This window comes from Gossypium raimondii, chromosome 3 (assembly GCF_025698545.1).
Source record: "Gossypium raimondii isolate GPD5lz chromosome 3, ASM2569854v1, whole genome shotgun sequence".
Lineage (NCBI taxonomy): Eukaryota > Viridiplantae > Streptophyta > Magnoliopsida > Malvales > Malvaceae > Gossypium > Gossypium raimondii.
In genome coordinates, this window is record NC_068567.1 from 57,210,758 (window position 1) to 57,499,115 (window position 288,358).

The 288,358-nt window shown below is 33.1% G+C and overlaps 24 protein-coding genes and 2 long non-coding RNA genes across 31 annotated transcripts; 11 read left to right on the forward strand and 15 right to left on the reverse strand.

The window, feature by feature from the left end:
* The first annotated feature begins 9,893 nt into the window (after positions 1–9,893).
* On the forward strand, positions 9,894–11,185 carry LOC105794897 (putative cell wall protein). The gene is made up of 2 exons (XM_012624277.2): positions 9,894–10,032; positions 10,155–11,185. Exon 2 carries the CDS (start codon positions 10,502–10,504, stop codon positions 10,844–10,846), a length of 345 nt encoding a protein of 114 aa, XP_012479731.1. The 5' UTR covers positions 9,894–10,032; positions 10,155–10,501; the 3' UTR covers positions 10,847–11,185.
* Positions 11,186–12,440: 1,255 nt separating this feature from the next.
* On the forward strand, positions 12,441–15,124 carry LOC105794894 (pentatricopeptide repeat-containing protein At1g03560, mitochondrial). Its single transcript, XM_012624275.2, has one exon. It carries the CDS (start codon positions 12,482–12,484, stop codon positions 14,447–14,449), a length of 1,968 nt encoding a protein of 655 aa, XP_012479729.1. The 5' UTR covers positions 12,441–12,481; the 3' UTR covers positions 14,450–15,124.
* On the forward strand, positions 14,540–17,401 carry LOC105794895 (uncharacterized). Its single transcript, XM_012624276.2, has 2 exons — positions 14,540–14,682; positions 16,201–17,401. Exons 1-2 carry the CDS (start codon positions 14,672–14,674, stop codon positions 17,135–17,137), a joined length of 948 nt encoding a protein of 315 aa, XP_012479730.2. The 5' UTR covers positions 14,540–14,671; the 3' UTR covers positions 17,138–17,401.
* Positions 17,402–35,075: 17,674 nt separating this feature from the next.
* LOC105794898 (protein STRUBBELIG-RECEPTOR FAMILY 3) lies at positions 35,076–43,297 on the forward strand. 3 transcript variants are annotated; one of them, XR_001134152.2, is made up of 18 exons: positions 35,076–35,312; positions 35,568–35,758; positions 36,171–36,300; positions 36,394–36,465; positions 36,993–37,058; positions 37,134–37,205; positions 37,301–37,372; positions 37,456–37,527; positions 37,599–37,664; positions 37,824–37,889; positions 38,393–38,805; positions 38,915–39,360; positions 39,741–40,012; positions 40,661–40,799; positions 41,700–41,836; positions 41,919–42,075; positions 42,242–42,537; positions 42,952–43,297. XR_001134152.2 is itself a non-coding variant. In XM_012624278.2 (17 exons), the coding sequence occupies exons 2-17, from the start codon at positions 35,650–35,652 to the stop codon at positions 42,338–42,340; spliced, it is 2,388 nt and encodes a 795-aa protein (XP_012479732.1). In that variant the 5' UTR covers positions 35,076–35,312; positions 35,568–35,649; the 3' UTR covers positions 42,341–42,677. The 3 variants fall into 3 exon arrangements, 2 of the variants coding, with proteins under 2 accessions (XP_012479732.1, XP_052484540.1); XM_012624278.2 differs by lacking the exon at positions 42,952–43,297 and having other exon boundaries at positions 42,242–42,677; XM_052628580.1 differs by lacking the exons at positions 35,076–35,312; positions 42,952–43,297 and having other exon boundaries at positions 35,608–35,758; positions 36,171–36,275; positions 42,242–42,677.
* LOC105794899 (pentatricopeptide repeat-containing protein At1g03540) lies at positions 42,829–45,282 on the reverse strand. Its single transcript, XM_012624283.2, has one exon. The coding sequence runs from the start codon at positions 45,127–45,129 to the stop codon at positions 43,246–43,248; it is 1,884 nt and encodes a 627-aa protein (XP_012479737.1). The 5' UTR covers positions 45,130–45,282; the 3' UTR covers positions 42,829–43,245.
* Positions 45,283–46,555: 1,273 nt separating this feature from the next.
* Positions 46,556–47,199, forward strand: LOC105794900 (uncharacterized). Its single transcript, XM_012624284.2, has one exon. The coding sequence runs from the start codon at positions 46,684–46,686 to the stop codon at positions 46,888–46,890; it is 207 nt and encodes a 68-aa protein (XP_012479738.1). The 5' UTR covers positions 46,556–46,683; the 3' UTR covers positions 46,891–47,199.
* A 25,065-nt stretch (positions 47,200–72,264) lies between these two features.
* LOC105794901 (protein ULTRAPETALA 1) lies at positions 72,265–77,091 on the reverse strand. Its single transcript, XM_012624285.2, has 3 exons — positions 76,313–77,091; positions 74,535–74,859; positions 72,265–72,661 (listed from the first exon to the last, which is right to left on the reverse strand). Exons 1-3 carry the CDS (start codon positions 76,521–76,523, stop codon positions 72,487–72,489), a joined length of 711 nt encoding a protein of 236 aa, XP_012479739.1. The 5' UTR covers positions 76,524–77,091; the 3' UTR covers positions 72,265–72,486.
* A 47,899-nt stretch (positions 77,092–124,990) lies between these two features.
* On the reverse strand, positions 124,991–127,140 carry LOC105794902 (uncharacterized). The gene is made up of 3 exons (XM_012624286.2): positions 126,991–127,140; positions 126,285–126,713; positions 124,991–125,675 (listed from the first exon to the last, which is right to left on the reverse strand). Exons 2-3 carry the CDS (start codon positions 126,673–126,675, stop codon positions 125,167–125,169), a joined length of 900 nt encoding a protein of 299 aa, XP_012479740.1. The 5' UTR covers positions 126,676–126,713; positions 126,991–127,140; the 3' UTR covers positions 124,991–125,166.
* Positions 127,011–127,424, reverse strand: LOC105794903 (uncharacterized). Its single transcript, XM_012624289.2, has one exon. The coding sequence runs from the start codon at positions 127,422–127,424 to the stop codon at positions 127,011–127,013; it is 414 nt and encodes a 137-aa protein (XP_012479743.1).
* Positions 127,425–127,553: 129 nt separating this feature from the next.
* Positions 127,554–131,073, forward strand: LOC105794904 (uncharacterized). The gene is made up of 4 exons (XM_012624290.2): positions 127,554–127,560; positions 128,177–128,368; positions 128,485–128,690; positions 129,514–131,073. The coding sequence occupies exons 1-4, from the start codon at positions 127,554–127,556 to the stop codon at positions 130,960–130,962; spliced, it is 1,854 nt and encodes a 617-aa protein (XP_012479744.2). The 3' UTR covers positions 130,963–131,073.
* A 126-nt stretch (positions 131,074–131,199) lies between these two features.
* LOC105794905 (uncharacterized) lies at positions 131,200–132,935 on the reverse strand. The gene is made up of 4 exons (XM_012624292.2): positions 132,748–132,935; positions 132,484–132,554; positions 132,093–132,179; positions 131,200–131,509 (listed from the first exon to the last, which is right to left on the reverse strand). The coding sequence occupies exons 1-4, from the start codon at positions 132,857–132,859 to the stop codon at positions 131,483–131,485; spliced, it is 297 nt and encodes a 98-aa protein (XP_012479746.1). The 5' UTR covers positions 132,860–132,935; the 3' UTR covers positions 131,200–131,482.
* A 554-nt stretch (positions 132,936–133,489) lies between these two features.
* On the forward strand, positions 133,490–135,719 carry LOC105794907 (putative pentatricopeptide repeat-containing protein At1g03510). Its single transcript, XM_012624294.2, has one exon. The coding sequence runs from the start codon at positions 134,005–134,007 to the stop codon at positions 135,277–135,279; it is 1,275 nt and encodes a 424-aa protein (XP_012479748.1). The 5' UTR covers positions 133,490–134,004; the 3' UTR covers positions 135,280–135,719.
* Positions 135,720–136,247: 528 nt separating this feature from the next.
* LOC105794906 (uncharacterized) lies at positions 136,248–137,921 on the reverse strand. Its single transcript, XM_012624293.2, has one exon. It carries the CDS (start codon positions 137,810–137,812, stop codon positions 136,436–136,438), a length of 1,377 nt encoding a protein of 458 aa, XP_012479747.1. The 5' UTR covers positions 137,813–137,921; the 3' UTR covers positions 136,248–136,435.
* Positions 137,922–142,627: 4,706 nt separating this feature from the next.
* Positions 142,628–143,245, reverse strand: LOC105795989 (RNA-binding protein 1). The gene is made up of 2 exons (XM_012625639.2): positions 143,090–143,245; positions 142,628–143,011 (listed from the first exon to the last, which is right to left on the reverse strand). Exons 1-2 carry the CDS (start codon positions 143,243–143,245, stop codon positions 142,628–142,630), a joined length of 540 nt encoding a protein of 179 aa, XP_012481093.1.
* Positions 143,246–152,992: 9,747 nt separating this feature from the next.
* LOC105794914 (uncharacterized) lies at positions 152,993–155,920 on the reverse strand. Its single transcript, XR_008194582.1, has 3 exons — positions 155,802–155,920; positions 153,390–153,594; positions 152,993–153,278 (listed from the first exon to the last, which is right to left on the reverse strand). It is a non-coding gene; the product is annotated as an uncharacterized LOC105794914 (long non-coding RNA).
* Positions 155,921–156,660: 740 nt separating this feature from the next.
* LOC105794913 (uncharacterized) lies at positions 156,661–157,309 on the forward strand. The gene has a single exon (XM_012624300.2). It carries the CDS (start codon positions 156,800–156,802, stop codon positions 157,055–157,057), a length of 258 nt encoding a protein of 85 aa, XP_012479754.1. The 5' UTR covers positions 156,661–156,799; the 3' UTR covers positions 157,058–157,309.
* Positions 157,310–158,350: 1,041 nt separating this feature from the next.
* On the reverse strand, positions 158,351–159,055 carry LOC105794909 (uncharacterized). Its single transcript, XM_012624296.2, has one exon. The coding sequence runs from the start codon at positions 158,816–158,818 to the stop codon at positions 158,558–158,560; it is 261 nt and encodes an 86-aa protein (XP_012479750.1). The 5' UTR covers positions 158,819–159,055; the 3' UTR covers positions 158,351–158,557.
* An 816-nt stretch (positions 159,056–159,871) lies between these two features.
* Positions 159,872–160,733, reverse strand: LOC105794910 (uncharacterized). Its single transcript, XM_012624297.2, has one exon. It carries the CDS (start codon positions 160,500–160,502, stop codon positions 160,242–160,244), a length of 261 nt encoding a protein of 86 aa, XP_012479751.1. The 5' UTR covers positions 160,503–160,733; the 3' UTR covers positions 159,872–160,241.
* Positions 160,734–164,469: 3,736 nt separating this feature from the next.
* Positions 164,470–165,052, reverse strand: LOC105794912 (uncharacterized). The gene has a single exon (XM_012624299.2). The coding sequence runs from the start codon at positions 164,957–164,959 to the stop codon at positions 164,699–164,701; it is 261 nt and encodes an 86-aa protein (XP_012479753.1). The 5' UTR covers positions 164,960–165,052; the 3' UTR covers positions 164,470–164,698.
* Positions 165,053–166,007: 955 nt separating this feature from the next.
* LOC105794911 (uncharacterized) lies at positions 166,008–166,978 on the reverse strand. Its single transcript, XM_012624298.2, has one exon. The coding sequence runs from the start codon at positions 166,760–166,762 to the stop codon at positions 166,502–166,504; it is 261 nt and encodes an 86-aa protein (XP_012479752.1). The 5' UTR covers positions 166,763–166,978; the 3' UTR covers positions 166,008–166,501.
* An 11,570-nt stretch (positions 166,979–178,548) lies between these two features.
* Positions 178,549–180,211, forward strand: LOC105794915 (transcription factor MYB41). The gene is made up of 3 exons (XM_012624301.2): positions 178,549–178,978; positions 179,064–179,193; positions 179,283–180,211. Exons 1-3 carry the CDS (start codon positions 178,663–178,665, stop codon positions 180,046–180,048), a joined length of 1,212 nt encoding a protein of 403 aa, XP_012479755.1. The 5' UTR covers positions 178,549–178,662; the 3' UTR covers positions 180,049–180,211.
* An 11,087-nt stretch (positions 180,212–191,298) lies between these two features.
* Positions 191,299–193,571, forward strand: LOC105794916 (uncharacterized GPI-anchored protein At4g28100). The gene is made up of 2 exons (XM_012624303.2): positions 191,299–192,329; positions 192,968–193,571. Exons 1-2 carry the CDS (start codon positions 191,694–191,696, stop codon positions 193,307–193,309), a joined length of 978 nt encoding a protein of 325 aa, XP_012479757.1. The 5' UTR covers positions 191,299–191,693; the 3' UTR covers positions 193,310–193,571.
* A 4,804-nt stretch (positions 193,572–198,375) lies between these two features.
* On the reverse strand, positions 198,376–199,337 carry LOC128039648 (uncharacterized). The gene is made up of 2 exons (XR_008194097.1): positions 199,161–199,337; positions 198,376–198,552 (listed from the first exon to the last, which is right to left on the reverse strand). It is a non-coding gene; the product is annotated as an uncharacterized LOC128039648 (long non-coding RNA).
* Positions 199,338–201,184: 1,847 nt separating this feature from the next.
* Positions 201,185–211,386, reverse strand: LOC105794918 (cytochrome b6-f complex iron-sulfur subunit, chloroplastic). Of its 3 annotated transcripts, none has more exons than XM_052628582.1 (5): positions 211,224–211,336; positions 202,761–203,002; positions 202,259–202,376; positions 201,764–201,946; positions 201,185–201,435 (listed from the first exon to the last, which is right to left on the reverse strand). In XM_052628582.1, the coding sequence occupies exons 1-5, from the start codon at positions 211,260–211,262 to the stop codon at positions 201,334–201,336; spliced, it is 684 nt and encodes a 227-aa protein (XP_052484542.1). In that variant the 5' UTR covers positions 211,263–211,336; the 3' UTR covers positions 201,185–201,333. The 3 variants fall into 3 exon arrangements, with proteins under 3 accessions (XP_052484542.1, XP_012479758.1, XP_012479759.1); XM_012624304.2 differs by lacking the exon at positions 211,224–211,336 and adding an exon at positions 203,110–203,276; XM_012624305.2 differs by lacking the exons at positions 201,185–201,435; positions 201,764–201,946; positions 202,259–202,376; positions 202,761–203,002 and adding exons at positions 209,107–209,548; positions 209,875–210,057; positions 210,373–210,490; positions 210,875–211,116 and having other exon boundaries at positions 211,224–211,386.
* A 6,129-nt stretch (positions 211,387–217,515) lies between these two features.
* On the forward strand, positions 217,516–219,554 carry LOC105794919 (putative cyclin-D6-1). 2 transcript variants are annotated; one of them, XM_012624306.2, is made up of 6 exons: positions 217,516–217,912; positions 218,015–218,104; positions 218,182–218,277; positions 218,359–218,560; positions 218,650–218,783; positions 218,947–219,554. In XM_012624306.2, the coding sequence occupies exons 1-6, from the start codon at positions 217,733–217,735 to the stop codon at positions 219,169–219,171; spliced, it is 927 nt and encodes a 308-aa protein (XP_012479760.2). In that variant the 5' UTR covers positions 217,516–217,732; the 3' UTR covers positions 219,172–219,554. The 2 variants fall into 2 exon arrangements, with proteins under 2 accessions (XP_012479760.2, XP_012479761.2); XM_012624307.2 differs by having other exon boundaries at positions 217,519–217,912; positions 218,015–218,095.
* A 59,262-nt stretch (positions 219,555–278,816) lies between these two features.
* LOC105794922 (transcription factor MYB4) lies at positions 278,817–280,167 on the reverse strand. Its single transcript, XM_012624310.2, has 3 exons — positions 279,943–280,167; positions 279,717–279,846; positions 278,817–279,585 (listed from the first exon to the last, which is right to left on the reverse strand). Exons 1-3 carry the CDS (start codon positions 280,073–280,075, stop codon positions 279,012–279,014), a joined length of 837 nt encoding a protein of 278 aa, XP_012479764.1. The 5' UTR covers positions 280,076–280,167; the 3' UTR covers positions 278,817–279,011.
* Positions 280,168–288,358: the final 8,191 nt, after the last annotated feature.

The window sequence follows — 288,358 nt, forward strand, 5'->3', positions numbered from 1 at the left end:
ATCAAAGCCTATTGAATGCACATGTGGTGTCCCCCTTCTATTTGAAACCAATGTTGCCCCCGTTTCCTAAATGATATAATGCAAATGCTCAGTGTGAATACCATGCAGGAATTGCGGGGCATTCGATAGAAAATTGCACCACATTCAAAAAGATAGTTGAAAGACTCATTAATATATGTGTTGTCAAATTTGATGATTCATCCAGTGCAGAAAATCTGCTACCCAATCATGATTGATAATGGAGTGAATGCAATGTATGAAGAAGTGTTGGGAAATGTTCACATCAATGCCATATATAAAGACACAATTTAAAAAGGGTCCTTGTAGATATTCGCCCTTATCAACTTAGAGATGTTCTAAATAATTGGACTGCGGAGGAAATTCCTATAGTATTTAGAGCTTATTTAGAGTAATGTTCAGACACATTTGTTGCTTTTAGCCTAGAAGCAATAAGAACTTCTTTGTGAAATAGGCTCATGTCTGAACATCATTATTTTAATAAAATGCATCATTGCGATCATCTTTGAGCTAATGTTCTTTCATTATTTACGATTCTTTCATTCTTTTAGATTTTCTTCCAAATCATTCTTTCATTCATTCATAATTATACGGTACAAATAATTATTCATAAATTCATAAATTCTTTGTATATTCTTTTATACTTACAATAGGTCCCTGGATATCAACAACATGAGTGGCGCTGCTACAAACTCAGGATCTCCTGTTGAGCGAGACATGTGTTTAGAGGGATCTCTTGACTTTGAAGATGACATAGACTGTAGCCCATCTCCAGACTTGTTGAGGATGGTAGAGCAGAAAGGAAATTCTACCTTATGATGGGACAATAAAGATTGTGATCTTAAGAGAATGTGCATAACGGGAGAAACAAAGTAGGACCTTGTTGAGTTACTTCAAGAGATCAAATATGTCTTCGCATGGTCATACTAGAATATGCTCGGGTTAAGCACTGATATTGTAATCTGAGTAATAGCACGACGTCAAAAATTTGCAGTATGTTCAAGATTAACATCATGAACGATGCAGTTAGAATTCTTTACCGGGGCAATACTTTCTTCTTTGGCTCATCATAGTTTTGCCCGTTGAATTCAAGTTGTCATTTCTCCGTATTTTTGATGGATTTCATCCTAATTGAAGAGGAAGATCCAAAGTTTTTTTGTTATAGTTAAATTTCGCCCCAAAAGGCTCTATGAGAGAAACCTGATACCAAAGAAAATCTTTGGCATACAAAATGAAAGTGGAAGATTTTATGTGGAAGACCTTATCTGGAATAACATTGATTCCGATCGAAAGAGATGATCAGGACTTGCCTAATCCTATGAGTGCAGATTTAATCCAAAAAAAAAGAAAAAACAAGAAAAAAATAAAAAGAAACAAAAACCTCTACCAAGGCAATGCCTTTCTCTTTAGCTTATCACGGTTTTTCCATTAAAGTTGAAATTCTTTCTCTCCGGGTATTGGCTGAGCTGAAGTAGGATGAAAATCCAATCTCGATACGATTAGTTGAACCTAATTGAAGGGAAAAGGCTAAAGACTATTCGTCACGATCAGATGTACCAAAAACAGATGATGTGAACTTACAACAAAAATGTTCGTCTCAGAGAATTCCACTAGGGAGACCTGGTATTGAAAAAGATCTTTCTTCTACAAAAGGACTTTAGAGAAAAATGAGTGCCAAATTGGGAAGGTCCTTATGTTGTAAAGAAGACCTTTTCCGGAGGAGCACTGATCTTGAGTGCGATGGATAGTAAAAAACCTGTCTAATCCTGTAAACTCAGATTCAGTCAAGAAATACTTCGCTTAAAGAAGGAGAGGACCAAGGTAAAAACCCGAAAAGGGCACTTTGAGTCATAAAAAATGAAAATAAAAAATGGAAAAAGTAAAAATGTAGAGGCTAAGGTGAAAACCCGCAAAGAGCGCCTTAGACCAAAGGGGATTTGAGTTGAAAACCCGAAAAGGGCAGCTCAAATTTTGATCAGAATAGGGCATGAAGTGATCAGAGTAGCTCAGATTTTGATCAAAATAGGGCATGTGGTGGTCTTGATATACCTAAATCAGCAGGAAATGGTATGTAACATCTTGGGGTATCGACAGAGTACTGTAGATCTCCTACACACATGTCAAACTCAGAATGGTCTTCAGCAAGTTTGTACAGAGAAGTTCAAGCTGCGATATCTGGGGCACCTGCTTTTCATACTATTTATATTGAATTGCTTGTTCTTGGAATACTTCATTCTTTTTCAAGATATGTGTTCTTAATCCATTCTTCTTTTATTTTTACTATCCTTGATATTCTATTCATTTCGAGCCATGCTCCTAAATCAATTCTATTTTTATCATTGTTATGATCTTTTGCAAGCATGCTGCATTGGAATAATGATTAATGGACCAATGAAACTTTCACAAAGGAAGTTTTGCATATTACTATAGAAGTTTCTAAATAGTACAGTAACCTAAAACAGGACTATTGTTTAGAACACACCAAGTTTAAAGGTTGGAAATCTGAGAAGGAAGAGTCTAAATTAGGACTTTCTTTTTTGGATTTTGTTGTCAAAAACATTGATTGAACAAAATGACAAGATGATAAGTTGGTGGCAATGCTTAGATGAACAAGCAAGCAATAATCACCAAGCAATAAAAAGGGGTTTCCTTGGAGAAGAGAATCATTTATTCATGCATAGGCATTTGGTATGACACCCTGAGATTGGTATAAAAGACCAAAGAGCTTCATATTCTGTATCCTTGAATTGCGATAAGAGAAGATTAAGAAAAGTCATGTTTTCCTACCCTTGGGTTACAGTGAAAGGATGATACAAATTTTATGTCCCAGTGGATTAAACTTTGAAGTTTACAGTGGGGGCAGTTTGATTAAGTGTTTTATTGAAGGTGTCAGCGAAGCAATAAGGCGTTGTAGCACGTCAGTGATAAAATCTTAATAAACTTTGAGTAATGACAACCTAAGCTGGATCATTCTCGAAAAATAATATTCTATATTCATTCAAATGTCATTCATACACGCCTAGTTAGAAGCATTTGATTCATTCTGATAATGGCATCCTAATCACTAGGCATAATTAGGTTCATAAATTGAATTATACAGGTCATGTTCCCCAGAGAACCAACCGGTGAAACTTCAGCCTTATCTCCTTGAGCAGAGTGGAGTAGGTTGAAAATGGTAGATCTTGCCTTCTTGTACTGGCAACGAAGCAGATCGAAGACACCAGTCTTATCGCCTTGACGTTGCGATGGAATAGATGGAAGTCACAACGGTGAATCTTACTTCCCTGGCGTTGCAGTGGAACGGATTGAAGCCACAATGGCGAACCTTATCTCCTCGGTGTTAAGACTTGGATTAGCTGAAGTGGAGCGAATTAAAGCTGTGGGCAGCGAATCCTATCTCTTTAGCATTACAGTGGAATGGGTTAAAGCCGCAGCGGCGAATCTTACTTCCCTAGCGGTGTAGGGGACCAGATTGAAGCCACGACGACGAATCTCATTTCCCCTCATTGGAGCCAAACGAAAAATCTTACTTCTCCGGCGTTGCAGCGGAGCAGATTGAAGCCACGTCGGAGAATCTTATCTCCCTGGCGTTAAGACTTGAATTAGCTGAAGTGGAGTGGATTAAGGCTGTGGGCAGCAAATCCTATCTCTTTGGCATTACAGTGGAACGGATTGAAGCCGCGACGACGAATCTTACTTCAATGGCGGTGTAGGGGACCAGATTGAAGCCAAAACAGCGAATCTCGTTCCCCGATATAGCAGTTAAGTAGATTAAAGCCACAATGGCGAATCTTACTTCCCCAGCGTTGCAGCGGAGTAGATTGAAGCCACGACGGTTAATCTTATCTCCCTGGCATTAAGACTTAGATTAGCTGAAGTGGAGCGGATTAAGGCCGTGGGTAGCGAATCCTATCTCTTTGGCATTACAGTGGAATAGATTGAAGCCACAACGGTAAATCTTACTTCCCTGGCAGTGTAGTAGAACAGATTGAAGCTACGACAGTAAATTGTATTTCCCCGACATTGCAATTAAATAGATTGAAGCCACAACAGTGAATCTTACTTCCCTGGCAGTGTAGTGGAACAGATTGAAGCTACGACGGCGAATATTGTTTCCCCGACATAGCAATTAAATAGATCGAAGCCACAACAGCGAATCTTACTTCCCTGGCGATGCAGTGGAACAGATTGAAGCTACAACGGTGAATCTTATTTCCCCGACATTGCAATTAAAAAGATTGAAGCCACAACGGTGAATCTTACTTCCCTGGCGGTGCAGTGGAACAGATTGAAGGTACAACGGCGAATCTTGCTTCCCCGACATTACAATTAAAAAGACTGAAGCCACAACGACAAATCTTACTTCCCTGGCGGTGCAGTGGAACAGATTGAAGCTACAACAGCGAATCTTGCTTCCCCGACATTGCAGTTAATTAGACTGAAGATAGCGAATCTTATTTCCCTGAAGTTGCAATGGAACAAATTAAAGCTATAAATTACCGATCTTATCTCTCTGAAGTTGCAGTAGAGTAGATCATATCAGGTCTTATCCTCTTGAAGTAGCATGGGGCAGACTGAAGATAGCGAGTCTTATCTCCCTGAGTTATAGTGGAGCAGACAGAAGCTACTAATCCTATCTCTCTGAAGTTGCAATGGAGCGAATTAAAACGATGAATCATATACCTCTGAAGTTGCAGTAGGTTGAATTAGATTTTATCATATCAAACCTTATCTCCCTGAAGTCGCAGTGGAGCAGGTAGAAGATACAAGTCTTATCTCCCTGAAGTTGCAGTGGAGCAGACTAAAACCACCAATCTCGTCCCCCTGAAGTTGCAGCAGAGTGGATTGAAGCTACAAGTCGTATCTCTCTGAAGTGCAGTGGAGTAGATCGAAGCAATAAGTCACAGTGGACTGGAACGAGACTACTTAAAGAAGAGAAGCACTAAAGAAGTCGAGGCTCGGTAAGACCGGGCACAATTGGGCTTTTTAGTCTTTACTCTGTTCCCGTTACACGACCACGAGCAAAGAGGGGCAGCTGTAATACCCAATTTTTAGCCCGGGCCCAAAACCATAAATGAAGCCCAAATTACAAACTCAAATCCAATTACATTAGACCCACTAATCCCAAATATTACAAACCCAATACCTAAGCCCATTACCTTAACCCACGCCTAAAGCACCAAAAAAACAAAGAAGAACCCTAAGCGGTTAGCGGCGATGCCCACGCCAAAAGAACTGCTCCATTGCCCACGTCGTTGTTCTCGACGTTCAGCACCTCAAGACAACGCCCTTTCCACGTTCTCCTTCACCTGCAACAAACCAAGAACAATGGAAGGGACCGAATATACAGCAACAAATTGTAAAAAGATTTTTTTGGGCTTTCTCTGTAAAGCTTTGGCTATAAAAAAAGCCAATGGTTTTTTGTAAAGGGTGGTTTTTTGGACAGATTAAGAAAAAATAAGAAATAGAGAGAAAAAAAGAAAATCTTATGAAAAAGGTGATTTTATTTTTGTTTTTTTCCTCTTTTATTTTTTTCCTTCGATTTACTATTTTGTGCACAAAACGGAATAAAAAAGGATTAACTTACCTGAATCCAAGCGCCGTTCGCGGTGTGGTTCCATGGCAGTTACGACGGCGGCGCCATGAAGGCTAGGGTTGAAACCCTAGTAGAGGAAACTTTTCCCCTCTGTTTTAAAAAAAAAAAAAGAAAATGAAATGGAAATGTTTTTTTTGAAGGAAAAATTTTGGTTTTAGTATATAAACAAAACGACGTCGTTTGATGGGGGAGGATCCGCGCGTTGACCCGACTCGCAAGCAGGGTCCGCGCGTTCTAGCCCTAAATGGCGAATTTGCGCAATTAGGCCTCCCTTTTTGCAACGTGTTTTAATTAGATATGTTGTTCTTCTTTTAATTTGGCCCAAATATTTTATCCTTATGGCATTTTAATCCACATCGCTGCGCAGCGTTTTGGAGGGCGAGATTAATTTCCCTTTTGGTCCTCCATTGTTATTCGCGTGTTCTATTTGATCCATTTGCGTTTTATTTATTTTAGATTTGCCCCTGAATTTTTGTTTATTTTAATTTTAATCCTTAATCTATCATTTTAGGTTTTTTATTTTAATATTATTAATATTGTTATATTGCATCATTATTATTTTATTTTTATTTTATTACTATTATTAATATAATAATTATTATTATTATAACCATGTATTTATGTAAACCTTTTTAAAGTATACGTATATTATTTTTATAATTTATATATATACATACATACTTTTTATATATATATATTACAATTTATATACGTATCTATATATATCTAAATATTCTTTTATTTTTTCTTCACAAATATGTATGTACGTATACATTTTATAATATTTATACATTTTCCATATTTTATAATCCATACATATATATATATATTTTATAATATATATGTATATATATTCATGCACTATTTAAAATTATTATAAATATATTTTCAGTATTTTTTATATACATATATATACATATTTTCATAATTTACTAACATATTATACTTATACATTTTTATTTTTGTAAATACATATACATATATAATTTATATTAAAGTATTTGTTTCATGTTGTATATTAACATTTTATCATACTTTTAAAGAAAATATATTTGGTTTCATCAAAGCATTAAAATCATTTTTGTTCAAAGGCTTTTAAAATACGGCAACATTCGGTATTTGGGATCTTCGAGAGGATTGAGCCCTAACGTATTGGGTTCCAATTTTCCTTGTTGAACTTAAATAATCGAGAATATGCTTTATTCAAAACGCGTAAATATAAAAATCATTTTCGAGAATTCAACATGTTGTGTCCTAACTTATTGGGCGTGACATATTGTTTTCTGGAGATGAAAATTTTCCTATAAAACAAAAGCAATATTCAAAGTTTGGGGATTCTGAGAAATTGTACTCTAACGTATTGGGTCTCGATTTCTTCGTCTGACTTAAACAACTGAATATCCTTTTAAATTTCATCGTTTTTTTTAATCTTTTTAAACCTTTGACACCAAGACATTAAACAATCAATTTGGTACCGATTTTGGGTGTTACGAGGGTGCTAACCCTTCCTCGTGCGTAACTGACTCCCGAACCTGTTTTCTCAAATTTCGCAGACCAAAATCGTTTTTAGGGTGAGCCGATTACACCTCAATAAAGGATCGGTGGCGACTCCAATTTTTGTTTTTAAAGTCGACAACTAGATTTTTTGTTTTCAAAAAAATGGTTTCGACAATAATAAATTTAACCCTAATATTTTCTTTTACATATTATATCAATTTAGTCATAATTTAAAAATTAAGCCTCAAAGTTTACAAATGATCTCAGTTTGATCCTAATTCTAAAAATTAAAAAAAATATAATAATAAATATTTTAAAAATATAATAATAAATTTAAATTTTATATTAATATTAATATTAAATAAATATAAATATATTAATATTAAATAAAATAAAAATCTCCCAACTCAGTTATCTCTTGAACTTACCCCACCACCGTCCCGTGGGTAGGGGGAGATTTTTATTTTATTTGATATTAATATAAAATTTAAATTTATTATTATATTTTTTAATATATTTATTTTAATTTTTAGATCAAGATCAAATTGAGATCATTTGTAATCTTTGAGGTTGATTTTAAAATTATGATTAAATTGGTAGAACATGTAAAAATTTAGGGCTAAATTTGTTATTATACCGATTTTTTGATTGCTACATCACTTGCCATTTGTGATTTTGACAAGAAAGAACAAAATAATCAAACTATTTAACGTGAACGTTTAATTACAATCTTTTTATTTTAAGTATTTAAAATAAAAATAATAATAATTAAATGAATATCTATATAGTTTATGATACGAAAATTACATTCGACACACTTAGCTTGTGAGAAAAGTAGTATACTAATGCTTAGTTTAGTATGATTAGATTAGGCAATGATGTTATGGCCGCGAGTTGATGTTTTATCATGTATAATATGATGCGTGGATTCAGTTTCAGATTTTATTTATATTATGTGAGGTTGTAATTAGATTTATTTTAATTCAAGTTTAAATATATTTTAGTTTTAGTTAATTATGTTCTTTTTAGTTGATTTATTTTGATCTAAGTCTAAATATATTCGATTTTTGTTTTATTATATTTTGTATTGGGTTGATTTTAATTATTGATCGGATATGTATTATTTATAATTTGTACTGATATCTATACTTGTAATTGTGTATTATTTAAATTTGTTTTAAAACAATATGTGGGAAAATATTTACTATATATAATAAAGAAAAATGTTAAAATATGATCATCTTTTATATATAAATAATGTTATAATTAATCAAAATTTACAGAATAATAGTAAAATTTATTTATCAAACAGTAAATGAAAAAGTTAATTAGCAAAACTATAAATTCGTTAGATAAACTAATATTAATGTGAAGAAAAAAATATTTAAAAGTATGATAATAGTGTAAATAGAGTAACCGATTGAGTTTTAGCTCGATTGACATGGGTATTATTGTCAATATATAAGGACGTGGGTTCGAGTGCACTAAGCGCATTATTCTCCTATTTATGAGTTTGGGAGGGGTTATCAATAGTTCTAAAAAGCAAATATATTGAGTGAACTACTGAAAACTACTCAGTCACCCAAGCGTTAAATCATGGTCAACTGTCATACATTAATGGGTGTCAAATCCACTAAATATAAACTCTTACACCTAAATAGAATATAAAACAGTAATATAATGAGTAGAATCAACCTCACAGGGATTAAGATATCTAAAATTAATGTTCAATTTAACCGAGACATGTGGTAGGTAGCTTTCATATGCTTGTCGACCTATGCGAAATTGATGTTCATTGTAAACATTGTTTTATGAATATTTTCAATTGATTTGTTTAAAGTTTTCAAGTTATATTCGATTCAGGTATGGTAAGCTATTTTCATTGTTAATGCGAATTTGTTTATTTGCTTTAGGTAAAGAGGCAACGTTTCAACCAAATTTCCGAGAAGTTGCAGAGAGAATATTTAAAAGATTACTCAAAGTATATGACCACATTCACAGAAGATTGTGATTGTGAGTTGGAAAGTAGAGGCTCATATAAATACTTGCTTTAAGCATTCTGTTCCGTTGACTTTTGTTTCCCAAAGTCACATGTTCTAGCTGGCATAAAAACACCGTCATGCTATGTAGGAATTCCGGTTAATTGACAAAGGAGAACTCTTTGATGTTGTGGATATTTTACTTTGCAGTTGTTTGAATAATTTGGCTACACATACAGACTGCGATCCTTTGTCTTCCAGCGTTGTTATTTCATTAATAAAAAACGAAGATAAGTGAAGTTGATATTATTTGCGATTATCCTAGTTTTAGTTAATATTTGAGAATTTGACTCGAATTTGTGTAGACTTTAAGATTTCTTGCTATGTTCCGGTTCTTAGAATGTTGAGAAGATTTTACCTGAATACTACCTATTTTGACCTGAATAATAATAACTTTAGATCGTAAAACAGATAAAAACACTTGTAGATATAAGAAAAAAACTTAATTATAATAGAAAATAGCTTAATTAAAAATATAAGAAAAATGCAGTGAAATTTAATTTAAAATAAGAAGTAGCAATTTAGAAAAGTTTATTTTATCAGAATAAAAGAAAGCGAATATTTTATTGATTCCATAAAATTATAGAAGTTAAATCAATAGAGAATATTCATCTCACCAGCATTTAGTAGGCATTGAATATATTCAGAAGAGCATTATGGATTAAAAATTATTTGATTCTGATCACTAAATCCTTTTATTTGCCTCCTTTTTAGTTAGTTGGTGGCTTTTAACAAACAAGTCACCAGCAGCTTTAATTCTAACATTATATTGTGGCTAGTCATAATTACTGGACAAGAATCTATAAGCCACCATACATACAAGTTACAGCCACGACATAACAGCTTCAAGTTGTCGAGAATGGTGGTGGAGGAAGAGGCTAGGTAGGTATTATTATCCGCTAAACTGCATGTTCGTCTCCGAACGTGTAGTAAAAATGCAACCTCAAATTTTTATCTATTCTGGTCATGACAAAATCTCTTAAATATCTAATCTACCATTGTAGGGGATGATGCTTTGGTTCAAAGGAAATGGGATGATGGAGTGCACTAAGAAATGATAATAGCCGGAAAATCTCATAACTCACCGCAAAATCTCAGCCAACCCGACAACCCTAGCCAACCTAACCTTGCAATTATCTGCTAGCTTCTGCTTTTGCAACGCCTTTCAATGGCTTTTTCACAATGGAACCCTCTTTTTCTTTCTTTTTTTTTAACTCGCCGCCAAATGATCGACCAACTCGCTTAAACCTCACCTATAAGAAGCGTTATTTTCTTCTCTTTCAACCATCCAAGGACGTCCAACCCTATCTCTTCACTATTAACTCTCAAAAACCTTAATACTCGTCTGATAATGGCTTCAAAAATTACGTCCTTTCTTCTTGCTCAAGTTTTCGTCGTCAGCATTCTTCTTGCTATTGGTAGGCAGGCAGTTGCAACACGTAACATCCCACGAAACCCAGAGAATGCTAATCAAGCGAAGCATCCCGAGTGGCTGATTGGACATGATAGCAGCGTACTCATTCCGGGCCTTGAACCCAAAAATCCATATTGCGGCCGCATTGGTGGCTCAACAGATGGTGGATCTGGCTATATTCCAGGTGGAGACGACACGTTTGTTCCAAACCCTGGGTTTGAGGTGCCAATACCTGGCAATGGTGCTGGCAGTGCATCTGCAGGAAAGCGTCAACATCCTTGAACATTGCTCTGCTATATGTGAAACTTAATAATGATATTAGATAATAAAGGCAATCAGTTTCCATACTCCCATTGTATTCAGTCTAGTCTATCATATTCTTATATTTAACGTGATACTAGTTTTAGATTGTCGTGTTTTAGGATAAAACAAGCGTGCAAGATGCAAATGTTTTTAGTTCATCATTGCCATCGAGTCCAGTGTCTAATTTGCATTTTCCGCTTGGAAAACTACTTCTTCCCAAGTAATTATCATGTATTTCAGTGTGGAAACGAATCATGGTCTTTGCCTATGTACTCTGTTTTCCCATTTCATCATATTAGATCCTACAGTTTGCTCTTAGCTTGCAGGCTTAAATATAAATTGATTTGGTCATTTGAAATGTCAAGGATGATTAGAGTATAAACTTGGCCATGAGACCAGTATCATCGTACTCGACTGTGTCAATGAGTGCGATAGGCATGCTACTCATAGTTCATAAAATGCAATGAGATTAGGATAAATGCTGGTATTAAAAAAAAGAATAAGCTTTTTTCCGTGTCAATAATTGAAAGTTTATATGGGCATGCTTTTTTTTTTTTTTGTCAAAAAGGTAACAGGATAGCATTAACAGAACTCAGTGAACTGTTCGATACAAATACAAAATAATTCATTAGGAGATAGCACATCCGATTGAGAGGAAGGCCGAACATTACTCCCCCTAAAAGGCAAGTGTATTCGCACATCTATTCCTTCTCGAAAAACATGTCTGAGGCTCTTAGAAGTCATAGTAACAAGGAGCATCCTGTATTCATCGATTAATGGACATAACAAAGGGTTAAAAGTATTCATACTAGACATAAAATGGATAATAATAATAGCATCAACTTCAATATCAATATGTGTAACATTAAGATCTAATGCTAAACTAAATCCATCTTTAAGAGCTCAAAGTTGAACCTCAACACAAGTTGCCTTAGGAAAATGTCTATAGGAGCCAATCATCCAAATTCCCTCATGGTCCCGGATCAAAGAACCTATGCTTTCACATTTAAGGATGGGGACCAATGTCAGCAAGGGAGGAGGAAGAAAAGACATTTCAAAAGGGACAGCTGAAGAGAATGCAAAGTCACAATTGTTGTCTTTGTTAAAGCAGATTAAAAGAAGTGGTTACCTTCAATATCAACAAAACTAACAAGTAACAACTACTGGTACATTTAGAAATCCTCTACAAGAACTAAAATTTAAGAGTTTTATTTTTCGACCTGAAATAAATTTGCATTCTATTTTTTTTTAAAAAGTGTTAATTTGAAATATTTGCCATAATGGAATGAACATCAGGAGGTTTTGAAACAATTAAATCAAACTTAACCCCCAGGACTATTGACAGTAAAATTGCATTCATCATTCCCCTGATACAGAAATTAATGTCAGCATGTTTCCCCTGAGACAAAAGATTAAGCAACAAAAATAAATGGTATGACGAAAAAAAGTTCATCTACACATTTTTGAAAAAAATAATATAGTAAAAGTGACTAACTTGACAAGAATATCATAGTATAGGGACCTAATATACAAATTTCCCTTTCATTTTGACTTTCTTTAAATCGGAAAACCTTAGCTACTAGTTCCCTTGCAAATCAGCACCGAAAAACCCTGATGAGAAGAACCCTAGTGAAATCCCCGATTCTGTTCTCTATCTCTCGTCTCCAATCTCCACCTCTGTCTAGTCCCTATAGAAATGTTGACCCACTGCCAAATTCTCCCAAACTGTCATCCAACTCACTCTCTATTTCTTTCTCCAGGTTCATGTTTACTCCCAGTTATATTCCTCCTCCCGAGTGGATAGAGCCCTTCATTAATCTCTCTGGTTTATCCTCAACTAATCCTCAAGACTTGCAACCATCTCCTTGGGTAAGCCAAATTCTCAATCTTTTAGATGGTTCTTCTAACATGGAATCAACTTTAGACTCTTTCTGCCACAAGTTCTTGATCAGGTTGTCTCCGAATTTTGTTTCTTTTGCTTTGTCATCTGTCGAGATTCAAAACAAACCCGATGTTGCTTTGAGGTTCTTTACATGGGCTGCTAAGCAAAAGAAATATACCCATAAGCTGGAATGTTATGTCTCTTTAATAAATGTTTTAGCATTAGCAAATGATTTGGTGAAAGTTAGATTTTTGTTTGGTCAACTTAAGGAACTGGGGTTTGTATTGACAATGTCATCTGCAAATTCTTTGATTAAGAACTTTGGGGAACTTGGGATGGTTGAGGAGTTATTGTGGGTGTGGCGAAGAATGAAAGAGAATGGAATTGAACCTAGTTTATATACATTTAATTTTTTACTTAACGGATTGGTGAATTCAATGTTTATTGAATCTGCTGAGCGGGTTTTTGAGGTAATGGAGGATGGTAAAATTAGACTTGATCTTGTGAGTTACAATACCATGATTAAGGGATATTGTAAGGCAGGAAAAACTCAGAAAGCAATGGAATTATTACGAGTTATGGAGTCGATAAATTTGGAGCCAGATAAGATTACTTATATGACATTGATTCAGGCATGTTATTCAGAGGGGAACTTTGACTCTTGTTTGGCTCTGTATCATGAAATGGGGGAGAAAGGATGTGAAGTTCCACCTCATGCATATAGTTTAGTTGTTGGAGGACTCTGTAAAGAAGGGAAATGCCTTGAAGGATATGTTGTTTTTGAGAATATGATTCGGAATGGGCTTAAAGCAAATGTGGCAGTTTATACAACTTTGATAGATGCATTTGCAAAATGTGGAAAGATGGAAGAGGCACTAGAGCTATTTGAGAGGATGAAAACTGATGGGCTTGAACCAGATGAGGTTTCATATGGGGTCATTGTTAATGGTTTGTGTAAGAGTGGAAGATTAGATGAGGCTATGGAGTATCTCAGGTTTTGTCGTGCTAATGAAGTGGCAGTCAATGCCATGTTTTATTCGAGTCTCATTGATGGGTTGGGTAAGGCTGGTAGAGTAGATGAAGCTCAGAAGCTTTTTGAAGAGATGGTTGAGAAAGACTGCCCACGGGATTCATATTGTTACAATGCCCTTATCGATGCCCTTGCAAAGTGTGGGAGGGTCAATGAAGCATTAACGCTGTTTAACAGGATGGAGGATGAAGGATGTGATCAGACGGTTTATACATACACAATACTCATAAGTGGACTGTTCAGGGAGCGTAAGAATGAAGAGGCAATGAAGCTCTGGGATATGATGATTGATAAAGGTATCACACCAACTGCAGCTTCTTTTAGGGCTCTCTCAATTGGGCTTTGTCTATCAGGCAAGGTAACAAGGGCCTGCAAGATTTTGGATGATCTAGCACCTATGGGTGTTATTCCTGAGACAGCTCTTGAAGATATGATCTATGTGCTGTGCAAAGCAGGCCGTGTCAAGGAGGCCTGCAAGCTGGCTGACGGTATCGTTGATAGGGGTAGAGAAATACCTGGAAGAATCCGAACTGTTCTTATCAATGCCTTGAGAAAAGCAGGCAATGCAAATTTGGCCATGAAGTTAATGCATAGTAAGATTGGTATAGGTTATGATCGAGTGGGTAGCATTAAAAGGCGAGTGAAATTCCGGATTCTTCTTGAAAGTTGAAAGTTGAAAGTTCTGTGCCTTTATTCCTTACCATATAATACCATCTTAACTCACAGACATGATCATGAGATATGCTTCATCCATGCCCTTCTTGTAGAAAAGCGTCTCTATAACCACCTGAAATTTATGCAAGAACTATCAGTTGCCGGTTCACTCATCCAGATAGCAGAAAATAACTTATTCTGCTGGCTACTAGGAGCACCCATCATGTAATCTCCGGGCATGCAGGCGAGGTATGTACTTGGTCACTCCCTTAGAACTAGTATATAAAAAATCTTCAGAAATTTGCCCATGTTCACAACACTACCCCTTTCCGAAATTGCCATATATGTATACAAAGAGTTTGGAGATTTGTAATTATACATGACAAGTCTCTGTTTCAAAAGACATATTATCTCAGAATAAAGAAAAAAATAGGAATGTCATCAAGGACCACATATAACACAAATGAAGATATCACCTTACCCAATTTGTAGTTGGTTCTCTTGTCTTTCTTTTAGAATCTTCATGAAAGGTTCATTTTAAATTTCATTTGTATTGAAATTAATGAGCTTAAAGGATTTCATTGACATCCATTAGGATATTTCAATAGTATATGGGGCATGTATTATACGTGATTTTTACAGAACAAATTAATGAGCTAAAGCCTGAAAGGATATATTTCAATTTTTAGTCTATCATGTTTTGTATTAAGTTGATTCTGATTCTAGTGTATGGGGCATGTATTATACGTGATTTTTACAAAAAATTAAATATATGATAATTTGTTTTTTTAAAGTGTTTTGGATAGGGTTGGAAACTCAGGTCGATTGTTGGCAGTGTATTCGACTCTTGGTTGACAACTATTAAGTGGTAGTTAAAAAAAACTTAGTATGGAAACCAAAAGTAAGTAAATAGACATACTTCCTTGAAGATAATCTGTCGGCCAAAAGGGAATGGCACTCGGCAATAATCTATGAAAATGAAAATGAATCTGTTTCATGAAACCAAAAGGAGGCTAAGTTTATATATATACATTTATAAAATGCAGTACTCATCGAACAATGCTTTGTAAATTATACATGTTTAATCTTCAAGTAGTAATGATTGAAAATTGATAAAAGATATATCAGTATATAGTAGCTATAGTGGGTGGAATATCTGTACTCATTTTGTAAATTATACCGTAAGGGAGGGATGGTAGGAATGATGATACATAATTTCTGGGTGGTTTCCGCTTCAAGGCAAAAAAGATAATTTGCATGGAATAATAATAATTCCATGGATAACATAGACAACACGAGCTAAAATATCTGATGAATCAAGATAGGAAAAAGGTATGATTCTTTTGGCATTCCTCTTTTCCGTAAAAGTTAGGCCATGGATAATATCAGATACATTCAAACCCTATGACGACAATACAAGAAAAAGCTTAGATATTCTCCCCCCCATCATATCCCAATCCTCCTTGTCTACTACGTTCTCCTTGACTTTGACGCCTATCCTTCTCTTGGTTTCATCCCCCATTCTCCCTATATACTCCCATTTATGCCACACCTTCCAATTCCCCCCCTTCACTTCACATTTACCACCTCCCAACCTAATTATCGCTAGTTCATGGATTCTGTTTCCCCTCTACCCTCTCCTTCCTCCGTCACCAATTATCGCATCTACACTTCATTTTGTTCCAATGATTTATTGCCCACTCCAAACATGTCCAATTGGATAGAGTGCTACGACCCTAACACCAACTCTTGGCATCGCGTGTGCAGAATTCCCGAGCTGCTTCAGAACCATGTGCGAAAAGATTTTGCCATGGTCTCCATCGGTGACTCCATCTACATTATTGGCGGAAGGCTTTGCCACAAGGCTCCAAGCCATCATGACCCTTACGAAATTGTCCAGGATGATCTTGAGGTCTTATCCTCCGTCATACGCTACGATGTGTGCAGTGGCGTGTGGTCCAAGTGTGCGCCACTCGCCATCCCACGTTTTGATTTTGCATGTACCGTGTGCGACAACAAAATCTATGTGGCAGGTGGACAGTGCACATTAGACGTCGCACGTGGCACCTCCTCAGCTGAGGTGTACAACCCGACGCTGGACGAGTGGAAGCCATTGCCTGACATGAGCGTGATGAGGTACAAATGTGTGGGAGTGACATGGCAAGGGAAAATCCACGTGATAGGAGGATTTGCTGAGAAGGCAGATTTGGATAAGCTGCCGTGGAACACCATCGGAAGATGTTCAGCTGAGGTGTACAACTCGGACAATGCCAAGTGGGATCTGGTAATGGGAATGTGGAAATTGGACGTGCCACCAAATCAAATCGTGGCAGTTGATGAAAAGCTTTTCAGCTCAGGGGATTGTCTAAATGCATGGAAAGGTCACATCGAGGAGTACGATGGGAAATTTTGGAATGAAGTAGAGGGGTCACACCTGGAAACATTATCATCGCCAAATTCGGTGTGGGACGCAAACTGGCCTCCAGCCAAACGAATTTACATAACAATGGCAGCAATTGGGAGTAAGCTGTTTTTCTTGGCGGGATATAGGAAGCCAGGGGAGACGTCGAGGTTGATGTCCGTAGTACACGTGTTCGACACATGGGCGAAAAGGGATGGAGGGAGGAGTTTAGAGCCTACGGAAGAGGAAGGAGAAAAGGAGCTTTGCTCTCATGCCTGCGTTGTTTTTCTTCCCAACAATTAATACTATACTATTCAACCATTCATATTCCATTATTGTTTGTTGTTGTTAGCCTTTCAGAAATTTCTACTTTGTATTTCGGGTTTTTTCTTCTTTTTTTCCTTTTTGGTTGGCTTGTGATTAAATTTCCAGTCTTTTTAGCATTTGTTATAAGAGATGATTTGTGATGTTTCTGTGTGGGCGATATAATGATTTATAATATAGTTGTAGATGATTTTTTTTAATCAATGGACGGTAGATGAGTTTTTTACCCAAAATCCTTTTTTATTTCCATGGTTTGGCTTGGATGATATAAATGACTGAAATATGATCTAATGTGTCCATTGGGCTGCCAGTTGTTGTAGTGGACTGGGTTAGCTTTCTGGCTTCTTAAAGAGTGGTTTAGTTGGACTGCCATGAGGCACAGTCAATGCATGGTGAGATATGAGATGATGTAGGTTAGCATGTGCGATGGTCATTAACCAACGCAACCCCTGTTTCCTTTTTTTCGTGTCTTTGACAGCTTCGCTTATTCTTCAACTCACCCATCCAACTTTTACTTCTTTCTTACATTTTCTAGGATTCGCTTCAAAAGGTCATTGGATCCATGTATCCTACATGTCTTGTAATGAACTGGAAAAAGGTTGTCCCAATTATCAATGTATTCCCCTCTTTTATTTGTCTTTTTACACTAATACACGTACATTTTTTAAGAAATAATAATAATTTTTAAATTACTATGAGAATTTTTCCTTTTGGACATCTTTTTAATCCTTTTGGAACCGCAAATATTTCTAAATTGCTCAAAATAATTAAGTTTTTTTTTTTTTTTATACTTTTGGTTTTTATCACTATTATTAGCTTCGTCTTTTTGTTACATATAATTTGGCAGATATATTGTCACTGTGGACCACTTCCCCTATCTCTTCAATCCCCAAAGATAGAGATTTAGAAATGGGGATTTTTAAGCTAAGAGAAAGCATAAATACTGCGATTGAAGTAGTGTATACATTTTATCAAATAAAGCATAGGATGGACGACATTGAAATTGACCTGCATATGAAGCTGGAAAAACAAGTGAGGCAGAAATGATGTAGGGTTAGGTATGGGTGGTGAGGCATTAATTATATATGACGTACGTACTCAGGATTCGGCCCTGCCCTACCATTTCCACTACTAGTGTAAATAATGTAAGTTCTGTATTTATTATCTGTATTTTAATTTAATTATTTTTAATTTTTGTATTTTTAGAATTTAAAAATTTTAGTCTTAATCAAATTATAGTTATTAAAATTATTAAGTTAACTTTCGTTATTTTTAAATTTTGATATGTCAAATATATTATTATATGTATAATGTTATGTCGGTTTGTTATTTTCACATATTACTCACAAAAAATCAGTTAATAGATTTAACGATTGTCGTTTGCATTAACACTAAAATTTTGAAATTCAAAAAATATAGCCACTAAGAATAATCCAAATAGTGAACGTGGATTAAATTACAGGACTAATGGCATAATTTAACCAATCTTGTTTAACTGTTATCATTGGGTCGATTAAAATTTTAAATTCTAAAAAGTATAGGGACTAAATTGATCAAATTAAAGTACATGTATTAAATTCATAATTTCTATAAAGTACAGGGTCTAATAGCAAAAATTGTCCGATTTATTTTGTAATTTATGAAAAATAATCTCATGATTTGTCTCTCTCGCAGTATCATTTCGAGTTCGTTTTTTTTATGAGTTCAATGTGTCTTACAAATGCACCTAATATTTATTAGTGACTATTATGTTTGTATATGTTTTATAATGATTATTTCATGTTTTTATTATTTTCTTGAGTTAATTTAAATTTAAATGATGTATATATTTAAGGAAATTAGTTTATTTATTGAGATAAAGTCAGGGCAGGTGAAACGTAAAAAAATATAGGTCTGGAATTGATAATGTAGCAATATCTTCTACTTCTTGGATAAATAGAATGCCTGCCCTTGCCCTCTTGATTAAGTGGGTTAATCAAGATTACAATAATTTATTTGACTTAAATCATTTTAGTGTTGTCTACTAACTTTGGTACTCGTATAAATTACATTAAAGGAAAGCAATCTAAATGCTATAAGAAATGTGCTACAAGAGGGTACGGAATTATTTGAGGTAATTCGTAAGGATATTATTGTGTCGCACTTTGCTCCTTGCATGAATGGGAAAAACATTTCATCACCTTTCTCAATAATTTCTCATGTTATGGTTATATATTTTAAGGAAACTTTAAAATTATGAGTTTTGATGGGGTGGTGAATATTATAGAGAATATGATGAAAATGGTTGTAGTTTTAGGAACTTTGGTTCGATTCCTTCAAGATAACATGCTTAGGATGCTTCATGGAATGGTGTTGTTGAAAGTAATAGGGCGTATGATTGGAGACTCGATCTACACGAACATTTGGTGGCTGAAGTTACTCTAATTAAGTAGTACCCATTGCTCTTTTTGAAATTTGGGTCCAAAAAGTCGATTTAAATCATGTATATGTTTGAGGTTTTTCATTGACTATCCAAAATGATCTAAAATATATAAATTTTACTATCCATATCATTAGTACAACAAAAATTCTTGAAAGGAATTAATAGTGAGAAGTTTGATAATAATAAAAACATGATTTTTTAGAAAACCAATCTATTGAAAGCTTATGAACTTATGATTCTACAATTAATTATAAGAAAAGTACACATAATAGAAATGAAACCTACTAAAAGAACTACAGAAAGCTATAGTAAAGTAGCCCAAAATTAAATCAATATTCGCCTTCCAACAGAATCATGGTTTAGCATTCCCATAAAAATGTCGAGTGACCTAATAAACAGAAAATTAGGTGCAAATGAAGGCACAACTTCGCCAAATAATCAGCAAGAGGATTCTCCTCTCAAAAGACATGTTAAAACTTAACAATTCAATGACGGCTACCCAACTCTCAAATGCTTCTAATTAAGCTCAATTCCATTCTCTCAATTTGCAGGCCATTAAGAATCATCATAGTCTTTTTATACCCTAACAACCAACCATCTTAACTTGTCAAATACACCCCACAATCCAGCTTCCAAGATTGAACATGAACCAATGAACGATGAATCAACTAGATTTGTAGATGAAATGACAATTATGGAAAGGAACCATCTATGAAAATTAGTGGAATTCCTAGTCCTAATTGGTTGTTAAAGGATTTACTCGAAAAGAAAGATTTAATAACAGCCAAACATTTTCACATGTCTTAAAGAAAAACCCTACATTTTTAACGAGAATCTAGAAAATGAGAGATTTATATAAAACAGCCTAAAGATTTTGAAGAGGAAGGAAAGAAATGGGTAACATGCGTATAAAAAATTTCATATATGAATTTAAATAAGCTTACAAACAATAGTATATAAAATTTCATGATATTATTAGGACCTTTAGAAATGAGATCGGTGAATCATTCAAAGAACCTCGAAATAAGAGATTAGGAGATACCTCTTATGTATTAGACACTAAAATTATCATGATATTCTTAATTTATCTCAAAACCTATATAATCGAAGTTGTTGAAAGATTTAATGTGAAAGTCTAACTCCAATTGCTAAAAGAGAAAAGTTAAGTAAAATTATTACCACTGAAATTAAGTTAAAGCAAATGACAAATATTCCGTATGCTTAAACATGTACTCAACAAGTCACTTTTACAAGTCAAATGCTTGTCCAATATTAAAGTAATCCAATAATACCTTCAATGAATATATAAAAGATTACATACTCACTTATAAATGTAATATTGATTCATTAAGAGGTTGTTGGATATTGTGATTCCAATTTATTGATCAGTAGAGTTGCAGTAAAAAAAAAACTACTATTGAGGTTAAGTTTATTACATGCCAAGAGCAATTAAATTGAGAAGTTTTTATGAACTCGATCATGTCACAATTCAACTATTGTTTTCTTCTCTAAAAAAGGCAAGTTAAAACACATTAAAGAAGGGTGTTTGAAAATTTTCTTACCTACTTATGCATATCTAATTGGTAGGAATACTTTGGTGTTTTGACATCAAAATAGGATGCTTATGGAATATGATTATAACTCACCTTCTTTTTATTATTGTGATGCACGTAAGGAATTGTATTTGTAATGATATAAGATTGTCATGACCCTTATTAGTTACCTAGTTAAGTATACTATGTTCATTACAGTAATTAAAGTGGTCACGCCTAAAAGATTTTATGTGATCATTTGATCATGTGGGAGAATACTGAAACATGTGGCTTTCATGACCGCATAAAAGATTAATTGATTTATTGCTTATCTTTAATATCCAAAGAATAAAATTTTTTAAATACATTAATCAAATTAAAGTTAATCTCGCAGTGTTAATTTCGTCACATTAACACTATCAAGAGTTGTGTTACTATATAAAAATCCATTGGTCCCTCTCCACTCAATCAAGGTTAGAGTTTTTCATCACTTAAAATTAAACATCAAATTGAGCAAGGTGAGAGAATATCAAGTGTGCCTAAGTGATAATATGTTCGAATTTGAATTTCTAAAAAACCTAAAATCCAAGAATCAATATATCTCAAGGTATCTTTTATTTAAATGATAAAATATATGCCATATAAGTTTTATTTATGAATATTATTATGTTTATGATTCACAAAATTAAGGAAAGATGATTACTTTTTTAATAAGTAGAACACAAACTTAAAAACTGTATTCGACTGCTAAAATATTATTTCTTCAAAACTAAGAGTGTTTGGTTAAGTGAGAATATAAAAGAATAGAAAGAGAGAAATGAAAAGTGAAAAAAATTATTTTTTAGTGTGTTTAGAAAGAAAATAAAAAAAATTCAAATTGGAATAATAAGAGAAATGAAAATGAGAAAGAGATATAAATTAGTTTAAAATTATGCAATTTTTTAAATTTTCATTTTCTTCTTTTTTCTTTCAATTTGTAATGTAATTTTTGGTCCCTCAAATTGACAACTAGATTCATTTTGATACTAAAATCGTTTTTGGTACACATTAGTTCTAAAACTTAACAGCATTTTTTTCATTTTGGTCCCTGAACTAGAATTTCTTAAAGTATGATGACGACATCCTAAGATTGTGATGACATGGCACAATCTTAGAAAATCATTATCATCACATTTTAATAAAACACAAGTTTAAGGATTAAATTCAAAAAATTGATAAAATTCAAAACTAATGTGAATTAATAAAACTTTAAATATCAAAATAAAACTAACTGCGAAATGTAAGAGGGATCATTTATATTAACCTTGTTTCAATTTTTCCATCCTTATTATTTGTCTACTCTGCTAAACTTGAATATACCGACTTCGAATAGGTTCATTCCATTCCTTAAAACACATTAAACCTTTAAAATTATTTTTATATTTAATATTTTTATAACAAAATTTTATTCATCATTAATAATTAAAATCAGATAATCTAGCAAGGAGCAACATGGTTCTTCGGTAATCCATAACATCAAGGAGTTTATCCAGCGTAACTGGATAATTCACTTAATATATGTTAACAATGGTGTAAAGTTAAAATAGAGTGGGCGTGGGGAAAGGAAAGCAAAAGGGATAGTTGCGTGGAAGGCTTGTTTTGGGTGTATCATCGTCATATTCATATCCCTTTCTACGGCAAATATTAATGCATGTTTAAACATTTTACAAAATAAAGCAGGCATCAAAAACATTCCCATCCCATGAACTCTGTTATAAATTTATTATAATAATTAGTAGTCTTTCAGTGACAATATAATAAATTAAATATTAACTGGTGAATTTATATTTAATTGAAAATAGGAGAATGCATAGATAGGGCCGTGTCGTCGGCGGAAACTGTCGTCTTGCTTCACAATCACAGCCAACAATAACAGAAAGAGAATAAACTTTGGTGGGACAATGACCCCCCACCACTTGCCTTCCTTTACAGCAACAAGCCATTCTATCTTACCCTTCAATTTTGGATCTATATATTTTAAAGTTCAAATTCTGTAATTGGTTCGTCTTCAACTCACATTTTTAGTTTAGTATTATACTTGTACTTTAATGATTTTTTTTGTTTTATTTTAATATTTTAACTACATCTGTTGAGTTTAGTTCAAAAAATTTGTCAATAAAAGCATAACACGAGGCACATTTTTATTGGACACTAATAATTATGGAATAAAATAAAACGAAAATATTAATTTAGATTTTTTTTGTGAAAAAGAAAGAGTAAGTCAAAAGTAAGAAATTAAACTAATCCCTCCTATGGGGGATCTTCAATCAATTGTAATCATGTTTTCGTGCCACGAACCATCTTGATGAGACCATCTGTGATTTTATTTTCTTCTCGAGGAATATGTTATAGTCTCCAATGTCCTACGATTGCCAAGAGCTGATGGATTCTCCTGACCAAAGTGGAATTAGAATTCTCGAATGATCCATCCTGAATGGCATTAACAGCTTCAAGATTGTCAGTTTGAATTAAAACCATCTCAAAACCCAAATCTAATATAAGTTTAAACCCATCCAAGATGCCCTAAAGTTCAGCGTCTAACACAGTACAACTTCCCAAATATCTACTGAAACCAAGAATCTAACTTCCATTTCGATCGCACACTAGCCCCCCAACTACAACAAATCCATCATCAATCCTAACTAAATTGTCTGTATTTAAACGCACTCAATTACTTGACAAGGGTGGACTAGCTGTAAGTCTTTGTGTTTTAAATGATAACAACTTGGATACAAAAGCATATTGCTTTGCCCAACTATAAGACACTTTGATGATTGCATTAGTATTCCAAGAGATGCCCTGAAAAGTGAAAAGATTACGATTCTTCCAGATGCGCCAAGAAATAATCCCGAAAAGGCATTTCCAATCAACTCCACCCAAACGAAAGGTTTGCTAATTATATAGGTTTTTTGTCATCCACTTGTGCAAGGATCTAGAGTAAAATCTAGAGAGCCTTCTTGTTGGAATTAGCTGATTCCAAATGTCCCTAGCTGTAGGGCAATCTTTAAAGACATGTAACACATTCTCGAAATCATGCCCATAGATTTCACTACCATTATCGTTTTCTACTCCTCGCCTTACCCTTTCCACATTCGTGAGCAAACATTATTTAAAAGTAAGTCAAATGAATAATCCAACCCTTTGAGAACCTTGAAACTTCCAAGGGAGCTACCAAATAGACTCTTTGAATTCCCTATCCCCTTTCAAAGCTTTTCATAAGAACTTTTTAGGGAAAAGAAACCAGTCGAAGTACCCCCCAAATGATTCTATCATGTCCAGAAGTTGGATGAGGTGACGAAATCCCCACAATCTTACTAATGATCCCTTCAGAAACTCACAGTCGAAAGAAGTCCAAATTCCAATAACCATCATCTATAACCATATCACTAAGTGGACAATCCATATCAAGATTAGAAATAGAAGGAATCTATCTAAACAAATGTCTGACATTTGGAATCCAAGGATCCCGCCAACAATTAGTGTTTCTCCCATTTCCAACAGACCGAAATAAATTCTCATAAATAAGAGGTCATACATTAGTGAGGGACCTCCATAAGAAAGAGCATCACCCTCTCAATAATGTCTCAGGTAAACCACTTAGAACCTCATACTTCGACCGGAAAACACAAACCCAAAAGGCGTTGGAGTCTGACACAATGTTAAAGCCTATCTTCATCATAAAAGAAGTATTATGATCCTTTAATTACTTCAACCCAAGACCTCCATAGGATCTAAATTGGAAAACCGAGTGCCAACTCAACAAGGCCATCTTTTTTTTTGCATTGTTGTAGGATCTTCAGATGAACTGTTTAACCATTTGCTCAATCTCATCACACAATCATTTGGGACCATCATTGAATGTATGAAATAACTCGAAATCGAAAGCAAAACTGACTATGTCAAAGTGGCTCTACCAGCTAAAAAGAACTGTTTGGCATCCTAACTAAAAATTTTACTGTACAACTTATCAACAACAAACAACAAAGTGTTGTTAGTGACCTTATCATGAAAGAGGGAAACTCCTAGATAGGGACCAAGATTCTACACTTCTTGAAAATCGAAGATGTTGCTTATACACCTTCCTAAGTCACATTCCACTACTTTCTAAAAAAATATTTGTTTCGTATGTTAATTTGGTGACCTGAAAACTCACAGAACTTATCCAGAATTCCTTAATAACCCTAGTTCAATGCTCCTCCACTTGACCAAAGAGAATCAGATCATCTACAGAGAAGATATGGGATAGAAGTGGACCTGTTCGAGACAGAAAAATAGGAGACCATCTACCAAAACCAATGGTAAAATGGATACTATGACCTACCCATTCCATGCACAGGATACACAAGTAAGGAAACAATGAACATCCCTGACGAACGCTACTTGTCGCTCGAAATTTCTGAGTTGGAACCGTGTTCCAAAGAATTTGGATAATGGAACTTGAAATAGCTAACATAATGATATTACATAGTAGTTTAGAAATATCTGCAACCTGAAGAAATGTGTCAATGAACTCCCAGCGCACTCAATGATATGCTTTCTCTAGATCAATTTTGATAGTCATTCATCTCCTATTCTTCTACTTACTCATCATGGAGTGGATAGCCCCCTATGAGGTAATAATGTTATCAGTGATATTACTACCTGCAATAAAGTCAGCCTTCTAAGGAGAAATAATCTTCAAAAAGACAACTTTGAACCGATTTGCAACGACCTTCATAACCAGCTTGTAAATGACTGAGCATAGACTTATTGGACGAAAGTGTGAGAAACTTTTAGGATTCTTGACTTTTGGAATAACTACGATAAGCATATTATTTAATTTCAGATTAATGTTGCCTCCTGAGAAGACCCTTGTTAACCCAATCACATATAAAGGCACCAACATGCTCCCACTGACTCTATTAAAACAAAGCATGATACCCATCACTACCTAGAGCCTTCAAAGGTGTAGTATAAAAAAGAGTTGCCATAATTTCCTCATTTGATACTGATTTGCTCAGGAATTGAACCTCCCCATCATCAAGATACAGGAAAACGCCAATAGGTAAATCCCTCATTAGTCCTGGATGCTTGCCATACAACTTCTCATAAAAAAATAACCTCTTCAAGTTTCAGTTCCTCCTTATCTAAAATCCAATCTCCTAGATCATTCTTTAAAACGACAATCTGATTTTTTTCCTCCTCTCTAATGTACGCGTATGGAAAAAATTAGCGTTACAATCCCCTCAAAACAACCAATCACATCTTGCCTTTTATCACCATAAAAGTTTCTCATGATACAAAACACTTTTCAACTCCTCTCTTACCTCTATTTCAACCTGATTTAAATAAACAGAATTCACACAATCCAGCACTTTCTGAATATTATTAAGCTTCTGAATCATTTATTTCTTATGAGTACTAATGTAACTATACACCTCTGTATTCCATTTTCTAACCTGATCTGTAAATTCAGAGTGCACCATTGACATGCTCCTAGAGACTTTCCATGTTTCCTTGACAAAGATAGAAAAGGTTGGATGCTTAACCCAACCTGCTAAGAATCTAAAACCACACCCCCTTGAAGGGCGAAATTCTAGCATATGAGATAAACATGCAGGTCTGTGATCTGACTTAAGTCTTGGAAAATGAGTCACCATTGAGTGAGGAAAGGAAAAATTATATATATCATTACAAATAACTCTATCTAATTTCTCAAACACCCCTAATCTATTCCAAGTAAAATGTGGCCCTGTAAAGCCCAAATCATGTAACTCAATCAAACCCATAAAATAATCGAAAATGGAACACCTTCTCTCGATGGCCCGCCTCCCTCTCTTTTTGCTAGAAGAGAGGATAGCATTAAAAATCTCCAATCGCCAACCACAGAGTCCCATCCATAGGAACAACACTTTTCAAAGATCCCTAGAGTTGTCTCCGTTTTCGACTATCAAGACTACTATAAACAAAGGTAACAAGAAAAGGCTACCTATAAGTGTTTCCCGAAACCTTGATTAAAATGAACTAAAGATGGCTTTTGAGAACCTCAACATAAGCCAAATCTCTTCACCCAACCCAAATACCACCCGAAAAACCTATTACCTTTATATGGTGAGAAAATAGAAATCCAAGTTTAGCAATAATTGAATCTAATTTACCACCACTGACCCTCGTTTCCAAAAGACCAATCAAATCAGGCCTATGTTCCCTGTTATACTTATGGAAAATACGTGGGAACTTAGAGTTAGCATAACTTTGACAATTCCAAAAGAAAATAGTAAAACTCATAAAAGACATAAGGTAACGAAAAAGAAACGACTGCTAATGAGCAGAAGGGAATCCAACACCACCATCTTGCCCATTAACATTTCATTCAGCCTTATCAGCTTCTAGCTCAACTTGGGAACCAATGAGGCTTGCCATAGAATTCATATTTTTCGGTAAAGGAACTCGAGAATTTTTAGTTATTTTTAAGCAACCCCCACAATCGCAAATAGTTCTATTAATGGGCTTTCCAATTCGACTACTCCCTTATTTACCCCCAAACCACGCCTTTTAGAAGCTAATTGGAATTTACCATGGCCAATCGAACCTTTCTTAAGAATGGCTTTAGTGAAATTAGGGTCATCATTTTCTTTAAAGAAAACCATTGAATTCTGTTTGGGATCAAAAATTCCAGAATTCAATTCTACCACAGATTTAATAGGACCTTCGACCATGGGGTTAAAATACAAAGAGGTGTTCCCAAATCCTTCCCTTCAATCGCTTTATTTATCACCAACAAAAAAAAGGTCAGAACACCACTAATTTTGGGAGTAACCTGATCTATAACCACTGGTTCCCCCAAAGCCCAGCCAAAAGAAGTGAAGGAAGGATTTACTGGGGGGTGAATAACAACTTTTAAACTTGACCCGAAGTCCTAACCCAATTGCCCATCTAACATCACCAAAGCTGGCCCAATATTTTCCAAACCAGACCCATTCTTTACCAAGGCCATATTCACATTAGGCTCTCCAGGCCCATTCTTACCCACTTGGCCCACTACCTTAGTAACTTCAGTCTTTTCACACAACGGCTCAACTCACGGCCCTACCTCCTTACCTCGTAATTTCTTTAAAAATTGATATTGTTGAAACCTAATCCCTGATATATCCACTTGCATCTCACTTGCCCCAACATTTCCATTGTCTATCAAAGACAAAACATCAAACCTAGATCTTGTCAATCCCTTAGCCATGATATTTACTTTTTGAATTCGAGTACCTTTTTTGTTACACCTAGATTTATGCTCAATGATCATCCATGGACCGAATGGCCCCTCTGTCTCCATCGAAGTTGATCCCTCAGTCATTGAAACATGATCCATCTCCTTTCCACCAGAGAGATTCAAGTCTGCTACTGCAGAGGGACACAAACCTTTAACGTGCCTATAGCGACCACATGAGAAGCAAACCACCAATAAGGACTCGAACTCCACCCACTGAACTCTACCATTGACCAAAACTTATAAGGTGAGCTGGTTCTTTAGATCTACATACATTGCCATTCTAGCAAACCGACCCCTCGTTCCGTTTACCAACCAAGCTTCCAATCTCCTTCAAGACCCGTCGCTTGGATAGGAAACCCAATAGCCTAGGAAAGTAGATCCATACCATAACCATGCTTGGAAAGGGCTGCAATAGATTAAAATCCACCGTCCACAGCTGGATAGTGAGATAATGCCTGAACACCATCCATGGCCCCTGGGTCAGCACCATATCATAATCTTCCTTATTTTGAAATGTGACCAAAAAATATCCATTCTCCACAACCATAAGATGGAATGATTGAGAAGGCTTTTAGAGATTACAAATTCGATTGTGTAGCACAACATCACCTATATTCCACCCTAATAATTTCACCATTATCTCCATATCTTTTACTAGCAACTGTTAAATTCGTTCAGAGAAATCAATAACCAGAATCCCATTAATGGTGGACTGCAAAATGTCTCCCTTCGTAAAAACAAAATCTTCCTTATCAATAATATCATAATCCATGGAAAAGCCATAGATCCAACAGTTCCCCCTTCCAACAATTTATCCTTCCAAGAAATTCTTGGCGCCGGAACCAAATCCACTACCATATTCACATCAGAGTCTACCTTCGCCTCTTTAAAGTAGACTTTCTTTGTGTTACGATCCTCATTAAAATAGTCACCACCACCCCTTCCATTATCAGACGAAATCAAGTTCATCGTTTTAGGAATCTTATTTTTTTTATTTAGCACCTTATCTTTTTTATTAATTGAGGTATTAAAATAGGACAAATAAAATTAAAGTACCAAAATAAAAAATAATATAATTTAATGGCTAAATCATAATTTTGTACCTAACTCAATTTGATGATGTAGTCCTATACTTTTAATATTGGGCTAGAATTTACAAGCGGGTAAAATATAAAGAATAATTTTATTAAAATTAAAATAGAAGAGCAAATCAACAAGTAAAATTTTGATATATTCATTATTACATGATTAAAAATAAGTAAAAGATAAAATAATAAAATGAAATTATCAAATGATTAGTGTTGAGAAAATAGAAGAAAACTACTTAATAAATAAATCACAAGGAGAGTGACATAACTAACCCTATCAATATCTAAACTGAGTTATAAGGTTGCTGTCCATATCCTCTCTTTTATTTATTTAATTCGCACATGCTAAAACAAGTCTATTACTACGACCAACCAATTTCCTTCTTTACCTTCAATTTCAAGGGTCTATTTTTTCTTATTTAATTATTAATTGTTTGTTGGTGTGTGGATGAGATCGTGAACAAACCATACTTATGAGATTGACAAATGACATCTCAATTTCATCCCCTCCTAAATTTATTATTATATTAATTAAATTTATATAAAATATACAAAAAAAATATCAGCGTTGTAATAATTTGTTCACTTTTAAATTTGATAGGGATTTAATTACTTCTATTTTTTTTAAGAGAGACCAATTTACTCAATATAAAATTTGAAAGAGACCGGAAAAGCCCTTTTACCTATTCTCTTATATGCGAGCATTTTACACTTAGTTCAATTGAAATTTTTGCTTCATCAATCATTACAAACAATATTCACAAAAATAGAGCGACGGCATAATAGTAGTGTTAGAACTGTGTGATCCAAATTCCTATTAAATAAATAATACAGTGGTGGGCTTAAGGACGAGGGCCGAAACTCCTTATAGAACTACACTTCTTTTATTTGACATTGATTAGAATAAGGTTCTTCAACCTTTAAATTGATGTAGTCGGAACTCCTCTTGTATCATTTGAATTCGACATTAGTGAATTTTCTTCTCATCTGTCCGTGGTTTTTTCCCTAAAGGATTTTCACGTAAAAATATGTGTTTTTGTTTTCCTTTCTTATTGTTTTGCCATCCTTCTATTTTCATTATCAACGTTAGTTTTAACAAGTAGAAAAGAAAAAGAAATCGATTCATCATCTTTGTAGTTAGGTTAAGAAAAAACCTTTGGATATAATACAAGAATACAATAAAGGCTGCCTTACAAACATTGATTAGTAGAATTATTTTTTATTCCTTGCTCTTTTTTCTATATCTAATATTATCTCATGTCACGTTGAGGTACTGCAGAAGAAAAATTACAAAATCCGATCCAGTTTATCGTAATTGATTAGTTAATATGATAGTTAACGATATTCTAAAACACGAAAAAAAATCATTGGCTTATCAAATTATATATTGAGCAGCATTCTCTCATCTATTTTTCTTTTAAATTTTCATAACATTTTATGCTTCGATTGGTAGGACCTAGAAGTATTATTTGTTTCCATGTATTTTATGATTTTAATACATGAATTAACAATAAATTAATTTTTAGCAATTTTAATCGTTTTCAATAAAAAGGAAGAAAACTTTTACTATTTTCTCGATCACTTTTACCTCTTTTATTTTCATTCTAAGCACATTGACCATTCACATTAAAAAACTTCCCACATGTTTGCCCCTTTTAACTTGTAGTGAAAATTTCAATTTGGCCCTTGTATGATAGTGAAATTCCCACTTTGATCCCTATATAATAATGAAAATTTCACTTTAGCTCTTAATATATTTGCATTTGATTGACTAAAATGGCCACGCAATATCTTTTTTTAACGAAAATGGTCGAAGAACTAAAATGATGGACAAAAATGAAAGTAAAGTAGACAAAGTGATGGAAAAAATAATAAAAAGTTTAAAGTGAAAATTTTATTATTATAGAGGAGCCAAAATGATTTATAAAAATAAAATAAATAGAAAAAGTGAATTTCATAATTGATTATAATAGATGAAAAATGGGGTTAATTTACCTAAATAATATAAAAAATTAAATATTGAAATAGGTTGTCAACTGGATTATATACGAAAATGGTATGTTTTTTTGAGTCGCGCCTATTAGACAGGTGCAACCATTTTTTATATTAAAATATTTTTTACTTTAAATAAAATATTATTATTTTATTTTTATTAAAATATTTAAATATATATACATGTCAAAATATAGTCAACGAGTCAAAATACGGGTTAAAAATACCCAATACCAGTTGCGCCTAATAGGTAGGCGCCACTGCCTCCCCCTTTGCCCCTCTGCCCTGCACAAAAACATCTTTTTGTTATTAATTATTAATTATAAATTGTTTATGTTTAGTGTTTATGGTTTTGGGTTAATATTTTGTATGAATGTAATTTTTTTATTTTTTATAATTATTTTAAAATTAATTTGTTAGTAATTTAAGATTATGTTATAAATTGTTGTGTTTGTAATTATTTTAAAATTAATTTATTAGTAATTTAGGATTATGTTATAAATTGTTGTGTTTAGTTTAGTATTTGGTGAGTTTTAGTAATGTAAAATTATTTTGTTAAATATTTTGTTAGTAATTTATTAAAAATTGTTGTGTTTTGTGAGTTTTAGTAATGTAAATTTAAAAAAAAAATAATTTTATAATTATTTTGTTCAACCAATCGTGCTTGTCAGATAGGCTCCACCAGTCGCACCTGTCAGATAGGCTCCACCTACCCCATACCATTTTCGTATCCCTACACGGGTCATATACTAATCCGAGAAAAAAAATACAAGTAGTGGCGCCTATGAGAAAGGTGCCGCCAATAAAATAATATCAAAAAAATATTTTAATATAAAAAGTGGTTGCGCCTGTCAGATAGGTGCGACCTAAAAAATATACCATTTTCGTGACAACCTATTTCAGTATTAAAATTTTTTAAAGTTATTTAAGTAAATTAACCGAAATGGGGAAATAGAGAAGGGAGATTTGAGTAAAATTGGGTGGGTGAGCATCGATAGATTCTTTTTGACGTATGACAGGGTTTTGTAAGAAAATAATAAAAAGAGAGAGAAAGACAATTGACACTAACCTTTTGGTCCATAAGTCTTATTGAATTTTTTTAAGACTTTCTTTTTGTCCGTTAAAAGGAATTAATTAGCTTTTTCTAAAGTTCCAACTATTAATTGTACCTTTTTATGAAGTATATTCACACACGTATTTTTTCTCTTTTCTTACCTCTAATCTAATCATTTTCATCTTTCCATTCTTTTTTTATTTATGTTTTCTTCTATTTTATAAAAATAAATAGAGGAAAAATGGCGTAATAATTTTTTAGTCTTCCAGTTTTACAAAAAAGTCATGTTAGCCCTCCATTCAATTTCTTCCTCTCTTTTAATTATTAAATTTATATTGTTTGTCAAATTATTCTAAAATGAATAGAAAAATTAATATTTATTAACTTTGTCGGCGCGACACACACGTGGATGCCACATCAATAATTAATTAACTTTTAAAAGTTTTAAAAATTCAAAAAAAAATTTAAAATAAGAATTATTAAAAAGTTATAAAAATATATAATTTTTTAAACATTTTTAAATTTTTAAAAAGTCAATTAATTCCTAACGTGGCAATTCACGTGTATATCACGTCAGCAAAGTTAATAGACGTTGACTTTTCAATTTATTTAGTGGTGATTTGATGAATAATAAAATTTCAAAAGCTAAAGAAAAAGAACAAAAAGAAGAGGAAGAAAATGTTTTTCTTTCTTTATACGTTGTACGAAATATGAAAAGACAAGAAGAGAAAATAATGATAAAAGGCTTCATATAACATTAGGTACTTAAACTTGACATCATTAATTTTTTTTTGTAAATCGTTAGTGTAATATTTTGAAATATATAAAAAGATCGTTGTAATATTAAACCTAAATTTAATAAAATAATAATAAATATAGAAGTTATTTGTGCACAAGGTACTTTGTTTAATGCCATTTAGTTGCTTGTTTAACGTAAGTATGGGTGAAATTAAGTAAAATAATATGAAAAATAGAAGCTTTGGATAACTATAATCACGTTTCTCCATTGATTCGTTCATGATTGTATCTGGAAAGAAGAAAATTGAGAACAAAAGTGTGAAAACCATTACACTCAATTATTGTCTCTGTTTGACAAATTATGGAAAGGTAAGATTTTATAATCAGTAATTGGGTAACAATATTCCTTATCATAATTTCAAACTTGTAGTAGTATTAGGGCATTGTCAACCAAGGTTACAAACTTTATCATTTTGAAATTTATTTTTTATTTTTATATTTCAATTTTAAAATTTAATTTTAATTATTAGTATTGTTAAATTTGTTGATATGATATTTCATGGGTAAGGGTTTTACTCTAAAATAAAAATAAAATTCTTTTTGACTCTTTATAATTTATAAAATTTTAAAATGGTAATAATAAAATTGCACTTTATCCCTCAAAGGATAAAAAAGTTGATTCATTCCTTTAAAAATATAAAAATAGAGGCTATTAAAATAGTAAAATTATTTTTTCGATCATAAAAATATACAATTTAATTTCGATTATCCTAAAAGTTTCATGTTCAAATTTCCCTTATGTATAAATTTTATTTGTTCATCATGCTTTACTATTTATTTGATATAGAAAACATATACATAGGATAAAAGAAAGGTAATAACATGCGTGCACGCATGCAACGAAAAGCTTTCACTCAAATGCAAATATTACCTCACAACACCAAGTTTCAATAACAATCATGTGCTTCGATTAATGAAGATTTATGCTTCTAATTTCGTTTTAAATATACTACTAAAACAGCTAATGAAACTAAATAAAAAGGGGAAAAAATATTTTGGTTTGGGGAAAAGAAAAGAAGACAAAAATCAAAGTGGAAATTGAAGGTAGGGCCGAAACAGAGAGAAAAAATCCGACAAACCACTTGAACTTCATAGGAAAACTGACGGCTATTCCATATATGTACAAATGGCTAATACGTGTAACCAGTTCATATTTTTGAATGAATAAATATTCGTTCGTACCTAGGAATCTGGGTTTATCCTCTACCACTTATGCTGATATTTCTCACACTACATCCCAAAATTACGTTTACAAAACAAATTTAATTTTAAAAATTGATTATCCGCGTCATTCAAATCTAAATCCATTTTTTTTTAAAATTATTACATTTGCCCATAAGCTTTGAGTTGAGTTCACTTCCCATAGGCGCAGGGAATCAGTCAGAAAAAAAAAAAAGGGGAAATCGTAGAACCTGAAAAACATGACGCCCATCCGGCTGCCTAAAAATCTATTTTATTTTATATTTTTGTACTAACAAAAAGATGTCTCTTCCCACTACGCGCGTCGTAAAGCGCGTGTCCCATATCCGCTTTAGTCAGTGAAGAGTGTGGACAAGAAGAAGATGGATAAACATGACCAGCACGCACATTGTCACACTTTTTTTTCTTCTTCTGATTTAATATAATTATTAATTAAAAACAATTTTTTTTTAAAAAGTAAGAAAGAAAAAGATTCATATCAGCTGGAGAGAACTTCTGCCGCCCCTTTTTCCACATTTTGGGCAGTAACTTTTCTGCATTTATTTTACAATTTATCTTCTTATTTCTGCTTTTTCATTTCACAAATTCATGGAAATTGGAACCTTAGCATCTAAGTTTTTACTCCATATTTATTTATTTATTTATGGTTAAAAAAGAAAAGAAAATATATACAACTTTTGTGACTGGAAGTTCTTCCCCACTTTTCTCTTCCTTATTGGCCAAATTTACTTCAAATTCGCCTTCTCACATTTCTCTAAAACTTTCTGCCTCTTCTTCTTCCAAGTGAGTTCTTCGTTGCTTCTTTTCCTCATTTTTTCTTTTTCTTTTTTGAAAAGATTTCAAGTATACTGATATGAGTGCATATATGTTTAGATATAGTCTTGTGTTCGGTTTTAGCTCTTTTATGCAGTGGATAAGAATTGAATTTACTTTTAAAAAAAAAAATTTTTTTAAGTAGTTTTGTTTTTTAAGATCATTCTGAGTTTTTAGATCACTGACTTCTTCTCTCTATTTTTTTTTTGCTGTTTTGTTTTTCAGATTGGAAGTTTCTTGTTTTGTGATTAATGGTGTGAAGATTTGGAATATAGACGGATATTTTTGGAGTTTTGTTTAGAGATCAATGAGTAGTAAGAGATCTGGTATGGAATGGAAGAATTTAAACATCTTTTTGGGATTTTTGCTGATCTATGCAGCTAGGATTTCGTTTGGACTCACCAATCCTAGTGATGGTAATGCTAATCTTGCAGCATTTTTATTTCTTTTTAGTTTAATTTGTTTGGTTACTGAGAAAATGTGGGAAAGTGGAGGAAAATGGAAGATGGGGAGCTTGAGATATATCACTGTCTAAAGCTGGAGAAACAGGCGTAGTTCGTTTGACTAAGTCAAATAGCTTAATGCTGAACAAATTTTGATTTCATAAGATTTTGTTCTCTTTAGTTTTTCCTTTTATTCTCTTCTGGCATGAAACTGTTAGCTGGGATTTTCCTCTTCAAATTTTCGAGGAGATTATCCATGGGTTCGCTTTAGCATTTTTTGATGCTTTAATGTTTGTGGTTTTGGTTCATTCCAATTCTTATGATGCTTTCTACTTATCATGTGGAGCTATGTATCTAATTGCCTGCATTGCTTTGCTCCTATTAGTTGCTGCGATTAATAGCTTATATGCTGCATTGGGCTCTCCCCTTCTCCCTGGATGGATTGCTTCCGGCGGAGACCCCTGTGCTGAAGCATGGCAAGGCGTACAATGTAATGGTTCGGACATAATGAGCATGTGGGATGCCCCTTCTGTGACTCTTTAGTTTAATAATAGTTCTCCAGCATTGCCAATATTCACTTCTCTAATGTGATGGTCCGGTTTTTACAGAGTTCTAAATGGTGCTAATTTGGGTGGACAACTGGGTGACAACCTTGGAATGTTTGCTTCTATTAAGGCAATGTAAGTGGTTTTCTTTTCTCTCTCCTCTTACAAACCAATTTCTGTGCCCACATCTGTCACTGAACAACATTTTGTTATCATATTATTGTCTCGACTAGAGTGACGGGCACCTCAGAAAGTGATCGTTGTTATTTGTAGCCTTTTACAGTTGGGACTTCTGCTGCATTTTGGTTTGTATCGATGTCAAATGATGGGGGATTTGTAGGAAGTTTGAATGTATGAGTTTTAAACTTGTTAAATACTAAGTTGATGTCCTTGAACATAAGATCTCATATTGAGGACTTTACCTAAGCATTTTAAACAATCTTACCGTGCTTGATACATACAACTATTAATGCATTGAGCAATCAGTTAATCAGCTGCTAAGTGAGTGAAAATTGTGCTCTAGCTATGCATGGCAAATAAGGGGGAGGTGGGAAGTATCACTTCTTCGTGTTACTACAATATGATATAACATTAGATGATACTATTTCTTTCTGATATGTTGAGACAGTATAATTGATTTTTTTTAATTTTTCATGTTTCAGAGATTTGAGCAACAACCAGATCGGGGGAAATATTCCATCCAATTTGCCTGTTACCATGCAAAACTTGTATGAATTATTCTCACACTGACTTCATATCTTTTCATCTTGTAGCAACTTCATAATACTCTTTAAATTTGGCAGTTTTCTTTCAGCCAATCAGTTCAGTGGAAGCATCCCGGATTCACTATCTTCTTTGACCATGTTGACAGACATGTAAGTAGTTGCTTTTATATTGTTTGAGATAATGCCTCCCTGGTCTTACTTCGAAACAGAACTTATTCGGCCTTTTGTACTTTTTGTGCTGTCAGGTCATTGAATAACAATAATTTGAGTGGAGAGATACCAGATGCCTTTCAATCGCTTTCTGGATTGATCAATCTGTAGGTCCCAGATTTCAATTTAATTGTTAACTTCCAGGTTCTTTTCGTAGTTGATTCATAGTTGGAGTATTGTTTCATCATAGGGATTTGTCCAACAACAAATTGAGTGGATCTCTGCCACCATCAATGGAAAATTTGTCTAGTCTAACTACCCTGTGAGTTCTCTTCCTTTCTGAATGGCAATTTTAACTGTATGAACAAAAAAGCTGATTGTCTCAGTTGGCAGACGTTTGCAGGCCAATCAGCTGTCTGGGACGCTAGATGTTCTACAAGATCTTCCCCTAAGAGATTTGTACTCTTCTCTACCATGCCATTTGCATCTTTTAGAATGAAAAAAAAAAAAATCAACCATAATTCTTTTACATTTCAGGAACTTGTTCTGAATGGTTTTAGAAGATTCCGGGAGGAATCTTGGCTAACGTCTCAACTTTTTTCATTCTGTTCTGGACAGGAACATAGAAAATAATCTTTTCAATGGACCCATTCCTGAGAAGATGCTGAGCATCCCAAGCTTCAAGTGAGTCCTGTACTGTCATTACCTTTGAAGAGCTTGATCTTTAGTTTCAATTTTAAGCAAGCACACATCATTAAGGTTTCATGGTGTTTGATGCTCATCCGATGCCATAGATGCTGTTATTAGATATGCTTGAAGCTTCTCTTAATATTGAGAAATACCAATAAGATCAATCATTTTGTCAAATTGGTTAAAATCTGGATATGGATTTAGGCACCTCGGGCAATTTTCCTTTTGACTTTTGAATTTTTTTAAAATGTTTTAGGTACGAGGTATAATCAAATATTAAAGAACTAGGCATATTTATTTCAAATATGGCACTCATTCATATCCAAATAATATAAATGCCTCCAAAATTTTTTTATAGCATTCGAACTAAATATGATCTTCATTTTTGATGAATCTTCATCCACTTTGTTTTTAAAATCTTTTTCGAGTATACTGTTTGTATGCTTAATTTCTTTCTGTTGCGATTATGTTTGTTTACATTGAAATTCTCTTCACAGAAACGATGGAAATCCATTTAATTCCACTGTTGCTCCTTTGCCTGGTCCTACATCACCATTAGCACCACCGCATGCGCCACCACATTCTGTAGTTCCAGCTTCTGGTCAAACACCAACATCTGATCAAACACCAGGGAAACATGCTGATGGGCCTTCTGCATCGGAGGGATCTAATTCTAGTCAGAAAAAGAATTTCTTAACTACTAAAAGGGTGGTGTGGATATCAATTGCAAGTGTTTTGTTGTTTATAATATTAGCTTTAGCACTTCTGCTTTTTATGCCCAAGTGTAGCAGGGGAAGGGAAGAGGCTGGTGGGATTTTCAAACGGCATCAAGTAGGTGCATATAGAGGAAACAGAGAGAACATTGTTGGGGATGCGCCCTTAACCACCACAGCCAGTCAAACAGAGAAAGGTGAGTGACTTTGCTTTTACTCCAATTTCAGTTTAGATAATAGATTGTTTGTTGTTGTTATGAGGTTTCAATCACTTAAGCAATAATGTTTTTAAAACTTCATGAACAGGCCCAAAAGATGCAGCTATGAGACCAGTTGGGGGTAATGAAACAGAGAGGGGAAGAATGGGGGATATTGCAAAGCTACCGAACAAGGAAGAGAGATATGTTGAAAGGATAGGCACGACGCCAAAGAGATTTGACCATGAGATAGACATGAGTGGCTACGATGTGATGTTGATGGAGCCCCCTCGTCCACCTCCTCCTCCGCCTCCGCCTCCCCCACCTCCGCCCCCTCCACCTCCTCCGGCACTTGCTGAGAAGGTCATTTTGAAACCCATTGTGCCTAATGAAGTAACTGCAGGGCCTTCTGCCAAAACACCAAAGCCATCTACATTTGCGAGGTCGTTCACCATTGCAGCCCTTCAACAATATACAAATAGCTTTTCTCAAGAAAATCTTTTGGGGGGTGGCATGCTTGGAAGTGTCTATAGGGCAGAACTTCCGGATGGAAAGGTATAATTGTTAGTTCTAGATAGATTTGATTTCATTAGAATCAGGGTCCCTTTGCTTTAATTGTTTTTCTCTGAGTGCCTGTGTCATTGCATCATAGGCTTGCTAAGAAAAAAAAGAGAAAGAAATGCTAAGCCAAATAGACCTTTTGAATTAGCTGAGCTGGTAACTACATATCTTAGCAATCATAACCTACTGCTTGTCAGTTCTAGAATTTATAATTCCAACTTTCCTCCCTCCCTCCTTCCTTTGCTTCGCCCCTTATATGCATCTGTATACATTCACTTGGGCATGGTGCCATGGCATAAAGTAGACGTTGTAGATGTTATATATGTATTGTGTAGCGTCAGACTGATGCATGATCTTGTTGGATGCATTTGTAGTTACTTGCAGTCAAGAAACTGGAGAAGAGAGTTGCAAGCCAGCAGAAGGATGATGAATTTATTGAACTGGTGGAAAATATTGATCGTATCCAGCATGTAAATGTTGTCAGGCTAATGGGTTATTGTGCAGAGCATGGTCAAAAGCTTTTGATCTATGAGTATTGCAGCAATGGATCGCTGCAGGATGCGCTGCACTCTGATGATGAGTTTAAAAAGCTGCTTTCATGGAATACCCGTATCCGGATGGCTCTTGGAGCTGCTAGAGCCTTAGAGTAAGTCATCTGGCATTGTTTCTTCTCTATTCTAGTAGTTTCAGCTTGAGACTTTCAATTGGTTGCTTCTTGGTTGGAATCTTTGTTTAAGTAGATCAGGTGTAATCAGTTACATTATACAAATGCTTGAGCATGATGAGGAGTTATGTTATGAAATTGAATCTGGTTAGAGCTCACTGCTTTTGTTTATAAAGACTAAAGTGTAAAACAGTAAATCTAAATTAATGGGTGTAAACTAAAGATAACTATGAACAGGTCAAAAGGAAGCAGTGAAAAACTGCAGATGGTAGGTTTTGTGATGAATCTCCTCTTCTTTACTGCAAAAGGCCTTTCTGCTCCAAGTTGCTTTTTGCTGGACTGGAAAAATTGTATTTCTAGCTACTTGCAGTCTAGAAACTGGAGAAGAATAAAAGATGCACGTGCATTTCTTAGATCTACAGATTGACATAACTAAACAGATATAGATTCATGGTTTCTTCCCCCTCAAGATACCGAGACACAAACACACTTCTTTTTTATTACTATTATGTTTTTTTTTAGGGGGGGGGGGAGAGGAGGTGGTGTTAATTTTCTTTAATCATTTCCCTAACTTTTTTGCGTTGAAATGCACACCATTTCAGTCCTGATTTTCTTGTTTTATCTGAAAAGGTACATGCATGAGGCTTGCCAGCCACCTGTAATTCACAGAAATTTCCAGTCTGCCAATGTTCTCCTTGATGATGATCTCGATGTGCGTGTCTCTGATTGTGGTTTGGCTCCATTAATAGCATCAGGTTCTGTAAGTCAGGTAGGTTTAAAGCTTGTCATCATCTTTTTATTCCTTTTTAAAGCTTCTCTACGGTTTTCATATTTTTATTAAGACTGTTTGCACAAGTTAGTGTCTTACAATTAATCAGTTTAACGAAAAGAAAAAGAAAAGTTGGTAAAGATGAAAATTTTCTAGGAAGCATAAGTTTTGGGTAAACTAATTTATGTGACTCGTAGTATCACTAAACAGAATAGTGAATGTGTAACATCAATTCCTCTTCTTTATTTCTTCATAAACAAATCATATACCCTTGTTACCTTTTGGTGTAGAGAGAAAATTTGGAGGTTGCAATTGTCTGGTGCCGCTATGATACCAGCACCAAGAAGAGGTATTCTGGCCTTTTCTGGTATGATAAATTATTCAGAGGAAGTCCTAGATATTTCTATATCTGGGAGAGGAAACTGACCTGTTCACTCACCTACTAGTATAAGCATAAAAAAAGAGTGGCTGACCTTTCCACTCTTATTTGTTTGCCTAAAGCTTGTTTAAGCAGCGGCAACAGTGATCTACCCCAAGCTAATTTTTTTTGGGAAATTTGTACAAATGCCATTGGTATCCTATAAGCTTTGTTGTTGATGTAGCATAAACTGATAGTGTTAGCATTATCACTGATGCAGTAATAAGTAGGTCACTTAAGGGCATAATTATATTTCTTTCTTCTTTTTTTCCTTTGTGGGCTAGGAAAAGTAATGCGATCAACCATGTAGGGAAGATATTCTATACATTTCTGTTTTTTTGGCTTGATCTTTGGAAAATATTGAAATTAAATCCTTATTGCTGATTTTCGTACTCTTCCATTGTAAGATCATTTTGTTGGGGGCAGCTACATAACTCTTTTATGGTAATTTTGCTGGCAATTCTAAATTGTTCCACTTTCAGTTGTCAGGACAACTACAATCAATTTATGGTTATGGAGCGCCAGAATTTGAGTCTGGAATTTATACTTCTCAGAGTGATGTTTACAGTTTTGGGGTGTTTATGTTGGAACTCTTAACTGGCAGGAAATCTCATGACAGGTAAATGGTGAACCTTATTACAGTTAGATAGTTATGTGTCCACTTCAATGATCTGATTAACTTTGTCGAAAATGTTATTCAGGACAAGGAGTAGAGGAGAACAATTTCTAGTGAGATGGGCAATCCCACAGCTCCATGATATTGAAGCATTATCTAGGATGGTTGACCCTTCTCTCAATGGAGAATATCCTGCTAAAGCGTTGTCACGGTTTGCTGATATCATTTCTCGGTGTGTCCAGGTGAGAATTGCCTTGTTAATATGCTATTATACTTGTGTGCATATACGAATACTTATGACTATATGCTATATAAGCATATGTATTTAGGAATGTGTCTCCCTTCCCCCATACTATGAGTAGAATTTCTAATTTCTCGTCTAACCGCAAATTCAATTTCAATTTGCAGTCTGAACCAGAATTCAGGCCACCAATGTCTGAAGTGGTTCAAGACCTATTGGACATCATACGCAGGGAGCGTCCGAGTAATGAATCAATTGGAGACTGACTTGTGTTAGGCAATACACCTGATGAATTAGTTTAGGATCCGAAGTCACAGGGATTTGATCCATCAGATGTTGTGAAAACACATCCATTGTAAAGAGGCAGCAGCGCGAAATTTTACATCTGAAGCTCTTGCACAAGGTTTGGCGGTCATTCAGTAAGAACCTCACCGCTGTGACTAGGAACAGTCTGAATTTTCAGGTCTGTTAATTTGTGATCATTCTGTTGTTCATTAAATCATGTAACAAAGTCTTGGCTATGGCATAAATATGCTAACCATTTGTTTCATGATAACTATTATTTTGTTACTAATGATTCATTATGATTATGTTCCCATTTCATTTGTTTTTCTTCCTTTGAATGGATCATTGATGTGTACAACATATGAACATATATTCCTGAATAGATTGTGTGTTTTTTTATTTGAAACATAGATATTCAGAACCTTTGCTTTTATAAGATGGAAGGGAGGGGAAAACTGAAACTAAATGATTTGATAAATTACAAATTTTATTAAACAAAATTATAATCTTAAGCTATTTTATAACAACTAATAAAATAATAAATAACAAAAATGAGGATAAATATTAAACTAATAAAAATTTATCTCCGCAGGTAAAAGACCAAGAGATCCTAATCAATTTATCAGTGCTATCTACGAATCTCTCTTGCGGCAAATAAAGCTTGATTTGGTTGGGCTCTGTTTGCCTGCATGGTCATTCAACTCTGTCAATGGAGCTTTCTGTGATTCTAAATCTTCAAGGGCACTTTCTGATCAACAGCAGAGATAAAAAAATGTATAATGGAAGTTGTTTGATCAAATACATTCGCAACTTCACGAACTTTGAACTAGTTTAGAAAATTGACTCAACGCTGTTTTGTTCTCACCATTTTATACACACAAAACTGTTACCTGCAAGATATATCCGTATCAACCACATCGATATAAGAACTCATGTTACCGGTAGTCTCAACCCAGCTGGTGCCCCTAATCTTCTTCACTCCTCTGTCTTCCATTAGCTGCCTAACCTTTAGAGCATCATTCCACCGTCCAATTGCTCTGTATACATTAGCTAGGAGAACATAGTTCATATGATGGTTAGGTTCCAGTTCAATCATTTTCTTAGCAATACGCTCAGCATTACTGGAACTTGTACTGGTTGTGCAAGCCCCAAGAAGTACGGCCCAAAGGGATGAATCATCTCTAAACTCTGCACTCTCTATCAAGTTTTCAGCTTCTTCCAGTAACCCAGCACGGCCTAAGAGGTTAACCATACAGTTGTAATGTTCAATTCCAGGTTTAATCCCATATTCCCTGGTCATTAAGTTAAAATATTTTCGGCCTTGATGCACCAAGCCAGAATGACTGCAAGCAAAAAGAACTCCAATAAAACTAATATAATCAGGCTTAATGCCTTCCTTGATCATCTCATAAAATATACTTAGAGATTCCCCACCTCTTCCATTCTGAGCAAACCCATAAATCATCGAGTTCCATGTTATCAGATTTCTATTGGACATCTGCACGAAGATGCGATGTGCAAAATCGATACAGCCACATTTTGCATAAAGATCAACTAAGGCTGACTCTACGATAACATCTCTCCAACCACCCCGTCTCACATACTGGCAGTGAACTTCTTTCCCTAGTCTTACAGCGGCTAAACCTGCACATGCACGGAGTATAGTTCCGAAACAATAGAGATCGGATACATCCATTTCCCTGAATATTCTAATAACAGATTCGTAGTCTTTATTCTGACAGTAAACACCAAGCAATGCAGACCAAGAAACCGAATTCCTTTTCGACATCCTATCAAAAATACGCTGAGACTCATCAATCAACCCACACTTTCCATACATGTCAAGAAGACTGCTCTCGACCACCACATTTCCACAAAGTCCACAGGTAATGACCTTAGCATGCACTTGCTTCCCTTGCCTCAACCTCCCTAAATTCCCACAAGCTGTCAATACTGTTCCAAATGTAAATCCATCAGGGATCAACCCATGATTCCTTTGCATCAAATAAAAGAAATGCAATGCTTCCTTATACAAATCATTCCTCGTGAGAGAAGAAATAATAGAAGTCCAACAAATAGCATCCGGCTCAGGCAATTCATCGAACAACTGACACGCTTCTTTCAACTGCCAAATCCTCCCATAAAAATCAATCAACCCGCACAGAATTACACTATTCGAATCAAAACCACGTTTCGTAATCACCCCGTGCAAGCACCATCCCAGCCTCAACTTCCCAAGAACGGAACACACCTTGATTATAGCAGATAAGGTGAAGGCATTTGGCTCAACTCCCAAACCCAGCATTTCCGAAAACATTTCAAGGGAACACTCAGGTTTACCCGCTTTAATATACCCCGAAACCATTGAAGTCCACGATATGACATCTTTCACAAACAACCCATCAAAAACTCTCCGAGTTTCTCTAAAATCAGGACCCAACTTAAAATACAGAGCAAGTAAACTATTACCTACAAAACGATCCGTGTCGAGGCCAGATTTAATGACGTGTGCATGGAATTGAACCCCAAGAGGAAAAGCTTGAACATTTGTGCAAGTTTGCAAGAGGGAAGCGTACAGAAATCGTTTATTGGAAGAGGAGGTTAGGGTAGGAACATGTAGGGTGTTAAGGAGGTGGATGGCAGGGACAAGTTGAGCTGACCTGCAGAAATGGAGGATTTGGAAATATTTGTCTGATGGGTGTTTGACGGAGTTGTTGGGGTTAAAAGAAGCCAAAGAGCAGCAATGGCGTTTAACGAAGAAGAGCTTCATCAAACTGATTTATGAATGAAATGTGGTTCCCTTATGCTGCTAGCTTCAAATGTACTCTGAATTGATTTTTCTGTTTCAATCAAGGCATCCTCTGCAATAAAGATATTAAAAATGTATCGATACTTTCTGAAATAACTTACAAATTTATTTGAAGGGTTAATGACAAATTTTGCACATATTTTATCAAAATAATCCTAACTGTATTTTGAGCTTTATTTTATCATCAAATTTTGTTATTTTTCTCAAATTGTTTTTGTAAGAGATTTGATGAACGTATCGGATGATGGATGATGTGAAATATTTCTGATGAGATATAATTTATTATTAAGGTAGCTCAATAAAATAATTATACGTGGAGAATAATAAATGTAATTATTAAGATGCATGAAAATAACTCTTAATTTAAAGAAAACAAACGTGATTATTTAAAAAAGTTTCAAAATGAATGCATACATTTGTTTACTAAGGGTTTCAAAAGATAATTAATAAATTAAACTGAAAATACTGAATATGTGCATTTATTTTGACATATTTATTTAGATAATTACGTTTATTTTCTTTATATTAAGAGTTATTTTTAACTTCATGAATTATTTATTTTATTATTTTCACATGTAATTATTTTATTAGGTTATCTAAGTAATAAATTACATCTCATTAAAAATATTTCACATATGAAATTTCAATACTTTCACCATATTGGTTAAAAAAATTCAGAAAAAATATTAATAGCAAAAAAAACTCAAAAATACAATTAGGACTATTTTGATAAAACATGTAAATATTTTTATTTTAACAATTTTAACGTTTTCATTCTTAACAAGCATTATGAACAAACACGTATTGTAATTAATCATTTATTTTCAATAAAATATTTAGTTAAAATTAATGTATAAGTAAACCAAAATTTAATTAAAATAAATAAAATACATAAATTTTAATTTAAAAACCATCATAAACAAATATCAAATTGTATCCATAGGTATGAATTGATACATAATTTAAATTGCTTCGCCTTCATCATTTTATATTTTCAAAATTAAATTCAAGAGTAAAATAAAAAGAATGTAATTAATAAATTTAAAGTGTATGTAATAGAAATATATTAACATATATTTTATTTTATTTTATTAAAAAATTAGATGGACGAATGAGGTGAAGGAAAATGATATGGCCTCAACCTAATCGCTCCACTTCCTTCCTCACACCTATTTATTGCGACCCACCTCTCCCCATATTTTCCTTCTCTATACGTGTACGGTCAACATTCAGATGCCGCACACGTGTCTTAAATCTAAAGGGGTACTTAAACATCGAGCAACTATTTCCCTCGATGTAATGGTCAGAATCAGACACCCAAAGTTGCTCGGCTTTTAACACCCCCGCCTATATATATATCTGCCCCCTCAGACTCGCCAATACAAATAATTGTCCTCTCTCTCCTTCCTTTTTTAAAAGCTAAGTGCTGTATATAACTGTTTAAGGGTACTGAGTGGTTCAACTCGGAGGTTCACAGCCTTGGGCTAGTCAAGTTGAAAAAGAAGAAGAAAAATCATGGTATGTTTCTGTTTTCTGGTTGATCAGACAAAGAAAGTGAGCAAAAGTAAGCCGGCGGCAGGGTTTTGCTCGAGGTGTGGCGGAGGGGCAAGTGTAGCTGATATGAAAACGTGTACAAGGTTTTGCTACGTGCCGTTTTACTGGAAATCGTGGAAGGCAATTATATGCACTTTTTGTGGAGCCATTCTTCGATCTTACCGTTGAATTCATGGAATACTTGTGTTTTCTGCAACTTTTGTTTTTACTATTTTTGCAAGGTCTAAGTTGGAGATGAACTTCATTCTTTCATAATTAGATCAAAGGAGAGCGGTGTCCTCCTCCTTTATCATCCGCAGTTAACAAAGCTTTTATCTATATAAACATAGCACTAGCAATATATTAAAACAGATTGATCTGAGATCTGATGGATGAGCTTATGAGTCATCGTTTCCAATGATTGGCTGAAAAGGACTTTATTGTTACAGATTTGTACTTTGAACTGTAAATGTAAGTAAAAGGTTTTCTTTTGCCCTATTAGCTACTGTTCTAAAATCGCGTTTCATAAATGTTTCGTTTACGTCAAAAAGGTGGGCAGTTAGTGGGTATAAGCTGTGTGCATTTTATGTAGAAACGTATGAATTATGAAACATAAACTAGTAATCTATTTTCTACAAATTTGCAAAGATAATTAATGATTTAATTTGTTGGGAAAAAAAACATATAGAACGTTTATTAAGTGAGAGGTGAAGAATTTGTGACATCGCTGCGGACCATGTACGTATGATATGGACTGTTGTGGTTAGGTATTGTCCCTAAACCTGTATGACTATGTTCTTGCCTTTTGTACATAGGAAGGATATTTGGCTATAAACAAATATGCAATACAACTAGCTAGGGTCGCTAAAACGTAAGGTTTCGATCACAGGAAAAGGCAAGTTGATTAAGTGGATGGACAACCGACCATGATGCCCTTCCATGTTGGGAACTGAACTGATGAAAGGCATAATGGTTAAGTCTCATTGGCTAAGCATTTGGTAGAATATAATTTCACAGGTCAAAAAACCATTAAATAGAAAGGCAAAGGTGCATGAATGTATAGCTGTTGGTTAGGAAGTTAAGTCACACACCACAGAAGCTAGCTCACACTTTTCTATCTATGTAAACAAAAATTGTACTTGGGGTTAAAGAGTTGAAGACATTAATATCACAGGGGTGTTGCACAGAATTAAATAAGGTGCATATGGAAAGAAACACAATGGTATAAAGGGCGTTTTCGATCGCTTTCCTTTTTCTTGCTGGGAATGACCTTTTTGCTGTTTGGCTTTGTTAATATACACGACAAACTAGCAGTCCATACTAAATTTTGTTAATAATTTACAGCTTTCAACATTTTATGGTCCCCCGGCTTAATAAGGTTACTTCTCCTCTGATTTTACCATCCCTCACAAATGCTATTTAAAGGTTGTTCAGATGCGATTTTTAATAAAATAAGTAATATTTGATGCATAATGATTAGTTAATAATAAGATAGTATTGTTAAAAAAAACTGAAAATAAATATTATTAATTTTATTTAACCTAATTAAATATTAAATATTATTATTTTATTTTTCTTTTGGATTTAAGATTTTGATTTTCAAATGTTTTTGAATTTATTTTTTAATAATTGTAATTTATATTTATTTTTAAAATAACATTATTTATATTTATTTTTAAATCCTTATTTTACGGTAATGATAAACACTAAATGATTTGTTTGGATTCTTGGATGAAGATAGTATAATGAATAAAGAAGGAAGCAATGATTCTAATAGAACATCCGAAGATTGCACTCTCAAGATGTTGGTGATGAGTTTCCTAATTGCTTCATTCTATTAGAATCATTGCAATGAATAAAGAAGGAAGCAATGATGCAAAATGACCATATTTGAATTTGGAATCAAGCCCAATCAGTGAATGCATTTTTCAACAATTGATTCATTGTTCCACTTTTATCAGAATCATGCCAAATTGAAAAGGTTTAGCATAGTGAAGAGTTTGGTGTATAAAAAGGGTGGTGAAGTCCCCAAATATGCCCTCTTATCTTGTGATAAATATGATAAATCTCGTCGTAATAGGAGTAGCAGAGAAATAGTTGTTTTGCAAAAGTCAATATTGTATTAGATGATGATGGGTAACTAGAGTACTCACAAACCATTGTCATGAACTTTTTCTTCACATGTTTAGGCTTATGTTTGCACATAGGCATGTGTTGAGTCAATTAAAGAAAAACTTTGAGGCAGATGATATGGAAAACATTCAAATTGTTAGGAACATTAATGGTCAAAGTTCAATAAAGCTGTTCAAATGAAATGCAATGTTTAGCTGAGGATTGTAGAAGTTAATTTTATTCATGCTAGCCTATCCTCCTTAGGTGTGCTTTGGTTTAACACAAAAATGTTGGGACATTTGGGTAGTTGTTCGTAATGTGGGTATCTACCATGGGAGACATTCATCATTATTGCATTTTGACAAACTCATGTAGATGTAGAATCCACCAAAAATAAAACTCCTACGCCTAAAACAAAATTTAAATTTGGCAGTTAGGAAAGTAGAGTCGATCCTACATGATTGGTCTAACTAGTTTTGAGATTCCTTACAACTAGAGCATCTTATGGGTAATTCCATGCCTGTGACTTCTGCAATATTGCGTAAAACAAGAAAGAGGAAGTTTAAAGTATACGAAAATAAATAAATAAAATTGAAACACCACTAAAACAAAAGGTAAAGAGCAAATTTGAAAATAAAGTAGAATAAACCAATTTAATAAAAACTCCAGGCTCGGGTACGGTGTCAGTTTCAATTTCGAAATTGATTATAGATTATGAATGTCTTTTTTAATATATGATAAATCGATTAAAGTGATCGAGGAACAACTTCAAACCACTAATCATTTCCTACTTGTAAATTAATTGCAGAAGTAGCCTAACAATTAACCCTTGTCAAATAAACAACCTTAAGAGCAGCTCCTATAATTTAATTCTTTGATAGCCTTGCGAATGAGAGGAACATGACTTTAATTAACGATCTCAACTATATGGACTATTTAAATTAGATCGCTTGATCCCATGACGTCACCCAATTGCACACCTAATCGAAGTACACCAATTTTTTCTACAGTACAATAAATTAACAATTATGAATTGAATTATTTCTTTTACCAACTATTTATTGTTCCAAACATCAAATAAGAGACCCTTCTCGAAATGATGCCTAGAACGACGCTATGAGATGATCCTATCTATCTCAAACTTGAAGAAAAAGCGATTACCAAGACAAGAAAGAGTTGAAGTGTGGTTTTGGATCTTACAATTCAAACACCGAGTTTTTCTCAACCTTTGGCTAGATAGAACGTAGCTACTCAAGTACTCATAGGAATATTATTGAAGGGGAATTGTTTATTCAAAAGAAAATAAAAACTTAAAACAACCATAGTTATGGTAGTTGTGCTTCCCTCCCCTTCAATGTAATAATATATATAATAGTTATGGTAGTTTTGCTTCCTCCCCTTCAATGTAATAATATATATAATAAAACCTAAAGCTAACCAAATAGGAGTTTGTTGCCTCCTATATTTCAAGTCTTCCCAAAACTAAAATATAATTTATCCTTAAAATAAATAGGCAAGTAAAACTTCTTATAGGCAAGTTTAAAAATATAAGAAGTTTTACTTGCTCTCTAAGATAAATATAATCCTAATAGATCTCTTCAAGATATATATTTTCAAATAAATAATAAAAATAACTATTAAAATAAAATAATCCTAAATTCAAAGTTTTGTACACCAATTTTTTTCTTCCACGGTGAATTCATGTTTTAGCTTGTATTCTAACATTTTGGACATGCGTCGCACCTACATAGAAATAATCAATAAAGTGCCAAAATTAGTAGCATTCATGTCCAAAAGTAATTAGAATAAATCATAAAATATGTCAATTACGCACATTATCAGAAAGCATAAAGGTTGCAATCAATTTGGTGATGCCTAACATGATTCATAGATTTTGCGTACGGTACATCTACACTAATTTGTCTTTAAAGATGAGGGGTGTTGTTGATTATAATACAAAAAATAAAGAATTCAAGGCCACAGTCCAAGAAAGCTTAACTATAGTTGAATTCCAATATATGCCTAATCATGGCTTGAATGGAAATGAATGACTTATGAAGTTGTATGATGAAATGGAAAGTTGGGTTCTCATTTATCTTAGACACCTTTTCTAGGCTAGGATGAAATAAACCAAAGAAGTGATGGCATGCATGCTTATTTCAATAATTTTTTTGAACGATAAAAGCACTTTGAAGAACTTTGTGTAGCAATATGAGATGGCTTTAAGAGAAAAATAGGAGTTTAAGTTGAAAGCTGAGCTAAAGTTGAAGTAAAGTAAAACCAAATGTTAGTCCAATTTCTTATGGGAAGTGCAACTACAAAGGTCCCCGATATGGAATATATTTAAGTTGGTTCATAAAGAATTATTAAAATTGTATTATTATGATTTGAATGTTCCCATGGATGGCGTAGTAGAACCAATACCTGAACATTTATATATGAAGACATTGAAAATAACATATAACTCTATAAGGAATGACTACTATGGAAACACATTTGTATTCATGGTGGATTATAGACTGATAGGTTAATATTTTTACTATAGTTGAAAGTTTTTTGAATCTAAAAGAATTATATGTTGCCATATTATGAAAGTGTTGGCACAAAAAAAGACTTAAGAATCAAACGTCAAGTACATAAAAACAAGACGGAGAAAGGGCATACATCAGCCTCACTTAAACAAGTTTTTTAAAAGAGGGTACCCTAAAATGTTTGTGGAATACAATAAATACAGAAAGCTTTTTGGTTATCTTAACAATATTATTGATATTAACGTGAACAACGATGCTAAGATGGATTATATCAAAATAAAGTTGATTGAACCAAAGAGTGACTTGTTGCATTAGAATGACAATAATGAAAAAAGCCCTATAATACAGAATCCTATAATAGTTGGTAATGAATGTGCCCCTAGAATCTAGAATCTTGAGGTTGATCGACCTTGAGAGAGGCCTTGTGTCAATAATTTTTTATTTGCAATGGAATCAAATATCATTAGCATGTTGGTCTGTAGGGATAAAAATGAACTTATGAGAAATTAAAGAAGGCTTCAAGGCATGTATCAAAGTCACTTTCTTTAAGGATCTATTCACCCCCAACTATATTATGGTGTACAAAAGAGTTATTGGCAAATGAACCTCGAGGATACAATGAGGCCTAATGATTGTCTACGTTTTGCATTCACGAAAATAGTCCACTGAGCATTGAACAATGAGTGGAGCATAGCAAGGATATCAATTTCTATAAAGAATTTTTGCAGTAATTCTTTAAAGAACAATATAGGAATATGAAAAGTGGTAGGAGAAATAAAATGAACTTTGTTTCTATGTTTTTTTTAGTGTGCAATGCAAATGAAATTTCTTTCCTATTTATAAGAGGTCTTATATCTCTTCATATGGACATAACTACCCAAATGGATAGTCATATATTTAAAAATAAACATAATTATTCAATAGATGTATACTTGATTCATTATGACTATTTGTTAATAATCAAGTGACATAATTTTTTTGTTATTTATAACTTTTCATGAAATCAATTGCATAAATGAACGTGTCTTACAATTGAACCTTCACTTAGTGCAAACATGTTAAAGTTAATCGAAATTGCATGGTAGACTATGTTTTGAATGAGATATTCCTTTTGATTAACCAAACACATCTCACACAATGAATGATTTCAACACAAAAAAATGCACAATATCCAAGGACGCTATTAAGGCCATGTTTCTATAACCTCTTTTCATGAGTGCTATTAAAACCAAGCCCTCAAGCTCCTAAAAGCGACCATACTTTCACTCACATAGGTAAATTCCATCAAGAGTGTTCTCATAATTATAACACTCTAACATATTTATGTTATAGGTCTATTAAGAGTACAATACTCTTATCCTTTCTTCGTCATTACGGGTACCTAACACTTTTTAAATTGGGATGATATATTATATATTATCTTATAGTGCTAGCAAATACATATTGATGATTTCCTTTGTCTCATTGAACTAAGACTTGACGTTATACCAAGCGTTGAGTTGAGTTTCCATCATGGGTGACTGATCTACCACAATTTGAGGTGGCAAATTAGGTTCTTCTTAACACTTATGAGCTTGTTTACAAGTAATTTAGTATCGTTTTAGTTAAATTTCCGTTCTAGTATGTTTTTAGTTAAAGTTAATAAAATGAGCATTTTTAGAGTGTTTTATGACCTTAAAAGCCAAGATAGGCCCAAGGGAAGACTAACATGTTAATTAAGTCTGTGGGACATCAATTTAGGCCAAGGAGTCAATGGACTGCCTCCGATTTTGCAACACTCAGCTTGGATATCACAACACCAACTCTAGACCACCTAAAGAGCATTCTGCCTTCAATGTCAGAACATTAACTATGCAATGTCGCGACACCTAACTTGGACGTGGAAAGGAGTATTCTGCTTGCGATGTCACGACACCATTGCGACGAAGCTAAATATTAGCTGAAGGTGTTTTTGTCTGCACAACCTAAATTAACACATTTAGTTGTCTTTACTTGACCGAATTAGGTCATAATACATGTAATTTGTAAATAATAGCTCAAAACAACACATTAGAGGTGTAACACCCCTATCCCACATCCGTCATAGGAATAGGGTTTCAGAGCATTACCGAAGCTTATCGATCAAACAGACATAAATTACAAACATTTCTTATCATATTATATTCAGGTAAAAAACCAATTAAACTCATACATACTATCCCTTATTCGAGCCCTTGAGGCCCAAAAAACGCATTAGAAACAAATCAGGAATAATTCGAAAACTCAGAAAATTTTTCGAAAAATATTAAAAATTTTCAAAGCTGCAGGGTTCACACGACCGTGTGGTCAGGCCGTGTGACTCACACGGTTAGGAGACACGCTTGTGTCTTAAACCGTGTAGGCATTCGAAATAGGGACACACGACCGAGTCCTAGCCCATGTCTATACCAATGTAACTCTTTGACTCGAGTCACACAGTCGAACCACACGCCCGTGTACAAGACCGTGTGCCCTTTCAAAATGGCCTCGTATGCTCATGTGCTAACCGTGTGTCTCACAAGGCCCAGTCACACGCCCATGTATCTGGCTGTGTGGACTCAAAATGTACCTTAAACAACAAGTTTACCATTCCCTGCAAGCTTAGATAATAAGCAACTCAAAAATCATTCGTTTAACCAATTTAAAACACAATCAAACACATCCAAATCATATCAAACAAACATCCTAGGTGCCTAACCAATGTACCCTCATAGGTACCACAATTATATCATCATTTCATATCATTAAAATATCATTTTAAATCATTCCTAATTCAATTTATTTTGGCTAATTCATGAACACTTAAATATTAACTTAATTTCACATGTTTATATATATACCAAACTAACATTATATTTATAACCTCATTTACAAACAATTCACAAAATAACTATTATTTAGACACCCTAAGTACATGTCGACACATTTCAAAAGGATAAACATCACCATGTTTGAGTTCAGGATCGTTGTTGGATGCTAAATCGGCGATCAAAATTAAGTACCTAACCTGCACACAGAAAATAAAACCGTACGCTGAGTAAAACTCAGTGGTATTTCTATAATCTGAATATTTAAAAACAAAAGATAATATAATATGTACAATTGAATTTTAAACACATATTACTGGCTAGTGTCATAACTATCATACACTATCATATTTCACTTGTTACATAATGTCTCAATACACATATCAAACCATATTTATTTGTACAGTGACATTAGTCATTCAATACTCAATTTATGAATACATCATTTCATACCATACTCAATTCTCATCACTTGCTATATAATAGCTTTTCACAATTCAATTCATATATCATTTAATCAATAATATTATTCATTCCATATCAATCATAGTACCATTTTATTTAATTACCCCTATTAACACAACTCAGACTCGAACGAATACACAGATCCAACCAAACACACCAGTTTGGCACCCAGTGCCTTATCGGATAATTCAAAGTAGTAAATTGACACCCAGTGTCTCATCGGTTTAACCGAAGTAAATTGGCACCCAGTGCCTCATCAAATAAATCTAAAGTAATAAATTGACACCCAGTGTCTCATCGACTCAAAGCCGAAGAAATCCCTGAACTCTTCCAATCCTATGACATGCCCTCTATATTCGACTTAGCCCGATACAATTAATAGGGTTCCAATTCACTTTCCAAATACAACCAATATCCAATACTAATTTTTCATATAATCACATATAATCATTTCAATTCAATAATCAATACATTCAATATGTACTTATCAATTCAATCCATTTCAATCAATTATCAAAATATTAATTACTCACCTCAACACTTACCATATACATTAAATTGAATTATAACAGTTAACAACTAAGTTTGGATTATAGAAGTACAAACTGGAAATTCCGAGCTATTCCTCGTCGACTTTATCTTTCCCCTTTTTAGTTGAGGATTCTGGTACAACGTTAGCTACGGAATTAAAACAGTTAAAATTCATCAATACAACACAATTCAATTTCATATTGAATATTTCAATTTTTACTCAATATTTTCCTAAATTCCAATTTAGTCCCTAAACCGAGACTAACTTTTATTATTCACATTTAATTCTTTATTTTCATGCAAATTCCACTTTAGACTAATTTTAACTCCCCATTTTCACTTAAATCCCTAAATTTTGAATTTTTTTCACAATTTAGCCCTTATTTCTCAAAATTTAGAATTTATTTTACAATTTAATCCTTTTTCATTTCTAGCTTAAAATCTATCAATTTAATCCCTAATACTAAAATTATTCAACATTAAAAACACTTAAAAACTCAATAATTTCTAAAATTTTGGCATGGGCCGGGTAGTATTTAACATTGAGATACCAAAAACATAAAATTACAAGAAAAAGAGACTAAATTGACTAACCAATTGAATTTTGAATTTTTGAAGCCCCCAAGGACTTCGTCTCCTTCTTTCTCCCTTTTTTCTTTCTTTCTTTCTTTCTTTTCTGTTTCGTTTTTGCTTTGTCTCTTTTTCTATTTCTTTTTTTTCTTTTATTGATTTATTTATTTTATTATAATATAATATATATACTTAAATATTAAGTAAATATATTATAATATATTTTTTAACTTTAAATTTTATATTAATTTTCACCTTATGCCACCTCATTTTAAGACAATGGCATAATTACTTCCTTAGTCCCTTTAATTTTTCTTTAATCTATAATTCAACTTCCACCCTTTTTACAATTTAGTCCTTATACCTAATTATTCTTAATTCATGCAAATTCACTTAACCAAAACCTAATTAACTATACAACTGACTTAATATTTATGAGTCCAATTTATGAAAACGGAGTCTCGAAAATACATTTTCCGACACCTGCAACTATCGAGTTGTTACAATTCTCCCCCATAAATAAATTTTGTCCCCGAAATTTACCTGAAAAGAGGTGGGGGTACTGAGATCTCATAGTTTCTTCCGATTCCCAAGTCGTTTCCTCAACACTATGACTACGCCACAACACTTTCACTAACGAAACTCGCTTATTACGCAATTTTTTCACTCCTCATGCCAAAATTTCAACTGGTTCTTCTTCGTACCACAAATCAGGTTGAATCTCAATATATTCTGTCGAAATAATATGAGAAGGATCCAATCGATATCTTCTAAGTATTGAAACGTGAAAAACGTCATGAATTTTCTGTAGTTCCGCAGGCAAAGCTAAATGATATGCAACTGGTCCCACTCTTTCCGTGATCTCATACGGTCCAATAAATTGAGGAATCAGTTTTCCTTTTCGACCAAATCTCAAAATTTTCTTCCAAGGTGAAACTTTAAGAAATACTTTATCACCAACAGAATATTCAATATCTCGACGTTTCAAATATGCATATGATTTCTGTCTGTCAAAAGTTGCCTTCAATCTATCTCGAATTTTTTAACAATGTCTTTCGTTTCTTGAATTAATTCTGGCCCAATTATTCTTCCTTCACTCAGTTCCATCCAACAAACAGGTGATCGACACTTTTGACCGTATAAGGCTTCATACGGAGCCATTTGAATACTTGATTAGAAACTATTGTTGTATACAAATTTGGCCAAAGGTAAGTAATGCTCCCATCCTGATTCAAAACCAATAACACAAGTACGAAACATGTCTTCCAACAACTGAATAACACACTCAGATTCGTGCAACTATTTCCAAAATCTGTGCTAAAATTAAATCGCGTACCAAGAGATTCGTGCAACTGTTTCAAAAATCTCGAAGTGAACCGTGGATCTCGATCAGAGATTATCAACATAGGGGCACCGTGCAATCTCACTATTTCTTGAATATAAACTTCAACAAGCTTTTCAAGTGACCAATCAGTCTTGACCGTTATAAAATGAGTCGATTTCGTAAGTCAATCAACAATCACCCAAATAGCATTTTTCTTACTTGCCGATAAAGGTAACCCCGTTACAAAATCTATCATGATACAATCCCATTTCCATTCAGGAATAGAAATAAACTGAAGTAATCTGGTAGGAACTTGATGTTCTGTTTTAACTCGCTGACAAATTAAATATTTAGCCACATATTCAACCACATCTCTTTTCATTCCTAGCCACCAATAAGATTCTCGCAGATCACGAAGTCAGTTGTTTAGCTAATTAGGTTTTGGTTAAGTGAATTCGCATGAATTAAGAATAATTAGGTATAAGGACTAAATTGTATAAATGGTAGAAGTTGAATTATAGATTAAAGAAAAATTAAAGGGACTAAAGAAGCAATTATGCCATTGTCTTAAAATGAGGCGGCATAAGGTGAAAATTAATATAAAATTGAAAATTAATATATATATTATAATAGATTTACTTAATATTTAAGAGTCCAATTTATGGAAAATGCATCGATTAATCCATGAGCATTCTTTATCTTTTCTTTTATTCTATTATTCTATTAGAATAAGTTTATGCTTTATACATATCTCGCATGTTTCAACTATTTTAACCTAATTAATTAATTGAATGATATGATTTAATCTGGATTGGTTGGATTAGATTAAGAGTATATAAACCTTAGGATTGACGACCCTAGAAAGTAACATAGGTAAGATGAGGTCAGGAGATAATTCTACCAAGAATCCTTTAATTTATCCCAGTATAATCTGTGAGGTCGGGAGATAAGTAGATTATGTCGACGAGTTGATTTAGTTAGAGGTTGGGAGATAATAACTAGGTTAATTACTAGCTAATTAGTTAAAACCCTAAACTAAAAGTTAATTAATCATCAAGTAACGTAATTGGATCTAAGCTAAAGTAGTTCGCGTAGTCAAAACTAGGAATAGGAGAAACCGTAACATTAACTTAGGGTTAGCTTTAGTTTTAATTTTATTTAATTAGTTTATTATTATCTTGCTTTGGAATTTACATCACTAATTTGTGATTCTAGTAGATTAGTAATTATTTTAGGTAATTAATTTAATAGCAGTTTTCTATATGATACTTGACTTATATATAACTATATGATTCTGTTTTAAATGATGATAATATTTATGATTCGAGAACATAACTAACGTATTCAGTTTGTGGTGATGTTGCATGTAGAGATATGTACTAAAGTGCCAAAAAAAGTTAATTTGGTAGCCAATAGAAAATTATTTTTACATAAATGATCAAGGTAAGAATTAGTTTTCATATGAGCTTACTAAGCATTTTATATGCTTACCCGATTGTTTTACCTTTTCTTTGTAGACCGTTACCTTGCGGAACATGTCAAGCCAGAACATTTTGAAGCTCACACTATCCTATCACTGAATTAGTAGATGTTTGATCATTTTGAACCTAGGGTTGTGACATGTATATAAGGTGTCTTGTGGTACATCTTAGTATGTAAATGTGTTTACTTTTGGCAAGTTTGTTTTAACTTTCACCTATCATGTTAATTTGGTGACTTGAATTATACATGTTAATGGACATATATGCATGCTTATGTTAATAGATGTGATGATTTATAATTAAAGGTATGACATATGAAATAGCATGAATGAAGTAGAAACGGTAACTTGGTTAATAGATGAATGAAATGAAAATGTGTTTGAACATTGGTAACTTGATGCATGCTTGTAAAATGTGGCCTAATCTTAATAGTTAATGGTTATGTTTAAGGCTTATAAGCCATAAATGAGTATAAGGTGTACAAGTTTGGGTAAATGAAATGAATTGGCATATTTTAATATGAATTTGCATAGGTAAGATTTGGTATTTGAATTATTAGTTGGTTGGTTTGGATGGCATACGATTAAATGTATTGAATTGGAATAATTTGTATTAGGTTGAACTGATATTGAATTAGTTTATTGGAAATGGTTAAATGATTTGTTTTGGTATATTTTTAGTATGATTTGATTCAAGTAAAAATGATGATTGTTGAGTATATTGAATGGTATTTGGTTCAAAATTGAAATAAGTACCAAAATGGTTCATTTTTACCAAAACAAGTGTCATGTCATGACCTCGGATATTGGACATTGAAATGTTGCCATTACATTGAGTGATATCGTGACGAGCTAAGGTTTATCGTCATGACGTGACATATTGAGATGGTCACATCATGATGAGAACCAGAGGAAGTTGCGACGTCGATCCATACATTTTAAAAACTTTACAATCTGGTCATATTTCAAGTTTGAATTGATAAAAGAGCTATTGTAAGCTTAAATAAGACTCGTAAATGATTTATTATTGTAATTTGATGATGTTTGATGTTTGATGTTTTATTTCACATGTGAATAATTATTTTATTGTAAGTTTTGACTATACTTGCTTCGATAATGAATATGACATCTTGTAACTCGGATTCGGTGATTAGGTCAAATGAGGGGTGTTACAGAATGACTTCATCACTAAATAATGTTACAATTAATAGGCCAAAAGTTGAAACATAATTATAGGTTATTTGAACTCTCATTATATATGTATAATCGATCTCTCCGCGAGCTCGAGATAACCATAAATGAATTACACATAGAACCAATGAATAGAAATGAATGGAAATGATGAAGAGAAATAGATCTCATGTATCATTATCCGCAATGAATGTTTTTTCTCGCTAAGAACAAGAAATGACTAATGAATTAATTTAAGGTTGTAAAAATTATTATTTAATTAATTATAATTAAATAATTGAAGCTTAAAGATGGAATTAAGTTAATTAGTCATTATGAATTTAATTGAATAAGAAAGTTAAATATATTTCCTCATAGATTCTATTACAATAAAGTTGTTATGATTTTAACAAAATTAGAACTGGGTTCGGAAAATTATTTAATTGGAAAATTAATTTAGTTAATATGATTAATTAAATTAATTGATTAGATAATATTTATTTTGGGAAATAGAATATATATATATATATATATATATATATATATATAAGGTTGGAATAAATTAAAAAGTGTTGGGTTAAAAGTCCAAGAAGTGCACATAATTAGACCCGATACATAGTGACCCAGTTAGCTCTCATATGTACATGAAGGGTGGCAGCACTAATAGAAAATACAAAAGTGTGCCTAGAGATGATCATGGGTCAGGCTAGGTCGGGTTTGGGTTGGGATTTAATAGAATTTTAGGACCGTTTTCTAGACTCAGGATCGGCTGGGATCGAAAAATGGGCCTAAAATTTTTCCCAAGCCAGGCCTAGATAAAAATGCTAAAACCAGAGCTTGGCCAAATTCAGATTAATTTTTTATATTATTTTTTATATAAAAAATTTAAAAATATAATACATCAAATACACTAAAAACATTAAAATAAATATTTCCCAACAAATTAAAAATTATTTATACTTAAATAACACTAAGATAGATGCAACTTAGCAAGCAAATATCTTTAAAATAGTAGCAAAATTAACAATAAAACAAGAGTTATACAATATCCAAACAATAACAACAAAATAATAGTAATATAATAGTGAAATGACACCAAAACAGTGACAAAACAACAACAAAAAGCAATAGTTTTTTTTTTTGCAAATTCGAGTTGGGCAAAAAAAAAAGCTTACTCAAGGCCTAACCTGTTTAGAAGACAAGACTCGTTTTTTTGCCCAAGCCTATTTTTCGAGCCTATATGTTTTTCTCAAACCCTCCCACTTTTTAGGCGAGCTTTCACCCGGTTCGACCCATGATCAAGTCTAGGTGTGCCGCCCCCTATTTTATTTAGAGTAGGAATGTATTTTCTATTTAAATGATATTATTTAGTCAGTATTTATTCAATCGAAACTCTTGTACTTCTCCCTATAAATAGAGAGCACCGATTGAGCTATTTGCACAACATCCATACATCGTTATTTTGCCACAAAGTACTGGTAATTTATTTACATATAATAAAATCAATTTTCTGGAAATTACGAGTTTTGTCGATTTATAGAGAGAACTTACTTTCCTACTGAAAGTAAGCAAATTGTTTATTTTTTGTGATTTGGTTCGTGTTGCTCGAGCCCACACTTGTCGCAATTCAAGGTTTGAGAATAATGCAGAAGGTCGTTCGGTTGAAAATCGAGATCGACTTAAGTCCGCCTCATACAAGGCACAAGCACAATTCTGGTTTAAGTTTATTATTATAAATATCACGACTCAATTTTAAGGAAAAAAATTTAAATTTAAGTTGTAACTAAATAACTGTTTTCTTAATAAGATTTTTCCAACATAATCTCTTTGTTATATACCATTAAGAAATCTAATGGTTTTAGGCTTTAGTCCAATGATACTGTCATATGTGTGTCACCCTCATAGGATATTCATGATCCCTTTAAATTTGTCCACCTAATTCGATCCATTTTATCTCATGGTCACCATTGTATCTTTCATAATGAAAATGATCATTCATGAAATTAGTAATGGTAAAATCATTTATCCTAGACAAATGACTATTGACCATGTTCCATTTTCAAAATCCTTACAATGACAATGTGCGAATATCATTTACTCTTTTATCGAGATATGATTCCACTACTGTGAGTGAAACCTTATTATGCATAAGTCATGTACCCAACATACCAACTTTTGACCCACTATTATGAGAGCGCATGTTTTCAATTTATCAAAACGCATGAGTTATGCACACACATAGTTATTCACTTTGTTAAGATTTAGGTAAGTCAAACCATAAATGTCACAAGTGAAAAAATCTATAAATGGATCTAGGATAAAATCAACTTGGGTCTTGTCCAATGTTTTGTTAGTCCAGACAATCATATCTATGTTTCTATTCTAGGAGTCAATCCGACTTTAATAACCAAGACAAGTTATCTTCCATATTGGACTTATAGGCGGCATAGTAGTTCACTTTTATTTGACTCATTTTCTCAATTTGATTATGAGAACTATGAACAATTTAGATTACCTATTAATATAAGTTGTCTCATTATAGGTCTTGATAATATCTGCCCTTTTTGACACAATACTTAGGACTGCCCATAGCCTCTCCTCAACCCATAAATAGGAGGATAATGCGCTTCAACACACTCAAACTCACGTCCTCCTGCATTGGCAACAATACTGATGCCAATCGAGCTAAGACTCAATTGTCTATAATGTAACTTAATATTAGTTAAACTTTAGGTAACTAATCATTTTACTTTGTGTGTAAAAACCATTGAAGACAGTCTAACATAATAATAATAATAATAATTAATTTCCATAAATAATCAATTTAATTATTTCAATAACCATTACATTAATGACACAAAAATCCTAACATAAAGGTAGTAAGAAAATTAGCAGTAGGACACAACTCAACACCATAATTGTTAAGAAATAAGAAGACAGAAAACTCATGTTTATTCAACAATTAATCAAGCCTTTATATAGGCTGAAGTACAACTAAAAATAACAAAAAAAAAATAGCAACTAAGCTGATACTAAATCCCTAGAAAATAGGAACTAATCAGATACTTCTAAACAACATTTGACTAAACTTAATTTATTCAAAATAGCATCTAACATGCTCTCCCTTAAACTGATATTGCTACTAATCAGTTTAAACAAGACATAAGGTGAAAACACTCTAAGCTGAGGCATCCATTGAACAAACACCAAGGAGCTTCCTTAACTTCTAAAATGTTGCAATTTTGAGGGGCTTCATAAATAAGTCAGCAACTTGATCTTCACTTCTACAGAAAACAAGATCAATCACACCATCTTTAGAAAGATCCCTAAAAAAATGATACTTCACATCTATATGCTTGCTCTTCCCATGTAGAACCAGATTTTTTGATAATTTAATGGCTGAATTATTGTCACAAAAGATTGTTGTTGCCTCTTGCTGTACGAACTGAATTTGTGCAAGAATCTTCCTCAACCAGACAGCTTGACAAGCACTTGATGTAGCTGTTACAAATTTGGCTTCTGTTGTTGAAAGAGTGACTATGGGTTTCTTCTTTGAAGACCATGAAATAGCTGTTGATCCAAGCATAAATACATAGCCTGAAGTACTTTTTCGATCCTCAATATCCCCTGCATAATCACTATCTGTGAAACCAAACAAATCTGAATTTTCTCCTTTCTTGTAAAGTAGTCCGAAAGATGCAGTCCCTTTTAAATAGGGCAGAATACGCTTAGCAGCCTGAATATGTTTTTCAGTGGGACTATTCATGTATCTACTAATGAGACTAACACCATACATGATGTCTGGCCTTGTTGTCGTTAAGTACATCAGACTCCCCACAATTTGCTTGTACATGGTGCAGTCTATTTTCTTTCCATCAGGCTCTTTGGTGAGCTTTAATCCAACTTCAGTTGGTGTGGTAACTAGATTACAATCCTTCAACTGAAACTTTTCTAAAACCTCTTGTACATATTTCTTTTGACAAATAAAAGTACCGGCAGTAAATTGATGCACTTCAATGCCTAAGAAATAGTTCAGCAAGCCGAGATCTGTCATCTCAAATTCATTCATCATGGATTGCTTAAATCTCTCCATCAAGGCACCATCATTCCCTGTGTAAATGAGATCGTCTACATACAAGCATATTAAAAGTAATTTTCCATCATAACCAGCCTTAATAAACAAAGTATGTTCATAAGGTCACCTGGTAAAACCTTCCTTCAAAAAATAAGCTTCAATTCTACTGTACCAAGCACGAGGAGCTTGTCGTAATCCATATAAAGCCTTCTTTAGCTTGTATACCTTATGCTCACAACCAGACTTCACATATCCAGGGGGTTGGTAAATGAATACCTGTTCGTGAAGCTCACCATGTAAAAAGGTAGATTTCACATCTAATTGATGAATCGGCCAAGATTTTTGAGTTGCAAATGAAATCACCAACCAAATCATGTCAAGTCTTGCAACTGGCGCGAACACCTCTTTGTAGTCCACTCCAAATTCTTACTTGTAGCCTTTTGCCACTAGGCGTGCTTTGTATTTGTCAACGCCGCCACCCTTGTTCAGCTTAGTCTTGTAGACCCATTTGACACCAATAGTATTTTGGCCTTTGGGAAGATTTGTTAATTCCCAAGTGTTATTTTTCTCAATTGCTTCAATTTCACTATTCATTGCTTCTCTCCACCTTTTATGCTTCACTGCCTCATCAAAAGTAATTGGATCACTATCCACGAACAAGGCAAAATGGATTAGTGGATCTTCACTTCGATCGATTCCGGACATCTGATAATCTTGCATCCAAGCTGGCCTTTGTCGATGGCGATGGGGGCGTCCAGCAGGTGTTGTAGCTGTTTCAGAATCAGGCTGATGCATCACCACTTCGACAGGATCAGTTTTGTTATTGATTAAATTCTGATCTTGGTGTGTCTCCTCAATTTCTTCAAAATCAACCGCTATTGGTGCTGCACCTCGAACTTGATCATTCCAGGGCCAAAAAAATTTTTCATCGAATACTACATCACGACTAATTATAATTTTCTTGGTTACAGGATCATAGATTTTGTAAGCTTTTGTTTGATCACTTACTCCAAAAAAAACACACTTTTCACCCTTGTCTTCTAGTTTTTTTCTCTTTTGATCTAGAACATGGGCATATGCTATACATCCAAAAATTTTGAAGTAATCAATCGTTGGCCTCTGTCCACTCCAAGCTTCTTCAGGAGTCATATTCAAAACAGCTAGTGTGGGGCTTCTATTCAAGAGATGGATACTACAATTTACTGCCTCTGGCCAAAAATTCTTTGGAATGGCACTTCTTCGCAGTAGACTACGAACCATATTGAGAATAGTTCGATTTTTCCTCTCGCATACACCATTTTGTTGTGGTGTATAGGCTGCTGTAAGTTACCTACGGATTCCATGTTTCATTCAAAAATCATTAAATTCAAGAGACATGTACTCACCTCCACGATCAGTACGAAGAACTTTGATAGGATTGCCACTCTCCTTTTTGACAAGACTCTTGAAATTCTTAAATGTTTCGAAAGCTTCAGCCTTTTCTTTTAAGAAGTATACCCACACCTTTCGACTAAAATCATCAATGAATGTGATCAGATATCGTTTACCTCAATTTGAAACTGGTGTGATTGGACCGCAAAGATCTGAATGGACTAGCTCAAGTTGCTTCTTCGTTCTCTATGCTTTGCCTTGTGGAAATTGAGCTCAGTGTTGTTTGCTAACAACAAAATCTTCACAAACTCCTGATGGGATTGTAATTGGAGGAAGCCCCTCTACCATCTTCTTTTGGTGTAGTGTCCGCAAGCCACCGAAATTAAGATGCCCATATCTGAAATGCCAAATCCACGCTTCTTCCTTTAATTTTACTGTGTAGCAAGTATGAACAGAATCATGAAGAAAGAGAGGAAACATTCTATTCGATGTCATATCAACTTGAACAAGAAAATTCTACTGCTGATCATAAATCTTGCAAGCTCCACTTTTAAATATAATTTCATACCCCTTCTCAAGTAATTGGCCGGCACTCAAGAGGTTTGATTTCAATTCAGGAACATAAAAAACATCGTTAATGGTCTGCGTTTTACCCTCTGAAGAAACTTGGATAGTTCCTTTTCCGATGACTGTAAGGGTAGAGGCATCTCCAAGCTTCACTTGGGTATAGTGGGATTCATCGATTGAAGAAAATGCCTCATTGTTTCCACACATATGGTTGCTACAACCAGTGCCAAGGTACCATAAAGTTGGCGAAGATGCCTCTTTTTCTTGACATGCCATTAGGAGTATCTCTCCTTCTTCCTTTTCTACAGCAAAATTCGTTGTCTCTACATGTCGCCCGAGATTGGTTCTACACTCAGATTTGTAGTGCCCATACTTGTGACATCCAAAGCATTCAACTTTAGACTTTTCGATTGGCCTGAAACCTGTTGAACGTCGTCCTCGGCCTCTACTTCTCGCATAATCAGAGGAAGATCCTTCTATTTTCTGATCGTTGAAGTTGCTGCGTTGGTGGAATCCTCGTCCTCTCCCTCTACCACGTTCGTGGTTTTTTGAATTAGTTGCTACCCTCAATGCTTGTTCCTCTTGGTCTTGGTGTTAGAGTTTCTTCTCATGAACCAATAACGAACCTTGCAGCTCATCAATTGAGAGTTCTTCAATGTCATTGGCTTCTTCTATGGCGCAAACAACATAATTGAATTTCGGCGTCAAGGATCGAAGAATTTTTTCAACAATGGCGGTGTCCCCCGTCTTGTCACCATGGATCCGCATCTTATTGACGATTGCCATCATTCTTGAAAAATAATTTGTGACTGACTCCCTTGAATTCATTCGTAGCGTTTCAAATTCTGTACGAAGAGCTTGTAGCTGCTGCCTCCTTGCTCTTGTAGACCCTTGATACTTCCTCTCCATAGAATCCCAAATTTGTTTGGAAGTGTCCTTGCAAAAGATTGTCTCCATGATGGACCTGTCTATTGCTTGAAACAGGTAGTTCTTTGCTTTAAGATCCTTCAGCTTTGCCGCTTCATGAGCTGATCGTTGCGCTGGTGTCAAAGTTGCTCCTTCCGGTTCAACAATGCCGGAAGAAACAACATCCCAATATTCTTTCGACCTTAGGAAGTTCTCCATCAACATGCTCCAATGATCGTAATGACCATCAAAGCGTGGGATTGCTGGTTGAACAAAATTATCTGTGGCCATTGCTGCTGCTGCAAACTTTGCTGTTTTAAACTCTCAACTTTTTACTTTCACTCACACTCACGGTTTTGCTAACCTGGCTCTGATACCAATGTTAAGAAATAAGAAGACAGAAAACTCATGTTTATTCAACAATTAATCAAGCCTTTATATAGGCTGAAGTACAACTAAAAATAACAAAAAAATAGCAACTAAGCTGATACTAAATCCCTAGAAAATAGGAACTAATCAGATACTTCTAAACAACATTTGACTAAACTTAATTTATTCAAAATAGCATCTAACAATAATCACATAAAAAGAAGTTTGCGCTCCCTCTATTCCCGAAGTTCATCCCTCATAGAACCAAATTTGATGTGAATAAATTATTCATCCAAAGAAGAGAAGTCAACAGGGGAGGACAACTTCCATAAAGTTCTCAAGATCGAAATAATTACCTTCAAATTTGGAACACAATCCCTCTGTAATAAACAAAGCATCCAACAACAGGAATCCGGAAATTCACTATTATCATCACTAAGATTGGATGTTTTCTAAATTAATGAGATAATCGTCCAAAAAATATCAATGAGATAGAGCCCTTGACAGTCATGGGCTAACTCTTCCGTCATAACTGACTGAAAACGTCGTGAGAACAAAAAAACTGCTAGAAACCAACTAGAACAGAGCATTAAAACTTGAAAGTACAGCAAAAAAATTGAAGGCAATAACTCACAACTACCGCGTAAGAAGAGAGAGAGAGAGAACGGGTGGACTCTACTTAGATAATAAGATATTTTAATGCAAATGCCTTATTATAGTAACTAAAAATTTATACAAACAAAATTTTAGTCAAATTTAGTTAGACTTCGTTAAAAAGGATAAATAGATAGATAGATAAATATATATATTTACATACATAGATGCATAGACACATAAATAGATAAAAAAATATTTTTTTAATTTTAAAAAATATTTGTTATAATAGATGCTGATAATGGTAATAGAATGGTCGCAATAATAATAACACACATATTTTTATGTGGAAATCCTTTCGGGAAAAAATCACTGGTAGAGAAGAATAAATTCATTAATGTTAAAAAATGAATGATACAAGAGGAGTTTCGACTACATCTATTTAAAAAGTTGAAAAACCCTTTCAGCCCTCAGCCTTCCATTATTTTACCACTGTATTTTATTTATTTAACAAAGATTTGAGTCTCGCAACTTTAATAATATTATTTATTGAAATTTTTTAGTACGGTTCATGCTCGGGGTTCGAGGTTGTCTCTCCAACAAAATAGTGTTCAAGGTTTGAACCTCGTTCTTCCCTTGGAAGTGCAACATGCCTTACAATTGCATCCAACATTTGTTAATTAATTATTAAATTTTTCAAAATTAATTAAGTTTTTTTTACAACTATAAATATTCCTAAAAAATATAACCACTCAGCTAATCATTTAATTAAGTTTGTTGTTATAAATTAAAACTATATATGCCTAACTCGTAAGTTAAAAAAGCAATGGTTGTAGGTTGAGTGTCCTTTCCGTTGGATTAATTAGCCTGTAGGTGGCTCGTGGGTGATAGCTGGTCGAAAGTCGAAAGCACCAATTAATGCGTCTCTTTAAACTCAGGCTCCCTAATTACAACCTCCGTAGTAGGTTTTTTATTTTCAAACTGAAATCTGCAAAAGGGTTTAAGCTTAAATACATTTTTAAGTTATGGTTTTGTTTGAAAGGGCAGTTGGGAAGTGTCCATGATAATAAAATTACTTCATTAGTTCAACTTCAATTTTTTCTGTGAAAAGCACTTCTTTCTCGGCTTCCATTTCATCAGTAAATCTTAAACCTGATTAATTAAGAAATTATTTAACAACAATACCATAAACTTGATTTAAAAATCTACACCATTATAATATATTTGATTAAATCAATATCTCTACTTAGTTATAAAATTTCATCTTCATCAACTTTGCATCAACAAAATAATATCTTTGAACTATAAAAATTGGTTATCCCTATCTTTAATTTTATCTTTATCTGATGTTATCTGTAACTGGAGTTGAGCGGCGAGATGACAGAAGCGAAAAGTCAGCCCCTGTGAATATATTAATATTGTTGGGAAGTGGAAATAGGGGAGAAGTCAACTCCTTGAAATGCAAATAAAGAAGCAGAGTAACCAAACCAAAGGCAAATGCAGGTGAAGAGTGTCGCCCCCCATGCTTTGATGTCTATGAACTTGGGGGGTTGAATTTGAAGCATGCAATCATGAATGAATTAATGAGATGAGTAAGTTACCAAGGAAATAAATGAACACTTGACAAACCCTTTTTGACTTTTGGAACGAAATAGCCACCTCTCCGCGTCTGTCTCGCGTTTTCCCAATGAACGATTGAATCAAGGCTTGGATTGGGCGCCATGCATGCCGCCGCTCTTTTTTAGTTACTCCACACGTTCAAGTTTCAATCTGGTTAAGAGTCGACACTGCCCAACAGGCATATGAAACTCGAAATAAAGGGTGAAATCAGGTAGCTACAACCCTATTCTATTGGCGGTGTTAAATAAGGTCGGCTGTAGCGGTTACAAACCTTGAAGGCATACAACAGCAGAAGTAGCACTGCAATATTAATTACTGGTTTATAATTTAAAATTTATATTCATGACAGATAATATACAAGCGTAATCTTATATATAATAATTTTACACTCCGTAATTACTGTAAATAACCAAATATTTCATATGTAACGTCCTAAACTTTAATTGCATCACACCTTTCATTGATTATTAGAGTATATTTTTATTAACTAAAAATTTTACAATTTAATTATTAATTTTTTAAAATTATAATAGCAATTTTCATTCTCAATTTTTATAAATTTTGTATACAAAGGATAAAATTGAAATTCTTTTTAAAAATTTAAAATTTTAAAATTAAAGTAAATAAAATTTTCAAAAATAGATAAAGAAAGAGAAAATTAGGATTTTTTAAACCCTCCAAAGTATTACCTGGATAGAAATATTCAATACCTATTTTTTTAATAAAATAGAAAAAGAAATAAAACACTAAACAAAATGATTGATTCTCTATTTTTACCTCTTTTGTTTCTTAACATGGGTTTTGGTTATAAGAAGAAAAAATTTCAAATATGATTTGTTTTTGCAATTCAAGTTTTAAAAATAATTTAAATGAATTGAAAATTTGAATTAAAGATGAAAAAATTGTGATATATTTTATATTTTTGTTAAAAAATGGCATCAAAATCGATTTGACAAACTTCTATAATATCAACATGAAAGTTGACTTGATTTGAAACAAGATTAAGAGTTATTATTTTTTTCTATTTTAAATTTGTTAATGGTAGACATCCTCACTCTTTGCCCTTGAATTCTCAATCCACAACAATAATTAATGAGAAGTTCTTGCAGCAACCAGTACAACTATTGTTCACAATAGTTAAAATGAATTTAAAATAAGTAATTCAAATAAACAAAAGATCATTTATTATTTGAATAAGAAATTTAAGTACCAACAACCTTTTGGCTTCATGTTCAGAGATTTGAGTGGTGATGGCCAAGAGAAGGCTAGGGGAAGCTTTCATCTTTGACTGGAGGCTGATGAAGCCGATCGGAAAGGGAAAGTTGCGGGCTTTGGTTACATTTTCAAGGGCTTTCTGATTTTCTTTGGGGAGCTCCAGGCTAGTAGGGCTGAAGGAGGGGACGAAGGCTACCGTTGGCTTCCAACATCCCCCTCGAACAATGCCGGAATCCGATGGGAGAATGGTGGTAGTGGCGGCGTCAAAATTGAAAAGAGAACACATTCCTATTTTGAAAAGTGAGATTATGGGGACAAGTCAAACACACACTCAATGTATTACTTGTAGTAATCACAAAATAATGAAGAAAAATTTTAAATCAACAAAAAGAAATTTATGTTTTTGGATTGATTTTATTCCTTATAGGGTAGACATGCACTTAAATTTATAAATTCAACAACGAATGAGTAAAACATGATAGGAAAAGAGATCCTTTTTAACTTCTTTTATTGTCTATCCATTAAAGGAAAAAAAAGTTGAGGCTACCGAAAAGTTGAAAACTTATAGAACAAACTGAGTTTGAAAAATCAAGTCCGTGAGATTAGATAGAGGAGGAGATTAAGTAATCTTAAATATGATATTATTGATGTGAAATGACGCGTTTCAGCATCACACTAATCCTGGCTTGTGAAGTCTTCTCTTGCATGCTATGTAGTTCTAAACAATACGACTAAAATAGCTGACGATGGAACTGTTTTGTGGGGTATGATGCTGGAATTATTGTCGTATAATAACAGTTCTGAATAAGTTTGTGCATGTTCTCCCTTCCCTTCCACCACTAGTTGTTGTCTGTTGCAGTTGATTTGTTGGCAAGCACGAATCGGAATCTCTATCGCAAATTATTCTAGTCTTGCTATATTTTTGTTAAAACACTCGTCTTCAATTCTTCATGATTTTTTCTTCTTTTTTTTGGCTCTTTGTTGACTTTAAGTTGTAAACAAAACTAGCTAGGTAAAGTCTAATGATGTTCCTTAGCAGATGATGGGTACCAAAGTTGTCGTTGAATAGAGCAATGTAGCTCTCTCTGAATGAAGGTTCTACTCTTTGGATAACCATGCATATACTGGTAAATGGTTGGATCTGGTAAAAGAGAGGCATGAATGATCAGATCAGACTCAGAAACCGGAAAAGCAATAAGAAGAAAGTAGAAATGATGGCATTGTGTCAGAATCAACACAATTTCAGAGTTTGGATCGTCATATGATTGTTCATCTTCTGTTGTAGGACAATACTTGGGTTTACCATTTTCAGGCATCCCAGCAGACGCAATATGCTATTTTTCCACGCGGATTTATTGCCAAATCAGCACCGGCAGCAGTTTAATCCAATGTTAAGCAAGTACACTTCCTAATATAATATTCACAAATGAACCAATGGCAGATGGGAACTGTCGTTGGGAACCTTGAAACGTCCCAAAATTTTAACATGGGTCATTATCAAGTCGTGAAAAAACCAAGCGTATCATAGAGGTCATCAGCAATCCTAATTAGCAGCTTATCTTGTGCATAATTACCATCAAAAACCAAAATTCATGTCTCGAAAGCACCATCTCTTTTTCTCAACTTCGTAATGATTATAAAAAAAGGGACATGCAAGTGCTGGTTTTTTGTAATCTTTCAAGGAAAAAAAACCATGAAAAGTGAGCTTATAGCCTGGCGTTGAGATTGAGAAAAATGGAATCTGTCAATTTTATCAATGAATAAACAGATTTTAATAGTTATAGACTTTGAATAGTATGATAAAAGAACCAAATAGCAGAGAAAAAGAAGGCGGAATATGGACCAAACAAACATTAATGTGGAGATCAAATTTAATTAATTTAAAGTTTTGAAACCAGTCAATAAGCAGCATGAAGGCTGAAGGCAGGGACTGGCAAATTTTAAAGAGTCTAATAACATGAAACAAGATTTTATGTCTTTAGGAATGGAGGCTTTTGCTTCTTCAGTGGGTATGGGCTCAAACAAAAGTAGCAAATAAAGAACCCATCCTCTACAAGGACTCAAACTTTGGCGTTCCTAGTGAAGTCGATGCAAGTTTGGCAACTGCAATCAGTGAACCTACAGATTTCACACCCAAAGCACACACAGGAAGTACAACCCTTGCATGTTGGAGAACGGGTGCAGCCCCTGTATACCCTGCGACTTGCTCGTTCTTCTTCATCATCACAAGTTATTCTGAAATCAAATCAAATCAAAGTTGAAAACATGTTAAATCATAAAGTTTATGATTTGCAAACCAAATTCTGCATGGAATCACTTAAAGGGCTTAAATTTCTGTCCAAACCTTTAACATGTTCATATCAAATCCTACTATTATGAATAAAGCTTCTAAGCATTTGCTTCCATACCATCACTAACAACAGCAACTTTTCAACTCTGAGCAATTTTTTCGGAACTCTCCCCCCCCCTCCCCCCCGGTTCAATTCAAGAGCAAAAAAGATGCAGGTATTCAAGAACACATCTAAAAACAGAGCTACAACATTTAGGCTTTGTTAGCAAATGAACAGCAAATAATGCATGTTCTGGCAGATTATAATTTAAATGTACTTGCCAACTAAAAAAGGATTTTCTAAACAAAAACCTAATGGTAAATGTTAATGCACAAGTTGAGAAAAACACCAGCATTCAGACATGAAACGTAGCTGGTTCTTAAAGGCAATTAAAACCATACTTCGGTGCCAAAATTTTAGTCAAGATACTCAAGTTCAAGTACCTGCCAACTTTTTACTAACATATCAGAGAAGAATAGGAAATATTGAATATGCCAAATAGTACATCTAGAAGCTTTCCTTGAGAAAGACATATCTAATGACCGAAGTGTTCTGAGAACTTTGATAAATAGCCTGTACCATTTCATATAATGGAACAATGCTCATATAGGTTTTTTGACTGCACATTTGCTCTCGTCATGGCACAAGTTATAGACAAAGTCAGCTGATTAAATGAATCGTTGTTATCAAACAGCCTAAAATGTGAATATCCAGGAATTGCAGTTGAACCAAAACTATACTTCACATGCAATACTCGTTTTTCACCCAAAATTAGGGGTGAGAGTTCAATTGAATCGAAATAAAAAAAATTTGAGTTAATCGAGTTGACGAATCCTATTTTATCAACCTAACTCTATTTGAGATGACTTCGTATCGGATCGAATATATTTGTTCAAGTTAAACTAAAAAAATGACTTTGGTGTTTTTTATTTTTATGTAATCCTTTTTGAAAATATTTTTCTTTATAGTTTTTAAACATGATCATACAATGAAAAATTGAAGTAAATAAGTGAACAAATAAAAGCAACTAATGAAGAATGGGAGGATTTTGATTTTTGGGAGTAAAGAAACTCAGACCTGACTCGAACTCAAAATTCGAAAAAAAAAAAAAAACTAGAGTTGACTCAATTAACTCAATTCGAATAATTCGAAATTCAACTTTTTTTTTTCAAATTTTTCAAGTCGAAATAAATTTTCCTCACCCCTACCCGAAATTACTTATTATGTTTCACAACAATAAATCAACAGATTTGAAAAAGTACAAAAAATGTGGAATAATTGGTGCTTATTACATTAGCAAAGAACATTGAAAACTATCGGAAGAGCAAACAAATGAGCATTTATGAGCTGTAAAAAGATGCTATCCATTTCAAATCAAATAAGTCCAAGTTCAGCAAAGAAAGTTCAGGAGTTAAAAAGCAAAGAATGAATGAATCATTAGTTTCCTGTAGCCATATATATAATACATCACATGAAATGGTTTCATGGTAGAGAAGTCATAGAAGAACAGGTATTGAAAAATATTTTAGATTTTGAAAATTTAAAATTCAATATATATCAAATTGGAGATCAAGAAGAGTTCTCTTACTTACCACAAGCATTATCTACAAATTACATTTTAATTTTTAAAAGCTAGATCTTTTAGGGGTAAAAAAAGGAAGCTAGACCAGAATCATGTTCTAGAATGACTAATACCTTAATATGTTGTAAGCAGCACAACGGGAGATGACAAACCCAATTTATCAAATAAAAACTCAATCAATAACGGGGAAACAAACCTGTCATATGGAAGATCTGAACATTTCCAATTCACATCTGCTAAAGCATCATGGTGAATTCGACATTCCTCTTTTGTCCGCAATCGAAATCTTCTCTCCTTGTTACACCTGCTACAGCGAACAAACTCATCACGGTGACAAACTCTTCCATTATGGGATCTGTTAGTACCATTGGCATTTTTAGACGCTTGGTTGTAGTATTTCAGCAATGCAGTCTTTGATAAAGAAACCTTCTCCCCATTAACTATCACCCAAACATTATTCTTCCACTTTCTGGCCGTCTCTCTTCCAGAATGCTTCTCAAATGCAGCAGGAGTCAACTTGTCTGGCCATTGAAATTAACATTCACACAATGAGAACAGGAAAAAGGAACAAAAAAATAAAGCTTCTACATTGGTTAGGAAAATGAAAAGGAACTAGGACCAAGTGGACAAGGGGAAAAGATGATATCATATGCACCTGACAATGGAAAGTTCTAATAAACAGTAAAGGCAGAGACAACAGTACAGACAGCTCAAGCCATTTTTAGTTACATTTAGTTGTAAGGACCCTGACCGTATAGTTCTGCCACCAAACTCACCTTGTTCTTTTTACAAGCCCCAACCTGACCAAACGTAAAAAAGAAACTATTTACCTGACGTTAAGCTCAAAGTTGGGGAATTCCACGAGATGAAGGTCTACCTTCAAGGTTTGAAGTGTAACACTATTCTTTCATTTCATTTAACATGGGTATTCTTTCTTCTTGTATGAACAAACCAGTATCCTAACAGACTTAAGGTTCCTTCACATGCAGACAACAATAGGTATGCAATCTACTCCTAACTAAAAAAACTTCTGAATTAGAAACATTTGTAACACAAATCATCGATCAAACTACAAAAGTTGACAAATGTTTTAAGCTTTTATTTTGCCAAACATGACCTTCTCAATGATACTGTTTCAATGATATATAAATTTGACGCAATAATATTATGGAGTTATATGTTGAAGTGTTAAAATAATAGAATACTAGTTAGTAGAAGTACTGTTTGAACCTACTTTCACATGGTAGCATTATGTAAAGAAAAACACATGCACAAAAAAGAATAAAAAAGAAGACGTTCATCCTAGAAGCATAGCTATCCTTGTAGCATGAGTCATGAATATGCTAAAAAGCATCCTTCTCAGCTACACTTCACAACGGCAAGCCATTAGAACAGGAAGAAAGAAACATACGCAGAATCCATATGGTCACATATGTTTTCTCTATGAGTTTTACTCTGTCTAGTGATAAGAAACAGAACTGAAGCTTTGAGAAACCAGATACTGAAAAGACCAGATCGAAGACCTTAGAATCACAACAATAAAGAATACAATGCGGGTGTTATTCTGAGGATGCAAACGCAGAGATCTTTAACCAACAAATACACTCATGTGAGTGTCCCAAAATATGAATAAACATCACCTTGTTGGCTTACAACCAAGGAGAGTCAAGTCACTGAGACAAAACAACATACACATAAACTGTGTCAATAAGAAACCAAAAACCGAAACTCAACCTTCCCATCATCCACTTCTCACGCTATCTAAATCTTGATTAAATAAGAAAGCGACACTCTTTCAACGTCAAATGCACCATAACTTGAAGAAAGAACGCATTAAACATGAACAAAAATCAAAACCCATTTTTCTAACAACATCAAAGGAAAATAAAAACAAGGATGGAGATAGAAGAAAGTAAGGACGAAAAGAAAAAGGGCTAAACCGAGAGATAGAGATAGAGATAGAGACAGAGAGACCTTCATTGCAACCAGGGGTGCATTCACAGGTGATTTCAAGGTCACCATTAGAGAAAACCCTAAGCTTGCCAACAGCGTCACCATATCTATGACTGGTACACCCACATGTGACTTCTATAAAATCTCTTCCTTTCTTCAATCCACTCACCTCTATCAACTCCTCATCGCTAAAGATCATCGACCCACTCTCTCTTTCTATTTCATTCTCCATTTTCTCTCTCCAAACAAGATCCCAGCAGACGCTGTATCTCTACCAAAAACACACGCACACACGCACACTGTTTTCCTTATTAGGTTTCCTGAAAGGAAGAGAAGCCAGAAACCCCAAAGAAGAGAGAAAAAAAAATCGAATCAACAAAAAGAAAAGAGCATATGGGTAATATCGAAGTTGTTGGCTGAGGGATTTTATAACAGGTCTAAAGCCTATATACCAAAGGAAGGGCTGGAAAAACACGCATCTTTATGGGATTACTCCCGGAGATCTGGTGGAGAATACGTTGAGATAGAGAGCGAAAGAGAGAGGGGGTGGTTTGGTGTTGGAGTAGTGTGTTTTTGGGATGTGAATGAGCTGGCCAAGTGACACAATTAAACAAATGTCGTGGGGTGAAGGGAGTGAGTGTGTGTGAGAGAGAGAGAGAGAGAGAGAGAGAGAGAGAGAGCGCTGAGAGGGGTTAAAAACTTAAAAGCTTAGGTGCTACTTGCATGACATGACATGACATGAGAGACGGAGTGAGTGCGTGTGTGAGAGAGAGAGAGAGAGAGAGAGAGAGACTTTGGCTTTGGATTTCGGGGTCAGGGCCTTTTGGTTCATGGGAAAATCCCTCTCATGGGAAGGAGACATGTTCATTGAAATTAGTGTTGGGGAACCCCTTATTTATATAGTAATGTATTTTACCTTTTCTTTTCTCTTTCCAAGGCATTGCATCCCTCTTTCACCCTTATTTTCATTTCCATTTTCATTTTTTCTCCAATTTCAGATATTGGCGACCCGGTTAACAATGTTATACAATTTCATGGTGCTCTGCCCGCGTATTTTATACTTATTATCCACTCCACTATTGGTTACAACTTGTGGAAAGGAAGCTCAACCTACGTTTTTCTTTTATTTATTTTTTCTGGATTCATGAATGAATCTACTGTAATCCATGGATCCCATAAATAAGCAACAATAACATGTACAAGTCATAACAGCAGTGGCGATTCAACTGCACATAGTACGATTTCTATATTGCGATGGTATGGTGATGAAGCATGTGAAGCCAGTTATTGTGCCGATTTCAACCCTTACCGATAACGTGTAAGGGTATATCAAGGTTGTTGAACTCTGCATTACATTTTCTTTTTGGTACAACATATTTATATAATATGACATTGAACTTTACAACAATTATGAACGATGGCTTATATTTTTAAAAAGAAAAAGAGGAAAAAAGAAGCTTTCATTATAGGAAGCCATAAAAGTTAGCATAAAACATTAGAAAACAGTGCACAAAAGGAATCAGGCATAACAGCAAAAAAAAAAAACCTCAAAAACATAAGCTCAAAGTCACAGGGAGCCTGGCTGCAGGCTCATTGTCCATCCGTAGCTGCGACAGTAATGGACCCACGACTGAAAAAAGTAGGTGGTTGCAACTCAACGTCGAAAAGGAGGCCACCACCTGACCAGGGGAAAAGAAAAAGCTACGGTGGGCTCGCCTAGCCTCACCAACGGAGGAAAAAGGAGTCACGAAACGCTCAGATAGTTCCTCTTGGAAGCTCGACACTGTCACCGCCTGAGTCACCCCTGAATCCGTCGGAGCCTTATTTTTGTAGAGAGAAGAAAGATTGTCTTTTTGATCAACAAGATAAATGAGCTTAGACAACACTCCATACCAGCTTTTGATGGTGAAATCCATCAAATAAAGTCATTTTATATATGCATGTATATGGATATAAACTAAAATTGAATTTTTGATCAATTGGTATTAAATTATCATAAAGTTGGGGGTTGTTACTATGTATCCTATATAGAACAATGTATAATACAAGTAAAACACCCTCGCCTATTAAAGCTATAATTAAGAACAAATAAATTTGTTTGTTAGTTAACGAAAATACTATTGAGAATCATTGAGGCTACACTTAAAAGCTATTGCTTTATGTTAAAGTAGGGCAACTAATATTCTTGATTTCTTGTTTGGTTTGACAACAGACAATAATCAAATGATGATTAACATTGGTTTAAAGGAGTGATGTTGATAAAATATTGTGTTGGGGTGGTGAAATTCCAAAATTACAACCGTAAATGAAGCAATGAAGTAGTACTATTTCTTATGATAATTAAGATTTAAAAAGAAAAAGAGCCCAACATTCAGTCATGGATATCATTCCATGTCTCCAATGCAAGGAAACAAAAGGATCTTTACCTATAATGTTACTCTTTTCCTTTTGTGTGTATGTAGCTTTTAAAATCAAAGCATTCATTATTTGGAAGAATTGTGGGTAGCTGGCAGTGACAAGGGAGATGGTGAAATGAGTTGCAAATAAATAAAACATAAGATAAGAAACGATTGTAATAGGGTTATCCCCCTTAAATTAATTTACTCAATTCAATCTATGTTTTATTTAAAAGGGTTTTCATCACATCAAAGTGTTAAATTTACTCTGCTTATGTTTTAAAATAATATATAACTTTTTTCCAAGATATATTTATTGTGCTTCTTTTCCCATTAATAATATATTTAACAAATTTAAGATTACATCTCTCTTTCACTTTGTGTTAGGTTAGTATTGATATTGATATTATTGTAGGAAGACTTGGGTTCGAGTACATTAAAACATGTTTATATTCTTATTTAAGGATTAGGAAAAAGGTTAATATACTATTTGCCCCCAAAGTTGCATCTAATTATCTCTTTAGCACCTAAAGAAATTTTTGTTTCATTTTGTTATCAATTTTCAATCCATTGTTAGTTTGCCCCCACCGTTAATGCCATTAAAAAAAAGGGTGACATGGTACACTCAGGTCATTAAATTTTCTTGAAATAAATTTTTAAAAAACTAAAAAAATTCAAAATTCAAAATAAATTTAAAATATATAAAAACACAAAGAGATTGTCAAATAAATTCAGAAAAATCTCAAAATATTTAACAAATCATTAAAAATAACATATGAAAAGTTATATAAATTTTCTAGAAGTTAAAAATATTTTTACTATTTAAAAATACATAAATTTAAAAAAGAGCAAAATTACTAAGATTGTCAAAATATCTAAAAAATTGAAAAATCTGAAAATATGGAAAGATTTAAAATATGAAGATTGCTGGTGAATGAAAATATAAACTTAAAAAAGTGCGATTTTGGTTTTTTTCTTTATTTAAACAATTTCTTCCCATATAAAATAAAGAAAAAGAACAACCAAAATTGCGACTTTTCTCTCTCTCTCAAGTTCTCCATGTTTTTTTTATTTAAAAAATTGCGATTTTTTCTTACATTTTTGTATTTTCACTCTTTTTTCTAATTTTATTGTTCTTTAAAAGAATATATATTTTTAATTCATGGAAAATTTATATAATTTTCCATATATTTTTGATTTGTTAAAAGTTCTCTAATTTTTTTGAATTTGTTTGATAATTTTTTCGTTATTTTTGTGTTTTATGTATTTTAAAAAATAAAATTAAATTTTATTTTCTAAAATTTTTTGTTTTTTTAATAGAAAAAATTTCTATATTTTTTGCTTTTTTTTTCATGAAAATAGGATTTGGGTGACGTGGTGCGCTAAGAGTGGGCCACGCCATCCTTTTTGTGATGCCAATAACGGTCAAGGTAAATTGATAAAGGTTTGGAAATTTTTGGTACCAAACTGATAAAAAATTTCTTTAGGTACCAAAATGATAACAAATGTAACTTTGGGGGGGGGGGGCAAATAGTACATTAACCCAAAAAAATTATTGGAGTACATTTGCCAATGAGGCTTTGGCTCAGATGGCAAAAGCGAAGGCCATGGTCTTGAGTATTCAGGTTCAAGACTTATTGTAACACCCCTATACCGACCTAATTCTTGAGTCAAGATATTAGAATGCTACATTTGATGCCAAAGCAACAAAAATTTCATTTCAATTCATTTTATCATTCCATTCAAGTTATTAGGATCATTATACATTTCTAACACAATTCAAACTGATTTTATACAAGCTTTTGACAACTCTTTTAATAGTCTAAGATCGATCAGGGACTAAGTTGTAAAATTTCTAAAGTTTCAAGCTAACGTTGCAACGTCGGGGGTTCCACGTTGCGACGTCACTTACTATCTTATGTCACAACGTGTATTCTGTTTTCATGAATTTTTTATTGTTTTAATTTTCATTACTTAAAACCCTGTTCAAACATCATATTAGAGTCAATTCAATTAACATGTCATCCATAGAAGTTCAATTCCAAACTCAAGATTCACATAATTCATCATAAACTCATTCAATTAAGGCTAAGTTTATAAAATAAGCAAAGAGTTTCAAGTTCTACCAATAGGTTCATCAAAAGACTTTTATTCACAACTAGGCTTTACCTATGTATATGTCATAACTAGTACCAAAATATTCAAACCATACTTTCTTCCAAGCTTGGGATGTGATGAGATAAGTTGATGTCGATTCTCTACTCTAGCACTTCAAGTCTAACCTTTACCTACACGTTAGAAAATAACGCATTAAGCTTGTGATAGCTTAGTAAGTCCTATAAGAATTAAACTTTCTATTTAAAGTATAATTAATGTTAGAATATGTATAATTTCATAAAGTCGATACTAATAAATAAGGATCAATTCACAAGGCTTAAATCACTTATCGGATTCATTGAAAATTCTCTTACCGTGTTTCATTGGTATAATCCATTGTAGACTAAATAGAACATATAGGATATAAAGAACAGTTATAGTATTGCATTGAAGTGTCACTTTCATTTGCACAGAAGTGCCACATTTCAATTGTATCGAAGTGCTACTTTCATTTGTGCACATAGGATTTTCTAATGGTGTGTCATTCATATCCTACTAGTTCTTATCTCGTCTACATGAGTTTTTAATACATTTATTCCATCTCATACATTCATTCAAATGAAAATAATTTAACTTTTTTACTTTTTACAATTTAGTCCTTATTATCATAAAATTCACTATACTTTGTAATTCAACCCCTTTCACTACTCATACATTCATTAATTCTTTACACTTCATTCACATCTAATTTATCGAAATTTGGTTTTCATAACCATTTTGCAAACTTCATAATTTAATCATTTTACCATTATTTCAATATATTAAATCAATTCATCACATAATAGTAAGTATATCTAACCTAATTTGGTATTGTTCCTAACTTAGCGGTAAGTAAGGGATATCACATTTCTCCCCTACTTAAAATAAAATTTCATCCTTGAAATTTACCTAACTCAAACAACTATTAATATTGTTGTTTCATTATTTTTTCACTTTCCATGTTGCTTTTTCCACATTATGATGGTTACACTTTCTCCTATACAGTGCTTCATATGGTGCCATTTTATTACTAAACTGATAACTATTATTATAAGTAAATTCAACCAATAGTAAATATCTTTCTCAACTACCTTCGAATTCAATAATGCAACTTCTCAGCATATCTTTCAAAATCTATATTACCCGTTCTGATTGTCTGTTTGTCTAAGGATGAAATGCAATACTAAAATTTAATGGAGTGCCCAGAGCTTCATGTAATTTTTCCCAAAATTTTGAAATAAATCTTGGATCTTGGTCAGAAATTATAGACGTTAGCACTCTATATAGTCTCACTATCTTATCTATATACAATTTTGCTTATTTTTCCATGGTATAATCCGTCCAAACTAGTAGGAAATGAACAGACTTTGTTAACCTATCAACTATCACTAGATGACATCTTTCTTCTTCGATAGAAGTGGTAACCCAACTACAAAATCCATTGTAATTCTCTCCTACTTCCACTCAAGTGTAGTTATAGGTTGCAATAATCCCGATGGAACTTGGTGCTCTACTTTCACTTGTTGGCAAATCAAACACTAGGAGACATATTCTACTATATCTTTTTCCATTCATTTCTACCAACAAAAAAGCTTCAAATCATGATACATTTTATTACTTCCCAGATGCATAACAAATGAGCTACAATGAGCCTCTCACAATATGCTTTGCTTCAACTCTTCTCTGTCAAGTATACACAATATACTATGAAACCACATATATGTTGGGAAATGAGTCTATATTAAAGAAAAAAATAATTGTTTTTATGTATTTGAATGATGAATAAATAAAGTTAATTTCACATTTCACCATTATGTCTTTTATGTTTCTTTCATGTTTTGCATGCATAGTAAAATTGTGACAAGCAAATGTTAGCTCATTGATTGTCTAAGTTCAAACTAATGATAAGTGAAACAGTAAGAACGTTTGCATTGCAAGAAAGACAACTTACTTCATTAGATAATTTAAACAAGTTTGTAATATCATAAAAGAATCAAAGTGAGCATTTGATTCAAATACTTAGAAGGATTATTATGTCGTCTACAATTCCAATTCAGGAGATGACTAGTTTGGCTATCTAAGTAGTTGACTCCACAAGTAGAGACGTAGATGTATTCATTGGAAGAATGATACATTAGATTAATCCCAAGATAAATTAATTCTGAATCCGTTTGTGAATTAATTCACTTGTGACGTTCATGGTATGATTTAGCTAAATCCTAAGTTAGTCACTGACCATGCATATGTAACTCATGTGCTTTAATATAAGTGGATGTTTATACTCTAAATTTGATTAAGCTCATAGTTGGTATGTTGGGTACATGGCTTGTGTATGACATGCCTTTACTAGTAACAATGAAATTTATAGCTCAATTAAAGAGTTAATGATATCCTCTCATTGACATTGTGTGGATTGATAAATATGGAATGTGGCTACGGGTTGCTTGGTCTCGAATAAACAATTCATCACAATCATTTATTGGCAATGATCAAATCATTAAGAAGACACAATGGTAACAATGAGATAAAATATGATTGTATTGAGTGAACAGATTTAGCTCAAAGGAATCAAGGATATCATATGAGGGTAACACACACATAACGAGGTCATTGGATAAAGTAGTTGGATGAATTACTTTTGTAAAGAGTATAAAATAAGGAGTTTTCAATCATGATACTTTTTGTAGACTAACTTCATGATTAAATAATTGCGGATTATCAGAATGATCCTTCTGACATAATTGCAATCACTAGAGCCTAATTGTATATGTCCAATTAATCCCTCCGTTATCTCAACAAAAGCTCGATCAGACTGTTGCCTTATAAATACCATACAGAAGTTTGAGGGCATAATCATAGGGAAACTTGTGGGCATTCTCGCTATAATCAACATACTTTTTTTCTCCATTTCCACACAATTGGTATCTTTAACCTTCTTTCTTATCCAAAGGCTAGCACCGCCGTGGATGTAGGAGGGCTCCCAAACGGACAGCGACTGTTGCAATGTAGTAAAGGTGATGCTCTTTTCGAGATGACAACGATTTTTGTTATTAAACAATCCATTAATAACAATAATCGATGTCGCACTAACTCGAGTTTGACCTCTACTGTGCTGGAACATTCGCTCTCCGCTTGAGAGCTCTATTATGTCCACCTCGGTGTCAGTCTTCGGATAAGAATGAAATGTTAAATGAAACATCCCATTTTTTAGTGGTTTAGATACCACAATTCCAACAAGTGAGTAAGTATTTTATTATTTATAGGAGTATTACGATGTCATATTAAAATTTGGTTAGGTAAATCTAAGATTTAAATAGTTAATTAAGTAAAAATGACTGAATTATAATAGTTGAAAAAGTCAATCGTTATTAGCTTAAAGGAGTAAATTCATTAAAGAAACATGATTGAAGAGATTAAAAAGGTAATTAGACCATAATATGTTAGTGTGGACAGTTATGAGTTAATATTTGTTAAGTTTTATACGTTAGTTAAGGGTAAATAAATAATTAAGTAATTAAAAACTTTAACAAAATATAACACATAAGCTATCATCATCTTCCTTTGGTCTTTGCCGAAAATTGAGAAGAAAAATAGTCATAGGAAGAGTTTGACCATTCGATCATTTAGGGTGCTTGCATATCAAGAATCTCAATGATCGGAGAGCATACGAAGAAAAGGAAAATTTACCGAATAGCCCTTAATAGTTGAGCCGTTATCACTTTGACAGGTAAGTTCATACTATCTTCCGTGGTTATAATATGTTATTAAATGTTGTTAATTATTTGTATATAAAATGTTGAAATGGAAATCAGACTATGTTGTAATACATCGAATTCTAAGATAATTCCTTTGAACCGAGTAAAAATCTCATGCATGAGGTTTATGAATGATTCCCATTCTAGACCGAACTCTAGCATTTATTGTTAACTCAGATATACATATGACATAGATTTAGCCTGGACTGGTAATCTGTTGTTGTTTTAAATATTTAGCCTGAACTGGTAACCTTACATGTATATATAGCCCTGACCAAGCTATTTTTTTGTGTTGTTAATGGTTTATCCCAGACGGGCAACCTGACACATGTATCTCTATACTCGACTAGCTAGAACGAGCATTAAATGTTTTCTGCACTCGCGTACTGAGTTCTTTTACAAAGTTCTATTGGAAAAATCAAAGGATATACAATGTGTTATTAATGTGAAGAAATTATGAATTTTGACTATCTGTATGATCGTTATTTGTTGATTCAAAATTATTGAACTTTGTCTTTGAATAGTGGTTTACAATTAGCTATTAAATGAATAAGGTAAACTATTGAATTGAATTGTATGAGCTTACTAAGTATTTTACATACTTACTTCTGTTATTATGTTTTGTAGATTTTGGATTCTCTAAACATGTCAATCGGATTAGCGGGAGCTCACACCTACCATCTTTTGACCCGGTAGGTTTTGAAGTTTAAAATTATGGTTACTTGCGGCATGTATATAGGATGTTTACTTTGTGAATGTTGAATATGTTTTGCTACTTTAGTTGTAAGTGCACTTATATGCAAACTTGATGCATGTAATGAATGATGTTTTGGTAATGTGTGGCTATAAGTCAAGTTTGAATGGTATTTTAGATGTTTAGGTGATAGTAAGTTTTGGTATGAACATTGCAAATTTTTTATGTTAGAATGACTAAGTTGAATGATTTGGATGGTTGTTGTTTTATGTTTGTAATGTGGTGCCATTGAAGGCATATTGGTTAGATTGGATCATTTTTGGTATGTTTTGGGCATGTTTTAATGTGTTTTGAATAGGTAAAATGATTAGAAATGGTTTGGCTTGGAACTTAAGAAATGGTATATGGAAAACTTGGTATTAAAGTTATTTCATGTGCACACAACCTATGACACGGGTTGTCACACGACTGTGTGCCACACACAGTCACTCATATGGCCGTGTGGTTGTTTGATTTTAGATGCAGGATTTTTCACACGATCACAGGTTGTTACACGGCCCGGCGACACGGTCGTGTGACCCTATTTTCAAATTGTACACGATCTAAGAATACGGGCGTGTGGAGTAGTGACATGACCATGTTTAGGGCCATACGGGCTAGCCTTTGTCACACAGCCGTGTGACCCTTGTTTACACTTTTTATTCAAAATTTCATAGAAGCTTCAATTTAATTCAGAATTGATTCTGATTTGTTTTAAATGTTTCGTAAGGTCGATTAAGGTCCATATATGATTGAATAACATGGAAATGATTATGATTTATTATGAAGTGATATATTTTGTCTATATTTGTTTGATTTTTAAAAGGTGACAGTGTTTTATAGTTGTATCATCTTATAACTCAGGTTGATGATCGAACTGGGTATAGGGTTTTACATTAAAGATACTGGCTGCTTGGAAATAGAGAAAAAATTACATTGATTACACCGGAGAGCCCTCTATTTTCCCCTATGATTATGACCTCAATCTTATGTATGACATATATAAGACATCATTTGTAAGTATCTAAAACGCATGTACTCGTGACCGCATAACAACCGTCAATTGACCCCCGGTTATACTTGAACCCGTGGCCACATCACAGCCACCGACTGAGACCTCCACTCAGACTTCGACCCGTGATCGTATCAAGCACTGTCACCTTGAAACCTGACTTTCATAGGATGAGTTTCTAAGGTAATGGTCCTATCCCGGCATGACATATGAAATGTATGTGTTCTAAGACGCGTTATTGCATCCTCAACCCCTCAATTCTACCTATAAACTTTCATGGTTTCACCCTTAAAACTCTGGCCCTAATTCCTAAAAAACCTTAACCCTAACAAAATAAAAAAAACCCTAACCCTATCAAAATTTTTCTTAAAAAAAATCAAGGAGAGAAGGTGTGAAAGCGCGCCCACACTCTCTCCAAAATTAACCTATTTTACTAATTTAAAAAAAGCCTAAAAGCTTGTAACACCCCTAACCCGTATCGGTCACAAAACAGGGTTACAAAGCATTACCGAAATTTACAGATCAAACACATTCAAAACATGCCAAAACAATCATCCTAGGTGTCTACCCAATGTACCCTCATTGGTACCACATTTATATCATCAATTCATATCATTAAAGCATTATTAAAATCCAAATTATAAACAAACCAAATTCAATCCATTTTGCCTAGTTCATAAGTAGTTAAACACCAATTTAAATTCACATGCACATTTTTAGATTTGGTTCAATTTACCATGCCATAATATGGCTTCAAAAACAAACACATGTTTATATATATACCAAACCAATATTAAACTTATAACCTGATTTACAATCAATCCACGAAATAACTATTATTTAGACACCTTAGGTACATGCTAGAGGTGCTCATGGGCCGGGCCGGGCCCATAAAAAATTTCAGCCCGGGTCCTAGGCCTGAGCCCGGCCCAGCCCGAAATATGGGCCTTAAATTTTGCCCAAGCCCGGCCCGGGAAAAAAATCATAAGCCCAGGCCCGGCCCGGCCCTTTTTTTAATAAATCCCAAAAATTTATTTTAAAAATTAAAAAAAGTATTTTAAAAATATTTTAAAATTAAAAAAAGTATTTTAAAAGTATTTTAAAAATATTTTAAAATTAAAAAAATATATTTATTATATCGGGCCGGGCTGGGCCCGGGCAAAAAAAGTTGTGCCCGAGGCCCGGCCCGTTTTCTAAACGGGTCTAATTTTTTTCCCCAAGCCCATATTTTGGGCCTATATTTTTACCCAAACCCTCCCATATTTCGGACGGGCCGTCGGGCCGGGCCGGGCCGCCCGACCCATGAGCACCTCTAGTACATGCCGACACAAAAAATAAACATCACCACATTTGAGTTCGGGATCGTTGTTGGATATTGAATTGACGTTCAAAAGCTAAATACCTAACCTGCGCACGAAAAACAATACCTTATGCTGAGTAGAACTCAGTGGTATTTCTATAATCCGAAACTTTAAAGACAAGATAATATAATATGCACAATTGAATTTTAAGCACATATTAATGTCTAATATCATGACTATCATATGCTATCATATTTCATTTGTTGAACAATGTCCTAATTCAGACAATTGTTATATCAATAATTATTTGCATATCAAACCATCTTTATTTGTACAATAACATTAGCCATCCAATACTTAATTCATGAATACATCATTTCGTACCATACTCAATTCTCATCGCTTGCTATACAATAGCTTTTCACAATTTGATCCATATATCATTTACACAATAGCATTAGCCATTCCATATTCAATTCATGAGTATATAACTCATATATTCCATATATTTACAACATATTTCACATTCTATTTTCAATTCAGTATATCACTTCCATTTCTCATACCATGCCATTTCAATATCAATTATAGAACTTTATTATTTATTTACCCCTATTAATACGACTTGGACTCGGACGGATACACAAATCCAACTAACACACCAGCTTGGCACCCAGTGCCTCATCGGATAAATCCGAAGTAGTAACTGCGCCCAGCGCTTATAAATTTGACATCTAATGTCTAATCGGTTAAACCGAAGTAAATTGGCACCTAGTGCCTCATCGACTCGAAGTCAAAGAATTCCCTGAACTCTTCATATCCTATGGCATGCCATCTATATCCGACTCAGCTCGATACAGTTAATAGGGTTTAATTTCACATTTCAGATATAACAAATATCCAATACTAATTTTTCATATAATTACATATATACACATAAATTAAATTCAATCTATAATAATAAATATCCAAATTTCACATTAAAACATATATTCATTTCAATTTAATAATCAACACATTCAATATGTATCTACCAATTCAATCCATTTCAATCAATTATCAAATGTCAATTACTCACCTCAATACTTACCATATGCTAATTGAATTATAACAATTAACAACTAGGTCCGGATTATAGAAATACAAACCAGGAATTTCGAACTATTCTACGTCGACTTTATCTTTCCTCTTTTTAGTCGAGGATTCTGGTACGACGTTAGCTACTGAATTAAAACAATTAAAATTCATCAATGCAACACAATTCAATTTCATATAGAATATTTCAATTTTTATTCAATATTTTCCTAAATTCCAATTTAGTCCCTAAACCGAGACTAATTTTTATTCTTCACGATTAATTCTATATTTTCATACAATTTCCACTTTAAAATAAACTTAACTCCTTATTTTCACTTAAATCCCTAAATTTTAATTTTCACAATTTAATCCCTATTACTCAAAATTTACAATTCATTTTACAATTTAATCCTTTTTCATTTCTAGCTTAAAAATCTATCAATTTAATCTCTAATACTAAAATTATTCAACATTAACAACACTTAAGAACTTAATAATTGCTAAAATTTTGACATGGATCGGGTAATACTTAACACCGGATTCCAAAATATACAAATTACAAGAAAAAGGACTAAATTAACTAACCAATTGAACTTGGAAATTTTGTGCTTCCTTCCTTTTTCTCTTTTCTTTCTTTCTTTTCTTTCTTATTTTGATTTTGCTTTTGTCTTTCTTTCTTTATTTTACTTATTTACCTATTGGTTTTATTATTATAATATAATATATATACTTAATACTTAAGAAAACTTTAATTATTATAATATATATAATAAATTTACAAATATCTTACCTAATGCCGCCCCACTAAAGAAATAATGGTAAAATTTTTCTTTAATCCCTTTAATTATTCTTTAATCTATAATTTAACTTTCACTCTATATGCAATTTAGTCCTTATACCTAATTACTTTTAATTTATGCAAATTCACTTAACCGAAATCTAATTAACTACACAACTATCTTCGTAAATATTAAATATTTACCAGTCCGATTTACAGGAACGGAGTCCCGAGAATGCATTTTTTTTCAATTTAGTCCTTTTCTTTTAATTAACTATTGAAACGCTAAAATTTCTTAACGAAACTTTAATACCACCTTAATGACACACTGTAAATATTTATAGAAATATTTACGGCTAGTTTATAAAAACAAGGTCCCGATACCTCATTTTCTAAAACCACTTGAACTTAATAAATCACTTATATAACATAAATTATCAAATCAAAAACCTTTTTAAAAATCACATTTGACTTGTAAATATTAACTAATAATATTTACAAACTTACTCGTCGAATTTAGTGGCTTCGAAACCAGTATTTCCGACACCACTTAATTTATTTTACATATACCTTTAAATTAGCCTCATGTCATAAACCATAACATTTGTAATTAAACAGGCATTTGAATTATAATGATAATTGGTTTCTCCTCCTCCCTACTTGTCGACATGATTGCATGTTAGGGGGTTAACATTTTTAAGATGATGCATTTTGAAAAATCTTTATTTTTAATTTTAACATTTCTCAGCAATATAAGAATGCAATATTTTAATGAAAACAATTAAAATAAATATGACATTTAATATTAAACCATTATTAAAGAAGTTTGATTCACATTAAATCAATGACAAAAAGAAATTTGACATTAAAATATTTTATTTTCCATAAATATTAATTGTATTCATTATGACGTTATATTACTCAATGTTTGCTACACTCCTTATTTTACTAATATTTTTAATTTAATATTATATAGCATATTATAATTTATTTATTTATTTATTTATTAACATAACTTTTGTATGTCTATGAGATACATATATATACAGTATATGTGATTTTGGTATAAAAATAAATTTAATTCTTAATTTAATTATTCCATTTTACTAAGCTAATTCCTCTACTTTAATTTGTCATTTTGCTCCTCATACTTTATAAAAAATGACAAGTTACTCCAATTGATAAGATATTTAACCTAACTATTAAATTGTTGATCTAAAAATCAAAACTTCAACAATTTATATTAAAAGTGTTCGTGGGCTGAGTCAAGTCGAGAATGAGCCACTCTTATGTATGATATTAATACACTCCCAAGCATGGTATGACAAAAAATAAGAGGCCTAAAATTTTGCCAAACCCATCCATATTTCTAAATGGCTAATCCAAGCCCCTTTTAGACCCGTTCACATTATTTATTTTTAAAATATATTATTTTTAATTTTTAATTTAATGTTTTAGATATTTTATCACCTAACTTTAAAATTTTACATAATAGTTACTAACATCATCAAATTGTTATATTTTGTCACTCGGTTGTTAACTTCCATTAAAAAGTAATGTTGCATCTTAATTCAAAGGGTTAATAGCTAATTTGGTCCTTGAGCTATAGTTAAAAAATCATGTTGATATTTTTAAATTTTTAAACAATAATTGCAAAAAAAATCTTAGGCTAAAATTATTAGAAAATCTATAAAAATAATTAAAAATAATAAAATTTAAAAACTATATAAATATTCAAATAAGTGTAAATCTAAAAAATTCTTAAAATTAGTAAAACATTTTTAAACTAACATTTCTTGAAAATTTTTTATTATATAAAAAATTATTAAAATTTTCAAACTAAATTTCATTTGTTTCCCACCATTGATAAACATCTTCAATCACATCAACAACTTCATGCTGTTTTGCCCAGAAATTGCTTTACAAATTTTATTTTATTTTAATGTTTTCTCAAAGCCCTAAAAACCCTAGCAAAATAAATCTCAATGCAATATTTGAATTCCACTATTAGACTGATTATTGCTACTCAAGTTTTCAAGAAGCAAAATATAGGCTTGCAACACTACTTCTGTAACGACCCGATCTTCAATAGTGTCAAAAAATACGATTTTGAGACATTGTTTCCGTAAACGAGTTCGTAAACATTAAATAGGGATATTTATGGAGTTATTATATAAATGAATTGAAATTTAGATGATTAAATTAGCCAAAATTGTGGTTAATTAAGGCCCAATGACTAAATTGTAAAAGTTAAATTGCTATAAATTTTTAATTAGAATAAGATTTGGGGACTTCAATAGAAATTATCCCAAGAACAAAAATGACTAATAAACCACTTTTGAATAGTGGATAGTGGAATGTGATGATGGATGACATTATTTTATCTCAAGTGTAATTAAATTTAATTAAACTTGATTAATTAAACTAATTAGGATAAATTAGTAATTTAAACATGTTATAAAAGCCAAAAGTTTTCACCTAGTTTGAACATTTGACCATCATTTTAAGTAAGTCCCTAGCCATTTTTTATTTTTATTTTTGTGGGAATTGAATCATGGAGCTTCATTTAGTTAGCTTATGTATTAATTTTTGAAATTGTTAAAGTTTTTGAAAGTTGTCATTGTTGATAAATGAATGAAATTGGTGTGTATTTGATATAAAAATAAGCTTAGATTATGAAAATGACTAAATTGTAAAGCTTAATTGTTAGTTTATTACATTAGATACCAAATTGAATAAAATGAAAAAATGCTGTGAAATTTCAATAGGAATAGAAAATTGAAGGTCCCTAATGAATATATGTGAAACCAGCTTTTAATCCGAAGCTTTAGATTGAAAGTTATGCTTGTCCCGAGTTTAGGGATTAAATTGAATAAATTGAAAAATATGTTTGTCTTTGTAATTGAATGTGAATTCGATGGGAAATTGATAATATATATGTTTTATGACTGTACGTAGCTAATGCCGATGCAGATCCTACGAGAGGGAAGGAGAAATGAAAGTTATCTACGAGTGACTTGGAAACTTAGTTTGTTTTCTATGATTCATGATCAATTTAATTAATGCATATTCATAACATTTTGCATTATATGGTGTTGAGGTGAGTTGTCAATGATTATTTGAATTAAATTGTTATGGTTGAGATTGAATATTGAGGCTGATACTAAATTAAATAGAATAGAAAATAGTATGATTTAATTGATATATGATATTTGGTATGAAATCGAGTTGAAGCATGCTAAATTATATGATGAGTTGATGGTGAACTGTATATGATAAAGTATGGATTGAATCATAAAATGAAATCAAAAAATTGGTTACCTTATTGGCTACTCATATAAGGTCGGATATAGTTAGCATGCCATAGGGTCAAGATATTGATTGAAAAACATCGTTGCCAGGCAACCGAGGTGGTAGATTGTACATATAGAGTCATCATTCCCAGCCTTGGGGATCGTCTGGAGGTGCGGCCACCCAGGGCTCAAGGCTGAAAGGGGTCCAAAATATTGTTTTCCAGTTTTTAAAGGTCCTAAAATTTTTATTTTTTTTAACTTTTAAAAGTTAAAATTTTTTTTACCAACTTTTAAGGGACTTAAAAAAAATTTCTCCAACTTTTAAGGAACTTAAAACCCCATTTTATTGTTTTGTCTAGGGCCCCAAAAATGTTAAGAACGGGCCTGCCGGGCAACCTGGGATGACAAGAAAACCAGATTGTGAAAACCATCGTTGTCGGGCAACCCAAGGTGGTAATATGTGCATGTTCAATGTCATTGTTGCCAGGCAACCCGGGGTGATGGATCTGCATATCTGTTCTAAGTCCGTGTCTGTTAATAGGTTTATAAAAATATAAATTGACTATATGGTATATGAAATGAGTTGAAAGCAAGCTTAGGGGCCGGCTGAGTAATAACAAGCCAATAGACTCGGAAAGAGTTGAAATGTTGATATGAAATGGAACATATGTGTTTATATGTTGATGATAGTAAATGAATAAATATACATGCATAACATGAATTGGTTAGGTTGTTGTGAAATGAATAAGAAATGGTAAGTTTAAAGATATATTGGTGAATTAGTGTGTAAAAATAATTTAGAATTCAAACATATTTAGATGTTTAAGTGATAGTGTGATACTCTTTAAAAGAATTCAATTAATATCAACAAAAACTAAGTTAGAAATTTGTTTCTAAATTTAAGAATATCACATGGATGTCATACCACGGTTTTATATTTATATCATATTTATCATGTTTTAATCATTAAAAAACATTTTATAGCTACCAAAAAATATTTTATATTTATATAAATTTTAGAGTCTTAATAAGTTATTTTATATAAAATTAAAATATTCCTATTTATCATATTATATATTATAATTATTTTTAGGCTAAAAATGAGATAAAAAGATAGTGAAACATATACATTTTAAAATAAAAAAATGAGCAATTTCTTAATCATGATTGCATTATTTCCGAGTGAATTTATAGACATGAAACCCTGAAAATATACGATGTTGCCTTTGGCCTTCAGCTCAGTACCGGTTGCCGAAGTCATTGCCACGGGATTTTTTTTTTTTTTTGCATTTTAAGAAATATTTATATATTAGATGAACATTTTAGATTTCATTTTTACTATCGTTTTGAATTTTTAACATTTACAAAGATATTTTTAAAATTTTATATAAATTTTAAATGACTTATTAATATTATTTATAAGAAAAAAGAGTACCAAGTTAGTAAAATTATTCGCATAGACGTCTACATGTACAAAATTTATTGAGTCGTAATTTGTTAAAGATCACATAGTTAACATAGATTAAAGTGTTTATTTGATTAAACTTTTTAGTTTGAAGACTCATCTAGGTCCAACATATTTTTCTGAAAATGCTTTGGGATGAGAATGAAATTACATAATACTTTCATTACTAATTAATTGTTGAATAAATAAATCAATCCACCTTGAGCCATAATGTAAGCGAAAAATTCTCAATTCGGTAATGGAAAATCAAAAGGGTTGATCTTGTTGGGGAGGATTTTGGGTGAGGTAGGTGTGGCTTGGGTAAATTGTACATTTATTTATACCCGTTGACACTCCATCCTTTCGCTGGGTTCTACCCATCTTGGTTCAAATTGGCCAATAATCATATCACACCTTTCATTACCATGGCTCGAATTCAGGTTTTGCTTAGAAAAACTGACATATATGATCGTGAAAAGATGATTGTTGTTAAGTAACTGGATTTTTCGAAAAAGAAATACAAAGATGAGAAGACATCAACCATTAATGACCTTGAAAACTTTTAAGGATGTTGGGGGGGGGGGAGGTTGTTGAAGATGGTGTGTTTTAATTGGTGGTGCCCAATATCTGAAATTGTTTGTCCTTACAAGAATATTCATGTCCGCTGCCTAGAAAATGACACCATTTTGGCAGTAAAATAGTGCCAACTGTTAGATTAAAGATTTTAACTGCTAGATTTTGCCCAAAAAATAATTTGTTACAACTCACTTCCACTTACTTTCAACATTTAATGTTATGAAAAGACGCGAAACGACGTTGAATTTGAATCCTTGTAAATATTAAACAATCTAATTACACATAATAAATCTTTCCTTCCTTAATTGCGTTTGTGTCCACTTCCATGTCCCTCCAATGATTTCACTACACCACCAGGCATTTTCGTTTATTAAATATTTTTTATATGCAAATTTTTAATTATTTATTTCGATATTTAAAAATTTTAAACTACATATATAAATAATTTTTCATACGTAGATGACAAAAAAATGATAGTTAAATGAAGTTTATCCTAAAACAATCATTCTCCCAATCAATATTTTGGCAAAGTAAAAAAAACCCTAAAATGTAAAAGGTGTACTCCAGAAACTATGGACGTATTTCATAAAAAAAAACTATGGAAGTATAAAATGGAAAATTCATTTAACAAGAACTTAAATAATAATAAGAAGTTGTGTGTGATTCAGATTATAAAAAATAATTAAAGCTCTTGTTAATTATATCATAATACAATGTCTAGCATAGGGCATGAGTTTAAAAAATACAGAGCTTCAGAGTAGGAGCTGTGCAGTCTGTGTTAAGAGTGGGAATAATACGAACCCCACTCCTTTTTATATTCTTGTATTCTCCCAAAGTTCAAAGTACGCATGTCCGCATTGTTTACTATTAAATACGGACCGAATGATGATTACGATGTTTAGAGGCAGCGCATGAAGTCGTCCTCATGCTATATAGCTTCATGTTATAGATACCTGTTGCGGTGCTCAAGATTTTGCTTACTAAAACAAAACATTCTAGTTTCAGCATTCCATTAACCCATTGTTATATAATCCTCATTACTGAAGCTGAAGGAGCTATAAAAAGCAGCGGTGGGATTATATCTGCTTTTGTTTTTCTTCAACTGTTTGTTCGCTATCACCTTAAATTCTGGTGTAGCTCCCCTTTGTCCATTAATACCTTTCAAAATATGCCTTGGATTGATTCAGTTAAAAACCAGGAAAAATCCCACTTTAGTGTCTGGATTTGCTTCAGCTTTAGTACTGACTTGGATTCCATATTTTCTGCATTGAAATCCAATAAGATTTTGTGTTGGTAGAAGTTATTGTCCTCCAATGCTTAATTCACGGCATTTGAAATCTCCACATATCTTGTGCCACTGCTGGGGCAGATATTCTATATCATACTAACTTCCTGTCTTTATTCTAGGACTTCATTTCATGACAAAAAAAAAAAAAAACTTGGGGTTAATTACAAATAACTCAACACAAAATAATGGATTAAGCTTCAAATGGTCTGCGTCCATTGAACCAACCAACTGTGCACAATGCAGTGCCCCTGATAAGATTGACATGCCATCATATTCTCAAAGGAAAGTATGAGGCATGACTAAATTGTCTCCCCTTCTATATAGCATGCGGCTCGCAATAAACCACTTGCCAATTCTATAACTATAAAAAGTGGTATCTAACAAAAATAAAATTTCAGTCAACCAATTATTATATTGAAGAAGTGTAACATACAATTATCGATGTGTCTAAGGTAACGCATATGAAGCATTTAAAGTAGGTTCATATCACTTTTACATATTCAATATATATCATGTCCTTGATTGCAATGATTGCTACCTTTTTTCCCACTTTAGGACAATCAAGCCTTACGAAATCGGCGCCAATGGAAAAAGGAAAAAAAAGAAAAGATGAAAGCTTTAGTAAAATTAGTGAAAGACTTTTGGCACATGGACAGATGCCGTGGGTGCCGGGTGGTCGACCCAACTATATACAGGAATTGCTTGGAGAGGTTTTAAGGAGCTGAGCTAGCTTTGGCTTTGAATTTGAGTTTGACAGGACCACTTCAATTTTTATCTTTGATAGGTGGCCTATCATTTTGAAATATCCACACTACTCTAGCTTTCTAGTTTAATGCCATATTCTTTGACGTTTCTTTGGTACTTTGGCGAATGATTAGTGGCCACCAACCATTGGCAGAGCAAGGATTGGCAGGGTCTAGGTTGTTCTAAAATGAAATTTTTTTTTATTTACACTCTTTTATAATTTATAAAATTTTAAATTAATAATGGTAAAATTACATTTTGTCCCTCCAAAAATGATAAAAAATTAATTTAATCCTTTAAAAATATAAAGATATAGACTATTAAAATGGTGAAATTGTATTTTTACTATCATAAAAATATACAATTTAAAAAGGTTAGTGGTCACCAACGTACACTTCATTTTTCATTGAGCTATCCTTTTTCACGTAATCCAATAGGAAGCTTGAATATTGAACAATTGAAGGCGCTTGAAAGCAACTCTGCCCACATCACTAGGCTTCCAATGATCTATGCCTATGTACAGTTGCTAAAGAGTAAAGACCCTCAAGCTGTATCGCAACCACAAGTGTTGAGTATGACTCTTGTTTCAGTCAAATTTTAGAAATAATCTTTCAATTAAACTATGTTTATTTGTTTCAATCAAACTCTGATTAGTCTAAACTATTTTATTATTATTTGACCTATGAATTTAGCCTATAAATAGACTATTTTACAACCTTAGAAAATGCATCTATTAGAGATTAGAACTCATAATACATTTAGAGAATTTTGTGTTTACATTATACACTCATTAGAGATTAGAACTCATAACACATTTAGAGAATTTTGTGTTTACGTTTTGAGTGTTCTTTGTTTTCGGGGGTTTAGTTTTATCTCCATCTTTTGTACTCTTCGTTCTTTTGCCATTATAGTAAAATTATCTTTGCCTGTGGTTTTTTATCCTTTTTGGGGGGTTTTTCCATGTTAAATTTGTGTATTCAATTTCTCAATTTATTCTGCTATTTTTTTACTTGCTGCTTAATCGGGTCGATCCCCTACAAGTGATATCAGAGCTAGTTCAATTTTCATAGATCAGCCCATTCAAAAATGGTAGCAACAAGGTTTGAAATTGAGAAGTTCGATGGTGAGAAAAATTTCAATCTGTGGCAAGTTCAGATGATGACAATTCTAGTTCAAACTGGCTTGAAAAAGGTTGTTATCGGGAAAAAGCCTGAGAATCTAAATAAAACAGAATAGGAAGAGCTTGATGAAAAGACCTTGTCTGCAATCCAGTTGTGCCTCGCAAATACGATATTGTAGAAAGTATTGATGGAGAAGACCTCATCCGTATTGTGGAAAAGGTTAGAAACTCTTTATGCGACTAAGTTTTTGGCTAACCGTTTAGTGTTGAAACAATGTCTATTTACGTTTCACATGAACGAAGGTGAGCTTCTTAGATATCACATTAGTCAATTCATTACTCTTTTAAATGATTTAAAGAATGTTGAGGTTCTTATTGACGATGACGATCAGACTATGCTATTATTGTGCTCTTTACCCTCTTCATACAAGTCTTTTAGGGAAACCCTAATTTATGGCAGAGACAAACTCTCGTTCGAAGATGTGAAGGGTCATTTGTTGAGTAGAGACAAACTCGAAAATGAGTTTGGTTTGGATAACAAGGCAAATAGGCAAGCTTCCGTTTTGGTAGCATCAAAGAAACGAGACAAAATGTGTCGCTATTGTAAAAAGTAAGGTCACGTCAAAGCAGATTGTTATAAAATGCGAAATAAAAGAGCTGCTGAGAGTAACAAGGAAGATGTAGCTGGTGCTAATTTGGTTGATGAAAGCAGTAATGATTTCTTGTTAGTGTCAACGAGCGATAACTCCAAGCTCACGTCCGAGTAGATCCTAGATTCGGGATATTCTTTCCACATGTGTCTCAATAGAGAATGGTTCTCTATATACAGTTCGGTTGGAGGTGGAGTTGTGTGCATGGGAAACGATTCATCTAGTAAGGTAATTGGTATTGGTACTGTTAAAATTAGGATACACGATGGGACGATTAGGACACTCTCAGATGTCAGGTATGTACCTGATTTATGAAAAAATCTTATCTCCTTGAGTGTTTTAGATTTGAAAGGATGCAGAATCAACATCGAGTCGAGCGACATTAAAGTATCTCGTAGAGCTCTCATTTTGTTAAAAGGTAAAAGAACCGACAGCCTTTATATTTTGGAAGGTTCTACAGTGACCAGTGAAATTGAACATCCCTCGTCAGTTACGGAGTCGAAGTCAACTCGTTTGGAGCGGAGACAACTTGGTCATAGGAGGGAAAAAGGTATGACCGTTTCGTTGAAGAGAGGTTCTTTTTTGGATGCATGTTTTGAAAGGTTAGGGCACTGTGTTCGTGAAAATCAAACTCGAGTTAGTTTTAATTTGGCAGTGTACAAGTCGAAGGCTAGAAGTCTTCCAGTTTTTTAGCACATATTCGACTCAATTAATTTCCTGCATAGTTCAAGATAGGCCCGTGGCGGGCTTTGGCAAAGGTGGCATTGTAACAATATGAGTCAATGTGGAGATTTGTTGAGTATGACTCCTATTTAGTCAAATTTGAGAAATAATCTTTCAATTAAACTCTTTTTATTTGTTTCAATCAAACTCTGATTAGTCTAGATTATTTTATTATTTGACCTATGAATTTAGCCTATAAATAGACTTTTTTACAATATTAGAAAATACACCCATTAGAGATTAGAACTCATAACACATTTAGAGAATATTTTGTTTACGTTATACACCCATTAGAGATTAGAACTCATAACACATTTAGAGAATTTTGTGTTTACATTTTGAGAGTTCTTTGTTTTCGGGTTTTCAAGGTTTAGTTTTATCTCCATCTTTTGTACTCTTCGTTCTTTTACCATTATAGTAAAATTATCTTTGCCCGTGATTTTTTATCCTCTTTGGAGGGGTTTTTCCACGTTAAATTTTTGTATTCAATTTCTTAATTTATTTTGCTATTTTTTTTACTTGTTGCTTAATCGGGTCGATCCCCAACAACAAGTATACAATAAAATGCCCTCGAATAATTCAACTCAGACAAAGAGGCTTAATAGTCCAAAACCCAAAATTTTGCGTATCTTTTAGTTCACTAATCTATTAATTTGGTCACTTTGAATATTCAAATAATTGGTACATTTGATTATCATATGACCTCAAGGCAGACCAAAAAGAAGAAAAATATATTGTAACATCTCGGTACCTGATCCGGTCGTCGGGTTTGAGTAACAAAGTGTCATTCATTGTCCGAGCAACTACCATCGAAAACACTATAATTAAAACCATTTAAACACTCAAACAATTCATAATACAATCATTATACATTAAACACTCAAACCTATACAATCATTATACATTAAACATTATAATTAAAATCATTTAAACACTCAAACTTTTTGATACTTAATCAAGCCTAAGAAAACTCAATTACTAATCTAAACATGAAATAAGACCAATTTGTAAAAATTTTCAAAGTTTCAGAGCAGGTATCGATACCCTTGTACATATACCATTTCTAGTTTCGAAGTTCAGAAAAATTAACTTAAATCAGAAGGTATTGATATTAAGTTTAAAGTACTGATACTTACCTTTAAGTACTGATACTGATACCTTGGTATCGATACCATTTTAAGGATTGATGTTTGCCAAAAATTGACAAAAACCAATCGCATCAATACCCTTGTAAAGTATCGATACTCTAATACAAAGTATCGATACTTTGATTTGGTATTGATATCATTTTGAGATTATGTTTCTTGAATAATTGCTTTAAAAATAATAAATATGGATACCTTTACCAGGGTATCGGTACCTCAGTGCCAAAATTGTAAAAATCTTTCATTTTGGTACCCATTTCCTGTTCAAACCAAAACCTATGCAAATTGGTACCTAAATGCACACTTAAAACCTGCACAAACCAATTCAAAATGTATCTCACAATCAGTCCAACTATTTCTCAATCAACCAAAACATTTATTCATCAAATAAACACCTAATCACACCATTTTTAACTGGTAAAAATTCTCTAACCATTCACATATATACAAGCATTCGATTCTATTATTTTAAACATAGTAACTCATTCATCCAAGCATTTCAGCATAGCCAATGCATATTTATATCAACAAGGCACTAAATTATTGTCACACCCTCATTTGGTGAGCTAATTGTGTTTAGGAGACTATGATAGCAAATACTGCCTAAGTCGCGAGATATAGACAGGTTAGGGTTGGTAATTTTGTGGCGAAATACTTCGTTGAACTTCACTGATACTGCGGAGTTCCACTACGCGGAGTAGTGAGTTTTTTTTGTTGTGGCGAGAACCTTATTAGATAGACTTTCCTTCTAATAAATCTGTCACCTATGTTTTTTTGTCGCTACTGATGTAAGTATAGTAGTTTAGTGGGACATGTTTTAGTCATCTAACATCCTAGTGAGGTAATGTATCAGTAAATAGGACACTTAGAGAGTCTCGTAGGATGTGATTAATTACTGGAAGGGTGTGAATATGATTTCTGCTTTGATTTAATCCTGAGTGGGATTTAGATGTGAGTTATCTATAAATAGGAAAGCTTGGTAGTGGAGAGAAGACTTTTGTTTCATCTTCTCTATTAGTATTTGTTATAATTGAAGAAAACTAGAAGAGCTTTTCATCGTTAACAAAGGTGTTGTCTGTTAAGCTTAAAAGGGATTCTGTTTTAAGGCTTCTACTGGTAAACTCTTAAACCTTTCTTTAAGCTTTACCAAATAGAAAAAAGCTGTTGTAAGAGGGTTCAATAGAATTTTTATTTAGATACTGGATAGGAAGAAAACTTCTATCTAGAAACTATTTTCATGTCTACAGTTTCATGTTTTATAAAGTTTTGGTTGTTTTGGATGTTTGAAGAAGTAGTTTTATTGTTTTAGCCAAAGAAACATGAGAAGGTCCCAATGCCAAAGGGAAGGAACCCATAGAGTAGATAGAGCTCTGAGTAAAAAAAATTAGTAAGTTTCTTCGTAATTTGAGTCTAATATTTGCGATATTTTGCTTAACCTTTGTCACTGTACAACCAGGTATGTGGCTTTTTCCTTTGGTTCTGATGCTCGTATCTAAGGAAATGTGTTTAAGGAGTCAGTGCATGCAAGGGTATAAACGGTTAAACAAATCCAGAAATTTAATATAGACATGATATAAATACTCATTCCTTGGTGCACAAGCTCTGTATCTAGACTGGTGTAAGGAGGTAACTAAGTGATGTTACGTATGATGATGTAAAGAAAACACGAGATAATATGTTTTTCCTATGATATGGCACTCTGGTACAAACTGTGACTGGTGAAAACTCAGCCTTGCAAGGGAACAAGTGAGTGTTTGAAACAATGAAGAATGATGTAACACCCCTTACCTAGTCTGGTCGTCGAACTCGAGCTACAAAATGTTATATAATCACCAAAATGGATCACATTCAATTTAGGCTAAAAAATCTAATTAAACAATAAAATATTTCATAGACCATGCAAAATATGATTTACAGACTCAACTGAGTCTCAAACGAGTTTACGAAAGCTCTTAAGTCGATCCGAGAACAAATAAGAATCAAATTGGAATTTTTTCAAAAAGAAAGAAAATTTTACAAATAGGGGTCACTGGATTTTATGCTTATTTTGTGCTATTTTGATACCCAAATTGGCCAAGGGTGCCATTTGGAACTGAATGAGTGATTGAGTGTTGTAGGAGCATGTTGGTGGCCCAAAATTGAGTGGAAACCATGCCACAAGAAGAAGTATTGTGACATCAGAGCTTGGGTATTGCAACACCTCAACCAAACCTGAAATAAAGAATAAAACGAGCCATCGATAATGGTATCGCGATACCCAAGGTTGGGTATCGCAATATCCTATCTTGGATATTACGATACCCTTGTCATATGGGGAAAAATAACATTAGGGGTAGACTTTGTCCACCCGAATCACCAATCAAAGAAGACCCGTTTAAAGGTATGTTGGGCAACAAAAAGATGGTCAAAATAGTTGCTTAAAGAGCCAAAAAGTTTGCTAAAGAATGAGAGGTTGTAGTTTAGGTTAGAAAGCTCCTTAGTTTTAGGGTTTCTTTCATTTTTTTTAGTTTAGGTTTAGGGTAGTTTTCTTCATACAATGTAGTTAGTTAATTTAGTTTCTACTGTAGCTAAATGTTGTTTACATTTAAATATTCAAACTTCACATTGTATTTTCATCTCTCATTGCAAGCTTTTAATATAGTTTAGTTTTACTTTCAACCTCTTAGATAAGAATTCGTTCTTTAGTGTTCTTTTACATCTCCATTGTTGCCATTTTTTTTCTTCAAGCTTTTCCTGTAAAGCTTGGAGCTTTTCTTATTTTTCATTGTGTTTACCATTGATGTTTATTTTGCTTGATTGTTTGTTGCTTGTTTGCTTAAGTAGGAATATGGGTAATTAGATTTAAAGTGTTTGGTTGATGAAAATGTTGTCTAGTTAATTTTTGGTATAAGGATTAAATCACAAAATTTAGACTAAATCGAATAAACTTTAAAACTTAGGATTAACACCCCGAAGGGAAAATCAAGATAAGTGAGACCAAGAGGAGATCTTATTGGACATCAATTCGTTAGTCCTAGGTTAGTCGGGGGAGGTCAAGAGATAAAACGGACTAATTCGTCATGAGACCGAGAGGTAAAATGGAGCCAAATTAAGAGTGTAAGTGATTTAGATCCCTAATCCAAAAATTAATGAGCAACATGGAAATCAACCAATTGATGTTCGTTTTTAATTTGTTAATTTAGCTTAATTTTATCTATTTTACAATTTAGTCCTCCTTAGTGTTAGATAGTTAATTAGTTTAATTAAATCCAAATTATGATTTTCCGTACTATAAGAATTAGTGAGTAGCTAGATAGACTCCTTTCTTGCATGCATTTTTTTATAGAAATTGCTAAATCGTTGACTCCTTTGGGTTTGATCCTTAGAATACTCCAGTGTTCTATTGTAGCACTACAAATATTACAACTGACCTATCACACTTGGAGTAAGCCACAATATTTATTTTAGTTCCCAGTGTTGATTTCCTCCCGCCGTTCATAAGGGCACTGAGAGAGGGCAGTCACTAGGAAGGCCAATGTGGTCATTTTGCATTGTATTTTATTATCTTATTTAAATGTAGCAATGTGGTCTTTTCACATTGGCTCATGATGTTGCCTTAAAAACTTTGTATAAAGTTTTTTTTAATATTTAGAAGAAAGGAGATCATCTTCGATAAGAATAAATTTTTTTAGTTCGTTTTCATAGTTCTTAGGAAAGATTATTCAACTTTAGATTCACTTATGGATTTTAGTAACTCGATTTAGATTTATTTAATATTAAGTTAACTTATTTTTATTTATTTCTCTTTCATTATGCATTATTTTCATATCTTTTACGTTACTCGCAAATCTACAATGTGCTAAATTGTTTACGTGGTTGGAATATTGGTAAGTTAATGACTTATTGATCAAAATTGGATTAAGCACTTTTCACCAAAAAATGGATTAAGCACCAATTTAGAAAAGATGTCGGCAATTTAATTTTCTTGATTTGTACTCATATATTTAATTCTAAGTGACAAAATTTCTAAGGGAAAGTGAGTTGAGATCCAGCTATCCATTTTACACTAACGATCTAATGGAGAGGTTACCTAAGATTGATTCTATGTAAAAACCTCTAGTTGAAGACCTCAATAGCCAAGGGCAAATCTGGTTACTGTAGTTTTAACTTGGAGATATTGAGGAAAGTGCAGTTGTGACACTTGTGCTTATGATCATATCTTTCGAGATTGGTTCTAGGGAAAACGATCAATTGAGTACTACATTGCACTTCATATGAGGTTAAGTAAGCTGTAGTATACCACTATGAGGTGTTGTTGAAGGAGTGCCAGAGACAATTATGCTTTTTAAGCACTTGACTTAAATTTAGAGATTCATCCGTATAATTGATTCTACATTCAAGTTAATTCAACATAAATTATTAATTTACATTAACTGAAAGTGAGACTTAATGAGTCTATATCAACAAACAATCAATATAGACATTTCCTTCTTATGTCTTTAAGGATGTGTTTGTTAGATATTTCATTTAATAACGTGGCTTTTAAAATTTACTTATTGTTTTTTTAGTTATGATTTTCCTAGTCTTTAGGTAGTGGTTTAAGTTGTCAATAAACTAGGACGTTGTTTTTAGTGGTGTTAATCACGTCCCTTTTATTTAGTTTTTATGTATTTGTAATTGCCTATATAAGGCATTGCTTTGCTGCAATAAAGAATGAAGTTTCTAGCTCGTTAATTCTATCAGTGGTATAAGAGCCAAGTTATTTTTGAGTAAAACACGTGAGGGAGAGTAAGAGTTTGTAGCAGCAATAGAAGCCAACACATGGCTACAGATAACTTGTGCAGCCGACAATTCCACAGTTCGATGGTCACTATGATCATTGGAGCATGCTGATGGAAAATTTTCTAAGATCAAAAGAGTATTGGCAGGTTGTTGATAGCGGGATTATCGAACCTGCAACGAGAACTTCTTTAACAGATGCGGAAAGAATAGAGCTGAATGCATTAAAGTTGAGCGATTTGAAGGAAAAAAATTATTTATTCCAAGCTATTGATCGCTCACTCTTGGAAACAATCCTTCAAAAGGACACCTCAAAGAAAATTTGGGACTCTATGAAGAAGTATCAAGGAAATACGAAGGCGAAGCGAGCACAACTTCAAGCTTTCCGTGGTGAATTCGAGACTTTACGCATGAAGTCTGGTGAGACATTTTTAGATTACTTCTCAAGAACGATGGCGATCACAAACAAGATGCGGATTCATGGGGACAAGCTTGAGGACGTTACAATTGTCGAGAAGATTCTTCGATCCATGTTACCGAAATTCAATTTTATTATTTGCTCCATTGAAGAATCGAAGGATCTTGATACTCTCTCCATTGATGAGTTATAGAATTCTTTAGTGGTTCATGAGCAAAAATTGATACAGCAAGACAACAAGGAGCAGGCTTTAAAAGCAACTTCCAACACGCAAAAACTTCGAGTTGACAAAGGCAAGTGGAAGGGTAAAAATTTCAATAAAAAGTCGATGATGGAAACCCGAGGATAAATAATCATCGAGGTTATCGGTCAAATGATAGAAAACCAAAGTCAGCAGACAGAGACAAGACAAATGTGGAATGTTTTCGATGTCACAGGTATGGGTATTACCGTTCTGAATGTAACACGAATTTAAATAAAATGCGTGAAGAAAAGTCTAATTTTGTAGAAACAATTGAACAGGAGGAGGAGATATATTTGTTAATGGTTTGTCATGAGAAAGAAGAAACCAACAAAGATTTGTGGTATTTAGACACTAGTTGCAGCAATCATATGAGCGGAGACAAGTCAGCCTTCTCTACTCTTGATGAATCCTATCGTGATACGGTGAAATTTGGTGATTGCTCTAAGGTCTTAGTTATAGGAAAGGGGCATGTCGTTATTCAAGCTAAAGGGAATTCTACTTAAACAATTTACGATGTCCTGTTTGTTCCAGATTTAAGAACCAATTTGCTGAGCATTGGCCAATTGCAAGAGAAGGGTTATGAAGTTCTCATTAAAAATTGAGAATGCAAAATTCAAGACGACAAAGTTGGCTTGATTGCTAGAGTCAATATGAAAAAGAATAGAATGTTTCCCTTGTATCTCCAAAAGGTTAGTCGTTGTTGTTTTACTGCAAAATTGACTAATCCAGCTTGGTTGTGGCATTACCGGTATGGACATCTGAATTTAGGAGGGCTAAAAACTTTGCAACAAAAGAAGATGGTGGATGGTCTTCCTAAATTTGATCCTCTAGCTGAGATTTGTGAAGATTATATTGTTGGAAAACAAGCACATGATAGCTTTCCCACAGGAAAATCTTGAAAAGGCAAACGACGATTGGAGTTGGTCCATTCCGATCTATGTGGTCCCATCAATCCGAAATCCAATGGAGGTAAACGTTATTTTATAACATTTATTGATGATTTTAGTCAGAAAACATTGGTTTACTTCTTGCAAGAAAAATCAGAAGCTTTTGCAGCCTTCAAAAGTTTCAAGGCCCTTGTTGAAAATAATGCTCAAAGCTTGATAAAAATTCTTCATAGCGACCGGGGAGGCGAGTACAATTCACGAGAATTTATAAATTTTTGTGAACTATAATTGATCAAAAAGAACTCACGGCAGCCTACTCTCATCAGCAAAATGGTGTAAGCAAAAGGAAAAATCGTACCATTTTGAATATGGTGCGAAGTATTTTACGAAGGAGCAATATTCCAAAGGAGTTCTGGCCTGAAGCGGTACAATGGAGCATTCATGTTTTGAATAGAAGTCTAACATTTGTTGTTTAAAACATGACACTAGAGGAGGCTTGGAGCCGACATCAACCAAATGTTGATCATTTAAGAATTTTTGGTTGCATCTGTTATGCTCATATTTCAGATCAGAAAAAAACAAAACTAGAAGACAAAGCTGAAACATGTGTCTTTCTTGGTGTTAGTGAACAATCGAAGGCCTACAAGCTTTATAATCCTAACACAAAGAAAGTTATTATCAGCCGTGACGTGGTGTTCGATGAAGAGAAATTCTGGCCATGGGGAGAGAATTCGGTTGAAACAATCTTTACAGACTTTGACAAGGAGGATGATTCCCATCTTGAAGCTACCATTGAAAGCTACCCAAATAGTCCACAAGCTATACATTCAGATCAGCAAATTGTTGATGAAAATTCAGATCAGCAATTGGTTGGTGAACATCTATCTCAGCGAAGCAAAAGGAGACCAACATGGATGGATGACTATGAAGTAACAGGGATTAATCAATCTGAAGATCCTTTAACTCACTTTGCCTTGTTTTCAGATTGTGATCCCATCTCATTCCAAGAAGCTGTGAAGGAGTCACAGTGGCGGAAAGCTATGGATGATGAAATCGTTGCCATTGAACGCAATAATACTTGGGAGCTGGTAGACTTACCAAGTGGTCAGCAGACAATTAGGGTCAAATGGATCTACAAGACAAAATTGAAAGAAAATGGAGAAATTGACAAATATAAGGCACGTTTAATGGCTAAAGGATACAAGCAAAAGTATGGAGCGGACTACAAAAAAATCTTTGCTCCAGTAGTTAGACTTGATACAGTCAGATTAGTGGTGGCTTTAGTGACACAAAGTTCTTGGCCAATTTTTTAGATGGATGTAAAATCAGCTTTCTTGCATGAAGATTTGAAAGAACAGGTATTCATCGATCAAGCTCTCGGCTATGTGAAACATGAATGTGAACATCAAGTGTACAAATTGAAAAATGCTTTATACGGGCTGAAACAAGCACCAAGAGCTTGGTACAGTCGTATAGATGCTTATTTCAGAAAGGCTAGTTTTAAGAAATGACCCCATGAGCATACTCTTTATGTAAAAGCTGAAGGTAGAAAGATTATCATTGTATGTCTGTACGTCGATGATTTAATCTTTACTGGAAATCATGAAGGGTTACTTTTTAAATTTAAGGAGTCCATGATAAAGGAATTTGACATGTCTGATCTTGGTTTAATGCATTATTTTCTGGGCATAGAAGTTAAACAAGTGCTGTAGGGACTTTTATTTCTCAAAAGAAATATGCCCAAGAGATTTTAGACAGATTTGGGATGAAGAATTGCAACGCTTCCAACACTCCTTCAGAGGTGGGAATGAAACTTGAGAAAGATCCGGGAGGAAAGAAGATTGATGGCACTTATTACAAACAAATTGTGGGGAGCTTGATGTACCTAACAGCCACTAGGGTAGATATTATATACGTCGTCAGCCTTATAAGTAGATACATGGAGCAACAGATAGAAGTGCATTTGTTGGCTGCCAAAAGAATTCTCAGATACTTGCAAGGCACCATTGATTTTGGCATTCTTTACAAGCAAGGAGAGCAAAAAAAATTGGTTGGTTTTTCAGACAGCTGTTTTGCAGGTGATCTAGACGATAGGAAAAATATAACTAGTTTTGTGTTCTTATTGGGTTCTGGAGCTATTTCGTGGTCATCTAAAAAGCAGCAGCTTGTCACTCTCTCAACTACAGAAGCTGAGTTTGTAGCAGCAACCTCTTGTGCTTGCCAAGCAATTTGGTTGAGAAACATTCTTGGTGAGCTTCATTCTCCACAAACATGTCCCACTCCTCTCTATTGTGACAACAACTTAGCTATCAAGCTCTCAAAGAATCCTGTTTTACATGGGAGTAAACACATTGATGTCAAGTTTCACTTCTTAAGAGATCTCACAAAGGAAGAAGTTATGGATGTCATTTACTGCAAGAGTGAAGATCAAGTTGCTGATATCTTCACCAAGTCCATCAAAGTTGCAGCATTCACAAAGCTTAGAAGTGCCCTTGGCGTTTGCACTTTGGAAAACATAGTTTGATTAAACTAAAATTAGTGTTTTCAGTTTAAGGGAGGGTGTTAGATATTTTATTTAATTACGTGGCTGTTAAAATTTACTTATTATCTTTTCTGTTATGATTTTTCCTAGTCTTTAGGTAGTGGTTTAAATTGTCAATAAACTAGGAAGTTGTTTTAGTGGTGTTAATCACGTCCCTTTTATTTAGTTTTTCTGTTTATATAATTGCCTATAAAAAGCATTGCTTTGCTGAAATAAAGAACGAAGTTTCTAGCTCATTATTTCTATCAATGTTATGTTATTTTATCTAATCATTTTTATATTTATTATGGATATTTGTGGACTTCAAAGAAAAAAAATCAACTCTTTATTTTGTTTTAATATTAGGATAAACTACCTAGTTGGTCACCCAACTTTTTAGGGCTCTTTCATTTTAGTCACCTAAGCGTTAAATCTCTAATAACAGTTAATTGTGCATGCCATATCAAGTTTACAGTTTCATTTTGATCAACCAACTTGTAGGTCGTTTTTATTTTGGTCAAAATGTTTGAGATTTGCTTGATCCAATCTTTCAAGTTGTATACAGGATGGTTATTATTATTAAAGGTCATAATGTATTTATGTCAATTGTGTTATCTTGAGATTAATTTTGGTTGATGTTATCAAGCTTTAATAATATCAGCCAAATATAATATAAAATGAAAATCATTCGGAATATTTCATTTCTTTATTAGTTTATATTAATATAAGCAAGAGAGTATTTCGAAACAGAAATTTCAATTTCTCAAATTCACTTTCGTTATTCAATAACTCAATAACATCTTAACTAAATTTATTTTCCTCCAACAACCTCTCTCGATAGGGTATATCAGTTTACATTCATAATTTTAGTTCTAGGTAACAATTTGTTGAATGAATGAAATATAGATAATGGGTTGCCAAAGGACATGGTTCTAATTTAAACATCAATAATAAATCATTGATGATAACTATGGTTTTGGATACATCCTTTGGTTAATGAAACAATTGAGTTATTGGTAAGCAATTATTGAATTATCATAAATTTGAAAGCTATTATTTATTCAAGTAGGGGGTATTTAATTATTTTTGCAGTATAGGCATTATGTGGGGTGGACTCTTGTCTATTATAATGAAAACTAAATAAAAACTTGCTTTTCTTGTTGGAAATAACAAAATAGAGAATCTGTAAGCTCCCCTGGGCCTAATCTATTTGTGTAAAAAGAGTGGTGTGATGAGAACTCAGGTGAAAATGGGGTTGAATAAAAAGTGCAGTAGGTTAAAGAGTTGTGCAACTAATAATCAAAGTCACGTACATCCTCACAAGATTTATTGGAAGGGTCAAATATAAATACTGCACCATCAATATTTTATCATTCAGCTCTGTTAGCAGAAGTTAAGTTTAGATATTTATCAACTATCATTTCAGGTGAAGAATCAGTGAAATAGCCTGTCTCCACATCCAACCCTTCTTGGGCAGCAAGCATCTCAACCCGGGACTACACCCTGTCTCCTCCAACCTGGTTTGGTTCCTGAAGCATGCAAGCTATCTCAATTGAGTTTTCACCATGGACCAGACCTAGTGATTGGACCGTCGGGAGACCACCGCCTCTAGCGTTCACCATCCTCGCGATTCAGCAAGCTACGGAGACATCTGTTGACATGATGGGTACATTGTATAGTCCAACCCATGAGAGTGCCCCGATCATGGTGATCCCTCTAGCTCGAGATACACAGGTTGGCCCTTCGTCGGGCTTTATAGAGAGGATTTCAGTCATTGTCCAGCCCGCCCATTGATTGCCCATGAAATTGGGCCTGTAATAGCCAAGCTTTCGCCTGTACACAGCCTGGAACCATGTCCTACACATGGTGGGTAGAGATACTTTTTACCGTCTGTGGTGTTGGGAAACAAACCTCAAACCAGAAACGTCAAGAAATTTCCCTTTCCACTTAGCCTTTTCAGTTAGAAAATGGTACCTCCCAAAGGGGTTAGAACCGTGGTTACTGAAAAGAATCGGCGCCCCATCCTTTTGGGCCCTTCCCAGAGAAAAAAAGAAGCACTCACAGATTCACAAAGATGTGGATAGAATTAGGTGAGCTTTTAAAGTAAACCCACGTGACTCGCCAATTAGTGTACTAGCATTGCAAATTCCACCTCACAAATCGAAGATATTTTGCGTATTGATCTTGTGAGTTGAATACGAAAAAATATTACGCGTTTTCTTGGAAGGTAATCTGATTATTTGAGTTAGGTGGCATAGACATTTTAATTATAATTATGAACCAAAGAAAGAAAGAACTGAGAGTAGGCACGTGTTCAAGTTGTTCATATTATTGGTAGCCCTATTCTCCCACATGAAAATAAAATATTCCAACCATATTTGTCCTTTTTTTTAAAAATTTCATTACATTTTTTATTATTATTTCCACCATACTCGAGAAAATTAATATTAAATGGATAAGAAATCAGTATTGTGGCTGCGAGACCACGCAACTAATTAATTAACAACATTTTAATAAAATGATCTAAATTCTAACATTTGTTTTAAATAAACAGAACTCATTGATTTTTCAACCAAAATGGATTATTATCAAACGGCAATAGCAAGAGGACAAGAACAGTTAGAATTATTTTATTACAGACATTAAAAAATTAAAATTTAAAGAGATGCTAATTGGCTTTTTTACTCTAATCATACAAAAAAAATTAAATTCATAACTAGAATGGTATTCCAATCAAATTAATTACCAGAATGGTATGTTTTGAATAGTAACTATGGATGGTGCCTGACAAGGCGGCAGCACCACCAATTTTTTCCCCACCATCATCAGACCATTATTAGGCCATAATAGGATTTCAAAAGAAGATATTTTTTATTGGTGGTGCCACCTTATACGGCCACACCGATATGAAGTAGAATCGAATTTAGTAAATGGATGTGGCGGCGATGTGGCAGATGCAATAAATGGATCCCTATGGAACACTGGAACGCCTAATTGCGACATTTTCGATCTATCGGATATTATGCAAATATTGTTTTCTCTGACAACATACGTCCGCGAGTTCATCAGGAAGAATTTCCACAATTCCATGTTCTTCAACTCCACAATGGCAAATGCTATCGGTAGTAAGTTTCGGTTCCCATCTTGTGCAACTACAATAAGGAGGATCTGTGTATATTTTCCATATAACCAGTGTCATCAACCTACACAAGTGACTTGCAGTAGAGAAAGGCCCGCACTCATGGATCGAATGTCTAGAAAATCCGGTAGAAAACTTTCTTCTCGGTTGTAGTTGGTCGTCTGAGCTGTAATAAGGTCATGTCTACGACTCAACGACAGTTCTTGACACGTACTCCCGCATAGAGGCTATCCATCCATGGAGTTCATTGTACGACATATTCCAATCTCCGTACAACTACTCCATGACTATCTGTTTAGCTATTGTAACAGCCCATCTTTAGTGAAATCGGAACAGTAGTTTCGGGACCATAAATCTTAGGTCAAAAGAAAATTTATTTTAATATTATTTTATAGTCTATGGTATGATAGGAATGTTGTACAAAAATTTTGTTACGAAATTTTACCGATTACACGTCTAATTTGTTAAAAAGGACTAGATTGAAAAAGGTGTAAAACTTGCTAATAATAGTGTTTAACTGATTAAATAGCTTAACCAATAAATAAGGAGGGACTTAAGGCATAAATATGTCAAAAGCAAATAACTAAGGCGGCATAAGCATTAAGAAGATGATAAAATGGTGTGAACTAAGGGTAAAATTGGAAATTTTGCCAAATTTAATGAAACAAATGAAAAATTAAAGAATTCTAGACATTTCATCATCATTTTCAGTTCTAAAAATAGACATTGAAGAGGGTTTAAGCTGGTTTTTTAATTTTTGCTTCATGTAAGTCAAATCTTTTCCTGTTTCTTGAAATTTTTATATTTTTTTGTTATTGTTACAATTAGGTCCAATATCAATCATAAAAGGATTTGAAACTGATGTCGCAAAAGGATTTGAATCTGAGGCAAATCAGGTGGCTTGAATTGTTGAAAAATTATGATTTGGTTATTGATTATCATCCAAAAAAAGCCAATGTAGTTGCAGATGCTCTAAGCAGAAAGTCTCTGTTTGCTTTGCGAGCAATGAATACCCGATTGTCTTTGTCTGATGATGGCTCAATCCTAACTAAGTTAAAATTCAAACTGACTTTTCTGCATTAGATCTGCGAGGCTCAGAAAGATGATAATGAGATGCAAGCTAAACGGGTATAGTGTGAAATGATTTTTGATTCAGAATTTCAAATTGGACCTGATGATTGTCTGTTGTTCAAAGGAAGAATATGTGTATCGAAGAATTCGGAGCTTGTACAGAAAATTTTGCACGAAACTCATAATGGTACTATGTCTGTTCATCCGGGGAGTAATAAAATGTACAATGATTTGAAAAAGATATACTGGTGGCTGGGAATGAAACGCAATATTTCTGAATTTTTATCTAGATGTTTAGTATGTCAGCAAGTTATAGCTGAACATCAGGTACCTTCAGGGTTATTACAGCCAGTGATGATACCGAAATGGAAATGGGAAAGAATTACCATGGACTTTGTGTCAGGTTTACCCTTCATCTCTGAAAAAGAAATGTCATTTGGGTGATCGTCGACCGTTTGATGAAGTCTGCACACTTTATTCCAGTACATATGGATTTCTCTCTGGACAGATTGGTTGAATTATATGTCTCTGAGATTGTCAGGCTACATGAAGTGCCAGTCTCTATTATTTCAGACAGAGATCCACGGTTCACATCTCGATTTTAGAACAAGTTGCAAGAAGCTATGGGTACACAGTTACATTTTAGTACCGCATTTCATCCTCAGACTAATGGACAATCCGAATGTGTGATACAGATTCTAGAAGACATGCTTCGGTGTTGTGTTTTGGAATTCGAAGGCAATTGGGAAAAATATCTGCTTTTAGTTGAATTCGCATGTAATAATAGCTATCAGTTAAGTATTGAAATGGCACTGTATAAGGCTCTATATGGTCGCAAATGTAGAACTCCGTTGTATTGGACTGAACTTAGTGATAAAAAGATATATGGAGTTGATTTAATCCGTGGGACTGAAAAAAAGGTGAAAGCGATTCAGGATAGCTTGAAAGCAGCCTCTGATCATAAAAAAATCTTATGCAGATCTTAAATGAAAAGAGATAGAATTCCAAGCTGGTGATAAAGTATTCTTGAAAGTATCGCCTTGGAAAAAAATTCTTCAGTTTGGCCGTAAAGGAAAACAGAGTGCACGATTTATCGGGCCATATAAAATTACTGAGAGATAGGACCTGTTGCGTCCTGATTAGCATTAGTATTACCATTAGAGCTTGACAGAATTCATAATGTTTTCCACGTATCTATGTTGCGATGGTATCGGTTCAAATCCTTCACATGTTATCTCCCCGACAGAGGTTGAGATTTAGCCTGACATGACCTATAAAGAAGAACCAATCAAAATTTTAGCACGTGAGACGAAAGAATTAAGAAATAAAAAGGAAGCTTTAGTAAAAGTTCTTTGGCAACGACATGGAGTCGAAGAGGCTACCTAGGAACCGGAGGAAACAATGAGGAAACAATATTCAAACCTCTTTACTGGTAAGATTTTCGAGGACGAAAATTCTTTAAGGGGGAGAGTTGTAACAACCCGTTTTCAATGAAATCGGTACAGTGGTTTCAGGACCACAAATCCTATGTCGAAAGAAAATTTATTTTAATATTATTTTATAGTCTATGGTATGATAGAAATGTCGTATGAAAATTTCGTTAAGAAATTTTACCGATTGCACGTCTAATTTCTTAAAAAGGACTAGATTAAAAAAGGTGCAAAACTTGCTAATAATAAGTAAGGAGTGACTTAAGGCATAAATATGCCAAAAGCAAATGGCTGAGGCGGCATAAGCATTAAAAAGATGATAAAATGGTGTGAACTAAGGGAAAAATTGGAAATTTTGTCAAATTTAATGAAACAAATGAAAATTTAAAGAATTCTAGACATTTTATCATCATTTTTAGTTCTAAAAATAGACATTTAAGAGGGTTTAAGCTGGTTTTTCAATTTTTTCTTCATGTAAGTCAAATCCATACCTATTTCTTGAAATTTTTATGTTTTTTGTAATTGTTACAATTAGGTCCAATTAACGTTTACCTTGGTTTTTATTTTATTGAAAATATTAGAAGTTACCATTGATGAGTTCATATGATTTTAGTTATTAGATGATTAATTTGAGGTGTTGATGGGTATTTAAAAGTGTTCTATTAAAGAATTTTGATGAAATCATGATTTAGGGATTAAACTAAAAAGATGTTGAATTCATGGAAAATTATGAATTTTATGGAATTAATGGGTTGCTATTATTATGTATGAAAATTATTAGGCTTGGAATGAAGATTAAATTTCATGAATTTCATTTTTCGAGCCTAGAGACGAAATTAGAATTAATTAAAAGTATAGAGACAAAATGATACTTTTGCCTAAGATGTGAATTGGATTGAATTGAATATGAAATGTATTAAATTGATGTTAAATTCATTTATATAGATCCTAAAAGATAAAATAAGGAGTTAGATCGAGGAAAAGAAAAAGTGTCGGATTAGTAGATTTTTTGTATACAAACAAGTGTCGAGGTAAGTTCGTGTAACTAAATTGTGTATATTTATATGTTTAAATTGAATGTTGTATATGTGAATTATAAAAATGCCATACATATGAAATTAATCACATATCTGATAATGTCCGGTAAGTATTAAGTACTGTTTGAATAAATGAAATTCGATGGATATAGGGTTCCTGAATCAGTTGTGGTCTTACATATGTTGTGGACACATCACAACTCGAGATAGCGTCTCGTTACTAGCTCTCATGAGCATCCTGATATTTGGCCCTCTCGAGCTTCCCTTTATATGGTTCTTGCGAGCTTCCCGTTAATAGCTCTTCGGAGCATCCCGATCGGTTGTGATCCTGCATGTGTTGTGGACACACCATAGCTCTTATGAGCGTCTCGATATATGGCCCTTCGTGAGCTTCTTAATTAAAGGCTCTTTCATGAGCTTCTTGATTAATGGCTCTCCAGAACTTCCCGATATATGGCTATTTGAAGCTTCCCGTTAATGGCTCTTTGGAGCTACCCGTTATTACCTCGTATGAGCTTCCTAATTATGGCTCTTATGAGCTTCCCGTTATACAGCCCGGATAAGCTTCCCGTTATACAGCCCGAATAAGCTTCTTGTTACATGGCTCACATAAGCTTCCTGTTATATGGCTCGAGAGATGGCTCGAGAGAGGGCATCCCGTTTATGTGCTCGTATGAGCATTCCCGAATATGAATTGACGAAGTATAGATTTGTACACTTTATTGTACTACCTAGGTATCCATCAATATTTTAAATGATTCAACGGGAAAAACCCTTATACGAGAAAATAAATGAATTCAAAGTGAATTGTTACTTGTATATACATGAAATACATGGAAATTTGACATTGATGAGCTTATACACGATTCTTGAAATTTATGTGAAGTAAATGACTAACATATTTGATGAAGTTGTGTGTTTTAGGCTATTAGCCAAATTTCTTGGTTGCATTTTATATGTTTATTTTAATGAAAATGAATGGTAAGTTAATTTCTCGTTATATGAACTTACTAAGCATTAAATTCTTACCTTATTTTATTTCCTCTATTTTATAGTATTCGAAAGCTCGTAAAGGTTAGAAGCGGGTCGAAACAACATCACACTATCCTTCAGCTCGTTTTGGTATAAATAGCAAAATTTCTTTTGGGTATAATGGCATGTATAGATTAAATTGGCCAAATGTTGGCATATAAATATTTGGTTGAAACTAGCCATTGGTATGGCTTGTGTTTGGTATATTTTGATATGTAAATATATGGCCTAAACATGTTTGATTTGTGTGTTTGAAATGGTTAAATGGTGGAAAGTATATAGGCCTATTGATGATTGGTTTGAGATAGTATAATTGGTAAAATATGCCTATATGCACATATGTGTATTTGGTAAGTTTGAACACTTTAACATATGTGATAATATGTCATGCATAAGACTTAGTATTGGCTCAGTTTTAATGTATTGAATTGGTTGGTGAACGTATTAAAGTGTTGATGTAGGTGGAAGACAAATTGGGCGAGAAATGTGGCCTTGGAAATGGTCTATTTTCGTCCACACGGGCAAAGACACGGGCGTGTGTCTCGACACACGACCTAGCACATGGGCATGTGATCTGGCCGTGTGTCCCCTGCATCCTTAAAATTGAGAAACAGAATGCCCAGATATTTTCACACGGCCTACCACACGGGTGTGTGGCTTGGCCGTGTGACCCCTGCACCTAATTAATGCAAAATAAATTGTTCATATGGCCTAGCACACGGGCGTGTGGCTTGGCCATGTGACCCAAATCAAAAAGCACCCTAAATTGGACACAGGCTGAGACACGACCGTGTGCCACACTTTGAATGCCAGCACGGCCGTAGACACGGGCGTGTCTCTTGGCCATGTGAGCCACACGGCCAGGCCATACGAGCGTGTGTCCCCTGCACCTAGGAAAAATTTTGAAATTTTACGAAAAATTCTGAGTTCCCGTATTAGTCCCGACTTGTTTCTAATGCATATTTTGGGCCTCGAGGGCCCATATAATGGATATTATTATTGACTTTTGATATGACTTGTAAATTATATGAATTAACTTTATTTGATCTATAAACTCCGGTAATGCTCTGTAACCCTGTTTTAGCGACGAATATGGGTTAAGGGTGTTACACTATCCATGCTTTCTGATATGACACTCGGTACTAGAATCATTTTTACATTTCGATAATCAATACCAATACAAGAATGGTCGGCATGTCCTTCACCATTAGCATAATGCAGTTGCAGATAGTTTTCACATCAAGTTTGCGATGATCTTACATCATACGTGCAAAAGTGCATCTATCAGGCCTAACAAATTTTTGAATATCCTTGTAACACCCCTAACCTGTCTTCGTCGCCTGATTAGGGTTACGGAGCATTACCAAACAATCAAAAAATATTTATCAAAATAACATCAAATAAATTAATCACACTCAAAACATATCAAATATATGCATTTGGTCCCTAAATCGAGCCCTCGAGGCCCTAGAAATAGCTTTGAAACTATTCAGGACTAATTTGAAACAAAACAGAAGTTTTAAGAAAAAGTTGCAAAATTTGGAAAACATGGGTCAATTAGCCATGTAACATCACCCCAAGCCGTGTAACATTCGAACAAGGGACACACGGTCATGTCCTAGCTAGTGTCCTCACCCGTGTAACTCACTGAGTTGCCCCACACGCTTGTGTTCCAGGCCGTGTGCTAGGCCGTGTAACTCTCTGAGTTGCCACACATTCCTGTATGCTAGGTCGTGTAACTCATTGACTTGAAATGCTAAGAAACTATCAAATGACACACGGCCGTGTCGCCAAGCCATGTGAACCCAAATTTTACCTAAAAATCAAGCCATTTGAAGTCCAATTTATATCTAAACATTCAAACCATTTGGGAACACATTCAAGGGGTTCCAACACCATCCAAACACACATAAATGTACCATTTCAAACATCCTAAATCACCTAACAAATATGTCATTCAAAGACACCACAATTGTATCAAAACATCAATTACCTAAACATGCCAATATTGCTATATTGCAAGTATAAAAGTTTAATTCCTTAGCTACCACATAACATCACATTTGACTATTTACATAACACTACAAACACACCTACAAGGACTTTAAATGCAAGCACTTGAAAATGAGCAAAATGACATAATTTGGTAAGGCATCAAGTGCACCAAACCAACACAACTTCAAAAGTTTAAACATACCAAAACATACATTACAAAGATCCTATACATGTTATTATTAACCTTGGCCAAAATACACAAAATCTACCGAAATAGTTGATGGATAGTGTGATAGTTCTCCCATGAGCTTCCAACTGATCGAGCATTCGATAATCTATAAAACAGAGAAAAGAAACTACATAAGCAACGAGTGCTAAGTAAGCTCGTATAAACTTAAACTTAATTTACCATTTCATTTATACATTTCATAGATTAGGCATAAATCATTACAAATACCATAAGCTTAGCACACTTATTCATGATACAATTGAATTCTACTATAAGATAAGTAGTATACCATATAAAAACACATCATTAATGTTGCCATAAGATCATGATTCATTCTATTTGCATACTTACCATTTCATTTCCTTTTTTTACCCATTGAACCATCTAGAATTATGTCGAATACTCGAGAAAGCTCACACATAGTGTGCCTTTACATATAACCGTAACATTTCTTTTACATTAATGCTCACACGAGCTGTGGGTCAGATTGTAAGCTACACGATGCTGCTGACACGAGCTGTGGAGAACCCACAACAAATGTAGGACCTCAGTCATCGATAAGACATTCAAGACCAGCATCCGAAACATGAAATCCCTAATGACATGTCATTTGTATCCTAAGGATTCTTAATGTTCAACCGGGACTCGATATCTATCAATTCATCATAGCAATGATGCATTTATATTCAAATTAAATTATATTAAAACAACATAGTAAATATTTAATTTAGCTAACATTAAAACGATCGTAGTCCATACGAACTTACCTCAATACTCAAGTTGTGGTAGTAAAGTCGAGTTAATCCGAAGCTTTAGCTTCTCCTTGATTTAAGCCCGATGGTGGTTTATCTTGATCTAAATAAATAATTCCATTCAATTAAGTATTTCTAGAATTCAATTTAATCCACATTTCCTATTTATGAAAATTATAAAATTGCCCCTAATACTTTGACTTTTCACAATTTAGTCTTAAGCTCATAACTTAAAATCTAACCATTTTAACCTAAATCCAACTTAACCAAAGTTACAAGGGACCTTGAAACAACCCATTATTACCAAAATTTCACCATAAAACCCATGAATTTATACTTTTAACAATTTAACCCCCAAATGTAATTTCACCAAAAATCATTTAACAAAACATGTTTATTTTACAATAAGGATTCATAATCTATCATCTAACATAAAAAATCATTCAAAAACATTCATGGTAATTCCCTCAACCTTTAACAATTTTATAAATTAACCCTCGGGCTAGCTAGATTAAGCTAAAACAACCATAAAAATATAAAAATCATTAAAAACTGGTTGAAAAACACAAACCATGCATCAAAGAAAGCTTGGTCGAATGGTCTCAACCTAATAATGGTGATTTTCAGCAATAGCAAGTGAAAATGGAAGAAGATGATAACTTTTACTTAGTTTAGTTTAGGTTTATTTACTAAATTTTCATTTTACTCTTACTAATAATAAAAAATTTCATTAATACCTTGTACATGCACATCCACTAACTCATTAAATGGTCTATTTACCATTCAAGTCCTTTATTTTAAAATTTCATAGCCATTGGACCCCTTTAACTAATAGAATTCAACTTTTACACTTTTTATGATTTAATCCTTTTCACCTAATTAACCATTTAAACATAAAAATTTCTTAACAAAATTTTAATACGACCTTAATGTAATCCCATAAACATTAAATAAATATTAAAATAATAATCTACTCATCAAAATTGTGGTACCGAAACTATTGTTTCCGACATCACTGAAAACGGGCTGTTACAATCCTACATTTGCGACCTCTGTATAAATGCAACTCATACCCACCAATTGCACCTTTTTTTCGACCTCCAACACTCCATAATATATAATTTCGGTTTAGACACAGCGACTTTGCAGTCAACTGACACATTCATGATATACCGCTTAATGGCAAATACACAGTCTTTATTGGTTCCAAATTTTTAGCCCACAAACAACTCCTCTTGTTCGGGATCTGCGTCCAATTAATGAGCATATAGTATATCGGGGTATTTATGGAACTCAGATGCATGCGCCACATTAGGATCTACGTTTGACATGTGGGCCCCAAGATAATTACGTATGATAATGCCTCAACTCGGGTTCCCGACTGAAGATGCGTAAACATTTCCATCACCATTCGTGCCTTCATCATGATTGGGATCACTATAATCTTCAACCTTATGATCAGAACAACCATTATTATACCTATCTTCACCATTCGCATCACTCTTAATCAACATCGAATGTATTTGTAAACGGGGACCCGAGTTAAGGTTTTTAGACACAGGTGAAATATTAAGATCGATGTCAAACCCACGTACAGACGATCGCCTATCGGCAGACACTCTTAGAACCTCTGTACACGGACCTTGAACTCCATATTGTTCACTTAATGAAGTGAAATATTCAATTAGCTCCACATCGGCTAACTCAGTAAACAACTGAATCGGTTCATTGCTGACACTCCCAATCTGACAATAAAGTGTGACCATTATCTCCACATCTTCATCATCTACAAGTTTCGTCTCGATAAATTTGATAGGAATTGACGAAACTGGGAATTTGTAGAATAGTTTCAACATCCCCCTCCCACAACGTCTAACAATTTTTGCACTAATCCTTTTTTTCATATTATCAACAAACACATTTCTATTAAATCTCATTGCTATTTGTTGGTGAGATTAAAAAATACAACCAACTGTTGTTCTTTAAATTACTCCATCGAAATAAACACATACAAAGAATTGATGATCCATCTTCAATACTAAATTTGTAAAAATAATTAAATTTCTCAATAAATATTTGAAAATGTAAAAATATAATAAAATAAAATTAATATTGTACTAACCTTACGAATTCTTATTTGTTTTCTCCTCTTCTACAAAACAAATTTTTTTTCCTTTCTTCTTATCAATTAACTGCTAAACCGTTCTAGAAAACATAAGATTTCGACGTTTAAATAGGGGTCCGATGCCGCCTGACAACATTCCTCCAAATGGTGTCGCCTGACAATGTCCCTCCACTTGGGTGCCGCCTGACAAATCTCTTCCATCCCCCTCCAACCTGATTCATACCCCTATCTGAGCAAGTATGAGTGTTAATATCGATGCCACCGTATAGGGTGACACCAAAAAAAAAAATTAAACCCCATTATGGCTTAATGATGGCCTGATGATGGTGGGAAAAAATTGGTGGTGCCACTATGTTATAAGACACCACCCATGGTTACTATTCAAAACAGACCATTTTGATAATTAATTTGATTGGGATACTATTTCAATTATTAATTTAAGATTTTGTATTATTAGGGTAAAAAATCCCTATTAGTTTATCGATATTCTAGTGTCACGGACTTAGAATTTTTCCACGCGATCTGTGCGGCCTTAGGCAGTTTCTTTACTTAAAAACGCCTAAGTCAGCCTAACTCACAATGATAACGGATTCAACAGCAAAAAGACCTAAGTTATCTTAATCTCGAAATGATAAAGGATTCAACAGAATTCCCTCAAGGCACCTACGAAGAACAGCAGAAGAACGAAGTAAGAAAGAACTTTAAAAGATGAACAAAAGCAAGAATGCTTGGGAGAAAAGTTTGAGTAAATGCTCTCTACATCTCTTATTCACAAAGAATAATGAAACAATGAATGGAGTGAGTACAAGTGAGGGGGAGGCTCTCTATTTATAGTTGAGCTCCCCCAAAACCGACGGTCAAGATACATTTACATCGACGGATGAGATTTAACCATATCCCTTAATTTTAGGGATTTACAAGCTAAGCCTTATCAAATCTAATCTAATCTTTACAAGATATGATTCCCTTTATCTTCTAAGATTAGTTACCATATTAGCCCATTTCTTGCTTATCGGGCCAGCCAGGCTTCAGTCTGACAGGCTTCTCCAATAGCTCTTTGAATCGGGCCAGTTCTCGTAGGCCAAATGATCCCCATCTGAGCAATAGACCTCCATTGAATGTATTTGGTGCGATGGTCACGGGCTTTAAACTGCGGCCCGTGACACTAGGTCATGATAATCATTAGAGGGCTTAGCTTGTGGTTTAATTCTTATTTTCTAACGTCTCCTTGTCAACCAACCAAATATATTTAATAAGCATTCATGTAGATGTGGCAAAATTTTTTCCATTTTGAATCTATTTGTTTTAAGTGGGGAAATTTTTTTCGTTAAACAATGAAGGTAGAATAGGGTGAGGCGTTTCTTTTCTTTTTTTTTTCAAGTGGCTAAAGAGTTATTTTACTATTTACTTACCCCGCCTCAATGTTTTAAATTTATTTTATTGCAAGTATGTAAAAAATTATTTTTTTAGGAGTGAAAATTGAATAACAATTTTTTGAGATGTCAAATATAAATTTTACCATGTATTAATATATGATTTCGTCATTTTTGAAGACACCAAATAAAATATCTTTCATTTCAAAGGGCAACATAATTTCTCATCATATTAATTTATGATTTGATCATTCATAAAGGGCTAGAATTATAATTTTCCAATTTTTGGGGGCCCAAAGCCCCTGCTTGCCCCATTTGTATCCACTGTTGCCCCATGGTGCGTTCTTTACAAAAAAAATGACTTAAGGAAAATATTTTTTATATTTTTTTTTTGTTTTGTTTCATAAATAACAGTTTAGCTGAAATCTTTTTACAAGTCAATTGAAAATAATTTTTTTTTGTAAATTAACTTACCTTTTTGAAAAACGTAAATCATTTTCCATAAAAGAGAGCTCCATCATTTTATTTTTATATAAAAATTAATCAATCAAACCTAATATTATTTTTTAATAATAGTTTTATTTTAACTTTTAAAAATATTAAAATATTTATATCAAATATCATAACGTTCAATATTATTAGACATACATATTTAATTATTTATCTAATAACATAATAAAATTTTAATATAATTAATATAATTATTTTAAATAAATTATGTAATATTAAAAAATTTTAACCATAAATTTTGAAAATAATAATATTAATATTTTAAAACTAAATATATATTCCAATTTCTAAATATTTAATAATATAAAATATGATTATTTTAATTATTTCAATATAAGTATTTATTTAAACCATTCTGCATTTATCTCTTCAAACATTAATATGTCACTATCACTCATATATGTAATTTAAATTAAATTTTAATTAGATAATTTCTATTATTAAGTTTATATATTTATCACTATAAAATATTAACATATTATAAAATAAAATATTAATATAATATTTTAAAATAAATATACATTGTGTTTGTTTCACTAAGAACAACTTTTAAAAACTGATTCAAGAATAATCCAAATACCAAAAAAAAAAAAAGACTTCTTCTGTAAATTGTTTTCAGTTAAACAAAATTGAGGGTTAATATTTTCAAATAAATCATTCATTTTATAATTATAACAATATTAAACATTTCAAATAATTATTTAACCAGTTTTGATCTTCATCTAATTTCTTCGATTATCATTTGAACCAATTAAATCACCGAGGCACCTCTTCTATCCTACAATCATTTCCATACCATATTGCAAAATCCAACAATCCTCACTTCACATGGGAACAATTGAAGTTCCTCTCCTCAGCATATCTTTAACTTTTTATAGCACTATCAAATTTTTACACAGATTTTGAATTAACTTAGAATGTCGGTCACTAGTCATCTAAAATAGCTTTAGCATTCTACTGTTTTCTCTTTTAATAGATAGCAATTTCATACAGGTCAAGAAAAACACTGTCAAACCAAGCTTTATGCTGAAACAAGTTCAAACAACAAGCAGTCGTCCGATATCAATGATGAATGTTATTTTTCATAAGCTCGAAATGTATTTGTGAGGCAATAGGTTTGCAGTAAAAACTGAGATACATGAATAGAACAAAAATACCTCCATGACCACATTTCATCCATCATTTAATGAGAACTCAACTTCATGTATCTTTCAATAATCTCGTCCGGTATAAGATCGGTGAAATATCCCTTCCCAACACGCAAACCCTCTTCCTTTGCAAGCCTCTCAACTTCAACCTGAATTCTGTCTCCTCCCACTTCATTTGGTTTCAACAAATTACAAGCCACCTCAGTGATGCCATCACCATGTGCAAGCCCCATCGCTTGCACTGAAGGAAGTCCACCTCCTCTCTCACTTACATGTTTTGCAATCCTACGAACAGCCGCAATATCAGTCGAGAATACAGGGACATTGTAGTTAGCAACCCAATGGGTGGTTCCAATTAAAATAACACCTTTTGTTGGAGACACTTGAGTTGGACCTGCATCAGGCTTCAGGGGTAAGGACTCTGATTTAGACCCTCCGGACCATAGAATACTGCCTGAATTAGGCTTGAAATAACCAAGTTCTCTTCTGACAGAATCAAGCAACCTTCCCCTCTCTTCAGCAGCCCCATATAGAAACGTAGGTACTGCAGTTACCATTCAAGGTCATCAGCAATAGAAAAGGTAACTCTTTTAGGAGCAAAAAAGTGACTAATACTCAAAGACAAACAAGTGCCAAAAAAACCCATGTAATTTGAAAAGATAATGCACACATAGGAAGTCTCGGTAAAATGAAATTCTTCTTAAACACAACTTTGATTCTTACATACAACCTTTCAACTACCAATCAAGATGGGTGACAAAGATGCTACATTGATACTAATCAGTGAACAAAGTCTAGAACAATTTTATACAAATGAGTCATATAGCATATTTATAGCCCCAAGCTTCTGGCATATTCCAGAGAGGAGATTATGAGTAGGTGTTCATTGCAGCCACTTAGAAAACCCAAATAACTACAATGAAAGAGCACGAAAATACCAACTTTATATGTCTATAGTGCCTGACTATAACAGATTAGTTGATTAAGAAAAAAAAAGAAGCAAAATCTTCCAGGCTACAGGGTATTAAAAGAATTCACTACTCGATAAACATAGCTGACCAACTAGTTTTTTGGTTGAACTTCCAGAGTTGCACTCACTAATCTAACTAAAACTGGCAATATCTACATAACATTTGGTTCAAGAGGAAGAGACCTTTAAGTTTGGAGCCTATATCTGCTGCCAAAGACTTTGCAACCACAGCTGTTTGGTCCAAGGAAGCATGTGCCAAGGGGTGAAAACATATATGATCGACAACTCCAAGTCGAGGATGAGTTCCAGAATGCAACTCAAAGTCTATGGTCTCCAAAGCAACCTTAACAATGGCAAAGACTGCATCTTTCAAAGGACATGAATCTTGAGATGGTTTTGGAGTCAATCTGGAGACAACTGTATATCCAACTCTATTGTAAGTATCATCTATAAACTTATTCACAATAGCAGCCTCAGGGAATAGCTTGGCAGCTCTTTCTATCGATTCCAAAGCTGCTCTATTTCGGCTTTCAGAAATGTACACCTTGCCACAAGCCAGCATCTTGCTCAACATCTTTTCTTCTCCTCCTCCTCTTTCTACTTGCTTAAGATCTGCCCAAAAATTAAGGGAGTAAATAGAGATAATGAAATGAGATAAAAGGCAATTGTTCAGCCACGGTTTAAGTGAGGAGTGGGGACCAGCCGTCGAGCAATCAACTACTATAAAATTGCCTAAAATTTACAAACAAATTCAAAAAAAAATGCAAACTCAATTGGGAAACAGATCAAGCTTGAAACTTTAATACTACACCAAAATATAACACTACCAAATTTTTAAAAAAATACAAAGAGCATCGCATCTGATACCCAGCGTAAGCAGTAAAAATACCTAAAATAAAGTAGCTGAAATCAAAATTCGATGTCTTTAGGTTTTGGGTATCCAAGATATTCCAATTTAACACCCAAAGCTGCACGGATAACCCTAAACTTAAGCCTCAAAGCTTCCATAATTTCTTGGACGCTTTCGTCTTCGGGATCCATAACAGGGTACTTCTGGATTAGTTCCTGCATTTGCTTAATCCCCTTTTGAACCCGAGTGGAGAACCGGGTTGGATCGATTTGAATGGCAGAGTTCCACACATCGACACAGCCCTTGTAGAAACCGAGCTCTTCTCCTGTTTCGAAGCCAGTTTTAAGACCCACTTCCTTTCCCTCTTCCTTGCCGGTCGTTACGCCGTGGTTGTAGCCTTCTTTGTAACCTTCTTGGTAATGGGTTTCTTCTAGATTTAGCGATGAATCGAAAATATCTTCAGCAGAGTCCATTGAAGAAGAATCGAAAATTTCTTCTTTGTAACCTTCCGTTTAGGGCTTTTATTTTAGTTTAGTTTTGCTTATTCATAAGGGGGTGGTTCAAAGGAAGTACAAAGGGCTGGAAGCGGTTGCTTTAGCCCAATGGGCGGCAAATACTTATTTGGACTGAGCCGTTGAGGTGTATTAACAAATTTGAGTTCTATTTTTATCCATAATTTCTTAATTTTTAAATTAAAGGAAAAACAAGCTTAAAACATGATTAAACTCACCTGCTGTAATAACATTTGTAGCTAAGATCTATAGTATTTTTTACAATTTTTAGAAGATTGATTTTATCAATCAAAATGAAATGTTGGTGCTGATAAAACCGTAGTCTAATGGGGAAAAAACAAATTTGTGTGGATTTAAGTTAATTTACATTAAATTTAGGGTTAACTTATCTTTCTTTCACATTTAGTTTTGATGGTTATAATATAATTGCTTATACTAAAAATATGATCTAGACAAAGTGCTTGCCTAGAGTTTTGGCATTTAAATTTTCACTTGATTTGTTTTAGTACAATCAAAGTTTAGACATATTAACATTAAGACTCAAATTTTAGATTTTAAAGTGTCAAAACACAACTTAAATCAGTGAATATTTTAATTTCAAAATAATATATTGATAAATAATTCCATTAGAGAAGGGGTATACTGGCAATGCACAAGTTTCTACTATTTTTGCGATTTGTTTAAAACTACATTATGTGGCATGATGTGGTAAGAAAGTGACCCATACCCTAGCCAAAACCTGGCACATTGGAAGCAGTTTCAAGTTTCAACAGCAATTGGTAAAATAGAAATATATAATTATAGTGGCACATTGAAACTTGAAAAGAATGCTTTCCTCTCCAGAATCAGCGCCTTGAAACGGGTCTCTTTCTTCTACACCCACCACCGCTCCAGTGAATACACTAGTACTCCTACTTGCATTTCTTTTTCTTTTTTCTTCTTTTACTCAACCCATCAGCTCTTGTTTCACAAAGAGAGATCCATTCTTTCATTTACTGTTTCTTTTTCCTTGGCCGAATAGCAATGGGAGGTGGACTACTATCTCACAAAGGAAATGGCAGTGGGAGTGGGCACAAGGGAAGGCCCTATGTGTTGATGTTACTTTTGGCATTTGGGGCTGCACTGCTTGGTGTTATGGTGCTGCACAAGTTCAGGGAGAGACGCATCTTCAACCTTCTTATCGAAGATAAGAACCGTCAGCTCCTTTCCCTTCAGCTACTGTTGCAGGTTCCTTCTCTTTTCTCTCTCCTTCATGCATGCGCTGTTGCTTTTTACGTGTCACTCTCTCTCACTGACAAATCACAAACACCATGCATCCCATTCCATTCCATCCTGTTTTCCGTTCTTTTTGTTTACTTTTTTTAACTTTTTTGTTTATAATTATTTTGACGATCCAAGCGGAAAAAAATGGTATACTCTGGGTAGTTCATGGAGGAAATCTCTTGATTTACAATGCTTTAGTGATCAAACACAATATCTTGTGCATTGTGAAATCATAAGGCCAAGTTGTGGAAAATGAGTAGGTACATGCCTTGCTGAATTTCAATAATTATAATTCTTGGGAGTTGAGGCGCTTGAGACTGGGAATGAGGAATCGCATGGCCGATGTTGCGTGTTTGTAGAGCAAAACTCCTCTTTCTAGATGATGGTTTGACATTTTTCTCACATTTCAGTGAGATGCAAGTCTAGCCATGTGATTACTATTAGTGACATTTTTGCTCAGCTTGCGTTGTTTTGGTGTCATCTCTTAATTTAGTGTTTCTAATCGAAGAAACAAACTTACAGCAAAGTTTGCTACAGTGCTACAGTCTGGAGTCTAGGAAAGAGAACAAATGCAGATCATGTAATCTTTCGGAGTGAAAAGATCATAGATCTTACTTTCATGTATAATTTTCTCACCTTCATTTGGTTGACAAATGTAAAACTTAGAGGTGCTATATAAAATTATGTTCACCTTCATGTATCCGCTTCCAAATCTGGGTTACATAGGACTTAAACATTGCAAAGGTTCAAACGTTGACATTGTTGTTTTCTTTAATTTCAATCACAGAAGGAAAGAGAATACACCAAAGACATGAGAAGGAAAGCTGAAGAGACAAAAGCAAAGATATACTACCTTAGAAACCAAAAAATGGAGCTTGATCGTAGGCTGTTGGACATGCTATCTACACTTGATTCCCTTAAAGATGAGCAGAAGGCCATGGAGTCTGCTCTGGAAGAGAAAAAGAGAGAAATCAAACTGCTACGCGATAAAGACTTGAATACAGGAAATGAGAACCCTCAGATGATAGCTCTAACAGCAACTTTGAAGCAAAAGGAAGCTGAAATTGAGGAATTGAAGCACCGTCTTACAGGCCAAGTAAGGGTTTGGTCAGTAAGTACTGATGACCCATCGAATCCTAAAGTAAATATGACAAAGGGGAAGACAGAGTTCAGCCGTCAGGAGAGTAGTCGAGTACATGAATCTTCATACAAGGGCGGGCACGGTTCATCGAAAGGTCAGGATGGAACTGAGACTAAATTCAGTTTTTCGCAAGAGGAAGACAAAGGAGAAGGGTTTGAAGATGGAAATGAGAAAAGAGGTGGACAGCAGCAGAAACTTGAAAGTACGGGAGAAAATGCCAAAAATCAGGGAGCCATAAGAGAAATGAAAATTGGGGATGCTGATGATACAGGCAATTATGGAGTAGATGGGAAGAAGAATCATGCGAATGCCATTGATACGATTAATGATGTGGATAATGAACAAGAGAAGAGAAGTAGCTTCGGTGGGCAGCTTGGAAAACGTAGAGATCCTCACCTGGAAAGTGAACGAATTCGTGAAGGTGGCAAGAAGCTGGACATAGATGAGAATTCTAGGATTTCAAGTTTACCAGGGAGGGTCGGCCACTTAAGCAGATCAAAAGGGAAAAGATGGAGAAGTCTTGCTAGGAATAGGCTCCTAAAGAGGAATGTAAATTCCGGAATTGATGCACTGGAAAACATGACAGGTAGAAGGTTGTCCAAAGAAAACAAAGCCCTTGTAAGAAGCAAGGAAGATGGAGCAGGTTCTGAGGAGCCACAAAAAGATGAAAGAGACAAAACAGAAAAAACTGGCCTGAGGAAGGAAATGGGTGCTAGAAATAATTTGTTCGAGCATCGCAACTCTGAAGATACTGAAGATATGAACGACAGAAAAGTAAGTGCCAAGACAAGCCATCAAGTGGAGGGAGAAAATGCAATGCAAAGAAACCAAGACGACTCTTTGGCAATGGCAATGCAAGACACAGGTGTGATTGGAGAAGCCAGAAATTATACACAAGGCACCAACCATGTCAAAGTTGAAGAAGCTGCCAAGATCAAACAGATTGAAGGACATGAAACGGAAGAAGATACAGAGGTTGCCTATGAACAAGAGCCAAAAAGAGAAGCAGAAAAGGGTGACCTTTCCAGCAACTTTATGTCTGAATCTGATGGTAAAGAAGGGAATAAGGATGACACAAGCGATCCCAATTTTTAATTTTCGTATGCTTTTGGAGTGTTTTGTTAAAGTTGTAATTGTCATAACTCTTAAACAGTACAAATATGTTTAGAATTAATGGAAATATCACTACAGAGTTAATGCCTGTGATTTCCTCGAGTGACCTGGAGAAAGTTGTTATCGACAGTGCAAAGAATATAGAAGTTAAAACTTAGCAGACAGTAACACTAGAGGATTTAAGGAACTTACTTCAAATCTCATTAAATCAGGACAACATGCAAAAAAGCATTGTTCATTTCTTTTCAAATTCATCAACAGATTTTGAGTCTTCAAAACTGTTACTTCCCATTATCAACAGGGCTAGCCAACAAATCAGGCAGTGTGTTCACTGAAACTAACCTCCAATTTTGCTCATTCACCATTCTCTTAGTAAAAAAGAAATGATGAACAGGAAAACAGATTTCCTCGCCAATAAAAGAAAAAAACAATATCCTAAGGGCATAGAAGTTCTAGCCACAAATTATTACTGGGAATATTGTAAAAATTAAAAGCTCCAACCTCATTTCTTTGCCGTTTCCACTGTGTTCTGCAACAAAAATAAAATATATTTAATGAGGGGAGATGCCATAATAGGTATACTATAATAATGTGAGATCTGAGGAATTGTTAGGCACCCCTATTATCAATTAATGGTTAGATGCTCAATGAAATAAGATCACCAAGTAGAGCCCACCAGCAAGTTGGTCGGCGGAAATGTAAACATGAGCTCGTACGGTATAAAAACTGCTAATGCTTTCCAACCATAATCTGGCTTTTATAGCAGGTAAATATATTCATACCATGGTGATTGAATGAACTAAGAATTAGTGTGATTGAACGACCTTAAATGCTTTATGGTGATAAAATTTAGCACTGACCAACAGAAAAATCTCCAGCAAAATGGGATATATGCCTAACTCAACAGAAAAGCCACAATAAAACTGCCCAATTATACATATACTCAGGTATGAGTTTGGAAGTATGATTCTCTAATGAACAAGCTTAGAAAAATTGAGTATACGCATCTTGGACTCGTACAGCCTCGAGTCCAGGTAAGATAGTTCTAGACTGTCATTCCTATCAAAACAGACTTCATTCTAATGACAAGCAAAGTCCAAATATAAAAGTACCTCTTCTTTCTTGCCTTTGCCTTTAGTTAAGAACTTGTATCCGCCATAGAAAACCAGACCCCAACCAGTTAAAGAGACGATAACAAACTGTGCAATCATTCAAATAGGTTAATACACTGATGGAGAAACAAAGTCTACGAACTTAATACATAATAAAATAGGATATAAAAATCGTTAGACTGTATGCTATAAAATCTAACAGCAGCCAAAACTCAACAAGATTTTAACTTCAAATAACTGAAAGACAGCATTAAAAGTGGAGAGGGCGTAGATTAGAAATATTAAATGAAAAAAAAATCGCAATTTCCTAATCTGAAAATCTACAAACTGGACATAGTTAAAGAAATTAGGGGAAATTTGAAATATAAAACATGAAAAGAAACAAACTGACATGCTCTTCCTTCCAATTAGCTGGGTTCATTGGTTCTTGCCAACAATTAACTTTTGGGGGCCCATGGTGATCTGCAAAAAAAAAAAAAAGTTCAAGAAATATACCGTAAAAACATGTTCTTTAACTTCTAAGATCCCCTACCTCCAACTATGATCAAAGTCAAATGAGATTAAATTGAGGTTAATCGGGAGACAAATTTTACATATTGAATACAAGGTAAATTTAAAGCGTAAAAATAAATAAATATGGGTATACAAAGAATACCTGCAGCGCCGGCGAGACCCCGGCGAGGAATGAGAGAAGCGGCTTTACAGGGAGGTGGTGTTCGAGCTACAGTCGCTATTCTACGAGCTGCAACCGCCGCCAAAGTAGCCATCAAGGTGGTTCTTTTTTTTTTTTCTGTGTGTAGGGGCTAATCACAAGAGAATCGGGGATGGTTACCGTGTAACCTATACTGCGTCTGCTATAAATATTTATCTGGTGTCACTTAATTTAGTATTTAGGAAAATATGTAAAAATTAAATTAAATTTATTTTTATGCTTAAACAGTAAAATGGTTCCTAAATTATACTTATTTTCTAAATTGCAAAACTTTTTTTATCAGAATTTGTACTTAAACTATTGAACCGTTATCTATTTTACAACTGAAAAAATTAATTAATCACATCTGCCATGTAGATGTCTATTTATTTTTTAAAATATTATTAAAATAGTTAAAAATTAAAACATCTTAAATAAGTAACAACCTTTTACTCCTTGAAAATATCCCTAATCATATTTTACTAATAATCCTATTTTATTCAAAAAAAAATTCAAGAACCCTTTGAATCTTCTTAGAACGATCCCTTATAAAATGGATAGGAGGGTAAGTTTAAAGAACCAAATTGTTTAACTGAAGATTTTTTTTTTGGTGTAAAGTAAAAACTTAAGGTTCTTTCTTTTTTACTTTGTTGGATGTAGTAGATGTTGACTACAAGCTCAAAAACTCATGGTAAGTTGAGGGTTGCGGATTAAGAGCATCGACTTGTAATTTAAATACCACTTGGAGCAAAGGGAAAGAATTCTATGGTTGTTCAAAGTATAAAGAGGTGTTTTGTTTCACACCATATTTGGCGTAAATAAATGTTGAATAGGTGTATATAGGTTGAAGGTTTAATTTGACAAAGAGTTTGGTCAATATTATAGGGTTGATGTTTGATATGATATGGAGTTTAGTTGAAATGAGGGAGTTGAGTTTTGAATAAATTTGATTTGTATATTGGAATAGGTTAATCATCCTTTTCAACTTCCACACATATTTTCCCAACAGCATTTTCAGTGAACAACCTCTTCTATGTATTGCTGTTAAATTCGACTCTGGGTCATCTCCCCGCTTCCCTTTTTCTCGAATACAATCCATTTGGGGTTTGTAAAGTCCTTCCCATTTGAATAGTTAATCTGCATCAGTTGATTTTCCTTTTGAGTTTTATAAAAAGAAAAACGAATCAATCTCAGACATTCTAAACATTGAAGTATTGAAATATGAGTTCCAACTCTACAAACTACATGCGACTACTGTCTTTAACGAAACAGTTAACCTCTTACGTCAACCAAGGTCGTCACTTGGACGCCCTCTCTCTCTTCCACACCATGCAAACCTCTCCATCTCTCACTCTCGACCCTTTCGTCTTCCCTCTCGTTCTCAAATCCTGCGCTGCCATCCACCGCCGCCGACTGGCCTCCTCCATTCACGCTCACGCCACCAAGTCATCTCTCCTCTCCAACCAATTTGTCGCTTGCGCTCTCATCGACATGTATGGCAAATGCTTCTCCATCTCTTTGGCCCGCAAGTTGTTCGACGAAATCCCTCAACGAAACGCCGTTTCTTGGAGTTCCATGATTTCTCTCTACACGCGCTACGGCCGTATGGATGCGGCGTTGGGGCTGTTCCAATCTATGGATGTTGAGCCAAACGAGTCCACGTTTAATGCCATCATAGCAGGTTTGACTGAAGTGGGAGATGGCCCTTCTAAGGCTATTGGATTTTATAGAAGAATGCAGGAACTGGGTTTGAGGCCGAATTTGATTACTCTTCTTGCTTTATTACCCGCTTGCGTCGTCTTAGCTGCATTGAGTTCGATTAAAGAAATTCATGGCTACGCTTTTCGAAGCAACATAGAACCTCACCCGCAGTTGAGAAGTGGTTTAGTGGAAGCTTACGGGCGATGTGCAAGTCTTGTTAACGCTCGAAATGTATTCCGATATATGAAAGAAAGAGATGTAGTTGCTTGGAGTAGTTTAATATCTGCTTACGCTTTACATGGTGAGGCAAGGGCTGCACTGGAAGTTTTTAAACAGATGGAGTTGGCGAAAGTGCGGCCTGATGACATTACTTTTCTCGGAGTATTAAAAGCGTGTAGCCATGCTGGATTAGCTGATGAAGCATTGGGTTATTTTGATAGAATGAGAATAGATTACAAAGTTGAAGCAAGTGCTGACCATTATTCATGTTTAGTTGATGCATTGAGCAGAGCAGGCAGGTTGTACGAGGCTTATAAAGTTATAAAAGAAATGACTATGAAGCCAACTGCGAAGACTTGGGGAGCATTACTTGGTGCTTGTAGAACTTATGGAGAAGTAGAGTTGGCTGAGATTGCTGGGAGAGCTTTGTTTGAGATAGAGCCATCTAATGCAGCCAATTATGTGCTGTTGGCTAAGATTTATGCTAGTGTAGGAAGATATGAGGAAGCTGAGAGAATGAGAATGGAAATGAAGGAAAGGGGAGTGAAGGTAGCTCCTGGTAGCAGTTGGATTTGAATCAAGACCTAGGAACTTTGGTGGATTTTTCTGTTGCAGCTTTAAAGATTATCTTGCCTTTTTAGGATCTTGGTGATGACTTCTTGTTTAGCTCTACCTATGTTAATTCACCATTCAAAGAAGCTTTTTTGAGGTGAACGAACAATGGAAGGCATAGCTAGCCGGCGTTGGCTCCCAATGCCATATTAGGTGCAATTTTGGACGTTGGAATCCATATTGCTGCTAAGCTGACCGGTTACTGGCATTTGATATGGACGATAATATGAAGGCAGATAAACGTTTGGCTGTTTCCAAATGACCAATGTGCACGCTTTTACTTTGTTATTGTTCCAATAAACCTTTAATATTATGGTTTCGGTATCAAGTTACCTACCCTCCCTCGATTATCCAATGTACAAAAAGGGATATATATACAAACTCTACTATTTCTGAATCGTTTATATAGTAGCAGTATACGATATCTCTTCTTTTTTCTAGACTGAATGAAACAGAGAGAATATTAGAAGCCATCACTTGCACAGCCTCCCATTAACAAAATTTCTTTGGAGGTTCATATCTCATGGCGTGCAGTAAATCTCTGAAGCATCCATGTTCTAGCACATGATGAGTGGCTCGACAGAGTAAAGGTCATTTCATGTTGGCAATGGCGCCCCAACATCATGTTCCTTAATTTCATATCAAAGATTCTTGTAATATTTTCAGACTGGAGAATAGCAGCAAATTGCATCCTTTTTATTTCGGTCTCTCCATCATATGTTCTTTGCAGCAGCTTTCCGGACCCTTTTCAAACATTGGACCTTCACAAATATATGAACAGTGTTTCTATTGAAACTATAGATTAATTGTGGGAAACTGATTGTGATTTTATGTAGCTAATTGATTGATTAAGATCAGAAACTTTCAGGAACTATAATCAATTTTCAAAATGAATGTTTCTAACTATCTATAGAGGAAAGTCAAAAAGAATGTTTCACCCAAAAAGCAAGAGAAAAGCTTATCTTATTATTGCATTTGTAGAGAAACAAGAAGCTTAATCAGCAACATATGTATGGATTAAAAGCCAATATAACCATTCTTAGCCCATAACAATAGTTATGGTATACATCCTGAAACCCCAAACTCTACAGCTTACCAAAAAATAAAAAGAAAAAGTGAATCACTGTTCCTCACCATCCTCTTCTGCAAAACTCAGAGCTTGACAAACAGAGTCCTCCTCTGCTTCTTCCTCCATAGAAAAGTATGATTTCCGTCCCGTCAATTCGGCAACTCTTTTGGCTGGACCTGAATCCCGAGGACTTTCAGCCCAAACCCTGACAGTTCTAATCTTTGGTAGCACATCGTTGATCTTATCAATTGACTGCGGAGATTCATCCTGTGTTGCACCCTTTAGAATGACCACTTCACTAGGAATTTCCCACTTCTTTTTCACTCTGCTCTCACTCTTTTGATTCTTGCAGGATTCCACTACCCGTTCATTCGAAACACGCTTCTTATCGTGCCTGTTGCTCTCCTGCTTATCGTTTTGTGTTAAAGATCGCTTTCGAGCATCCTTCACCGTGAAATTCCCATTGCTTTGATTGCCAATCTGATTGTACCGGCTGCTCACAACTCTCCCAGGTTTCAATGGCTTCTTTGCTGTCAACGGTTTTTCTCCATCTTTGAACAGCCTTTTTGGCTGAATTGTAGAAAGAACCCCCTCGTCTTTCTTCACAGACCTTTTAGATCCTACCGTTGTCGCTGCCGCCTTAGGAGCAAGAACCTTGGAAACAGTTTTACGTGACTTGGGGCTAAGACTCAAGCTCTTACCTCTATCTCTTGTGCACTTGCCTTCATCAATATCTTGAAGCTTAAAGAAACAGGACTTGCGGCGACTCTGTATTGATTGTATGGGAGTTGTGGTTTCCTGTTTCAAGAATTGCCTTGATTTCGTTGCAGAAAATATCTCCGTTGGACCTAAACTAACCCCCCTTCGATTCATTTTTGCTTTAACACTTGAAAACAGAGGGTCTTCCATCTTTTTCGTCGTCTCCAGATTCTTGATGCTCTGTTTTTGCTCCATGAATTTCGCAGGCACTATTCTTCCTTTCATCGAAATGCTTCTGGCATTATATTCAGCTTTTTCCAGTCGAAGAGACTCGAGTTTCGCTGACAAACGAGCGACCTCCTTCTCTATCTCTTCAATCTCCATATCAATCTTTTTCTCATCACGCTTTTTCTCTTCTTCCTTGCAAACCCCACTCTTCATTTTCGCTGAAATTGGCTCTCTGGTGTTACCAGTAACATTCTTGGAACTAAGAGGCTTAACAACAGACGCAGTAGATTTGAAGGAAATTGGGGATTTTATCCAAAGGGGGCTCTGATTTTCTTTACTTCCATCAGATTCCAGTGACTGATTCACCGATCCTGAATTGAAATTACACCAAGAATCCTTGATGGCGTTTGTATCGTCAGATTCTCCATTGTCAAACGCCGCATTGTTCCAAACCTGAAGCTCTGGCACATTAAACGAATCTGGGTATTGAAGGATACTCATTTCTGTACACTTTAAATCGAGAGAAGAAAAAAAAAATCAACAACCAAATTTGAGCTTTTAAATGAATACGCAGAATTGAATGTCTTTGAAGGATATTGGTAAAAGGGAATGAAATATAAAAAGCAATGGAAGGGAATTTATTTTCTTGGAAGATATATGACCGTTGGACAAAAGTAGACGTTAGAGAGTGTGTTGGTTAAATCTAAGCCGTTAGATCATATACGCTCCCATAGACGCTCCCATTTGATTTAAAGGTTAAAAAATAAATAAGAATTTAAGATTTCACTGTATAACCGTAATCAATTTCTCTTTTTTTACATCTTTATGTGCATTTACTGTTTTCTTTAAAATTAGTCACATTAATTTATTTAAATTTTTTTAATAATATTTAATATAACACTATACATAATTTAAAAGATATAAAAATTCAAGAAAAAAATAGTACTCAAGATTACCACAAGAGGTGATCATGAGTTGGACTACTTGGCCCGGCCCGATGGCCCGTCCGAAAAATGGGAGGGTTTGGGTAAGAATATAGGCTCGAAATATGAGTTTGGACAAAAAATGAGGCCCGTTTAAAAAACGGGCTGGGCCTCGGGTAAAACTTTTTTGGCCAGGCCCGGCCTGACCCGAATTATATAGTAAATATATATTTTTTTATTTTTAATCAAATATATTATATATATTAAATATATATTTAAAATGGTCCGGCCCTGGCTCAGGCTTAATAATTTTCTCTCAGGCCGGGTTTGGACAAATTTTTAGGCCCATATTTCGGGCTGGGCCCAGGCCTAAAATTTTGTCTAGGCCCGGCCCGGCCTATGATCACCTCTAATTACCACCGGGGTTGTCACATTTAAAAATTTAATGCCTCAATCAATATTTCTGTTAAAAATATATTGATAATTTTCTAAGTCCGTTTGAGGAATTAAAAAAAGACACTATCAATTTACCAAATACAAATCTATGTATAAAAGGAGTTTGAGGGCTTTCCTCCAATGATAGGTATCCTATTCTATCTCTACTTTTTCATTATAAAATAATTAAAAAATATAGTTTTGATTCATTTACTATGCTCACCTTTATATTTTAATTTGACATAATTTGATTCTTTATCTTTATAATGACATTAGTTAATTCAAATAATTAACATTCTTAGCTATTAGTCTAACAAAATACTGACCATAACATTATAAATGGATAATATTAGTAATCACTCAGTAACTTTTCATAGTTAAATAACCAAAACAAAAACTTAGTAACAATGAGTGATTAACGATGTATTTGAAAAATAACGGTTTAACAATTCATGTTAATATCCGTTAACAAGTTAATGAATAGATGACTTAAATAATGAAATTTCGAATAATTGATTATTTAAATTGTAACTTTTTTTTACCTAATCATTCATTAATGATAGATTCTTTTACATGTAACTAACAAAAGTTATAAATCTTTAACTGTTACCTAATCTTCTATTTTGGTAATAGAAGTAATTAATTTGGTGAGTTTTTTTTTTTTTTTTGTCTTGGAGATGGTTTCTTTCCCAGGAAAACATAGTCGTTTTCATGGCTGGAGAAAGAGAAGGAAAGCAATGGAATTAATGAAGGGAAAGGAATTAATTTGGTAATTCACGTGGGAACTGAATCAAAACAAAGTCCAGATGGGATTTACAGGATAAAGCATGTAAATGGATAGCAACTAAAATGAGTGTGACCACATCTCTGTATTTTGTGGAACACTGTCATGCATGTGTTTAATATCTACCATGATTATAGTTTTAAAAGGCTCTTCCATGAACTGCAAACAATTTTTGACTTAATTCATTTTTAAAATTATTTTTCGAATACAACTCTGAGGTTATTATAATATGTATAACTTCAAAACTGACTTACTCCATTGGATTGTTTGAGATGTAATGGTGAGAGGCAAACTGGTGTTGTCATGTTCACACATATGATTCTTTTTCTACACCTACTTTGTTCAGTAGTAGCATCTTTTTCTTTTGGATTGATAGTAATTTGGGATTCTCTTAAAATATTTTCTTTTCTGGTTTCATTTTATAGTTTCTGATAAATAATCAATCAAGATGTGTTAAAAGCATGGGACTAGTCTATTGGCCTGGCAAGGAGAGAAGACCCTACAAGATATTGGTATCATGAATACGGAAAACCCTGTGCATATATACAAAGAAAGCAAAGCAACCGGTTTTTTACCTAAATAGGATAAGAAAAAAAAAACTAGGGTGTCAGAAAAAGTATTTACCAAAGTGGGTTACTTTTTTTCATTGGAGTCTATTAGATAGGCGTTAATGAATAAAAAATATTAATTTTTTTCTTTTTTTGAATAAAATATTTTTTAAAAATTTAAATAAAAATACGGGTCAAAATACGGTCAACGGGTCAAAGAGGAAAACGGGTCGGGTGGCGCCTCATAGGGAGGGGCCAATGGGTAATTTTGTATGTATATTGTAACTTTTTGTATGAATATTGTAATTATTTTATAATTAATATTGTAATTTTGTATGAATATTGTAATTTTGTAATTTTATATGAATATTATAATTTTGTATGAATATTGTAATTATTTTATAATTAATTTTATATTTATAGTTTTTTATTAGTATTTTGTATGAATATTGTAATTTTGTAATTTTGTATGAATATTGTAATTATTTTATAATTAATTTTGTATTTATAGTTTTTGATTAGTATTTTGTATGAATATTTTAATTATTTTATAATTAATTTTGTATTTATATTTTTGATTAGTATTTTGTATGAATATTGTAATTTTGTAATTTTGTATGAATAGTGTAATTATTTTATAATTAATTTTGTACTTATAGTTTTTATTAGTATTTTGTATGAATATTGTAATTTTGTATGAATATTGTAATTATTTTATAATTAATTTTGTATTTATAGTTTTTGATTAGTATTTTGTATGAATATTGTAATTATTTTATAATTAATTTTGTATTTATAGTTTTGGATTAATATTTTGTATGAATATTGTAATTTTGTAATTTTGTATGAATATTGTAATTTTATAATTTTGTATGAATATTATAATTTTGTAATTTTATATGAATTTTGTAATTTTGTAATTTTGTATGAATATTGTAATATTGTTTGTATGAATATTGTAATTTTGTAATTTTATATGAATATTGTAATTTTGTAATTTTGTATGAATATTGTAATATTGTTTGTATGAATATTGTAATTTTGTAATTTTATATGAATATTGTAATTTTGTATGAATATTGTAATATTGTTTGTATGAATATTGTAATTTTGTATGAATATTGTAATTATTCTATAATTAATTTGTTAGTAATTTAGGATTATATTATAAATTTTGTGTTTGTAATTATTTAAAATTTAATTTATTAAGATTAAGCTATAAATTGTTGTGTTTAGTTTAGTATTTGGTGAGTTTAACATAAAAGTTTATAAAAAATTAAAAATTATTTTATTAAAAGTTTAATTATAACTGACTTTTTTAATCATATAGTTGTTGTTAACTCATTTAATTTTTTATATAATGTAACTTTTATATTATGTAATTTTATTTGATTTTGTATTTATTTAACAGTATTTATTGATTTTTTGAAACAAATTTTTATATAAAATAATACCATTGGCGCCTCTCAACATGGCACCACTAATGGCACCTCTCAGATAGGCACCACCATTGGCGCCTCTGAGATAGGCACCAATACTATGTATTATACGGGTCATATACTAACCTGGAAAATATTTAATTATATTTTATAAAAAAAATTTAATATAAAATATTCATTGGCGCCTATCTAATAGGCGCCATTAAAAAAAATTAATATTTTTTTATTCATTGGCACCTATCTAATAGGCTCTAATGAAAAAAGTAACCTATTTTGATAAATACTTTTTCTGACACCCTATTTCAGTAGTTTTTTTTTTTTTCTTATCCTATTTAGGTAAAAAACCGCGAAGCAACTATTGTGTTGTTAAAAAGACTTTTGGTAAAGCACCCATCACCAAAATACCCACATTCCTAGGAACCCCCTATATGTCTGAAAGAGAGTGCAAACAGAGAGTTGATGTAGAGAAGAGATGCACAAATGTCTAGTAAGCCTGGTTGGTGGGTTGTTTTCAATCACCCCATCTATAACTCTCCTAACCCAACTTTGCCTACGATGCCATGGTGTCTCTTGGAAATATGGATTATTTTGTAGTATTATTCCCACTTTTGCTTTGTGCTTACAGTAAAGCATAAGGGGAATATGTGACTCATTGACTTGGAACATTAGAATGAATTGAAAACGACAATTATCCCACTGATTTAACTCCACTATTTGGTTTAATCACCTTGAAATTATCTATGATTTTAATCCAAAACCTAGAAGACAACCCATGTATATGATACAACTGAGAGGAGGATAATTATTGGAGAATGCAGATAAATTTAAAACCACCATAAAACATTAAAAGAGTAAAACAACATAATTAAAAAGATTAAAAACAACAATGTTCCTGGTAATCAGGATTCAGGTCCCTCCCCTGTTTAAATTTAAACAGAAAAAAAGAACAACAAACACATGTGTGCAACACTTATGACAAAAGGTTCACAAATCTCTTCATGTCTGCCTTCCTCTGCTGCTCCGGTTTGTAAACTATCTCCGCTGTAACAATTTGAATTGCAGGCCTTCAAAAAAACAAGAATGAAAACATAAAATAAGAGCCCAAACTGTGATTGATATAGTCCACACAAAATTAAGGGCCCAAGGCAGTGGATGCAGGAATCATACCAAAAATTTCAAAGTGAGGTTCAGTATAATCCAGGAATGGGCACCCAAACGACGTAAAAATATGTTTGATAATATGGATCGTAATAGTAAGGAGGAAATCCAAATCCGGTTGGCACCATCTCTTGCCTAGGAGTAACCTTCTTCACTTCAACTCTCTTGTTGTTTAATAGATGGAAATTAGTTCGCAAAACAAGGTTGGCCGACTCCTCTGCTTCATATGTCACAAACCCAAACCCCCTGCTTCTCTTAGTTTCTTTGTCATGTATTACCACTGCATCAACTATGCTTCCAAATTTCTGGAAATATCCTTTGAATTCTTCATCTGTTATGGATCGAGGCAATCCTCCCACAAATATCTTCCTCTTCCCTATTTCTACTTTTGGTTTTGCTGGTCTCACCTCCACCTGATTTTTCAGTTATTCAATAAATTCATATATCAAACATTAAGATGTAGAAAAGAGAAACAAGAAGATGTTACTTACTTTTCGACCAAGAATAACATGTTGTTGTTGAAGGGAAATTTGAGCTTTGGAAGGATCAACAAAAGTAACGAAAGCTATGGCTTTCTTAACGTCGACAACAACATGTTTAACTTCACCATACGCACTGAAATGTCGTCTCAATATCCTTTCATCCATCTCAGTAGAAATTCCATTTATGACCAACTTAGGATTCGTAAACTTCATCTCCCTAAACGATTATTTCAGACTAATTACACAAAAATTTAAGAAGGTTGAAAACTACACATAATACTTATAAGATAAAAAATGTGTTTACAGTGATCAACTCCAATTATACTTCCTTCTTTACATGGTTTACTTGTACTTGGTCATTCATTAATTAAATTTAAATATATTGTTTCCTTTTGTTGTCTAATTTAACCTTTTTTTTTAATTTTAAGTATTTATTTATTAATTTCAAAACAACAAGTTATTAATATTTTGAACAAGTTAATTAGGCAATGTTACATTAATTTTAAATACATTAGAATTAATTTTTTAGATATCTAAACCATTAATATTTTTAGTTAACTTGATGATATAAATAGATTTCTTTATTTCATAAATTATATTAGATATACACCCAAATATTATGTGTTGTAGTGCAAATTTTGGTCATACAAATTTTAGAAATCAAGATATGTAAATTTTAAGATTTTGAAATTCATTGTTTGGATAATTTATTGTTTTAAATTATTTTTAGAAATTAAAATATTTAAAACTTAAGATTTTGAATTAATCCAAATTCATTGTTTGGATAATTCCAATTTAGATTTGGATTCTTAAAATATTTTCTAAAATTTAATTATTTAGGAAGATTTAGAACATTGTTGTTTGAATTAGACTAGACCAACCTATCAAGTTGGGAACCAGCTAGGGTATTGGTCCGAAGAAAGGCATTCAACTGGTTGACTCGAGAATCAATATGGATTGGTTGAATTGAAAAAAAGATCAGTTGATCGGGTGGTTGAACCAGTTAAACCAATTTATTTATTTTTATGAATTTTTAATTATTTATTTAATAAAATAGGACAGAACGGTCAAACCAATCGCACCGATCAAATCGGTTGGACCGAAAAACCGATGGCTAGATCGGTTCAACCACTAATTCTGTTCTAAAAACCTTGCTTTTGAGTGAAAAAAATATTTTCTCCACTTTTTTATGAACAATTTAAGATAAATTGATTGCTTTTGTATATTATTTTAAAGACTTTCTTTTGAATTATTCTTGAACCAAAAAAAGTAATTTTTTACTTTTATATATTTTAAAATTTTTTGGGTTAAAATATTTTTTTAAAAATCTCAACTTCAACGTATTATTAATACAAGTCATTTATACTTTTTTACACCTAAATAAAATCATATAATTTAGTTTATAATTGAATAAGTGGATTTATCGTAGGTATAAATTAAAAGACAGATTATAAATTAAAATTGAGAGAATTATGGTATAAATGAAATTTTTGAATATTTATATTGTATCATGTTAAATGCATGAAGCTTTGTCACTGTTTTCAAAACTGGATTAGACTAGTCGGTTATACTTGTTGAATTGGGAATTGGTCAAGGTACCAATTTAAAAAAAGGATCAAACAAGTTGACTTGTGAACTGACTGAACTGGTCAAACCTATCAATCAAACCGAATGAACCAATTTTTTTTCTATTTTTTTGATAATTTATTCAATTGAACCGAGAACCAATGGTCTAATTAGTTTGCACACTGGTCCAGTTCTGAAAACATTATAAGTAAAATTATTTATTTATTGGGTTTTGAAGGTAACGTAAAAACAAAAAGAACAAAAAAAAAATCATGTCTTCTAATAAATCTTGGATTTTGAAATTTTCAATTTTTAGAAAGGATTTTAAAATCCAAACCTTAACTCTTATAAAATTAGACTTGGATTTGTCTAAATTCAAATCCAATTTTTTTATTTACTATCTAAATAAAGAATTTGGAGGTTGAAATCCAAATCCATTTTTTTCCCAAATAATGGTCCAAAGAATAATATGTTGTTGTTGTTGAAAGGAAATTTGCGCCTTGAAAGGATCAACAAAAGTAACAAAAGCTATGGCTTTGCTAAAGTAGATAACAACATGTTTAACTTCACCATATGCACTGAAGTGTTGTCTCAATATCCTTTTATCTATCTCAATAGAAATTCCATTTATAACCAATTTAGGATTTGTAAACTCCATCTCCTTAAACGATTACACAGAGAATTTAGAAAGGTTGGAAACTACACATAATACTTATAAGATAAAAAATGTGTGTATAAAGATAAACTCCTTTGCATGGCTTACTTGTTGTATTCATTAAATAAATATAAATATATTGTTTCTTTTTACTGTCTAATTTAACAATTTTAAAATTTAAGTATTTATTTAATATTTTGAACAAGTTAATTAGGCGCATGTAGCGGTAAATAATTTATATTACTTAATGGGTTTTACATTAATTTTAAATACATTAGAATTAAAATTTTATAAATTTACTAATAAAGTTTATGACAATATCAATTATGTTTCTACATCAATATTTTAGGCAACAGAAAGTGTATATTAAAGTCTTCTCCTGCAAATTTTGGTCATACAAATTTTATATTTTAATTTTGTAATTTATTTTTTCAAATTTCTTTTAGAAATTAAAATATTTAAATTTTAAGATTTTGAAAATTTTGGATAATTTATTATTTTTAAATTCTTTTGGAAATTAAAATATTTAAAATTTAAGATTTTGAATTAATCTATATTTATTGTTTGGATAATTCCAATTTAGATTTGGATTTCAACTAATTTTAAGTCTTAAAAATATTTTCTAAAATTTAATTATTTGGGAAGATTTTGAACATCGTTGTTTGAATTGGACCAGACCAGCCTATCGAATTGGGAACCAACTACGGTATTGCTTCGAAGAAAGACATTTAACCTGTTGGCTCAAGAATCAGTATGGACCAGTTGAATTGAAAAAAGATCAGTTGATGTAGTTGAACTAGACCTGTCCATGGGCCGGACGGCCCGGCCTGAAGGCCCGCCCGAAATATTGGAGGGTTCGGGTAAAAATATAGGCCCGAAATATGGGCTTGGGCAAAAAAATGAGGCCCGTTTAAAAAACGGGCCGGGCCTCGGGCACCACTTTTTTTGCCCGGGCCTGGCCCGGCCCGAATATAATAAATATATATTATTATTATTATTATTATTTTAATTTTAAAATACTTTTAAAATAATTTTTTTATTTTTTAAAATAATTTTTTAATGTTTATTTTAAAAATGGGTCGGGCCAGGCCGGGCTCGGGCTTATGATATTTTTCTCGGGCCGGGCTTGGGCAAAATTTTAAGCCCATATTTCGAGTCTGGCCGAGCCTGGGCCTAGGTGGCGGGCCAAAAATTTTTCTGAACCCGGCCCGGCCCATGGACAGGTCTAAGTTGAACCAGTTAAACCAATTTATTTATTTTTATGAATTTTTTAATTAATTATTTAATGGAACAGGATAAATCGGTCAAATCAGTCATACCGATAAAATCGGTTGAACCGAAAAATCGATGGCTAAATCGATTCAACCACTAATTCTATTCTAAAAATCTTGCTTTTGAATGAAATTTTTTTTTCCACTTTTTTATCAACAATTTATTGCTTCTATATATTATTTTAAAGACTTTTTCTTTTGAATTATTCTTGAACAAACAAAAAAAAAACTTTTCATATTTATATTTTTATAAATTTTTGGGTTAAAATATTTTTAAAAACTTTCAACTTCAACGTATTATTAATACAAGTCATTTATATTTTATTTTCACCTAAATAAAATCAAATAATTTGGCTTGTAATTGAATAAGTGAATTTACGTAGGTATAAATTAAAAGACAGGATTTATAAATTAAAATTAAGAGAATTATGGTATAAATGAAAAATTTGAATATTTATATTGTATTACGTTAAATGCATGAAGCTTTATCATTGTTTTCAAAACTGGACTGGACTACATGGTTATACCGATTAAATTGGAAATTGGTCGATGTACCAATTCAAAAAAAGGATCAAACCAGTTGAGTTGTGAACCGGTTGAATTGACTGAACTAGTCAAACCTATCAATCAAACCGAATGAACCGATTTTTTCAATTTTTTAATAATTTATTCAATTGAATCGAGAACCAATGGATTTTAAAATTATTATAAGTAAAATTATTTATTGGGTTTTGAACGTAAAACAAAAAACAAAAAAAAAATTCATGTCTTCTAATCAATCTTAGATTTTGGAATTTTCAATTTTAGAATGGATTTTAAAATCCAAACCTTAACACTTATAAAGTTATACTTGGATTTGTCTAAATTCAAATCTAATTTTTATTTATTATCTAAACAAAGAATTTGGATGTTCAAACCCAAATCCTTTTTTTTTTGCCCAAATCATGGTCCAAACAAGCCACTAGATAACTTTTAAATATATCTCATAAAAAGACACTTTGTTTTTCTAACAACCTCCTAACATAGTGGTAAGAATATCATTTTGTAGGAACAAGAACTTGGGATCAATCCCAAATAACAATTTAAATACTTGTAGTATACACAACAAGAATATATATTGTAGAGAGAAAAATATTTATACAATACTAGAAATATTGTCATACGTGTATGCGTATGTAAATCACATATTTAGAAAATAAATGTGTGTTTAAAAATAACATACAATATAAATAATAAAAAAGTATGGTTTGGATCTAATTAATAGTAACACATGAAATATGTATGATATTATGTAACAACTCGATTTTCAGTGGTGACGGAACAGTGGTTCGGGACCACAAATTATGGTCGTGTCGACTCGTAATTTTTATTTTTATAACATTTATGGAGTCATTAGAGTCGTATTAAAGTTTGGTTCCGAAATATTAATGTTTAGATAGCTAATTAAAGAAAAAGGACTAATTTGTAAAAGGTGCAAAACTTAGTAATTATTATATTTAGTTGATTAAATAGCTTAAAATTTAAATGAGGAAGGACCTAAGTGATAAATTATCCCCAATTAATTTGGTTGGACGGTTAAAAATAGAAAATAATAAAATAATGCAATTTAAATGGCAAAATTGTAAATTAGTTGAAATTAAACAAACAAATTGAAAAATTAAAGTTTTCCTATTCATTTTTCTTCAACCTTTGTCGAAATCACCATAGGAGAAAGATTAAAGTTTTGGTTTCTTCGTCCTTGTGCATGTGAGTTCAATTCTCATCTATTTGTTGTAATTTTTATATTTTTGAGATCATTACAACTAGGTCTAACTAGTTCATACCTTCGTTTTTGAATCAGTTAAAATTTTAGAAGTTGCCATTGATGAAACTTGAATGCTTTTTATGATAATTGTGTATTTGAAGCTTTAGTTGTGTTATTTGATGATTTTGTAATGTGAATTTTGTTAGATTATTAATACTAGAAGTCCTATCACACACATATGCATGTAGAATACACGTATTTAGAAAACATGTGTGATTAAAAATAATATACCATAAATAATGAATTATATGGTTTGAAACTAATTAATTATAACACATGAAATGTGTACGATATTGAAATAAAAATTTGATTAAATTGTAAATGAAACGAAATTACAATTGATAGAAGTAATAAAATGTGCATATTAAAATAAAAATGTATAAAAGAATTAAAATGAGGTTAAGTGGTAAATTTAAAATATACTAATCTAGTTAACACGGGTTCAAATATCATTTTATGCATTTTTAATAAAAGATTAAAATACTCTCAAATAATATAACTTATTTTAATTACAAAAGACATTTCTATAATTTCTCTAACTAAATTGGTGTTCGGTTAACTTATGACACCAACTTAGTCAGGTGCTTTAATAATAGTATGATTAATATTATAAAAATATTAAAATAAAATTATGCTTTCTTCCCAAAATTTATTATTTTATTTTTTAATTCGTAATTTGGTATACTAAATTTTAGTCCCATTAGGCATTGCTATTTCAGGTGAAAAAGTGATTTTCAGGGTGAGTTTGGATAGGCAGTGCGTGCATTTACTTACGGTTAGTGTAAAAACAGCGGTGACGGTGAGATTAGATACTGTAGCGATATTGTAGCGTGAAATAAAAAATAAGCTAAACGCATCGCACCCAATCGCGTATCTAAACTCACCCTCAATCTCAAAAGTAACGCCAAACATTGACTTTGGGTTGAAAAAGCTGCTTTTTTACCCAAATCCAAAAAATGGGATTTTGATCCTTATGACTTTTGGGTTTTGAAAGACAATTTGTATTAAAAAATATGGATTAATTTATACCTTTTGTATCATTATATTAAATTATTTAAATATTATTTATTATTATATTTGAAATTTTAAAATATTTCATGTATCATTAAATTTATAAATAATTTATTAATTATTAAAATGTATTTAAAATGCATATTTTTGTATGACAATATTAAATTATTTAAATATTAGCTAAAATAATTTATTTTTAATTTTTAACGTCTTGTATAAAATAGACATTTTAACTTTCCGTTACAAATTCTGACAGTAATGTCAAACACTTAAAATTAACAAGCCACACTTTTCCACGGCACTTTCCTATAGTACTTTCCAGAAAAAACTTATTCAAAAACATTTATCAATAATAACAATGCCAACATTAGCCTTTAGTAGAGGTGATCATGGGTCGGGTCGGGCCCAAGTAAAAATTTAGGCCCATTTGCTAGGTATGAGCCTAGCCTGGCCCGAATAAAAATGCTAAAATTCGGACTCGAACTGGCTTGCGCATATTAAATTTTTTATATTATATTATTTTTACATAATTTTTAAATATATATAATACATCAAAAATACTAAAAACATTAAAATAAATATTTCCGAACAAATTGAAAATAAATTTTAAAAAATATGTATACTTAAATAATACTAAGATAGATGCAACTTAACAAGAAAATGTCACTAAAATAATAACAAAATTAACAATAAAACAAGTGTTATAAAATATTCAAACAATAACAACAAAATAGTAGCAACATAATAGTGGAATAGTAGCAAAATAGGGAGAAAACAACAAGAAAATATCATTAAAATAATAAAAAAGAGCAGATTTTGTTTTGCCATTTAGTGAATTCGGGCTGGGCTCGGGCCAAAAATGTATTACCTGAGGCCCGGTCCGTTTTTAAAACATGTCTTATTTTTTCCCAAGCCCATTTTTCGAGCTTATATTTTTACCCAAATCCTTCTACTTTTCGAGCGGGCCTTCGGGTCGGGCCGAGTGGCCCAACCCATTAGCAGGTCTAGCCCTTAGTAACCCATATCATTTATTGTTATTCATTTTTTATTATATGTTCAAAGGAGAAAGGAAATAAATTTTTTAAAATCATTAAAGTCTAGTATTGTCACAATCGAATCTTGTCGGTCAGTTGAATCAATTGAATCAAGAAATGGTGGTCTAATTAGTTTGATAGGTAATATATAACTGAAAACAAAACAAATCACTGTGAAATGGTAAAAAACTGAAAATCAAGAAAAAAAAAAAAGACGGTTCAATCGATTATAATTTTTAAATTTTTATTTGATTATTGTTAAATTGACGACTTGATGGACTGAGCCACAAACATGATTCTTAAAGGTATCTTATATAAACTCAACATCTTACAATTTTTAATGTATTTTTTTAATTTTTCTTTTGTATTATGAAATAATACATTTGCAAGGTATTTTATTTTTGTCATAGTTGGATTAAAATTATAATTCAAATTAAAATTTTACATTTGCAAAGTATTTAAAAATTAATTTATATAGCTTTTGCAATATAATATTATATCTAATATTTTCATATTAAGTTGTTTATTGTTGGATAATCCAAATTTAAATAGCAAAAAGAAATCAAAATTTAATATAACTTGTAAGGTCCTTGAAATATTGTTCTTAATATTAAAAAAAGAATATTTTTATATTAAAATATATTTTCTAAAATTAAATAAAATAAACTTTATAAGTTTTTTCGCAACAATTTATTTACTTAAAATTTTTATATATACCTCTTATTTATACTTTTGATTTCGTCCATGTGTATGTATGAATAGGAAATGATCTATATGCACTATTATTTTTAAAATTAGTTTTATACACTTTTTAACCTTTTGTATAATTAATATTTTAACAATAAATAAGTTGAATTTATCTATATAATTTTAATATCAAGTCTATACATTTTCAAATCAATCTAATATATTTATTATATCAATCTATAATAAATAGACAAAAACTAGCAACGATGATAATGATTGGATTAAGGATTTTAAATTAAAAGAGTAAAATGATTAAATTTTAAACTTATAAAATACAGAGACCAAATCTCAAATTCTATAATAGATGTATTTTAACTTCATCATTATGCTGGAACTTTGCAACATATTTCAAACACTTGATCTAAAGGTGCATGATCGCCACTTCCTTCATCTTTATGAGCATATAACAGTTGTTTTTACCTTTGAACACAAACATCCCTCCCTCATAGTACCAAAGAGGAAAACTTATATTACCTGTTGCACTACACTACTTGTTTCGTCAGGGGTGGCCTCAATTGTATAGTGTTTTACAGCTTTTTGCAGGGACTCAAATCTTGAAAACACTTTAGCCTGCACGAAATAGACAGTGTATGATTGACAAGCATGTGTGTGTGTTATTTTTACACTCCATCAATGAAATAATGCCCAGAATGGAAAAGAGATGTACGCTTGCTGGGTTGAAAAATGTACGACCAAAGCCATAATAGAGGCCCAAAATATCATACGCCTGAAAAGAAATTAGAATGATGTAAATTTGAGGTAAAATGGATTATGTATGGATGTTTTTTAGTACTGTTCTCCATTTGCTACACTCCTCGTCTAAGTTTGAAAGTTCATTCAAATTTTGAGAAAATTTGAGTAAAATTATCAGGCCCAAAAAATATATTATGGGAAAAGATTAGGCCCGTTTAAAATATAGACTAAGTTTGAGCTTGAATATTCAAGACGAGCCCAGATCAAATTTTTAAGTTTGTAATACTTTATATTATATTATTTTTATATATTATATAAATTATAACACATAAAAAGAACCTATACTAAATATATAATATTTAAACATTAAAATAATATTAAGATGACTATATAAAAATTTAATAAATAAAAATATATAAAATTATTAAATATTAAATTAAAATAATATAAATATTTAAAAATAAAAAAATAATATGAGCAGACTTGAACAAAACTTTAGTTTCATATTTTGAATTGGACAAGTATAAAATATATTAATATTATGCTTAGATCCATTCAAACTCAAGTGAATACTTTTTATCCTTGAAAATGATTCACTTTCATATATCATCATGTTTCATTTCATTTGATATTTTTCATTATTTTAATAAATTGAATATGCATTGCACATGGAATTTAGGTAAAATAATAAATTTAAAATATCATAATGGAGTATGCCTCCATTGTTTATGAAAACAACTCCTACTTGAAATCTCGTTTTAAAGTCTATCCAACAATTCAAACTTTTCCATTTCTAATTTAGATATGGAAGAAGACTCTTCTTTTTATGTCTCTATTCAGTACATTATACATACTTTATAAATAAAAGTCTGTTTCATCCATTAAAATTGCTTCCAAAAATACTATGATTTTCTAGAAAATATTATATTTTATAATATTTGAATGATTTTCATAAAATATTTTTATTATTCAACGTATTTTTGAATACATTTTGTAAGTTGTTTTAGTGAAATAAACATAAAATAAATATTTTGTAATTAAAAAGTAATTCTTTTCATTAATTAATTTTAAAAAATATGGTAAAATGAAAATATATATTTTTAATCAAACTTAAATAATCCGTTGACTTAATTATTCCTTTTATACAAATTTGAATATATAGTCAATTCAAGTCCTTTTTCCAAAACAACATTTTATTTTGCTATAGTATGGAATGAAAACAAATTAACCTATGGCCATTCTAGGAATTGCAAAACGAATGGTATCCTCTTGTAAAATTTGCAGTAAAGCCTCTGGAGGAGAGTAAAAGTAGTAAAGCCCCAATCTCATGGAACCAGCTTCTTTTACCATTGCATCTGCAGCTCGATTCCCTTCACGATAAGTGCAAGTAATTTGGAGATCCCAATTTAGCTACATCCTATGATGAATTGAACGCAGCAGGCCATTAGATGAAGGTTCATTTAGAGTGGATGAAGGTTCATTAGATAAGTGTAAGTAATCTGGATAAACTATCAAGTTTGAGAAGCACCTTCCTTACTCCTAAGGTTCTAGCCAAATTAAGACCATCATAAGCACCCCACAGCTTGACATTATCTACTTCAAAACAGCATTTTTGGTTCCTTTGCTAAGCTTTTAACATGGGCACAATACTTCCAAAATTCCCAAAACCAAGTTATTTATGTAACAAAAGTCAGATGCTTCAAACTTCTTGGCATGATGTAAACCACCAGCTCCTGATGCACACATATCATGGTAATACGTTGAGCACTTACAACAAATAACACAAATCTATAAGCATATGTAACATAAATAACAATATTGGACCGATGATTTGAGAAATACGCTCCAAATTTCCTTTTTCAAGTGTGGAAACTCCAAGAATAGAAGTAGTAGGATTTATTTTCATAATAAAGTGAAATATGTCAATTTTTTTCCAAAATTATCTAGTACAAAATAAATCTTCGACTGGAGGTTGATCGGTTAATTCAATAAAAAATGAGGGGTTAGCACTCAATTTCGTTGGTCCCATCCAATTCAAGTGCATGCAATTGGCTTGTTTCCTTATTCAATGAAGGAATTTTTAAGTTCAACCAACCTATTTTCAAAATAGGAAGCGGACAAATAATAATTTTGAGAGAGTCTTTCATTTGTCCATCATTATAGGCAACACCATCCATATTATCTATGAAATTCGAACCCGAACTCTATTTATGATTCTTTATTTCTATCTTATTAGCCCTGTTTCAATTTCATTTCGTATTTTATTTTAGCATATCGAATTTTTTTTACTTTACGTCCAACCTCTCCCCCCTTTTTCCATCTATATTCCCTTTTTATTTCATTTCAGGGCCGAATTACGCCTGTTTTCACATCTAGGATTTACATATACAATATATATTACTGTTCCCAGAACTAGTCGGATGGAGTAGATAATTTCCTTGTTTAAATTAAATAAATTCTAATTTACTAATTTAAAAGTTAGAATAAAAAATCCCTCCCCAAACCGTGCTTGCATTTTTCATTGCACACGGCTTTCTCTATGTATCCATCTAAAACCCTGTTTATTCCCTAAACAGGACTCTAAAAAAAAGCGGAATACTCGGTCAATCCCCTCTTATTCTTACTGCCTGAACATTTAATACTAGAATTGAATTTACATAATTTCATAACCAATCATGAATGATTGACCAAAGCATTGATACAAATAATATCCAAATACCAAATTCGTCCCCTATAGAACTTTCGCAAAGCAAAAAAACCTCTTGGGAAGATCAAAGAAAAAACATGTTCTTCTTCCGTTTCCGTAAAGAATTCTTCCAAAAATTCCAAACCTAATTTTTTCAAAAAAGCACGGACAGTACTTTTGTGTTTACGAGCCAAAGTCTTAACACAAGAAAACCGAAGTATATATTTTATTCGATACAAACTTTTTTTTTTTTGAAGATCCACTGTGATAATGAGAAAGAAGGGTGAATTTCTTATTTCATTTTATTGTGCAAGAACCATGAATCTATCATAACACAATTATGCAAATAACACAAATTTGCTAGTGAGGTAACATACCAACAGTCATCACACCTAAACACCGAAAGTAAATGAAAAGATAACGCCCAAGGATAACTCCAAAATCTACACCTAATTCCCAAACTCAAAAATTAAGCACAGAAATCTAATATGCACTATAAATCAAAACACCAAAGAGCACGTTAGCAAAGCAGTAAACCATCCGGGTAAAAGCCACAAAAGAACATCAGGCACCTAATCCCTATGTTCAATAAGTATGAAAGCCGAAACTCATTCTTGACAATGTAGCAATGAACACCTAATTTGCGTTCTTAGACTCCCAAAAAATAGAATCTAACAGCAATAAAACAAAGATAGTGACAATAAAAACAACGAAACAACGTGACATTGAGAAACATAACAGAGATAATGACAACAAACTCTCATGGTAAATTAGACAAACACCTAAAGTGCAAACTGTTACTAAAAAAAAATCAAGCCAAAGTAACTGAAGTCAGAAATTAAAGCAAGATATTGTAATTAAAAGGCAAAAAACAATGAATAATTTTTTTTTATAATGACAGTAAAAAGAAAAAACCAACATAAAAAATACAGATTACAGTTTCTAACAATTTATACAAAATCAGCTTGACATAGCATGGGATTTGGCTCACGATCAAGCAGTAAACGAAGCATGACGATACCACTGAATTGACAAATCAACAGTTTGTAAATACAACCCTTTCAGAAACTGCTGAGCAGTTCGATACCACTGAAATTATAAAAGAATGGGTTTTTTTTATATAAACAAAATGCTTTTCAAAGAATCTTCTTTTCAGCAAAACTTTTGGGTACTTTGATTTAGATTTATGTAAACTCATTTTTACAGGAACAAAAGAGATCTTCATATCTTGGAGAAGCAAAAAAAAAAACTCACCTGTAGTGGAGTTGATGACAGCGCTGGTGAGAGCCAAAGAGCGCCGATGGTAGGATATGGATCTTTGAATTTAGATGCGTAAAAAAACAACTTACCGAGTCAAGAAGCGGGAAATTAGGAAAATAGAACTCATGAATCAAACAGACCCTAATTTAGCGGGAATAGTCAGCCGAATTTGGGCCATAATGTTAAGCCCGTAATGACCTTGAAGTCGGGTTTTGTTAGAGCGGACGTTTTCTTTGTAACAGATTATTGTTGTTTCCACTAATAAAGCCCAGGACAGCCCACAGCAGTTTTTGTTTATATATTTCTTAGAAAAAATTATTTTTATTTTATTTGCATGAATCATCAGTCTGTCCCCCGATAGCTTTGCAACGTGGATTTGACAGTAGGGAACACGTACTACTATTATCTTAAATTACAAGTTACAAGAACAACAACTATGAGCACTTCGGAGCTCAGCACGTAGCACAGAATTTACCCATCTCGCCTCGAACGGCGAAATGTTACCCATTTCCGACTGCTATGAAACACGTGGTTTGCACCCCCATATGGTACTAGCCTTGTGAAAATTAAAAAAAAAAAAAAGAAACCGCGTCCCCAGTGCCACTTTTACGTCAACTCACTATTGAATATGATCCTTAATCACATTTTTGCCCCTATCTATGTTCTATTATCATGGGATTTCATATGGACATTTAAGTCATAAAAATCCAAGTGCGTCCAACCTAGCCGCCCAGAAACACAAAACCATTGGCTATTTCCACCTCTCAAAACTACGAGCCACAGCAATAGCCTGTAGTTTACTTCCTAAACTTTTGTCCTCATTTTCTGGTCCACCTAACAAATAATCATCCCTGCTCCCTGTCCTGTATATATATATATAAGAAGCCCCTTCACTTGCCCATCAACGAATTCACAGCATCACAGTGTATCTCTCTTTACATAACCTTCTTCAATTTCAACCTTCAAGAATCACGATTCAAGTATTTGCAAAGATGAGTTCTAGCAGAGCGTGGATTGCTGCAGCTAGTATTGGAGCTGTGGAGGCACTGAAAGACCAAGGTATCTGCAGATGGAACTACACAGCAAGGTCAGTTGTGCAGCATGCCAAGAACCATGTGAGGTCAGCTTCACAGGTCAAGAACCTCTCTTCTCAATCCTCAGCTGCAATTTCTAAGGGACTGTTGCAGTCTAAACAATCAGAAGAGTCTTTGAGGACTGTCATGTACTTGAGCTGTTGGGGTCCCAACTGAGTCTTAACTCGGTCCAATAGATTACAAGTTAGACGAAACCAACATCCTTTGGGTGAATCATCGACTCATCTTGAGTGCAAGCTTTGGCCATCCAAAACAAGGTTCTGAGCGAACAAGATGGAACATGCCTGAGCTTTCCATGGGTGGGTTCTGGTCTTTGTGATGTATATAGGAAATTTCAAAAAATATGTGTGAGAGGAATATTAATCTATCATCATATTAACTAACGAAATGAATTTCGAGAATTGCTTACTTCTCATTCTTTGTGCTACTTTCTCCTTAATTACGTCTCTGCTTCAATTTTATCTCCATTGTGACCATTTTCTATGGTTCTAGACTTTTAGTCCAGAGAGGTATAGGAAACAGACCAAACTTTACAGATCACAACCTACTAAAATCTGAGAGTAAATGCAAATGAGGCACAGCCAAAAGGAAGCTTTTATTCGGTTTGTGGATGATTTGTTGGTATACTGGAAATCTCGACCTTTTCCAGCAAAGAAGGAAGTAAATTTTGGTGTGCTTTTATGTTAAATTGTTGATACTTGAATGTTGCAGTTAAAACGCCAAGCTTCATACGCTAACTGCAATAGGCATCCAGCATTATGTTCCAAAGAAAGTGTTGTGTTTTTCCCCCTTTATGGAAACAAAAATTTCATCGAAATTAAGATGAGCTTAAAATCTGTATTACAAGTAGTAACTCGAAGGGAGTCCAGCGATAGCCGCGCCCCTAATTCTTTTGAAGCACACTATCCTGCCTATCTAAACGACGAGTATAGGAGCATGACCATTACTCCCTTTGCAAAAAAACACAGATTCAAGAATAAAAATGTTGGATTTGATGGTTGATTGGTTGCTTTTTGAGACTGTAAATTGAGTTGGATTTGCATTTACATTTCATTTAGAGGATAAAATCAAATATTTTTTCTTGGGGTTTCACAGTATCTGAATCTGGACATAAAGTTGGAGGTCTCCCAAGATTTCTTATTCCACTACATCAATATTTTATTGGCGTAGATAAATAATTTTAGGAAAAGCAGAAGATACGATACAGCACTGTCAAATAACCAGAATTCATCCCTTGAAAGCATAACTATACCCAACTAAACCAATATGATTTTGCGAAATAAACTTCGATTCTTGGATAAATTTGGATGTGTTGTCATTTGTAAAGTTGGTTCATTTCTGATATGTCCCTGGACTAAAATTGTAAAAGAAAAGGGAGATGCAAAATGAAAGAAAAAAAAGACAGAATTGAAACATGGACATCGATCCAGGACAAAGTAACACAAAGAATGAAAAGCAAGAACTCTCAAAATTCATTTCATTAGTTTTATGATGATAGAGAATTTTTCTCCTACATCCTTGTGTAAATTATATACATTATACAAGCAAGAACCCACACATGCCCCAGTGTGTTTCGTTTGTACACTCAGTACTCAAACCTTGTTCTAAATTACCAAAATTAAGGATGCTTCTTCTAAATTGTAATCGATATAAGGCTCAGTTGGGACCCCAACAGCTCAAGTACATGACAGTCCTCAAAGCCTCTTCTGATTGTTTAGACTGCCTCAGTCCTTTGGAAATTGCGGCTGAGGATTGAGATGAGAGGTTCTTGGCCTGTGAAGCTGATCTCATATGGTTCTTGGCATGCTGGACAGCTGACCTTACAGTGTAGTTCCATCTGCAGATACCTTGGTCTTTCAGAGCCTCCACAGCTCCAATACTAGCTGCAACAATCCATGCTCTGCTTGTTGAACTCATCTTTGCAAATACTTCTCTTAGATTATTGAATGTTGAAATTGAAGAAAGCTTATATAAAGACGGATAGACTGTGATTTTGTTGATTGATGCTTAAGCGAAGGGGGCTGCTTATATTTATAGGATAGGGACAGGGATAGGGATAGGGATCAAAAAGCCATAAACTGGGGGAAAGGAACGACAGGCTATCTGCTCTAGCTCATGGTTTTTGGAGACGATGGTTTTGTTTGTTTTGGGCAGGTGGGTTGGACCTACTTGGAGTTATCCTTATGACCCCAAATAGCTGAGGGCAATGAATGGGATTTAGGATAATAATTCAATCTTGGGATGATTAAAGATGGTCCACGGGCACACCATTTATTCTAAATAATTAAATAGCCAGTGAGGAGTATGGGAGTACAAAAGTCCAAACCATCTGTTTTCTACCTCGGTATTTGGAGGAAAACAGGAGGCAAATTTTGGCACATGACCAAACTCAGTGCCACCTACTGAGTTCGTCATTGAATATTTACAATCTCTTAGGTTATGTGCTACCCAATTCTCTAATCCACGTTGCAGCGGGATTGGCTGACACACTAGTAATTCATGCAAATAACTTAAGAGTATCGAATTTTGAACCATAAATTTTCCTGGAAAAAAAGAAAAAACTGAAGAGCTGGTATTAACTAAATAATTATTTCGGAAAAAGCATTAACAAAAGAATTGAAGAAACCCAGCCACTTACTTCATGGTTGAGACTCAAAACATATCCTGTCTACGGTTTAATTCGAATTTTAAAGATCCTGCAGGGAAGATTTTTTTTTTCTTCAAAGAAAAAGAAATTGTCATTAATTTGATGTATTTTTTCCCATACTTTTTTAATCTATTTTAATTATTATAATTTTCTACAATTTTTTAATATATTTTTAATGCATTCATGTATAAATAAATTTTATTTATATTATTAGAGATAAATATCATCATGTCTTTATTTATTTAGTTTTCCATTACAATTTCATTTAGAAAATATGTATTTAAGTTATATTTTATTCAAAAAGAAGGAAAAAAAAATTATCCTTTTGTCAGAGAAAATAGGAAGGCTTTCATAGCCATTCAATATAGATTCCAAATGATATATCTACAATTTTCATATTCCCTCGCCATTCTGAACGACTACAATCTAACATACTACAACTTCATACATTTACATATATGTTTGGAACAATTGCAGGAGGAAATATGTTGGCCTGAGAATATGATCTGAGATTGTTGTTGACATGTTGGACCTTATTACAGGATTCTGCCTGCAAAAGCCTCAATGTGTTTGATTGCTCAGTCGTCGTCAAACCTTCTTCTGAATGACCAAAGCTTGCACTCACGAGTCAATGATTCACCCAAATAAAGGATGTTTCTTCTAAATTGTAAGCGATATTTACAGATTCAAGGCTCAGTTGGGACCCCAACAACTCAAGTACATGACTGTCCTCAAAGACTCTTCTGATTGTTTAGACTTGTTCAGTCCCTTTGAAATTGCAGCTGAGGATTGAGAAGAGAGGTTCTTGGCCTGTGAAGCTGACCTCACATGGTTCTTGGCATGCTGCACAACTGACCTTACTGTGTAGTTCCATCTGCAGATACCTTGGTCTTTCAGTGCCTCCACAGCTCCAATACTAGCTGCAACAATCCATGCTCTGCTACTTGAACTCATCCTTGCAGATACTGTAATCTTGATTCTTGAAATAGAAATAGAAGTTTGTTTAAGAGAAATACTGTGTGATTTTGTTGGTAGGTAAGTGAAGGGGGCTGCTTATATTGATAAGATGGGGGAATAATGATGGATTAGAAAGCCAAAAATTAGAAGGAAACTACGGGCAATTTGCCGGTGGTTTTCGACAGTGGTTTTTAGTTTTCTTTCCATGGCAAGGTAGGTCCGACGCATTTGGTATAGTATGACTTAAATACCCATCTAAAATCACTTGATGACAGGAAATAAAGGAGGGCAATAAATGAAATTTAGGACAGCATTCAATCGTGACATTATTAAAAATGGGCTTGTTTATTAATAAGTTTCAACTTGGAGACCTGAAATATGTGACTACAAAAAGTCTAAACCACCTGTTTTCTCCCCTGGGATTGGGAATTGGAAAACAGACTGCAGTTTTTTTTTTTTTTCATTTTATGAATAAAAAATCATCCTCCTAGGGAAGAAGGTCCAAGTGATGATCCTATTATCTATGGAAGTTTTTGGAAGAGCATTTAGAGTATTGAATTGATCCAGTGGTATGTACTGATGCGAATTAGAGATTGAGACATTTGAATATTTTATGTTTGCCCACGCAGAAGGTGTTTGGAAAGTTGTAACGTTAAGTTACTGTCCAAGAAAAGAGGGTTTAGAGGATTCCCGCATTGGTGGTTGGAGATTTTGAATTGGCTCGGGAAAAATGGGTTGTGGTCTGAAGTTGGTTTGATTGCTAATACTTGTTGGTCCCTTTGGAAGGCACGGAATGAGTTGATGTTTGACAACCGTGCTTGCGATTCGATTGCGACTTGGAACAGAGCTTTGCTCGACAACCCTTGCGTTTCTGAAGGAAGCGATCAAATGAAACCGGTTCATAACGTGAGTGAAAATCAAAGATGGTGAAAACCAACATTTGGAACTGTTAAAATTAACTGTGATGCGTTGATGGATTCGGGTTCTCCAATGACTGGTGTAAAGCCCAAAATTTGCTCGGGCCCAACACACTCAAAACAGTCCAATTACAAAAAAACAAGCTCAGATTCCACTACCCAAATTACAATGCCCAAATAAACCAAAACCTTAAAGCCTAAATGGCCCAAAATCTAAAACAATTTCAGCCAATCAAAAAGAAAGGCAGAAACCCTAGGTGCGCCGCACCTAGGTCCACACGCGCGATGCCTTCACACGCCTCCACGTCCATTGCTCCGTACATGCAAGAAGGACAAACAACCTGCAACGAACACACGGCAGCAAAAAGAAATGACAGAAAAGGGGCAACAGAGGGGATTTGGGAGATTTTCTTTTTATTTTATTTTCTTTTTATTTTTTTCTGTAATTCTGGCCATAAAAGGCCATTCGAATATTGTAAACAAAAGGGAGGAGGCATATTGTATACAAAAAAAATATTCAGAGGAATCGGAAAAAAAAAAAGGATTTGAAAAGGTGATTTGTAGTTGCTTTTGTTCTGGGTTTTTCTTTTGCCTTTCTCGGTTTCCTTTCATTTCTGTCTTTTTCTATATATGCAAAACAACAAAAAAAGGAGATAAAAAAGGGGCTTAGGGATCTTACCGGGGGTCGGTACGTCGCCAAATCCCTCCATCGTTTAGGTCGAGGTTGAATGAGAGGGGAGGGACCTTCGATTTTGAAGCGGCGCAGAGAGGAGAGCGTTCGGATTCCTTTTATTTTATTTTTGTTTTTTATTTCCGTTTTGAAAAATGAAATGGTGGCTGCCAATTTAGGGTTTGGCTTTTGACCTTTGCCTGTTGTATGAAACGACGCCGTTTGGAGTCTGACAGTGGCTCCAAAACAGCGTCGCATCGATCCAGATCCATTCGCGACCCGACCCGCTCCATGGGGGATCCGCGTGTTTTGATTAATGGGTTATTTACAACCCTGGTCCCTTCGCTTTTCAAGCGCGCTTCAATCTAGTTCTTTTATTTCTTTTTAAATTTAATCTCTTATTTCATTTTTGTTTCATTTTAACCCAGCTTGCAACGCTGCGTTTTGGGGAAGCGGGATATTTCCCAATCGGCCTCCATGTAATTCGCGCATTGCAGTATGGCCTTCCATTTTAGCTTAATCTTATTTATTTCCTGATAATTCGATTTTGATTGCGATTTAACTCTTTTCATTATTCAATTTTTTTATTAACAAATTTACTGTTATTATTATTATTATTAGTATTATCCTACGTATATTTATCATTATTATATTTATTATCATTTTATATATCCGCTTTTCGTATATATGCATTATTTTATTTTACATGCATCTTTTTAAGGTTTCTTTCAAAATTTTTATATATATTTACCCTTTGTTATGACATACTATTATTAATATTTCTTAAGTTTATTTTATTTTAAGTGTGCTTTTTATAAATTCACTCATTATATATCTTAGATTTATATAAATATACACTTTCAAGTAATACTATTATGTGATAATACTACATATGTATACTTATTCTATGTCGAATTATTTTCATCATATATATGCATACATACATACGTACATAATCCATTGTTAATTTCACATTATCGTATAGATATTTTATTTCTCTCAAACATTTTAACAACCTATTTTAAACATTGTTAATTCATTCAAATTTGTTTCAACTTTTTAATTTATTTAAATTAGGTTTAAGCTTATATATTTCATTTGAGCTATGTGAATTTGCTTGACTTTTAATTAGTCTCCTCTTGTTAGCCAATGTTGATATTTATGTGATGTATATTTGAAATTACTATTGTTATGCTTGTTCGTATTTGTTCATTGGTTGCTTATTGTTCATTGATGTGCATTTTATCTTTGAATTATCCTTTTCGCGTTTTATGAAAACATTTAACCATATTACATTGTTTAAGAGATTGTATTTTACTAAAATATCGAAATAGTTTTAAGTTTCGAAAATACCCTACGTCCAATGATTCTCGAGAAAATTTTGCCTTAACTTACTGGGCTTCGATTTTCTTCGTTGAATTTAAGTGGCCAATGTCTTTAAAATAAAACCGTAATTTTTAAATAAATTTTCTCGGGATTTCAAAATGTTGGTCCCTAACTCACTAGATCTGACAACTTTACTACCTCGAATTAAGGATTTTTAAGATAAATGTAATATTTGGTGTTTAGGAATCTCGGAAAATTAAACCCTAACTTACTGGGTTTTAACTTACCGTTTAACTCAAATAACCAGATATCCTTCTCAAATTAAAACATGCGAGTTTTAAAAATTTAAAAGATATACCTAATTTCGAATATTGAACTGTCGTACTCTAACTTACTGAGTGTGGCAATTTATCTTCTCGAAATAAGTGAGTCTATCATCCAATTCATTTTATTCGAATTTTCTTTTTAAAGGATCGTATTTTAAAATCTTTTCAAAATTTCGACATTAAGACATTAAACAATCAATTCGGTACCAATTTTGGGCGTCACGAGGGTGCTAACCCTTCCTCGTGCATAACCGACTCCCGAACCTGTTTTCTCAAAATTCGCAGACCTAAAATTATTTTCAAGATGATCCGATCATACCTCAATAAAAGATTGGTGACGACCCCCATTTTCATTTTTAAAAGTCGATTTCCCTTTTTAAAAAAATTTATTTTTCAAAAAAATAGTTTCGACAACTGTTATTGCAGTAATTGCACGAGATTGTAATGAAAAATTCTTGACGGAATCAACGCACTTGTTCGGACTACATCTGTATGAGTGGCTGAGGCCTTGGCCTTAAGGCTTGGTTCGATTCTTGAAAACAGATGGCAATGGCAATCTATTATCTTTGAATCTAACAACAAGGAGCTGATTTACTCTGTGAAGAATAAAGTCGGTTAAATTTTGATATATCAGGAAAGCGTAAAAAAAAAGAGTTGAAAATTTGAAGAAAAAACAACAGAACTGAAACAGGGACATCGATTTCAGGAGAAAATAGCACAAAAAATGAAAAACAAGCAATTCTCAAAATTCTTTTCATTAGTTATATGAAGACAGAGAACTCATTTCTTACATCCATTTGTAAGTTATATACATTATGCAAGCAAAGAACCCAGCCATGCCCCCAGTCCTCAAACCTTGTTTTGATTGACCAAAGCTTGCACTCAGGAGTCAATGATTCACCCAAATTAAGAATGTTCCTTGTAAATTGTCATCGATTTTGACAGATTTATGGCTCAGTTGGGACCCCAACAGCTCAAGTACATGACAGTCCTCAAAGACTCTTCTGATTGTTTATACTTGTTCAGTCCCTTTGAAATTGCAGCTGAGGATTGAGAGGAGAGGTTCTTGGCCTGTGAAGCTGACCTCACATGGTTCTTGGCATGCTGCACAACTGACCTTACTGTGTAGTTCCATCTGCAAATACCTTGATCTTTCAGAGCCTCCACAGCTCCAATACTAGCTGCAACAACCCATGCTCTGCTTGTAGAACTCATCTTTGCAAACACTTGATTCTTGAATGTTGAAATTGAAGAAAGCTTGTATAAAGACAGATACACTGTGGTTTTGTTGATTGATGCTCAAGTGAAAGGGGGTTGCTTATATTTATAGGATAGCAAAAAAGGGGTGGTCCAGAAAGCCAAATATTAGGAGAAAACAACAGGCTATATGCTCGTGGTTTTCCTTTTCCTGGGCGGGTGGGGTTGGATGCACTTGGAACCATATGACTTAAATGCCCATCTGAAATCACTTGACGACAACAAATAGATATAGGATAATATTCAATGAATGCACGGTGGGCACATGGTTTGCTCTTAATAAACTAATAGCGGGCTGACTACGGGAGTACAACAGTCCAAACCACGCAATTGGGAATTGAAAAACAAGAGGCATATTTTGGAATATGATAAGAGCAAACTTTTTGCCACGTATTGAGTTCGTAATCAAATATCTGTACAATTTCTTTGTTTATAGTCACTCCTTGCTTATGAGCTAGTATTGGTATGTGCTTCCCGATCATCTAATCCACCTGGCAGCAGGATCGCCTGACCGACTAATCATTCATGCAAATAATTTAACTTTTTTAATATTTACTTCATTTCGTAAAGAAAAATTACTATAAGTGAAAAAGGACAGACGTCTGACGTAAATAAAGACCAACGGTTGGGTTTAATGTAGTTCATGGTAATAAAATTGATGTTTTATTATTAAAAAAAAATTCATATTTTTATAGAAAGAGCAAAGGTTGGAATAAAACGCACAAAGTTATGAAACTAGAAATTGACATCATCTATTACAAAACTAAGGTAAGTTGCATCTATCTGATTGTTGGATTTTATGCAGAGCAAAAGGCAAGTACTGATTCATGTCTCTTCCAAGATTTCCAACTTTTGAGAAATGTAAAATAATTCTAGTGCTATATCTTATTAATTTTTGCTGCATGTATATACAGAAAATCAGATGCTAACTTTTATTTAGTTTAACAAAATAAAATAGAAAACATAAAAATTAAGTGCATGATTATATATAAATTAAGAACACAAGTTGACAAAATTGCTCCTTTTCTTCTGATTAAAAGTAGCTTTCACAGCTATTCAATACTACAATTTTCATATCCCTTCTCCATTTTCAAGGACTAAAATCTAACACACTACAACTTCATATATGCATATATATATAATAGAACGACCATCAGTGTCAGCAAGGCCCCCAACAGCTCAAGAAATATTGCTTTCCTCAAAGTTTCTTAGCCTGCTTAGTTTTTTCATCAAAAAGTCTGCTTCGAACAGTTGCAGAAGAAGAAAGCTTCTTGGCTTGAGAATCTGATCTGAGATTGCTGTTGACATGTTGGCTAAGTGACCTTTATTGCTTGATCTTTCAAAGCCTCAACGGCTCCAACACTTGCTGCCCAGCCATGCCCCACTATATTTGATCGCTCCGTCCTAAAACCTTCTCTTTAATGTCCAAAGCTTGAACTGACGAATCAATGATTCACCCAAAGGATGTTCATACTAGCTTCTAATGAGAGTTAAGATGGCTCAGTTGGGACCCCAGCAACTCAAGTACATGACAGTCCTCAAAGACTCTTCTGATTGTTTAGACTGCCTCAGTCCTTTGGAAATTGCAGCTGACAATTGAGAGGAGAGGTTCTTGGCCTGTGAAGCTGACCTCACGTAGTTCTTGGCATGCTGCACAACCGCCTTTGCAGCATAGTTCCATCTGCAGATACCTTGGTCCTTCAGTGCTTCCACAGCTCCAATACTAGCTGCAACAATCCATGCTCTTCTACTTGAACTCATCTTTGCAAATACTAGAATCTTGAATATTGAGCGTTGAAATTGAAGAAGAATATATGTAAGAGAGACACACTGTGATTTTGTGGATTTGTTGTTGATGCTGAAGTGAAGGGGCTGCTTATATTTATAGGATAGGAAATAGGGATGGATCAGAAAGCCAAATGTTTAGGAAGAAAAACTAGAGGCTATTTGCTCGTGGTTTTCCGTAGTCTGGGGAGGTGGGTTGGACGCACTTAGAATTATATGACTTGAATGCTCATATAAAATCACTAGATGACAACCAACTATTCAATGAATGGACAGTGGGCACATGGTTTTCTTTTATTAATAGCCTTGTTTTATCACTGGCAATTGGGAATTGGAAAACACCCTTTGCCAAATGCCACGTGCTGAGTTGGTAATTAAATATATTTACAATCTCTTTACCTTGTAAGCTACCACTGATACATGTTTCCCTACTCTCTATTCCACGTTGAAGCGCGACCGGCTGACACGCTCTCAAAACATATATTTCAATCTTATCAGTATGGTGATTGATTATTTGTTTATATAGAATTATAATGTAGAATTTTAAAAATTAAAGTATATTTTAAATAATATTTTTAAAAATGAAAAAAATCAACTTAATCGGTTTTGTTTTTAACTTGTTTCAATTGATTAGTACTAGTTTGTAGGTCAATTGACCTGATATCTCTCTTCGGACAGATGCCCCGACTGATTCAAACAACTACGACTTTAAGCCTCTATATTTTGTGCACTTGAAATTTAGTCCTCGTACTTTTACTTTTAGAAATTTAATCCTGAATTTATAAATATATTTTCAAATTATATATAACCACATAATATTTTAATTAAAAAATTCATAATATTAACTATTTGAACTAATTAATTAATTACATCATGCAAATATTAAACTAAATAGTAAGGCTATAAAAATATTAAAAAACTTAGAAATTAAAATATAGAAAAATTTAAATTTAAACATATTAAAAAATTAAAGAAAAAAGTGTATCGGCATGAGAAAGATCCTTTCGACATGGTAATACTCGTTCAGAAGTCCAATAACATAAATTTTCAATAAAATGAGGCATTTCCTACAGCAAAAAGGCAACATGAAAAGCTGACATTAACTAAACAGTAATTAGGAAGAAGAAAGCCTGTTAATTTTATACAAATTTGTATAGGTTAATAATTTCTTATTTATATGATATATTTAAATTATTTTTTCAAATTATCATAATTATGGTTCAATTTATTTTAAAATTTCCATATAAACGGTTAATTTTAACTCTGAGTCATTCAATTAAAAATTAAATTATTAAATTTGATCATATATTGATATAATAAATAAAAAAAAATTGAAATCGAATTGACATGCATATTAGAACCTCTGGTAATTTGCATCTAATCATTGGGTTTTATATATACACATTGATTCCAATTATATATATACACATTCCCTCGTCATTTGGAAGGACTAGAACCTAACGTGCTACAACTCTCTCTATATGTACATATGTGTCCAAAATAAAACGACCATCAGTGTCAATAAGGACCCAAACAGCCCAAGTACGTCACTTTTCTCAAAGATTCCCCAGCCTGCTTTTACTTTTTCGTCCCTAGTTTTGCTTTGAACAATTGAAGAAGAAGAAAGCTTGTTGGCCTGAGAATATGATCTGACGTTATTCTTGGCACTTTGATTAAGTGCCCTTATTCCATGATTCCACCTCCAAAACCCTTGGTCTTTCAAAGCCTCAACAGCTCCAACACTTGCTGCAATCCTGCACCCCAACTCTTTTGTGTTGCTTACACTCTATGCTCAGTTTACAGAGCTGCGACAATGCCGAGAGAGAGGTATATGTAGAGAAGGTGGTTGAGTTATTAGATGGCAATAGCCGCTAGTTTTATTGTTTAATCAGCAAAAGCAATTTGTCCTTTGTGATCAGTCCATTATTGCCGCTGGAAGTAGAAGGTATAATACATGCAATTCGAGGCACAAAACCTCGTTGGCCGTTGGTTTTTGACGTTGAGGACCTTTTATCTGCCTCCTCCTTATCGAAAAGAAATAAAGTTGGGGGTGGATCCCAATCTAACATCATTCCTACAGAAGGAAAAAGACAAATAAAAAGACGGTTGTACTTGGCTTCTTGCTATTGGAAAATTTAACCTTCTAAAAAATTTAGTAAATTGTCCATCCAATTCCGGATCCAAGGCTGTTAACAGTAGGAATCAGACCCTAGAATGCAGCCTGGCTAAGAACAAATCAAGTGGCTGGTGCATAAGGCATAGCCCTTTGTATCTCCAAATGCAACTAGTCGTAAGGAAAGATTTTCGGACTTGGTTCAAGCCACCATCTATCTATAGATATAATAAGATTATAGTAAAATCATTACTCCATATCATATGGTTATTTGAAATCATGTCACATACCTAAAATATTTTAAAATGAATATATATATTATTATAACCATTATTAACAAGTTATTTGAAACAAAATTCTCTAATATCCACATATAGATACGAATGAATAAATCAAGTGGATATAATTCATATGGGGCATTAGCAACTCTATTAACTCTTCCTAGACGAAGACCATTTCAAATACAAGGTTGCATATATAAGTAAACGGCCCTACGCAGGAAACTTTGAGAACGAGCTTTAGATAATAGGTACTTGTGCTGGATATATATGTGTGTGTAATGTGTTAGAGCCGTTTAGGGGATGATGGAAGGAGCGAAGCGTCACTATGAGAAGGACAGGCCAAGATCGGAATCAGCTGGAAAGTCGTCTCAGGTGGGAAGGGTCTCAGGCACCGGCAACAGGGAAACCATCGTCAAACAGGTTGGGTTAGGTGATAAGCAGAAGCTAAGGGAAGCTGAAAAGGCTGAGAACCTCATGCATCTCATCTGCTTTGGACCTTGTGTAAATTGATCTCTCCTCTCTGTGTGTATATGTGAGGCTGTTTCAGCTATTTCTTTTCTTTATCTTCTTCCTTGATGCCGAAATCATCGTGCGTTATGATCTAAAAGGCTGTTAAAACTCTCTCTATATATAGTTGTTTAGATGAATATAATTTATTCCTCGTAGTCTCTGTATGATTGAAGTTTATTACCAGAGACCAAAAAAGAAACGTACTAGTGATATTTACAAAGGTTATGTAGGCAAAAAAAGCAGAGGATCACAAAGGATGTTTAAAGGGGTAGTCATGGATTATTGTTGTGATCTCATGTATCCCGTTAGTCCAATTACAATAAGCCTTTCTGTTATATCAATTCTGGTATAAAGTTCTCAAAGCATCTTTACATTACATATGTGGAATTTTTACATTTTTCTTTTTCTTTCTGGTGTAATTTGTGTCTTATATGAATTCTTAGAAGAACCATTTACGGCGCAGATAGCATAGGTTATTTGAGCGACCGCAGATCATGGAAGCAATCTTAATTTTGCTGCCACTGAAACCCCCGGTTCTATGATTGATAGATGAGCCTGAGGTACATGACATGAGCTAAAGGGATAAACAAAAGCCCGACCTAAAATAAAGTCCGATACCTTATTTCAAATTAGATGGGCTTAAGTTGGATCAGAGCCAACCAACAGGAATGATCAAAACAGTCCATATTTAATTGATGTGAAATAAACTTCTGCTACCGACAACTACTGGGTATTGGATTACACTTTTAAAGGGTATCTCTTGGAAAAGATAATTTATTTTATAATACATTATTTTTACCGGAAGGGCGTCAGGATTGTCAAGTTTATTATGTTGAATAAGTAATTTGTAATTTACCTATATTATTATTTATGCATTTGATTGGGTTGATGTCACCCATTAAATAAGTCTTAACTTAGTTGTGAAATAAAATAAGGTGTTGCTTGATTGATCATTCAAAATAAGAGCCATTTATCATTTAATTGAGAATTTAATTTTATTTATTTTAATATTGTATTATCCTATAAAAATTTTACTGTTAGAATTTGATTTTGTTTAGAATAAGGTGAAATGTTTAAAATTAAGAATAAAATGTAGAATATATTTTTATAATTTAAAATATATATTTATTAAACAAGCTAATTATATTTCATAATTAATTTTAATAATATATCAAATAATTTTATAACTTAAATTCAATATTTAATTTTTCAACACTTACTTTTTTTTTTTTTTCAATTCATATCACTCAAGTTACTCTATTACGGAAACATTTCTTCTTCTTCTTTTTACATTTTTATATTAAATCAATAAAAACCCACATATTATAAAGTTTGAATTTGAGCCTATAGGCTTTAAACTTTCAATTTTACCGTTTAAACCAAAGAATTAATTTTCTTCTCCTTTGAACTTCAATTAAGTATATTTTATACTAATTTTTAATTCGGATAGTGAGTATGCCATGATTTAGTAAGTACTATTGTTTGTTATGATCTAAAACTAGAGTCAATTTTATAAACCTGGCAATGTTTTCTAAATTGGATTGGTGGTCGAACGGGTCAGGCCAGCAATTCACTTAAAACATATTAAAAATTTTAAAAAATTGGTTCGACTGTCAGTTCAACTGGTTTTTAACTAGTTCATATTAGTTCTCGATCTAACTGATTCGTACTAGTTTTCGATCTAACCAATTGAAAAGGACTTTACAAACCGATACCTCAACCGATTCTTAATCCAACCAATCAAACTAACTGATTTGATCCAATTCAAATAACATTGGTGTAATAACCCATTTTGCCCGGCCCATAATTAACCAAATTAAAAAAACCAAATAAAAGTATAAAAGTCCAATAATAGTCCAGTATTACAAATCCAATAAAATCCAGGCCCAGATTATATTAAGCCCAAGACCAACCCAAAACCCACTAACCCAACCCAAATACTCATTACACCAGTCCAAAAACTAACTCAAATAACTAAGGCCCAATGTCCAATTTTACCCAAACCCATATCAGCCTAAAACTAAAAAATAGAAACCCTAACCCAAAACAAAAGAAAAAATAGAAAAACCTAGCCTAAGCTCAGCCGCCGCATGCCCCAACGGCAACCCTCGCGCGCGCCACCTTCTCCGCGTGTGCTGCCACATTTGTACCTACAAAACAGACTAGGAGAGTCCAAAAGCAAAAAAACAGTGTAAAAAATAGGAAAATAGAGAAATAGGTGTTATTCTTGGGTTATAAAAAGAGTCTCGATTTTCGAAGTCAGTTCAAATACAAGCCATTTTCGAAGGTAGATGTTTTACCTTCTGTTTTTTATTTATTTACTTTCTTTTCTTTTTCTTTTTTTTTTAAAAACCGAAAATAAAAAGGATAAAAAATCGTACCTTTTTTTGTGAGGGAGGTGCCGATTCCGATGAAAATCAGTGTTTTTTGGGTCCTGGAGTTGAAAAAACTAAAAAATATTTTTTTTTGATTTTTCGGCCACCACGGACGGCGACGCCGTCGCTGGCGACCGGCGGCCGCCACGGTGGTCCGACGACCCAAGCTGGCTGGATTCTGGGGAGTTGAGAGAGAGTTGAGAGGTTTTTTGCAAGTTTTAAAAAAAGAAAGGGGCAGAAATGAAGTTTTTTAAAAAAAATTGGCTTAAATACCCATACCAATATGGTGCCGTTTTGAGTTTTAAGTTCAAAGGCCAAAATGACGCCGTTTTGGCCTTGGGTCCCTCCTTACCCGCGTGTTGACCCGACCCAGGGGAAGGATCCGCGTGTTTTGCTGCAATAGATTATTTGCGCATTCGGTCCCTCCGCATTTTTAAAGTTTATTAATTTTGTTTTTTTTGTATTTTTCAATTGATACTTCAATTTTTATTCTGTTTGCGATTTGGTCCTGAGAAAATAGTGCGTTATGCGCGTTGTATTTCCCCATTTGGTCCCTGCGAGTTATGCGCGCTTTTCAATTGCGCCCTCACCTCTATTTTTACTTTCGATTTTTACCCCGTTTTTTATTAAATTTCAATTCAGTCCTTTTTCACTTATTTGTTTATAATTTTAGCCCCAATTGAACTCAAATTTTTTTTAGCCCTTTAATTTTATTCCAATAACAATTTAGTTTTTTTTCTTGTCTCTGTCTTGGTTTTAATTTTGTTGGGTGTTCTGTTTTATTTTATTTTTACTCTTTTATTTTATTATTTCATCGTGTTTTTTATGTTTAATCTTGTTTTTATTTTGTTTGATTTTATTTTTTAACTTTATTATTATTATCATTATATTATTAGTAATATTTTTATAGTTTCCGTTGTTTTACTTATTGGCATATTTTATTCCAAATTGTGTATCTAGATTCGGTCGTATTTTAATTTGGCCTCTTTCAATATTTTCACAAATTATTTTCCTTTTCATTATTTATGTATTTATTTATTTTATTTATTTGTTATTTTGTTGGTGTTGTCTTTTATATGCATGCTTTGATCTTATTACCATTGTTATTTGTTTGATTAATGTTAAAATAGTATATACTATATGATTACTATAAATTGATGTTATTATATTCATTGTGTAATGTAACTTTTTTTTATATATATCGTATCAAATATCACATTTTTTTATGTTCGAATTTGCAAAAATATAAAGTCTTCAAAACGAAGATAATATTTCGTATTTCTGGAAATTTGATGAGTCGTTTCCTAACTTACGGGGTTACAATTTTTTGGAAAATCTGAATATACGAAACACTTTTTAAAAAATACATTTTTAAAATAATCTTGGGATTAATAAAGGGCCGTGGTCTAACTTATGGAATATGGTCTTTTCTAAAAATTGAGATGATCAAAATTTCTAAAAATAAATAAATTTTTGGTGTTTATTCTCGTGTTGGTATTAAAATATTGTGTCCTAACTCACAGGATATAATTTTTTTCTCGATTAATGTGAAAGATACCCTTCCTTTTTTTTAAAGTGATTTTAGAAAGGATCATATTTTTAAATCTCTCTTTGGATTTTTAATTTTTCGACATTAAGACATTAATTAACTGATTAGGTACCAGTTTTGGGCATAACGAAGGTGCTAATCCTTCCTCGCATGTAACTGACTTCCGAACCCATTTTTCTTGAATTTCGTAGACCAAAATTATTGTTTTAGTAAAATCAAAGCGTTTTATTAAAACAATTGAATCGCCAGGTGATCCGATCACGCCTAAAAAACATCGGTGGCGACTCCATTTTCGTTTTAAAAGCCGACCCCGTTTTTTCAAAATAAAAAATGGTTTCCACAATTGGTATTGAGTAATTCCAGTCTAAATACAGTGTGTATATGTAGGTAAAAGATGTCATACTGATATTTGTTGAATGAATGGCGAAGTTGGGCTTATGCTCATTTTCTTTAAACAAATGGTGCGTTGGGCTTTAAATTGTAAGGAGGATAAGGAACCTGTCCACTACATTCGTGCAAACAAGATTCGAGCCACATTTGTCATGGTCTGACTGAGACCATATCGATTCATGAAGAAAGGTGAATCAGAGCAGCTACGTGCATCAACATTTTCGTGGTAATATGTGGTATTGTCGTCGACTTGTTTCATAAATGCCGAGAAGACCAATACATGAAGATGACGAATTTCGTATAACGTTCTTTGTCTAGAAATGTTTGTTTTGTACCAATGAAGCATTTTATGCTTAGAGAGGATGGGTGCATGTCGCTATTAAAACCATTTGGAACAATAATAGTAAGACATATCGCATTCTCATCGAGAGAAATTAAATTTAAACTTTGGAGATAATATTTTTAAGAGTAGTAATAAACTTTGAAAAAAATTAATCTTCATGTTTGTTGAGGATCGACCCGTATAAACAACGAACAAAAATAAGTAGAAAAGAATGAACACAAATATTTTACGTAAAAAACCCTTTGAAAAGAATAAAAAATTATAGGCAAAAGATATTTCGACTTTTCACTAATGAGTAAAAAACGAAAGTACAATATTGAGAAAATAAACCTAAAAGTACAATCTCAAAATCCTGAAAACAAAGTCCTAACTCGAGAACAAAATTCTCTCCATAGCTATAATGAAACTCTTACCAAAACTTATCTACGACTACATCTTGTAGCCTTAAAGAAAAAGCCCTTATTGATTGGGATCACAAAATAGGGATATAAAGCCCCTTTAAATAAGCTAAGATTAGAGTTTCAATCATACTAAAATATCCCTAAAATAATCAGAGTCTAACTGGGAGAAGAAGTTTTGCTTGAAGCCTAAAACACGGCAGCCAAATAGAAGAACACGTCGTCACATCGTTTTTGCCTCGTTGTGACACATCGAGTCACATCGTCGAAACGTCATAATCCTCTTTGTCGCGTCGTCGTCATCTATTTCTCCGAAAATACAAAATACACCCCCCACATATATAATAAAATAAAATATACTTGGATTCTTAAAAAAAAAATTGAAAAAATTATTAAGGGAATTGGAGAACTAGCTAGCCCACTCATGTTTTGAGTGATCTGGCTACCGCCTCCCGAACTACATCTCGAATCTTCGTTCTTATATTTTAAATAAGAAAAGGTTATAGTTGACCATATCTTAAGCCATCTCCCTACACCTGCATCATGAACCTTATCCACGTCCCCGAAAATCCAAACCACCCACATGATGTACCCATCCAGGGGATAGTTTATCACATCATACTTGTTTTTATTTATTAAAGTAACAATATTATTAAAAAGTTATATTTGATATACATTTATACATTACCTTAATAACCCAAATCACTAATATATTAAAAAATATTCATTTTGAAATTTTTGTCTGCCTAAGAAGTGCCATAAGAAAAAAGTGTGCATTCAATAATGGTCTATGGGTTTCGTACACTCATGTGCCATTAACTGTAGTAAATTTATTTCAAACCCTAAAAAGTACAATCAACAGATGTGAACTCTTAAAAATGCTTCCAAAAGTTATCATAGTATTCAAAGTTGGTTGTAGTTCTTGGACACCATCCAACAAGAAATTAACAAAAAAACTTGCTTGTATAACTACTAAATACACTTCATATTGTTAAAATAGATGATTGGTCAACTTAGAGACGTGGATGTGGATTGGAGGCAGAAGCAAACCTTAGATTTGCGACAAGTAAGTAGATTTGCATGTGTCGAGTATGTAAGCACCATCCACTCAATTAATTTATTAAGCAATGCTTTAAAAGGAAATCGACTGTGACCAAACTAATCATGGGGCGAGCGACACCGCAGCCACATGTATAAAATATATATGGGAAATCAGGATCAAAATCTATGAGCAGTCCGACATGTGGGTTAATAAAACCATATAATGAGAGCGTGCATGCGTCATCAACTCATCATGCTAAATGGTTATCTGGAAAGTGAGATGTGGCTAGACCAGCAACGGGGAGACTGGAGATTACTTATGATTCAACATCTTGTTTTACGATTCCGCAAAAAGCTATTGAAAAATAGTTAAAAATAAAATCATTTATATTGGAAATCACCCGTACCAATTGTTCAAACATACTTCGACCATTATTACAACATTCATCGTCACTCCTATAGTCCAATTTAAGCATAATTTTATGTTGATATCTTGGAAGGGATACCCAAAACAAAGATATATAAATTCAAAAGCAGATAAATAGGTATATATAAAAGCATTTGACCAATTGGTTTGATGTTAGATAGGGGTGGATGAAATGATGCACCTCACTCTCAATGACTTTGAATTCAGTATTTGCCCATAAACCTTAGCTTCTGCACAAAAACCAACTTGTGCCTTCCCCCTTTTTTCAGAGTAAAAAATGTCAAAATGAAGCACCACCACTAAAAACACCTCTATACTCAAATCAGAAAAAAAGGACAAGAAATTAGAGGATGGTTGACTTTATGTATGTCGTTGTGAGTGGACAAAACCTTGAGCTGCATGCTACGTGCCCAAAATAGAGTGGTGATTTCAATTAGGGAAGCTGTCACCTGTGTTGTTAGTCTTTAATATTGCATAAATAGGTTCTAGTTGTTGGACAAACAAAAATATGAGATTGAAATCACTTCCATTTGAATATTCAATAATTGGTTGAATTTCCTGCTTCATATTTTGCTTATGCTTTTCTTTTATTCTTGGTTAACACATTAATGTGCATAAATTCAAAATTTACATTATATTATATCAAGATTTATTTTAAACATCGCATTTTATATAAATTCAAATATTATATATATATATATATATCTTATTTTTAAAATATATTTTTAACAAAATTGAAATCATAGCAATAAGAATGAAAATGATTTTCGTACCTTTTGAACAACTAAATAATTAATTAAATAACATAGTATTTGTTATTAGTTATTTGTACTTGATCAAAAATGAATTGATTATGACAAGAAATATATGGTTAATGTTAGAGAGAGAATAACCTAACAAATACAAAATACTTAACATAAAATGTTTATTTTCTTATTGGTTTTATTAATAATCATATTATCAAATATTTTATTGGGCTAACAGATTTGATTTTTTGAGTTATATTATTTGTATAAAGGATTTTCTTTTCTCAAGTATCATCAATATTTTTATATTAATTAAATTTCTAGAATTCAAAATTTAGGTAGTGCAATTGTAATTTATACTATCAAACATGATATAAGGAATTACGAGCTCTATAAACCAAACCAAAATTGTAAAATTACTTAATAATTACATTTTCATCTGATCACCATATATTATCCAAACACACCCTTAATTTTGACTTTAATATAAAAAATCAATTGCAAACGTCAAGAATATTGATGTATTGCTTCTATGGTAAGTTATGGTTAGAATAATTTGACTAAAAACAGGCACTATAAGATTAATGTTTCACTCAATTACCTTTTGACGAAAATGTTTCTTCTGAAAACACGTGACTATATAAACTAAATGTTTTCCAAAGAAGTGAAATGATTTGTATTTAACTAAATTATGTAATAATTAATCAATAGAATTGCAATGAAGCTTCCATTGATAAATGTAATAATTTATACTATCCCTATCAATGTGATAGTGTGCAAGTATTCACATGGATTTTAGATGCATAAGGAAAAGTGTTTATAAATGTTGGGTTCAACGAATAAATGAAATAAAAACTTTTTCAAAGAGGACAATGAATCACGGATAAAGATAATTTTACTGTAACGACAAAAATAAAGAGTAAAAAGATGAAGGTAAAAAAATACACCTTAAAAGAGTTGATGATATTGGAAGAAACCCTAGCCGTCAAATTTTATTTTCTTTTGGTCGAAACTCGTCAAAGGTTGAAGAGAAATTCGTTTTTATGAGAGGTTGTATTGAAACCGGTTCTACGGGTAACAAGTAAAAAGAACAAAAATAATATAATAAATTTAATGTCCCTGAGTCTATCATTAATGACACACTGTGAGCTAAAGTGTGGTTTTTAAGTAAACTATCTTAATTTCATTATATACTCTTCACTCTTTTTTTCTTTTTTTTAATTTTACCGTAAATAATATTTGATGTTTTGTTGGTGTATGAGTTTTATATATTATCATTAAATAAAATAAAATATCATGAAAGAGTTATAAAAAATACTAATAATTTTATTTGAATATTAATTAATTGCTATTAATAAATATTAATATCTTTTGGGTTAAGAGACTGGGGTGTTGAGTTTAGGGTTTTAAATATTTGTGTGTGATTGATTATTATTTAAATAAAGTTATTAATATTTATTTGTAACTCCTACATCATTTTCTATTTTATTCAATAATAATGTATTATGTTTTACGAAAAATTATTTTATGAATGATATAAAATAATATCTCAATGTTTTACTGATGATGCAGGGAAGTCATACGCTCCCATTTTACAAACCTATTACACGTGGACGAATTACATTTAATTGGAGCGATTACGTGATACGTAGAAAAAAAGGCATGTGTCAGAAGGCCGGCGCCAAATTCTATTGACTGCAATCATGGTACCCATCTTGTTTCCAACTCTTTATATATATATATGTGTGGAGGTCTATGATTCCTTTAGGATCGACGAGTTACACATCAATTTCTCATTGTTTTCGGTCAAGCGTTCCCCTCTCAGTCTCACTCCTTCACGAAAACTGCAACATACTTCGAAACTTAACTTATCCAAAGGAAAACCAATGGGGAGAACACCTTGCTGTGACAAAAGTGGCCTCAAGAAAGGTCCCTGGACTCCCGAGGAAGATCTTAAGCTGACTAACTATATTCAGGTTCATGGACCAGGAAACTGGCGTACTCTCCCTAAGAATGCCGGTATGCAATTATTTCATCTCTCCTCGCCTCCACTTGAACTCAATCCCTCCAGCCTCTGATCATGCTTTTATTTCAAACTGTTTAGGTCTCCAAAGATGTGGGAAGAGTTGCCGTCTCAGATGGACGAACTACCTTAGACCTGATATCAGGAGAGGAAGGTTCTCATTTGAAGAAGAAGAAACTATAATTCAACTACACGGTATCTTGGGGAACAAGTAGGTTGCCTCCGTTTGGTAATGGTTTTCATATTAATGAAGATGTTGGACTTTAGACAGTTTCCTAATTTTTGTTGTGAATATATCAGGTGGTCGGCTATTGCGGGTCAATTGCCAGGAAGGACCGATAATGAAATCAAGAATTACTGGAACACCCATATCAGGAAAAGGCTTCTAAGGAATGGGATCGATCCAGTGACACATGCTCCTCGCCTTGATTTGCTTGACCTTTCTTCCATTATCAGCTCAACTTTGTGCAACCAATCGCTTCTCAATGTGTCAAACTTGTTAGGTACACAAGCTCTCCTAAATCCTCAACTGCTCAGCCTAGCAAACACCCTCTTGTCTCTAAAACAAGAAAACCCAGAAATGCTGATGCAATATCTCCACCAAAACCAACTAAATCTAGACCCCTCGTTACAAGCTCCCATTCAAATTGCTTCAGCTTGCACCACCACGTCCACCGTCCCTTGTTGTACTTCGATGCTAAGCCAAACAGGACTCATACAAGCCACCGGAGAAGGTTTTTTCTCTTCCGATATGACGAACTTCAGCTACCCAAATTCCCAAGAAAATTTGACAAATTCCACTTTAACCAATGAATTTGCTGCGCAACCACATTACGTGCAGTGCAGCACAAATCCTACAGTTCCCATTCTGTCTGAAACTTCCAAGTTCCAATCAGTGGATGGCAGCTTTGATTCGGTGAGGTCGTCGGCGATATCAAGTCCAACGGCTTTGAACTCATCATCTACATTCGTGAACAGCAGCAGTACCGATGACGAGAGAGAAAGCTTTAGCAGCTTGCTTAAGTTTGAAATACCGGAGGGCTTGGATATCAATGATTTTATGTAAATAATTTACAGCTTATAGTTTGGACTTGTAAACTAAATGCACCATCATTGTTAATGGTTTTTGTTTATTCTTTGAAACCCCTTTTTAGTGGCTTTTGGTTTTGGTTTGTAATTTCTTTTTACTTCTATGTTGATGAAAATATGAAATATATAGTTTTCTTTTTATTAATGGTCTATCTTTCTACTTTTCTTTTCAAAATTAAATGTATTTCCTATGTGATATCTCCTTTAATCATATGAATAAAGTTGAAAATTTTAATTAATATCATTATTCACAACATTTTCTTTGATTATTACTCCTAACCTTAGGATTTATCTTATATTATAAAATGGATGATAACACATGTGGTTATACCTAAAAATAAATATTAAATCTTATTAAAATAAATAAGTACTTAGAAATTTTTTCCCTTAATATTTGTGCAAATTACTAATCTTTATTGTTAGGGATCAATCAATATAAACAACGAGATAATAAAAGTGGAAAGGAACGAACACAAATATTTTATGTGGAAAATCATGGGCAAAAGAGGCATCGACTTTTCACTAGATGAGTAAACAAGCAAGAGTGCAATACGGAGAAAATAAACCTAAATGTACAACCTGTACATTACCCAAAACCCCGAATACAAAGCTCAAAATTTCAAAGAGCAAATCGGTAAAAAAATCCTAAATCTCATAAGTAACTCACAAAAGGGGTATAAAATAATCTTCATAATTACCACGGAACTCTCACCAAAACTCATATGCGACTACATTTTGTCGCCCTAACAAAAATCCTTACTGATTGACCTCTCAAAAAAGAGATAAAATGACCCCTTTAAATGGGCTAAGATTAAGTTCTAATCATACTAAAATATCTCTGAAACAATTAGAGTCTAATTAGGAGAAGAAGTCTTGCTTGAAATCTAAAATGCGACTGTCAAATAGGAGAACACGTCGTGACGTTGCAATGTCCCATTCACCTTGTCATGACGTTGCCCATCGAGTCGTCCCGATGAGCTGGCTCTCCTCATCCCGACATCAAGCCTGTTTTGGCCCTTTTTCGGTTGCTCGTCGATTCTCGTCTAAGGTGCCTGCAATATATCCAATAAAATGCGAGGCACACTCCACATTTATTGAACCATTAGAAAAAGAAAATTTAAACGAAAAGAAAACAAAATAAAGATAAAAACATAATTGTTAAAAAATATATCATTTTTTCATCATTAATGATATTGATTTAGTAACCTTGTCAATGGCAACGGGATGCAATAGCGATGAGTACAAAAACATTAATAGAAGGATGTGCCAACTCATAAAGATAAGCTAGTATCTAATGCTTGCATGGTTCGATTAGGTGCAACAAAATAAATACAACAAAAATCAACTACTAGAAATAAGAGGATGAACGAAAGTGATGGCATTTATTTTTACTTTTCTTCTAATTAGTATTATATAACAAGCAAGCCTGAGGGAAAAAAAGAGAGTCCAAATGAGCATGGATAAACATGCAATCTATGGCACAGCTTTGGCCCGGTGAGCAACCATATAACTCATGTTTCAGATTCTATGACTTCGCAATGTAATGGTCCTATTACGTTTGAAATAGGTTGTTCTTCTTCACTTATTTTAATTATAGATTCATTTTTATTAAAATAATTTTACTTAAACTCAGGTCGAATAACAAAGTAGTTCATAATTTGACAAAGTCAAGCTCTTCATTATGGATGAATTACGTATTCAACTAAACCTTGTATAAAGATGGACTACTAATTAACCACTTTTTGGAGTTGTAAATAAGGATATTTTACTCTCCAACGCAATCGCATTCTAGAAGTATATGATGTACATCCCAATTCCCCACATGCATCACTATCACTATCATTTTCCTTGTACATAATTAATGTATGTATCTCTTCCTCATCTTTAAGCAAAGGCAATTAGTTCCCTCTCTCTCCTCCACCCAAGCTTCATTAGCCTTTGTTTTCGTAGAAAAAGTGCAACTTTGTCTTTGCATGACGTAAAGAAACCTGGGTGAATAAACAGGATGAGAATGAAAACGGAGTAGAAGAGAGTAGTCTTGGTTTATGAAATTCGGTTTGCCATTTTTCTTTTCTGTCCCACTAATACGCTTTTTGCTGACATAATGACCCCAATATTTTCTGGAATAATGAAGTGTGGTTTTTGATGAAAGGGTGAATGGCTGGTTTCTGCGGTTCAACAAGAAACGAGAGCAAGTTCCCTCAGCTAATGTCGTAATAGAGTAACTAACAACCCTTGCTAACAGATTTAACTAACTTCTTAACTAACACTGCATTTACATAGCTTGTAATTAACACTATACAAAATATCCCAAGTTGTAATTTGTTATATTGTTCTACCTCCATTGTGTTAATGGCTGCTGACCATCCCTGTTTGTAAGTTTTTAAACCTTCAAGTCAATAAGAAATAAAGGCTGAAATGGAGTTCTCACCCCATACACTCTGAATTTTAAACCCAAAGGAATTCATTTTATATATATGTCACCCTCTCTCTTTTTCTTTCTCACTATTCTTCCTAATTTTAGATGAAACTAGTTTTACAAATTCTGATTTGGACATTTCACCCTTTCAATTAACATGTATTAGGCCTTCCTTCACTCTCAAGTGTATCACCAATTTATTGATGCTCCTCTTATAGAAATTGGAGCGTACCTACATTTAGAGTTTAATTTTTATATTTTAATTTTAAAATTGTACTCATTAATTCATTCCAAGAAAACAATTACGTGGGTCGAAACCTAGATAAACATGCTAGAATTAATCAAATCTTTTCATAAATAATGTAAAATGTCTTTAATTTCATCCCACCTTACCAAGGGATTGTAATCAGCTGGGCCTACAACATGATGGGTCCCAACAGTTAGCTCAAACTAAGGCCCAAAGCAACATGGGAATCTCTTCCATCTTTCTCCCGGATTCCTACTTTCTATTTAATGCATTCTCTAGAACTGCGTAAAAAAATATTTTAGGATGTTTAAACTAATATAAATTTCACAAGTCCGAAAATTTGATGAAAAACACCTCATAAATTGATTTTTTCCTCTTGACCTCTTCCCTTAATTACACAAACCCTAAGTGATGTATTTTGTATGTGGTAGAGGGAGGATCAATTTATAATAATCAATTTTTAATCCAGTACGGCCATCAAATAACAAAATGAATGGATACAATTTAACGCTTATTCAAAGTAAAACTATTATCTCCCTTTGGATCAAAATCTTACCATCAAAACATATCAATCAATAATAAAGTTGAAACACCATAAATTTTAATATTCTAAGTTGAAGTCCTATCCTAAGTAAATTATAATGGGCTGTTGATATCTTTAAATAAAAAACACATCAATATTTATCGAATACTCATTTTCGACTTGGAATAACATAAATCGTGTGGTTAAGCTCTTTATATTTAAAGCTAAAATTAGTAATATAGACGGCTTATTTGCTTCACTCGTTTTTTATACCACTCTTAGTTTGCTTTTACCATCATCTTCTTTTATGTACCAATTATTGACATGATTTTTCATGCTAATGTTATCTTCCCTTTCTAAGAACAAGCAGCCCAAGTCACCATAGAGTTGAACCTCCGTTTGGTTAATATTTTGAACTTAGCTCAGTTTTCTTACTTTTACATGTATAAACCACATAGGTTAAAAGGGAAATCAATTGTGTGTCACAATGATAGTAAAATATAGTGTGCATGTATCGAAAAGAATAAAGTAGCAACAACCATTTGATAAAAGTTATATTATAGCCGAAAAGTATGAAAAGAAACCACTAAAACTGAGGTCAGGTAGGCTCACCAAATTGCAATTGCCAAAAGCCAAAAGCCTTCCATCTCTAAGCAAAAAAAACCACACAAAGAGTAAGCAGTAAACTGGTAACGGCAGAAAATATTAGGGCCCGTCAACCTTATTTTGGGACACCATGATTGCACCTTTTCATTTCCCTTTTAGATCAATTACCAAAGCTTTGGCAGGGCCATATTTATATATATGCATGAATCTAATCTGGGTCTTATGTAAAGCTATATATGTATTTTTAGGCGAATAGAAGGCTCCTTTTACCTTGAAGTTAAATTAAAGTTAAATCACCTTTTGGACTTCAACTTCGCAAATTTTTTACAATTATGGTTTAAATTTTTTTTTAAATTAGGTCTTAAACTTGATAATTATTTTCATATTAAGGCCTAGATTTTTTTTGTTCTAGCTAGGCCATGAATTTGGCAAATATTACTACATTGGGATTTTAACATTTTCTTTATCCAAGATAATTTTTGAAAACCATAAAATTTAAGTTTTAATTTAAGGAAAATTGACAAGTTAAGTGTCAAGTTTAAAGTCTAATTTGAACAAAAAAATTCAAACCCCAATATAAAAAAATTGTTAAATCCAAATCCTAATATTAGAGTAATTTACTAAATTTAAGACCTAACTTGAATAAAAGATTAAAAATGTTTAAATTATTATAAAATAGAATAGTAGAGTAACAAAGTGCATGATGATGCATGGTAAGTGAAAGAAAAGAGAAAACATAGGGCATAGGGAAACGATACTAGGTATTCAATTATGAGGCAACTTTTTTGGTTGGAATAATTGTTTGATTGATTGATTCTGTCTGGATGTTTGTCTTTTCATTACTACATAATTTTTCTTCTTAATATCGGCTTTGTGTGTTGGTTGAATCATGTGTTTGACACTCATTTTCATTTTTTTTTATTTTTAAATTTAAAGTTGTGGTACATGAGAGACATCGGGCTATTTTACTCATTTGACCTAAAAAAAATATTTATAAAAATAATTCTAGTTCAAAAATATTTATTCAAATGATCTGAAATGAATAGTAAAATTGAGTTATGAAAATTTGATAGCCGGCACCACTATTTTTTTCTATTAAAAAATAACTTTTAGGGTTTTAGATATTAGATGGTCAGAACCCCTTTATCTGATTAAAAAAATATTTTTGGGGTGTGGTGCCGGCCAACAAATGACCAAAATCACCCAACAAAAAATATTAGGAATATTGCAACATAACACCTCTTTGTTTTCTCAAATTTAATTACATATTTTATATTTTAAAATAATATTGAAATACTTATCATACTCACATTATTATTAAATTTTTAAAAAACATACCCCTCATTGTTTTCTCATTTTTTTATTTCCCAAGTTTAATTACATATTTTATATTTTAAAACAATATTGAACTACTTATCATGTTTTTTAGTTATTATTGCATCACTCACATTATTATTAAAATTTTAAAAAACATTAAATTTGAAATTAAATTTGGGAAATAAAAAAGATGGGAAAACAACAAAGGGGTATGTTGCAATATTCCCAATCTCTTTTGTTGAGTGATTTTGGCCATTTGTTGGCTGGCACCACACTCCCCCAAAAAATGATTTTTTTAATCAAATACAAATTTTTAAAAAAAAATACATGGATGCCAGCCATCTAGTTCTTATAATCCAATTTTATTATTTATTTTAGGTTATTTGGGTGAATATTTTTGAACCAATATCATTTTTATAAATATTAATTTTTTTTAGATTAGATAAATAAAATAGCCGAAATATGGTAAAAGGACAAGGAAGATTAAGTTGAGAGGTAGTTGTTGAGGTACACTTAATTGGACATGTGTGTTGTAGTGTATTTCTTCTTAATAAAAAGATTAACATACAGTCAGTCCATGTGAGTTTATTTTAATTTATTCCAAAGTGTTGTGTGGGAGAAAGAGTTAAAAGAGGAGTGGGAAGAAGGAAGCACAAGTCACGCAGATAATGTTGGGTAAAAGGAGATGAACAGAGAGACGTCAAAATCCATGGGATGCTTTTGCCTCTTCCCACACCGTATTTTCCCGCTCTTTTCGTCTTTTCTGCTTTCCCATCTCCCACGCTACACCACATATATCATACCCTAATAGCTTCTGAGTACAAAATTAAAACAGTGCTCTCTCTCTTTTCTCTGGAATTTTCAGTTCTCTTTTTTCCTGAAATAATATAAAATTATTATCAAATTAATATGAACTGTGCATGAAAATTCTAAACTAACATTGTGGTTGACAATTTGAGGTGAGAATGATGTTAAAATCAAACATGGCAGCATCGTAAACCTAAATTCATAAGTGACATGCTCATTTGAGATTCTCATACATATTCCAAGGACTAAAATAAAAAAAATTTCCTTTTCTATTAATTTTTTCATATAAGTATTCAAATGATATATTTTATTTATTTATTTATATATTTTTAATATTTATATTTAAAAATGGAAAAGTGAAAAGAAAATTTTTTATTTAGTCCTTAGATCGTGCATGGAACCCCAAAATGGTGGCATGTTGGCTGTCGATTTGTGTTTACGTCTGATTCTAATAGAATAAATACATTGTTATCATCTCAAATTATCAACCATCATGCCAATTTGAGATTTTCATGAACAATCCATATTATTTGAGCAATTAAAAAAATTTATATTATTTTAGTAATTAAATGTTTCTATGTTATTTCGAAAAAACCCGTAACTGAAATATAATTCTTTTGATGTTTTCTTAATAAATCCGAGATCAAGATTACTTCTTTTCCATTGGATTTTTCCTAATCAAGATAAAGTGTATTATTATATATCAATAGCCTTTTCTTTTCTCCAGTCCCATTATCTCATGTATTATTTCAAGTAAACTACACTCATTATCTTTGAATTTTGGTTAAATTTACGTTTTGAGTTTTGACCACTCAATATTATTGAATTATTACATTTTATCTTTCATCCGTTAACTCATGATAAAATGATGATGTGATACGTTAATTTAAAGGGTAATAACCAATTTTATCTTTGAAATATAAATAAAATATTATTTTGATATTTTTAATTATTTTCTTAATAATTATTTAATTAAATAAAAACTGTATATTAATATTAAATAAAATAATTATATTAATATAAAATAACCCCCCCCTCCCTCTCGGTCCCTCTTAAGTCTTTGCGTGGAAAACAGGAAGGTGTGCAAGTCAGGAAATTTGAGCGTTTCATATTCTCCGATACCTACTTCTAACGCTGATGTTGCATGGAAAGGTTCCAATGTGTTCTTTGGTTATGAAGTATTGCCTGCTTTCAAAGATGTTCCAGCTTCAGAGAAGCAGAACTTATACATAAAAAAGATTCATCTTGTATTTGATTTCAATTACCCCACCAAGAACCTCATAGAGAAGGAGATCAAGCGACAGACATTTTTAGAGCATGTTGAATATGTTACCTCTGCAAATGGGAAATTTTCAGATGCTGTTCTGCAAGAAATTGTTAAAATGATATCAACAAACTAATTTAGGAGCCTTAATCCTCAACCACGCGAGAATAAAATCCTGCTTGGCCACACTTGCAAATTGTATATGAGTTTCTTTTGGGGTTTGTGGAGGGGAGGAGAGGGACGGCGTGGGGAGGGGAGGGTTTTATTTTATTTAATATTAATATAATTTTTTACTTAATTTTATAATTATTTTTTATAATTTATTCTTAATATTTTTAAAAAATATTTTTAGAATAATTATTAATAAATAATAAATAATATCAAAAAATGTTATATTCATATTTTAGGGACCAAATTGATTATTAGCTTAATGCGCCGCGTCATTATTTTATTAGAGATAAATAAAAATTTAACAATTTAATAACTTAATAGCTATTATGTAATTAAAATAAATTGGATGGCCTAAACATAATGTTGATCAAACTTTAATTTACCCTTTTATTTTTGTAATAAGAAAATGGATTATTTGACGAACATGCGGTCTATTCTTAACTCGTGAAGGACCAAATAATGAGCTGTATGAAAAATTTGGGTATCAACCGAGAAATCCTTCATCATTTTAGCCAACAAGTGAGCGGCACAATTCACTTCTCTCAGAATTTGCTCAAAACTAATTCTCCATTCTCGACTACATAACTCCCGAATTCTTAGAACCAAGTCTATGTGTAAATACCTTTAATAACAAGTGCACAATCTGTATCAACAACATCTCTCCATTTAGCATCTCACTCATCATAAATTGTCCATAACTCCGCTTGCTAAACACTATACCTGCCGATATTTCTGCCTATCCCACACACCCAATTATCATGTGCATCTCTCGTCACTACTATCGGTGCGGCTAACCTAGAAACCGGATTACGAGCACTGTCAGTATTCAACTTAATGGATCTCGAAGGAGGTGGAATCCATTTTCAATCCCCATTCTGTCATATAGTATTTTCAACAGGTCTCCCAGACAAAATCTTGAGTGATTTTGCCCAACACCATGAAGTTTGAAAGAAACATTTTAGTTTGTTTCCAGAACTTCCAGCAGAGGAGGATAAACAGAGACTTCCAATCGATCTCCTGAAAAACTAATAGTTTATACAGAGAGAGCGTACTGTCTTTGTGAACCGCTTCATGTCAACACTTTTGAGTATTAACAAAGTGAACTCATTCCAACTTTCTACAAAAACTTAATTAGAGAAATGGTTTAATTAATTAAGAGAGGAAGAGATGCGGATGTTTCTTCTATTTTGATTTGAGTACATCATCGTCTTCATTGACGGACTGGCGGCCCCTTTTGTTTACATCCCATGCCTTCACAGTAGGTTTAGTTGGCAATTAAATTATTGTTTTTATTTAATATTTAGTTGGTATTTTAGAAAATTTAGTAAACTAATAAAGTGGGTTTTTAGGAAAATATTTGATGAAGATGCAAAAGTAGACAATTAAAGTAGAAACAATAAAAAAAGGGAAATGTGACAAATGTTAGGCTGACCAGAAAAATTAAAAATAAAGAAAAAGGCAAACCCACCCACTAATTGACATGGTGGCAAGTAATCCCTTGTGGTAGCTATCTTAAACTTCCATTAGAGTCTAATACGTTAATGATGACTCCATCAATAAACAAAGCTCTACTATGTTATCAATAATTTAGAAAAGGTGTTAATTCTTCTTCTTCTTTTTAATGCTGGTCTCTAATTATCAATAATTTGGAATTTAATCCATTTGATAAATTTTGAAAATATTTTTATTTACAATTTTAAATTCATTTATTGCAAAAAACTATTTGGTATTGAAAAATATAGAAGAAGACATACTTAGCATATGTTATAAAATATTTTCTTACCTTTTGGGTTAGTGAAAATGAGAATGGATGGGAAGAGATCATCTCTATAAATGACATCTACAACAATTGTTTAAGTTATCACCCTTGTAAATGCCATGTACATGAATTCCAATAGCATAGGCTACTAGGTGCGTGTGGGAACAAGATTATGGCCTCCAAGAAAAGGCAAATACATGCAATGGTTATGGATTTGACATCAACATTTGTTACAATCATCAAATATTTCATTCCACATGGTAATAAATAAAATGAAATAAAAAAAATCATCAAACATTTGTTACAATCTAAAATATTAATACTAAAACTAATAGTAGGTTAAAAAAATTACCATGTTTATGGCACGTAAAACAACATAACCCAAATTAAAGGTAAAAAGTAAGAATTTGGAAGGGTTGAGAAATTAGCTTAATGGGAGTAGATTTTTTATTGTATGAAAAAATGAAGGAGGTGAGATTCAATGCATATTAATTAGGGTTAGATTTTTCATACTTGAAAAAAAATTATGAGTGTTATTAATTAGGATCAAAATTTTCATCAATCAAAGTTAAATATAAATATTTAGATTTATATATTTTATGAAATTCCACATTCATGAATGTTAAGTGTATTTTTTTTTAAGATTATTGAGCTCAAAAAACTTGATGGTACAAAAACCATATTTGTTATTACAATATTATAATAAAAACTTAGGCGAAACTAAAATTATACCTAAATACAAATCACAAAGTTAAAAGAGTTAAAATGTGATTAGTTGATAAAGTACTAGATTTCAAAATATAGTAACAAGCAAGAGAGAGAGAGGGGGAGTGGAGGCATTTGGCTTCATATCAAAAGGAGGGCATGGGGCCAGAAGAAATAGAGAGTTCAAAAAAGGAGAAGAATATGGCCAATTCCTCATCTCACTCTCTCCTTTGTTTCTAAATGTTTTCCCATTAAAACTTGGATTTAGTACGGCCAATTAGTTTTAATGAATCATTACATCCACAGTTGATTGAGGGATGCATCAAATTAGTGAATGGAATTAAAAATTGATTGAATTTATTATTTTTGTAAATTTTTTAAGAATTTATTTAATCGAACCAATTAGACCAATAAGTTACTGTATTAACCAGTTTAATTACCAACTTGATTCTAAAAGCCTTCAATTTAAGAGCTCAAATGAAAAACAAGAAAACAAATTCGAATTTCATCTTTATACTTTTAAAATTGTTACAATATTTTCTCAGCAAATGGATTTTATTAATTATAGAAAGGTACAACTAAGAGGTGGATTTTATTAATTATAAAAAGGTACAACTAAGAGGTATGTTATGGTGGTTGCTCATCTCATCCTAACTATCAAATTAGGAGTTCAATCCTTGTCCATGAGAATGCAGTACATTTTATGGCTAGTTGTTTATTTTTTTGGAAAGCACCTAGGCAAGAGGATTAGTCAGTTTTACCAATGGTAGATACCTTGATTTTGACCAAAAAAGTTATAAAATTGTACTAATAGAATACAACCAATGCTATAATAGTTTTCAAAGTCTTAGAATTGCATCAATTAAGTTTTGTTTTTTTAGTTGAAGTCCAATTGTTAACTCAACTCCAACCTAAAGTATGTTTAAAACACATTGGATATATATATATATATATATATATTGAATGGAAAACCTAGATCTAATGTGTTAATAAAATAAACATTGTCATTAAAATTTATGAAGTTTTTTTAAAAAATAATATATTAATACAAGTTTTTCACTGATAAGTTCATATGTGTTTAATGATCAATATATTTTAATTATTCTTTGCACCAGATTTAAAGAATTGAAAAATCTAAGCCAACATTAGGCGGACTCGAACCAACCAAATATCTTAGTTGATATGATATTATTGATTGTTTAAAATAAAAATAAAAGAAATCCATATAAGTGAAAGAATAATTTAATAACTTATTTAATATAAAAGTTTAAAATAATTTAATAATCCTCATGTTTTACTAATCAATTTCTTAAGATGAATTAAGGAAAAATCTCTGAAGCTAAGCTGTTATCCTCTCTCTATCTAATATTTATAAGGTAAACCCTGTCATTTCTCATTTTCTTTGAAGATAAAGGTAAAAAGAAGCTCCAGAATTCCTGATTAAACACCACATAGAGAGAGAGAGCGAAGAGATACCCAATCCCAATCTCATCTCCATTCTCACTCCCTCTCTCTCTCTCACTTCCATTTTTTCTTCTTTTTCTATAGGCTGCTTATAGTTTACAGCTTATTATTATTTTGAAATGTTAGGCCTGAACAAGGCACAAAGCACCACGACCTTTTTACATATCTCTTTCCCTTTTTCTTCTCCTATGTGAAAAGGGAATCATCATTATCGAACCAGTTTCAAGGTCGTCTCCCTTCTAACTCCCATTCCCACCTTCACTTTTCCTTTGAAAAGAAGTGTCTAAAAGGTAAAACAAAACCTCATCATTAGACGTAAAACCAACCGGATAAAAATAACATGGTTGCTTTTCCCCTCGTTTCCACCTTTTTTCTATTATTTTCTTTCACTTTCTTCCCTCATTCTCTCGCCGGTTTCCTAGCTCAACCGGTTCCCGGTTCCGATGAGCCGTTAAAGCCTGGAGGCTACTCATCCCCAAACACGGTCCCCGCATTCCCTGCTCAAACCCAAGCTCAAATTTGCCGGCTTGACTTGTCAGCCGAGCTATTCGGCGGTGTCAACGACGCCTGTGGCCACAACCTGGACAGAAGCCGCTGCTGTCCCGTCTTAGCAGCGTGGCTGTTTGCAGCTCACGCCAGGTATGCTTTGGAGGTCACGGCTCCTGCTCCAGCGGAATCGGAGTTGCCGGAGCAGCCCATGAGGCCGGACGATTCGCAAAAGTGTGTGAACTCGTTACAAGACTCATTGTTAAGTAAGCGTGTGAGGATTCCTCAACCAAACGCCAGTTGCGATGCGATTTTATGTTTTTGTGGGATAAGGCTTCACCAGATTAGTTCCTTGAGTTGCCCGGCTGCGTTTAACGTTTCCGGCCACCACCGAAATGCAACACCCACTGCTGCTGTGAAAAATTTGGAGAAGAATTGCAGGAACTCTACTTATGCTGGGTGTACCAAATGCCTCGGTGCTCTCCAAAAGGTAACTCATTAATGGAACTTATTCCCTCTTCTTGGGTCCTTATATAGGCTGCGTAGTAGTTAATGAGTCCGACAATCCCTTCATGCGAAATGCATTAATTCCAGCTCTAATCTTTTCATCTTTTCTCTAGGAATGTTGTCTTAAAACTCGTTCTGCCTCATCAGAATATACTTGCTCTCTCAGATTTCTAATGTTAAAAGTAATGAAAATGCATTTAATAAGGTCAATATAAAAAGGATTGCTCTATAAAAATCTCTACTTTGCAATTAGCTTTCACAACCCAAAACTTTGAGGTTAGTTTTTAATTGTAGATTGGTAATGGCCACTGATGGAGGAGTGGGTTGTTTGAAGGTGGGACTGTTTTAGGGTAAAGAGGGTCTACTTTTTGCTATTTTTATGGAAGGAATCAAGGCCATTCTGGTAGACCCAAGAAAGTGACATTGTCATGTGCATCAATGAGGGCTAGTATCCTTTTTCATTGCATACAAATAGACGTTTGGCCAAGATTTCCTTCCCCGTTACCTTTCCCCTTCCATGCACCAACTTAGCTGCTATGATGGTGTAGTCCTGACCTGAGTTCTTAGTTTTCAGTTCAACTAAATCTCTAAAACACCCTTATTTGTGGTTGGGAATTTCAGCTCAAAGGCGGATACAACAAGAACGGAACGCAAGACAAGAGCACCACCGACAGAGCCAGCAAGATGTTCAACCGAGACTGCCAGCTCATGGGGCTGACATGGCTTCTTGCACGCAACAAAACGGCCTACATACCTACCGTTTCAGCCGTGCTGAGGGCCATAATGTACAGTGCGCACCCTCACGAGTCCAAGTGCAGCCCTGATCAAGAGAACATGCCCTTAGCAGTTGATTCTCTTCAGTTCGAGAAGGCTCAGTCGTCCTCACCAAAGTCACCACCGTCGTGGGCGTCTTTTACGTTCCCGGTTCTGCCCCCTATCATTTTGGGTTTACTATTTGGGTAGCGGCGGTGGGTGACAATGTGGTTTTTGCCGGTTGCTGCCTCTTACTATATTTTTTTGGTAGTCATCTGAGACTGTCGGGGATTCACGTGAAGCTTTGTTAGGTAACAGACAGTGAGAAACGGGCTAATGCGGGGTCGTTTTGTCTTCTTGTCCATTGTACATTTCAGCTTGTTTTCAGATTTGTTTGACATTATGTAACTGAGGAAGTCGAGGTCGAGAACAAGGAACAGTCTTCTATTAATGTGTAGTTACAATTATTCAACTTTTGCCTGCCAATTTCTTCATACGACAGCTTCATCATTATTCCTTCAATTCGCCCTTCTTTTTTTCTTCGCTTACATATATTTTGGTTTTTTACATAAATAATACAAAAAAATTTAAATAGTATGTCTTTTACAATAAAATTTAAGAAAATAGTAAATTTTTTACAATAAATTTAGGTACTGTTAATATGTTAGACGATACTAGCCCCAAAAGCAATTTGTCATTGTCCAATCGGAAAAAGAATTATTTTTTAAGTAGTGTTGCTATGAGTTTTCTTTAAATAATATAAAAAAAATTATTTTTTTAAATTGATGTCGCCTGACATATTTGCAACACCAATTTAAATTATATATAAAAAATGTTGGGGCATTGTGACTAAGTAGTTACATTGGGGAGGATGTCGTCTAATAATATGGTGGGACCAAATTTGTATTCAAAAAAACAAATCTATTGTTGTTTATCAATTTCGAAGCAAAATGAGATAAAAATTGAATTGTTAGAGTTTAATGAGAGAAATTTTAAGTTTGAAACAATGGCATAAGTCTCAAACTTAGATCCCTATAGTTATTAGAAATCAAGATTGAAGATAAATTTTTTTCATTTCATAAATCAAAAATTTTTGGACTTCGAAATAAAATTTGAGTTGATAAGGTTAATTTGTAATTATTATTTTTATGTAATTTCATTTTATTTCTCTTATGTAATTATGTGATTATATATTGATAATAATTTCTAGTAAGAGATGCATATTACATTGTTTGATAAAATGTTTTTATTGTTTTATAATAGTATGAATTGTTTTAATAGCATTTTATTTTTAATTTATTTTACAGATTTCATATAAAAGATGAATAACCAATTCTTCATATACGTCCATTCTGATGGGAGTAATTTGTCATATGAAAGTTTGTTGTATATTTGAATCATGTCATCAAATAAGAATGATGTTTAACAAGAGTGTAAAACTTGATGAAATCAAACAAAATATTAGTGTAAAAATTGCTCGATGTTGTGGGAGGAAGATGTTCAGACAATTCTACAAATTTTCAATTTCATCAACTCCGTGCAAATAGAAGGAGATGCAACTTGTAGAGGATGATGATGTGGAGCCTATGACTACACTGTATTGTTCACTTGGTAACCTTGAACCAGTTGAGTTGTTCGCTGAGTTAGCGGATGTTGAGTCGATACAAAATGTCACTCCTTTAAATCAACAATATGGAGTTCATGATTCGTATACAGAGGTTCTAAGAGCATCTGTGGATAGGCAATCTTATGTATACATGTTTTACTTTGATTTGAATGTTGGGTGAGTAGAATCGTGTGATTATGGAGTGACATAATGTTACTCTCTCAAACCTGCATTCTTATCATCCATCAATGAACCTTGGGGTGTATAAAAGTAAATAAAAAAATTATATGTCCAAAAGGTTTGACCAAGAGATGTGGAGTACTGAGGTGCAAAGCTAAAGAACTCATCCATCATTGATGACCTCAGATGGTAAGAACTTGCTTGGGATATTGATGTACCTAGAGACTCATACTTAGGTTGTGATTATGTTTGGGGTTCGAACTGAGTACTCATATGCAGGTTGTTGGATTTGGTGTCTTAAGTGTAGTATATTTGTTTGTATACTTGTATTTTTTAGAATAGATTGATTTAATAAAATTTTCTATAAATTACATCAATACCCTTTCTATATTGTCTTCAATGGTTTTTACACGAAAAATAAAATGGAAGAAAATATTAGCTCACTAGTTATCTAATGTTTAACTAATACTAAGTGGTGTTATGTGGTCGGATCGTAATATGGAAAAACAACTTATATTAGTAGATGAACCTAAACATGCCCTTAGTATAATAAAAAATGAGCAAACCAATTGAAAAACTTATATGACATCTATCAAGTCCAATCAGGGAGATGTTTTGTCTTGAGTATCGAAATAGATGACTATTAAAAGATAGAGACATAAATTGATTAACTGGACTGACAATACATCAAACATAACCCAAGTAAAATAGATCTTGAATCCGTTTATGGATTTATTCACTTGTGATGTTAATAATGTGGCATATCTCAATCTTGAGTAGATAATGAATTATGTATGTGTGACTCGTATACTTTATTGTAAGTAAAAACTTGGGTTCAAATAAATAAGGAATCGAAAGCTGGTGCATTAGGTATACAACTTCTATAGTATGTAACATCATTAACAATAGTGAAATTAATAACCCAAGAAATAGATAAATGATATCCTTTCATTGGCATTACATGATAGATGAAAAGTAAACGTGACTATGAGTCGTTTGTCTTTGTGATAAATAACTCAATTACTATTCGATAGTAATTAACTTTTCATGAAAGAAAATGTAATAATTACCATGAGACAAAATAAGATCATATTGGGAGAACGAATTTATTTTAAAGAGATTAAGAATATCCTATGAGGGTAACACACTTATAGCAAGGTCATTGGACGAGCACTGATCGAGTAACTTTCGTAATGGTATGTAATTGTGGAGAGCTCGGTCAGAATGCTATAGTGGGATGCCTTCACGACTTAATGAGTTTATTATTAATAGGCGAAAAGCTGAAACTTAATTAAATAATTTGAGCCCTAATTACATATGTCCAATCAATTCCTTCACTAGCTCGATGAAATGAGAAATGAATTGCTTTTAGAATAAAATGAACACACATGAATAAAAATGATAAAGTTAGAGAGATGAGTTACATTTGGAAATGAACGTGGTTTCTCACTATAGAAATGACCTGAGAATTAATTTAAGTTTTTTGAATCATTATTTAATCAAATAATTGAAGTTTGAAAATAAAATTAAATTAATTAGTCATTGTGAATCCATTGGATATGGAAATTAAATATATTTTCTTATAAATTTTTATGGTAAAGTTGTCATTACTTTAATGAATTAGAATTGGGTTGAGAAAATTATTTAATTGAAAAATCAAATTTTTAAATATTTATTTTGGGAAATAGAAAAATAAGTGCTGAGTTGAATTAAATTATAAAGTGTTGGGTTAAAAGTTTAGAAAGCACATGTAATTGAACCCAATACAAAAGAGATCCAAAACCCCTCATAATAAGTATGAGGGGTGGCAGCCCTAGTATAATCAATTAGGGTTAGCGACCCCTCTCTCCTAATAGAACTAGGGGACTTATTTTTCTATCAGATAAATATTATTTGTATTTTACTAATTCAACCAGGATTATCCAATCCCTCCCTATAGATAGATTGCACTGGTAGGGCTAAAAAATACATAAGTTATACACAACTTTGAGACATTATTATTCTTCCATAAAATAGTGAGAATTTATTTCTAAATACAAATTCTATTTTCTGGGAATAACAATTCTACTAGTTTCTATAAAGAGAGATTTATCTTCCTACAGAAAGTAAGAAAATTATTTCTGATTTTGTGTCTAATTCGTGATTGTTCGAACCTATACTCAAAGTGATTCGTGATACGAGAATAGCGGAGAAGGTTGTTTGGTTGAAAGTCAGGAACAACAAGGATTCGTTTCGCACAAAGCACATGTACTTTTCACGAAATGTTTATAGCTATAAATGTAACACCCCCTAACCCCAAACCATCACCGGAATAGGGTTACGAGGTATTACCGGACATATCTGATAATTTACAATAATTCTTAAATAAATATCAAACATATTAAGATAAAATCATAAATTCATATAGAAATTACAAATTGACTTTTTTTTTTATAAAAATTTCGGCAACATTTCTGCTTACTTTTACACTAAACCTCCTGCAAATAAAACCATAAATTTTTACAAACATAACCAATTCAGCTAATTCAACCAATTCATTTCACATTCTTATTTTCTATTCTAAATGCATTCTAATCAAACTCAATTAATTAATATCAATTTAAATTTATCAATGTACTAATTAATTTGGAATGGATAAATTTCTTTCATTAAAATTCTTAGATTTATAATACTAACATTTTAGCTATTTATATTCAAAACATAATAACGTTTATACACATCCTATGTACATGCCACATTCTAAAAGAAAATATACATCACCAAAATTTGCTAAAGTCGGGTCTGGTTTTGGATGCTGGCTCAATACTTGACTTCTACAACTGCATGACGGAAACAACCGTCTGTTGAGTATTTTATACTCAATGGTATTACTATAAATTAAACTATTTAATAATAATAAAATTTCAAATATTGACCATAATCTTTATAAATCACTTAAAAACCAAATATACATATTCATATATCATTCCATAACTTTTAAATATATATATATATATTTTCATTCTAATTCAATTCATAATTTAACTCATACATTCTTTCTCGTATTTTTCTATAGTGACAAATCAACAATTTCGTTTTTAAATTTTTATTTCAATTATTTACCCTATTAACAAAGCTCGGACTCTGACAGATACGCGGATTCCACCCAAACACACCAGATTATCCAACCTAAACACACCCGGAATTATTTAAATCCTCCATAACACACCAATGTATCATATCCTCCCTAACACACCAATAAGGCATTAAATGCCTCTTCGGATAAACCGAAGCATATAATAATAAAATCATCTTCTCAGCCGAATTACAAATCTCATCATCACATCACAAATCCAATGGCATGCCATTTGTATCTAATCTAGTCCGATAAGTTAATAGGGTATTATTTTACTTTCCGAATTTCAAATCCATTTCCACAACAATCTCAAATACTCAAACAATTCAAAACATCCATTATTTCAATTCACATATATTTCAATATTTACACATATTCTTACTTAATTTCAAATGTTATCACTTACCTTACTTTAAATGCCTCATGAATACAATTTCAATATATCATTTATTAAATAGATTAAGTTATAGTAATACAAACCCGGAATACGCGTTTACTCTTCAACGATCTTTTCTTTTCCTTTGGATGCCGATGCCTCGTTTTCCTTGTTAGCTACGAAAATAATAATTATTTTCACTATTAATTACAATCATTAATAATAATAATAATAATAATAATAATAATAATAATTAAATTTTATTCAATTCCTACTTATTCCCAATTTAGTTTTAACTAAGCTTACTTATTATTATTATTTTTTCTAACTTAATTCACACTCTATTTCTACTCAAATTTCTTCTAAACTCAAATTTATCTACTAATTTTTCAGCATTTTTTCACTAATTTCAAATTTTCCTCAATTTAATCCCTAAAATTCAAAACTTATAGTTTAGTTCACAATTTAATCCTTTTATCAACTCTAACTAGAAACTCTATCAAATAAACCCTCAATTCCTCATTTATTCAACATAAACCCTAATTTAAGGCTTTTTATAACTTAATCCCAACTATGTAAAACTTACAACTTAGTTTACAAATCAATCTTTTATCTATTCTAACTAGAAATTCTATCAACTAAACCTCTAATTTAACAACTTGTTCAAAATGAATCATGTTCAAAAACCTATGAACTTCCATAACCTCCACTTAATTTCAACAAAACTTTGTTTTAAAGCTTCTAAAACATCAAAATGAAGAGAAAAGGGCTAAATTTAGCTTACCAATTAACTTGAAGCTTTAAAATCTCAATTTCCCCTTTTCTTTTTATTTCCCTTTTTCTTCCCCTGTTTTTCGTCTCTTTCTCTGTTTCTATTCTGTTCTTCTTTTGTTTCTTTGTCTTTCTACTTTACTTACTTTACTTTATTTCTTTTATTATAACTAATAATATTAATAATAATAAAAATCTTTTACTTATTATTTAAGCATATATTTATTTTTATTACAAGTGTACCTATGTAATTATTACTATTATACTTGTCTTAATCTTTACCATACATTTGTCATCTATTTAATTTATATAATATAATATAATACAATATAATATAATATAATATATTATATAATAAAATAATATATATAAAACATAAAAATCTAAGATTTTATCACTTTTACTGTCCCATTTCTTATTAATGGCTTAATTGCTATTTTAATCTTTTTATTTTTATTAATCTATAATTCAACTTTTACCCTAGATCAATTTAGTCCTTTTTCCTGATTTCTCTTAATTAAACTAAATTCACCCAATTAATACCTTATTAAACACACAACTAGTCTAGTAAATATTTCTAATAATTATTTTCGAACTCAATTTACTAAGGCGGAGGCCCGATAATATACTTTTTTTCCGATGCTTGTGAATTTTGGGTCATTACAATAAATATCACAAACCGACTCAATTTTCAATTTTTTATTTTTCTGTTGTGACAAAAAATTGTTTTCAAACCGAATTTTTTTCAACAGTACTCACCTTATCCTTAACCAATTATGGTATTAGTTAAATATGCCAATTTAAATATTAATGGCATTGAAATTAATAAAAAAATACTATGATTAGCAACTAACAATTTTTGTTATTGGCGCATTAATCATCATCACGGTGTGATCGATTACTCTAATCAATGAAGTCATTTCAATATATCGCACAAAAAATATTAAAACAATAACGCTTGCACATAATAATATTTAGCACAACCGATTCTTTTACATAGTTTTATTTAAATAAAATATCCACATAATAATATTAATCACCAAGTAAACAGAAAATACTAAAATTAATTATCTTAATACGAATATTTGCAATTGAAATATTCTATTATACACAAAGTAATGGTAAAACATAAGTTTATGAAAATATATATAAACATAACTAATTTATTAAAATATAAATTACAAACATAAAAAAAAAAAAAACTTCAATCACACACATTTATGTCTCTGATTCGTAAGCTTACCTCCAAAACACAAACACTAAATAAAATATAAACACAATTAGAAACATAAGTATTTTAAAAAGTCAAAAACTTTATTAGAAACAATTTCACAATCTTAAACATTAAAATGAAATATAAATAAGAGTAGTGCGGTTATATATTATTTTGGTTTCCCAAAATGAAATCAATGATTGATTTTTCATATTCTATGGACCTATTAAGATCCAACTCAACTCTCCCATGGTTTCACTTACATATATTATATTACAGCATTTACGGAATCAGAGAGGGCCTTCTGCGCCAGCCTGGTGGGATGCCTTTTGGGGCTCTTTAAACAAGATTGTTTTGTTTTGAAGTGTGCGCGTAATTGGAGGAATCAATTTGTTTAAACAAGAAGGGAATCCCTAGGGCTGAGTATGTTGGTCGCCTATTCAATGCATGCCCTTACATAATTTCTTTATGGGGAAAATTCTACAAACGAAAAGATTATGGGTCTACTGTTGTCGCTTTGCGCCTTGCACTATCACTTTCCAAAGGGTGATGCTCCCTTTGATTTTTTATTTTAATACTGTTCAAATTCTCATTTGATTTTTTCTACTAATATAGTGATTAGTGATTTAATGCTGATTTAATTCCACCCCTACGATAAATATAGACTTACTACATACATTCACCTATTCTAAAATTAGTATATAGATAGTGAAAAGTTTTCATTCCACAAGATTGAGATTTTGTCACATTTTTTTTTCTTTTAAACCTTTTAAATACAATTTAAGACCACTGCTAATGTATTAAATAATTATCCTCCATGAATATGACAAGAATACTAGTACCATTTCTAATTTGGAAATAGGGTCTTGCAACTGTACGGCACAGGATGTTTAGCAACGCTACAAAACATACTGGCTGAATAAATCTCAAATATAACCCAACAAACAGCCTGAGCCAATGGTTGTGGACATATTTAAGACCACCATGGAGCGTCACCGGTTCTGAAATCTGTTTCCACCCATGGAACAAATACTACCTTCCCGTCTTCAACACCAGCGTGTGCCAATGCCAACGACTGTTCGATCACACAATAAAGTTGCCCATTAACTCATTATTATAAACAATTAGATTATATATATATATATAAAAGAAACTATAACAAAATGATACAAAAACATATTCTGAGCACAAAAAATTTGGATGCCTAAACTTTTAAATACAACACTAAATGCATATGTGTTTGTTTGGCAATGAATCATGAGGGATTTATCTATTCTAAGATTCTTTAATAAAGAAGAGCATTTACATTATATTTCCAAGTGGTTAATGGCCTGATGAGATTTTCCTAATGTTGATGAGTGAAACAACCAAAAATGTATAACTTAGCTGTCAATCAGACTCACCAAGGGGGCAGGTCCTCTCACAACTCTACCTTGATCGTTGTATTGGGATCCATGGCAGGGGCATATGAACTTGTTCTCGGCTTGATTCCACGGAACAACACACCCAAGGTGTGTGCACACAGCATTTATACCATATGTTGCAAGAGTTCTGTCTTTCTCTACCACTAGGTAGGTTGGGTCTCCCTGAAAGTAAACAAAATCCATTTTTAATATCAACTTTCATAATGCAGTTACTGCTACTGCTCTCGTTCATGCGTTCTCATGCCTAACATTAGCAAGAGACAAAAAACCTAAACATAAAAAAAGATTGAGCTCAACCAATGGCAAGCATAGCTCATAAGTCACTGTTGACCGCCAAAACTTTGCATTGTAAGAACTTACATGGCAAACAATTTCCTAGAGGAAACCAGAGCTCTTCGAGATTTCATGTTGAATGCTCTTAGGATGGTCTGAAACATTCAATTAGAACAAACTGTAATTAACATGTGTACTTACCTTCAATCCTTGAGTCAGGGTTCGGTCCCCAGGGCCATGAGTCTTGAGCCATTCTTCAGCAATTACATCGTTTCCGATTGCGTCCTTGGCAACGGTGCCACCACCGGTACCCCGTCCCCTGGTAATAAAGGTTTAATATAAACAGTGATAAACGACAATGAGATAACCTATCAAGTAAAGCCAAATCTTTTAAATGAAAATTCATCAACCACTTAATTAGGGAAAATAACATGGTTTATAATTTTAATATTTGATGACAGTTAGTTGAACAACTATTTTTCCATGGTTTCAGAACATGCTTATAATTGATAAAATAAAGGACCAATTCTATATTTACTACCATCATATTGCAGATAACTTAATACTTGACCAATTTCATGCTTGCGGTCATACTTAACCACGATCATGTTGTTCTGCCTATAAGAATTAGATGCATCATTTAGCACCCTCAGATCTCGATACTTGATTAGGAACTGAACAAGGAAAGAGGAGGAGAAGTTACCCAGATGGGACAAAGAATGCTGCATAAGGAACCAACATGAAACCTGAGGGGAGTGAAATAGCCCCCAACAGAAGCAGATTCATGAGCTGCCTCTTGCCCATGTCTGGCACTCTATCAGCAGGGATGCTAGTGGCCTGGCATGTGATCCTCATTCCCTTTTCGTTTTTGACCAAATGGGTCCTCGTTGGTTTCACAAGAAACGCTTGTGATGGGCAGAACATGCCACTCTTGCCGGAGCATAGCTGTTTCATACAAGAACACACACACACAAAAAAAAGACCTTCAGTAAAAAGTCTTGAAGGAAGAATTTACAGAGTAATTTGAAGTACCAAAACGTGTTGGGATACACCTGCCAAGGAGCTGCAGGGGAGAGAGTTGAGGAAGCCATGATAAACAATAGTTGGGGTTTAGTAGTGAGACGGATGGCTTGTGTTTTCCATCCCTTATTATGGAGATGAGTGATCAAAGCTCTATCGCCTACCGTAGCAAGAAGATAAGGCACGTATGAAGCTATGGCTGCCACATAAGCCACATGTTTGTGGAATGTGGACAATGGTTCTTGCTCTTCCTTGCAAGTGGCCTAGCCCAATCGCACAAAATTTCTGGACTTTCACATACTGCAAGGTGAGTTGGGGTCCTGGTCTAACTAAATGGGCCGAAGTAGCGTATATGTTTCTCTCATCTGCCCTGCGTTTGCTTCATTGTAACACCATTTCTATGTGGCCTGCACCCACCTTCCTTTTTCAGTTCTTGTTTTTTTCTTTTTTAAAGTTCTCTATGTTTAGCAGAGACCAGTTTGGGTGGACAAAATCTTAATTAATACAAATATAATAATACCAATCATATTGGTATGTATTAAATTTTATTTTTATATGTAGGAAACATATTATGTTTTTGTATCCATTAATTGAAAATCAATGAGCTCTACCTCTAACCTTGGGTTCTTAATAAAGAAAGTAGCTTCAACATATGCAAGAAAAGCTTGAGTGAAAAGGATTGGTACGTAAATTATAAATTGGGTGTCCTGCTTCACTTAAAAAATCACCCTACATTAGTTGGTTGTTTGGTCTATATTAGGAGTTAAGACTCTTTATCTTGTGTTGGCATTAGATTTCGATTGAGGTAATTATATTGAGTCATGACAGAAAATGACCCAACATCTTTGGATTATTTTATAGTACACGATAGTTTTAAAATCATGTTTTTCTATTACATTTGTTGTTTTAGGACTTTTTTCCGTCCGGAAGATGTACGTCTGCCGGATTATCACTTGGATATAACGGTATTCAATCGGTTAATCGACCCGAAATAACATTAACCGAATTAACTAACATTTTAAAATTTTTAACCGTTAACCGAACCGAAATATTTTCAAAAAAATTAACCGAGCCGAACTTTTTTTAGTTAATTCGGTCGGTTAACCGAATTAACCGAAAATTATATGTTTTTTATTTTTGGTTAAAAATTAACCAAATTATCCGAATTACCCGAATTAACCGAGTTGAATCACTACATAATTAAAAACATTACATAAGTCTTTGAATCACTAATATTACATAAGTCTTGAAATTAACACATAATTGAAATGTAAGTCTTTAATATTCTCTATTTGTATCCATTTCTTCTCCCCAAAAGATCTGCATTTGCATTAAACCTACAAGAAAAAAAACATGTACAAAAATTTAGCATATAATAGAAATATACGCATTTAAAAAAATCAAATAATATAAACAAACGAATAGATTATAAGTTAACAAGAATAAAAATTTTATTTTTATTTATTAAATTATTTGTAATTTTTATGATTGGGTTGGGTTGGGTAATTGGGTTGGGTTGGATACTTGGGTTTGGATTGAGTTTAGGTGAATAGTGGGCCTATTTATATATTATAATTTTATTTATTAATTTTTTCGGTTAAACCGAAAAATTCGGTTAACCGATCGGTTTCGAACCGAATTAACCGTTAACCGAAAAATTAAAAAATAATTAATCGACCCCCAACAGAAAAAATTCGGTTAACCAACCGATTAACCAAATTCAGTCGGTTAACCAAAATTTTTCGGTTTTACCCGAATTTTTCACACCCCTATTTGGATAGTTGTATATATTATTAAGATAACTTTATATTTGGTACTAGGACTTTGACAAATCTTCTAATGTGGTACCTGGTACTTAAGGGTGTTCAATCGGTTAACCGACCGAGTAACCGTCCCGAACTACCATTAACTGAATTAATCCTTTTAAACCCTTAACTGTTAACTGAACCGAATTTCTTTTCAAAAAAAAGTAACCAAATCAAACTTTTTCGGTCAATTTTGTCAGTTAACCGAATTAATCGAAATTTATATATATATATATATATATATATTTTTGGTTAAAACAAGTATAAAACATATAAAAAAATTAACCGACTAATTTAATTTATACTTCTAAAAAAATTAACCGAACCGACCGAATACTTATGTATTATAATATTATTTATTAAGTTCGGTTAATTTGGTTAACCGATCGATTTCGAACCGAATTAACCGTTAATTGAACTTCCAAAAAATTATTAACCGACCCCGACCGAATTAATTCGGTTTTACCCGAAATTTGCACATCCATACTGGTACCTGGACTTTTAAAAAAGTTGGTTTTAGTACCTGAACTTTAACTTCGTTTATCAATGTGATACCTCCCTTTAACTGTGTTGAAATCTAACATGACTTGACATGTGGATCAATTCAATGTTGGCACATGGCACTATTTGTCAAAAAAAATTAATTGGTAAAGGTCATGAGACTTGAAAATAATTATACCAAAATTTATTTTAAAGGAAAAAAATACACAATAAACAATAAACAATACAATTGACATGACTAAATTAAAATTCGTTACTAATTGTTAACTAATTACATTTTTTTTTATAAAATCCTAAACTTTCTTGTCTCTTTAACATTTTCTTTTTCCCTTTTTCTGTCGTTGTTCAATGCCTTTCTCGATATGAGCTAAGCTCTATTAATCATTCAAAAACTAATTACAACAAGAAGAGGGAACATAGGTGCTGATAATATCCTAACCAACTTGTACAAATTTTCTTTTGTTGTAACAGTCTAGCTAACGTGTCATCCATCCTTGAGGATAAGAACCAGCTCACACAATGATGATAAAATTCATCCAGCTCATTTGACAGAATGTTTGGTTACTCATTTAATATTCACCCTGTTTTCTGACTTGTTTTGAGAAAGCATACATAGAGCATCATTGCTAGAAACTACTCGTAGCTTAGTTCTTAATTCAAGGAAAGACTGCTGAATGATTGGTCTGGTGAGAGCATCTGCTAACTGATGTTTAGCGAGGACCTAACCAACATGAAACTGGTTATTAAACACCTTTTCCTTACAAAATGGAGATCCAAATAAACATGTTTGGTCTTTGAATGGCGAATCAGATTAGTTGCCATAGTGACAATGCTTGAATTATCACACCAAATTTTAGGTGGATCGAGTAAAGTGACACCAAAATCTTTCAACAAAGACTAAAGCTAGATGATTTCAAATGCAGTGTCAACAAGGCTTCCGTACTCTGCCTCGGTTGTAGATCTAGAAACAGATCATTGTTTTTGGGACCTCCAATAAATGATGTCAGATTCAAGAAAGACACAGTAATCAGATATGAAACGTCGGTCATCAGCATCACTACCCTAGTCAGCGTCGTAATAAGCAGTCAGAGAAAGTAATTCACTTGGAGAAAACATAAGTTCGTAGTCTAGAGTTTCAAGTATCGAGATTCTTTTTACGGCAATCCAATGAGGCTCTCGTGGTTCATGCATATATTGTGTCACTTTGTTAACACTGAATGAAATGTTTGGTCATGAATGACATAGGTATTGAAGCAATCCAACTATGCTTCGATAGCCTAAAGGATCAGGAATGAGTGCTTTATCATCTTTGGTTAGTTTGTGTCCAACGATCATAGGAGTAGGAACTGGCTGGGAGTCTGTCATGCCTGCCTTGGTAAGCAGGTCAACAGTATATTTTTGTTGATTAAGGAAAAGTCCCTGGCCAGTTTTTTTTACCTCAATACAAAGAAAATATTGTAATAAGCCAAGATCTTTCAAGGTGAATTGTTGATAAAGTTGTTGAACAATCAAATCAAGCATTTGTGGCGTGCTTCCAATGAGTAATATATCATCAACATAAACTATAATATAGGTAACATCCAACCTATGTTGAAGAATGAATAGGAATGAATCGACTTTGGAGGAGATAAAGCCAAGTCTTTGAAGGAATTGTTGAACCTTGAGAAACCAATTTCGTGGTGCTTGTTGTAAACAATAAATGGCTTTGTTGAGCTTGCAAACAAGAGGAGTCCTATCCGCCTGATGTTGCTCGAAACTTGGAGGCTGGATTATATTGTTGGAAAAATCTCGGTTTGAAAATAATTTTCTTGCACAGTGAAAAATAAAAATTTTAAAAATCGACTTGGTTTGTGATATTTATAGCAATAAACCTTAACGGAATTCACACCTGTGTTTTTGAATAAGTAGATCCTTGATGTTTTCCGACTTTCAACCAAACGATCTTCTCCACTATTCTCGTACCACGAACTACTTCGAGTATGGGCTCGAACCAAATGAATCAAAACACAGAAGTAGAAGAAGATTTCCTTAGGGGTGAAAATGTAAATTCTCTCTTCTTTAATAGAAACCGTTAAAATTGTTATTATGAAAAATATGCTTATAAGTTGAGAATAAATTCTCTCTATTTTTTGGCAAAATAACAATCTCTAAAAAGTTGTGTTCACAGTTATATCCGTGTCATCTATTTATAGGAAGAGAAGGCAGAACCCTTGTAGATTTGTAAAAGTTTATTTCCACTAGAAAAATGATATCCTAGTATATAAGGAGTGACAACCTTAATTAATGATATTAGGGTTTTGCCGTCACACCTCTTTACAAGAGGGGTTTTGGGCCTCTCCCACATCGGGTCCAATTACGAGTACTTCCTGAGCCTTTTTGACCCAATACTCTGTAACATGATTTAACTTGATTAAAATTTTCTATTTCCCAAAATAAACTTTAATACTTACATATTAAATAATTTTCTCACCCAAATTTTACTTGAGTAAAATTTTGACAATTTTACCCTCTATAAAATTTTGATGATTTTACCCCTAATAAAATTTTGAGAAATTCGTTCAATATGTTACAACTCAACATGTTCACGATGACCGAATGATTTATTTTCATTTTCGGGCTTCAAAACAGTCCAAAAACATAAACTTATCCTTTCATCATTTTTAAGTAATCCGATATAAGATTGCAAGTTTCCATTTCCATTTCCAATTTTGGAAACCTACATTTATTTCCAAATGATTCAATTTCTCCATTTCAGAGAAAACCAAAATCATTCCTGAATGTTTCTCAATTCTCTTTTTTTGTTCATTCTATTCATTTCTATTCAAACACGCAATTCATTTGTAGTTGATGCTCAAATGATTTATAATTAAGTTTTATCTTTTTGCTTATTAATTATAAACCCATTTAGTCACAAATGAGTTATCAAGAATCAACACTAAAATAATCAATCTACGTGCAGTGTACTGTAAGTATGACAGGTCATTTGTAATATTTTCAGTGTCACAATGGAAAACCTGAGTGTTCCAAGGATCGAACCTAAGAGAGTTCTGTGACCAAGCGATTCTAATCTATAGCATGCAACTTGGGAGTCTAACTAACTACTCACAAAGTGTCATATTACGACAAATCATAATTGAAGGTGAATTAAACTAATTAATTATCTAAAAACAGAAAAGGTCCAAGATGGAAATCATACAAATTATGAAACTAGCAAATTCAAAAATAGACAAGGGTTGGCTGATTTTCATGTTGTTGGTTAACCTTTGAATCAAGGATCTAAATCGCTAATGCTCCTAAATTAGCTCAATTTTCCATTTCGGCATCAAATTTACCAAATTAGGCAAATTAGTCTAGCCTATCTCTCGACCTCACCAAACTAACTTGGGACGATCGAATTGGTGCTCGATAAGATCTCCTCTTGATCTCACTGATCTAAATTTTTCCTTAGGGCCATCAATCCTAAGTTTTGAATTCTATTCGATTTAGTCTTTAAACTTAAAAATCAACTACCTAACATTTCCATCAACCAACCAACTAAGATTTAACCATCCATACTCACCTCTAAACACACAAACAATAAATATTCAAATGAAAAGTGCAGTAACTTAAATTCAAAGAAAGGTGAATAAAACTTAAGCTTTCTTGAAAAAGCTTGGAGAACACAACAATGGCGACAAGGTAGTTGAATAAAAATATCAAAGATATGAATTTTAACAAGTGAAATGAAATAAAGCTGAATGATATTAAACCAAAGAATTAAAGTGTAAATACAAGGGAAGTTAATGAGATTTTACCACGTCTTATTTACTTTTTAAATTTTTTTTAAATACAATTTAAGAACACATGATAAAATCTCAACTCTGCTCGTGAAATACTTTTCACAACTAATGTAACAAATAATTATCCTATATATAAATTTTTAGTAGAACAAGAATACTCGTACCAATTCTAATTTGGAAATAGGGTCTTGCAACCTATGTTTAGCAACGCTACAAAACATACCGACTGAATAAATCTCAAATATAACCCAACAAACAGCCTGAGCCAATGGTTGTGGAGATATTTAAGACCACCATGGAGCATCACCGGTTCTGAAATCTGTTTCCACCCATGGAACAAATACTACCTTCCCGTCTTCAACACCAGCGTGTGCCAATGCCAACGACTGTTCGATCACACAATAAAGTTGCCCATTAACTCATTATTATAAACAATTAGATTATATATATATATAAAAGAAACTATAACAAAATGAGACAAAAACATATTCTGAGCACAAAAAATTTGGATGCCTAAACTTTTAAATACAATACTAAATGCATATGTGTTTGTTTGGCAATGAATCATGAGGGATTTACCTATTCTAAGATTCTTTAATAAAGAAGAGCATTTACATTATATTTCCAAGTGGTTAATGGCCTGATGAGATTTTCCTAATGTTGATGAGTGAAACAACCAAAAATGTATAACTTAGCTGTCAATCAGACTCACCAAGGGGGCAGGTCCTCTCACAACTCTACCTTGATCGTTGTATTGGGATCCATGGCAGGGGCATATGAACTTGTTCTCGGCTTGATTCCACGGAACAACACACCCAAGGTGTGTGCACACAGCATTTATACCATATGTTGCAAGAGTTCTGTCTTTCTCTACCACTAGGTAGGTTGGGTCTCCCTGAAAGTAAACAAAATCCATTTTTAATATCAACTTTCATAATGCAGTTACTGCTACTGCTCTCGTTCATGCTTTCTCATGCCTAACATTAGCAAGAGACAAATAACCTAAACATAAAAAAAGATTGAGCTCAACCAATGGCAAGCATAGCTCATAAGTCACTGTTGACCGCCAAAACTTTGCATTGTAAGAACTTACATGGCAAACAATTTCCTAGAAGAAACCAGAGCTCTTCGAGATTTCATGTTGAATGCTATTAGGATGGTCTGAAACATTCAATTAGAACAAACTGTAATTAACACCATGTGTACTTACCTTCAATCCTTGAGTCAGGGTTCGGTCCCCAGGGCCATGAGTCTTGAGCCATTCTTCAGCAATTACATCGTTTCCGATTGCGTCCTTGGCAACGGTGCCACCACCGGTACCCCGTCCCCTGGTAATAAAGGTTTAATACAAACAGTGATAAACGACAATGAGATAACCTATCAAGTAAAGCCAAATCTTTTAAATGAAAATTCATCAACCACTTAATTAGGGAAAATAACATGGTTTATAATTTTAATATTTGATGACAGTTAGTTGAACAACTATTTTTCCATGGTTTCAGAACATGCTTATAATTGATAAAATAAAGGACCAATTCTATATTTACTACCATCATATTGCAGATAACTTAATACTTGACCAATTTCATGCTTGCGGTCATACTTAACCACGATCATGTTGTTCTGCCTATAAGAATTAGATGCATCATTTAGCACCCTCAGATCTCGATACTTGATTAGGAACTGAACAAGGAAAGAGGAGGATAAGTTACCCAGATGGGACAAAGAAGGCTGCATAAGGAACCAACATGAAACCTGAGGGGAGTGAAATAGCCCCCAACAGAAGCAGATTCATGAGCTGCCTCTTGCCCATGTCTGGCACTCTATCGGCGGGGATGCTAGTGGCCTGGCATGTGATCCTCATTCCCTTTTCATTTTTGACCAAATGGGTCCTCGTTGGTTTCACAAGAAACGCTTGTGATGGGCAGAACATGCCACTCTTGCCGGAGCATAGCTGTTTCATACAAGAACACACACAAACAAAAAAAAGACCTTCAGTAAAAAGTCTTGAAGGAATAATTTACAGAGTAATTTAAAGTAATGAAACGTTTTGGGATACACCTGCGAAGGAGCTGCAGGGGAGAAAGTTGAGGAAGCCATGATAAACAATAGTTGGGGTTTAGTGGTGAGACCGATGGCGTGTGTTTTCCATCCCTTATTATGGAGATGAGTGATCAAAGCTCTATCGATCAACGTAGCAAGACGATAAGGCACGTATGAAGCTATGGTTGCCACATAAGCCACATGTTTGTGGAATGTGGACAATGGTTCTCGCTCTTCGTTTCAAGTGGCCTAGCCCAATCGCACAAAAATTAAGGACTTTCACATACTGCAAGGTGAGTTGGGTCCTGGTCCAACTAAATGGGCCGACGTAGCGTATATGTTTCTCTCATCTGCTCTGCGTTTGCTTCATTGTAACACCATTTCTACGTGGCCTTCACGCACCTTCCTTTATGTTTCTCTCCTCTGCTCTGCGTTTGCTTCTTTGTAACACCCATTTTTATGTGGCCTGCACTCACCTTCCTTTTCCATTCTTTTTCAGTTCTGGTTTTTTTTTTTTTTTTAAGTTCTCTATGTTTAGCAGAGACCAGTTTGGGTGGAGAAAAAAAAATCCCAGTATTCATTATTGCTAAGAACAATGATTAATAATGGTGATTTAGTCTAAGTTGTTTGAACCGAATCAGATCAGTCAATTAGATAAAAAAATTGATCAATCTATTAATTTAGAATGAGATTTTGAATTGGTTGAACTGGTTGTTGAACTCGAAATTTTAATTTCTCAAAATTTTAATAATTTTTTAATTGAATCGTTGGGATGACAAATTGATGGTATGATTAATTCAACTTAGTGTGGTTTAAAAAATATTAGATTTAGTAGATAATTGTCTTTGGTGTTGAGCATATGTATGGTGAGGATAGTGCCATAAGGATCAGTTTGTCACTCCTTGAACCATGTCTCATGCTAAGGGTTAATTTCTCATTACATTTTAGAAGCGTTTTTGAAGAGTGTTGTGTAAAAGTATTTATTTAAAGTTTGGTTTAAATTTTAAGTGTTTAGTAAAAAGTGTATTAAAAATATAAAATGTCAATTTTAAATATGATGTTATAAAATATGCATTTAAATAATGTTCATATTAAAAATATTATGATTTTTTAGCAAGAATATAAAAAATAATTTATTATTAATATTTATATATATGAAATATAAATTTCAAAAAATTTAAACAATTAATATTAATTATTTGTAAAATTTAATTTGAATATGTAAGCTATATTTTAAAAATATAATGTTATATATTTGAAATAAATTTTAATAGGAAATAATTGTATAATCAATATAAATATTACATAAAATACATTAGATTATATAAATAAGGGTTAAAATATCATTTGACCCTAAAATGATTTTTGTAAACATGAAAGCTAAAAAAATACTTTAATGTTTGGGATCAAGAGCAGTTTTAAAACAATCAGGAAAAGAAAAAACTTAAGTCATGTTTTACCTGGTTTTTTTAAGTTCAAATTTTGTTTGTAAAATTTTATATATTTGTAATTATATATTAAGATATATATTTTAAATTACATGATTAAAAGAATAAAATGATGTCATGGTACAATCTTAATAATCACCTATTAAACGACATTACAAAGCAATGAATAATTTATTGATGGAATTCAAGTTCAGAGAAAAATTAAGAACCAAATTGAGGAAAATTAATAAATTTAAGGACTAAATATTACTTTATCTTTTCTCTTTTCTTGACACATTTACAAATTTTATGGTTAATATTTAGTATACAAACAGTGTAATAGTTTAACACTACAAGCAAAGTTAAAAATTGCCATGTACATTTATTTTTTAATATTTTATTATACATTACAGGACACATGTCATCGCTCCAAATTTTAATGAAAAAATACTTAGATTCCAACCTTTAAATAAAAAGATAAATTTATCTTAACATATTCGAACCCACATACTTTTACACTAACAACAATGTCAATACTTATAATAATACCAACCATGTATTAAATCATTAGATTTGCATGTACGTAAATTATAAATTGGGTGTCCTGCTTCACTTAAGAATTCACCCTACATTGGTGTATATTCCAAAAAGTAGATTTTGGTACCTGAATTGTGATCTCTCTTACATGGCTCTTGACACATAGGTCAATTGTCAAAAAAATTTAATTAATCAAGGTCACAGGACTTGAAAATATTTATACCAAAATTTATTTTAAAGGAAAAGAAAAACAAACAATCCAATTAGCATGATTAAATTAAAACCCATTAATGGTTATTAATTAATTACATTTTTTTTACAATTAGCATTTTTTGGTGAATTAAGAAGCAAAAATCAAGATTGAATATAAGTTTTGTTATACTAGACGCCGATAATGACAGTAAGAATGATCACAAAGTAATAAGAAAGAAAAATAAGAACACACAAATTTTACGTGAAAAATATTTATAAGGAAAAATCATGGGTAGGGGAGGAGAAATTCACTAATGTTAAAAAATAACAATACAAGAGGTTTGCGGTTATACGCATAGAAGAAATATAGTCTTATACGGATTCAACTTATGTGGCAAGGTCCTTATCAAACGGCCCTCGATCCTTTGCCCCCATAGATTCCCAACTTTACTTTTCTATTTTATTTCTTTAATAAATGAGTTATACCTCAAACTTTTCAAATGGGATTAAAGAGTATTGGATTACACAACTCTAATAAGCTGAATTAGAGAACTTTTTAGATGAATAAAGATTAGAGGTAGAATTTTTTTAATGGTGGGAAACTGGGGATGGATGAAGGAAATCTGTTATTTTTTGTATGAAAATTGATAATGTTCATAATGGTGAGTTAGCCAAAATTATAATTGCATGGTTAATTTAATTTGTATATGGGAAGGGTGGAAATATATGAAGAATTTCATTAATAATTTTAAATGATGATGGATGAAACAAGAATCGAACCCATACAACAAAAATTGAACATATTAATCTACAATATTCAATTACCAAAACAATTACCTGCCTGCTTAGTCCATTTTCAAGAAATAAAAATAAAACAATGCAAACCCATGCATATTTGCATTCACCATAGCTAACCCTATTTTCTACTTTGCTTTTATTTATCATTATCTTTTCTTTTAATAAACGCTGCCTAGTTAGGTGAAATTGAAGCAGGTGCATCAATCTTTTTTTTTTTAGCATAATATACAATATACCTGGAAAGCTAGCGAATAATATATAATCTAACCTTCTCTTTTGCAACATATTTACTTCCCAATGCTTAACAAACTTGACAATAAATTGAATGACCTAGTAACTTTGTAATACTTCGTATCCAATCCGATCATCATGTCTGAGTTACAAGATGTCACATTCGTTGCCAGAGCAAATACAATCAATTCACAATTCAATTTATAACATAAAACATTCCAATATAAGTTAAACAGGTATATAAAACATTTTGTGTTTATTTTCAAGTCTTATATGAGCTTACGAAAGCTCTATTGCTAACTCAAGTTCGAATTAGGACCAAATTGTAATGATTTCAAAATTTTGGTTTGACGTTGCGACGTGACTCTCTGTTTGGTGCTCGTTATGACCTTGAGCAACGGCATCACCACTTAAAGTTTTGCTCTGTTTTTCATCGCGACGTGACTTACTAGTTTAAGAGACCCGTATATTCTCATTTACAACTAAACAATACTAATACAACAACATATGAGGCAAAGCATACCAAAACAAACTTCGAAATGACATTAAGCAATTAAGTTCCAAGTTGACCATTTTTGTTACAAGCTCAATTTAAACCCTAAGTACATGTTATTTACAATCGAAAGGGTATTTTACAAACTTTGTTGAGTCATAAACGATTGTCTAGATGTTGACTTCAAGGAATACTTGAACCTGCGCACAGAGAAAACAAACCGTACACTGAGCAATAGGGCTCAACAGTACCTTTATGATTCAAGAAATTATAATTTAATATAAAAGCATAGGAATATGTATGTGAACTCAAATTGTAACTTATATAAGTTCATATATATATATATATATATTTAAGTATGCATATCCCATTAGGTAAGCCAATTTACTTAACATTTCAACATTGTCATAAAAACTATACCTTTTCTATTTACCTTTCAATCACATAACAAGGGCACTAATTCAATCAATCTATTATGATTTTATTTGTTGTTACAGACCTTATACTTACAGATCAATCCATTTCACATTATAATCCACATACGACATAATCGTTTCGTACCATATTTGTATACATATACCTATTTGTAACATGTATTTAATCATATACGCTCATCAATCATATGCATAAATACTTAATTTCATCTTATCTCATTTCAATCATATCCAAGCTTATTAGCTCATTTACTCAATCGACCCTTAGGGCTCGTTTTCGGCTCATATCGCATGATCTTTTATATGCTATTACATATCACATTTCATAAATATGCAATTACACCAAATCAATTCACATTTCATATCCAATCTGCCCTATAGCCAAATCACATTTATATAATCTTATTAATCTAACTTGGATTTTTAAGACATATACTTAGATTAGTCAATCTCTATCTCAAACTAGCACCGCAGTGCATCATCGGATAAACCAAAAGAAATATACTAACACACATAGTGTATAATCGAATAAATTGAAGAATGTATACCGACACACATAGTGCACCATCAGATATACCGAAGCAATTATACTGGCATGCATAGTGCATCATTGGATAAATCAAGGAAGTTATACTAACACATATAGTGTATTACCGGATAAACCGAAGTATAGACCTGTACAGTTAATAGAGTAACCAATTTCCAATTTCATCACACAGTTCAATTCACATTCCATCATTCTCAATTCAACATCAATTTATCATATACTATAACATAATTCAACTCAATTTCATATCAATTTCCTATATCAGTTAAGTCACACAACTTTCTATTCTATTCAATTTAGTCTCAGTCTCGATATTTAATTACAATCATAGTAATTCAACTCAATAATCATTAATGACTTATCTAAATATTATATAATGAAAAATGTTATGAATATGCAGTAACTAGATTGGTCTCGGGTCATAGAAATACAAAAAGAAGCACTCGTTGTTGGCTCTCGCATTTCCTTTCTCTCTCAACGGTCCTGTGTCATCTTTAGCTACGAATAATAGTTCAATAATAATACAATATCAAATTCCAGCCAAATCAGAATTAAATACTAAATCTCACACATTTACAAATTATTCAATTTAGTCCCTAAAATCGGAACAAGCATAACTTTCAAGTTAGAGCCTCGAATTTAAATTTGATTTCACCAAAACTTATTAGGGACTCTCTATTTTCTATCCCTACCAACAATTCTTGATAGTTTTTCGTTTTATTCAATTTGGTTCATAATATATGAAATTAACAATTAAGCTTTATAATTTAGTCCTTTTCACATATTAAGCTTAATTTCTAACAATTTGACACCTAAATCATTCAATTCTCAATAATGCCAACTTTCAAAAACTTTAAAACAGTTTTACACATTAGTACATGGGCTAGCTAAATCAAACTCCCATTACCTCAAAAACATAAAAATTACAAGAAAAAGACAAGGTGAGCCGAATATCAAAAGCTTCAAGGATTTTCTTTCTTTCAAACCTTCAGCCAAGCGAAGAAGATGAAGAAAAAATATCATCTTTTTTTCTTTATTTTGTATTATATAGTATAATGAAAGATTAATTAATTTAAGCTTAATTAATTAACCATTAATCAAAGATAGTCGGAATGTCATTATATGCCACTATCTCATATTATAAATTGGTTTAATTACCATTTGGGACTTTTGAATAATTGCAATTTAAGTCCTTAAATCTTTGGTCAATTAAAAGCGATAACGATAAGATTTTTACAATTTAATCCTTGTACCTTAATTAAGCAATTAATAGGCAAAAATAAAGGATCAAATTTTAATATTATTTTATACTAACTCCGTAAATATTTTAATCTAATATTTATGAACCCGATTTATGAAAATGAGATCTTGAAATCACATTTTCCGATACCACTAATTTTCGAGTAGTTACCAACTTTAATAGAGAAAATTAATTGGACCACCAATTAGCCATAACATATAGAAAAATTATTGTGATATTTTATGTGCATTTAATAAATAAACCTAGAAGCGGTAAAACAAACATAATCCAAATCTAATTTGCAAACAACGTAAAGACTAGAAATTTATTGAAATTATAGCAATGGATTGTCCTTAGAGATTGGCAATTGAAAGGCAGGAACCCAAAACATTTGAGATTATTGAGTGACTGAAGAATTTTATTGAATATAACAAATAGAGACTTTTCAAAAAGTCCATCTTTTGAGAAAGAAAAAGAGGAAAAAGGAAACAGTAAACTCTCTCTCTTTCCTTGTCCCTCGTATCATTGCACTTCTCTTTTAACAATGCAATAGCATATATAGATACTGCAGTGGTCTCTCTTCAACGCCACACCTCTAAACACTATAATAATTAACATCAACCGATTAATGGAGTTGGATCTTGAAAACCCTTTATCAAACGTGAACGACTTGTTCCCTGCTGCTTCTACCCCTTCCCTCTTCCTGCTTGAATCTCATCATATGCCCACACTCTATTACATCAACACTCTCAAAGCTACACATCTTGATATTTCTGTCAGACGAGAAGCCCTCTCTGCAATCTCACAGGTATGTAACTAAATAACCAACAACCTACTTAAGCTACCGGGAACAAGAGTTAGCTGTCTGTATGTTAATTTCACTCATGCTGGATTTGCTTTTTTGTTTCAGCTTTCTTGCAAATTCGGCCCCTTTTTACCGTATCTTGCTATCACTTATCTTGACCGGTTCTTATCAAGCCAAGGAGTAGCGGTAAAAAATGTAATCCTTAGCCCACGTTTATTAACTTCATAAAGCTGCGAAACTAACAAATCTATGACCGAATCTTGATGCTGCAGCAACCTAATACATGGGTTCTGAGACTTGTTGCAATCTCTTGCGTCTCTTTAGCTGCCAAGATGATGAAAACAGACTTCTCTCTCGCCGACTTTCAGGTATATTCGTATATGCGGACCGACGTAGATGACTGAAAAAACATTGTAGAATAAGTCTAAACCATTGACTGTGTTATATAGGGCGATGGAGGTTTCATGTTTGATGCACAAACAGTAGAGCGAATGGAATACCTAATCTTGGGAGCATTAAAATGGCGAATGCGTTCAATTACTCCATTCTCTTTCGTCTCCTTTTTCATTTCATTGTTCAAAGTCAAAGACCCTCCATTAAAGCAAGCTCTCAAAGCTCGAGCTGTTGAAATCATCTTCAAAGCTCAACTTGGTATGTCCATAGTTCACTGAAGTTTTGCCAAAAATACATCCATCACCACATTAATTTCCTTCTCTCAATATTTTGGGTGTAACTAACAGATACAAAGCTTTTAGAGTTCAAGCCATCAACAATTGCAGCATCGGCAGTCCTCTCAGCTTCCCATCAACTCTTTGATGGGAAGCAATTTCCCAGCTTTAAGAAAGCAATTTCCAGCTGTTCATATGTAAATAAGGTAATCTAATGTTCTTACTCTTTCTGTCCAGCTATTAACATTTACCACGCATTAAAAGCCAACCAACAAACTTTTTATTATAACTTTCTTTTTAGTATTAATGCAGTGCAATAGCCAATATGCTTTAAACATGTATTTATGAGATTAACCAATGTGTTTGCAGGAAAACATGGTAAAATGCACCAATTGGGTGGAAGAGATAGCGATGGAGGGCAGTGAATCAATATGGGATTACCAGCATATTTCCAGTTCAGGGAGTGAAATTACCACCGTTACTCCCAGAACAGAGGGAGACATGAAGAGAAGAAAAATTAATGATTACGGAACCATTATCAAAACTGTTGATTGCCCTGTATCAAAAAGGGTTCTAATCCATGGACCATTTTAGGAGTGACCATACCAAACCTACCACTCCTTCAAATAACAAATGAACTTGAGGTTTCGTTCATGGCTACGTGTCTTGCTATCGCCAATCCAATCTCTTTGTTTGCTAGAATTGGAAGGAGGCAAACCCAATATCAAGTTTTGCTTCTTTTTTGGTTCATTTTCTGTTACTCGTCTTTTCGGCTTTTAGGCTCCAAAGCCCAAACAAAGACAAAACATGACTTTGAATTGTAGGGTTGTCGGTCTTTTGGTGTTTCAGTGGTTGTCTCTTCTTAGTTTATGGCAGAACAATAATAGTGACAGCACTTATACAACAATATTAATATTGTATTTTTAGTAGATTAATTTGTTTTAATGAATAAAGTTCCAACTTTGAATGATTTAGAATGATGCCCTACTATCAAAGTAGTGATGTTTCATGTTCTTAGCGAAAAGTTATGTCCTATACTGTTGGGGATTAGTATGGTTTTGGAGAGGTTGAAGGCTTAGGCCTGTTCTGCCGTGCTTAAAAAAAAGCACTTTTGGCTCCAAAAGTACTTTTAAAAGAAAAGTTGTGCTAAATAAATTATTTTTGGTTGAAATTTTTAGTTTTTTAGATATGCTTTTCAAAAGCATTCCTGAAAAGTAGAAGTTAAAATTTTTAGCTTTTCATCTCCCAAAAACAGTTTTAGTGCTTAATTACTTTTTTACCCCTCTAATAACATAGTACTTTCCTTTTTCTTTTTGGTGCTTAATTACAAATGTGTTAAAATTATTAATTAAAAATAAAAAATATTTTTAAAATACTAATTACAAATATTTAATGGTTATATTTAAATATCTAAAATATAGTTTATATATTCTAATTAAATTTTATAAATAATTAATATTTATTGCTTAAAATATTTAAAATTTATATTTCATATATTAAAATATTAACAACAAGTTATAATAATTTTTTATATTCTTAATAAAATATAATAATATAAACTAATTTAAATATTATTTAAATACATATTTATTACTTGATAATAACATGTCTAAAATAGACATTTTATTTCTCAAAAGTACTTTTTGACAGCAACACTAAACACTTAAATTTTAAACCAAATTTTTCAAAAGCACTTTTCCACAGCAATTTTTAAAAATATTACCAAACTAGCGAGACTCAAAGCAAGTACAACTCAACAATCATTTTCATTGAAAATGAAATTGTATTAATTAGGATTGAAAGTCATTGGGTGCAAACACATTATTTAAATTACAAGCAAATCTACATTCGTTTAGACCTTCTGTATTTTATATACTTTTCCAAATATGCAAAAATTCCATGAAAAATTCAACTCCCATAAATAAGACGACATAGCTGTCATATATGATTTGGGTGGAGACATAGAATCCAGAGATAAGGCTGAAGCCGCTGTCGATCTGCGTTTGATGACAGAGTTACGTTGCTATCTGCAGCAGTCTTGGAATTGAATATTAGCTCAAAAGTTCAAAGGTATCATCAACCTCATTTTATATCCTTTCGATTTTATATTGTAATAAAGTCGGACATGCTCTTTCTCGTGTTCCATTTTCGTTTTATCTGCAACCCTTTTTCATTTCGTCTTTGTATTTTCATTCCAAGATAAAATCGAGATAAAAGAAAATTGATTTTATTTTTCATGAGAAAAAAAATATATATGATTTTTTAAACATCACCATTTGCATGTCATACTAACAAGTGTTGAGTGTAGTGGTAGTCTAATTTAATTGTGGAAGTTTCTAAAAATCTCTAAATTGATACAATATTTAAAACTACCTGGCTTTAAATAAGAAGATAAACGCGCTTCAACACGCTCAAACTCATATCCTCCTGCATTAACAACTAAGTTAAGACTCAATCAACATTATTTTATCAATTTTAATTTTAAAATTTTGTTGATTTTCCTTGTCAACTATTAATTGAACAAAGTGATTACTAGTAGAAAATAGAAATAGACATTAAAAATTGTCCATTTAGTTTGTTTAGAAAATTACATTTTGAGCACTATTAGCAATGACAACTAAGTCGAAATTAGATCACTTTGTCTCTAAGGCTTTCTTACTCCTTAAAGGTTTTCTTCAAAACTTACATGTAAATTGCTTGTTTCAATCAAGTTTACTTACAAAATTTGTACTTAACAATAGTTCTTAATTAAACAAGTAATGTGCACTTTTTTTTTGTCTATCTAAGATAATAAAATAAATTCTTGAATTATAATCAATTACGATCACACAATTCCTTTAAAATAGTCAAGTCTTCACTATTTGGGATGCTAATAGAGATCTTATTGTACTCCTATAAAGATTAAATCCTTTATTCAAGGGAACTTTGATTGCATTTAATTGTGATCATTCTTCCACCCAAAATTTTTCTGAAACGAGCTACTAACAATCTTTGACATTCAACATGTCTAAATCTATTTAATCAAAATATGACAAGAAATTTAAAAGTTGCTGTTTAGGTGAGGAAGGATGATTTCAATGAATACAAACAGAAGAGGAAAAATAGTAATTACATCTCGCTCACCAGGGAGACCATAACTCTAATACTATTGATTACTCAACATGTTAAGCTCTCTAAACCCGAGACATGGAGAAATACATGGATTTTGGGGTCTTAGAGATGGTATGAAGATAATAAATAATGATTTTATTTATTTAAGAATTATAAGATTCAAAGATATATCTTTGTTTTGCAAAGATGAATCAATGGGAGGTCTGTGTTGTGTCTTTGTCAAATGTCCCGTTGCTTATATGAATTAATAGTCAAAAAGTAGTCTCGTGTTTCTATATTAAACTTTTATATTGCATGTAGTTATGTCACACACAATTTATTCCTATATAAAGTTAAGAAATGTGTACGAAGGAGATTCTCGGAATGTGTTGTTGGAATCAAAGGGTGGCGGCTAGTCCTATGTTAGTGTGTGTGATATTTGAAGAACCTGCAAATTTCCACACTCTCTGCAGTCGGCGGTCTGAGCACAGTCGCATGGAAGTCTAAAGAGTAGGGGTGAGCATTCGGTCGAATCGAATCGAAAATTTTCGAGTTAATCGAGTTTTCGAATCTTATTTTATCATCCTAACTTTATTTGAAGTTTTCTCGAATCGAGTCGAGTGAGATGGAATTCGAATCGAATCGAATCAAATATATTTGTTCGAGTTAAATTTTAAAAAATAATTTTGGGTCATTGTAACCACTGTCACCCATCGTAATAAAATTTGTCCACCTTAATCAAATTTTTTATTAACTTTCGTCACCTCATAATTTATTTATTAATTTTTTATATATTGGTTAGCTTCTTTGCTTGCTTAGTTGTTTCAATTATCTTCAGATTCTTGTCACTATGTATTTTGGAATTAAAAAATATATTAAATGTAAAAATATGATTTTTTTTGAAAAATAGTTGCAGATTGGGCTGTATTATTGAAATCAAATAAAGAAAAAAAACAAAACAGAATCAGTCCAGGCCCGGTTTGAGCCTTAATCCTATCCCCAAAACAAAACAATAAAAAATTAAAAAACTGAAATGTCAAAAGCTACTACCATTAAATCCTAAAAGCAAAGATAATCGAACCTTCGAAGCCATTAATCTCATTGTAAAATCTTTCCCAATCAGCATCAAAACTTTCAATCGTCTTGTTCCTTCACCTGCCAAAACTTCTTCAAGACGAAATCATACTCCCGAGGAAACCCCTTGTTCTGTCATTTCTTTACCTGCTACCTCTCGGTTTACCTATTTCATTTTCATCCCTGTCATTCAATCTGATTCCCCCCTCGATCCCTCCCACTCTGATCTTCTGCATATTCTGGGACTCCCTCAACCAGGTATAATATTCGTTTATCCCTCAACGTTGCTTTTGCTATCATATGCGCAAGGCTGTTTACTGCTCTTGGAACATGTTCAAATCTAAATTCCTGGAAACTTGATTGTAGTTTATGAATATCACTGATGTAGGCACACACCTTTGATTTATCTGGGATATTAGATCTGTATTTCTTTATTATCGAAAGTGAATCTCCTTCAATAATGATTTTTCTCCATTTCATTTCTTTACCTGTTTTAATCGCTTTCCGGCTCGCGAGCGCCTCTGCCGCAAAAGGGGATGCCACATGTTTGTAAATCATCGAGCATGAGAGTAAGACCTTGCCTTCGTTGTCTCTAGCCACAATCCCATGATAGATTGCTTACTCTTTCCGTCATATGCTGCATCAAAGTTTATTTTCACAATCTGGTCAGGTGGCTTCTTCCACTTACTTGTAGATTTATAAGATTCGCTTTACTTTTCCTATCCCATCCAACTCTTGTATGTAGCTACTAACAAATCTACTTATTTTTTTCCAGTTGCTCACTTTATTATGCACTCTATTATTTCGGTCACCCATATAGCCCATAATGTACAACAAAACATCCTACACTGAGATTCTGAGTTTTTCACAAAAACTTCGGTGAGCCACTCTGCAAACTCCATCTGTTGTTCGTGCATCAAAACATTACATGGTAATTCTTTCCATACTGATTTTGACTCAGGGCATTCTCGGAAAAGGTGATTCATACTCTCTGAACCAACTCCGCATCGTGGACACACTGTAGTGTTTATTAGCTTTTTCTGAAATAGATTAACTCGTGTAGCTAAAAAATTCCACGATATCTTCTAGATTGTAATTTTGATTTTTAAGGGAAGATTTAGCAGCCATAATTTCCTGTAGAATTCCTTGTAGCCTTCTTGTAAAGCATAAGCTCTAGGGTCATCCTCGATATTCTGTAATAGTTTATAGGAGCTCTGAACTGTGAACTCTCCTGACGCGTCAGCAGTCCAGACCCGGAAGTCTTCATGGGGATCCTTTGCCAATGGGATACTAATAATCTTCTCAGCTACATCCTCCGGAAAGGTAGAAAATATCAACTCTTCCTTCCATGTTCTGTTATTTTGATTGATTAGATCGGCAACTTTACAATCGTTCAAATTCGTGATTATAGCTGATAATCTGTTTCTTCCCACATCGGGGATCCAATTGTCCCATCCAACTGTAATTAGATCTCCCCTACCGACTCTCCAGCCCATACCTTCCTTTAAAATACTCTTTGTAGCCCAAATACTTTTCCACGTATACGAAGCATTGTTCCCCAAACATGAATCTAGGAAATAATTATTTGGGAAATATTTTGCTTTTAAAACTTGAGCTAATAACGAATCTGGGATAGGTCAAAATTTTCCAACCCTGTTTAGCTAATAATGAGACATTAAATTTAGCCAAATCTCTGAATCCCAAACCACATTCTCCTTTAGACCGGCACAAGTAAGTCCATTTACACCAATGAATTCCTTTTCTCCCATGAGCTTTTTGCCACCAGAACTTAGCAAAAATGCCTTCTAAATCTCTGCAAAAAGACTTCGGTAACAAAAAACACGACATTGCATATGTTGGAATAGCCTGTAGGACCGACTTCAAAAAAACTTCCTTGCCACCTTGCGACAACATTCTGGTGCTCCACCCATCAATTCTGCTGTAAATTTTCTCTTTGAGATATTGAAAAGATTCCTTTTTCCGTCTACCCACCACATTTGGAAGTCCTAGATATCTTTCCATATTTGTTGATGTTCGTATCCCCAAGATTGCCGAGACTTCATTCTTTTTATCTTCTGTAGTATTTGTGCTGTAAAAGATAGTAGATTTGTTAAAATTGACGCATTGACCGGAACTTCTACCATATTCCTTCAAAATTTCTTTTAGCACTACTGCCCCCCTTCCTGTTGCTTCCCCAAACAAAATACAATCATCTGCAAAGAGTAGATGAGTAATTTCTGGGCCTCTTCTACTTGCCTTTGCTCCTTTTAACAACTTTTCCTTCGATGCCATTCTCATCAAGGCTGATAATCCCTCACTACACATCAAAAAGAGAAAAGGGCTCAAAGGATCTCCTTGTCTCAAACCTCTCGTTGGCTTAAAGCTTCTCCCACAACCCCCGTTAGTATTCACAACATAGGACATAGTAGAAATGCATTTCATGACCAACTCTACCCATTCAATATCAAAACCCATACATAACATGACTTCTTTTAAACAACCCCATTCAACCCTATCATAGGCTTTACTCATATCAAGTTTAACGGCCATATATCCTTTTTTCCCTCCTCTTTTTTGTCTAAATGTATGCAAAATCTCATAGGCAAGAAGCACATTATCTGTAATAAGCCTTTCTGGGACGAACGCACTTTGAGCTGCATCTATACACCTACCAATACAGATTTGAAGTCGATTTGCAATTGTTTTCACCACCACTTTATAAAGGACTGAACATAAACTGATAGGTCTGAAATTTGCTAAGCTAGTTGGGTTAGGGGTTTTTGGAATCAGCACAATCTCTGTTTGATTGAAAAGACCAAAATTTTTACCTTCATTAAGAATTCCCAGACAGAAATCAACAACTTCCTTGCCCACAATGTGCCAAAATTTCTGAAAGAATAATGCTGAAAAACCATCCGACCTGGTGCTTTTGTGGGACCCATTCCTTTCAAAGCTTCGTGAACTTCTTCTGCTGTAAATTTATTCTTCAAGCCTCTATTCATATCAACCGGAATCTTACTATTGATACCTGTTAGAAGATGAGAAGGATCTCCTACTTCACTTGATGTAAATAAGTTCTGAAAGTACCTGGTAGCCACTTCATTAATCTCACTAGCTTTATTTGCCTCTCTCCCATCACCCATGTCTAATTTGAAATTGTATTAAGTTTCCTCCGCATTGTGGCTAATCTATGAAAAAAAGTCGTATTTCGGTCTATTGCCTTAAGCCAGTTTGCCCTTGCCCTTTGTTCCCAATAGAGCTCATCCTTCTCAATCTCCATGTTTAAATGAATTCTGGTATCGATCATTTCTCCAATGACTTCATCATTCCTATCCTGCTCCACTAATAATTCAAGCTGCTTAGTACGTTTTTTCTTCAAGCCTTCTCTTCGTTCTTTTATTGAATTTGCCCATACCCTTAAATCAATCTTTAATCTTTCGAGCTTATCAGAAACTGTGCCAACTCTTGACTCCCAGGAATCTCTAACTACTTTCTCAAATGTATCCTCCATAATCCACCATGCCTCAAATCTGAATCTTTCATTGCCTTTATGATTGTCTCTACAATTTGTATTAACAAGAATTGGACAATGATCAGACATGGAATGAGTTAAATGCTTGATGATACCTGCTGGAAATAATAGCTTCCACTTATCGTTTGCCACCCCCTATCGAGTCTTTCTCTAATATTCGTCTCCGGTGAAATTCCCCTCTCCCAACTAAACCAGACCCCTGAATAACCCACATCTTCAAGTAAACAATCTCCTAGAGCCTCTCTGAACGCCTCCATTTGATTCTCCTCCTTTGGTGCACCCCCGTGTTTTTCATAAGAATAAAGTATCTCATTAAAATCACCGCATACCATCCAAGGATGAGTCCTATCTTGTCCCAATTTCTTTAGCAAATTCTATGTAGCACCTTTATCTTTAACATAAGGCGAACCGTAAAACTCCGTGAATCTCCATTCGACTTCGACATCATCGTCACCTCCTTTTATCAAAACATCAATATGGTTCTTAGAATAACTTTGTAAACAAACTTCAATTTCTCATTTCCACGCCAAGCTTAATCCACCTCGTGTACCCTCAGCTTCAATGTCGATACCATTGTTGAAACCACATCGCCTTCTAGCTTTTTCCATACGATGTTTATCTAACTTTGTCTCAATTAAGAAGACCATTTGGGGATTGTGTTGCTTTAAAAGGAAGTAAAACCTCCTCACTGCCCGTGGACTCCCCAATCCATGAACATTCCAGCTTATTATTTTCATAACGCCCGGTCGGCTTGCCTATTGGCAGCCGCCGATCTTGATAAGTTTTGTACCTCCGTTTGCTTCGCACTCTCCATCATCCCTTCTGAGCAGACGCTTTCACATTCCTCCACTTCAGCCATTTTCACTCTTTTAATTCCAACCCTTTCACCACTTCTTGGGCTGCCCTCTTCTGTGAACTTTCGCTTCCTCATTCTATTAGCATCTGCTGCTTCTACCTCCATATCCATTGTTTTAATAATTTTCCAACTCCTCCTCTTTTCATGATTAATGTCTGTACCCTCTTGTGCTTTACTATTATCGATCTCCACGACCTCCTCTGTCCCAAAATTGTTTTCCTGCAGCTTCAACAAATCTTTCCCTCCCATTATCTCCATATTCTCCTGTAATTCTTTCAACTCCTGCTGCTTCTTATCAAATATTTTGGAACATCCTGTCAGCACTTCTTGACCTTCTGTGTATGAGCTCTGAACCCCCGCAAACCTCCACATAGTACTAAACTGCAAACTTTCTTTCCCAACTTGTTTTGACTCTACTTTTAAAGCCATTGAGTAAGGTGGATCACTACTGATTTTGCTTTTTCTTGTAGGTATTATTTGAGTACAATCTTTAAAAGGTTGGCAGATTCTCATATTTAAAAGGATTGGCAGATTCTCATATTTAAAAGGTTGGCAGATTCTCATATTTAAAAGGAACCCATATTTTTTTAACATTAATGCTTGAGACGAAAATACCTCGACGTAGTGGTTTTCGAACATCCAAACTAATTCTGAGTCGGCAGCAAGTATCATTAATTTCAGATCTGATAACCCTCCGAATGTGACACCAATTGCATGCATGAGATCCTTCTTATCAAACTCTGGTAAATACGAATCAATTTTTATCCAGAACGGTGAAGAAGTCAAACTAATCTGATCTCTCTTCATCTCCTGACTTAATTTATTGAATAAAATAAGATTCTTACGGAACAACCACGGTCTTCCTTCCAAAATTGACTCCAAATCTTCTTCTAATTCAAAAACTATCAAGTTTAGATTTTGCCCTACCCTCTGAATCTCAAACTTTTTCTTGGTCTTCCAAATACTCCTCATCTGTGCCCTAAAGCTTTCTTTATTGTATAGTTTCCCTGTCCAAACTGTGCATATCAACGTTGGTTTGGAATCTGGTACCACCTTTGACCCCTTAACCGTTAATTGAATAAGTTCATCTGCTAAAAGGGAGATCTCGTCCCTACCCTCTTTATTCTCACCACCATTTTCTTCCATCCTAAGCCGCAGAAGATACTGCTTTCTCTAGGACACCACGAAGCACTCTTGGGAGCACAGAGAATTAGGGTTTTAAAAAAATATAATTTTTTTAATGAAAGTTATTTTAAAAATAAAATGTGAAATTTATACCAATATAAAATTTTAACACGAATATTTTATGGCATAATTAATAATTTAATTTTAATATAAATATTCAATATGACTAAACAATTCAATAATATAAATAATATAAAATGTGAAATTTAATTTAATAATATAAATAGTAGATATAAATAAAATTATTACTATTTATGTTTAGTGAATTTTTTTTGGATAATTTTGATTTTTTATTTGAGGGTAAAGGGTGAGAAGTAAAAGTTTAGGGGGAAAATAAAAAGTTTTGGAGAATAAAAGTTTGAGGGAAAGTAAATAGGGGGAGTAAAACTTTGGAGGGAAAATATTAAAAAAAATTAGAGGGGGGAAGGTTTGGGGTAGATAGGAGGTGGGATGGGAAGGGAATAAAAGTTTTAGGGAAAAAGTGGGAGGGAGTAAAAATTTTGGGAGAAAATAAAAGGTTTTGAGGGTTTTTGGGAATAAAAATTTGAGAAAAAATAAATGGGAGAGTAAAATTTTGGTGAGAAATGAATTTTGGGTAGATTGGGGGGTTGGGAGGGGAGGAGAGTAAAAGTTTTGGGAGGAAAGTGGGAAGGAGTAAAAGTTTTGAGGGAAAAGTAAAAAGGTTTGGGAGTTTGGGGTAAAAATGTAAAATATTATAGTTTGATATTCGAATTATTCAAGTTATTCGAATTTGAAAACTCAACTCGATTCGAACTCGAAATTCGAAAAAAAATTCAAGTTGATTCGAATAACTCGATTAACTCGAATAACTTGAGTTGTTTAACTCAAAATTCGAATTTTTTTCGATTTTTTCGAATCGAATCGAGTTTTGTTCACCCCTACTAAAGAGAGGGAGAGAGAGGGAGAGAGAGAGGAAGGGCAAATCCTAAAGCCCATGTACTATATTGAATGGGTGTCACTTTTTATAACCGAGTTAAAGTAATTATCAAAAATTATTTTTTATAAAACAATAAATTTTATTATGAAAATATGTTCGTCATGACTTGATAAATGAAAATCTTCTGCCACAGCTAGCTTCCTACTGCTATGTGTGCTCGTCACACATGATTTATTTATTTTAGTTTTTTTAATTATTTTTTAAAATCATTTTATTTATGTAATAATTTAAAAAGTAGAAGCACCAAAATTAGTTTAATATGCTGTTTTTATTTTTTAATTGATATATTAGGTGGTTTTTATTTTTCAAAATTTAGGGAAATAAATCGATCTTAGAGAAAGAGTGTGAAAGCGCATCCAATTAGGCGCACATCCAACCTTTTCTCCTCAACCTCCTTTTTTTATTTTTTAAGTTTAGGGTTAAGGTTAAAAAAATTTTTGAATTAGGAATTAGGGTTTAGTGTTTAAGATTTTAAGAGTAAAACCGTGAAAGTTTATAGGTAGATTTGAGGGGTCGGGGATGCAATAACGCATCTCAGAACACATACATTTCACATGTCATGCAGGATAGGACCATTATCTTAGAAACTCATCCTATGGAAGTCAAGTTTCAGGGTGACAATACTTGATACAGTCACGGGTCAATGTCTAAGTGGAGGTCACAGTTGGCAACCATGATGCAATCACGAGTTCGAGTATAATTAGGGGCCAATTGACAGTCGTTATGTGATCACGAGTTTAAGCTTTTTGGATGCCCACAAATGATGCGTTATATATACCATATATAATATTGAGGTCATAATCTTAGGGAAAAACGAAGGGCTTTCCGATGTAATCAACGTAATTTTTTTCTATTTCCAAGCAAATGGTATCTTTAACCTTTCATTTTCATTTGAAGGCTAACATCTAGGTGGACACAAGAGGGCTCTCAAGCAAAGAGCGGATGTTCTGGAATAGTAGAGGTTAAACTCGGGTCGGCGCGACAACAATTGTAGTTATTAATGAGTTGTTTAACAACGGCAACTGTGATAACCCCGAAAAGAGCATCACCTTTACTACACCACAACAACCCTTACTCGCCCGAAAGTCTTATTGCGTCTACGACGGTGCGGCCTTCGGATCGCCCTCAAACTTTTGTATGGTATTTATAAGGCAACATCTTCGGGTATTCGAAAAGTTTAAGCTTGTGCCTACATAACTACCATCAAGTGGCTCCCCCATTATACTTCGATCCATGACTTCATGGTATTTATAAAGAAATGTTAATGTACTTCTTGTGGTAATCTTACCAATTTTCGTCGGTCTTTCTCTGCAAATTAAACTTGTGTAGTGCTTCCATCTCTCGTGGTGGCGACGATAGTTTTTTGCCTCTACTCGAACTGTCGCATCATTCAATCTAATTCATGCATCTCCACCATCGTGTAAACAATCAATGACACATTTGAGTCCCACATACTCCATATGGCCAAAAATTCTGACGGGATGCATTTTATGATATCCGGATCGATGTATGACATCCATTCAAACTGTAGTGCACAATTATAAATTTTGTTATGTACATTGTAAATACCCGATTTTGCCCGGGTCGAAAAGGCCCGAATTACAAGCAGGCCTGTATGGCCCAATTAATAAGACAAAATAGTGGCCCAATTAACCCAAACCCGATTACAACAAAATAGGCCCAAAATTAGTTGTGGCCCAAGTAGTTTCAGAAACCCTAAGGTTTCTAGGGTAAACCGCAGCCTTCCTCGTTCGCACCGCAGCCCTGCATGATCTTTGTACCTGCACATCAAGAAAGAAAACAGCAGTAAATGGAAAGAAAAAAGAATTGCAAATCAAATCAAAGATTTGTTTCTTTATATTGTTGATACTTCGGCTATAAAAGAGCCATTGATATACTATAAAAGGGGGATTTTTTTTGACAAATCAATAGAAAACAAGCATTCTTTACAACGCAAGAGCAATAGAATAAAATGAAAGATGCAATCGAAAAATAAAAGGTTGATATATGTTTTGTTTCTTTTCGTTATTGTTTTTTTTATTTTCATTTTTTTCTTGTATATTGAAATAGAAATAAAACAAAGAGTAAAAAACTTACCTTCGTTTGCCTCTAAAACGTCATTGGGAAGGCCGGAGTTCGTCTCCGAGGACAGACGGCCTGAAGCTGAAAGGTTTCCAGGGATTTTTAGGTTATTTTTTGTTGATTTTGGGAATTTCGAGACCGGATTTGGGTTTAGAAGGGCTGAGAAAGCCGAATAGGGGATTTCCCCTTTTTTCGGCCATCGCAGACGGCGGTGCCGACGCCAGAGATCGGTGGCCGGCGTGGTGGCTAACGATCGGCCAATGCCGGACCTAGGCTGGACAAGCTGGGGAAGGGGAGAGTTTTTGAAGGTTTTTTTTGTTTTTTTTTTATTTAAAAAGACTTAAAATGAAAATTTTTGGGGAGAGTTAGTGGCTTAAATAGCCCTTCAAAAGGGCGTCGTTTTGGGTATGGGTCGACCCGAATCTGACCCGACCTGGCCTAGGATTCGCGTGTTTTTGAGCGGAGGAGTAAATTGCGCTTTTAGCCCCTCCACCTTTTTAATATTTTTACAATTAGGTTTTTTTAATTTTTAAATTTGCCCTTTAATTTATTTTCATTTTCAATTTAGCCCTACTTGAACAACGCCGTTTTAGAGGAGAAGGAAAAATTTCCCTTCCAGTCCCTCTCTGTTGTTTGCGCATTCAATTTAGTGCTTTTATCTTTACTTATTTGCAGATTTACCTAGATTTTTTATCTCTGATTCGATTTAGTTTTTTATTTCTTTTATTTTAAATTAATTAAATGATGTAATTATTATTTTTATGTAATTATTTTTTAAATTTATATATATATGTTTATTTATTGTTTCCTTATGTACATATATTTTTTCCAACTAATATTTTCTCATACTTATATATACACATATTTATTAATTTTGATAATGTAGATATTATTTAATTATTTTAATATATTTTATATGTACATGTATACATATTTATTTTTTCTAATGAATATTCTATTATATATATATATATATACACGTATATATCCATGTTTTTTATTTACTTTGAAAATGTTTAACTACCTACTTATATTTTTAACACATATTTTATATTTATGCATATATGTATATATTTCTATTTTTTCTTTGTTTTCATAAATGCATTATGTATTTCATATATATAAGCTTTATAACCTAAAATTTTATGTGTAAGATATGTTTACGTCTTTTATTCTTCATCATTTCAATGTATATATTTTGTACCTTTTTTTCCTTATATTTTTGTTTATTTCCTTTATTTGTTTATTGATTTATGTTTTCATTTATATTTTGTTCATTTATTTGATACTTTGCATGTCATTGGTTATTTTTTTATGTACATTAATTTCGTGTATTTATTTGTTTATATTATGTCTATGCCATTGTTGTATTTATTATTGTATTTTACATTTAATGAAACATTATATCGTTTTTTACTCAAACTCACAAAAAAATGGAAAATTTAAAAAACAAAAGCAATGCTCGTATTTAGAATTTTCAAAAAGATTGAGCCCTAACGTATTGAGTTCCAATTTTCTTCGTTGAAACTAATTATCGAGAATGTTTATTTAATCAAACAAAAAACTTGTTGTCGAGAATTCAATATGTTATGTCATAATGCATTGGATGTGGCGTGTTGATTTCTCGAGATAAAGACTTTTTTTTAATATTCAATGTTTGGGATGTTGAGAAATTGTGCCCTAACGTATTGGGCTGCGATTTCATCATAAATCTTAAACAATTGAATATTCTTTTAAATTTTATCACACAAGTCTTTTGGACAAACTCATCTTGAAGAAATAAAATACCGTGCCCTAACTCATTGGGTGTGACATTTTCTGTTTCAAAATGGGAGAGTCTTAATAAATAATTTAATTTAATTAAGGATCGTATTTTTAACTCTCGACGTTAAGACATTAATTAATCAATTTGGTACCAATTTTTGGGCGTTACAAGAGTGCTAATCCTTCCTCGAACGTAACTGACTCTCAAACCCATTTTTCTAAAAACTCGTAGACCAAAGTCGTCTTAGGTGATCCAATCACACCTTAATAAAAGATTGGTGGCGACTCCAATTTTTGTTTTTTAAAGTCGACAACTAAAATTTTTGTTTTCTAAAAATAAAAATGGTTTCGACAGTTTGGCGACTCCACTAGGGACGTGTTAGAGAGTCGAGCCAAAAAAGTTGATTAATTCCTGTCTTATGGTCGAGAAAATAGATTTAAAAAAAATTATGAGATCCTTTTGCATTCATTATTTTCTTGCTTAATTGATCTAAGTATTTTTGCATTATACACTACATGAGTCGAATGATTTTACCCTTCTAAGTGGGAGTGAGAAACTATTCCTTCGTAAGGTTTTCACCTCTGTGTAGGATAGTGGATCGCTTTCGGGATACATCTGTACCTATGCCTTCATGAGATTTTCATCTCCGTATAGTTATAGGGAAAATGTATTCCCCTGAACCAAACTTGATCTATATGAGCCTATAATGGGTGAAGATCGAGGAATCTGCTGGTTCAGGTACCTCTACTTTAGAACCGAACCGCGTGTAATGAGCCTTAGGAGCCTACCCTAGGTAGAATCACACCGAATGCCTAGAGGTTACCCGAAAACTTTGCGATCATTTTATTGTATTTTGTCTATTTTTGTTATCATTACTTTGGTTTTTAATTACTTTATTGGTTTGAATTTTGATGTTTTTGCATTATGTAACCGCTCGGTTATATCCTTTTAAGTGGGAGTGAGAAGCTATTTCATTCGCGAGGTCTTCACCTCCGTGCAAGATAGTGGATTGCTTTCGGGATACATCCGTACCTATGTCGTTGTGAGATTTTCAACTCCATGCAGCCATAGAGAAATGTGTTCCCCTGAACTGAACTTGGTCTATATGAGCCTATAATGGGTGAGGATCGAGGAATTTGTTGGTTCAAGTACCCTTACCTTAGAGCCAAACTTCATATAGTGAACCCTAGTTGCCTACCTTAGGAATAATTACACCAAACCCCAGTGGTTTCCCGAGTAGATGTTCAATTTGTTTCTTTCTTGCTTGCTTTTGTTTTGTACTAACCTGTTTTGTTTTGTTATGATTATGATTGCATTGCATTTTCATCATAGAAATGAGGTGTTGATTCACGTTCAGTATCTAAATAGAGATTTTGTCATAAGAAAATGGATTTCTTGATAAAGTGGGAGATAATACGGTTGTCCGAATATAGTCCAAGAAAACATGATAAGAGAAGGATGATAGTTTAATAGAGGACTACACGACTATGGCTTCGTTGCCCAAGGATTCAAGATGACAAAGATTATTGAAGAGCCGCTGAACTTTCTTAAAGAGAGGCCAACGAGCATCGCGAGGATGAGTGAGCAACGAGTTGCGGTCCAAATCAAACAAAAATGAGATAGAAGAGACGTCCCTTTTGAAGATTTTATAACACTCGAATGAAAAAGAGGATCAACTGTCTCCGCCTATGAGGGCAAGGCCGTATAAATATCCATTTTATGTAAAGAGATTTGTTTTCTAGGAAAGTTGTTCTAATAGAATTGAATCAGAATCAACGCCTCTCTTCTTTTGCATTCATGGCATTCATTGCATTCATGCATTAGCTTTGCATTGCATCACATACATTAAAAAATAACCCTAAAAATTTTGGTAGTTATCCTAGAATATCGGTACACAAGGAAAAAATAAAGTAATGGACCAAAGATTGGAAAAGCTCGAACTATTCCAAAAAGAAATGCAGGATCAACTTCAGCAGCAAATGAAAGAGCAGCTCGAGAAGATTCAGCAGAATATGATAGACAAAATGACGGAATCCCAAGGGAGTATGATGACACAGTTAACGCGACTGTTGATTGACAGAAAGGATAAAGGAAAGAGCCCTGTGGCCAATGTCGAAGAGGAAGGTGATGATGGACCCCAGTATCCCCCAGGCTTTACTCCTCCACGTGTGTAAGCCCAAGTTAAGGTATACTCGCACAAATCTACTGTCACAATCAGGCCTCAGCAGTTCCAGGCCGGTGCTTCAAACTTCCAGGCTGGATCGGGCTCTAACCCCGGAAACTACCTTGTCAACTCTGCCATTTCTGACTTTGATAAAGTGGCTGAAAAAGAAAGAATAAAGGAAGAGTTACCGAAGGAGTTAGAAGAAAGGTACAAATGGCTCGAAAAAAAGTTTAAGGCGATGGAGATTACTGAAAACTATCATGGAATCGACGCTAAAGAATTGAGTCTAGTTCCGGATTTAGTACTCCCTTACAAATTCAAAATGTCCGAGTTTGAGAAGTACAATGGAACTAGTAGCCCCGAAGCTCATATTACCATGTTTTGTAGGTGGATAACTGGGTATGTTAATAACGACCAACTGCTGATACATTGTTTTTAGGATAGCCTCACAGGGGCATCATCCAAGTGGTACAATCAATTGAGCCGTACCAAGATTAATTCATGGAGAGATTTAGCACAGGCATTCATAAAGCAGTACAATCATGTAACCGACATGGTACATGATAGGATTACTCTACAAAACATGGAAAAGAAGCCCGGTAAAGGTTTTAGGCAATACGCACAGAGGTGGAAGGAGGTTTCCGTCCAAGTTCAACCATCTCTTCTAGAAAGAGAGATGACCATGCTTTTCGTTAACACACTGAAGGCCCCATTTATCACACATATGTTAGGAAGTGCCACAAAAAGCTTTTCTGATATAGTTATGAATGGTGAAATGATAGAAAATGGGATCAGAAGTGGGAGGATTGATGCTGGAGGAAATAACAGAAGGCAAGCCTCAAAAGAAAAAGAAAATGAGGTGAACAATGTGAATGCGTACAGTAAATCGATTGCGGTGAATCAACCAAGAAAGATGGTTACTAATCAGCAGGGATCATCAAGACAAGAATCAGGTGTGAAGTAAGGTACTGAAAAGCTCCAGTTCACGCCAATTCCAATGACGTATAAGGAGCTGTATCGAAGCTTATTCGATGCGCATGTTGTTTCTCCTTTTCATGTGAAGGCTCCACAGCCTCTGTATCCCAAATGGTACGACGCAAGTGCACAATGCGATTATCATGCGGAGAATTACGGAGCATTCAATAGAGAATTACACTACCTTCAAAAAGCTAGTTGAAAGACTCATCAACATGGGTGTTGTCAAGTTTGATGACTCATCTAGTGCAGAAAATCCACTACCCAATCATGTGGTAATGGATTGAATGCAATGTACGAAGAAGTGGTGGGAAATGATCACATTAATGCCATATATGAAGACACACTTGAAAAGGGACCTTGTTAGATATCCATCCTCATAAACTTGAGAGTGTTCTAAATAATCGGATTGTATAAGAAATTTCTATAGCATCTAGAGCTTCCTTAGAGTAATGTTGAAAACACACTTGTTGCCTTTAGCCTAGAGGCAATAAGATTTCCTTTATGAAATAGGCTCATGTCTGAACGTCGTTATTCTAAGAAAATACATCTTTGCATTAATTTTTGAGCCAATATTCTTTCACTCTTTTCAAATAATTATTCTTTCATTCTTTTGGATCTTCTTCCATATTATTCCTTTATTCATTCATAATTGTACAAATAGTTATTCATAAATTTATACATTCTTTTGTATCTTCTTTGGTATTTATTATGGGTTCCCAGATATCAATGACATGAGTAATGCTGCTACATATTCAGAATTTCCTTTTGAACGAGGCATGTGTTTAGAGGGATTTCATGACTTTTAAAATGACATAGATCGAAGCTTATCTCCTGACCAGTTGAGGATGGTAGAGTAGGAGGAGAAATAACTTTTACCTCAGGAATAGACAATAGAGATTGTAACCTTTGAGAAGGGAAAAGTAGTAAAGATGCATAACTGAAGAAACGAAGCAAGACCTTGTTAAGTTACTTCAAGAGTTCAAAGATGTCTTCACATGGTCATGCCCTGGTTAAGCACTGACATTGTAATTTGAACGACAGCACGATGTCAAAAATTTACAGTATGTTCAAGATTAACATCATGAACTATGCATTTAGAATTCTTTGCCGGGTCAATGCCTTCTTATTTGGCTCGTCATGGTTTTGCCCATCGAAGTCAAGTTGTCATTTCTCTATTGTTGGATTTCATCCTAATTGAAGAGGAAGATCCAAAGTTTTTTCGTCATAGTTAAATTTTGCCTCAAAAGGCTCTATGAAAGAAATTTGATCACAAAGAAGATCTTACGCATACAAGATGAAGGTGGAAGATTTTATATAGAAGACTTTACCTAGAAAAGTATTAATTCTGATCAAAAGGGAGAACAATGACTTGCCTAATCCTATGAGTTCAGATTCAAAAAAAATGATGATGAAAAAAAGGAAAAGAAAAAAAAGAAAAAAAAGAAAAAGAAAGAAGAAAAGGAAAAGGAGAGGCCAAGGCGAAAACCTGCAAAGGGCACCTTGAGACCAAAGGGGATTTGAGTTGAAAACCCGAAAAGGACGGCTCAAATTTTAGATCAAAATGGGGCATGAGATGATCAGAGTTACTCAAAAGTTGATCAAAATGGGGCATGCTGTGATCTTGCTATGCCTGAGACGGCAGGAAAGGGTACGCGGCATCTTGGGGCATCGACAGAGTAATGTAGATCTTCTAAGCACATGTCAAACTCAGAATGGTCTTTAGGAAGTTTGTACAGAGAAGTTCAAGCCGCGATATCTGGGGCACCTAGTTTTTATACTATTTATATTTGCTTATTCTTGAAATACTTCATTCTTTTTCAAGATAAAGGTTAATTCCTCTTTCACAAGAGAAGTTTTGCATATTACTCCAGAAGTTTCTAAATAATACGGGAACCTGAAACAGGACTATTGTTTAGAGCGCACCAGGTTTAAAGGTTGGAAATCTGAGAAGGAAGAGTCTAAATTAAGACTCTCTTTGGATTTTGTTAAAAACATTGATTGAACAAAATGACAAGATATTGTGTCGATGATAAGGCTTCAATGAACAAGCAAGTAATGATCACCAAACAATAGGAAGAGGTTTCCTCGGAGAAGAAAATTCTTCATTTATGCATGAGCATTTGATATGACACCCTAGGAATGGTGTAAAAGACCAAAGAGCTTTATATTCTGTATTCTTGAATCGTGATAAGAGAGAATTGAGAAAAAGTTAGATTCTTCTACCCTTGGGTCACAGCGGGAGAAAGATGATACGAATTTTGCGTCCCAGTAGATTGAACTTTGAAGTTTACAGTGAGGGGCAATTTGATCAAATGTTTCTTTGGAGATGCCAGCAGAGCAAAAAGGCGTTCTAGCACATCAGTGTTAAAGCCTTAATAAACTTCGAGCAATGACAACCTAAGCGGGATCATTCTCGAAAAAAAATTCTGCATTCATGCAAGCACCATTCACACATACCTAATTAGGAGCATTTGATTCATTTTGATCATGTCATCCTAATCATTAGGCATAATTAGGTTCATTATACAGGCCATGTTCCCAAGAGAACAAACCGGTGAAACTCCAACCTTATCTCCCTGAGCAGTAGTGGAATAGGTTGAAAATAGCAGATCTTGCCTTCCTGTACTGGCAGTGAAGCAGATCGAAGACACTAGTCTTATCGCCTCGACGTTGCAATGGAAAAAATTGAAGCCACAACGACGAATCTTATTTCTCTGGCGTTGTAGCGGGGCAGATTGAAGCCACGATGGCAAATCCTATCTCCCTGGCGTTAAGGCTTGGATTAGCTGAAGTGGAGCGGATTGAAGCTGTGGGCAGGAAATCCTATCTCTTTGGCATTACAGTGGAGCAGATTAAAGCCGCAACGGCGAATCTTACTCCCCTAGCGGTGTAGTGAAACAGATTAAAGCTACGACGGTGAATCTTGATTCCCCAACATTGCAATTTAAAAGATTGAAGCCACAACGACGAATCTTACTTCCGTGGCGTTGTAGCGGAGCAGATTGAAGCCACGACGGTGAATCTTATCTCCCTAGTGTTAAGGCCTGTATTAGCTAAAGTAGAGTGGATTGAACCTGTGGACAGCGAATCTTATCTCTTTGGCATTACAGTAGGAGTAGATTGAAGCCGCAACGGCGAATCTTACTCCTCTGGCGGTGTAGTGGAACAGATTGAAGCTACAACGGTGAATCTTGTTTCCCCTATGATAGCCCGAAATACGGCCTAATCGGAATAGTGGTTTTGTAACCATAAATCCGAAGTGAAATAGTTTAATTTTATAAATTTTTATTAGTTACTGATTGATTGAAATATTGTGTGAAAATATGGATAGAAAATTTTAATGATTTAGTGCCTAATTGAATTTTTAGGACTAAATCGAGAAAAATGTAAAGTGTGTCTAATTAGTGATTAAATGACTTAATTGAATTATTGCATAAAATTGGAAGTGTTTATGTGGAAATTAGACCATAAATTAGTTTTATGGACACAAAAGGGTATTTCTAGAAAAATATCTAAGTAATGGGTCAAGGGCATTTTTGTCCAAATTGAATAAAAGACAAAATAAAGTGAAAATAAGTGTCCATCTTCTTCAAAATCAGACGTTTGCTGCCAAAAAAATTCATGTCACCATAGCTAGGGTTCTTGATCTTCCTAAGCTCAATTGTAAGTGATTTCTTGCCCCGTTTTTAATTATTTTCGTATTTTTATGCTTATTGAAGCTTGAATTTCATGTTTCTACCATTTAATTTAAATGAAATTGAAGTTTAAAAATTGACCCATTCATGATATAATTGTAAATTGATTAATGATGTTAGATAATGAATGTTTGAAGTGTTAATTACAAGTTTTACTAGATGAATTTTGATGAAAATGTTGAAAAAGGGCTAAATTGTGAAAGATGGTAAAGTGTGCATAAAGTTGTGATTTTGTGAAATTGAGAGCTGTTATGAGCATGAAATATGATTTAGTGAAGTTTGAAATTTAAAAATTTAGTGAATTTTATTTTTACGAGCTTAGGGACAAAAGTGGAATTTTTGAAAAGTTTTGGGGAAAAATGTAAATTTGCCAAAATGTTGTGTATGAATTGTATTTGAATGAAATGTTGATAAAATGTATTAAATTGTGTTAATATAGATCAAGAAAGAAGAAATAGTGGAAGTGATCGGGGAAAAGAGAAAGTTATCGACTAAATTACAAAAATAGTCATTTTGTATCCGAGGTAAGTTACGTGTAAATAATAGTTATATTTTTATAAATTGTGAATTATATTTGATATGTGAATTAATATTCAATGTGGAAGGAAAATTATTCATGAATTATTCAAGTGTTAAAGTGTTGAAAATAAAGTGTTAAGTGTAAATTCCCGGTTGAACTTAGGAATAGAAGTGGATACAAGTGACATGTCACTAGAGATCAGTGTTACAGTGTTACAGTGAGTCCCGGGTGCTGGGTGATCTAGCATGTGTTGCAGACACCTGACAGCTTGTGTGAGCAGGCCCGTGGACATTTCCAGTGTTATTGATCAGTGGTAGCTTCGGCTACGTTTCAGTGGTAGCTTCGGCTACATAACAGTGGTAGCTTCGGCTACATTTCAGTGGTAGCTTCGGCTACATATCAGTGTTGCACTTATGTGCTAAATCTCTACGTATCTGTGTATATTCTGAGTGTTCAACGGGATTAATAATGAGTTAAAGTGAATATGAAATGAAGTGTGTATGCAGGTACATTTGAAAAGAATGGGCATAGTGATAAATATTAAGTGTGAAAATGTATATGCAAGTGAATTTGTAAGATTGTGCATGTATAAGTGATTGAAATTGCTAAGAAATGTTTTGATTAGTTATATGTTAAAAGTGTTAATTATTAAATGAGTAATTATTATTTACATGTAACTTACTAAGCTATTAGTAGCTTACACCTTTCTTCTTTTCCTTTGTTTTATAGTGATTTGAACTTGGTCGAATTGGAGATCGTCGGAGCTCGTATCACACTATCATAATCATCTCGGTATTATGTGCTTTTCAGAATGTTTAAAACTATGGCATGTATAGAGTCTTAATCATTTTGAGCATGTTCAAATGATATGGCTAAGATTAGCTATTGAAATAGTTAGTAAAAATTATGTTTTGGGTGTTATGTATGTTAAATACTAACTAATTCAAAGAAGCAGTTTCTTTGATAGCAGCAGTGACATGAATGTTAAAATTCACCATAAATAGTAGAAATGGAATTAGAGAGTGAATTATATATGGAATTAAAGCTTATCAAGTCTATTTTTATATGAAAGAAACGGTGTAGGCAAAAGAATTCTGTATTTTGAGATTTTTGAATTTTAGTGAGACAGGGTGAGAATGGTTTTTGAAATCCCCTGTTCTGACTTTGGAAAATCATTATAAATTGTACAGGAATAATTATGGGTCATAATTTATATTTCTAGATTCCTTAGTGAGTCTATTTTCAAAAGAAATAAACGGTAACCTTATATGAATTCTGTAAAATGAGATAATTGATTTTTATTGGCAAGAGGTCAGATCTATCGAGCTGTGAAACAGAGGATACTTTAATGAAAAAACTGTATTAATTGGATAAGTCAAAAATTCTGAAAATTATATGGTAAGTAGGAATATGAGTCTAGTTTCAGGGAAAATTTACGGATTTAAATTTTTAGTTTCGTAACTTGAGTTATAAGTAAATTAGTGACAGTCGCGCAGCTGGGCAGTTTTGTTGTGAACAGTGAATTTAATTTTAAAAGCAAATTTTTATGCTCTGAATTGGTAAGTTAAATTGGATAACATCTCGTACTCGATTCGCCGATGGTCTCGGGTAAGGGGTGTTACATTTAGTGGTATCAGAGCTACGGTTTAGTCGATTGTCGGACTAACGTAGTGAGTGTAATAGACTATCTATACATGCCATAATTGAATAATGATAGTGTGACGACTCCTGACATCTTAAAATGTTTTTTATAGTAATGGATTCTAACCGAGATACGGTGATGATGCTCAAAGTAATGTGCTGTTGAAAGTCGATTCGAGACTCGTGGTCAAGGAGATGAGGCTCGAGAAGCTTTTCTCCAAATGATGAACAATTGGTACACCGAGTTTGTTAGAACTAATCCTAATACTCAACCTCCTCCGCCTCCTATTCCTCAAGTCGTTCCCATAGCTCCTCAACAAACCGAAGTGTTAAGATTGTCAAAGCCTCCAAAGGACAAAATTGAAAGTATGGAGCCAAGAGTTCCGAGCTAATGTAAATGATGATCCTGAAAGAGCGAGTTCGGCTTGATAATACCATCGAGTGTTGGATGAATTATCTTGTACTCCGTAAGAAAGTCTCAAATGTGCTATCTCATTCTTTGAGGATTCGACTTATAATTGGTGGAAAACTTTAGTGTCAGTGGTGCCTAAAGAGAAAGTTACATGGGATTTCTTTCAAGAAGAATTTCGAAAGAAGTATGTGAGTCAGCGTTTCATTGATCAAAAGAGAAAAGAGTTTCTTGAATTGAAACAATGGCGCATGACGGTAGCCGAATATGAACGAGAATTTGTCAAATTAAGCAAGTATGCCCAAGAGTGTGTATCTAATGAAGCTACATTGTGCAAAAGGTTTGAAGATGGATTAAACGAGGATATCCGATTGCTAGTGGGAATTCTTGAAATTAAAAAGTTAGTGGTACTAGTTGAAAGAGCTATCAAGGCTGAAGAATTGAGCAAAGAGAAAAGAAAGGTGGAAAGTGAAGCAAGAGATGCAAGAAAAAGATCAATGGGCAAGTCATTTCAATTTCAAGCGAAGAAGTCTAGAGAAATGAATACTCGATCGAATGTTTCTAGTGTGAATTTTCAAAGAGATCGAGGAAGATAATATTCAGGTTCTAAAGCTCAGGCGACTTCTATGGCAAGTGTAGGTAGTGTTAAACCTACTAGACTAGAATGTCAACATTGTGGAAAACGACATTTAGGGGAATGTTATTTAATCAGCCGAGCATGTTTTAAATGTGGATCTCAAGATCATTTTGTGAAAGATTGTCCAGAAAGAGAAGAGATAGAAAAGTTTCAAAATGTGAGATCGAACAGTGTGACTACTAGAGGAATACCACCGAGAAATGTGGGACTGGAACTAGTGGTAAAGGTGTAACAAAAGACACGATCAGAAGATCTCAAGTGGGAGCTCCAAGAAGAGCTTATGCCATCCGAGCTAGAGAGGAAGCATCTTCCCGATGTGATCAACGGTATATTTTCTCTTTCGACAAGAATGTTCTTGCATTGATTGATCCTAGTTCTACTCACTCGTATGTATGTATGAATTTAGTGTCTGATAAGAATTTGTGTGTTGAATTGACTGAGTATGTGATTAAAGTGTCGAATCCTTTAGGCAAGCATGTGATAGTTGATAAAATATGCAAAAATTGTCCTTTGATGATACAAGGTCAGTGTTTCCCTGCCAACTTGATGTTGTTGCCATTTGATGAATTTGATGTTATTTTGGGAATGGGTTGGTTGACATTACATCAGGCCAAGATAGACTGTAGTCAGAAAATTCTTGAGTTGAAGTGTAGTAGTGGTACAGTTCTTCGGGTTGAAACAGATAAGTCAAATGTGATGCCAATTGTGATTTCTGCCATGTCTGTTCAGAAATGTTTGAAAAATGGTTATGAAGCATATCTTACTTATGTGTTGAATACAAAAGTGTCTGAAACAAATATCGAATCAGTGCCAGTGGTATGTGAATATTTAGATGTGTTCCCAGAAGAGTTGCCAGGTTTGCCTCCGATTAGAGAAGTAGAGTTTGGTATTGAAGTAATGCCAGGTACTGCTCCAATATCGATTGCTCCTTACAGAATGGCACCAACTGAATTAAAAGAATTAAAAGTGCAATTACAAGAGTTGACGGATAAAGGATTCGTCATACCAAGTTACTCTCCGTGGGGTGATCCCGTGCTATTTGTGAAGAAAAAGGATGGGACATTGAGATTGTGTATTGATTATCGTCAACTTAACAAAGTGACAGTAAAGAATAAGTATCCATTGCCCCGAATAGATGACTTGTTTGATCAGTTAAAAGATGCCACAGTGTTTTCCAAAATTGATTTGAGATCCGGATATTACCAATTGAGGGTTAAAGAGTCAGATGTGCCAAAGACTGCTTTCAGAACCCGGTATGGTCACTATGAGTTTCTTGTAATGCCTTTTGGTCTGACTAATGCTCCAGCTATTTTTATGGATTTGATGAATCGATTTTTCACCCTATTTGGATAAATTTGTGGTGGTGTTTATAGATGATATTCTTATTTATTCCGAAGTGAAGTGAGCACTTGAACATTTAAGAATTGTGCTCTGATCTGCGAGAAAAGAAATTATTTGCTAAATTTAGTAAAAGTGAATTTTGGCTCAGTGAAGTGGGATTTTTGGGACATGTTGTCTCGGGAGATGGCATTCGAGTGGATCCGAATAAGATATCAGTAATAGTTGAATGGAAACCTCCAAGAAATGTATCTGAAGTTAGGAGTTTTCTGGGCTTAGCCGGATATTACCGTCGATTCGTAGAAGGTTTTTCGATAATAGCTTCACCGATGACAAAATTGTTGCAAAAAGATGTTAAGTTCGAATGGACCGAGGAGTGTCAACAAAGTTTTGAGAAATTAAAGAAGTGTTTAACTGAGGCACCAGTGTTAGTGCAACCCGAGTAACCCGAGTCAGGAAAGGAATTTGTTGCTTATAGTGACGCGTCGTTAAATGGGCTTGGATGTGTATTGATGCAAGAAGGAAAAGTGATAGCGTATGCTTCTCGACAGTTGAAACAGCATGAACGAAATTATCCTACCCATGATTTAGAGTTGGCTGCTATTGTCTTTGCTTTGAAGATTTGGCGTCATTATTTATATGGTGAGAAATGTCATGTTTTTACAGATCATAAAAGTTTGAAATATGTTATGACACAAAAAGATCTGAATTTGCGGCAGCGAAGATGGTTGGAATTGATGAAAGATTATGAACTTGTGATAGATTATCATCCGGGAAAAGCTAATATAGTTGCTGATGCTTTGAGCAGAAAGTCTCTCTTTGCTTTGAGAGCTTTGAATACGAGATTAACATTGACTGAAGATGGATCATTGCTTGCAGAGTTAAAAGCTAGACCATTGTTTCTTCAAGAAATTTGTGAGGCTCAGAAAGTGGATAATGAATTGCAAAGAAAAAAGACTCGGTGTGCAATGGATGATAATTCTGATTTTCAGATTGATTCAGATGGATGTTTAATATTTCGTGACAGAATATGTGTTCCGAAAAATGTTGATTTAATTCAGAAAATTTTGCAGGAAGCACATGATAGTCGTTTGACAGTTCACCCCGGTAGTGTAAAAATGTACAATGATTTGAAGAAATTATATTGGTGGCCGGGTATGAAACAGGATATCTCTGAGTATGTGACAAAGTGTTTTGTGTGCCAACAAGTAAAAGCTGAACACCAAGTACCTTCAGGGTTACTTCAACCTATTATGGTGCCCGAGTGGAAGTGGGATAGAATTACTATGGATTTTGTTTCCGGATTGCCATTGTTACCGAAAAAGAAAGACTCAATTTGGGTAATAGTTGATCGATTGACTAAGTCACTCATTTCATTCTGTTGAATGAGTTTTTCACTTGACAAGTTAGTGAATTGTATATTCTTTGAGATAGTCCGATTACATGGTGTGCCTGTGTCTATTATATCTGATAGAGATCCACGGTTTACTTCAAGGTTTTGGAAAAATTACAAGAGGCATTGGGTACTAAATTGAATTTTAGTACAGCATTCCACCCCCAAACCGATGGACAGTCTGAAAGAGTAATTCAAGTGCTCGAAGATATGTTGAGATGTTGTGTATTGGAATTTGAAGGTAATTGGGAGAGATATCTACCTTTGGTGGAATTTGCTTATAATAATAGTTATCAATCGAGCATAAAAATGGCACCTTATGAAGCGTTGTATCGACGAAAGTGTTGGACTCCATTATATTGGACTGAACTTAATGAAAATCAGTTACATAGAGTTGATTTGGTAAAAGAAACTGAAGAAAAAGTGAAGATAATCCGTGATTGTTTGAAAGCTGCATCGGATCGACAGAAGTCGTATGCGGATTTGAAAAGAAAAGAGATTGAGTTTCAAGTGGGTGATAAAGTATTTTTGAAAGTGTCTCAATGGAAGAAAATTTTGAGATTTAGCCGTAAAGGTAAATTAAGTCCAAGATTTATTGGTCCGTATGAAGTGATAGAAAGAATTGGTCTAGTGGCTTATCGATTGTCTTTTCCACCGGAATTGGAAAGAATTCATAATGTGTTTCATGTTTCTATGTTGAGGCGATATCGATCGGACCCATCGCATTTGATTTCACCGACTGAAGTGGAAATTCGATCGGATATGACATACAAAGAAGAGTCGATTCGAATCTTGGCACGAGAAGTGAAACAGTTGAGAAACAAAGAAATTGCTTTAGTGAAAGTGTTATGGCAATGACATGGGATGGAAGAGGCAACATGGGAAACCGAGGAGGCTATGAGGAAACAGTATCCCAACTTATTCACTGGTAAGATTTTCGGGGACGAAAATCCCTAAGGGGGGAACAATTGTGATAGCGCGAAATAGGGCCTAATCGGAATAGTGGTTTCGTAACCATAAATCCGAAGTGAAATAGTTTAATTTTATAAATTTTTATTAGTTACTGATTGATTGAAATATTGTGTGAAAATATGGATTGAAAATTTTAATGATTTAGTGCCTAATTGAATTTTTAGGACTAAATCGAGAAAAATGCAAAGTGTGTCTAATTAGTGATTAAATGACTTAATTGAATTATTGCATAAAATTGGAAGTGTTTATGTGAAAATTAGACCATAAATTAGTGTTATGGACACAAAAGGGTATTTCTAGAAAAATATCTAAGTAACGGGTCAAGGGCATTTTTGTCCAAATTGAATAAAAGACAAAATAAAGTGAAAATAAGTGTCCATCTTCTTCAAAATCAGACGTTTGCTGCCAAGAAAAATTCATGTCACCATAGCTAGGGTTCTTGATCTTCCTAAGCTCAATTGTAAGTGATTTCTTGCCCCGTTTTTAATTATTTTCGTATTTTTATGCTTATTGAAGCTTGAATTTCATGTTTCTACCATTTAATTTAAATGAAATTGAAGTTTAAAAATTGACTCATTCATGATATAATTGTAAATTGATTAGTGATGTTAGATAATGAATGTTTGAAGTGTTAATTACAAGTTTTACTAGATGAATTTTGATGAAAATGTTGAAAAAGGGCTAAATTGTGAAAGATGGTAAAGTGTGCATAAAGTTGTGATTTTGTGAAATTGAGGGCTGTTATGAGCATGAAATATGATTTAGTGAAGTTTGAAATTTAAAAATTTAGTGAATTTTATTTTTACGAGCTTAGGGACAAAAGTGGAATTTTTGAAAAGTTTTGGGGAAAAATGTAAATTTGCCAAAATGTTGTGTATGAATTGTATTTGAATGAAATGTTGATAAAATGTATTAAATTGTGTTAATATAGATCAAGAAAGAAGAAATAGTGGAAGTGATCGGGAAAAGAGAGTTATCGACTAAATTACAAAAATAGTCGTTTTGCATCCGAGGTAAGTTACGTGTAAATAATAGTTATATTTTTATAAATTGTGAATTATATTTGATATGTGAATTAATATTCAATGTGGAAGGAAAATTATTCATGAATTATTCAAGTGTTAAAGTGTTGAAAATAAATTGTTAAGTGTAAATTCCCGGTTGAACTTAGGAATAGAAGTGGATACAAGTGACATGTCACTAGAGATCGATGTTCTGATGTTACAGTGAGTCCCGGGTGCTGGGTGATCTAGTATGTGTTGCAGGCACCTGACAGCTTGTGTGAGCAGGCCCGTGGACATTTCCAGTGTTATTGATCAGTGGTAGCTTCGGCTACATAACGGTGGTAGCTTCGGCTACATTTCAGTGGTAGCTTCGGCTACATATCAGTGTTGCACTTATGTGCTAAATCTCTACGTATCTGTGTATATTCTGAGTGTTCAACGGGATTAATAATGAGTTAAAGTGATTATAAAATGAAGTGTGTATGCAGGTACATTTGAAAAGAATGGGCATAGTGATAAAGATTAAGTGTGAAAATGTATATGCAAGTGAATTGGTAAGATTGTGCATGTATAAGTGATTGAAATTGCTAAGAAATGTTTTGATTAGTTATATGTTAAAAGTGTTAATTATTAAATGAGTAATTATTATTTACATGTAACTTACTAAGCTATTAGTAGCTTACACCTTTCTTCGTTTCCTTTGTTTTATAGTGATTTGAACTTGGTCGAATTTGAGATCGTCGGAGCTCGTATCACACTATCATAATCATCTCGGTATTATGTGCTTTTCAGAATGTTTAAAACTATGGCAGGTATAGAGTCTTAATCATTTTGAGCATGTTCAAATGATATGGCTAAGATTAGCTATTGAAATAGTTAGTAAAAATTATGTTTTGGGTGTTATGTATGTTAAATAGTAACTAATTCAAAGAAGCAGTTTCTTTGACAGTAGCAGTGACGTGAATGTTAAAATTCACCATAAATAGTAGAAATGGAATTAGAGAGTGAATTATATATGGAATTAAATCTTATCAAGTCTATTTTTATATGAAAGAAACGGTGTAGGCAAAGGAATTCTGTATTTTGAGATATTTTAATTTTAGTGAGACAGGGTCAGAATGGTTTTTGAAGTCCCCTGTTCTGACTTTGGAAAATCATTATAAATTGTACAGGAATAATTATGGGTCATAATTTATATTTCTAGATTCCTTAGTGAGTCTATTTTCAAAAGAAATAAACGGTAACCTTATATGAATTCTGTAAAATGAGATAATTGATTTTTAGTGGCAAGAGGTCAGATCTGTCGAGCTGTGAAACAGGGGATACTTTAATGAAAAACTGTACTAATTGGCTAAGTAAAAAATTCTGAAAATTATATGGTAAGTAGGAATATGAGTCTAGTTTCAGGGAAAATTTACGGATTTAAATTTTTAGTTTCGTAACTTGAGTTATAAGTAAATTAGTGACAGTCGTGCAGGTGGACAGTTTTGTTGTGAACAGTGAATTTAAATTTAAAAGCAAATTTTTATGCTCTGAATTGGTAAGTTAAATTGGATAACATCTCGTACTCGATTCCGGCAACGGTCTCGGGTAAGGGGTGTTACATCCCCAACATTGCAATTAAAAAGATTGAAGCCGCAACGGCAATTCTTTCTTCCCTGGTGGTGTAGTGGAACAGATTGAAGCTACGACGGTGAATCTTGTTTCCCCAACATTGCAATTAAAAAGATTGAAGCTGTGACGACTAATCTTACTTCTCTGGCGATGTAGCGAGCAGATTGAAGCCACGACGTCGAATCTTATCTCCCTGGCATTAAAGCTTGGATTGGCTGAAGTGGAGTGGATTGAAGCTACGGGCAGCGAATCCTATCTCTTTGGCATTACAGTAGAGCAGATTGAAGCCACGACGGCGAATCTTATCTCTCTGGTGTTAAGGCTGGAATTAGCTGAAGTGGAGCGGATTGTAGCTATGGGCAGCGAATCCTATCTTTTTGGCCTTACAGGCAATACAGCGGAGCAAATTGAAGCCGCAACGACGAATCTTACTCCCCTGGTGGTGTAGTGGAACAGATTGAAGCTACGACGGCAAATCTTGTTTCCCCAACATTGCAATTAAAAAGATTGAAGATGGCGAATCTTATCTCCCTAAAGTTGCAATGGAGCAGATTAAAGCCAATAATCCTATCTCCTTGAAGTTGCAGAGGAGTGGATTAAAGTGATAGATCTTATCTCTTTGAAGTTGCAGTAGAAGAGATCGCATCGGGTCTTATCTTCCTGAAGTTGCAGTGGAGCAGACTCAAATAAGCAAGTCTTATCCTCCTGAAGTTGCAGTGGGGCAGACTAAAGATGGCGAATCTTATCTCCCTGAAGTTGCAGTGGAGTAGATTTAGGCCAACAATCCTATCTCCCTAAAGTTGCAGTGGAGTGGATTAAAGTAATAGATCTTATCTCTCTGAAGTTGCAGAGAGCATATCACATTTAGTCTTATCTCCCTGAAGTTGCAGTGGAGCAGACCCAAGAAAGCAAGTCTTATCCCCCTGAAATTGCAGTGGGGCAGATTGAATAAACAAATCCTATCTCCCTAAAGTTGTAGTGGAGTGGCTTAGAATGATGGATCTTATTTCTCTGAAATTACAGTAGAGCAGATTGCATCAAATTTATCTTTAAGTTGCGGCGAATCAAGTTGAAGCTATAAGTCTTATCTCCTTGAAGTTGCAGTGGAGCAGATTAAAATTTTATTCTCTTGAGAAACTACAACGTACGAATCCTATCTCCATGGCATTGCAGTGGAGTAGATTGAAGCATTAGTTCCTATACCTCTGAAGATGCAGTAAGAAGGAATGAGGCTACTTGAAGAAGAAGAGTTCCAAGGTCCAGCACGATCGGGCGAAATTGGGCATTTTTACAGTCTTTGCTCTGTTCCTGTTACACAATAACGAGCAAAGAGGGGCAGCTGTAAATACCCGATTTTGCCCGGGTCGAAAAGGCCCGAATTACAAGCAGGCCTGTATGGCCCAATTAATAAGACAAAATAGTGGCCCAATTAACCCAAACCCGATTACAACAAAATAGGCCCAAAATTAGTAGTGGCCCAAGTAGTTTCAGAAACCCTAGGGTTTCTAGGGTAAACCGCAGCCTTCCTCGTTCGCGCCGTAGCCCCGCATAATCTTTGTACCTGCACATCAAGAAAGAAAACAGCAGTATATGGAAAGAAAAAAGAATTGCAAATCAAATCAAAGATTTGTTTCTTTATATTGTTGATACTTCAGCTATAAAAAAGCCATTGATATACCATAAAAGGGGGATTTTTTTTGACAAATCAATAGAAAACAAGCATTCTTTACAACGCAAGAGTAATAGAATAAAATGAAAGATTCAATCGAAAAATGAAAGGTTGATATATGTTTTGTTTCTTTTCGTTATCGTTTTTTTATTTTCGTTTTTTTTCTTGAATATTGAAATAGAAATAAAACAAAGAGTAAAAAACTTACCTTCGTTTGCCTCTAAGACGTTGTTGGGAAGGCCAGAGTTCGTCTCCGAGGACAGACGGCCTGAAGCCGAAAGGTTTTCAGGGATTTTTAGGTTATTTTTTTGTTGATTTTGGGAATTTCGAGACCGAATTTGGGCTTAGAAGGGCTGAGAAAGCCGAATAGGGGATTTCCTCCTTTTTTGGCCACCGCAGACAATGGTGCCAAGTGCAAAGATCATTTCGGGGTGGTGGTAAACGATCACCGATCTGGGACCTAAATTTGGACAAGTTGGGGAAGGGGAGAGCTTTTTGAAGGTTTTTTTTTTGTTTTTTTTAAAAGGCTTAAAATGAAAGTTTTTTTTAAATAGCCCTTCAAAACGGCATCGTTTTGGGTATGGGTCGACCCGAATCCGACCTGACCTAGCCTAGGATCCGCGTGTTTTTGAGCGGAGGGGTAAATTGCGCTTTTAGTCCCTCCGCCTTTTTAATATTTCTACAAATAGGTTTTTTTTAATTTTTAAATTCGCCATTTAATTTATTTTCAATTTCAATTTAGCCCTACTTGAACGACGCCGTTTTAGAGGAGAAGGGAAAATTTCCCTTCCAGTCCCTCTCTGTTGTTTGCGCATTCAATTTAGTGCTTTTATCTTTACTTATTTGCGGATTTGCCCTAGATTTTTTTATCTGCAGTTCAATTTAGTTTTTTTATTTCTTTTATTTTTAAATTAATTAAATGATGTAATTATTATTTTTTATGTAATTATTTTTAAAATTTATATATATATGTATATTTATTGTTTCCTTATGTACATATTTATTTTTTTCCAACTAATATTTTCTCATACTTATATATACACATATTTATTAATTTTGATAATGTAGATATTATTTAATTATTTTAATATATTTTATATGCACATGTATACATATTTATTTTTCTAATGAATATTCTATTATATTTATATATATTGTAATACAATCAAAATTTCTACAATAAGGAAAGTAAGATAATATCTCTGATATAGTAAAATAAGGAAATAAAGTGCTAAAAAGGGGTAATTTTGAGTTATGGCAATATTGGGAAGTATATTATAACATATTAATTCAAGAAAGGATTAAATCGCAAAAGTGAGAAAAGTGTTGTTACCCAAGAGTAAATACTCAAAAGTTGAGGGGTTAAAGTGTAAATATGAAAAAGTTGAAGGACCAATAGTGTAAATATTTTAAGGGTGGAATAATCTAGAAACTAAGAAAAATGGCTGGATTGGGACCAAATTGAAAAAGGTGAAGAAGTTTGAGGGACTAAATCACAATTTTACCAAATTAAGTGATGACTCAAGGATGGAATTTTAAAAGATCATAAAGGGCAAAATGGTCAATTAGAAGAGAGAGAAATCTAGAAGATAATGATGATGTTGGAGATATTTTAGATTAATAAATAAATAAATATTAGTTTATTAATATTTTAATTTGATTTTTTTTAAATGATATTATTTTTTATTATTAATTTATTTAGTATATATATGTGGAAAGAAGGATGAAAAGCATCCATCCCCACCATTTTGCATGCATTAACGTGAGAAGAAGAGGAGAAGAAAGAAAGCTTTGTTTTCTTTACAATTTGGTCCTTTCACAAAAAATCCACCATTTTCACTTAGAAATCAAAGAAATTTCCATAGCCACCAAGAGAGAAAATTGACAAGGAGACTATGGGGAGCTAGAATATCAAGTTAGATTCAAGAAATAGAGGCTGGAGGAGAGAAAATCAAGTTAAAGATTGAAGTCAATTGAGCAAGGTAAGAACATCATGATTTCAATATATTTTTGAGTTTGATATTATTAAAAAAAAGTATGAGATTGATGTTAATGTAGAGTTTTATTATATAAGGTTATATGTTCTTGATATGTTAGTGAAGAGAAAATAAGAGAAAGTGTTGAGAAATAGTGTAGAGAAGGAAAATAAGAGTGTTATAGACTTAGTAATCAACATTTTACACTAAAATAGTTTTGAACAGCAGCAGTAGTCTGAATTTGAAAATCTACCAAAATCGTATAAATTGAATTAGAGGATGAAAAAATATAAAATTAAATCTTATTGAGCCTAGTTTCTCATAGAAGAAATGGTGTAAGCAATGGAATTGTAAATTATGAGATATTATAGGTTTTGTGAGATAAGGTCAGAATGATTTCGGGTTCCCCTATACTGACTTTGGAAAATCATCAAAAATTGGAGAAAAATAATTATAGGCTTAAATTTATACATTTAAATCCTTACTGAGTCTATTTTTAATATAAATAAATGGTAACATCATTCGAATTCTGTACGAGGAGATAATTAATTTTTAGTGAAGAAGGGTCGGAACTGTCAGACAGCAGAACAGGGATGACTTTAAAGAATAAACTGTACTTATTGGATAAACCAAAAATTCTGAAAATTTTATGATAAGAATATATGTGAGTCTAGTTTCATAGAAAATTAACGGATCTTAATTTCGAGTTCTTTAGCTCAAGATATAAATAATTTAGTGATTATGACTCAAGTGGACAGCTTTAAATGAATATATAAGTAATTGGTGAAATTATAGATAATGTTACCTATAAGCATGTTATATACATTAAGGATGTGGAATGGAGAGGAGGAGGAAAATATATGATTATTTAACTAGCATGAGTTTTCATTAAAATGACCAATTTATATGTTTCAGGACTAAATTGAACAAATGTGAAAATTCAAGGGTAAATTTGTAAAAATGTCAAAAAGTGATCATATTGCATGAAATGAATTGTTTTATTGTTTAAATTAGTAAATTGAAGGAAATATTAATTTAGATCAAGATTGGATGGAAATTAGAGAAAATAGAAAATTTCCAAAATGTCCTGGATTTTGGTATTTACGCAATTTAGCTTGGTAAGTTCGTATGAACTATATTCTGTATAATTTTAATTAAAGTGAATGTTATTTGATGATGAATATTATATAGATATGTGTTTTATTATTGAAATTGAATTGTTATTGGTAATATGTACAATTATTAGATGTAGTGAGATGATTATCGGAAGCTCGATTGTGGTTGGTAGGAAATGTTGTATTATTTATATTATAAAGAATTATAAAAGCATGTTAATAATTTGAAATTTTTAATAATTAATGAAATTTTATAACTCGGTTCAATACGTTTACAAGTGCATGTATTCTGGTAATGCCTCGTACTCTATTCTGATGTCGAATATGGGTAAGGGGTGTTACATATATACGTATATATCCATGTTTTTTATTTACTTTCGAAAATGTTTAACTACCTACTTATATTTTTAACACATATTTTATATTTTATAATTTATGTATATATGTATATATTTATATTTTTTCTTTGTTTTCATAAATGCATTATGTATTTTATATATATAAGTTTTATAACCTAAAATTTTATGTGTAAGATATGTTTACATCTTTTATTCTTCATCATTTCAATGTATGTATTTTGTACCTTTTTTTCCTTATATTTTTGTTTATTTCCTTCATTTGTTTATTGATTTATGTTTTCATTTATATTTTGTTCATTTATTTGATACTTTGCATGTCGCCGAGTTATTTTTTTATGTACATTAATTTCGTTTATTTATTTGTTTATATTATTTCTATGCCATTATTGTATTTATTATTGTATTTTACATTTAATGAAACATTATATCGTTTTTTACTCAAACTCACAAAAAAATGGAAAATTTCAAAAACAAAAGCAATGCTCGTATTTAGAATCTTCGAAAAGATTGAGCGCTAACGTATTGGGTTCCAATTTTCTTCGTTGAAACTAATTATCGAGAATGTTTTTTTAATCAAACAAAAAAATTGTTGTCGGGAATTCAATATGTTGTGTCCTAATGCATTGGATGTGGCGTGCTGATTTCTCGAGATAAATACTTTTTTTTAATATTCAATGTTTTGGATGTTGAGAAATTGTGCCCTAACGTATTGGGCTGCGATTTCATCATAAATCTTAAACAATTGAATATTCTTTTAAATTTTATCACACAAGTCTTTTGGACAAACTCATCTTGAAGAAATAAAATATCGTGCCCTAACGCATTGGGTGTGACGTTTTCTGTTTCAAAATGGGAGAGTCTTAATAAATAATTTAATTTAATTAAGGATCGTATTTTTAACTCTTGACGTTAAGACATTAATTAATCAATTTGATACCAATTTTTGGGCGTTACGAGAGTGCTAATCCTTCCTCGAACGTAACTGACTCCCAAACCCGTTTTTCTAAAAACTCGTAGACCAAAGTTGTTTTAGGTGATCCAATCACACCTTAAGAAAAGATTGGTGGCGACTCCAATTTTTTTTTTAAAGTCGACAACTAGAATTTCAAACCATTGTATAATTATTATAGGTTTAAAAAAACTCAGTAACTAACCTCGACTTTCGAGCGTTGATCTAACAACAACCGGATCTCTTTGAGCTGCTTCAGTTGTCCCACATAACTCGATCCATGGTTCCACCTATTCAAGCAATATGTTAATTCAAACATATAATAAATAAACAACATTTACTATATTAACTACATATTATTATCAAATGAATTTTTCCTTGCCACCAATGGAAAGGTATAAGGGTCGTTCACTCAAGGACGTAGAAATGGTAGTTGCCATCTATAACAGCTCGATTTTGACCCTAATCGAACAAAGTGATTTCAGGACCACAAATCCGAGTAAAAAAATATTTTAAAATTATTTATGGTATTTACAGTATGTGAATTACTATGTGTGAAAAATTCGTATAAAAATTTGATCGCTTAAGTGCTCAATTTGATAACAAGGGCTTAATCGCGTAAAATGAAAGCTTAGGGATTTAATTTAAAAGCATCTACTTGTTGATGTCTTGTCTTCAACTGTCCACTAGTGTTTTAATATTATATATTAGATAAGTAAGGTTAATTAAGTAAATAAACATATTGTAATAACCTGAATTTTTAGTGGTGTCGGAATGATGATTCGAGATCACTAAATCTGACAAACGAGTAGAAAATATTATAAATTTAGTAAGTATAAGTTAAATGTGAAGTTAGGAAAATTTTTGAAATAGTGAATAGTGTACTAGGAATAAATATTAAAATAATTAAAATAAAAAAAGCGAGGTATCGAGACCTCAAGATTTTAAACCGAGCCATAAATATTTTTAGAAATATTTATAGAGTGTCATTGAGTTGGTATTAAAGTTTAGTTAGAAAATTTTAACGTTTGGATAGTTAATTAACTAAAAGGACTAAATTGGGAATAGTGTAAAATTTGTTAAATTGTGATTAAATAGCTTAAGTGACTAAAGTGGAGGGATTTAAAGGCTATTAGGCCCAAATTATATGGGCTGGACGGTTGGGTAAGAAAATCAGCAGAATGTAAGGAGAAACAGGGCAAAATTGGAAACTTAACAAATTAAACATTTAAAACAAAGACAAAAGTGAAAAATCTAGAGATCTCTTCACAATTTATCAGCAAAAACGCCATAGGAGGTCTGGAATAAGCTGGTTTTCATATTTTTGAATCATGTAAGTTTAATTCTTGATTATTTCTTCTAATTTTGTGATTTTGATACTTTTACAATTAGGTCCAACTAATTATTTCATTAGTTTTGATTCCATGGCTGATTTTGAAAGTTACCATTGATTAGTGTTGGATTTTTATGATGAATAAACATGAAATTGAAGCTTTAATTTTGTTATATGATGATTTTATTAAGTAATTTTGATAGAAATTGATTTTAGGGACCTAATTGTGAAAAAGTTGGGAATTAAGGTTTGGTGTTGCGGTTTTGAGTATGAAAGGCTATGTAGTAGTCTAAAATAGTTGGAAAAGGTGTTAATTGAGAAAATTAGATCAATTGAGGGTTAATTGAGTAGGGATCAAATTGTAAAAAGCTGTAAAGTTTGGGGTAAAAGTGTAACTTCAAAAATTAAAGGGCATAAATTGTGAAATGAATTAGAATTGAATTAAATGCTGATGAATGAATAAATTTGCATTTTAGATCGAGAACACAAACAAGTCGAGGAAAAGAAAAAGTAGCCGATTAGTCCCCGAACTTTTACAAATTCGCAAATCGATCCGTAAGTTCATATGGCTGAAATTTAATGATTAAATGTTAATTTCATGAATTATACAATGTATGGTGAAATGTATTTATTGTTGAAATGAGAATAAAATAAAATGTGAAAATCGAATAAATGATCAAATTAAGTGGAACGTCAATTTGAGTACTTCGATCAAGTGACAAAGTGATAAGTGGTAGTTTTAGCTACACTTATCTGATCAAGAAACAAAGTGATAAGTGGTTACACTTATCGATCAAGAAACAAAGTGATAAGTGGCTACACTTATCGATCAAGTGATAAAGTGATAAGTGGTAGCTTCACTACACTTATCCGATCAAATGGTAAAGTGATAAGTGGTAGCCTAGCTACACTTATCGATCAAGGACAAGTGATAAGAGGTCATATGGCAAAGTGAAAGTGAAGTACTCAAATTTCCATAACCGTTCCTTAATTTTGATCAAGGATGGTAAGTGACAAATGGGCCCAAAGGAATTATAGTAAAAGAATAAGTAGTAGTGAGTTTATACCAAGGAACTCACCAAAGATTGTGGTTGACAGGTAAATTTAGTAATGGTGTATATTGTATAAGTGTACAAGTGTTTGGTAAGATTTATGTTTTATGCCTATGAACTTACTAAGCTTTTCTATAAGCTTACATGTGTGTGTTTATTGTTTTGTAGATTAACGTATTTATACATTCGGAGGATCGGATCTACATCAAGAATCACACTACCGGATATACTCCGTAGTTTATGTTAAGCAACTTTTGGATTTATATGGCATGTATAGGAATTGAAGTAAAAGTAAATTTGAATGTTATGGTTGCGTTAGATATCGAAATATATACATGTTTTAGTTTGAAATGGTTGATTGGTTGAACTTCATTAGTATTTAAATGAAGTAGATGAAATCTTGGAATTGGTTGTGATTTGAAATTTGCAGGAAGGTTAGACAATTATAAAGGGTTATATTGAATTTTTTTAAAATTGCAATGGAGCAGTTCTTGGACAGCAGCATTGATGTAACTTTTAAAAATCACCAAAAATAGTGAAAATAGAATTAGAAGTTGAGTGAGATATGAAATTAAAGCTGAAAGAGTCTACTTTCATAGGAAAGAAGTGGAGTAAGCAAAAGAATTATATACTTTTAGATATTTGAATTTTAGTGAAACAGGGCAAGAATGTTTTTGAAGTCCCTGTTCTGACTTTAGAAATTCATTAAAAATTGTACAGAAGGAATTTTGAGTTATAATTTATATGTATAGACTCCTTAATGAGTCTATTTTCAGTAGAAATAAGTTTAATCACCATATGAAGCCTTTAATAAGAGATAATTAAATTTTAGTGATGAGTGGTTAGGATAGTCGATTAGTGAAACAGGGGAGACTTCAACTAATAAACTGTACTAATTGGCTAAAGCAAAAATTCTGAAAAATTTATGGTGAATAGATATATGAGTCTAGTTTTATGGAAAATTTACGGATCTAAATTTCGAGTTTCGTAGCTTGAATTATAATTATTTTAGTGACTGCTGTACAGGAGGACAGCTTTATTATGAATGATGAAATTAAATTTGAAAGTAAATTTTATGCCCCGAACTTTTAAGTTAAGTCAAGTAACGCCTCATGCTCGACTCCGGCCATGGTCTCGGGTAAGGGGTGTTACACATATATTGTAATATATGATAATTAAATTAAACAAAAATCCTTATGTTATCATCTTCCTCAAAGCCGAAAGTGAGAAAAGAAAAACAAAGAAACATCCAAGCTAGGGTTCGACCATTAGGAAGCTTAAATTAATGTTCTTTTTTGTTTGATTTTTGATAATTTTGACGTTTTTGATATCGTTGCTTTGTGTAATACAAGACCCATGCTTTAATTTCTAAATTTGGTGTTTTTTTTAGATATGTCATTGATGAATGCTTAAGCTTTGTGGTAGTTGATGATGAAATATGAAAGATATGTGAAAAAATTAACATGTTTTGTCTTTGAATTTTTGGTGAAATTGAGTAATTAAGGCTAAATTGTGAAATTAAATTTTTGAGGGACTAAAATGTGAAATAAATGAAATGTGTGGACTTGTATGAGCACTAGGTACATTTGGCCCTCGTATGGTATAGAAAAATTTTGTATATTTTGTGTTTTATGCAATAGGGACTAAATTGCAAAAACTGTAAATGTCAGAGGCAAAATGGTAATTTGCCCATTTATGTGTTGTTGAACTAAATTGAATGTAATAATATTTAAACTAGCTCATTTTGAATATATTTAGATCAAGAACCAAAGAAAACGGAGTTGGATCGGGGAAAAGCTAAAGTCGTCGACTAATCGTCCGGTTTCGATTTTACACTGTCTAAGGTAAGTTTATTAGCGATTTCATGTTATCAAATCAATATATATACATATATCTGTTTTATAATTGATGAGCTATAACTAAAATTATAAAATTTGATTTTAGTTGATGTGTGAATCTTATATATATAAGATGTTCGAATAGGTATATATATAAAAGTATAAATTCTTGGATTTAATTAAAAGTTTGGATGTTATATTTGTGTATATATAATGTACGAATATTTATATATGTGTGTGTAATATATATATATATATATATATATATATTTATATATAAATTCTTGAACTAATTGAAGTATGAATGTTATATAAGTTCATAAAAGGTTTGAATACATTAAGGTATATACATGTATAATTTTGGCTTTTAATCAAATGTATATCTATATATAATATATTTGTATATATATTTGGATCGAATAAGCATGTATATACATGTATGATCCATTATATGGAGTTTGAGTATGAAATTAGGGATGTATATAATAGATTCGAATATGTATGAGTATACAAGTATAAATTCATGTTTTGATTATAAGTTTTATATTGAATCAAAGGAATGAAATTATTAGCTTAGATCATTTTAATATGTTCGAATGTAGGATATGTTTTCTTTGGATTAAATTTGATGCCATGAAATGTATAAATATTTAAGTAATTCAGTAGGTTAAATGTACATTAATTAAGGTATGTTATAAGAAAATAGTATAATACTAGTAGTAGGATCTAAAGTATAAAGTTATATATATATATAAGTATTCGGTTGGATCATTGAGTTATCGAGATGGATTTTGTGATTCAACTTTATATACCAAGGTGGTTCAAAGATATAAGTTATAAATTTTTGAGCTGAATTATGATGTATGGATTTTATATACGTAAATAGTTGGGATATGAGTTACAACTTATATAAATTGAGATTTTCAGGCTTAGCACCTAGCAGGCTAAGTGCCGGTGAACTAAATCAGGTTATAAGCCTAGCAGGCTAAGTGCTGGTGATCTGAATCAGGTCATAAGCCTAGTAGGCTAAGTATCGGTGAACTGAATCAGGTTATAAATGAAACACCTCTTACCCGAGACCGTTGCCGGAGTCGAGCATGAGACGTTACTTGACTTAACTTAAAAGTTCGGGGCATAAAAATTTACTTTTAAAAGTTATTTCACTGTTCATAATAAGGCTGTCCACCTGCACAACAGTTACTAAATTAATTATAACTCGAGCTACGAAACTTGATATTTAGATCCGTAAACTTTCCCTGAAACTAGACTCATACATATTTTTACCAAAATTTTTTCAGAATTTTTGGTTCAGCCAATTAGTACAGTTTATTAGTTAAACTAGACTCATACTTAAGTTAACATTAGATATTTTCATGAAATAAATACATAATTGCTGAAAAATAACAGCATTAATAATAATTATCAAAATATTGCATTTATTTATCGTAAACTTACCTCTGTACAAAAATGTGATCAAATCTAACACTTTAGTCCTCAATCTTTTTCTTTCCCCAGTCTAGCTCCGGATTTCGTTCTTCGTGATCTATAATTGCAAATTTAGCTTATTTAATACCCACATTCATCAAAACAGTCCTTGACTCTAACTTTGACAAAATTACAATTTTGCCCCTAAACTTTTACATGATTACACTTTTGCCCCAAAGCTCGAAAATTAAACTTCATCTCTTATTCTTATGTTTTATAATATGCTGAACATTTTTTCCTTCTATGACAACATCAAATTCTTACTCTAACACTTATGAACATTAGGTATTTTTGCTGATTATGTCAATATGCTCGTTTTCACTTAAAATCGACTAGCAAAAGTTGTTTAACATAATTTCTAGCTTCATAATCTACCATAAAACATCAAAATAAACATATTTCACCTATGGGTATTTTTCCAAATATGAACCCTAGGTTAAATTATTGCTAGAGTAAGCTAAATTAAGCTACCAGGATTCAAAAAACGTAAAGAACATTAAAAACGGGGCTAGAACAGACTTACAATCGAGCTTGGAAGCTTGAAAAACCCTAGCCATGGTTTCCCCTTGTGAAATTCGGCCATGGGGTTGAAGATGGACAAAAATTAGCTTTTAATTTTGTTTTTAATTCATTTTAATAACTAAATTACCAAAATGCCCTTAATGAAAAACTTTGGAAACATGCCTAACCATGTCCATTTTTGTCTACCAAATTAACCAATGGTCTAATTACCATATAAGGACCTCCAATTTAAATTTTCATAACAATTGGACACCACTAACATGTAGAACTCAACTTTTGCACTTTTTACAATTTTAGTCATTTTGACTAAATTGAGTGCCCAAACGTCGAAATTTTGAAAACGAAATTTTCACAAAATAATTTTGTGAAATAGAAGACCATAAAAATATAAGAAAACAAATTTTTCCTCATCGATTTTGTGGTCCCGAAACCACTATTCCGACTAGGCCCAAAATCGGGATGTTACAATAAGCCTAGCAGGCTAAGTGCCGGTGAATCTGTTTAAATTAAGTGATTATATGCATTGGGTATATATATATATATGTGATTTTGGTTATATGTAATGGATAAATATATGAACATTTGTTTCTATGTAATTGATGAGCATATAAACGTTCGGATCTTTAGTGAGTATGTACATATATTGGTTGTCGTGAAATTGTTGTATATATATATATATATATATATATATGCATTCGCATATGTGGATTATAAGTATATATGTGCATTTGGCACATGTAGTTGATAAGTATACATATATGCTTTTGGCATATGTATTTGAAAAATTATATATATAAATGCAATCGATGAAGTGCAAGCGATAAGTACACTAGCAATCAAGATATGCGATTAATGATTATGTTTCTAACTTGGTTATATGCATATAATGTATATACATATGTTCGTTTATATGTATTAGTCAAACATACATTCTTTTAGATATCAACAAAATGACTTAAAATAGCAATGTTTGAATAGTAATTATATTTGGTATTTGTGATTTAATTAAATTTACTTATATGATTCTTTTATATGTATTTTAGATATGCTATAGACTTACTAAGCTATAAGAGCTTACTTTGTTTGTTTACGTCCATTTGTTTTATAGATAAAAACCAGGCTGCAGACTCGGGGATAGTCAGCAAAGATCATCACTCTATCTACTGTCTCGGTATTGAGATGTTTAAATTTTAACTTATAGCATGTATAGGCTAGATAATGTTTTGGAAGTCGTACTTTGATGTACTGTATATATAATTAATAGCCATACAAAAATGGCTTATTTTCTTATGGTTTAACTGGATTGAAATGTCATGTTTTGTTTTAAAAGGTTAAAGTAGAATTTATAATTATACTTACTTAAAATTTGACTAAGCTTAATATAATTAAATTTATATATATACAATGCTTATATTTTGATTTGGAAATTGTTGATTTAAACCTGTATTCAAACGATTTGCATATAAATGTTAAATTCTTGAATTCTACTGAACATCTGTATTGAGTTGTGTTTTGTCCGGTAATGCCTCGTAACCCTAATTCGGCGACGGATACGGGTTAGGGGCGTTACACCACCACGCCCATGACTATAGCAGGAGCAAGCAAGCACCGATTGACATCTTGCCAGGTCCGTCATCGGACACAACTCCCAGTACAACGTGGCCAACACAGTTGATCCTCAATTCAATCGTCCGCATTCTTTGAAGTTGAATAGGTGTAGTAGCCACCTTATGTGTGCCAAATTTCAAGATTTATCGGACATTGAAATACCCCAGATTAACCTAAAGATAAATGCTCGTGAGTATTATTTTTTGACAACGTCGGTCTCATTCAGAGGAAGTTCTTTAAAATTATTTTTCAACCACTTCATATCTGTCCAGCCACCTTGAAACTTGTTCGACACCTTTCCCAAAAATGCCTCTTAAAGGTCCTCTTTATCAGGAACAATAGTAGATCCCGTAACGATCATCCCATCCACCGGTAAATCAAGTTGTAAAGCCACGTCCTCAAGTGTGATTGTACACTGAATGCATGAAAGATGAAATGTGTGTGTCTTGAGTCTTTATCTTTCCACCAATGCGTTGATAAGTGAAGGATCCAATTTGCAGCCCTCTAACATACGAGACTCATGTAAGAATCCAACGTCTTGCAAATAACCACGAATTTCGATCTCTAGGATCATTGACAAATTATGTATGAACCCTTTCAAAACACGATAATTTACTTATTTATATTGACAAAATAAAATATTTTTAAATTTAACTCAATTGAAAATAACGAAATTTAAATTTTAGTCTTATTATTATCGCTTGAGCGGTGGAAATGTACTTGTCTTCAAAACGAATCAGAGAGCTTGCCATTTGTGAAAATTTAATCGAAATGAATATACAAAATAATTAAATAAAACTATAGTATTTTTAAACAAGTATATTGGAAATTTCGAACAAAAATTTAAGTAAAATTAAGGAATTGAGAGAGTTGAGAGAATTGAGAGTTTAGAGAGAATAAAAAGAGTTGGATTTGAACACTTATAAAACTTTTTAGGCCAAATACCAAATACCAAAATGAACACTTAAGCTACATGACCAAAACAACCTAGGTACATGCCATTTCAACTCAAACACACACACACACACACACACACACACACACACACACACACACATACATACAAAATACGAAATAAGGCGTGTTCTGAGCTGAGTTTTTGAGTTAGATGTTTGACCATAAAAATCTACGTCTACTCATGTTCAATACCTACGCACGGAAACAAACATAATCTTATGGTAAGTATTTAGAATAAGTCAAAGTGAGAATATATATATGTGTGTTTATAACAAGTATCAATGACTTCAATAAATACTACTTTAACTCGTCATATTGTTATTCATTTCATTTTTCAATATTAATTTCAAAGCTTATTCATTTTGGTCACTATTATTCAATGATAGATATTTAGACAGATACTCAGGTTTATATAACAAGTAATTTCATAATCCTTTGGAAATTGGGACTATTTCATTATGTCATCTCTGGTTTCCCAACAACAATGACTTTTTAATATTTGCCTATATTGTTCATTCTACCATCTCGGATTGTCCGACAACAATGGCTAGTAAATCACTATATTGGTGACCTTATGAAATGCCAACTATACCCAAGCTACGTCTAACATCGTTTAACGGGGCATTAACATCATAATCACCTTCGAAACACATATCATCATAATATCAATGTCTCAAAATTTGTATGCATAGCAAACACAATTTAAAATATTTATCGCATATTCCAAAGATCACCAATTGAGTCCATCATTCAAAGTTTGTAAGGAAATATTCCATTACCTCAATGCATAGTCATATTCATTATAATAATTAATTAGTCTATGAAAGCAAATTGAAATTGTATTAAAGAAGCACAAACTTGAAGCAACTATTGTAACAACCTATTTTCAGTAAAATCGAAACAGTAGTTTCAGGACCACAAATCTGAGTCCGTAAGAAAAATTATTTCAAAATTTTTTATGGTCTACCGTATGATAGGAATATCATATAAAAATTTCGTTAGGAAAATTTTACCGATTATATGTTTAATTTATAAAAGGACCAAATTGTATGAAATGAAAAGTTGAGTTTTAGTAGCTATAAGTATCAAATAACTATCGAATTCAAAATTAGAGGTCTTTATATGATAAATAGACCATTAAGAGGAGTTAGTAGATAAGTATGATGATTCATCCATGGAAATTTAAGAAAAGAAAAGAACTAAATTGGAAAGTAGATAAATAAAAGATGATAAATAAAATAAATATCTAATATCATTATTTTATATCATCTTTCCCAATTAAAAGACATGGAAACCCTAGGTTTTTTGTGTTGAGTTCAAACAAGTTGTTTTGGTTCAATTAGGTATGAATTCTTGTTCCATTTTTAGTAATTTTATGTTTACGATATCGTAAAAGTTTAATTTAGCTATCTCGGGATTGATTTATAAAATTATCAAAGTAATAGGGTTTTTCCATGGATGAATATGCATGAATTATGAAATTTATGGTAGAAAATGAAAGGTTGTTGATAGATAAACAAGTTTTGTAAAGTGAATTTTGATGAAATTGTGATTTAGGGACTAAATTGTAAAGATGTAAAATTCATGAAAAATTTTGAATTTCATGAATTACATGGGTTGCAAATGCTACATGTGAAAATTAGCTAGGCTTAGAATATGAATTAAATTGCATGAATTTTATTTTCCGAACCTAGGGACGAAATTATAATTAATCAAAAGTATAGGGACAAAATGATAATTCTGACTAAATGTGAATTGAATTGAACTAATTATGAATTCTATTAAATTGAGTTAATTTTACTCGATAGATTCGGATGGACCAAATACAGAGATAGATCGTGAAAAAAAGAAAGTAACGGATTAGTAAACTTTGTATACACGAACATTGTCAAGGTAAGTTCGTGTAACTAAATTGTGTATATTTATATGTTTGAATTGGATGTTGTATATGTGAATTATATAAATGCCATATGAATGAAATTGATCATATATCCGATAATACTCGATAAATAATAAGTCTCGTTTGGATAAATGAGATTCGATGGATACGGGGTTCTCGAATTGGTTGTGGTCCTGCATATGTTGCGGACACACCATAGCTCGAAATAGCATCCTGTTATTAGCTCTCATGAGCATCCTGATATTTGGCATTCTCAAGCTTCCCGTTATATGGTTCTTGCGAGCTTTTCGTTAATAGCTTTTTGGAGCATCCCGATTGGTTGTGATTTTGCATGTGTTGTAGACACACCATAGCTCTTATAAGCGTCCTGATATATGGCTCTTCGTGAGCTTCTCGATTAATGGCTCTCCGGAACTTCCCGATATGGCTCGCTTGGACTTTCCAATATATGGCTATCCGAAGCTTCCTGATTAATGGCTCTTCGAAGCTACCCATTATTGGCTCACATGAGCTTTTCGATTATGGCTCTTATGAGCTTCCCGTTATATAGCCCGGATAAGCTTTCCGTTACATAGCTCACATGAGATTCCCGTTATATGGCTCGAGAGAGGGCTTCCCAATTATGTGCTCAAATGAGCACCCCCAAATATGAATTGACGAATTTTAAATTCGTACACTTCATGTGTACTACCCTTGTATCCATTAATATTTTAAATGATTCAACGGGTAAAGTTTCAATATGAACTGATATGAATTCAAGATGAATTACTATGAGAAATACTTGAAGTATAAAGATATGATATGTACATGTTCACAGATACTTGAAGTGATAAATACATGTATGTGGAAATTGAATATTGATGTGCTCATTCGTGTTTCATGGTATTTATGTGAATTACATGAATAGCATGCTTGATGATGATATGTGCTAGGCAATTGGCCAAATTGGTTTGAGCATGTTTATTTGCTTACCTTAAATGTGAATTAATTGGTAAGTTAAATTCAGTGTTGTACGAACTTACTAAGCTTAAATCTTTACTCTGTATTATTTCTCCTATTTATAGTATTGGAAGCTTGTAAATGTTGGAAGTTGGTCAGAGCTACATCACACTATCCATCTGCCTAATTCGGTATAAATAGTAAAATACTTTTAGTTATAATAGCATGTATATGTTAATTAGCCAATGTTGGTACATACATGTTTGGTTGTAACTAGCCATTTGATATGACTTGTGATTGACATATTTTGATGTATATATGTGTGTCTTTATCTAGTTAATGTGTATGGTAAAATGATTGAAGTTGAAGTGAGGATGGATTATGCATATGAATATTTGATCAAATAGGTAAGTAAATAAATTTGTATACTTGGTTATATGAGGTAATATATAATGCGTAAAACTTGGATTTGGCTTGGTTTAAATGTCTTGGATTGACTTGTGAATGTGTTAAAGTGTTAATGTAGGTGGAAGACAAATTGGGTGAGAAATATGACTTAGAAATGACCTTATTTCGTCCACAGGGGTAGAGACACGAGCATGTGTCTCAGCCGTATATGACACACGATCTAGCACATGGGTGTGTGTTCCGGCCGTGTGTTCCCTACATCTTTAAAATTTAAAATAGAATGCTTAGGATTTTTCACACGGCCTAGCACACGGGCATGTGGCTTGGCCGTGTGACCCTTGCACCTACACACGGCCTAGCACACAGACGTGTGGCTTGGCCTTGAGACCCAAGTCAGAGAGTTACACAGGTAATAACATGGGCTGGGACATGGCTGTGTAATGGCCCAAATTTAAGATTATCGGAACAGTGGTTTCGGGACCACAAATCTGATGAGGAAAATTTTATTTTTCTTATATTTTTATGGTCTATGATTTCACAAAATGAATTCATGAAAATTTCGTTCGAAAATTTTGACGTTTGGGCACTCAATTTAGTCAAAATAACTAAATTGTAAACAGTGCAAAAGTTGAGTTCTACATGTTAGAGGTGTCCAATTATTATGAAACTTTAAATTGAAGGTCTTTATATGGTAATTAAACCATTGGTTAAGTTTTTAGACAAAAATGGACATGAGATAAGTGAAATAGGAAAATTTTAAGTTAGGGGCAATTTGGTAATCTAGTAATTAAAATGAATTAAAAGGGAAAAAGATGGCAAATTATGCTCATCTTCTTCATTTGGACGAAATCAGCAAGGGGGAAGTCATAGTTAGGGTTTTCAAGCTTCCAAGCTCCATAGTAAGTGACCCCAAGCCCCATTTTTAATGTTCTTTACATTTTTGCAGTCCCGGTAGCTTAATCTAGCTTATTCTAGCAATAATTTAACCTAGGGTTTATATTTGGAAAAATAACCATAGGTGAAAAGTGTTTATTTTGATGTTTTATGATATAATATGAAGCTACAAATTACGTTAAACAACTTTTGCTAGCCGATTTTAAGCGAAAACGAGTAAGTTGACATAATCGGTAAAAATCCCTAATGTACATAAGTATTATAGTGAGAATTTGATGTTGTCATAGAAGAGAAAAATGTTAAGCATGTCATAAAACACAAGAATATAAGATGAAATTTAATTTCCGAGCCTTGGGGCAAAAAAATGTAATTATGCAAAAGTTTAGGGGCAAAATCGTAATTTTGAAAAAATTAGAGTCGAGGGCTGTTTTGATGAATGTGAGTATTAAATAAGTTAAATTTTCTATTTTAGATCAAGAATAATGAAACTCGAGGTTAGACAAAGAAAATAATAAAGTTGAAGACTAAGTTGGTGAATTGTGCTATATTCGGTACCGAGGTAAGATTACGGTAAATAAATGTAATATTTTAATATTTATTATTAATGTTTTTTTATTTTCCAGCAACTATGAATTTATTTCATGAATTTATTTGATGATGAATGATTATTAAAAATGGTTAAGTATGAAGGTGTTTGTTGTTATAAGAGTCTAGGTGATAAATTATGCATGGAAATCATGAAATGGGTAAAATTTTGTAGAGAAACAGCATTCAGGCAGTACAGTGACGTAACTTTGAAAAATCACCTAGGATGGTATAAAATGAATTAGATGGCGAATGATATATGGAATTAAATCTTGTTGAGTCTATTTTCATGGAAAATAACGGTTTAGCAAAATAAATTTTATATTTTAAGGTATGTGAATTTTAGTGAGACAGGGTCAGAACTGTTTTTGGAGTCCCCTATTATGAGTTTAGAAAATCACTAAAAATGGTAAAAAAATATTTATGAGTTGGATTTTATATGTATAGAATCCTTATGGAGTCTATTTTTTGTATAAACAAGCGGTAGCACTATATGAAAATCTCACAATGAGAAATTTTATTTTTAGTAACAAGAGGTCAGGGCAGTCGATTAGTGAAACAGGGGAGAATTTAACTAATAAAATGTACTAATTTGCTAAACCAAAAATTCTAAAAATTTTGTGCTAGGAAGATATATGAGTCTAGTTTCAGGGAAAATTTGCAGAGTTAAATTTTGAGTTCCGTAGCTCGAGTTATAATTAATTTAGTAACTGCTACGCGATTGGACAGATTGCTATAAATAGTGAAATTAATTTTCAAAACAAGTTTTTATGCTTCGAATTAGTAAGATAAGATAAGTAATGCCTCATGCTCGACTCCGAAAACGGTCACGGGTAAGGGGTGTTACATTTTGTTGGTATCAGAGCAGGTTTAGTTGGTTCTCGAAAATATGCAGTATGAATAAAAGTCTACCTATACATGTCATACTTATATATTTTGATAGTGTGACGACTCCTGATGATTTTAAAATGTTCTCTTTTATAGTTATGGATCCTGAACATGCTGGTGCAGATGAAGTAGAGAGTAATGCGCCTGCTTCCGCAGAAGGGATGGCGCCACTAGATGTTAATGTTAGTGAAAGACCTGCATCAGTTAGACAGGGAGGAGAAGCTAGAGAAGTCTTCTTCCAAGCCATGAATGATTGGTTTGCCGAGTTCGTTCGTACAAATCCGGCTGTAAGACCTCCACCCCCTCAGGATTCATAGGTTCCCCATGTAGCTTCCTCAGCTGCAGGTATAGTCATTAGGGAGAGACCACCTGTTGATAAGATTAGGAAGCAAGGGGCTGAAGAATTTCGAGCTACCAAAGATGATGATGCAGAAAAAGCAGAATTCTGGCTTGAGAATACCATCAGGGTTTTGAAGAATTATCTTGTACACTGGAAGAATGTATGAAGTGTGTTGTTTCACTTCTTCGAGATTCAGCTTACCATTGGTGGAAGACCCTCGTGTCAGTAGTACCGAGTGAGAGGGTGACCTGGGATTTCTTTCAGGAGGAGTTCCGAAAGAAGTGCATCAGCCAGAGATTTATAGATCAGAAAAGGAATGAGTTTCTTGAGCTAAAACAAGGTAAGATGTCCGTGACTGAATATAAACGTGAGTTTGTCAGACTTAGTAAGTATGCCCGGAAATTTGTGTCTACTGAAGTAAACATGTGTAAGAGATTTGAAGAAGGGCTTAATGATGATATTCGATTAGCAGTAGGTGTCTTGGAAATTAGAGAGTTTGTTGTTTTAGTTGAGAGAGCTTGTAAAGTAGAAGATTTGTTGAAACAAAAAGAGAAAGGCAAAGTTGAAGCTGAAGTGCAGGATACAAAGAAGAGGCAAATGAGTAGATCATTTCAGTCTACATCTAAGAGGCCTAAGGAGCTCTCTAGCGGATCACATTTTTCAGCTAGATATTCTAGTCGAAGCAGGGGCAGAAGATTCAAGGATTCTAGAGCCCAAACCACTATAGTTGCAAGTACGGGCAGTACTCGACCTCCTAGGCCGGAATGTCCTCAATGTGGGAGACGCCACCCTGGAGAGTGTAGAGCAGGTGAAAATGTTTGTTTTAGATGTGGAGCACCAGATCACTTTGTTCGGGATTGTCCTCAAACAACAAAAAAGAAGAAATAATGAGTGCAAGATCAGGAAATGCTCCTACCAGAGGTAGACCGCAGAGAAACCCAGGACTGGGAGTGAGTAGCAGGGGTGCATCCAGAGATTCAGCAGCTAGATCCAATGTTAGAGCACCCGCAAGAACATATGCTATTCGAGCTCGTGAAGAGGCGTCCTCTCCTGATATAATTACGGGTACATTTTCTCTTTATGACACTAATGTTATTGCATTAATTGATCCCGGCTCTATACATTCATACATATGCACAAAATTAGCATTTGTTAAAAATTTGTCTGTTGAACCTACTGAATTTGTGGTTAAAGTCTCGAACCCCCTGGGCCAGTTTGTGATGGTGGATAAAATTTGTAAAAATTGTCCACTGATGGTAAAAGGTATTTGTTTCCCAGTTGACTTGATGTTATTGCCTTTTGATGAGTTTGATGTGATATTGGGCATGGATTGGTTAACTCAGCATGATGCAGTAGTAAATTGTAAACGGAAATATGTTGTGTTGAAGTGCCAGAATGGAGAATTACTTCGGGTTAAATCTGATCAGACAGATGAATTATCTGATGTGATTTCAGTTATGACAGCTCAGAAGTGTATTAGAAAAGGGTACGATGTTTATTTGGCATATGTGTTAGATACTAAGGTATCTGAGTCAAAGATACAGGCAGTGCCAGTTGTATGTGAATTTTCTGATGTGTTTCCAGAGGAGTTACCAGGGTTGCCACCGGAAAGAGAAGTGGAATTTTCCATAGATCTGATTTCGGGAACTGCCCCAATTTTCGTAGCTCCGTATCGTATGGCTCCTATAGAATTAAAAGAGTTAAAGGCACAGTTACAGGAACTTGTTGACAGAGGTTTTGTTCGTCCGAGTCGTTCACCTTGGGGTGCTCCAATACTGTTTGTGAAAAAGAAAAATGGGTATTTGAGATTGTGTATTGACTATCGGCGGCTTAATAAGGTAACTATAAAGAATAAGTACCCGTTACCTCGAATTGATGACTTATTTGATCAGCTGAAAGGTGCCACAGTATTTTCGAAGATTGATCTCCGATCGAGTTATTATCAATTATTGGTAAAAGAGTCAGATGTGCCAAAGACAGCTTTCAGAACCAGGTATGGGCATTATGAGTTCCTGGTTATGCCGTTTGGGCTGACTAATGCACCTGCAATATTTATAGATTTGATGAATTGGATATTCAGACCGTATCTAGACAGGTTTGTAGTAGTTTTCATTGATGATATTCTAGTTTATTCTCGAGATGAAAATGAGCATGCTAAACATTTGAGAATGGTGTTGCAAATTCTGCGTGAAAAGAAGCTTTATGCTAAATTCAGTAAATGTGAATTTTGGCTTCGAGAGGTAGGTTTTCTCGGACATATTGTATCTACAGAAGGCATCAGAGTAGATCCGAGTAAAATTTCAGCTATTGTCAATTGGAGCCCACCGAAGAATGTATCTGAAGTTAGAAGTTTCTTGGGTTTAGCTGGTTATTATCGGAGATCTGTACAGGGGTTTTCTATGATAGCTTCTCCTATAACCCGTTTATTACAGAAAGATGTTAAATTTGAATGGACAGATAAATGCCAACAAAGTTTTGACCGATTGAAGGAGTTGTTGACGAAAGCACCTGTGTTGGTACAGCTTGAATCGGGTAAGGAATTTATTATTTATAATGATGCATCATTAAATGGTTTAGGTTGTGTCTTGATGCAAGAAGATAAAGTAATAGCCTATGCTTCAAGACAACTTAAGCCACATGAAAGAAACTACCCAATACATGATCTCGAGCTAGCTGCTATTGTATTTGCATTGAAAATATGGCGATATTATTTGTATGGTGAAAAGTGACATATTTATACTGATAAAAAAACTTGAAATATTTGATGACACAGAAAGATTTGAATTTGAGACAACACAGGTGGCTTGAATTGATAAAGGATTATGATTTGGTTATTGATTACCATCCGGGTAAGGCTAATGTGGTAGCTGATGCTTTAAGCCGGAAATCTCTGTTTGTTTTACGAGCTATGAATACCCAGTTGTCACTGGCTAATGATGGTTCAATCATAGCTGAAATGAGAGCTAAATCGATATTCCGTCAACAAATTTGTGAAGCTTAGAAAAATGATGAGAAGTTACAGGCTAAACGGGCACATTATGAGTCCGGTAATGATTCAGAATTTCGGACTGGGACTGATGGCTATTTATTATTCAAAGGCAGAGTATGTGTACCGAAAAATTTCGAGCTTATACAGAAGATTCTACACGAAGCCTACAGCGGGACTATGTCTGTGCATCCAAGGAGTAATAAAATGTATAATGACTTGAAAAAGATGTATTGGTGGCTAGGTATGAAACGTGATATATTTGAATTTGTATCAAAGTGTTTGGTATGTCAACAGGTTAAAGCTGAACATCAAGTGCCTTCGGGGTTACTTCAACCAATCACTATACCGGAATGGAAATGGGAAAGAGTCACTATGGATTTTGTATCTGGGTTACCGATGTCTCCAAAGAAGAAAGATGTCATTTGGGTAATTGTTGACCGATTAACAAAGTCCGCGCACTTTATTCCGGTATGTATGGATTATTCTTTAGATAAATTGGCTGAGTTGTACATATCTGAGATTGTCAGACTTCATGGAGTGCCAGTCTCCATTATATCAGATAGAGATCCCCGATTTACGTCTCTTTTCTAGGACAAATTGCAAGAAGCTTTGGGTACTCAGTTGCATTTCAGTACTGCATTTCATCCTCAAACAGATGGCCAATCTGAGCGTGTAATTCAGGTATTGGAAGATATGCTCCGATGTTGTGTATTAGAGTTTCAAGGTAATTGGGAAAGGTATCTACCTTTGATTGAATTTGCTTACAATAACAGTTATCAGTCTAGTATTAAAATGGCTTTGTATGAAGCTTTGTATGGTAGAAAATGTAGAACACCGTTATATTGGACAGAGCTCAGTGAAAAGAAGATACACGGGGTTGATTTGATCCGGGAAATAGAAGAAAAAGTAAGGCTGATTCGAGATAGTCTAAAAGCAGCTTCCGATCGTCAGAAGTCATATGCTGATCTTAAACGAAAAGAGATTGAATTTCAGGTGGGTGATAAAGTATTCTTAAAAGTGTCTCCTTGGAAGAAAGTTATTCGGTTCGATCGAAAGGGTAAATTGAGTCCAAGATTTATCGGACTATATGAAATCATAGAAAGAATTGGACCGGTTGCTTATCGATTGGCTTTACCACCGGAACTCGATAGAATTCATAATGTTTTTCATGTATCTATGCTTCGACGGTATCGATCAGATCCTTCACATGTTATTACTCCGACAGAAGTGGAGATTCAACCCGATATGACTTATAGTGAAGAACCGGTTAAGATATTAGCACGGGAAACAAAGGAGCTTAGAAACAAAAAGATAAAATTGGTGAAAGTATTATGGCAAAAGCACGGGATTGAGGAAGCAACATGGGAACCAGAAGAGACAATGAGGAAACAATACCCGAATCTCTTTACTGGTAAGATTTTCGAGGACGAAAATCTAAAAAGGGGGGAGAGTTGTAATGGCCCAAATTTAAGATTATCGGAACAGTGGTTTCGGGACCACAAATCCGATGAGAAAAATTTTATTTTTCTTATATTTTTATGTCTATGATTTCACAAAATGATTTCATGAAAATTTCGTTCGAAAATTTTGACGTTTGGGCACTCAATTTAGTCAAAAGGACTAAATTGTAAAAAGTGCAAAAGTTGAGTTCTACATGTTAGAGGTGTCCAATTATTATGAAACTTTAAATTGGAGGTATTTATATGGTAATTAGACCATTGGTTAAGTTGTTAGGCAAAAATGGACATGAGATAAGTGAAATAGGAAAATTTTAAGTTAGGGGCAATTTGGTAATCTAGTAATTAAAATGAATTAAAAGGGAAAAAGATGGCAAATTATGCTCATCTTCTTCATTTGGATGAAATCAGTAAGGGAGGAAGTCATAGTTAGGGTTTTCAAGCTTCCAAGCTCCATAGTAAGTGATCCCAGACCCCATTTTTAATGTTCTTTACGTTTTTAGAGTCCCGGTAGCTTAATTTAGCTTATTCTAGCAATAATTTAACCTAGGGTTTATATTTGGAAAAATAACCATAGGTGAAAAGTTTTTATTTTGATGTTTTATGATAGAATATGAAACTAGAAATTATGTTAAACAACTTTTGCTAGTCGATTTTAAGCGAAAACGAGTAAGTTGACATAATCGGTAAAAATCCCTAATGTACATAAGTAAGTGTTATAGTGAGAATTTGATGTTGTCATAGAAGAGAAAAATGTTAAGCATGTCATAAAACATAATAATATAATATGAAAATTAATTTCCGAGCCTTGGGGAAAAAATGTAATTATGCAAAAGTTTAGGGGTAAAATCATAATTTTGAAAAAGTTAGAGTCAATGGCTGTTTTGATGAATGTGAGTATTAAATAAGTTAAAGTTTCTATTTTAGATCAAGAAGAACGAAACTCGAGGTTAGACAAAGGAAAGAATAAAGTTGAAGACTAAGTTGGTGAATTGGGCTATATTCGGTACCGAGGTAAGTTTACGGTAAATAAATGCAATATTTCAATATTTATTATTAATGTTTTTTATTTTCCAGCAACTATGAATTTATTTCATGAATTTATTTGATGATGAATGATTATTAAAAATGGTTAAGCATGAAGGTGTTTGTTATTATAAGAGTCTAGGTGATAAATTATGCATGGAAATCATGAAATGGGTAAAATTTTGTAGAGAAACAGCATTCAGGCAGTACAGTGACGTGACTTTGAAAAATCACCTAGGATGGTATAAAATGAATTAGAGGGTGAATAATATATGGAATTAAAGCTTGTTGAGTCTATTTTTATGGAAAAATAACGTTTCAGCAAAAGAAATTTTATATTTTAAGGTATGTGAATTTTAGTGAGACAGGGTCAGAACTGTTTTTGGAGTCCCCTGTTCTGAGTTTAGAAAATCACTAAAAATGGTAAAAAAATATTTATGAGTTGGATTTTATATGTATAGAATACTTATTGAGTCTATTTTTTGTAAAAACAAGCAGTAGCTCTATATGAAAATCCCACAATGAGAAATTTTATTTTAAGTAACAAGAGGTCAGGGCAGTCAATAGGTGAAACAGGGGAGACTTTAACTAATAAAATGTACTAATTGGCTAAGCCAAAAATTCTAAAAATTTTATGGTAGGAAGATATATGAGTCTAGTTTCAGGGAAAATTTACGGAGTTAAATTTCGAGTTCCGTAGCTCGAGTTATAATTAATTTAGTAACTTCTGTGCGATTGGACAGATTGCTATAAATAGTGAAATTAATTTTCAAAACAAGTTTTTATGCTTCGAATTAGTAAGATAAGATAAGTAATGCCTCGTGCTCGACTCCGGAAACAGTCACGGGTAAGGGGTGTTACAGGCTGTGTGCCCTATTTCGAATACCCACACGGCCTAACCACACGGGCGTGTGTCACCTGCACCTTGGAAAATTTTTGAGATTTTGCGAAAAATTCTCTGAGTATCCGGTTTAGTCCCGACTTGTTTCTAATGTATGTTTTGGGTCTGGAGGACTCATATAAGGGACCTATGAATAATATCTGACATGAATGTTAAATAATATGAAATATCTGTATTTGATCTGTAAATTCTGGTAATGCTTTGTAACATTGTTCTGGCGACGGATACGAGTTAGGTGTACTACATTTATTCATTAACGACTTTAGTTTTTCCTTGTCTCTAAACAGTCTTACGTTGCCTTTAACTATAAAAGTTAAACCCAAATATAAAAACTCATTATTCATACAATTCAAATAATTTACAACAATATAAACATGAATGCATTTATTACAATTTAGTCCTTCAAATTCTTGACATCCAAAACGTTTGTATCTTATGATTTACTTGATTAAATTTAAATCAGACTTAACAAATCTAGTACAGGGACTTCATGCTACTATTATTTACTATCACACCTCAAATTTTTTATCTTTTACAAATAAGTCCCTAACAACTTATAATTACTCAATTCATTCAAGTCTAAGTTCAAGTTTAAACCAACATTTCTTAACTCATTTTATAAAGCTCTCACCTTAATTCTATCTAATACTAAACATGCATAAGGTAACTTTTCTCTTCCATGCATTCTTAGTTTTTCAACAATGGATATTTAACAGAAACTTTATCAATTCTCTAATACTACTTGGGCAGTGTTCATCTATCCTCCTATGTCTAACTATTTACTAAAAATTTAAAAGAAATACTCTTCTTACCTTATGGATTGCTCACAGTCAAGAAGAAAGAAAACACATGAAGTTTCTTTCTTTTCCTTTCTTAGCAGAATGATGAAGATGACTAACTTTGTTTCATCTTTTATTTATCATTAATAATAAACTAATAAACTTAATTATTTTTATTATCAATGCCTATGATTGAGTTAAGAAATAATTAATGGAAATCAGTGGTCATCCACTATCATCAATTTAAGTGATGGCCAAATTGCACCTAAGGACTTTGATTAATTATCCATTAAATCCTTCTAGTGTTTGCTATAATACAATTAAGTCCTATTACTATTCTTAGTAATTTATCTAATTTAATTTCACTTAATGATTCAATCCTACTATTTTCGTATTCAACACGTGACCATTCAATTATAATTTATTTAATAATTTAGTTTATAAATTAGATTTAAAATTGAATTTTTAAATCGAAGTTTTTTTTATAAAATTTTCCATCCACGTTATAGGTTCCAAAACTGAATAAATGAGGAACTTGATGCACTGTCTGCTAAGTCGTTGAGTGAGGCTTATAGATGGTTATTGTTTTCGGAGATAATGTTATATTTGGTACCTACATATTCATAATGTCTGATATGGTACTTATACTTTGAAAATGTCTAATGTGATGATTGAATTATTAATATAGATTTTATTATGGTATATGTGCATTGATAAAATGTTCAATGTGATACATGTACTTTGAAAATGTCCAATATGGTACATGAACTATCACTATTTTATTATGGTATTAACGGTATTTAGAAAGCTTCATATTTGTAAAGTGAATTTTGATGAAATTTAAAAAATAGGAATTTCTTTGTGTTTTAAGGTATATCTTGAAATTTTATGAACACTATTAATATTTTAGTAAGTTGGACAAAACAGTACAACATAATGCATAATTTAGAATTGTCGAGAAGAGCTAACTTAAAATCCGATGTATTAAAAGAGTTTTGGAATAATAAGGTAAAGGATTGTTAAAGTTAGTCTGTTTATTTAGTTTAGGTTGTTGTTTTTTTTTTTAAAGTTTTAGGTAGTTAGTTTAATTAGGTTTTGGTTTACACCAAATTACTAATTGAATCATTTATATGTAACAAAAAATAATAATTGAAAGCAACAAATAGCAAAAATTGTAGTTATCATGATAATGTTCGTACGCAAAAAGTTCAAAATCTAGCCACTGTGACAATGACGGCTATTTAAATTGGGATAGTTTGCTCATTCAAAACTACCGGAAGGCCTGAAGAAGCATCGGTGATCAGACTACGACACTTTTATTTATTCATTTGTGACTCATTATACTGCACCTCTAAGCGTTGACTAAAGCTGAAAAGAAGGGATACTTTGTTTTTTCTTTTTTGTTTGTTTCTTTTATTAGATCTTCCTTACCTGTTAAAATAAAAAAAAAAGAAGAGGAAAACTCTGTACAACCCCATACATCACTTCAAACAACAACAATGGCTAAGATTATCAGATTATGTAGGGGAAATAATAAAACCAGAAAATGGGTGTCTAATTAGAGGTCGAGGCCTTGAAGCTGATCGTAGAAATCAAAAGGGTATAATATTTCTCCATCGAGTAATGGAAACTGATCAGCTTCATAGGGTACTACCGACGATACATCACTCCACATGTAATTAATGTCGGAGAAAAATGGTTCTGTCCAGAAATTGCTACTTTCTGCCTCGTAGGCTTCTAACAAGGTATCGGTATGGATATCGGTATTGGTATTGGTTGTGGTACTATTATCGTCTGAACCCGAGTCTAATTTGCTTGTTACAACTGTGTTATCTGTAGTGATGGAGGAGTTTTGATCGCTTGAGGCTGGTTGTTGAGATGAGAGTGAGCTTTCAAGTATCAAAGGAGGATTTGGGGAACTTATTAGAAGATGATCAACGTCGTTTAGCTTTGTTTCTTCTTTCTCTCGACTTGTCCCACGCCTGAGTTTTGGATCTTGACTACTGTTATCTTTCCCATCTTTTGCTGCTGCTGATGGTTTATGTTTAAAGCGCCTCTTCAGAGTTGTATGCCAATGGTTCTTTACTTCGTTATCTGTTCTTCCTGGTAACTGCGCAGCAATGGCAGACCACCTGCATATTAAATGTGGAAAATCTTAATTTAGAGACCCTCCTCCCATAACTTTCAATTAAGTCATCACTCTATGGACTTGTGATTCTTGGATTGTCCTACGTAAACGACACTGCATTTGATTAACAAGTACCTGTTTCCCAATGAGTCATGTAATCTGATGATAGTCTCTTCTTCTTCCTTGCTGTAACTTCCTCTTTTGATATTAGGCCTTAAATAATTCATCCATCGCAGCCTGCAACTCTTTCCACACCTTGCCAGACCTGAAACCAAAGCATTCATAAAAATACAACATATTCAACAACAGCGAGGGTAAACAAACACACAAATTCATATTATTAAAAGAGGTATTAGCTTACCAGCAAACTTTGGGAGTTGACGCCAATTCCAGCAGCCATATCTGGTAACATAAGCCATTAGTTTCCGATCTTCCTCTGGAGTCCAGGTTCCTTTCCTCAGTCCAGTTTTATCACAGCAAGGTGTTCTCACCATTTTTCCTTTAATACTTCCCTCTTTTCTCTCTATTCTTGGAAATTTTTGTTGTTGTTTTGCTGCTCTGGGTTTCAGCTTCCCCTGACCAGTCACCACTCAAATGACTTCAAAATTTGCAGCTATTTATAATGTACCATCTTTAGACCAAAACATGTTACACGTTTTGCTCCTACAATTTAATATCGTCAACAATTGTTTTCATTTTCATGTTTTTTTTTCTTTAAGTACCCATTTGCATTTAAAAAAAAAACCACAAACAAACAAAAATCCTTATAGGGTAGTCGATATCCAGGAAAATTCACCAAGATGTCGCTTTCCTTTCTTTTGTGAAACATTAATCCTGGTATACAGTAACACTGATGGATCCTTAGAGGTGATCAACCAGTGCCGGGCCAGAAAAAAATTTTAGCCCGTGTCCAGCCCAAAATATGAGCCTAAAATTTTGTTCAAGCCTGACCCGGGAAAAAATTCTTAAGCCCGAGCCTGGCCTGGCCCATTTTTTAATAAAAATCAAAATTTTATTTTAAAAATAAAAAAAAGTATTTTAAAAATATTTTAAAATTAAAAAAATATTTATTATATATTCGGAGCCCGGGCCAAAAAAGTGGTGCCCGTGGCCCGGCTTATTTTCTAAACGGGCCTCTTTTTTTACCCAAACCCATATTTCAGACCTATATTTTTACCCGAACCATCCCATATTTCGGGCGGACTGTTGGGCTGGGCCGGGCCACCCGGCCCATGATCACCTCTATGGATCCTGAGACAAAATTTTGGGAGAACTTTTTAAAAAGAAATTGGATCCTAATTAAAATATTTGTAACCCATTACGGAGCTGACCTTCGAGGAACATGATTATGATAAAGCAGGCCAGCAGGAAACGTGATATCTGCACTCGATCAAGCTAAACTTCGATGAAGGTCAGGTGAGTTCAACTAATCAGTGCAGATCAGCACGTTTTTTTGGCACACAATTCATTCCTATTTTTGGAATTGGAGGTGTTCTATTTGAATATTAGCTTTTTTTTTACTTAGGTTTATATCCTCCATACATGTTTTTATTCAGTACATCAATTATCATGTTTTGTAAAAATGATGGATTGAATCATAAGTGGATACGTGTAAAAAGAAGAAAATGTACGAATACTTGAACGGTCAAACTCTTACAGTGAGTACAAACTGCAGTTGGCAAGATTTGCGAATACATATAAATAATAATAAAATATTTATGTGGTTGGAGATGCTGCCTTGAAAAAGTAAGACATTATTAGATACTTGTCTTGCGTTCCACGAGGATGATGTCGTTGGATACAACACTATTACATGGTTCATACATTTCAATTGAATGGCCGGTGTCCAGGATACTTAGCCCACAGGAAACCATTTCTTCTGACAAGACAGATTGAAATCTGAGAATGAGAGCATATTATGCAGCAACAAGAAGTCAACTATAATACGTAATTTTATTCATACGATCAAAACCCAACCAAAACGTAGAGTTGGGATAAGAACAGGACCTGAGTTGCCCCAGTGGCGAGAAAGAGAAAAAGTAGAAAAAGAAAGTAAGGAAAAGATGTGGACTTCTAGCAGTGGCTTAACATTATTGGATATTTTTATTTTTCTCTTACTTTCTCCATATGACACATAAGTCACATCCTTTTAATTGGCGTTTATTGATCTTTGTTTGCAAAATACGGAAGATGGTATGAATTAATAGAATTGTTGTCCCTCAATGCTTCAATGAATTTTAAAATTATACTAGAATTATAATTCTCAAAGCCAACCAACATGACCAAAATATTTCTACTAGTGATAATTGATTGACCATAATTTCTTGCTTTAAAAATTTTCCAAAACTTCGTGGTTAGTCGTACCACATTTCATCGTATACGTAATTTTAATGTGCAAGTAGACAATTCAAGTCAGTTAAGCTTAGGAGGGAAATGAAATTATAATTAATCATCCCTTGACCAGGTTTATGACAGTGTAAGAGGAAGGCTTCCTGTTATTTACTTTCTTTTTTATAATTAAGTGTGTTGAGTGAAATACTATTTTAGAAACCTTAATCATAAAAAAAGAAAAATATAATCCAAAATACCACAGATAATAAATGTTTTGTCAAAATTGCAGTACACAGGGGGGTTCCACATCGCGTGTGAACTTTTCATTGACCATTGACTTTTTGACGATTAGCACCAGTCAACGGAAGAAAACCTTGCAAGACTCAGATAACGGAAATTAGAAGGAACCAACCACAAACTACAGCTTATATTTTAATGGTAAAATTTAACTAAAAAATAAAAATCAAATTAAAAGAAAATGTAAATGTCGAGGACTAAACTATCATTATACTTATATTTTTTAATTAAAAATTTTTTGAATGATCTGGAGCAATTATACTACTTTCATAAACTATCTAACATTATTGACCATAGGCTAAATTAGTTATATATGCTAAAAAAATGTTAATTGGTCAAATAGGCCGGGTTTTTTTAAAAAAATTTTAAGAAAATAAGTCCTTTTTTGAGAGAAAGTGAAAACGCGTCAAGCTGGGAGCACTTTTTCTTTAAGTTGCAATTTTTGAATTTTTTAATAGAATTGGTTTTGTCAGGTTTGATTCTTTTTCCACTCACATTTGTATTTTTTATTTAATGTTGTTTAATACTTTTTTATTTTTAATTAATATTTTTAACATATCAACTCCTTTGGTTAATTGGTTAAATAATAATGATTTTATACTTGAGTCTCAAGTTTAAAATTTATAATTTTTGTTTTATGTTGTTTCAATTTTTTATTTTTAATTGGTAAATATATTTTTTCAATTTTTTATTTTTATTTCATAGTTTTAATCAATAACTCTTTTATTTATAAAATAAAATAACTATTATTTTAGTAAATATAATTTTATATGTATATTTTCAATCCATATCATAAGTGTAGTATATTTTATATTATATATTTTTGTATGTGTATTTAAAATATTTCACATATAAACATAATGATATTTGAAATAATTAATTAAAATATAAAATATAAAAATATTTCATTACATGTTTATTATTTGATTTTATGAATAAAAGAGTTATTAATTAAAAGATTAATTAAAATAAAAAACTTGAAACAACGTGAAATAAAAATTAAAATGTGTGTTTTAAAAGGAATTGGATCTAGGACTCAAGGATGAAATCATTATTATTTAATCATTTAACCAAAGCAGATGATATGCTAAAAACATAATTAAAAATAATAAAAAGCTTAAAAGAACATGAATTAACAAAATACAAATGTGAGTGAGAGAGGAATTGAACCCGATACTCAAAAATAATACCATTGACGTTTAACCAACTAACCAAAGAAATTAATTATATATTTTTTTTAAATGCAACTTAAAAGAAAAACGTGTCCAATTAGTCGTGTTTTCACACTCTCTCTCCAAAACAACTTATTTCCCCTATACCCTATTTCAAGAAGAGAAAATGATCTTCCTCCTCGTGCATTCTACCTGGTACCTAGACTTTCACAGTTAGGGAGTAGGGACTAAGACAAAGGGAGACATGCAATGTTCTTGCCCCCCATAAAAGTAGGGACTAAGACAAAGGGAGACATGCAGTGTTCTTGCCCCCCATAAAAAAATGGTAGATTTTTCATTTAGTCCCTTAAATTTTTATAAAATTAAATTTTAGTATAATGATAAATTCACTTTTACTTTGGCCCTCTAATAATTTATGTTTCATCTCTACCCCCAAAGCAATTTTCTGGCTTTGTTACCTCTCACAAACTTCTCCTCTCCATATCTTCCTAAGTTTTCTTACCTCTCTTCCTCCTCTTTTAATCCCTTACTCCGGCTCTCCAAACAATCACCACCTTCTCCTTGTTGAACACTAGTATCAACACACATGTTATGTTATTATTGGGAACCTCAAAAGTGATTTTTAAAATCTGAATCTAAGGCAATGTTTGATAATCCATTGAATTTTTTTTTAAAATCAACTGAAAATTAATATTTTCAGTGATTTAATATTTTAAGTTTATTTGATAACCCAAACTAAAAAACAAATGATAGAATTTTTCAATGAAAAATGGTTGAAAATAATACATAGATAGATAGCTACTTGTCACTTAAAGTGGATTTTTATTCTTTTAACATTATCCTTTAAACATTTTACCTTTAAAATTTTGAAAATTATTATTTATCAAACAATCTAATTAAATTCCACACTTAATTTTAAGCAATATATCAAACAAATTTAGTACTTAATTATGAAGACTTAAAATTTCAGTTTACCAAATAACACTGAAATTAAAATGGTATTATTTTGGATTCACTTATGTTTCACCATTAAAATAATGTGAATTGTTTTAAGTGTATTACTGAACCAAATATAGGCATTGCTTTGAGACCTTAGTCCAGAAATAAGTGGCCTCGAACACCCAGCATTTCTAATCAGCTGACTTATGATGTAGAGAATCTTGGCAATGAGTTGTTGAAAGCTTTCAAAAAGAAAATGGGATGTGTGTGTTTGAAGTCTTTGGAAAGTCATATGTGAGGAAGAAAAAGAAGGGCAAATATTTTGAAGTGCATGAGATCCAAGTGGGGGAATCCATTTTGAAGATACACCTCAAAGCCGCTAAACTTGTCTCTGATTCACACTCCCCATTTTCCCTTCGTTTCATATCCACAAAGCTGCTTATCATGCGAATTTTTATGTTACGTACAGTTTCAAATACAAAAGCAATGTAAATCTGGACCTACTAACGGACTATTTTCTATAAACAAATACAGGTACTTTAGCTAAATTTCAAATATTATATACATCATGTCTTAGTAGCTGAATTTTTAATGTATATTTAAAACTTTGAAAGCTTCAATGTTTAATTAGTATCTTATATTCACAACAAGACTTGTTCGGGTGGGTTTGGATATATGTGAGACAAGGGCCGATGATATCTGTGTCTTCATGGTCCCAGTGCACTGAAGCATCGAAACTAACATTGTCCTCTTTCTCTTGTGGCTTAATACTAACTTCTATTTTCATTATATTAATCGAACGGCACGTCCCAATCTTGACAGCAAGAGCCAAACGAATTATAACCCCAAAATGGGTATAGTTAGGATTTTGGTTTTACATTATGCAATTTAATCATAGTCAAATTCATTGAAGAAGAGAATAACGAGGGGGCAATATAAAAACCAATTAACTGGTAGACGCGTTAGTTTGATATCGACTCTTAATTTGTATAACTTAAGCATGTTTATTTATTCATTTGGAAATGCCTTGAAACTAAACCATAATATATATATATATATATTTCTTAAGACGTAAGGGAAAGGGGTGTTGGATATTTGAGTGGAGACGATAGAATTGGAGACTTATATGAAAATAAACAGTAATCTTCGAGGCATGGATGACGCTTTCGTCGCCATCTCTAACAATAGTTCTCTTTGATTGTTGGATATTTGAGTGGAGACGATAGAATCAGAGACTTATATGGAAATAAACAGCACACTTCGAGACATGGATGACGGTTTCCAAAGAGAACTATTTGTTCCCACACAAAGTTGTTAGAGGGTTAAGACAAAGGTCCTCTAGGGATACAACGAAGTTTTGAATTTCCTTTGATTAGCAAAATCGAAAAATTCCTTAACTCTTACTCTAGTTTCTAAAAATAAGATTGATTGTAATTATATAATTTGTGGGCACTAGAATGCCTTTATTTATATGCACTAAATGAATACAATTTTGAAGAGCCACAACCCTTCATATTGGGCATACTTCTTGAGAGAAACATGTTTCATGAAAATGTATCCATTGAATGATAAATCATCACTTTTAATTTGAATAGTGCTCATGAATAATTAATTTACCATCTATAATTTCCAACAGCAGCTGGACCAATGTGATATTAGATGTGGGAAATTTGAACCCAAGTCAACCCTAAAATAACGTTGTAATTTCAATGATTTGAAAGATCTTCATGGTCCAGAAATTAAATATATAGGAAGAAATTAGTAGTTTGTCCAACCTACTTTTCCACGCGGTAATATATCTATTATGTTTGTTGATTCAAACTGTTCACATTTGTAGCCACCAGGGTTATATCCTTTTAATATTATACATAGCTTAAATTTATTTAGCTTCCTTGATTTAAAAGAAATATATTTCGTTTTATTAAAATTGTTGAGGGGTGATCAGTTTTTTCGAAAAAGTCTTTGAAATGTCATTTTTGAGGACGTCAAGCTAATCGTCTTCAATAATGAAAAGTATTGTTCTTCAAGGGAGAGTTTTTTTTCTACTTTACGGAGAGCATTGTACAGTTCACAGAGAATGACACGTTAATCGTACATGGATGTACGACCACCCACCAAGAGGCAACGTGAGCATCTTGCCCTTGGTGGAATTTGAGCCTCTGACATATGGTACATAGGTCAATTGTTGGGGTATATGCACAGGCGAATTTAGGGGGGTTGGCAGGGGCTCTCACCCCTTCTAAAATGGAAAATTATTGTTTTGGCCCTTTAGAAAATTTTAAAAATTTAAATTAGTAAAGGTAAAATTACACTTTGGCCCCCTAAAATTATGAAAATTTAATTTAATCATTTAAAAATTATAAAGATATAGATTATTAAAAATTAAAATTTCATTTCGCCTCCCCCTAAAAAAATTTTCTGGCTTTGCCCCTGGGTATATGGTATCACTCATGTTGCCTCTTGGTGGGTGGTCGTACGTTCACGTAAAGTCAAAGCACCACCCCTCTGTGAACTTTACATGGTTCTCTGCGGAGAGAAGGCAAAACCTTCCCCCAAGGACAATACCTTCCATTGTTGACAGTTTGGATCAGCTGCCCAAAAGACAACACTTCAAAGACTTCTCTCAGAGGAGTTGGTTCCGCCGTCGACAAAAATTTCAAGCATAAACAATTTAATTTAATTTTTTGCATTTTTTTATTATAATAAATAATATTTATTTTTCATATGATATAAATTAAATAATATATAATAAAAGATGAATAACATATTATAAGATTTTAGACGGACACTTGAATTTTGAATATTAGAATTTGAGTCCATAAATATTTTTAAAAACACTATTTTTGTCCAATCTTATTTTTGAAGCACAATATTTTAATTTAAGTTCATCAAAATTTTATATTTTATATATAAATAAATAACTTAACGTTTAAGTAAAATTAAACCATACAAATCTTTCAAAACATATTTGCTACTTTATTGAATCAAAATGTTCAAACTTGGGAAAGTCACAACTCACATGCATCGTATGTAATCCACAATATGTTTAACTGTGACTTGACTGCTTATTTCTTTTTCTTTTTTGAAAGATATACTATTATATAATACAAATATTATATTCGAATAATTATAATATAAAGATAAATTAGCACAAAATATAGCGGATCAGAAAATGAGAAAAATTTACAAAATTAAAACATGATATACACACATCTTAATCTTGAAAACTTATTACGTATGATAAAATTTGAATTTGAGTACTCAAAAATTTATAATACTGAAATTATTTTAATTTTATGGTCTATAATATCAAGTGGGTTTTTTATATAAAAATAAAAAAAAGATATCAAGTGGATCTATTATATATTTTTTGGAATCGGATTGGGTAGATTAAGAATTGATTCAGAATATGCGGTTGCAGCGGTTGACCCGCAAGTCGATTGAATCATATTTTTTTTCAATTATTAAAGTTTTTTATTAAGTGATTTGCATTTGTCATTACTTTATAGTTATAAATAATAGTAAGATTGAAGGATGACTTAATTTATAACTTTTCTCATTACCATATTGAAATGATTCAATCTTGTTGATATCATGTTTGAAGCTACATTATAAATAGGGTTAGGAAGCTACTAAATTGGTTTTTCTTTTGTTAAATTTTATTTAGTTAATATATTTAAAAATTCTTTAAACGGCTAATCTTTGTTTAAATAAGCTTTTAAATTATTTTTGTAATAAATTAAAATATTATTTTATTATTTTAATATTAAATGAAGAGGTTTCATGAGTAAAATTAATAATAATAATAATTAGTTGTTAAAATGAATCGCATATAGTGGGATGGTGGCAGACATGATAAGTGTTGAAAAGAAGAGAAATTTGTTTAGAAGAGTTTCGACTTTTGAACGATGACTAAAGGAGATTTCAAATTATAATTTCAGAAAAGGAGAAAATAGATTGAAGAAATTTGAAAGGAAAAGTTTTCTTTTTGGAAATTTTGATTTCTGGGATTTTTAATTTTTCTGTCTCAAAAGGTAA

Excerpts from the sequence above, each read along its gene's own strand:
- LOC105794897 (XM_012624277.2), top strand. The coding sequence starts at position 10,502 with ATGGCTTCAAAAATTACGTCCTTTCTTCTTGCTCAAGTTTTCGTCGTC.
- LOC105794894 (XM_012624275.2), top strand. The coding sequence starts at position 12,482 with ATGAGAAGAACCCTAGTGAAATCCCCGATTCTGTTCTCTATCTCTCGT.
- LOC105794898 (XM_012624278.2), top strand. The coding sequence starts at position 35,650 with ATGAGTAGTAAGAGATCTGGTATGGAATGGAAGAATTTAAACATCTTT. Across the intron at positions 37,206-37,300 it reads TTGACCATGTTGACAGACAT|GTCATTGAATAACAATAATT; the intron begins GTAAGTAGTTGC and ends TTGTGCTGTCAG. Across the intron at positions 40,013-40,660 it reads GGAGCTGCTAGAGCCTTAGA|GTACATGCATGAGGCTTGCC; the intron begins GTAAGTCATCTG and ends TTATCTGAAAAG.
- LOC105794899 (XM_012624283.2), bottom strand. The coding sequence starts at position 45,129 with ATGAAGCTCTTCTTCGTTAAACGCCATTGCTGCTCTTTGGCTTCTTTT.
- LOC105794900 (XM_012624284.2), top strand. The coding sequence starts at position 46,684 with ATGGTATGTTTCTGTTTTCTGGTTGATCAGACAAAGAAAGTGAGCAAA.
- LOC105794901 (XM_012624285.2), bottom strand. The coding sequence starts at position 76,523 with ATGGAGAATGAAATAGAAAGAGAGAGTGGGTCGATGATCTTTAGCGAT. Across the intron at positions 74,860-76,312 it reads CACCCCTGGTTGCAATGAAG|ACAAGTTGACTCCTGCTGCA; the intron begins GTCTCTCTGTCT and ends TTCAATGGCCAG. Across the intron at positions 72,662-74,534 it reads TCAGATCTTCCATATGACAG|AATAACTTGTGATGATGAAG; the intron begins GTTTGTTTCCCC and ends ATTTGATTTCAG.
- LOC105794902 (XM_012624286.2), bottom strand. The coding sequence starts at position 126,675 with ATGTTGAGCAAGATGCTGGCTTGTGGCAAGGTGTACATTTCTGAAAGC. Across the intron at positions 125,676-126,284 it reads TATAGGCTCCAAACTTAAAG|TACCTACGTTTCTATATGGG; the intron begins GTCTCTTCCTCT and ends TGGTAACTGCAG.
- LOC105794903 (XM_012624289.2), bottom strand. The coding sequence starts at position 127,424 with ATGGACTCTGCTGAAGATATTTTCGATTCATCGCTAAATCTAGAAGAA.
- LOC105794904 (XM_012624290.2), top strand. Across the intron at positions 128,369-128,484 it reads CCGCTCCAGTGAATACACTA|CAATGGGAGGTGGACTACTA; the intron begins GTACTCCTACTT and ends TTGGCCGAATAG. Across the intron at positions 128,691-129,513 it reads CCCTTCAGCTACTGTTGCAG|AAGGAAAGAGAATACACCAA; the intron begins GTTCCTTCTCTT and ends TTTCAATCACAG.
- LOC105794905 (XM_012624292.2), bottom strand. The coding sequence starts at position 132,859 with ATGGCTACTTTGGCGGCGGTTGCAGCTCGTAGAATAGCGACTGTAGCT. Across the intron at positions 132,180-132,483 it reads CTAATTGGAAGGAAGAGCAT|TTTGTTATCGTCTCTTTAAC; the intron begins GTCAGTTTGTTT and ends ATGATTGCACAG. Across the intron at positions 131,510-132,092 it reads GCAAAGGCAAGAAAGAAGAG|AACACAGTGGAAACGGCAAA; the intron begins GTACTTTTATAT and ends TTTTTGTTGCAG.
- LOC105794907 (XM_012624294.2), top strand. The coding sequence starts at position 134,005 with ATGAGTTCCAACTCTACAAACTACATGCGACTACTGTCTTTAACGAAA.
- LOC105794906 (XM_012624293.2), bottom strand. The coding sequence starts at position 137,812 with ATGAGTATCCTTCAATACCCAGATTCGTTTAATGTGCCAGAGCTTCAG.
- LOC105795989 (XM_012625639.2), bottom strand. The coding sequence starts at position 143,245 with ATGGATGAAAGGATATTGAGACGACATTTCAGTGCGTATGGTGAAGTT. Across the intron at positions 143,012-143,089 it reads ATGTTATTCTTGGTCGAAAA|GTGGAGGTGAGACCAGCAAA; the intron begins GTAAGTAACATC and ends CTGAAAAATCAG.
- LOC105794913 (XM_012624300.2), top strand. The coding sequence starts at position 156,800 with ATGAGTTCTAGCAGAGCGTGGATTGCTGCAGCTAGTATTGGAGCTGTG.
- LOC105794909 (XM_012624296.2), bottom strand. The coding sequence starts at position 158,818 with ATGAGTTCAACAAGCAGAGCATGGATTGTTGCAGCTAGTATTGGAGCT.
- LOC105794910 (XM_012624297.2), bottom strand. The coding sequence starts at position 160,502 with ATGAGTTCAAGTAGCAGAGCATGGATTGTTGCAGCTAGTATTGGAGCT.
- LOC105794912 (XM_012624299.2), bottom strand. The coding sequence starts at position 164,959 with ATGAGTTCTACAAGCAGAGCATGGGTTGTTGCAGCTAGTATTGGAGCT.
- LOC105794911 (XM_012624298.2), bottom strand. The coding sequence starts at position 166,762 with ATGAGTTCAAGTAGAAGAGCATGGATTGTTGCAGCTAGTATTGGAGCT.
- LOC105794915 (XM_012624301.2), top strand. The coding sequence starts at position 178,663 with ATGGTACCCATCTTGTTTCCAACTCTTTATATATATATATGTGTGGAG. Across the intron at positions 178,979-179,063 it reads TACTCTCCCTAAGAATGCCG|GTCTCCAAAGATGTGGGAAG; the intron begins GTATGCAATTAT and ends CAAACTGTTTAG. Across the intron at positions 179,194-179,282 it reads CACGGTATCTTGGGGAACAA|GTGGTCGGCTATTGCGGGTC; the intron begins GTAGGTTGCCTC and ends TGAATATATCAG.
- LOC105794916 (XM_012624303.2), top strand. The coding sequence starts at position 191,694 with ATGGTTGCTTTTCCCCTCGTTTCCACCTTTTTTCTATTATTTTCTTTC. Across the intron at positions 192,330-192,967 it reads GCCTCGGTGCTCTCCAAAAG|CTCAAAGGCGGATACAACAA; the intron begins GTAACTCATTAA and ends TGGGAATTTCAG.
- LOC105794918 (XM_052628582.1), bottom strand. The coding sequence starts at position 211,262 with ATGGCTTCCTCAACTTTCTCCCCTGCAGCTCCTTCGCAG. Across the intron at positions 203,003-211,223 it reads CCCCTGCAGCTCCTTCGCAG|CTATGCTCCGGCAAGAGTGG; the intron begins GTGTATCCCAAA and ends TGTATGAAACAG. Across the intron at positions 201,947-202,258 it reads CCCTGACTCAAGGATTGAAG|GGAGACCCAACCTACCTAGT; the intron begins GTAAGTACACAT and ends GTTTACTTTCAG.
- LOC105794919 (XM_012624306.2), top strand. The coding sequence starts at position 217,733 with ATGGAGTTGGATCTTGAAAACCCTTTATCAAACGTGAACGACTTGTTC. Across the intron at positions 217,913-218,014 it reads CCCTCTCTGCAATCTCACAG|CTTTCTTGCAAATTCGGCCC; the intron begins GTATGTAACTAA and ends TTTTTGTTTCAG. Across the intron at positions 218,561-218,649 it reads CATCTTCAAAGCTCAACTTG|ATACAAAGCTTTTAGAGTTC; the intron begins GTATGTCCATAG and ends TGTAACTAACAG.
- LOC105794922 (XM_012624310.2), bottom strand. The coding sequence starts at position 280,075 with ATGGTGAGAACACCTTGCTGTGATAAAACTGGACTGAGGAAAGGAACC. Across the intron at positions 279,847-279,942 it reads TCAACTCCCAAAGTTTGCTG|GTCTGGCAAGGTGTGGAAAG; the intron begins GTAAGCTAATAC and ends CTTTGGTTTCAG. Across the intron at positions 279,586-279,716 it reads CATGACTCATTGGGAAACAG|GTGGTCTGCCATTGCTGCGC; the intron begins GTACTTGTTAAT and ends TTTAATATGCAG.